A 286422-nucleotide genomic window follows, 5' to 3' on the forward strand; every position below is an offset into this window, starting at 1 on the left:
TGCCATGTTGTGCTGGTGTGATAGTCCCAAGTGGCTCCTGCAATCTGCCATCCAGAAGTGGGGCAGCTGATTTTTGTTTGCCAGAGAAAAGGTCCGTGGTTTGTTTTTGGGGGCATATGGCTGAGAGTGGCCGGCTGGCCCCTGAAAATCCACGATACACAGGATGGTTCCCAGATCCAAGGTGGCACCTGTGCCAAGTCGGGCTGATTTGATAGTACTAAGTAGCTCCTGCAATCTGCCATCCAGAAGCGGGGCAGCTTACTTTTGTTTGCCAGGGAAACGGGCCGAGGTTTGTGTTTGGGGGCCTAAGGCTGAGAGTGACCGGCTGGCTCCTGAAAATCCATGATACGCAGCATGGTTCCCAGACCCAAGGTGGCACCAGTGCCAAGTGGGGCTGGTTTCACAGTGTCAAGTGCCTCCTGCAATCTCCCATCCAGAAGCGGGGCAGCTGAGTTTTGTTTGCCTGTGAAACGGGCCGTTGTTTTTAATTGGGGTCTGTGGCCGAGAGTGTTCGGCTGGCTCCTGACAACCCACAATACGCAGGATGGTTCCCAGACCCAAGGTGGCACCAGTGCCAAGTCGGGCTGTTTTTATAGTACCAAGTGCGTCCTGCAATTTGCCATCCAGAAGAGGGGCAGTTGAGTTTTGTTTGCCAGAGAATAGCGCCGTTGTTTGTGTTTGGGGGCTTGTGGCTGGGAGTGGCCGACTGGCTCCTTAGAATCTGTGTTACGCAGCATGGTTCCCAGACCCAAGGTGGCACCAGTGCCAAGTTGGGCTGGTTTGATAGTACCAAGTGGCTCCTGCAATCTGCCATCCAGAAGCGGGGCAGCTTACTTTTGTTTGCCAGGGAAACGGGCCGAGGTTTGTGACTGGGGACCTATGGCTGGGAGTGACCGGCTGGCTCCTGAAAAGCTACAATAGGCAGGATGGTTACCAGACCCATGGTGGCAGCAGTGCCAAGTTGGGCTGATTTGATAGTACCAAGTGGCTCCTGCAATCTGCCATCAAAAAGTTGGCAGGCGAGTTTTGTTTTCCAGGGAAAAGCGCCATTGTTTGTATTTGGGGGCCTGTGGCTGGGAGTGGCCGGCTGGCTCCTAAGAATCCACGATACGCAGGATGTTTCCCAGACCCAAGGTGGCACCAGTGCCAAGTCGGGCTGGTTTGATAGTACCAAGTGGCTCCTGCAAACTCCATCAAAAAGTTGGCAGGCGTGTTTTGTTTTCCAGGGAACAGCGCCGTTGATTTTGTTTGGAGGCCTGTGGCTGGGAGTGGCCGGCTGGCTCCTTAGAATCCACGATACGCAGGATGGTTCCCAGACCCAAGGTGGCACCAGTGCCAAGTCGGGCTGGTTTGATTACACCAAGTGGCTCCTGCAATCTGCCATCCAGAAGTGAGGCAGCTAAGTTTTGTTTGCGAGAAAAAAGGGCCGTGGTTTTTGTTGGGGGCCTGTGGCTGGGAGTAGCCGGCTGGCTCCTTACAATCCACGATAGGCAGGATGGTTCCCAGACCCAAGGTGGCACCAGTGCCAAGTCGGGCTGGTTTGATAGTACCAAGTGGCTCCTGCAATCTGCCATCCAGAAGCGGGGCAGCTGAGTTTTGTTTGCCAGAGGAAAAGGCTGTGGTTTGTGTTTGGGGGCCTGTGGCTGGCAGTGGCCGGCTGGCTCCTGAAAATCCACGATACGCAGCATGGTTCCCAGACCCAAGGTGGCACCAGTGCCAAGTGGGGCTCGTTTGACAGTGTCAAGTGCCTCCTGCAATCTCCCATCCAGAAGCGGGGCAGCTGAGTTTTTTTTGCCAGGGAAACGGACCTTTGTTTTTGATTGGGCTCTGTGGCCGAGAGTGGTCGGCTGTCTCCGGACAATCCACAATACGCAGGATGGTTCCCAGACCCAAGGTGGCACCAGTGCCAAGTCGGGCTGGTTTGATAGTACCAAGTGTCTCCTGCAATCTGCCATCCAGAAGCGGGGCAGCTGAGTTTTGTTTACCAGAGAAAAGGGCCGTGGGTTGTGTTTGGGGGCATATGGCTGGGAGTGGCCACCTGGCTCCTTAAAATGCACGATACGCCGCATGGTAACCAGACGCAAGGTGGCACCAGTGCCAAGTCAGGCTGTTTTTGTAGTACCCAGTGGCTCCTGCAATTTGCCATCCAGAAGCGGGGCAGTTGAATTTTGTTTGCTAGAGAAAAGGGCTGTGGTTTGTGTTTGGGGGCCTATGGCTGAGAGTGGCCGGCTGGCCCCTGAAAATCAACGATAGGCAGGATGGTTCCCAGATCCAAGGTGGCACCAGTGCCAAGTAAGGCTGGTTGTATGGTTCAAAGTGACTCCTGCAATCTGCCATCCAGAAGCGGGACAGCTGAGTTTTTTTTGCCAGAGAAAATGTCCATGGTCTCTTTTTGGGGCATACGGCTGGGAATTGCCGGCTGGCTCCTTAAAATGCTCGATACGCAGGATGGTTCCCAGAGCCAAGGTGGCACCACTGCCAAGTCGGGCTCTTTTTGTAGTACCAAGTGCGTCCTGCAATTTGCCATCCAGAAGAGGGGCAGTTGAGTTTTGTTTGCCAGAGGAAAGGGCCGAGGTTTGTGTTTGGGGGCATATGGCTGGGAATGACCGGCTGGCCCCTGAAAATCCACGATAGGAAGGATGGTTCCCAGATCCAAGGTGGTACCATTACCAAGTCGGGCTGGTTTGATAGTCCCAAGTGGCTCCTGCAAACTGCCATCCAGAAGCGGGGCAGCTGAGTTTTGTTTGCCAGGGAAATGGGCCGTTGTTTGTGTTTGGGGGCCTGTGGCTGGGAGTGTTCGGCTGGTTCCTGAATATGTACGATACGCAGGATTGTTCCCAGATCCAAGGTGGCAGCAGTGCCATGTTGTGCTGGTGTGATAGTCCCAAGTGGCTCCTGCAATCTGCCATCCAGAAGTGGGGCAGCTGATTTTTGTTTGCCAGAGAAAAGGTCCGTGGTTTGTTTTTGGGGGCATATGGCTGAGAGTGGCCGGCTGGCCCCTGAAAATCCACGATACACAGGATGGTTCCCAGATCCAAGGTGGCACCTGTGCCAAGTCGGGCTGATTTGATAGTACTAAGTAGCTCCTGCAATCTGCCATGCAGAAGCGGGGCAGCTTACTTTTGTTTGCCAGGGAAACGGGCCGAGGTTTGTGTTTGGGGGCCTATGGCTGAGAGTGACCGGCTGGCTCCTGAAAAGCTACAATAGGCAGGATGGTGACCAGACCCATGGTGGCACCAGTGCCAAGTTCGGCTGGTTTGATAGTACCAAGTGGTTCCTGCAATCTGCCATCCAGAAGCAGGGCAGCTGAGTTTTGTTTGCCAGAGAAAAGGGCCTTGGTTTGTGTTTGGGGGCATATGGCTGGGTGTGGCCAGCTGGCTCCTTAAAATGCACGATATGCAACATGGCTCCCAGACCCAAGGTGGCACCAGTGCCAAGTTGGGCTGGTTTGATAGTACCAAGTGGCTCCTGCAATCTTCCATGATCACGTGGAGAAATACTTTCTGGTTTCAGCCTCATGCTCTTTCTTCTCTCCCTCAACTTCTCTATCACCTCTCATCTGGTTCACATGCGCTGTCTTCAAGGTCCACAGGCTACTTTTCACAGAATCTTCTGGCCTGATGAAGTAAGAATGATGAATAGAACAGAGCTGGGATCTATTTTCCAGTTTGGATAAAATGCATTCTGCACACAAATCCAAGGAGAACGGGCTGCCCCGATGCCCAGAAAATCTTTCACTCCTGCTAGTGTTCTACGTCAACCGCAACTTAGTCTGAAAGAAAAGCTTTTTCTCTGAGAGCATCTGAGAGGTTTGCATGAAGCACTGATATCTGACATATGCAATTTTGAATAGGAGAGGAAAAAGAAAATGGCAAGGAGTTTTTAATTTTAGTGGTTTCAATTTTAATTTCCGTGCACTTTTTCAAAACTTGTCAGCTCAAATGCCCATCAACATCTTTTAGTCATCTGTAAGTCAGTATTCATATAAAATGTGCTTCAAATCCAAAGAATTTCAAATTTGCACTCCAAGCTTCTATGCCTAGATTTATGATTTCCTACACATATTAGATGAAAGGAAGGCCTTTTTTACTGTGGGAGTGCTGGAACACTGGAACAGGTTGCCCAGAGAAGTTGTGGGTGTCCCATCCCTGAAAGTATTCAAGGTCACCTTGGACGGGGCTTGGAGCAGCAACAAAGGAGAAGCTTGATGGTAGAGAAACAAAGTTGGACTATAGAAGAAACTCGGATTGAAGTATAGGATCAAGTTTTCTCTCAGCTCTTGGGGTAAATTCAAAGTTGTACAAAATGACATTTATCTGTGCTATTCACTACTGTAACAGAAAGTTTCATGAAAACTGTACAGAAGATAGTAAATTTTAAAAGAGATAAGAATTACAGCATAAAATCCATGGGATAGGTTACAACATGAGACACTCTCTAAGAGAAAATCTCTGTGTTTCAGCACTTCATCAGGGTAAGATTTCATGAAGTGCCAAAGAAGGCGGCAAAATATCATTCGGGACATTATTTACTGGAATTCAGCCTGGCCATTAGTAGGAACTGCCTTTGAACATATCATGTAGATATACCACACACGCTTTCCCTTCACTGAAAAATTACTGTTTACAACAAATAAGCAATTGACGATCAAAATTGATTGAAAGCATCTTAAACATGTCAAGTATTTCATTGTAGATGATCTGTGATCCAAATGCTTCTTCCACCTTCGAGTGGGACAGAAGAATTCTTCCATATCATGATGGTTTAAAATTGTATCAACCAATGTTTTCTGCTGAAAAGATATCATCTATTTTTTTCTATTTTTGGAAGAAAATATTCCTAGACATACAACAGGTGAGAACTAAGTAATTTTAAAGAAACAAATGAAATGAAAATATTCTGTAAATAGAATGAAATGAAAAGCTGTGTTTTAAATAGGAGCTAAATATTAAACAGAATTTTTGTACCAGGCATTTGAATTACTGCACCAGCTCTTTTGCCCATCAAGAGAGGCATTTAGCATTTCAGTCTTTTCCAAGGTGTTCATGATCTGCTATGCTGATCTCTGTGTGTGCCTAGGTGTGTGTGGAGGGGGGGGCATATGAAGGGGAGTGTGTATGTTTGCTTTACAATTGTTGTGGCAGATTCATGCCTCAGCTCCACATTTTGTTTTAAAAAGGTCACACCGAGTGGATATGAAGTTTACTATCAACAAGAGATCGATTCCCAAATCATCCATTTGACTCTCCCTTATAAATCATGTGCTTTGTTGCATATTTTATCAAATATACTTTCAAGCCAGATGGAGGAAGGAGGATGTGGGAATCCCTCCACCATCTTGCAACTTTTATGTAAGTAGGTTTTCAAGAAAATCATCATTTCTCTTTTAAATATGTCTGGAACAGGCATGATGGTAGTGTCAACCTGTTGGAGTTTTTGTTGCTGGAAGAAGTTGTACAAAAGGATTGGTTTTTACATTGACCAGTTACTGAATCAAGCGCAGGAATACATTGGAAATTTAGCTGGGGGTTCCTTTTCCCAGCAGACTACTTCTAGAACGAGCTTGTACACTGAAGCTGACTCTTTTGCTCTCTTTTTGTTTCTTTCCTATTTTCTTGGCTTCTTTGCCACTATCTAGACAATTTTGGAACTTTGTTCCCAACTAAAATGGTTTCAATAGTCTGATTGTGATCATACATTTTTACAAGGAATTTTTAAAATCTTTCCTCGAGTCCAGAAAGTCAAGGACTTAGATCTTTTTCTTCCCTTATCAATATTGCCATGAAATTGATAAATAAAGACCAACTCTTTATTTTTGTTTTTAACCCACGTAGATAATTCCCATCCATTAATCCATTTTGTGGACCAATAGCTGCCATTCTGATGGAAGCTGTCACTTCTTAACAATAGGCATTCTGTGACTATGTTGACAGCACTTTGGGTGAAGATCCTAACTGGTCTTAGATATACATAGGGAGAAATTTGCTCAGCCAGTGTCAGTCTTAAGCATGCGTATCAGAAGATCTTTCTAGAGCTGGGAATTTTCCCATGAAAGGGATTCAGTTAGGGAAGAGACACTTGTGCCAGAGTTTTACATTCTTCTTGAACACTGCTTAAGGAACTTAGATGCCATGTCCATTTGGATCTCTGTCTGCACAGAACTTTGTCATGCCAGTGCTTTGAAATGCATCTTGAAGAGAATTCACTAGCACAGAATGAAAGAGAGTGGAAGGGGTTGGTGGGGCTAACCAGGCCCAACCCCCCTGCCTAAACCAGGATACCTAGAGCCTCTTGCCCAGGATTCTATCTGGGTGTACTTTTAATGTCTTCAAAGATCCAGGCTCCACAATCTTTCTGGGCAGTCTGTGCCGTGGTTCAGTCACCCTGACAGTAAAGAAACATTTACTGATGTTCAAAGGCAATCTCCTGTATTTCAGTGTGTGCCCACTGCCTCTTGTCTTTACCCTCAGCATCACTGAAAAGACACTGATTCCCTCCCCTTTGCACTATTGCTTCCATATGTATGTGTGATGCCATGTAGAGGTATGTCAAAAACCTCCCTGAAGCCCAGGCAGATAATATTCCCTTCATCTACCAGTCAAGTTGATTCATCAGAGGAGTTTAAAGTGATGTTCAGCATGAAATTCCCCTGAAAAATCATGCTAACTACATTATTTGGTCATCTGTCATGTGCCTGGCAAGGATTTCCAGGAAGAGCTGCTTCATCAACTTCCTGGGGATAAAAAAGAGGCTGGCTGGTTTGTACTATGGCGAGTCCTCTTAATTGCCTTTTTTGAAGATGGGTGTCATATGCTAACATCCACTCTTTAGCCTCTCTTGTCGTCTACATCTTAGCAAAACGCTTTTCCACTATGTCTGGCTAGGAAAAACTGTGCCAGCACAGAAAACATCTCCCATCGTGTTCTAGAAGTTGCACGGATGTCTGCCAAGTGTTTGGCAGGAAGAAAAGAAAAGTTGTCCAAAACAGCTTCCAATCGAATGTTCCTGTGATTGGAAAAGTCAGGAGAGTGCAAAGGTACTGTTTTCTATCAGTTGGCAAGGTGCGCACACAATCCCAGTGTTGTACAGCTTGCTTCTTCACCTTCCCGAAGCTGCCGCTCTCGCCGGCTGCCGGAGCCCAAGAAGCGGCTTCTTCGCGCAAAGACGATTGTGCCGCTCACAGTGCTCTCCTTAGCGCGGCTTCTGCCGAAAGACGCCCGGCAGCGGCTCTTACCTCCGGAGAGCACCCTACCTTCGTCTTTAGCTCCTCTTCTCATCTACACCTCGGCAAAAAGCTTCTCCACTATGTCTGGCTAGGAAAAACTGTGCCAGCACAGAAAACATCTCCCATCGTGTTCTAGAAGTTGCACGGATGTCTGCCAAGTGTTTGGCAGGAAGAAAAGAAAAGTTGTCCAAAACAGCTTCCAATCGAATGTTCCTATGATTGGAAAAGTCAGGAGAGTGCAAAGGTACTGTTTTCTATCAGTTGGCAAGGTGCGCACACAATCCCAGTGTTGTACAGCTTGCTTCTTCACCTTCCCGAAGCTGCCGCTCTCGCCGGCTGCCGGAGCCCAAGAAGCGGCTTCTTCGCGCAAAGACGATTGTGCCGCTCACAGTGCTCTCCTTAGCGCGGCTTCTGCCGAAAGACGCCCGGCAGCGGCTCTTACCTCCGGAGAGCATCCTACCTTCGTCTTTCGCGTCTTTTGTAGTCTACATCTTAGCAAAACGCTTTTCCACTATGTCTGGCTAGGGAAGGTGAAGAAGCAAGCTGTACAACACTGGGATTGTGTGCGCACCTTGCCAACTGATAGAAAACAGTACCTTTGCACTCTCCTGACTTTTCCAATCACAGGAACATTCGATTGGAAGCTGTTTTGGACAACTTTTCTTTTCTTCCTGCCAAACACTTGGCAGACATCCGTGCAACTTCTAGAACACGATGGGAGATGTTTTCTGTGCTGGCACAGTTTTTCCTAGCCAGACATAGTGGAAAAGCGTTTTGCTAAGATGTAGACTACAAAAGACGCGAAAGACGAAGGTAGGATGCTCTCCGGAGGTAAGAGCCGCTGCCGGGCGTCTTTCGGCAGAAGCCGCGCTAAGGAGAGCACTGTGAGCGGCACAATCGTCTTTGCGCGAAGAAGCCGCTTCTTGGGCTCCGGCAGCCGGCGAGAGCGGCAGCTTCGGGAAGGTGAAGAAGCAAGCTGTACAACACTGGGATTGTGTGCGCACCTTGCCAACTGATAGAAAACAGTACCTTTGCACTCTCCTGACTTTTCCAATCACAGGAACATTCGATTGGAAGCTGTTTTGGACAACTTTTCTTTTCTTCCTGCCAAACACTTGGCAGACATCCGTGCAACTTCTAGAACACGATGGGAGATGTTTTCTGTGCTGGCACAGTTTTTCCTAGCCAGACATAGTGGAAAAGCGTTTTGCTAAGATGTAGACTACAAAAGACGCGAAAGACGAAGGTAGGATGCTCTCCGGAGGTAAGAGCCGCTGCCGGGCGTCTTTCGGCAGAAGCCGCGCTAAGGAGAGCCCTGTGAGCGGCACAATCATCTTTGCGCGAAGAAGCCGCTTCTTGGGCTCCGGCAGCCGGCGAGAGCGGCAGCTTCGGGAAGGTGAAGAAGCAAGCTGTACAACACTGGGATTGTGTGCGCACCTTGCCAACTGATAGAAAACAGTACCTTTGCACTCTCCTGACTTTTCCAATCACAGGAACATTCGATTGGAAGCTGTTTTGGACAACTTTTCTTTTCTTCCTGCCAAACACTTGGCAGACATCCGTGCAACTTCTAGAACACGATGGGAGATGTTTTCTGTGCTGGCACAGTTTTTCCTAGCCAGACATAGTGGAGAAGCTTTTTGCCGAGGTGTAGATGAGAAGAGGAGCTAAAGACGAAGGTAGGATGCTCTCCGGAGGTAAGAGCCGCTGCCGGGCGTCTTTCGGCAGAAGCCGCGCTAAGGAGAGCCCTGTGAGCGGCACAATCGTCTTTGCGCGAAGAAGCCGCTTCTTGGGCTCCGGCAGCCGGCGAGAGCGGCAGCTTCGGGAAGGTGAAGAAGCAAGCTGTACAACACTGGGATTGTGTGCGCACCTTGCCAACTGATAGAAAACAGTACCTTTGCACTCTCCTGACTTTTCCAATCACAGGAACATTCGATTGGAAGCTGTTTTGGACAACTTTTCTTTTCTTCCTGCCAAACACTTGGCAGACATCCGTGCAACTTCTAGAACACGATGGGAGATGTTTTCTGTGCTGGCACAGTTTTTCCTAGCCAGACATAGTGGAAAAGCGTTTTGCTAAGATGTAGACGACAAGAGAGGCTAAAGAGTGGATGTTAGCAAATGACACCCATCTTCAAAAAAGGCAATTAAGAGGACTCGCCATAGTACAAACCAGCCAGCCTCTTTTTTATCCCCAGGAAGTTGATGAAGCAGCTCTTCCTGGAAATCCTTGCCAGGCACATGACAGATGACCAAATAATGTAGTTAGCATGATTTTTCAGGGGAATTTCATGCTGAACATCACTTTAAACTCCTCTGATGAATCAACTTGACTGGTAGATGAAGGGAATATTATCTGCCTGGGCTTCAGGGAGGTTTTTGACATACCTCTACATGGCATCACACATACATATGGAAGCAATAGTGCAAAGGGGAGGGAATCAGTGTCTTTTCAGTGATGCTGAGGGAAAAGACAAGAGGCAGTGGGCACACACTGAAATACAGGAGATTGCCTTTGAACATCAGTAAATGTTTCTTTACTGTCAGGGTGACTGAACCACGGCACAGACTGCCCAGAAAGATTGTGGAGCCTGGATCTTTGAAGACATTAAAAGTACACCCAGATAGAATCCTGGGCAAGAGGCTCTAGGTATCCTGGTTTAGGCAGGGGGGTTGGGCCTGGTTAGCCCCACCAACCCCTTCCACTCTCTTTCATTCTGTGCTAGTGAATTCTCTTCAAGATGCATTTCAAAGCACTGGCATGACAAAGTTCTGTGCAGACAGAGATCCAAATGGACATGGCATCTAAGTTCCTTAAGCAGTGTTCAAGAAGAATGTAAAACTCTGGCACAAGTGTCTCTTCCCTAACTGAATCCCTTTCATGGGAAAATTCCCGGCTCTAGAAAGATCTTCTGATACGCATGCTTAAGACTGACACTGGCTGAGCAAATTTCTCCCTATGTATATCTAAGACCAGTTAGGATCTTCACCCAAAGTGCTGTCAACATAGTCACAGAATGCCTATTGTTAAGAAGTGACAGCTTCCATCAGAATGGCAGCTATTGGTCCACAAAATGGATTAATGGATGGGAATTATCTACGTGGGTTAAAAACAAAAATAAAGAGTTGGTCTTTATTTATCAATTTCATGGCAATATTGATAAGGGAAGAAAAATATCTAAGTCCTTGACTTTCTGGACTCGAGGAAAGATTTTAAAAATTCCTTGTAAAAATGTATGATCACAATCAGACTATTGAAACCATTTTAGTTGGGAACAAAGTTCCAAAATTGTCTAGATAGTGGCAAAGAAGCCAAGAAAATAGGAAAGAAACAAAAAGAGAGCAAAAGAGTCAGCTTCAGTGTACAAGCTCGTTCTAGAAGTAGTCTGCTGGGAAAAGGAACCCCCAGCTAAATTTCCAATGTATTCCTGCGCTTGATTCAGTAACTGGTCAATGTAAAAACCAATCCTTTTGTACAACTTCTTCCAGCAACAAAAACTCCAACAGGTTGACACTACCATCATGCCTGTTCCAGACATATTTAAAAGAGAAATGATGATTTTCTTGAAAACCTACTTACATAAAAGTTGCAAGATGGTGGAGGGATTCCCACATCCTCCTTCCTCCATCTGGCTTGAAAGTATATTTGATAAAATATGCAACAAAGCACATGATTTATAAGGGAGAGTCAAATGGATGATTTGGGAATCGATCTCTTGTTGATAGTAAACTTCATATCCACTCGGTGTGACCTTTTTAAAACAAAATGTGGAGCTGAGGCATGAATCTGCCACAACAATTGTAAAGCAAACATACACACTCCCCTTCATATGCCCCCCCCTCCACACACACCTAGGCACACACAGAGATCAGCATAGCAGATCATGAACACCTTGGAAAAGACTGAAATGCTAAATGCCTCTCTTGATGGGCAAAAGAGCTGGTGCAGTAATTCAAATGCCTGGTACAAAAATTCTGTTTAATATTTAGCTCCTATTTAAAACACAGCTTTTCATTTCATTCTATTTACAGAATATTTTCATTTCATTTGTTTCTTTAAAATTACTTAGTTCTCACCTGTTGTATGTCTAGGAATATTTTCTTCCAAAAATAGAAAAAAATAGATGATATCTTTTCAGCAGAAAACATTGGTTGATACAATTTTAAACCATCATGATATGGAAGAATTCTTCTGTCCCTCTCGAAGGTGGAAGAAGCATTTGGATCACAGATCATCTACAATGAAATACTTGACATGTTTAAGATGCTTTCAATCAATTTTGATCGTCAATTGCTTATTTGTTGTAAACAGTAATTTTTCAGTGAAGGGAAAGTGTGTGTGGTATATCTACATGATATGTTCAAAGGCAGTTCCTACTAATGGCCAGGCTGAATTCCAGTAAATAATGTCCCGAATGATATTTTGCCGCCTTCTTTGGCACTTCATGAAATCTTACCCCGATGAAGTGCTGAAACACAGAGATTTTCTCTTAGAGAGTGTCTCATGTTGTAACCTATCCCATGGATTTTATGCTGTAATTCTTATCTCTTTTAAAATTTACTATCTTCTGTACAGTTTTCATGAAACTTTCTGTTACAGTAGTGAATAGCACAGATAAATGTCATTTTGTACAACTTTGAATTTACCCCAAGAGCTGAGAGAAAACTTGATCCTATACTTCAATCCGAGTTTCTTCTATAGTCCAACTTTGTTTCTCTACCATCAAGCTTCTCCTTTGTTGCTGCTCCAAGCCCCGTCCAAGGTGACCTTGAATACTTTCAGGGATGGGACACCCACAACTTCTCTGGGCAACCTGTTCCAGTGTTCCAGCACTCCCACAGTAAAAAAGGCCTTCCTTTCATCTAATATGTGTAGGAAATCATAAATCTAGGCATAGAAGCTTGGAGTGCAAATTTGAAATTCTTTGGATTTGAAGCACATTTTATATGAATACTGACTTACAGATGACTAAAAGATGTTGATGGGCATTTGAGCTGACAAGTTTTGAAAAAGTGCACGGAAATTAAAATTGAAACCACTAAAATTAAAAACTCCTTGCCATTTTCTTTTTCCTCTCCTATTCAAAATTGCATATGTCAGATATCAGTGCTTCATGCAAACCTCTCAGATGCTCTCAGAGAAAAAGCTTTTCTTTCAGACTAAGTTGCGGTTGACGTAGAACACTAGCAGGAGTGAAAGATTTTCTGGGCATCGGGGCAGCCCGTTCTCCTTGGATTTGTGTGCAGAATGCATTTTATCCAAACTGGAAAATAGATCCCAGCTCTGTTCTATTCATCATCCTTACTTCATCAGGCCAGAAGATTCTGTGAAAAGTAGCCTGTGGACCTTGAAGACAGCGCATGTGAACCAGATGAGAGGTGATAGAGAAGTTGAGGGAGAGAAGAAAGAGCATGAGGCTGAAACCAGAAAGTATTTCTCCACGTGATCATGGAAGATTGCAGGAGCCACTTGGTACTATCAAACCAGCCCAACTTGGCACTTGTGCCACCTTGGGTCTGGGAGCCATGTTGCATATCGTGCATTTTAAGGAGCCAGCTGGCCACACCCAGCCATATGCCCCCAAACACAAACCAAGGCCCTTTTCTCTGGCAAACAAAACTCAGCTGCCCTGCTTCTGGATGGCAGATTGCAGGAACCACTTGGTACTATCAAACCAGCCCAACTTGGCACTGGTGCCACCATGGGTCTGGTCACCATCCTGCCTATTGTAGCTTTTCAGGAGCCAGCCGGTCACTCTCAGCCATAGGCCCCCAAACACAAACCTCGGCCCGTTTCCCTGGCAAACAAAAGTAAGCTGCCCCGCTTCTGCATGGCAGATTGCAGGAGCTACTTAGTACTATCAAATCAGCCCGACTTGGCACAGGTGCCACCTTGGATCTGGGAACCATCCTGTGTATCGTGGATTTTCAGGGGCCAGCCGGCCACTCTCAGCCACATGCCCCCAAAAACAAACCACGGACCTTTTCTCTGGCAAACAAAAATCAGCTGCCCCACTTCTGGATGGCAGATTGCAGGAGCCACTTGGGACTATCACACCAGCACAACATGGCACTGCTGCCACCTTGGATCTGGGAACAATCCTGCGTATTGTACATATTCAGGAACCAGCCGAACACTCCCAGCCACAGGCCCCCAAACACAAACAACGGCCCTTTTCTCTGGCAAACAAAACTCAACTGCCCCTCTTCTGGATGGCAAATTGCAGGACGCACTTGGTACTACAAAAAGAGCCCGACTTGGCAGTGGTGCCACCTTGGCTCTGGGAACCATCCTGCGTATCGAGCATTTTAAGGAGCCAGCCGGCAATTCCCAGCCGTATGCCCCAAAAAGAAACCATGGACCTTTTCTCTGGCAAAAAAAACTCAGCTGTCCCGCTTCTGGATGGCAGATTGCAGGAGTTACTTTGAACCATACAACCAGCCTTACTTGGCACTGGTGCCACCTTGGATCTGGGAACCATCCTGCCTATCGTTGATTTTCAGGGGCCAGCCGGCCACTCTCAGCCATAGGCCCCCAAACCAAAACCTAGGCCTATTTCTCTGGCAAACAAAAGTAAGCTGCCCTGCTTCTGGATGGCAGATTGCAGGAGACACTTGGTACTATCAAACCAGCCCGACTTGGCACTGGTGCGACCTTGGATCTGGGAACCATGCTCTGTATCGTGGATATTCAGGGGCCAGCCGGCCACTCTCAGCCATATGTCCCCAAACAGAAACCTCGGCCCGTTTCTCTGGCAAACAAAACTCAACTGCCCCTCTTCTGGATGGCAAATTGCAGGATGAACTTGATACTAAAACCGCAGGCCGACTTGGTAGTGGTGACACCTTGGGCCTGGGAACCATCATGCGTATCGAGCATTTTAAGGAGCCAGCCGGCCACTCCCAGCAATATGCCCCCAAAAACAATCCACGGAATTTTCCTCTGGCAAACAAAAATCAGCTGCCTCGCTTCTGGATGGCAGATTGCAGGAGCCACTTTGCACCATCAAACCAGCCCGACTTGGCACTGGTGCCACATTGCATCTGGGAACCATGCTGCCTAGCGTGGATTTTCAGGAGCCAGCCGGCCACTCTCAGCTATATACCCCCAAACAAAACCCACGGCCCGTTTCCCTGGCAAACAAAATTAAGCTGCCCCGCTTCTGGATGGCAGATTGCAGGACGCACTTGGTAGTATCAAACCAGCAAAACTTGGCACTGGTGCCACCTTGGGTCTGGGAACCATCCTGCGTATCGTGGGTTCAAAGGAGCCAGCCGGTCACTCCCAGCCACAGGCCCCCAAATACAAACAATGTCGCTTTTCCCTGGAAAACAAAACTCGCCTGCCAACTTTTTGATGGCAGATTGCAGGAGCCACTTGGTACTATCAAACCAGCCCAACTTGGCACTGGTGCCACCATGGGTCTGGTAACCATCCTGCCTATTGTAGCTTTCCAGGAGCCAGCCGGTCACTCCCAGCCATAGGTCCCCAGTCACAAACCTCGGCCCGTTTCCCTGGCAAACAAAAGTAAGCTACCCCGCTTCTGGATGGCAGATTGCAGGAGCCACTTGGTACTATCAAACCAGCCCAACTTGGCACTGGTGCCACCTTGGGTCTGGGAACCATGCTGCGTAACACAGATTCTAAGGCGCCAGTCGGCCACTACGAGCCACAAGCCCCCAAACACAAACAACGGCGCTATTCTCTGGCAAACAAAACTCAACTGCCCCTCTTCTGGATGGCAAATTGCAGGACGCACTTGGTACTATAAAAACAGCCCGACTTGGCACTGGTGCCCCCTTGGGTCTGGGAACCATCCTGCGTATCGATCTTTTTAATGAGACAGCCGGCCACTCCCAGCCATATGCCCCCAAACACAACCCCCGGCCCTTTTCTCTGGCAAACAAAACTCAACTGCACCGCTTCTGGATGGCAGATTGCAGGAGCCACTTGGTACTATCAAACCAGCCCGACTTGGCACTGGTGCCACCTTGGGTCTGGGAACCATCCTGCGTATTGTGGGTTGTCAGGAGCCAGCCGAACACTCTCGGCCACAGACCCCAATTAAAAACAACGGCCCGTTTCACAGGCAAACAAAACTCAGCTGCCCCGCTTCTGGATGGGAGATTGCAGGAGGCACTTGGTGTAATCAAACCAGCCCGACTTGGCACTGGTGCCACCTTGGGTCTGGGAACCATCCTGCGTATCGTGGATTCTAAGGAGCCAGCCGGCCACTCCTAGCCACAGGCCCCCAAACAAAAACCTAGGCCTATTTCTCTGGCAAACAAAAGTAAGCTGCCCTGCTTCTGGATGGCAGATTGCAGGAGACACTTGGTACTATCAAACCAGCCCGACTTGGCACTGGTGCCACCTTGGATCTGGGAACCATGCTCTGTATCGTGGATATTCAGGGGCCAGCCGGCCACTCTCAGCCATATGTCCCCAAACAGAAACCTCGGCCCGTTTCTCTGGCAAACAAAACTCAACTGCCCCTCTTCTGGATGGCAAATTGCAGGATGAACTTGATACTAAAACCGCAGGCCGACTTGGTAGTGGTGACACCTTGGGCCTGGGAACCATCATGCGTATCGAGCATTTTAAGGAGCCAGCCGGCCACTCCCAGCAATATGCCCCCAAAAACAATCCACGGAATTTTCCTCTGGCAAACAAAAATCAGCTGCCTCGCTTCTGGATGGCAGATTGCAGGAGCCACTTTGCACCATCAAACCAGCCCGACTTGGCACTGGTGCCACATTGCATCTGGGAACCATGCTGCCTAGCGTGGATTTTCAGGAGCCAGCCGGCCACTCTCAGCTATATGCCCCCAAACAAAACCCACGGCCCGTTTCCCTGGCAAACAAAATTAAGCTGCCCCGCTTCTGGATGGCAGATTGCAGGACGCACTTGGTAGTATCAAACCAGCAAAACTTGGCACTGGTGCCACCTTGGGTCTGGGAACCATCCTGCGTATCGTGGGTTCAAAGGAGCCAGCCGGTCACTCCCAGCCACAGGCCCCCAAATACAAACAATGTCGCTTTTCCCTGGAAAACAAATCTCGCCTGCCAACTTTTTGATGGCAGATTGCAGGAGCCACTTGGTACTATCAAACCAGCCCAACTTGGCACTGGTGCCACCATGGGTCTGGTCACCATCCTGCCTATTGTAGCTTTCCAGGAGCCAGCCGGTCACTCCCAGCCATAGGTCCCCAGTCACAAACCTCGGCCCGTTTCCCTGGCAAACAAAAGTAAGCTACCCCGCTTCTGGATGGCAGATTGCAGGAGCCACTTGGTACTATCAAACCAGCCCAACTTGGCACTGGTGCCACCTTGGGTCTGGGAACCATGCTGCGTAACACAGATTCTAAGGCGCCAGTCGGCCACTACGAGCCACAAGCCCCCAAACACAAACAACGGCGCTATTCTCTGGCAAACAAAACTCAACTGCCCCTCTTCTGGATGGCAAATTGCAGGACGCACTTGGTACTATAAAAACAGCCCGACTTGGCACTGGTGCCCCCTTGGGTCTGGGAACCATCCTGCGTATCGATCTTTTTAATGAGACAGCCGGCCACTCCCAGCCATATGCCCCCAAACACAACCCACGGCCCTTTTCTCTGGCAAACAAAACTCAACTGCACCGCTTCTGGATGGCAGATTGCAGGAGCCACTTGGTACTATCAAACCAGCCCGACTTGGCACTGGTGCCACCTTGGGTCTGGGAACCATCCTGCGTATTGTGGGTTGTCAGGAGCCAGCCGAACACTCTCGGCCACAGACCCCAATTAAAAACAACGGCCCGTTTCACAGGCAAACAAAACTCAGCTGCCCCGCTTCTGGATGGGAGATTGCAGGAGGCACTTGGTGTAATCAAACCAGCCCGACTTGGCACTGGTGCCACCTTGGGTCTGGGAACCATCCTGCGTATCGTGGATTCTAAGGAGCCAGCCGGCCACTCCTAGCCACAGGCCCCCAAACAAAAACCTAGGCCTATTTCTCTGGCAAACAAAAGTAAGCTGCCCTGCTTCTGGATGGCAGATTGCAGGAGACACTTGGTACTATCAAACCAGCCCGACTTGGCACTGGTGCCACCTTGGATCTGGGAACCATGCTCTGTATCGTGGATATTCAGGGGCCAGCCGGCCACTCTCAGCCATATGTCCCCAAACAGAAACCTCGGCCCGTTTCTCTGGCAAACAAAACTCAACTGCCCCTCTTCTGGATGGCAAATTGCAGGATGAACTTGATACTAAAACCGCAGGCCGACTTGGTAGTGGTGACACCTTGGGCCTGGGAACCATCATGCGTATCGAGCATTTTAAGGAGCCAGCCGGCCACTCCCAGCAATATGCCCCCAAAAACAATCCACGGAATTTTCCTCTGGCAAACAAAAATCAGCTGCCTCGCTTCTGGATGGCAGATTGCAGGAGCCACTTTGCACCATCAAACCAGCCCGACTTGGCACTGGTGCCACATTGCATCTGGGAACCATGCTGCCTAGCGTGGATTTTCAGGAGCCAGCCGGCCACTCTCAGCTATATGCCCCCAAACAAAACCCACGGCCCGTTTCCCTGGCAAACAAAATTAAGCTGCCCCGCTTCTGGATGGCAGATTGCAGGACGCACTTGGTAGTATCAAACCAGCAAAACTTGGCACTGGTGCCACCTTGGGTCTGGGAACCATCCTGCGTATCGTGGGTTCAAAGGAGCCAGCCGGTCACTCCCAGCCACAGGCCCCCAAATACAAACAATGTCGCTTTTCCCTGGAAAACAAATCTCGCCTGCCAACTTTTTGATGGCAGATTGCAGGAGCCACTTGGTACTATCAAACCAGCCCAACTTGGCACTGGTGCCACCATGGGTCTGGTCACCATCCTGCCTATTGTAGCTTTCCAGGAGCCAGCCGGTCACTCCCAGCCATAGGTCCCCAGTCACAAACCTCGGCCCGTTTCCCTGGCAAACAAAAGTAAGCTACCCCGCTTCTGGATGGCAGATTGCAGGAGCCACTTGGTACTATCAAACCAGCCCAACTTGGCACTGGTGCCACCTTGGGTCTGGGAACCATGCTGCGTAACACAGATTCTAAGGCGCCAGTCGGCCACTACGAGCCACAAGCCCCCAAACACAAACAACGGCGCTATTCTCTGGCAAACAAAACTCAACTGCCCCTCTTCTGGATGGCAAATTGCAGGACGCACTTGGTACTATAAAAACAGCCCGACTTGGCACTGGTGCCCCCTTGGGTCTGGGAACCATCCTGCGTATCGATCTTTTTAATGAGACAGCCGGCCACTCCCAGCCATATGCCCCCAAACACAACCCACGGCCCTTTTCTCTGGCAAACAAAACTCAACTGCACCGCTTCTGGATGGCAGATTGCAGGAGCCACTTGGTACTATCAAACCAGCCCGACTTGGCACTGGTGCCACCTTGGGTCTGGGAACCATCCTGCGTATTGTGGGTTGTCAGGAGCCAGCCGAACACTCTCGGCCACAGACCCCAATTAAAAACAACGGCCCGTTTCACAGGCAAACAAAACTCAGCTGCCCCGCTTCTGGATGGGAGATTGCAGGAGGCACTTGGTGTAATCAAACCAGCCCGACTTGGCACTGGTGCCACCTTGGGTCTGGGAACCATCCTGCGTATCGTGGATTCTAAGGAGCCAGCCGGCCACTCCTAGCCACAGGCCCCCAAACAAAAACCTAGGCCTATTTCTCTGGCAAACAAAAGTAAGCTGCCCTGCTTCTGGATGGCAGATTGCAGGAGACACTTGGTACTATCAAACCAGCCCGACTTGGCACTGGTGCCACCTTGGATCTGGGAACCATGCTCTGTATCGTGGATATTCAGGGGCCAGCCGGCCACTCTCAGCCATATGTCCCCAAACAGAAACCTCGGCCCGTTTCTCTGGCAAACAAAACTCAACTGCCCCTCTTCTGGATGGCAAATTGCAGGATGAACTTGATACTAAAACCGCAGGCCGACTTGGTAGTGGTGACACCTTGGGCCTGGGAACCATCATGCGTATCGAGCATTTTAAGGAGCCAGCCGGCCACTCCCAGCAATATGCCCCCAAAAACAATCCACGGAATTTTCCTCTGGCAAACAAAAATCAGCTGCCTCGCTTCTGGATGGCAGATTGCAGGAGCCACTTTGCACCATCAAACCAGCCCGACTTGGCACTGGTGCCACATTGCATCTGGGAACCATGCTGCCTAGCGTGGATTTTCAGGAGCCAGCCGGCCACTCTCAGCTATATACCCCCAAACAAAACCCACGGCCCGTTTCCCTGGCAAACAAAACTAAGCTGCCCCGCTTCTGGATGGCAGATTGCAGGACGCACTTGGTAGTATCAAACCAGCAAAACTTGGCACTGGTGCCACCTTGGGTCTGGGAACCATCCTGCGTATCGTGGGTTCAAAGGAGCCAGCCGGTCACTCCCAGCCACAGGCCCCCAAATACAAACAATGTCGCTTTTCCCTGGAAAACAAAACTCGCCTGCCAACTTTTTGATGGCAGATTGCAGGAGCCACTTGGTACTATCAAACCAGCCCAACTTGGCACTGGTGCCACCATGGGTCTGGTAACCATCCTGCCTATTGTAGCTTTCCAGGAGCCAGCCGGTCACTCCCAGCCATAGGTCCCCAGTCACAAACCTCGGCCCGTTTCCCTGGCAAACAAAAGTAAGCTACCCCGCTTCTGGATGGCAGATTGCAGGAGCCACTTGGTACTATCAAACCAGCCCAACTTGGCACTGGTGCCACCTTGGGTCTGGGAACCATGCTGCGTAACACAGATTCTAAGGCGCCAGTCGGCCACTACGAGCCACAAGCCCCCAAACACAAACAACGGCGCTATTCTCTGGCAAACAAAACTCAACTGCCCCTCTTCTGGATGGCAAATTGCAGGACGCACTTGGTACTATAAAAACAGCCCGACTTGGCACTGGTGCCCCCTTGGGTCTGGGAACCATCCTGCGTATCGATCTTTTTAATGAGACAGCCGGCCACTCCCAGCCATATGCCCCCAAACACAACCCACGGCCCTTTTCTCTGGCAAACAAAACTCAACTGCACCGCTTCTGGATGGCAGATTGCAGGAGCCACTTGGTACTATCAAACCAGCCCGACTTGGCACTGGTGCCACCTTGGGTCTGGGAACCATCCTGCGTATTGTGGGTTGTCAGGAGCCAGCCGAACACTCTCGGCCACAGACCCCAATTAAAAACAACGGCCCGTTTCACAGGCAAACAAAACTCAGCTGCCCCGCTTCTGGATGGGAGATTGCAGGAGGCACTTGGTGTAATCAAACCAGCCCGACTTGGCACTGGTGCCACCTTGGGTCTGGGAACCATCCTGCGTATCGTGGATTCTAAGGAGCCAGCCGGCCACTCCTAGCCACAGGCCCCCAAACAAAAACCTAGGCCTATTTCTCTGGCAAACAAAAGTAAGCTGCCCTGCTTCTGGATGGCAGATTGCAGGAGACACTTGGTACTATCAAACCAGCCCGACTTGGCACTGGTGCCACCTTGGATCTGGGAACCATGCTCTGTATCGTGGATATTCAGGGGCCAGCCGGCCACTCTCAGCCATATGTCCCCAAACAGAAACCTCGGCCCGTTTCTCTGGCAAACAAAACTCAACTGCCCCTCTTCTGGATGGCAAATTGCAGGATGAACTTGATACTAAAACCGCAGGCCGACTTGGTAGTGGTGACACCTTGGGCCTGGGAACCATCATGCGTATCGAGCATTTTAAGGAGCCAGCCGGCCACTCCCAGCAATATGCCCCCAAAAACAATCCACGGAATTTTCCTCTGGCAAACAAAAATCAGCTGCCTCGCTTCTGGATGGCAGATTGCAGGAGCCACTTTGCACCATCAAACCAGCCCGACTTGGCACTGGTGCCACATTGCATCTGGGAACCATGCTGCCTAGCGTGGATTTTCAGGAGCCAGCCGGCCACTCTCAGCTATATGCCCCCAAACAAAACCCACGGCCCGTTTCCCTGGCAAACAAAATTAAGCTGCCCCGCTTCTGGATGGCAGATTGCAGGACGCACTTGGTAGTATCAAACCAGCAAAACTTGGCACTGGTGCCACCTTGGGTCTGGGAACCATCCTGCGTATCGTGGGTTCAAAGGAGCCAGCCGGTCACTCCCAGCCACAGGCCCCCAAATACAAACAATGTCGCTTTTCCCTGGAAAACAAATCTCGCCTGCCAACTTTTTGATGGCAGATTGCAGGAGCCACTTGGTACTATCAAACCAGCCCAACTTGGCACTGGTGCCACCATGGGTCTGGTCACCATCCTGCCTATTGTAGCTTTCCAGGAGCCAGCCGGTCACTCCCAGCCATAGGTCCCCAGTCACAAACCTCGGCCCGTTTCCCTGGCAAACAAAAGTAAGCTACCCCGCTTCTGGATGGCAGATTGCAGGAGCCACTTGGTACTATCAAACCAGCCCAACTTGGCACTGGTGCCACCTTGGGTCTGGGAACCATGCTGCGTAACACAGATTCTAAGGCGCCAGTCGGCCACTACGAGCCACAAGCCCCCAAACACAAACAACGGCGCTATTCTCTGGCAAACAAAACTCAACTGCCCCTCTTCTGGATGGCAAATTGCAGGACGCACTTGGTACTATAAAAACAGCCCGACTTGGCACTGGTGCCCCCTTGGGTCTGGGAACCATCCTGCGTATCGATCTTTTTAATGAGACAGCCGGCCACTCCCAGCCATATGCCCCCAAACACAACCCACGGCCCTTTTCTCTGGCAAACAAAACTCAACTGCACCGCTTCTGGATGGCAGATTGCAGGAGCCACTTGGTACTATCAAACCAGCCCGACTTGGCACTGGTGCCACCTTGGGTCTGGGAACCATCCTGCGTATTGTGGGTTGTCAGGAGCCAGCCGAACACTCTCGGCCACAGACCCCAATTAAAAACAACGGCCCGTTTCACAGGCAAACAAAACTCAGCTGCCCCGCTTCTGGATGGGAGATTGCAGGAGGCACTTGGTGTAATCAAACCAGCCCGACTTGGCACTGGTGCCACCTTGGGTCTGGGAACCATCCTGCGTATCGTGGATTCTAAGGAGCCAGCCGGCCACTCCTAGCCACAGGCCCCCAAACAAAAACCTAGGCCTATTTCTCTGGCAAACAAAAGTAAGCTGCCCTGCTTCTGGATGGCAGATTGCAGGAGACACTTGGTACTATCAAACCAGCCCGACTTGGCACTGGTGCCACCTTGGATCTGGGAACCATGCTCTGTATCGTGGATATTCAGGGGCCAGCCGGCCACTCTCAGCCATATGTCCCCAAACAGAAACCTCGGCCCGTTTCTCTGGCAAACAAAACTCAACTGCCCCTCTTCTGGATGGCAAATTGCAGGATGAACTTGATACTAAAACCGCAGGCCGACTTGGTAGTGGTGACACCTTGGGCCTGGGAACCATCATGCGTATCGAGCATTTTAAGGAGCCAGCCGGCCACTCCCAGCAATATGCCCCCAAAAACAATCCACGGAATTTTCCTCTGGCAAACAAAAATCAGCTGCCTCGCTTCTGGATGGCAGATTGCAGGAGCCACTTTGCACCATCAAACCAGCCCGACTTGGCACTGGTGCCACATTGCATCTGGGAACCATGCTGCCTAGCGTGGATTTTCAGGAGCCAGCCGGCCACTCTCAGCTATATACCCCCAAACAAAACCCACGGCCCGTTTCCCTGGCAAACAAAACTAAGCTGCCCCGCTTCTGGATGGCAGATTGCAGGACGCACTTGGTAGTATCAAACCAGCAAAACTTGGCACTGGTGCCACCTTGGGTCTGGGAACCATCCTGCGTATCGTGGGTTCAAAGGAGCCAGCCGGTCACTCCCAGCCACAGGCCCCCAAATACAAACAATGTCGCTTTTCCCTGGAAAACAAAACTCGCCTGCCAACTTTTTGATGGCAGATTGCAGGAGCCACTTGGTACTATCAAACCAGCCCAACTTGGCACTGGTGCCACCATGGGTCTGGTAACCATCCTGCCTATTGTAGCTTTCCAGGAGCCAGCCGGTCACTCCCAGCCATAGGTCCCCAGTCACAAACCTCGGCCCGTTTCCCTGGCAAACAAAAGTAAGCTACCCCGCTTCTGGATGGCAGATTGCAGGAGCCACTTGGTACTATCAAACCAGCCCAACTTGGCACTGGTGCCACCTTGGGTCTGGGAACCATGCTGCGTAACACAGATTCTAAGGCGCCAGTCGGCCACTACGAGCCACAAGCCCCCAAACACAAACAACGGCGCTATTCTCTGGAAAACAAAACTCAACTGCCCCTCTTCTGGATGGCAAACTGCAGGACGCACTTGGTACTATAAAAACAGCCCGACTTGGCACTGGTGCCCCCTTGGGTCTGGGAACCATCCTGCGTATCGATCTTTTTACTGAGACAGCCGGCCACTCCCAGCCATATGCCCCCAAACACAACCCACGGCCCTTTTCTCTGGCAAACAAAACTCAACTGCACCGCTTCTGGATGGCAGATTGCAGGAGCCACTTGGTACTATCAAACCAGCCCGACTTGGCACTGGTGCCACCTTGGGTCTGGGAACCATCCTGCGTATTGTGGGTTGTCAGGAGCCAGCCGAACACTCTCGGCCACAGACCCCAATTAAAAACAACGGCCCGTTTCACAGGCAAACAAAACTCAGCTGCCCCGCTTCTGGATGGGAGATTGCAGGAGGCACTTGGTGTAATCAAACCAGCCCGACTTGGCACTGGTGCCACCTTGGGTCTGGGAACCATCCTGCGTATCGTGGATTCTAAGGAGCCAGCCGGCCACTCCTAGCCACAGGCCCCCAAACAAAAACCTAGGCCTATTTCTCTGGCAAACAAAAGTAAGCTGCCCTGCTTCTGGATGGCAGATTGCAGGAGACACTTGGTACTATCAAACCAGCCCGACTTGGCACTGGTGCCACCTTGGATCTGGGAACCATGCTCTGTATCGTGGATATTCAGGGGCCAGCCAGCCACTCTCAGCCATATGTCCCCAAACAGAAACCTCGGCCCGTTTCTCTGGCAAACAAAACTCAACTGCCCCTCTTCTGGATGGCAAATTGCAGGATGAACTTGATACTAAAACCGCAGGCCGACTTGGTAGTGGTGACACCTTGGGCCTGGGAACCATCATGCGTATCGAGCATTTTAAGGAGCCAGCCGGCCACTCCCAGCAATATGCCCCCAAAAACAATCCACGGAATTTTCCTCTGGCAAACAAAAATCAGCTGCCTCGCTTCTGGATGGCAGATTGCAGGAGCCACTTTGCACCATCAAACCAGCCCGACTTGGCACTGGTGCCACATTGCATCTGGGAACCATGCTGCCTAGCGTGGATTTTCAGGAGCCAGCCGGCCACTCTCAGCTATATGCCCCCAAACAAAACCCACGGCCCGTTTCCCTGGCAAACAAAATTAAGCTGCCCCGCTTCTGGATGGCAGATTGCAGGACGCACTTGGTAGTATCAAACCAGCAAAACTTGGCACTGGTGCCACCTTGGATCTGGGAACCATCCTTCCTATCGTGGATTTTCAGGGGCCAGCCGGTCACTCTCAGCCATAGGCCCCAAACACAAACCACGGCCCTTTTCTCTGGAAAACAAAACTCAACTGCCCCTCTTCTGGATGGCAGATTGCAGGAGCCACTGGGTACTATGAAACCAGCCCTACTTGGCACTGATGCCACCTTGGGTCTGGGAACCATGCTGCGTATCATGGATTTTCAGGAGCCAGCCGGCCACTGCCAGCCACAGGCCCCGAAACACAAACAACAGCCTTTTTCTCTGGCAAACAAAATTCAGCTGCCCCGCTTCTGGATGGCAGATTGCAGGAACCACTTGGTACTAACAAACCAGCCCGACTTGGCACTGATGCCACCTTGGGTCTGGGAACCATCCTGCGTATCGTGGATTCAAAGGAGCCAGCTGGCCACTCCCAGCCACAGGCCCCAAAACACACACAACGGTGCTTTTCCCTGGAAAACAAAACTCGCCTGCCAAACTTTTGATGGCAGATTGCAGGAGCCACTTGGTATTATCAAACCAGCCCAACTTGGCACTGGTGCCACCATGGGTCTGGTCACCATCCTGCCTATCGTAGCTTTTCAGGAGCCAGCCAGCCACCCCCAGCCAGAGGCCCCCAGACAAATATTTCGGCCCGTTTCCCTGGCAAACAAAAGTAAGCTGCCCCGCTTCTGGATGGCAGATTGCAGGAGCCACTTGGTACTATCAAACCAGCCCAACTTGGCACTGGTGCCAACTCAGGTCTGGGAACCATCCTGCGTATCGTGGGTTCTAAGGAGCCAGCTGGCCACTCCCAGCCACAGGCCCCCAAACACAAACAACGGCGCTTTTCCCTGGAAAACAAAACTCGCCTGCCAACTTTTTGATGGCAGATTGCAGGAGCCACTTGGTACTATCAAACCAGCCCAACTTGGCACTGGTGCCACCATGGGTCTGGTCACCATCCTGCCTATTGTAGCTTTCCAGGAGCCAGCCGGTCACTCCCAGCCATAGGTCCCCAGTCACAAACCTCGGCCCGTTTCCCTGGCAAACAAAAGTAAGCTACCCCGCTTCTGGATGGCAGATTGCAGGAGCCACTTGGTACTATCAAACCAGCCCAACTTGGCACTGGTGCCACCTTGGGTCTGGGAACCATGCTGCGTAACACAGATTCTAAGGCGCCAGTCGGCCACTACGAGCCACAAGCCCCCAAACACAAACAACGGCGCTATTCTCTGGCAAACAAAACTCAACTGCCCCTCTTCTGGATGGCAAATTGCAGGACGCACTTGGTACTATAAAAACAGCCCGACTTGGCACTGGTGCCCCCTTGGGTCTGGGAACCATCCTGCGTATCGATCTTTTTAATGAGCCAGCCGGCCACTCCCAGCCACAGGCCCCCAAACACAAACCACAGACTTTTTGTCTGGCAAACAAAATTCAGCTGCCCCGCTTCTGGATGGCAGATTGCAGGAGCCACTTGGGACTATCACACCAGCACAACATGGCACTGCTGCCACCTTGGATCTGGGAACCATCCTTCCTATCGTGGATTTTCAGGGGCCAGCCGGTCACTCTCAGCCATAGGCCCCAAACACAAACCACGGCCCTTTTCTCTGGAAAACAAAACTCAACTGCCCCTCTTCTGGATGGCAGATTGCAGGAGCCACTGGGTACTATGAAACCAGCCCTACTTGGCACTGATGCCACCTTGGGTCTGGGAACCATGCTGCGTATCATGGATTTTCAGGAGCCAGCCGGCCACTGCCAGCCACAGGCCCCGAAACACAAACAACAGCCTTTTTCTCTGGCAAACAAAATTCAGCTGCCCCGCTTCTGGATGGCAGATTGCAGGAACCACTTGGTACTAACAAAACAGCCCGACTTGGCACTGATGCCACCTTGGGTCTGGGAACCATCCTGCGTATCGTGGATTCAAAGGAGCCAGCTGGCCACTCCCAGCCACAGGCCCCAAAACACACACAACGGTGCTTTTCCCTGGAAAACAAAACTCGCCTGCCAAACATTTGATGGCAGATTGCAGGAGCCACTTGGTATTATCAAACCAGCCCAACTTGGCACTGGTGCCACCATGGGTCTGGTCACCATCCTGCCTATCGTAGCTTTTCAGGAGCCAGCCAGCCACCCCCAGCCAGAGGCCCCCAGACAAATATTTCGGCCCGTTTCCCTGGCAAACAAAAGTAAGCTACCCCGCTTCTGGATGGCAGATTGCAGGAGCCACTTGGTACTATCAAACCAGCCCAACTTGGCACTGGTGCCAACTCAGGTCTGGGAACCATCCTGCGTATCGTGGGTTCTAAGGAGCCAGCTGGCCACTCCCAGCCACAGGCCCCCAAACACAAACAACGGCGCTTTTCCCTGGAAAACAAAACTCGCCTGCCAACTTTTTGATGGCAGATTGCAGGAGCCACTTGGTACTATCAAACCAGCCCAACTTGGCACTGCTGCCACCATGGGTCTGGTCACCATCCTGCCTATCGTAGCTTTTCAGGAGCCAGCCGGTCACTCCCAGCCATAGGCCCCCAGACACAAACCTCGGCCCGTTTCCCTGGCAAACAAAAGTAAGCTGCCCCGCTTCTGCATGGCAGATTGCAGGAGCTACTTAGTACTATCAAACCAGCCCGACTTGGCACTGGTGACACCTCTGGTCTGGGAACCATCCTGCCTATCGTGGATTTTCAGGGGCCAGCCGGCCACTCTCAGCCATATGCCCCAAAAACAAACCACGGCCCTTTTCTCTGGCAAACAAAACTCAACTGCCCCTCTTCTGGATGGCAAATTTTAGGACGCACTTTGTACTACGAAAACCGCCCGACGTGGCACTGGTGCCACCTTGTGTCAGGGAACCATCCTGCATATCGAGCTTTTTAAGGAGCCAGCCGGCCACGCCCAGCCATATACCCCCAAAAACAAACCACGGACCATTTCTCTTGGAAACAAAAATCCGCTGCCCCGCGTCTGTATGGCAGATTGCAGGAGCCACTTTGCACCATCAAACCAGCCCGACTTGGCACTGGTGCCACCTTGGGTCTGGGAACAATCCTGCATATCGTGGATTCTAAGGAGCCAGCCGGCCACTCCCTGCCACAGGCCCCCAAACACAAACAACGGCGCTTTTCCCTGGAAAACAAAATTCGCCTGCCAGCTTTTTGATGGCAGATTGCAGGAGCCACTTGGTACTATCAAATCATCCCAACTTGGCACTGGTGCCACTATGGGTCTGGGAACCATCCTGCCTATTGTAGCATTTCAGGAGCCAGCCGGTCACTCCCAGCCATAGGCCCCCAGACACAAACCTCGGACCGTTTCCCTGGCAAACAAAATTAAGCTGCCCCGATTCTGGATGGCAGATTGCAGGAGCCACTTGGTTGTGTCAAACCAGCCCGACTTGGCACTGGTGCCACCTTGGGTCTGGGAACCATCCTGCGTAACGTGGATTCTAAGCAGCCACCCGGCCACTCTGAGCCACAGGCCCCCAAACACAAACAACGGCGCTTTTCCCTGGAAAACAAAACTCGCCTGCCAATTTTTTGATGGCAGATTGCAGGAGCCACTTGGTACTATCAAACCAGCCCAACTTGGCACTGGTGCCACCTCTGGTCTGGGAACCATCCTGCCTATTGTAGCTTTTCAGGAGCCAGCCGGTCACTCCCAGCCATAGACCCCCAGACACAAACCTCGGCCCGTTTCCCTGGAAAACAAAAGTAAGTTACCCCGATTCTGGATGGCAGATTGCAGGAGCCACTTGGTACTATCAAATCAGCCCGACTTGGCACTGGTGCCACCATGGGTCTGGTAAACATCCTGCCTATCGTAGCTTTTCAGGAGCCAGCCGGTCACTCCCTGCCATAGGCCCCCGGACACAAACCTCGGCCCGTTTCCCTGGAAAACAAAAGTAAGCTGCCCCGCTTTTGGATGGCAGATTGCAGGATGCACTTGGTACTTACAAACCAGCCCGACTTGGCCCTGGTGCCACCTTGGCTCTGGGAACCATGCTGCGTAACGTAGATTCTACGAGGACAGGCGGCCACTCCCAGCCACAGGCCTCTAAACAAAAACAACGGCGCTTTTCCCTGGAAAACAAAACTCGCCTGCCAACTTCTTGATGGCAGATTGCAGGAGCCACTTGGTACTATCAAACCAGCCCAACTTGGCACTGGTGCCACCATGGGTCTGGTCACCATCCTGCCTATCGTAGCTTTTCAGGAGCCAGCCGCTCACTCCCAGCCATAGGCCCCCAGACAAATACCTCGGCACGTTTCCCTGGCAAACAAAAGTAGGCTGCCCCGCTTCTGGATGGCAAATTGCAGGACGCACTTGGTACTACGAAAACAGCCCGACTTGGCACTGATGCCACCTTGGGTCAGGGAACAATCCTGCGTATAGAGCTTTTTAAGGAGCCAGCCGGCCACGTCCAGTCATATACCCCCAAAAAAAAAACCACGGAACTTTTCTCCAGCAAACAAAAATCCGCTGCCCCGCGTCTGGATGGCAGATTGCAGGAGCTATTTAGTATTATCAAAGCAGCCCGACTTGGCACTGGTGGCACCATGAGTCTGGTAACCATCCTGCCTATCGTAGCTTTTCAGTAGTCAGCCGGTCACTCCCAGCCATAGGCCCCCAGACAAATACCTCGGCCCGTTTCCCTGGGAAACAAAAGTAAGCTGTCCCGCTTCTGGATGGCAGATTGCAGGAGCCACTTGGTACTATCAAACCAGCCCAACTTGTTCCCAGACCCAAGGTGGCACCAGTGCCAAGTGGGGCTGGTTTGATGGTGCAACGTGGCTCCTGCAATCTGCCATCCAAAAGCGGGGCAGCTTACTTTTGTTTGCCAGGGAAACGGGCCGAGGTTTGTGTATGGGGGTCTATGGCTGGGAGTGACCGGCTGGCTCCTGAAAAGCTACGATAGGCAGGATGGTTCCCAGACCAGACGTGGCACCAGTGCCAAGTTGGGCTGGTTTGATAGTACCAAGTGGCTCCTGCAATCTGCCATCAAAAAGTTGGCAGGCGAGTTTTGTTTTCCAGGGAAAAGCACCGTAGTTTTTGTTTGGGGGCCTGTGGCTCAGAGTGGCCGGGTGGCTGCTTAGAATCCACGATACGCAGGATGGTTCCCAGACCCAAGGTGGCACCAGTGCCAAGTCGGGCTGGTTTGACACAACCAAGTGGCTCCTGCAATCTGCCATCCAGAATCGGGGCAGCTTAATTTTGTTTGCCAGGGAAACGGTCCGAGGTTTGTGTCTGGGGGCCTATGGCTGGGAGTGACCGGCTGGCTCCTGAAATGCTACAATAGGCAGGATGGTTCCCAGACCCATAGTGGCACCAGTGCCAAGTTGGGATGATTTGATAGTACCAAGTGGCTCCTGCAATCTGCCATCAAAAAGCTGGCAGGCGAATTTTGTTTTCCAGGGAAAAGCGCCGTTGTTTGTGTTTGGGGGCCTGTGGCAGGGAGTGGCCGGCTGGCTCCTTAGAATCCACGATATGCAGGATTGTTCCCAGACCCAAGGTGGCACCAGTGCCAAGTCGGGCTGGTTTGATGGTGCAAAGTGGCTCCTGCAATCTGCCATACAGACGCGGGGCAGCGGATTTTTGTTTCCAAGAGAAATGGTCCGTGGTTTGTTTTTGGGGGTTTATGGCTGGGCGTGGCCGGCTGGCTCCTTAAAAAGCTCGATATGCAGGATGGTTCCCTGACACAAGGTGGCACCAGTGCCACGTCGGGCGGTTTTCGTAGTACAAAGTGCGTCCTAAAATTTGCCATCCAGAAGAGGGGCAGTTGAGTTTTGTTTGCCAGAGAAAAGGGCCGTGGTTTGTTTTTGGGGGCATATGGCTGAGAGTGGCCGGCTGGCTCCTGAAAAGCTACGATAGGCAGGATGTTTACCAGACCCATGGTGGCACCAGTGCCAAGTTGGGCTGATTTGATAGTACCAAGTGGCTCCTGCAATCTGCCATCCAGAATCGGGGTAGCTTACTTTTGTTTTCCAGGGAAACGGGCCGAGGTTTGTTTCTGGGGGTCTATGGTTGGGAGTGGCCGGCTGGCTCCTTAGAAACCACGATACGCAGCATGGTTCCCAGACCAGAGGTGGCACCAGTGCCAAGTTGGGCTGGTTTGATACTACCAAGTGGTTCCTGCAATCTGCCATCCAGAAGCGGGGCAGCTTACTTTTGTTTGCCAGGGAAACGGATCGTTGTTTGTGTTTGGGGGCCTATGGCTGGGACTGACCGGCTGGCTCCATAAAATCCACGATACGCAGGATGGTTCCCAGACCAGAGGTGGCACCAGTGCCAAGTCGGGCTGGTTTGATAGTACCAAGTGGCTCCTGCAATCTGCCATCCAGAAGCGGGGCAGCTTACTTTTGTTTGCCAGGGAAACGGGCCGAGGTTTGTGTCTCGGGGCCTATGGCAGGCAGTGACCGGCTGGCTCCTGAAAGCTACGATAGGCAGGATGGTGACAAGACCCATGGTGGCACCAGTGCCAAGTTGGGCTGGTTTGATAGTACCAAGTGGCTCCTGCAATCTGCCATCAAAACGTTGGCAGGCGAGTTTTGTTTTCCAGGGAAAAGCGCCGTTGTTTGTGTTTGGGGGCCTGTGGTTGGGAGTGGCCGGCTGGCTCCTTAGAAACCACAATACGCAGGATGGTTCCCAGACCAGAGGTGGCACCAGTGCCAAGTCAGGCTGGTTTGATAGTACCAAGTGGCTCCTGCAATCTGCCATCCAGAAGCGGGGCAGCTTACTTTTGTTTGCCACGGAAACGGGCCGTTGTTTGTGTTTGGGGGCCTGTGGCTGGGAGTGGCCGACTGGCTCCTTAGAATCCACGATACGCAGGATGGTTCCCAGACCAGAGGTGGCACCAGTGCCAAGTCGGGCTGGTTTGATAGTACCAAGTGGCTCCTGCAATCTCTCATCCAGAAACGGGGCAGCTTAATTTCCTTTGCCAGGGAAACGGGCCGAGCTTTGTGTCTGGGGGCCTATGGCTGGGAGTGACCGGCTGGCTCCTGAAAAGTTACGATAGGCAGGATGGTGACCAGACCCATGGTGGCACCAGTGCCAAGTTGGGCTGGTTTGATAGTACCAAGTGGCTCCTGCAATCTGCCATCAAAACGTTGGTAGGCGAGTTTTGTTTTCCAGGGAAAAGCGCCGTTGTTTTTGTTTGGGGGCCTGTGGCTGGGAGTGGCCGGCTGGCTCCTTAGAATCCACGATACGCACCATGGTATCCAGACCCAAGGTGGCACCAGTGCCAAGTTTTGCTGGTTTGATAGTACCAAGTGGTTCCTGCAATCTGCCATCCAGAAGCAGGGCAGCTTACTTTTGTTTGCCAGGGAAACGGGCCGAGGTTTGTGTCTGGGGGCCTATGGCTGCGAGTGACCGGCTGGCTCCTGAAAAGCTACGATAGCCAGGATGGTGACCAGACCCATGGTGGCACCAGTCCCAAGTTGGGCTGGTTTGATAGTACCAAGTGGCTCCTGCAATCTGCCATCAAAAGTTTGGCAGGCGAGTTTTGTTTTCCAGGGAAAAGCGCCGTTGATGTGTTTAGGGGCCTATGGCTGGGAGTGGCCGGCTGGCTCCTTAGAATCCACCATACGCAGGATGGTTCCCAGACCCAAGGTGGCACCAGTGCCTAGTCGGGATAGTTTGATGGTGCAAAGTGGCTCCTGCAATCTGCCATCCAGAAGCGGGGCAGCTTACTTTTGTTTGCCAGGGAAACGGGCCGAGGTTTGTGTCTCGGGGCCTATGGCAGGCAGTGACCGGCTGGCTCCTGAAAAGCTACGATAGGCAGGATGGTGACCAGACCCAAGGTGGCACCAGTGCCAAGTTGGGCTGGTTTGATGGTACCAAGTGGCTCCTGCAATCTGCCATCAAAAAGTTGGCAGGCGAGTTTTGTTTTCCAGGGAAAAGCGCCGTTGTTTTTGTTTGGGGGCCTGTGGCTGGGAGTGGCCGGCTGGTTCATTAGAATCCACGATACGCAGGATGGTTCCCAGACTTGTCGTGGCACCAGTGCCAAGTCGGGCTGGTTTGATAGTACCAAGTGGTTCCTGCAATCTGCCATCCAGAATCGGGGCAGCTTACTTTTGTTTGCCAGGGAAACGGGCCGAGGTTTTTGTCTGGGGGCCTATGGCTGGGAGTGACCGGCTGGCTCCTGAAAAGCTACGATAGGCAGGATGGTGACCAGACCCATGGTGGCAGCAGTGCCAAGTTGGGCTGGTTTGATAGTACCAAGTGGCTCCTGCAATCTGCCATCAAAAAGTTGGCAGGCGAGTTTTGTTTTCCAGGGAAAAGTGCCGTTGTTTGTGTATGGGTGCCTGTGGCTGGGAGTGGCCGGCTGGCTCTTTAGAATCCACGATACGCAGGATGGTTCCCAGACCAGTGGTGGCACCAGTGCCAAGTCGGGCTGGTTTGATAGTAACAAATGCGTCCTACAATCTGCCATCCAGAAGCGGGGCAGCTTACTTTTGTTTTCCAGGGAAACGGGCCGAGGTTTTTGTCTGGGGTCCTATGGCTGGGAGTGACCGGCTGGCTCGTGAAAAGCTACGATAGGCAGGATGGTGACAAGACCCATGGCGGCACCAGTGCCAAGTTGGGCTGGTTTGATAGTACCAAGTGGCTCCTGCAATCTGCCATCAAAAAATTGGCAGGCGAGTTTTGTTTTCCAGGGAAAAGCGCCGTTGTTTGTGTTTGGGGGCCTGTGGCTGGGAGTGGCCAGCTGGCTCCTTAGAATCCACGATACGCAGGATGGTTCCCAGACCAGAGGTGGCACCAGTGCCAAGTTGGGCTGGTTTGATAGTACCAAGTGGTTCCTGCAATCTGCCATCCAGAAGCGGGGCAGCTTACTTTTGTTTGCCAGGGAAACGGGCCGAGCTTTGTGTCTGGGGGCCTATGGCTGGGAGTGACCGGCTGGCTCCTGAAAAGCTACGATAGGCAGGATGGTGACCAGACCCATGGTGGCACCAGTGCCAAGTTGGGCTGGTTTGATAGTACCAAGTGGCTCCTGCAATCTGCCATCAAAAAGTTGGCAGGCAAGTTTTCTTTACCAGGGAAAAGCGCCGTTGTTTTTGTTTAGAGGCCTATGGCTGGGAGTGGCAGGCTGGCTCCTTAGAATCCACGATACGCAGGATGGTTCCTAGACTTGACGTGGCACCAGTGCCAAGTTGGGCTGGTTTGATAGTACCAAGTGGCTCCTGCAATCTGCCATCCAGAAGTGGGGTAGATTACTCTTGTTTGCCAGGGAAACGGGCCGAGGTTTGTGTCCGGGGGCCTATGGCAGGGAGTGACCGGCTGGCTCCTGAAAAGCTACAATAGGCAGGATGTTTACCAGACCCATGGTGGCACCAGTGCCAAGTTGGGCTGATTTGATAGTACCAAGTGGCTCCTGCAATCTGCCATCCAGAATCGGGGTAACTTACTTTTGTTTTCCAGGGAAACGGGCCGAGGTTTGTGTCTGGGGGTCTATGGCTGGGAGTGACCGGCTGGCTCCTGAAAAGCTACGATAGGCAGGATGGTTCCCAGACCAGACGTGGCACCAGTGCCAAGTTGGGCTGGTTTGATAGTACCAAGTGGCTCCTGCAATCTGCCATCAAATTTGGCAGGCCAGTTTTGTTTTCCAGGGAAAAGCGCCGTTGTTTGTGTTTGGGGGCCTGTGGCTCAGAGTGGCCGGGTGGCTGCTTAGAATCCACGTTACGCAGGATGGTTCCCAGACCCAAGGTGGCACCAGTGCCAAGTCGGGCTGGTTTGACACAACCAAGTGGCTCCTGCAATCTGCCATCCAGAATCGGGGCAGCTTAATTTTGTTTGCCAGGGAAACGGTCCGAGGTTTGTGTCTGGGGGCCTATGGCTGGGAGTGACCGGCTGGCTCCTGAAATGCTACAATAGGCAGGATGGTTCCCAGACCCATAGTGGCACCAGTGCCAAGTTGGGATGATTTGATAGTACCAAGTGGCTCCTGCAATCTGCCATCAAAAAGCTGGCAGGCGAATTTTGTTTTCCAGGGAAAAGCGCCGTTGTTTGTGTTTGGGGGCCTGTGGCAGGGAGTGGCCGGCTGGCTCCTTAGAATCCACGATATGCAGGATTGTTCCCAGACCCAAGGTGGCACCAGTGCCAAGTCGGGCTGGTTTGATGGTGCAAAGTGGCTCCTGCAATCTGCCATACAGACGCGGGGCAGCGGATTTTTGTTTCCAAGAGAAATGGTCCGTGGTTTGTTTTTGGGGGTATATGGCTGGGCGTGGCCGGCTGGCTCCTTAAAAAGCTCGATATGCAGGATGGTTCCCTGACACAAGGTGGCACCAGTGCCACGTCGGGCGGTTTTCGTAGTACAAAGTGCGTCCTAAAATTTGCCATCCAGAAGAGGGGCAGTTGAGTTTTGTTTGCCAGAGAAAAGGGCCGTGGTTTGTTTTTGGGGCATATGGCTGAGAGTGGCCGGCTCGCCCCTGAAAATCCACGATAGGCAGGATGGTTCCCAGACCAGAGGTGTCACCAGTGCCAAGTCGGGCTGGTTTGATAGTACTAAGTAGCTCCTGCAATCTGCCATGCAGAAGCGGGGCAGCTTACTTTTGTTTGCCAGGGAAACGGGCCGAGGTTTGTGTCTGGGGGCCTATGGCTGGGAGTGACCGGCTGGCTCCTGAAAAGCTACGATAGGCAGGATGGTGACCAGACCCATGGTGGCACCAGTGCCAAGTTGGGCTGGTTTGATAGTACAAAGTGGCTCCTGCAATCTGCCATCAAAAAGTTGGCAGGCGAGTTTTGTTTTCCAGGGAAAAGCGCCGTTGTTTGTGTTTGGGGGCCTGTGGTTGGGAGTGGCCAGCTGGCTCCTTAGAACCCACGATACGCAGGATGGTTCCCAGACCTGAGTTGGCACCAGTGCCAAGTTGGGCTGGTTTGATGGTGCAAAGTGGCTCCTGCAATCTGCCATCCAGAAGCGGGGCAGCTTACTTTTGTTTGCCAGGGAAACGGGCCGAAATATTTGTCTGGGGGCCTCTGGCTGGGGGTGGCTGGCTGGCTCCTGAAAAGCTACGATAGGCAGGATGGTGACCAGACCCATGGTGGCACCAGTGCCAAGTTGGGCTGGTTTGATAATACCAAGTGGCTCCTGCAATCTGCCATCAAAAGTTTGGCAGGCGAGTTTTGTTTTCCAGGGAAAAGCACCGTTGTGTGTGTTTTGGGGCCTGTGGCTGGGAGTGGCCAGCTGGCTCCTTTGAATCCACGATACGCAGGATGGTTCCCAGACCCAAGGTGGCATCAGTGCCAAGTCGGGCTGGTTTGTTAGTACCAAGTGGTTCCTGCAATCTGCCATCCAGAAGCGGGGCAGCTGAATTTTGTTTGCCAGAGAAAAAGGCTGTTGTTTGTGTTTCGGGGCCTGTGGCTGGCAGTGGCCGGCTGGCTCCTGAAAATCCATGATACGCCGCATGGTTCCCAGACCCAAGGTGGCATCAGTGCCAAGTAGGGCTGGTTTCATAGTACCCAGTGGCTCCTGCAATCTGCCATCCAGAAGAGGGGCAGTTGAGTTTTGTTTTCCAGAGAAAAGGGCCGTGGTTTGTGTTTGGGGCCTATGGCTGAGAGTGACCGGCTGGCCCCTGAAAATCCACGATAGGAAGGATGGTTCCCAGATCCAAGGTGGCAGCAGTGCCATGTTGTGCTGGTGTGATAGTCCCAAGTGGCTCCTGCAATCTGCCATCCAGAAGCGGGGCAGCTGAATTTTGTTTGCCAGACAAAAAGTCTGTGGTTTGTGTTTGGGGGCCTGTGGCTGGGAGTGGCCGGCTGGCTCCTGAAAATCCATGATACGCAGCATGGTTCCCAGACCCAAGGTGGCACCAGTGCCAAGTGGGGCTGGTTTCACAGTGTCAAGTGCCTCCTGCAATCTCCCATCCAGAAGCGGGGCAGCTGAGTTTTGTTTGCCTGTGAAACGGGCCGTTGTTTTTAATTGGGGTCTGTGGCCGAGAGTGTTCGGCTGGCTCCTGACAACCCACAATACGCAGGATGGTTCCCAGACCCAAGGTGGCACCAGTGCCAAGTCGGGCTGGTTTGATAGTACCAAGTGGCTCCTGCAATCTGCCATCCAGAAGCGGTGCAGTTGAGTTTTGTTTGCCAGAGAAAAGGGCCGTGGGTTGTGTTTGGGGGCATATGGCTGGGAGTGGCCGGCTGTCTCATTAAAAAGATCGATACGCAGGATGGTTCCCAGACCCAAGGGGGCACCAGTGCCAAGTCGGGCTGTTTTTATAGTACCAAGTGCGTCCTGCAATTTGCCATCCAGAAGAGGGGCAGTTGAGTTTTGTTTGCCAGAGAATAGCGCCGTTGTTTGTGTTTGGGGGCTTGTGGCTCGTAGTGGCCGACTGGCGCCTTAGAATCTGTGTTACGCAGCATGGTTCCCAGACCCAAGGTGGCACCAGTGCCAAGTTGGGCTGGTTTGATAGTACCAAGTGGCTCCTGCAATCTGCCATCCAGAAGCGGGGTAGCTTACTTTTGTTTGCCAGGGAAACGGGCCGAGGTTTGTGACTGGGGACCTATGGCTGGGAGTGACCGGCTGGCTCCTGGAAAGCTACAATAGGCAGGATGGTTACCAGACCCATGGTGGCACCAGTGCCAAGTTGGGCTGGTTTGATAGTACCAAGTGGCTCCTGCAATCTGCCATCAAAAAGTTGGCAGGCGAGTTTTGTTTTCCAGGGAAAAGCGACATTGTTTGTATTTGGGGGCCTGTGGCTGGGAGTGACCGGCTGGCTCCTTTGAACCCACGATACGCAGGATGGTTCCCAGACCCAAGGTGGCACCAGTGCCAAGTTTTGCTGGTTTGATACTACCAAGTGCGTCCTGCAATCTGCCATCCAGAAGCGGGGCAGCTTAATTTTGTTTGCCAGGGAAACGGGCCGTGGGTTTTGTTTGGGGGCCTATGGCTGAGAGTGGCCGGCTGGCTCCTGAAAATCCACGCTAGGCAGCATGGTTCCCAGATGCAAGGTGGCACCAGTGCCAAGTCGGGCTGGTTTGATGGTGCAAAGTGGCTCCTGCAATCTGCCATCCAGAAGCGAGGCAGCTGATTTTTGTTTGCCAGAGGAAAATTCTGTGGATTGTTTTTGGGGGCATATTGCTGGGAGTGGCCGGCTGGCTCCTTAAAATGCTCGATACGCATGATGGTTCCCAGGCCCAAGGTGTCACCACTACCAAGTCGGCCTGCGGTTTTAGTATCAAGTTCATCCTGCAATTTGCCATCCAGAAGAGGGGCAGTTGAGTTTTGTTTGCCAGAGAAACGGGCCGAGGTTTCTGTTTGGGGACATATGGCTGAGAGTGGCCGGCTGGCCCCTGAATATCCACGATACAGAGCATGGTTCCCAGATCCAAGGTGGCACCAGTGCCAAGTCGGGCTGGTTTGATAGTACCAAGTGTCTCCTGCAATCTGCCATCCAGAAGCAGGGCAGCTTACTTTTGTTTGCCAGAGAAATAGGCCTAGGTTTTTGTTTGGGGGCCTGTGGCTAGGAGTGGCCGGCTGGCTCCTTAGAATCCACGATACGCAGGATGGTTCCCAGACCCAAGGTGGCACCAGTGCCAAGTCGGGCTGGTTTGATTACACCAAGTGCCTCCTGCAATCTCCCATCCAGAAGCGGGGCAGCTGAGTTTTGTTTGCCTGTGAAACGGGCCGTTGTTTTTAATTGGGGTCTGTGGCCGAGAGTGTTCGGCTGGCTCCTGACAACCCACAATACGCAGGATGGTTCCCAGACCCAAGGTGGCACCAGTGCCAAGTCGGGCTGGTTTGATAGTACCAAGTGGCTCCTGCAATCTGCCATCCAGAAGCGGTGCAGTTGAGTTTTGTTTGCCAGAGAAAAGGGCCGTGGGTTGTGTTTGGGGGCATATGGCTGGGAGTGGCCGGCTGTCTCATTAAAAAGATCGATACGCAGGATGGTTCCCAGACCCAAGGGGGCACCAGTGCCAAGTCGGGCTGTTTTTATAGTACCAAGTGCGTCCTGCAATTTGCCATCCAGAAGAGGGGCAGTTGAGTTTTGTTTGCCAGAGAATAGCGCCGTTGTTTGTGTTTGGGGGCTTGTGGCTCGTAGTGGCCGACTGGCGCCTTAGAATCTGTGTTACGCAGCATGGTTCCCAGACCCAAGGTGGCACCAGTGCCAAGTTGGGCTGGTTTGATAGTACCAAGTGGCTCCTGCAATCTGCCATCCAGTAGCGGGGCAGCTGAATTTTGTTTGCCAGAGAAAAAGGCTGTTGTTTGTGTTTCGGGGCCTGTGGCTGGCAGTGGCCGGCTGGCTCCTGAAAATCCATGATACGCAGCATGGTTCCCAGACCCAAGGTGGCATCAGTGCCAAGTAGGGCTGGTTTCATAGTACCCAGTGGCTCCTGCAATCTGCCATCCAGAAGAGGGGCAGTTGAGTTTTGTTTTCCAGAGAAAAGGGCCGTGGTTTGTGTTTGGGGCCTATGGCTGAGAGTGACCGGCTGGCCCCTGAAAATCCACGATAGGAAGGATGGTTCCCAGATCCAAGGTGGCAGCAGTGCCATGTTGTGCTGGTGTGATAGTCCCAAGTGGCTCCTGCAATCTGCCATCCAGAAGCGGGGCAGCTGAATTTTGTTTGCCAGACAAAAAGGCTGTGGTTTGTGTTTGGGGGCCTGTGGCTGGCAGTGGCCGGCTGGCTCCTGAAAATCCATGATACGCAGCATGGTTCCCAGACCCAAGGTGGCACCAGTGCCAAGTGGGGCTGGTTTCACAGTGTCAAGTGCCTCCTGCAATCTCCCATCCAGAAGCGGGGCAGCTGAGTTTTGTTTGCCTGTGAAACGGGCCGTTGTTTTTAATTGGGGTCTGTGGCCGAGAGTGTTCGGCTGGCTCCTGACAACCCACAATACGCAGGATGGTTCCCAGACCCAAGGTGGCACCAGTGCCAAGTCGGGCTGGTTTGATAGTACCAAGTGGCTCCTGCAATCTGCCATCCAGAAGCGGTGCAGTTGAGTTTTGTTTGCCAGAGAAAAGGGCCGTGGGTTGTGTTTGGGGGCATATGGCTGGGAGCGGCCGGCTGTCTCATTAAAAAGATCGATACGCAGGATGGTTCCCAGACCCAAGGGGGCACCAGTGCCAAGTCGGGCTGTTTTTATAGTACCAAGTGCGTCCTGCAATTTGCCATCCAGAAGAGGGGCAGTTGAGTTTTGTTTGCCAGAGAATAGCGCCGTTGTTTGTGTTTGGGGGCTTGTGGCTCGTAGTGGCCGACTGGCGCCTTAGAATCTGTGTTACGCAGCATGGTTCCCAGACCCAAGGTGGCACCAGTGCCAAGTTGGGCTGGTTTGATAGTACCAAGTGGCTCCTGCAATCTGCCATCCAGAAGCGGGGTAGCTTACTTTTGTTTGCCAGGGAAACGGGCCGAGGTTTGTGACTGGGGACCTATGGCTGGGAGTGACCGGCTGGCTCCTGGAAAGCTACAATAGGCAGGATGGTTACCAGACCCATGGTGGCACCAGTGCCAAGTTGGGCTGGTTTGATAGTACCAAGTGGCTCCTGCAATCTGCCATCAAAAAGTTGGCAGGCGAGTTTTGTTTTCCAGGGAAAAGCGACATTGTTTGTATTTGGGGGCCTGTGGCTGGGAGTGACCGGCTGGCTCCTTTGAACCCACGATACGCAGGATGGTTCCCAGACCCAAGGTGGCACCAGTGCCAAGTTTTGCTGGTTTGATACTACCAAGTGCGTCCTGCAATCTGCCATCCAGAAGCGGGGCAGCTTAATTTTGTTTGCCAGGGAAACGGGCCGTGGGTTTTGTTTGGGGGCATATAGCTGAGAGTGGCCGGCTGGCTCCTGAAAATCCACGCTAGGCAGCATGGTTCCCAGATGCAATGTGGCACCAGTGCCAAGTCGGGCTGGTTTGATGGTGCAAAGTGGCTCCTGCAATCTGCCATCCAGAAGCGAGGCAGCTGATTTTTGTTTGCCAGAGGAAAATTCCGTGGATTGTTTTTGGGGGCATATTGCTGGGAGTGGCCGGCTGGCTCCTTAAAATGCTCGATACGCATGATGGTTCCCAGGCCCAAGGTGTCACCACTACCAAGTCGGCCTGCGGTTTTAGTATCAAGTTCATCCTGCAATTTGCCATCCACAAGAGGGGCAGTTGAGTTTTGTTTGCCAGAGAAACGGGCCGAGGTTTCTGTTTGGGGACATATGGCTGAGAGTGGCCGGCTGGCCCCTGAATATCCACGATACAGAGCATGGTTCCCAGATCCAAGGTGGCACCAGTGCCAAGTCGGGCTGGTTTGATAGTACCAAGTGTCTCCTGCAATCTGCCATCCAGAAGCAGGGCGGCTTACTTTTGTTTGCCAGAGAAATAGGCCTAGGTTTTTGTTTGGGGGCCTGTGGCTAGGAGTGGCCGGCTGGCTCCTAAGAATCCACGATACGCAGGATGTTTCCCAGACCCAAGGTGGCACCAGTGCCAAGTCGGGCTGGTTTGATAGTACCAAGTGGCTCCTGCAAACTCCATCAAAAAGTTGGCAGGCGTGTTTTGTTTTCCAGGGAACAGCGCCGTTGATTTTGTTTGGGGGCCTGTGGCTGGCAGTGGCCGGCTGGCTCCTTAGAATCCACGATACGCAGGATGGTTCCCAGACCCAAGGTGGCACCAGTGCCAAGTCGGGCTGGTTTGATAGTACCAAGTGGCTCCTGCAATCTGCCATCCAGAAGTGAGGCAGCTAAGTTTTGTTTGCGAGAAAAAAGGGCCGTGGTTTTTGTTGGGGGCCTGTGGCTGGGAGTAGCCGGCTGGCTCCTTAAAATCCACGATAGGCAGGATGGTTCCCAGACCCAAGGTGGCACCAGTGCCAAGTCGGGCTGGTTTGATAGTACCAAGTGGCTCCTGCAATCTGCCATCCAGAAGCGGGGCAGCTGAGTTTTGTTTGCCAGAGAAAAAGGCTGTGGTTTGTGTTTGGGGGCCTGTGGCTGGCAGTGGCCGGCTGGCTCCTGAAAATCCACGATACGCAGCATGGTTCCCAGACCCAAGGTGGCACCAGTGCCAAGTGGGGCTCGTTTGACAGTGTCAAGTGCCTCCTGCAATCTCCCATCCAGAAGCGGGGCAGCTGAGTTTTTTTTGCCAGGGAAACGGACCTTTGTTTTTGATTGGGCTCTGTGGCCGAGAGTGGTCGGCTGTCTCCTGACAATCTACAATACGCAGGATGGTTCCCAGACCCAAGGTGGCACCAGTGCCAAGTCGGGCTGGTTTGATAGTACCAAGTGTCTCCTGCAATCTGCCATCCAGAAGCGGGGCAGCTGAGTTTTGTTTGCCAGAGAAAAGGGCCGTGGGTTGTGTTTGGGGGCATATGGCTGGGAGTGGCCACCTGGCTCCTTAAAGTGCACGATACGCCGCATGGTAACCAGACGCAAGGTGGCACCACTACCAAGTCAGGCTGTTTTTGTAGTACCCAGTGGCTCCTGCAATTTGCCATCCAGAAGCGGGGCAGTTGAATTTTGTTTGCTAGAGAAAAGGGCTGTGGTTTTTGTTTGGGGGCCTATGGCTGAGAGTGGCCGGCTGGCCCCTGAAAATCAACGATAGGCAGGATGGTTCCCAGATCCAAGGTGGCACCAGTGCCAAGTAAGGCTGGTTGTATGGTTCAAAGTAACTCCTGCAATCTGCCATCCAGAAGCGGGACAGCTGAGTTTTTTTTGCCAGAGAAAAGGTCCATGGTTTCTTTTTGGGGCATACGGCTGGGAATTGCCGGCTGGCTCCTTAAAATGCTCGATACGCAGGATGGTTCCCAGAGCCAAGGTGGCACCACTGCCAAGTCGGGCTCTTTTTGTAGTACCAAGTGCGTCCTGCAATTTGCCATCCAGAAGAGGGGCAGTTGAGTTTTGTTTTCCAGAGAAAAGGGCCGTTGTTTGTGTTTGGGGGCCTGTGGCTGGGAGTGTTCGGCTGGTTCCTGAATATGTACGATACGCAGGATTGTTCCCAGATCCAAGGTGGCAGCAGTGCCATGTTGTGCTGGTGTGATAGTCCCAAGTGGCTCCTGCAATCTGCCATCCAGAAGTGGGGCAGCTGATTTTTGTTTGCCAGAGAAAAGGTCCGTGGTTTGTTTTTGGGGGCATATGGCTGAGAGTGGCCGGCTGGCCCCTGAAAATCCACGATACACAGGATGGTTCCCAGATCCAAGGTGGCACCTGTGCCAAGTCGGGCTGATTTGATAGTACTAAGTAGCTCCTGCAATCTGCCATGCAGAAGCGGGGCAGCTTACTTTTGTTTGCCAGGGAAACGGGCCGAGGTTTGTGTTGGGGGCCTATGGCTGAGAGTGACCGGCTGGCTCCTGAAAAGCTACAATAGGCAGGATGGTGACCAGACCCATGGTGGCACCAGTGCCAAGTTGGGCTGGTTTGATAGTACCAAGTGGCTCCTGCAATCTGCCATCCAGAAGCAGGGCAGCTGAGTTTTGTTTGCCAGAGAAAAGGGCCTTGGTTTGTGTTTGGGGGCATATGGCTGGGTGTGGCCAGCTGGCTCCTTAAAATGCACGATATGCAACATGGCTCCCAGACCCAAGGTGGCACAAGTGCCAAGTTGGGCTGGTTTGATAGTACCAAGTGGCTCCTGCAATCTTCCATGATCACGTGGAGAAATACTTTCTGGTTTCAGCCTCATGCTCTTTCTTCTCTCCCTCAACTTCTCTATCACCTCTCATCTGGTTCACATGCGCTGTCTTCAAGGTCCACAGGCTACTTTTCACAGAATCTTCTGGCCTGATGAAGTAAGGATGATGAATAGAACAGAGCTGGGATCTATTTTCCAGTTTGGATAAAATGCATTCTGCACACAAATCCAAGGAGAACGGGCTGCCCCGATGCCCAGAAAATCTTTCACTCCTGCTAGTGTTCTACGTCAACCGCAACTTAGTCTGAAAGAAAAGCTTTTTCTCTGAGAGCATCTGAGAGGTTTGCATGAAGCACTGATATCTGACATATGCAATTTTGAATAGGAGAGGAAAAAGAAAATGGCAAGGAGTTTTTAATTTTAGTGGTTTCAATTTTAATTTCCGTGCACTTTTTCAAAACTTGTCAGCTCAAATGCCCATCAACATCTTTTAGTCATCTGTAAGTCAGTATTCATATAAAATGTGCTTCAAATCCAAAGAATTTCAAATTTGCACTCCAAGCTTCTATGCCTAGATTTATGATTTCCTACACATATTAGATGAAAGGAAGGCCTTTTTTACTGTGGGAGTGCTGGAACACTGGAACAGGTTGCCCAGAGAAGTTGTGGGTGTCCCATCCCTGAAAGTATTCAAGGTCACCTTGGACGGGGCTTGGAGCAGCAACAAAGGAGAAGCTTGATGGTAGAGAAACAAAGTTGGACTATAGAAGAAACTCGGATTGAAGTATAGGATCAAGTTTTCTCTCAGCTCTTGGGGTAAATTCAAAGTTGTACAAAATGACATTTATCTGTGCTATTCACTACTGTAACAGAAAGTTTCATGAAAACTGTACAGAAGATAGTAAATTTTAAAAGAGATAAGAATTACAGCATAAAATCCATGGGATAGGTTACAACATGAGACACTCTCTAAGAGAAAATCTCTGTGTTTCAGCACTTCATCGGGGTAAGATTTCATGAAGTGCCAAAGAAGGCGGCAAAATATCATTCGGGACATTATTTACTGGAATTCAGCCTGGCCATTAGTAGGAACTGCCTTTGAACATATCATGTAGATATACCACACACGCTTTCCCTTCACTGAAAAATTACTGTTTACAACAAATAAGCAATTGACGATCAAAATTGATTGAAAGCATCTTAAACATGTCAAGTATTTCATTGTAGATGATCTGTGATCCAAATGCTTCTTCCACCTTCGAGAGGGACAGAAGAATTCTTCCATATCATGATGGTTTAAAATTGTATCAACCAATGTTTTCTGCTGAAAAGATATCATCTATTTTTTTCTATTTTTGGAAGAAAATATTCCTAGACATACAACAGGTGAGAACTAAGTAATTTTAAAGAAACAAATGAAATGAAAATATTCTGTAAATAGAATGAAATGAAAAGCTGTGTTTTAAATAGGAGCTAAATATTAAACAGAATTTTTGTACCAGGCATTTGAATTACTGCACCAGCTCTTTTGCCCATCAAGAGAGGCATTTAGCATTTCAGTCTTTTCCAAGGTGTTCATGATCTGCTATGCTGATCTCTGTGTGTGCCTAGGTGTGTGTGGAGGGGGGGGCATATGAAGGGGAGTGTGTATGTTTGCTTTACAATTGTTGTGGCAGATTCATGCCTCAGCTCCACATTTTGTTTTAAAAAGGTCACACCGAGTGGATATGAAGTTTACTATCAACAAGAGATCGATTCCCAAATCATCCATTTGACTCTCCCTTATAAATCATGTGCTTTGTTGCATATTTTATCAAATATACTTTCAAGCCAGATGGAGGAAGGAGGATGTGGGAATCCCTCCACCATCTTGCAACTTTTATGTAAGTAGGTTTTCAAGAAAATCATCATTTCTCTTTTAAATATGTCTGGAACAGGCATGATGGTAGTGTCAACCTGTTGGAGTTTTTGTTGCTGGAAGAAGTTGTACAAAAGGATTGGTTTTTACATTGACCAGTTACTGAATCAAGCGCAGGAATACATTGGAAATTTAGCTGGGGGTTCCTTTTCCCAGCAGACTACTTCTAGAACGAGCTTGTACACTGAAGCTGACTCTTTTGCTCTCTTTTTGTTTCTTTCCTATTTTCTTGGCTTCTTTGCCACTATCTAGACAATTTTGGAACTTTGTTCCCAACTAAAATGGTTTCAATAGTCTGATTGTGATCATACATTTTTACAAGGAATTTTTAAAATCTTTCCTCGAGTCCAGAAAGTCAAGGACTTAGATCTTTTTCTTCCCTTATCAATATTGCCATGAAATTGATAAATAAAGACCAACTCTTTATTTTTGTTTTTAACCCACGTAGATAATTCCCATCCATTAATCCATTTTGTGGACCAATAGCTGCCATTCTGATGGAAGCTGTCACTTCTTAACAATAGGCATTCTGTGACTATGTTGACAGCACTTTGGGTGAAGATCCTAACTGGTCTTAGATATACATAGGGAGAAATTTGCTCAGCCAGTGTCAGTCTTAAGCATGCGTATCAGAAGATCTTTCTAGAGCTGGGAATTTTCCCATGAAAGGGATTCAGTTAGGGAAGAGACACTTGTGCCAGAGTTTTACATTCTTCTTGAACACTGCTTAAGGAACTTAGATGCCATGTCCATTTGGATCTCTGTCTGCACAGAACTTTGTCATGCCAGTGCTTTGAAATGCATCTTGAAGAGAATTCACTAGCACAGAATGAAAGAGAGTGGAAGGGGTTGGTGGGGCTAACCAGGCCCAACCCCCCTGCCTAAACCAGGATACCTAGAGCCTCTTGCCCAGGATTCTATCTGGGTGTACTTTTAATGTCTTCAAAGATCCAGGCTCCACAATCTTTCTGGGCAGTCTGTGCCGTGGTTCAGTCACCCTGACAGTAAAGAAACATTTACTGATGTTCAAAGGCAATCTCCTGTATTTCAGTGTGTGCCCACTGCCTCTTGTCTTTTCCCTCAGCATCACTGAAAAGACACTGATTCCCTCCCCTTTGCACTATTGCTTCCATATGTATGTGTGATGCCATGTAGAGGTACGTCAAAAACCTCCCTGAAGCCCAGGCAGATAATATTCCCTTCATCTACCAGTCAAGTTGATTCATCAGAGGAGTTTAAAGTGATGTTCAGCATGAAATTCCCCTGAAAAATCATGCTAACTACATTATTTGGTCATCTGTCATGTGCCTGGCAAGGATTTCCAGGAAGAGCTGCTTCATCAACTTCCTGGGGATAAAAAAGAGGCTGGCTGGTTTGTACTATGGCGAGTCCTCTTAATTGCCTTTTTTGAAGATGGGTGTCATTTGCTAACATCCACTCTTTAGCCTCTCTTGTCGTCTACATCTTAGCAAAACGCTTTTCCACTATGTCTGGCTAGGAAAAACTGTGCCAGCACAGAAAACATCTCCCATCGTGTTCTAGAAGTTGCACGGATGTCTGCCAAGTGTTTGGCAGGAAGAAAAGAAAAGTTGTCCAAAACAGCTTCCAATCGAATGTTCCTGTGATTGGAAAAGTCAGGAGAGTGCAAAGGTACTGTTTTCTATCAGTTGGCAAGGTGCGCACACAATCCCAGTGTTGTACAGCTTGCTTCTTCACCTTCCCGAAGCTGCCGCTCTCGCCGGCTGCCGGAGCCCAAGAAGCGGCTTCTTCGCGCAAAGACGATTGTGCCGCTCACAGTGCTCTCCTTAGCGCGGCTTCTGCCGAAAGACGCCCGGCAGCGGCTCTTACCTCCGGAGAGCGCCCTACCTTCGTCTTTAGCTCCTCTTCTCATCTACACCTCGGCAAAAAGCTTCTCCACTATGTCTGGCTAGGAAAAACTGTGCCAGCACAGAAAACATCTCCCATCGTGTTCTAGAAGTTGCACGGATGTCTGCCAAGTGTTTGGCAGGAAGAAAAGAAAAGTTGTCCAAAACAGCTTCCAATCGAATGTTCCTGTGATTGGAAAAGTCAGGAGAGTGCAAAGGTACTGTTTTCTATCAGTTGGCAAGGTGCGCACACAATCCCAGTGTTGTACAGCTTGCTTCTTCACCTTCCCGAAGCTGCCGCTCTCGCCGGCTGCCGGAGCCCAAGAAGCGGCTTCTTCGCGCAAAGACGATTGTGCCGCTCACAGTGCTCTCCTTAGCGCGGCTTCTGCCGAAAGACGCCCGGCAGCGGCTCTTACCTCCGGAGAGCATCCTACCTTCGTCTTTCGCGTCTTTTGTAGTCTACATCTTAGCAAAACGCTTTTCCACTATGTCTGGCTAGGAAAAACTGTGCCAGCACAGAAAACATCTCCCATCGTGTTCTAGAAGTTGCACGGATGTCTGCCAAGTGTTTGGCAGGAAGAAAAGAAAAGTTGTCCAAAACAGCTTCCAATCGAATGTTCCTGTGATTGGAAAAGTCAGGAGAGTGCAAAGGTACTGTTTTCTATCAGTTGGCAAGGTGCGCACACAATCCCAGTGTTGTACAGCTTGCTTCTTCACCTTCCCGAAGCTGCCGCTCTCGCCGGCTGCCGGAGCCCAAGAAGCGGCTTCTTCGCGCAAAGACGATTGTGCCGCTCACAGTGCTCTCCTTAGCGCGGCTTCTGCCGAAAGACGCCCGGCAGCGGCTCTTACCTCCGGAGAGCATCCTACCTTCGTCTTTCGCGTCTTTTGTAGTCTACATCTTAGCAAAACGCTTTTCCACTATGTCTGGCTAGGAAAAACTGTGCCAGCACAGAAAACATCTCCCATCGTGTTCTAGAAGTTGCACGGATGTCTGCCAAGTGTTTGGCAGGAAGAAAAGAAAAGTTGTCCAAAACAGCTTCCAATCGAATGTTCCTGTGATTGGAAAAGTCAGGAGAGTGCAAAGGTACTGTTTTCTATCAGTTGGCAAGGTGCGCACACAATCCCAGTGTTGTACAGCTTGCTTCTTCACCTTCCCGAAGCTGCCGCTCTCGCCGGCTGCCGGAGCCCAAGAAGCGGCTTCTTCGCGCAAAGACGATTGTGCCGCTCACAGTGCTCTCCTTAGCGCGGCTTCTGCCGAAAGACGCCCGGCAGCGGCTCTTACCTCCGGAGAGCATCCTACCTTCGTCTTTCGCGTCTTTTGTAGTCTACATCTTAGCAAAACGCTTTTCCACTATGTCTGGCTAGGAAAAACTGTGCCAGCACAGAAAACATCTCCCATCGTGTTCTAGAAGTTGCACGGATGTCTGCCAAGTGTTTGGCAGGAAGAAAAGAAAAGTTGTCCAAAACAGCTTCCAATCGAATGTTCCTGTGATTGGAAAAGTCAGGAGAGTGCAAAGGTACTGTTTTCTATCAGTTGGCAAGGTGCGCACACAATCCCAGTGTTGTACAGCTTGCTTCTTCACCTTCCCGAAGCTGCCGCTCTCGCCGGCTGCCGGAGCCCAAGAAGCGGCTTCTTCGCGCAAAGACGATTGTGCCGCTCACAGGGCTCTCCTTAGCGCGGCTTCTGCCGAAAGACGCCCGGCAGCGGCTCTTACCTCCGGAGAGCATCCTACCTTCGTCTTTCGCGTCTTTTGTAGTCTACATCTTAGCAAAACGCTTTTCCACTATGTCTGGCTAGGAAAAACTGTGCCAGCACAGAAAACATCTCCCATCGTGTTCTAGAAGTTGCACGGATGTCTGCCAAGTGTTTGGCAGGAAGAAAAGTTGTCCAAAACAGCTTCCAATCGAATGTTCATGTGATTGGAAAAGTCAGGAGAGTGCAAAGGTACTGTTTTCTATCAGTTGGCAAGGTGCGCACACAATCCCAGTGTTGTACAGCTTGCTTCTTCACCTTCCCGAAGCTGCCGCTCTCGCCGGCTGCCGGAGCCCAAGAAGCGGCTTCTTCGCGCAAAGACGATTGTGCCGCTCACAGTGCTCTCCTTAGCGCGGCTTCTGCCGAAAGACGCCCGGCAGCGGCTCTTACCTCCGGAGAGCATCCTACCTTCGTCTTTCGCGTCTTTTGTAGTCTACATCTTAGCAAAACGCTTTTCCACTATGTCTGGCTAGGAAAAACTGTGCCAGCACAGAAAACATCTCCCATCGTGTTCTAGAAGTTGCACGGATGTCTGCCAAGTGTTTGGCAGGAAGAAAAGAAAAGTTGTCCAAAACAGCTTCCAATCGAATGTTCCTGTGATTGGAAAAGTCAGGAGAGTGCAAAGGTACTGTTTTCTATCAGTTGGCAAGGTGCGCACACAATCCCAGTGTTGTACAGCTTGCTTCTTCACCTTCCCGAAGCTGCCGCTTTCGCCGGCTGCCGGAGCCCAAGAAGCGGCTTCTTCGCGCAAAGACGATTGTGCCGCTCACAGTGCTCTCCTTAGCGCAGCTTCTGCCGAAAGACGCCCGGCAGCGGCTCTTACCTCCTGAGAGTGGCAGCTTCGGGAAGGTGAAGAAGCAAGCTGTACAACACTGGGATTGTGTGCGCACCTTGCCAACTGATAGAAAACAGTACCTTTGCACTCTCCTGACTTTTCCAATCACATGAACATTCGATTGGAAGCTGTTTTGGACAACTTTTCTTTTCTTCCTCCCAAACACTTGGCAGACATCCGTGCAACTTCTAGAACACGATGGGAGATGTTTTCTGTGCTGGCACGGGTTTTCCTAGCCAGACATAGTGGAAAAGCGTTTTGCTAAGATGTAGACTACAAACGACGCGAAAGACGAAGGTAGGATGCTCTCCGGAGGTAAGAGCCGCTGCCGGGCGTCTTTCGGCAGAAGCCGCGCTAAGGAGAGCCCTGTGAGCGGCACAATCGTCTTTGCGCGAAGAAGCCGCTTCTTGGGCTCCGGCAGCCGGCGAGAGCGGCAGCTTCGGGAAGGTGAAGAAGCAAGCTGTACAACACTGGGATTGTGTGCGCACCTTGCCAACTGATAGAAAACAGTACCTTTGCACTCTCCTGACTTTTCCAATCACAGGAACATTCGATTGGAAGCTGTTTTGGACAACTTTTCTTTTCTTCCTGCCAAACACTTGGCAGACATCCGTGCAACTTCTAGAACACGATGGGAGATGTTTTCTGTGCTGGCACAGTTTTTCCTAGCCAGACATAGTGGAAAAGCGTTTTGCTAAGATGTAGACTACAAAAGACGAGAAAGACGAAGGTAGGATGCTCTCCGGAGGTAAGAGCCGCTGCCGGGCGTCTTTCGGCAGAAGCCGCGCTAAGGAGAGCCCTGTGAGCGGCACAATCGTCTTTGCGCGAAGAAGCCGCTTCTTGGGCTCCGGCAGCCGGCGAGAGCGGCAGCTTCGGGAAGGTGAAGAAGCAAGCTGTACAACACTGGGATTGTGTGCGCACCTTGCCAACTGATAGAAAACAGTACCTTTGCACTCTCCTGACTTTTCCAATCACAGGAACATTCGATTGGAAGCTGTTTTGGACAACTTTTCTTTTCTTCCTGCCAAACACTTGGCAGACATCCGTGCAACTTCTAGAACACGATGGGAGATGTTTTCTGTGCTGGCACAGTTTTTCCTAGCCAGACATAGTGGAAAAGCGTTTTGCTAAGATGTAGACTACAAAAGACGCGAAAGACGAAGGTAGGATGCTCTCCGGAGGTAAGAGCCGCTGCCGGGCGTCTTTCGGCAGAAGCCGCGCTAAGGAGAGCACTGTGAGCGGCACAATCGTCTTTGCGCGAAGAAGCCGCTTCTTGGGCTCCGGCAGCCGGCGAGAGCGGCAGCTTCGGGAAGGTGAAGAAGCAAGCTGTACAACACTGGGATTGTGTGCGCACCTTGCCAACTGATAGAAAACAGTACCTTTGCACTCTCCTGACTTTTCCAATCACATGAACATTCGATTGGAAGCTGTTTTGGACAACTTTTCTTTTCTTCCTGCCAAACACTTGGCAGACATCCGTGCAACTTCTAGAACACGATGGGAGATGTTTTCTGTGCTGGCACAGTTTTTCCTAGCCAGACATAGTGGAGAAGCTTTTTGCCGAGGTGTAGATGAGAAGATGAGCTAAAGACGAAGGTAGGATGCTCTCCGGAGGTAAGAGCCGCTGCCGGGCGTCTTTCGGCAGAAGCCGCGCTAAGGAGAGCCCTGTGAGCGGCACAATCGTCTTTGCGCGAAGAAGCCGCTTCTTGGGCTCCGGCAGCCGGCGAGAGCGGCAGCTTCGGGAAGGTGAAGAAGCAAGCTGTACAACACTGGGATTGTGTGCGCACCTTGCCAACTGATAGAAAACAGTACCTTTGCACTCTCCTGACTTTTCCAATCACAGGAACATTCGATTGGAAGCTGTTTTGGACAACTTTTCTTCCTGCCAAACACTTGGCAGACATCCGTGCAACTTCTAGAACACGATGGGAGATGTTTTCTGTGCTGGCACAGTTTTTCCTAGCCAGACATAGTGGAAAAGCGTTTTGCTAAGATGTAGACTACAAAAGACGCGAAAGACGAAGGTAGGATGCTCTCCGGAGGTAAGAGCCGCTGCCGGGCGTCTTTCGGCAGAAGCCGCGCTAAGGAGAGCACTGTGAGCGGCACAATCGTCTTTGCGCGAAGAAGCCGCTTCTTGGGCTCCGGCAGCCGGCGAGAGCGGCAGCTTCGGGAAGGTGAAGAAGCAAGCTGTACAACACTGGGATTGTGTGCGCACCTTGCCAACTGATAGAAAACAGTACCTTTGCACTCTCCTGACTTTTCCAATCACAGGAACATTCGATTGGAAGCTGTTTTGGACAACTTTTCTTTTCTTCCTGCCAAACACTTGGCAGACATCCGTGCAACTTCTAGAACACGATGGGAGATGTTTTCTGTGCTGGCACAGTTTTTCCTAGCCAGACATAGTGGAAAAGCTTGTTGCCGAGGTGTAGATGAGAAGAGGAGCTAAAGAGGAAGGTAGGATGCTCTCCGGAGGTAAGAGCCGCTGCCGGGCGTCTTTCGGCAGAAGCCGCGCTAAGGAGAGCCCTGTGAGCGGCACAATCGTCTTTGCGCGAAGAAGCCGCTTCTTGGGCTCCGGCAGCCGGCGAGAGCGGCAGCTTCGGGAAGGTGAAGAAGCAAGCTGTACAACACTGGGATTGTGTGCGCACCTTGCCAACTGATAGAAAACAGTACCTTTGCACTCTCCTGACTTTTCCAATCACAGGAACATTCGATTGGAAGCTGTTTTGGACAACTTTTCTTTTCTTCCTGCCAAACACTTGGCAGACATCCGTGCAACTTCTAGAACACGATGGGAGATGTTTTCTGTGCTGGCACAGTTTTTCCTAGCCAGACATAGTGGAAAAGCGTTTTGCTAAGATGTAGACTACAAAAGACGAGAAAGACGAAGGTAGGATGCTCTCCGGAGGTAAGAGCCGCTGCCGGGCGTCTTTCGGCAGAAGCCGCGCTAAGGAGAGCCCTGTGAGCGGCACAATCGTCTTTGCGCGAAGAAGCCGCTTCTTGGGCTCCGGCAGCCGGCGAGAGCGGCAGCTTCGGGAAGGTGAAGAAGCAAGCTGTACAACACTGGGATTGTGTGCGCACCTTGCCAACTGATAGAAAACAGTACCTTTGCACTCTCCTGACTTTTCCAATCACAGGAACATTCGATTGGAAGCTGTTTTGGACAACTTTTCTTTTCTTCCTGCCAAACACTTGGCAGACATCCGTGCAACTTCTAGAACACGATGGGAGATGTTTTCTGTGCTGGCACAGTTTTTCCTAGCCAGACATAGTGGAAAAGCGTTTTGCTAAGATGTAGACTACAAAAGACGCGAAAGACGAAGGTAGGATGCTCTCCGGAGGTAAGAGCCGCTGCCGGGCGTCTTTCGGCAGAAGCCGCGCTAAGGAGAGCACTGTGAGCGGCACAATCGTCTTTGCGCGAAGAAGCCGCTTCTTGGGCTCCGGCAGCCGGCGAGAGCGGCAGCTTCGGGAAGGTGAAGAAGCAAGCTGTACAACACTGGGATTGTGTGCGCACCTTGCCAACTGATAGAAAACAGTACCTTTGCACTCTCCTGACTTTTCCAATCACAGGAACATTCGATTGGAAGCTGTTTTGGACAACTTTTCTTTTCTTCCTGCCAAACACTTGGCAGACATCCGTGCAACTTCTAGAACACGATGGGAGATGTTTTCTGTGCTGGCACAGTTTTTCCTAGCCAGACATAGTGGAAAAGCGTTTTGCTAAGATGTAGACTACAAAAGACGCGAAAGACGAAGGTAGGATGCTCTCCGGAGGTAAGAGCCGCTGCCGGGCGTCTTTCGGCAGAAGCCGCGCTAAGGAGAGCACTGTGAGCGGCACAATCGTCTTTGCGCGAAGAAGCCGCTTCTTGGGCTCCGGCAGCCGGCGAGAGCGGCAGCTTCGGGAAGGTGAAGAAGCAAGCTGTACAACACTGGGATTGTGTGCGCACCTTGCCAACTGATAGAAAACAGTATCTTTGCACTCTCCTGACTTTTCCAATCACAGGAACATTCGATTGGAAGCTGTTTTGGACAACTTTTCTTTTCTTCCTGCCAAACACTTGGCAGACATCCGTGCAACTTCTAGAACACGATGGGAGATGTTTTCTGTGCTGGCACAGTTTTTCCTAGCCAGACATAGTGGAAAAGCTTTTTGCCGAGGTGTAGATGAGAAGAGGAGCTAAAGACGAAGGTAGGATGCTCTCCGGAGGTAAGAGCCGCTGCCGGGCGTCTTTCGGCAGAAGCCGCGCTAAGGAGAGCCCTGTGAGCGGCACAATCGTCTTTGCGCGAAGAAGCCGCTTCTTGGGCTCCGGCAGCCGGCGAGAGCGGCAGCTTCGGGAAGGTGAAGAAGCAAGCTGTACAACACTGGGATTGTGTGCGCACCTTGCCAACTGATAGAAAACAGTACCTTTGCACTCTCCTGACTTTTCCAATCACAGGAACATTCGATTGGAAGCTGTTTTGGACAACTTTTCTTTTCTTCCTGCCAAACACTTGGCAGACATCCGTGCAACTTCTAGAACACGATGGGAGATGTTTTCTGTGCTGGCACAGTTTTTCCTAGCCAGACATAGTGGAAAAGCGTTTTGCTAAGATGTAGACTACAAAAGACGCGAAAGACGAAGGTAGGATGCTCTCCGGAGGTAAGAGCCGCTGCCGGGCGTCTTTCGGCAGAAGCCGCGCTAAGGAGAGCACTGTGAGCGGCACAATCGTCTTTGCGCGAAGAAGCCGCTTCTTGGGCTCCGGCAGCCGGCGAGAGCGGCAGCTTCGGGAAGGTGAAGAAGCAAGCTGTACAACACTGGGATTGTGTGCGCACCTTGCCAACTGATAGAAAACAGTACCTTTGCACTCTCCTGACTTTTCCAATCACAGGAACATTCGATTGGAAGCTGTTTTGGACAACTTTTCTTTTCTTCCTGCCAAACACTTGGCAGACATCCGTGCAACTTCTAGAACACGATGGGAGATGTTTTCTGTGCTGGCACAGTTTTTCCTAGCCAGACATAGTGGAGAAGCTTTTTGCCGAGGTGTAGATGAGAAGAGGAGCTAAAGACGAAGGTAGGGTGCTCTCCGGAGGTAAGAGCCGCTGCCGGGCGTCTTTCGGCAGAAGCCGCGCTAAGGAGAGCACTGTGAGCGGCACAATCGTCTTTGCGCGAAGAAGCCGCTTCTTGGGCTCCGGCAGCCGGCGAGAGCGGCAGCTTCGGGAAGGTGAAGAAGCAAGCTGTACAACACTGGGATTGTGTGCGCACCTTGCCAACTGATAGAAAACAGTACCTTTGCACTCTCCTGACTTTTCCAATCACAGGAACATTCGATTGGAAGCTGTTTTGGACAACTTTTCTTTTCTTCCTGCCAAACACTTGGCAGACATCCGTGCAACTTCTAGAACACGATGGGAGATGTTTTCTGTGCTGGCACAGTTTTTCCTAGCCAGACATAGTGGAAAAGCGTTTTGCTAAGATGTAGACGACAAGAGAGGCTAAAGAGTGGATGTTAGCAAATGACACCCATCTTCAAAAAAGGCAATTAAGAGGACTCGCCATAGTACAAACCAGCCAGCCTCTTTTTTATCCCCAGGAAGTTGATGAAGCAGCTCTTCCTGGAAATCCTTGCCAGGCACATGACAGATGACCAAATAATGTAGTTAGCATGATTTTTCAGGGGAATTTCATGCTGAACATCACTTTAAACTCCTCTGATGAATCAACTTGACTGGTAGATGAAGGGAATATTATCTGCCTGGGCTTCAGGGAGGTTTTTGACGTACCTCTACATGGCATCACACATACATATGGAAGCAATAGTGCAAAGGGGAGGGAATCAGTGTCTTTTCAGTGATGCTGAGGGAAAAGACAAGAGGCAGTGGGCACACACTGAAATACAGGAGATTGCCTTTGAACATCAGTAAATGTTTCTTTACTGTCAGGGTGACTGAACCACGGCACAGACTGCCCAGAAAGATTGTGGAGCCTGGATCTTTGAAGACATTAAAAGTACACCCAGATAGAATCCTGGGCAAGAGGCTCTAGGTATCCTGGTTTAGGCAGGGGGGTTGGGCCTGGTTAGCCCCACCAACCCCTTCCACTCTCTTTCATTCTGTGCTAGTGAATTCTCTTCAAGATGCATTTCAAAGCACTGGCATGACAAAGTTCTGTGCAGACAGAGATCCAAATGGACATGGCATCTAAGTTCCTTAAGCAGTGTTCAAGAAGAATGTAAAACTCTGGCACAAGTGTCTCTTCCCTAACTGAATCCCTTTCATGGGAAAATTCCCAGCTCTAGAAAGATCTTCTGATACGCATGCTTAAGACTGACACTGGCTGAGCAAATTTCTCCCTATGTATATCTAAGACCAGTTAGGATCTTCACCCAAAGTGCTGTCAACATAGTCACAGAATGCCTATTGTTAAGAAGTGACAGCTTCCATCAGAATGGCAGCTATTGGTCCACAAAATGGATTAATGGATGGGAATTATCTACGTGGGTTAAAAACAAAAATAAAGAGTTGGTCTTTATTTATCAATTTCATGGCAATATTGATAAGGGAAGAAAAAGATCTAAGTCCTTGACTTTCTGGACTCGAGGAAAGATTTTAAAAATTCCTTGTAAAAATGTATGATCACAATCAGACTATTGAAACCATTTTAGTTGGGAACAAAGTTCCAAAATTGTCTAGATAGTGGCAAAGAAGCCAAGAAAATAGGAAAGAAACAAAAAGAGAGCAAAAGAGTCAGCTTCAGTGTACAAGCTCGTTCTAGAAGTAGTCTGCTGGGAAAAGGAACCCCCAGCTAAATTTCCAATGTATTCCTGCGCTTGATTCAGTAACTGGTCAATGTAAAAACCAATCCTTTTGTACAACTTCTTCCAGCAACAAAAACTCCAACAGGTTGACACTACCATCATGCCTGTTCCAGACATATTTAAAAGAGAAATGATGATTTTCTTGAAAACCTACTTACATAAAAGTTGCAAGATGGTGGAGGGATTCCCACATCCTCCTTCCTCCATCTGGCTTGAAAGTATATTTGATAAAATATGCAACAAAGCACATGATTTATAAGGGAGAGTCAAATGGATGATTTGGGAATCGATCTCTTGTTGATAGTAAACTTCATATCCACTCGGTGTGACCTTTTTAAAACAAAATGTGGAGCTGAGGCATGAATCTGCCACAACAATTGTAAAGCAAACATACACACTCCCCTTCATATGCCCCCCCCTCCACACACACCTAGGCACACACAGAGATCAGCATAGCAGATCATGAACACCTTGGAAAAGACTGAAATGCTAAATGCCTCTCTTGATGGGCAAAAGAGCTGGTGCAGTAATTCAAATGCCTGGTACAAAAATTCTGTTTAATATTTAGCTCCTATTTAAAACACAGCTTTTCATTTCATTCTATTTACAGAATATTTTCATTTCATTTGTTTCTTTAAAATTACTTAGTTCTCACCTGTTGTATGTCTAGGAATATTTTCTTCCAAAAATAGAAAAAAATAGATGATATCTTTTCAGCAGAAAACATTGGTTGATACAATTTTAAACCATCATGATATGGAAGAATTCTTCTGTCCCTCTCGAAGGTGGAAGAAGCATTTGGATCACAGATCATCTACAATGAAATACTTGACATGTTTAAGATGCTTTCAATCAATTTTGATCGTCAATTGCTTATTTGTTGTAAACAGTAATTTTTCAGTGAAGGGAAAGTGTGTGTGGTATATCTACATGATATGTTCAAAGGCAGTTCCTACTAATGGCCAGGCTGAATTCCAGTAAATAATGTCCCGAATGATATTTTGCCGCCTTCTTTGGCACTTCATGAAATCTTACCCCGATGAAGTGCTGAAACACAGAGATTTTCTCTTAGAGAGTGTCTCATGTTGTAACCTATCCCATGGATTTTATGCTGTAATTCTTATCTCTTTTAAAATTTACTATCTTCTGTACAGTTTTCATGAAACTTTCTGTTACAGTAGTGAATAGCACAGATAAATGTCATTTTGTACAACTTTGAATTTACCCCAAGAGCTGAGAGAAAACTTGATCCTATACTTCAATCCGAGTTTCTTCTATAGTCCAACTTTGTTTCTCTACCATCAAGCTTCTCCTTTGTTGCTGCTCCAAGCCCCGTCCAAGGTGACCTTGAATACTTTCAGGGATGGGACACCCACAACTTCTCTGGGCAACCTGTTCCAGTGTTCCAGCACTCCCACAGTAAAAAAGGCCTTCCTTTCATCTAATATGTGTAGGAAATCATAAATCTAGGCATAGAAGCTTGGAGTGCAAATTTGAAATTCTTTGGATTTGAAGCACATTTTATATGAATACTGACTTACAGATGACTAAAAGATGTTGATGGGCATTTGAGCTGACAAGTTTTGAAAAAGTGCACGGAAATTAAAATTGAAACCACTAAAATTAAAAACTCCTTGCCATTTTCTTTTTCCTCTCCTATTCAAAATTGCATATGTCAGATATCAGTGCTTCATGCAAACCTCTCAGATGCTCTCAGAGAAAAAGCTTTTCTTTCAGACTAAGTTGCGGTTGACGTAGAACACTAGCAGGAGTGAAAGATTTTCTGGGCATCGGGGCAGCCCGTTCTCCTTGGATTTGTGTGCAGAATGCATTTTATCCAAACTGGAAAATAGATCCCAGCTCTGTTCTATTCATCATTCTTACTTCATCAGGCCAGAAGATTCTGTGAAAAGTAGCCTGTGGACCTTGAAGACAGCGCATGTGAACCAGATGAGAGGTGATAGAGAAGTTGAGGGAGAGAAGAAAGAGCATGAGGCTGAAACCAGAAAGTATTTCTCCACGTGATCATGGAAGATTGCAGGAGCCACTTGGTACTATCAAACCAGCCCAACTTGGCACTGGTGCCACCTTGGGTCTGGGAGCCATGTTGCATATCGTGCATTTTAAGGAGCCAGCTGGCCACACCCAGCCATATGCCCCCAAACACAAACCAAGGCCCTTTTCTCTGGCAAACAAAACTCAGCTGCCCTGCTTCTGGATGGCAGATTGCAGGAACCACTTGGTACTATCAAACCAGCCCAACTTGGCACTGGTGCCACCATGGGTCTGGTCACCATCCTGCCTATTGTAGCTTTTCAGGAGCCAGCCGGTCACTCTCAGCCATAGGCCCCCAAACACAAACCTCGGCCCGTTTCCCTGGCAAACAAAAGTAAGCTGCCCCGCTTCTGCATGGCAGATTGCAGGAGCTACTTAGTACTATCAAATCAGCCCGACTTGGCACAGGTGCCACCTTGGATCTGGGAACCATCCTGTGTATCGTGGATTTTCAGGGGCCAGCCGGCCACTCTCAGCCATATGCCCCCAAAAACAAACCACGGACCTTTTCTCTGGCAAACAAAAATCAACTGCCCCACTTCTGGATGGCAGATTGCAGGAGCCACTTGGGACTATCACACCAGCACAACATGGCACTGCTGCCAACTTGGATCTCGGAACAATCCTACGTATCGTACATATTCAGGAACCAGCCGAACACTCCCAGCCACAGGCCCCCAAACACAAACAAAGGCCCATTTCCCTGGAAAACAAAACTCAGCTGCCCCGCTTCTGGATGGCAGTTTGCAGGAGCCACTTGGTACTATCAAACCAGCCCAACTTGGCACTGGTGCCACCTTGGGTCTGGGAACCATCCTGCGTATCGTGGATTTTAAGGAGCCAGCCGGCTACTCCCAGCCACAGGCCCCCAACAAAAACCACGGCCCTTTTTTCTGGCAAACAAAACTTAGCTGCCTCACTTCTGGATGGCAGATTGCAGGAGCCACTTGGTGTAATCAAACCAGCCCGACTTGGCACTGGTGCCACCTTGGGTCTGGGAACCATCCTGCGTATCGTGGATTCTAAGGAGCCAGCCGGCCACTGCCAGCCACAGGCCCCCAAACAAAATCAACGGCGCTGTTCCCTGGAAAACAAAACACGCCTGCCAACTTTTTGATGGAGTTTGCAGGAGCCACTTGGTACTATCAAACCAGCCCGACTTGGCACTGGTGCCACCATGGGTCTGGGAAACATCCTGCGTATCGTGGATTCTTAGGAGCCAGCCGGCCACTCCTAGCCACAGGCCCCCAAACAAAAACCTAGGCCTATTTCTCTGGCAAACAAAAGTAAGCTGCCCCGCTTCTGGATGGCAGATTGCAGGAGACACTTGGTACTATCAAACCAGCCCAACTTGGCACTGGTGCCACCTTGGATCTGGGAACCATGCTGTGTATCGTGGATATTCAGGGGCCAGCCGGCCACTCTCAGCCATATGTCCCCAAACAGAAACCTCGGCCCGTTTCTCTGGCAAACAAAACTCAACTGCCCCTCTTCTGGATGGCAAATTGCAGGATGAACTTGATACTAAAACCGCAGGCCGACTTGGTAGTGGTGACACCTTGGGCCTGGGAACCATCATGCGTATCGAGCATTTTAAGGAGCCAGCCGGCCACTCCCAGCAATATGCCCCCAAAAACAATCCACGGAATTTTTCTCTGGCAAACAAAATCAGCTGCCCCGCTTCTGGATGGCAGATTGCAGGAGCCACTTTGCACCATCAAACCAGCCCGACTTGGCACTGGTGCCACCTTGCATCTGGGAACCATGCTGCCTAGCGTGGATTTTCAGGAGCCAGCCGGCCACTCTCAGCCATAGGCCCCCAAACAAAACCCACGGCCCGTTTCCCTGGCAAACAAAATTAAGCTGCCCCGCTTCTGGATGGCAGATTGCAGGACGCACTTGGTAGTATCAAACCAGCCCGACTTGGCACTGGTGCCACCTTGGGTCTGGGAACCATCATGCGTATCGTGGGTTCAAAGGAGCCAGCCGGCCACTCCCAGCCACAGGCCCCCAAATACAAACAACGGCGCTTTTCCCTGGAAAACAAATCTCGCCTGCCAACTTTTTCATGGCAGATTGCAGGAGCCACTTGGTACTATCAAACCAGCCCAACTTGGCACTGGTGCCACCATGGGTCTGGTCACCATCCTGCCTATTGTAGCTTTCCAGGAGCCAGCCGGTCACTCCCAGCCATAGGTCCCCAGTCACAAACCTCGGCCCGTTTCCCTGGCAAACAAAAGTAAGCTGCCCCGCTTCTGGATGGCAGATTGCAGGAGCCCCTTGGTACTATCAAACCAGCCAAACTTGGCACTGGTGCCACCTCTGGTCTGGGAACCATGCTGCGTAACGCAGATTCTAAGGCGCCAGTCGGCCACTCCCAGCCACAAGCCCCCAAACACAAACAACGGCGCTATTCTCTGGCAAACAAAACTCCACTGCCCCTCTTCTGGATGGCAAATTGCAGGACGCACTTGGTACTATAAAAACAGCCCGACTTGGCACTGGTGCCACCTTGGGTCTGGGAACCATCCTGCGTACCGATCTTTTTAATGAGACAGCCGGTCACTCCCAGCCATATGCCCCCAAACACAACCCACGGCCCTTTTCTCTGGCAAACAAAACTCAACTGCACCGCTTCTGGATGGCAGATTGCAGGAGCCACTTGGTACTATCAAACCAGCCCGACTTGGCACTGGTGCCACCTTGGGTCTGGGAACCATCCTGCGTATTGTGGGTTGTCAGGAGCCAGCCGAACACTCTCGGCCACAGACCCCAATCAAAAACAACGGCCCGTTTCACAGGCAAACAAAACTCAGCTGCCCCGCTTCTGGATGGGAGATTGCAGGAGGCACTTGACACTGTGAAACCAGCCCCACTTGGCACTGGTGCCACCTTGGGTCTGGGAACCATGCTGCGTATCATGGATTTTCAGGAGCCAGCCGGCCACTCCCAGCCACAGGCCCCCAAACACAAACCACAGCCTTTTTCTCTGGCAAACAAAATTCAGCTGCCCCGCTTCTGGATGGCAGATTGCAGGAGCCACTTGGGACTATCACACCAGCACAACATGGCACTGCTGCCACCTTGGATCTGGGAACCATCCGTCCTATCGTGGATTTTCAGGGGCCAGCCGGTCACTCTCAGCCATAGGCCCCAAACACAAACCACGGCCCTTTTCTCTGGAAAACAAAACTCAACTGCCCCTCTTCTGGATGGCAGATTGCAGGAGCCACTGGGTACTATGAAACCAGCCCTACTTGGCACTGGTGCCACCTTGGGTCTGGGAACCATGCTGCGTATCATGGATTTTCAGGAGCCAGCCGGCCACTGCCAGCCACAGGCCCCGAAACACAAACAACAGCCTTTTTCTCTGGCAAACAAAATTCAGCTGCCCCGCTTCTGGATGGCAGATTGCAGGAACCACTTGGTACTAACAAACCAGCCCGACTTGGCACTGGTGCCACCTTGGGTCTGGGAACCATCCTGCGTATCGTGGATTCTAAGGAGCCAGCTGGCCAGTCCCAGCCACAGGCCCCAAAACACACACAACGGTGCTTTTCCCTGGAAAACAAAACTCGCCTGCCAAACATTTGATGGCAGATTGCAGGAGCCACTTGGTACTATCAAACCAGCCCAACTTGGCACTGGTGCCACCATGGGTCTGGTCACCATCCTGCCTATCGTAGCTTTTCAGGAGCCAGCCGGTCACTCCCAGCCATAGGCCCTGAGACACAAACCTCGGCCCGTTTCCCTGGCAAACAAAAGTAAGCTGCCCCGCTTCTGGATGGCAGATTGCAGGAACCACTTGGTAGTATCAAACCAGCCCGACTTTGCACTGTTGCCACCTTGGGTCTGGGAACCATCCGGCGTATCGTGTGTTGAAAGGAGCCAGCCGGCCACTCCCAGCCACAGGCCTCCAATCAAAAACAACGGCGCTTTTCCCTGGAAAACAAAACTCAACTGCCCTTCTTCTGGATGGAAAATTGCAGGACGCACTTGGTACTACAAAAACAGCCGAACTAGGCAATGGTGCCACCATGGATCTGGGAACCATCCTGCGTATCGAGCTTCTTAAGGAGCCAGCCGGCCACTCCCAGCCATATGCCCCCAAAAACAAACCACGGAACTTTACTCTGGCAAACAAAGATCCGCTGCCCCCCGTCAGGATGGCAGATTGCAGGAGCCACTTGGTACTATCAAACGAGCCCGACTTGGCCCTGGTGCCACCTTGAGTCTGGGAACCATCCTGCGTATTGTGGATTGTCAGTAGCCAGTCGACCATTCTCGGCCACAGACCCCAATCAAAAACAACGACCGGTTCACAGGCAAAAGAACTCAGCTGCCCCGTTTCTGGATGGGAGACTGCATGAGGCACTTGACACTGTCAAACCAGCCCCACTTGGCACTGGTGCCATCTTGGGTCTGGGAACCATGCTGCGTATCATGGATTTTCAGGAGCCAACTGGCCACTGCCAGCCACAGGCCCCCAAACACAAACCTCGGCCCGTTTCCCTGGAAAACAAAAGTAAGCTACCCCGCTTCTGGATGGCAGATTGCAGGAACCACTTGGTACTATCAAACCAGCCCGACTTGGCACTGGTGCCATCTTGGGTCTGGGAACCATCCTGCGTATCGTGGATTCTAAGGAGCCAGCCGGCCACTCCCAGCCACAGGCCCGCAAACACAAACAACGGCGCTTTTCCCTGGAAAACAAAACTCGCCTGACAACGTTTTGATGGCAGATTGCAGGAGCCACTTGGTACTATCAAATCAGCCCAACTTGGCACTGGTGCCACCATGGGTCTGGTCACCATCCTGCCTATCGTAGCTTTTCACGAGCCAGCCGGTCACTCCCAGCCATAGGCCTCTAGACAAAAACCTCGGCCCGTTTCCCTGGCAAAAAAAAGTAAGCTACCCCGCTACTGGATGGCAGATTGCAGGAGCCACTTTGCACCATCAAACTAGCCCGACTTGGCACTGGTGCCACCTCTGGTCTGGGAACAATGCTGCGTATCGTGGATTCTAAGGAGCCAGCCGGCCACTCCCAGCCACAGGCCCCCAAACACAAACAACGGCGCTTTTTCCTGGAAAACAAAACTCGCCTGCCAACTTTTTGATGGCAGATTGCAGGAGCCACTTGGTACTATCAAACCAGCCCAACTTGGCACTGGTGCCACCATGGGTCTGGTCACCATCCTGCCTATCGTAGCTTTTCAGGACCTAGCAGGTCACTCCCAGCCATAGGCCCCCAGACAAAAAGCTCGGCCCATTTCCCTGGCAAACAAAAGTAAGCTGCCCCGCTCCTGGATGGCAGATTGCAGGATCCACTTGTTATAATCAAACCAGCCCAACTTGGCACTGGTGCCACCTTGGGTCTGGGAACCATCCTGCGTATCGTGGATTCTAAGGAGCCAGCTGGCCACTCCCAGCCACAGGCCCCCAAACACAAACAACGGCGCTTTTCCCTGGAAAACAAAACTCGCCTGCCAACTTTTTGATGGCAGATTGCAGGAGCTACTTGGTACTATCAAACCAGCCCAACTTGGCACTGGTGCCACCTCTGGTCGGGTCACCATCCTGCCTATCGTAGCTTTTCAGGAGCCAGCCGGTCACTCCCAGCCATAGGCCCCCAGACAAAAACCTCGGCCCGTTTCCCTGGCAAACAAAAGTAAGCTGCCCCGCTTCTGGATGGCAGATTGCAGGACGCAATTGGTACTATCAAACCAGCCCAACTTGGAAATGGTGCCACCTTGGGTCTGGGAACCATCCTGCGTATCGTGGATTCTAAGGAGCCAGCCGGTCACTCCCAGCCACAGGCCCCCAAATACAAACCACAGCGCTTTTCCCTGGAAAACAAAACTCGCCTGCCAACTTTTTGATGACAGATTGCAGGAGCCACTTGGTACTATCAAATCAGCCCAACTTGGCACTGGTGCCACCATGGGTCTGGTCACCATCCTGCCTATCGTAGCTTTTCAGGAGCCAGCCGGTCACTCCCAGCCATAGGCCCCCAGACACAAACCTCGGCCCGTTTCCCTGGCAAACAAAAGTAAGCTGCCCCGCTTCTGGATGGCAGATTGCAGGAGCCACTTTGCACCATCAAACTGGCCCGACTTGTCACTGGTGCCACCTCAGGTCTGGGAACCATCCTGAGTATCGTGGATTCCAATTAGCAAGACGACCACTCCCAGCCACAGGCCCCCAAACACAAAGAACGGCGCTTTTCCCTGGAAAACAAAACTCGCCTGCCAACTTTTTGATGGCAGATTGCAGGAGCCACTTGGTACTATCAAACCAGCCCAACTTGGCACTGGTGCCACCATGGGTCTGGTCACCATCCTGCCTATCGTAGCTTTTCAGGAGCCAGCCGGTCACTCCCAGCCATAGGCCCCCAGACACAAACCTCGGCCCGTTTCCCTGGCAAACAAAAGTAAGCTGCCCCGCTTCTGGATGGCAGATTGCAGGATCCACTTGTTATTATCAAACCAGCCCGACTTGGTACTGGTGCCACCTCTGGTCTGGGAACCATCCTGCGTATCGTGGATTCTAAGGAGCCAGCCGGCCACTCCCAGCCACAGGCCCCCAAAAAAAAACAACGGCGCTTTTCCCTGGAAAACAAAACTCGCCTGCCAACATTTTGATGGCAGATTGCAGGAACCACTTGGTACTATCAAACCAGCCCAACTTGGCACTGGTGCCACCTTGGGTCTGGGAACCATCCGGCGTATCGTGTGTTGAAAGGAGCAAGCCGGCCACTCCAGCCACAGGCCCGCAGACAAAAACAACGGCGCTTTTCCCTGGAAAACAAAACTCGCCTGCTGACTTTTTGATGGAAGATTGCAGGAGCCACTTTGTACTTTGAAATCAGCCGAACATGGCTCTGGTGCCACCATGGGTCTGGTCACCATCCTGCCTATCGTAGCTTTTCACGAGCCAGCCGGTCGCTCCCAGCCATAGGCCCCCAGACACAAAGCTCGGCCCGTTTCCCTGGCAAACAAAAGTAAGCTGCCCCGCTTCTGGATGGCAGATTGCAGGACGCACTTGGTACTATCAAACCAGCCCAACTTGGCACTGGTGCCACCTCAGGTCTGGGAACCATCCTGCGTATTGTGGATTCTAAGGAGCCAGCCGGCCACTCCCAGCCACAGGCCCCCAAACACAAACAACGGCGCTTTTCCCTAGAAAACAAAACTCGCCTGCCAAATTTTGATGGCAGATTACAGGAGCCACTTGGTACTATCAAACCAGCCCAACTTGGCACTGGTGCCACCATGGGTCTGGTCACCATCCTGCCTATCGTAGCTTTTCAGGAGCCAGCCGGTCACTCCCAGCCATAGACCCCAGACACAAAGCTCGGCCCGTTTCCCTGGCAAACAAAAGTAAGCTGCCCCGCTTCTGGATGCAGATTGCAGGAGCCACTTTGCACCATCAAACTAGCCGGACTTGGCACTGGTGCCACCTCAGGTCTGGGAACCATCCTGCGTATCGTGGATTCTAAGGAGCCAGCCGGCCACTCCCAGCCACAGGCCCTCAAACACAAACAACGGCGCTTTTCCCTGGAAAACAAAACTCGCCTGACAACTTTTTGATGGCAGATTGCAGGAGCCACTTGGTACTATCAAACCAGCCCAACTTGGCACTGGTGCCACCATGGGTCTGGTCACCATCCTGCCTATCGTAGCTTTTCAGGAGCCAGCCGGTCACTCCCAGCCATAGGCCCCCAGACAAATACCTCGGCCCGTTTCCCTGGAAAACAAAAGTAAGCTGCCCCACTTCTGGATGGCAGATTGCAGGACGCACTTGGTACTATCAAACCAGCCCGACTTGGCACTGGTGCCACGTCAAGTCTGGGAACCATCCTGCGTATCGTGGATTCTAAGGAGCCAGCCGGCCACTCCCAGCCACAGGCCCCCAAACACAAACAACGACGCTTTTCCCTGGAAAAGAAAACTCGCCTGCCAACTTTTTGATGGCAGATTGCAGGAGCCACTTGGTACTATCAAACCAGCCCAACTTGGCACTGGTGCCACCATGGGTCTGGTCACCATCCTGCCTATCGTAGCTTTTCAGGAGCCAGCCGGTCACTCCCAGCCATAGGCCCCAAGACACAAAGCTCGGCCCGTTTCCCTGGCAAAAAAAAGAAAGCTGCCCCGCTTCTGGATGGCAGATTGCCGGACGCACTTGGTACTATCAAACCAGCCCAATGTGGCACTGGTGCCACCTCAGGTCTGGGAACCATCCTGCGTATCGTGGATTCTAATTAGCCATCCGGCCACTCCCAGCCACAGGCCCCCAAACACAAACAACGACGCTTTTCCCTGGAAAACAAAACTCGCCTGCCAAATTTTGATGACAGATTGCAGGAGCCACTTGGTGCTATCAAACCAGCCCAACTTGGCACTGGTGCCACCATGGGTCTGGTCACCATCCTGCACATCGTAGCTCTTCAGGAACCAGCCGGTCATTCCCAGCCATAGGCCCCCAGACACAAAGCTCGACCCGTTTCCGTGGCAAACAAAAGTAAGCTGCCCCGCTTCTGGATGGCAGATTGCAGGAGCCACTTGGTATAATCAAACCAGCCCGACTTGGCACTGGTGCCACCTCTGGTCTGGGAACCATCCTGCGTATCGTGGATTCTAAGGAGCCAGCCGGCCACTCCCAGCCGCAGGCCCTCAAACCCAAAACACGGCGCTTTTCCCTGGAAAACAAAACTCGCCTGCCAAATTTTGATGGCAGATTGCAGGAGCCACTTGGTATTATCAAACCAGCCCAACTTGGCACTGGTGCCACCATGGGTCTGGTCACCATCCTGCCTATGGTAGCTTTTCAGGAGCCATCCGGTCACTCCCAGCCATAGGCCCCCAGACACAAACCTCGGCCCGTTTCCCTGGCAAACAAAAGTAAGCTGCCCCGCTTCTGGATGGCAGATTGCAGGAACCATTTGGTATTATCAAACCAGCCCAACTTGGCACTGGTGCCACCTTGGGTCTGGATACCATGCTGCGTATCGTGGATTCTAAGGAGCCAGCCGGCCACTCCCAGCCACAGGCCCCCAAACACAAACAACGGCGCTTTTCCCTGGAAAATAAAACTCGCCTGCCAACTTTTTGATGGCAGATTGCAGGAGCAACTTGCTACTATCAAATCAGCCCAACTTGGCACTGGTGACACCATGGGTCTGGTCACCATCCTGCCTATCGTAGCTTTTCAGGAGCCAGCCGGTCACTCCCAGCCATAGGCCCCCAGACAAAAACCTCGGCCATTTTCCCTGGCAAACAAAAGTAAGCTACCCCGCTTCTGCTTGGCAGATTGCAGGAGCCACTTTGCAGCATCAAACTAGCCCGACTTGGCACTGGTGCCACGTCAGGTCTGGGAACCATCATGCGTATCGTGGATTCCAATTAGCAAGCCGGCCACTCTCAGCCACAGGCCCCCAAACACAAACAACGGCGCTTTTCCCTGGAAATCAAAACTCGCCTGCCAAATTTTTGATGGCAGATTGCAGGAGCCACTTGGTAATATCAAATCAGCCCAACTTGGCACTGGTGCCACCATGGGTCTGGTCACCATCCTGCCTATCGTAGCTTTTCAGGAGCCAGCCGGTCACTCCCAGCCATAGGCCCCCAGACACAAACCTCGGCCCGTTTCCCTGGAAAACAAAAGTAAGCTGCCCCGCTTCTGGATGGCAGATTGCAGGAGCCACTTTGCACCATCAAACTGGCCCGACTTGTCACTGGTGCCACCTCAGGTCTGGGAACCATCCTGCGTATCGTGGATTCCAAATAGCAAGACGGCCACTCCCAGCCACAGGCCCCCAAACACAAAGAACGGCGCTTTTCCCTGGAAAACAAAACTCGCCTGCCAAAATTTTGATGGCAGATTGCAGGAAGCACTTGGTACTATCAAACCAGCCCAACCTGGCACTGGTGCCACCTTGGGTCTGGGAACCATCCGGCGTATCGTGTGTTGAAAGGAGCCAGCCGGCCACTCCAGCCACAGGCCCGCAGACACAAACAACGGCGCTTTTCCCTGGAAAACAAAACTCAGCTGCCCTGCTTCTGGATGGCAGATTGCAGGAACCACTTGGTACTATCAAACCAGCCCAACTTGGCACTGGTGCCACCATGGGTCTGGTCACCATCCTGCCTATTGTAGCTTTTCATGAGCCAGCCGGTCACTCTCAGCCATAGGCCCCGAGACACAAAACTCGGCCCGTTTCCCTGGCAAACAAAAGTAAGCTGCCCCGCTTCTGGATGGCAGATTGCAGGAGCTACTTAGTACTATCAAATCAGCCCGACTTGGCACAGGTGCCACCTTGGATCTGGGAACCATCCTGTGTATCGTGGATTTTCAGGGGCCAGCCAGCCACTCTCAGCCATATGCCCCCAAAAACAAACCACGGACCTTTTCTCTGGCAAACAAAAATCAACTGCCCCACTTCTGGATGGCAGATTGCAGGAGCCACTTGGGACTATCACACCAGCACAACATGGCACTGCTGCCAACTTGGATCTCGGAACAATCCTACGTATCGTACATATTCAGGAACCAGCCGAACACTCCCAGCCACAGGCCCCCAAACACAAACAAAGGCCCATTTCCCTGGAAAACAAAACTCAGCTGCCCCGCTTCTGGATGGCTGTTTGCAGGAGCCACTTGGGACTATCAAACCAGCCCGACTTGGTAATGGTACCCCCTTGGATCTGGGAACCATCCGGCGTATCGTGGATTTTCAGGGGCCAGCCGGTCATTCCCAGCCATATGCCCCCAAACACAAACCTCGGCCCTTTTCTCTGGCAAACAAAACTCAACTGCCCCTCTTCTGGATGGCAAATTGCAGGACGCACTTGGTACTACAAAAAGAGCCCGACTTGGCAGTGGTGCCACCTTGGCTCTGGGAACCATCCTGCGTATCGAGCATTTTAAGGAGCCAGCCGGCAATTCCCAGCCGTATGCCCCAAAAAGAAACCATGGACATTTTCTCTGGCAAAAAAAACTCAGCTGTCCCGCTTCTGGATGGCAGATTGCAGGAGTCACTTTGAACCCTACAACCAGCCTTACTTGGCACTGGTGCCACCTTGGATCTGGGAACCATCCTGCCTATCGTTGATTTTCAGGGGCCAGCCGGCCACTCTCAGCCATAGGCCCCCAAACACAAACCACAGCCCTTTTCTCTAGCAAACAAAATTCAACTGCCCCGCTTCTGGATGGCAAATTGCAGGAGCCACTGGGTACTACAAAAACAGCCTGACTTGGCACTGGTGCCACCTTGCGTCTGGTTACCATGCGGCGTATCGTGCATTTTAAGGAGCCAGGTGGCCACTCCCAGCCATATGCCCCCAAACACAACCCACGGGCCTTTTCTCTGGCAAACAAAACTCAGCTGCCCCGCTTCTGGATGGCAGATTGCAGGAGCCACTTGGTACTATCAAACCAGCCCAATTTGGCACTGGTGCCACCATGGGTCTGGTCACCATCCTGCCTCTCGTAGCTTTTCAGGAGCCAGCCGGTCACTCCCAGCCGTAGGCCCACAGACACAAAACTCGGCCCGTTTCCCTGACAAACAAAAGTAAGCTGTCCCGCTTCTGGATGGCAGATTGCAGGAGCCACTTGCTACTATCAAACCACCCGACTTGGCACTGGTGCCACCTCTGGTCTGGGAACCATCCTGCGTATCGTAGATTCTAATTAGCCATCCGTCCACTCCCAGGCACAGGCCCCCAAACACAAACAACGGCGCTTTTCCCTGGAAAACAAAACTCGTCTGCCATCTTTTTGATGGCAGATTGCCGGAGCCACTTGGTACTATCAAACCAGCCCAACTTGGCACTGGTGCCACCATGGGTCTGGTCACCATCCTGCCTATCGTAGCTTTTCAGGAGCCAGCCGGCCACTCCCTGCCACAGGCCCCCAAACACAAACAACGGCGCTTTTCCCTGGAAAACAAAATTCGCCTGCCAACGTTTTGATGGCAGATTGCAGGAGCCACTTGGTACTATCAAATCAGCCCAACTTGGCACTGGTGCCACCATGGGTCTGGTCAACATCCTGCCTATCGTAGCTTTTCAGGAGCCAGCCGGTCACTCCCAGACATAGGCCCTCAGACCCAAACCTCGGCCCGTTTCCCTGGCAAACAAAAGTAAGCTGCCCCGCTTCTGGATGGCAGATTGCAGGAGCCACTTGGTAGTATCAAACCAGCCCTACTTGGTACTGGTGCCAACTTGGGTCTGGGAAACATCCTGCGTATCGTGGATTCTAAGGAGCCAGCCGGCCACTCCCAGCCACAGGCCCCCAAACACAAACAACGGCGCTTTTCCCTGGAAAACAAAACTCGCCTACCAACATTTTGATGGCAGATTGCAGGAGCCACTTGGTACTATCAAATCAGCCGAACTTGGCACTGGTGCCACCATGGGTCTGGTCACCATCCTGCCTATCGTACCTTTTCAGGAGCCAGCTGGTCACTCCCAGCCATAGGCCCCCAGACAAAACCTCGGCTCCTTTCCCTGGCAAACAAAAGTAAGCAGCCCTGCTTCTGGATGGCAGATTGCAGGAGCCACTTTGCACCATCCAACTGGCCCGACTTGTCACTGTTGCCACCTCTGGTCTGGGAACCATCCTGCGTATCGTGGATTCTAATTAGCCAGCCGGCCACTCCCAGCCACAGGCCCCCAAACACAAACAACGGCAGTTTTCCCTGGAAAACAAAACTCGCCTGACAACTTTTTGATGGCAGATTGCAGGAGCCACTTGGTACTATCAAACCAGCCCAACTTGGCACTGGTGCCACCATGGGTCTGGTCACCATCCTGCCTATCGTAGCTTTTCAGGAGCCAGCCGGTCACTCCCAGCCATAGGCCCCCAGACACAAAGCTCGGCCCGTTTCCCTGGCAAACAAAAGTAAGCTGCCCCGCTTCTGGATGGCAGATAGTAGGACGCACTTGTTACTATCAAACCAGCCCGACTTGGCACTGGTGCCACCACTGGTCTGGGAACCATCCTGCGTATCGTGGATTCTAAGGAGCCAGCCGGCCAATCCCAGCCACAGGCACCCAAACACAAACAACGGCGCTTTTCCCTGGAAAACAAAACTCGCCTGACAACTTTTTGATGGCAGATTGCAGGAGCCACTTGGTACTATCAAACCAGCCCAACTTGGCACTGGTGCCACCATGGGTCTGGTCACCATCCTGCCTATCGTAGCTTTTCAGGAGCCAGCCGGTCACTCCCAGCCATAGGCCCCCAGACAAATACCTCGGCCCGTTTCCCTGGAAAACAAAAGTAAGCTGCCCCGCTTCTGGATGGCAGATTCCAGGACGCACTTGGTAGTATCAAACCAGCCCAACTTGGCACTGGTGCCACCTTGGGTCTGGGAACCATCCTGCGTATCGTGGATTCTAAGGAGCCAGCCGGCCACTCCCTGCCACAGGCCCCCAAACACAAACAACGGCGCTTTTCCCTGGAAAACAAACTCGCCTGCCAACTTTTTGATGGCAGATTGCAGGAGCCACTTGGTACTATCAAACCAGCCCAACTTGGCACTGCTGCCACCATGGGTCTGGTCACCATCCTGCCTATCGTAACTTTTCAGGAGCCAGCCGGTCACTCCCAGCCATAGGCCCCCAGACAAAAACCTCGGCCCGTTTCCCTGGCAAACAAAAGTAAGCTGCCCCGCTTCTGGATGGCAGATTCCCGGACGCACTTGGTACTATCAAACCAGCCCAACTTGGCACTGGTGCCACCTCTGATCTGGGAACCATGCTGAGTATCGTGGATTCTAAGGAGCCAGCCGGCCACTCCCAGCCACAGGCCCCCAAACACAAACAACGGCGCTTTTCCCTGGAAAACAAAACTCGCCTGCCAAGTTTTTGATGGCAGATTGCAGGAGCCACTTGGTACTATCAAACCAGCCCAACTTGGCACTGGTGCCACCATGGGTCTGGTCACCATCCTGCCTATCGTAGCTTTTCACGAGCCAGCCGGTCACTCCCAGCCATAGGCCCCCAGACAAAAACCTCGGCCCGTTTCCCTGGAAAACAAAAGTAAGCTGCCCCGCTTCTGGATGGCAGATGGCAGGAACCACTTGGTACTATCAAACCAGCCCAACTTGGCACTGGTGCCACCTTGGGTCTGGGAACCATCCTGCGTATCGTGGATTCTAAGGAGCCAGCCGGTCGCTCCCAGCCACAGGTCCCCAAACAAAACCACAGGGCTATTTCCTGGAAAACAAAACTCGCCTGCCAAGTTTTTGATGGTAGATTGCAGGAGCCACTTGGTACTATCAAACCAGCCCAACTTGGCACTGGTGCCACCATGGGTCTGGTCACCATCCTGCCTATCGTAGCTTTTCAGGAGCCAGCCGGTCACTCCCAGCCATAGGCCCCGAGACACAAACCTCGGCCCGTTTCCCTGGCAAACAAAAGTAAGCTACCCCGCTTCTGGATGGCAGATTGCAGGAGCCACTTGGTACTATCAAACCAGCCCGACTTGGCACTGGTGCCACCTCAGGTCTGGGAACCATCCTGCGTATCGTGGATTCTAAGGAGCCAGCCGGCCACTCCCAGCCATAGGCCCCCAAACAAAAACAACGGCGCTTTTCCCTGGAAAACAAAACTTGCCTGCTAACTTTTTGATGGCAGATTGCAGGAGCCACTTGGTACTATCAAACCAGCCCAACTTGGCACTGGTGCCACCATGGGTCTGGTCACCATCCTGCCTATCGTAGCTTTTCAGGAGCCAGCCGGTCACTCCCAGCCATAGGCCCCCAGACACAAAGCTCGACCCGTTTCCCTGGCAAACAAAAGCAAGCTGCCCCGCTTCTGGATGGCAGATTGCAGGAGCCACTTGGTACTATCAAACCAGCCCATCTTGGCATTGGTGCCACCTCTAGTCTGGGAACCATCCTGCGTATCGTGGATTCTAAGGAGCCAGCCGGTCACTCCCAGCCACAGGCCCCCAAACACAAACCACAGCGCTTTTCCCTGGAAAACAAAACTCGCCTGCCAACTTTTTGATGGCAGATTGCAGGAGCCACTTGCTACTATCAAATCAGCCCAACTTGGCACTGGTGCCACCATGGGTCTGGTCACCATCCTGCCTATCGTAGCTTTTCAGGAGACAGCCGGTCCCTCCCTGCCATAGGCCCCCAGAGAAAAACCTCGGCCCATTTCCCTGGCAAACAAAAGTAAGCTGCCCCGCTTCTGGATGGCAGATTCCAGGACGCACTTGGTAGTATCAAACCAGCCCAACTTGGCACTGGTGCCACCTTGGGTCTGGGAACCATCCTGCGTATCGTGGATTCTAAAGAGCCAGCCGGTCACTCCCAGCCACAGGCCCCCAGACACAAACAACGGCGCTTTTCCCTGGACAACAAAACTCGCCTGCCAAATTTTGATGGCAGATTCCCGGAGCCACTTGGTACTATCAAACCAGCCCAACTTGACACTGGTGCCGTCATGGGTCTGGTCACCATCCTGCCTATCGTAGCTTTTCAGGAGCCAGCCGGTCACTCCCAGCCATAGGCCCCCAGACACAAAGCTCGGCCCGTTTCCCTGGCAAACAAAAGTAAGTTATCCCGCTTCTGGATGGCAGATTGCAGGAGCCACTTTTCACCATCAAACCAGCCCGACTTGGCATTGCTGCCACCTCTGGTCTGGGAACCATCCTGCGTATCGTGGATTCTAAGGAGCCAGCCGGCCACTCCCAGCCACAGGCACCCAAACACAAACAACGGCGCTTTTCCCTGGAAAACAAAACTCGCCTGACAACTTTTTGATGGCAGATTGCAGGAGCCACTTGGTACTATCAAACCAGCCCAACTTGGCACTGGTGCCACCATGGGTCTGGGAACCATCCTGCCTATCGTAGCTTTTCAGGAGCCAGCCGGTCACTCCCAGCCATAGGCCCCCAGACACAAACCTCGGCCCGTTTCCCTGGCAAACAAAAGTAAGCTACCCCGCTTCTGGATGGCAGATTGCAGGACGCACTTGGTACTATCAAACCAGCCCAACTTGGCACTGGTGCCACCTCAGGTCTGGGAACCATCCTGCGTATCGTGGATTCTAAGGAGCCAGCCGGTCACTCCCAGCCACAGGCCCCCAAACACAAACCACAGCGCTTTTCCCTGGAAAACAAAACTCGCCTGCCAACTTTTTGATGGCAGATTGCAGGAGCCACTTGCTACTATCAAATCAGCCCAACTTGGCACTGGTGCCACCATGGGTCTGGTCACCATCCTGCCTATCGTAGCTTTTCAGGAGCCAGCCGGTCACTCCCAGCCGTAGGCCCACAGACACAAAACTCGGCCGGTTTCCCTGACAAACAAAAGTAAGCTGTCCCGCTTCTGGATGGCAGATTGCAGGAGCCACTTGCTACTATCAAACCACCCGACTTGGCACTGGTGCCACCTCTGGTCTGGGAACCATCCTGCGTATCGTAGATTCTAATTAGCCATCCGTCCACTCCCAGGCACAGGCCCCCAAACACAAACAACGGCGCTTTTCCCTGGAAAACAAAACTCGTCTGCCATCTTTTTGATGGCAGATTGCCGGAGCCACTTGGTACTATCAAACCAGCCCAACTTGGCACTGGTGCCACCATGGGTCTGGTCACCATCCTGCCTATCGTAGCTTTTCAGGAGCCAGCCGGCCACTCCCTGCCACAGGCCCCCAAACACAAACAACGGCGCTTTTCCCTGGAAAAGAAAATTCGCCTGCCAACTTTTTGATGGCAGATTGCAGGAGCCACTTGGTACTATCAAATCAGCCCAACTTGGCACTGGTGCCACCATGGGTCTGGTCAACATCCTGCCTATCGTAGCTTTTCAGGAGCCAGCCGGTCACTCCCAGCCATAGGCCCCCAGACCCAAACCTCGGCCCGTTTCCCTGGCAAACAAAAGTAAGCTGCCCCGCTTCTGGATAGCAGATTGCAGGAGCCACTTGGTAGTATCAAACCAGCCCTACTTGGTACTGGTGCCAACTTGGGTCTGGGAAACATCCTGCGTATCGTGGATTCTAAGGAGCCAGCCGGCCACTCCCAGCCACAGGCCCCCAAACACAAACAAGGGCGCTTTTCCCTGGAAAACAAAACTCGCCTGCCAACTTTTTGATGGCAGATTGCAGGAGCCACTTGGTACTATCAAACCAGCCCAACTTGGCACTGGTGCCACCATGGGTCTGGTCACCATCCTGCCTATCGTAGCTTTTCAGGAGCCAGCCGGCCACTCCCAGCCATAGGCCCCCAGACACAAACCTCGGCCCGTTTCCCTGGCAAACAAAAGTAAGCTGCCCCGCTTCTGGATGGCAGATTCCCGGACGCACTTGTTACAATCAAACCAGCCCAACTTGGCACTGGTGCCACCTCTGGTCTGGGAACCATGCTGCGTATCGTGGATTCTAAGGAGCCAGCTGGCCACTCCCAGCCACAGGCCCCCAAACACAAACAACGACGCTTTTCCCTGGAAATCAACACTCGCTTGCCGACTTTTTGATGGCAGATTGCAGGAGCCACTTGGTACTATCAAACCAGCCCAACTTGGCACTGGTGCCACCATGGGTCTGGTCACCATCCTGCCTATCGTAGCTTTTCAGGAGCCAGCCGGCCACTCCCAGCCATAGGCCCCCAGACACAAACCTCGGCCCGTTTCCCTGGCAAACAAAAGTAAGCTGCCCCGCTTCTGGATGGCAGATTGCAGGACGCACTTGTTACAATCAAACCAGCCCAACTTGGCACTGGTGCTACCTCTGGTCTGGGAACCATGCTGAGTATCGTGGATTCTAAGGAGCCAGCTGGCCACTCCAAGCCACAGGCCCCCAAACACAAACAACGGCGCTTTTCCCTGGAAAACAAAACTCGCCTGCCAACTTTTTGATGGCAGATTGCAGGAGCCACTTGGTACTATCAAACCAGCCCAACTTGGCACTGGTGCCACCATGGGTCTGGTCACCATCCTGCCTATCGTAGCTTTTCAGGAGCCAGCCAGCCACCCCCAGCCAGAGGCCCCCAGACAAATATTTCGGCCCGTTTCCCTGGCAAACAAAAGTAAGCTGCCCCGCTTCTGCATGGCACATTGCAGGAGCCACTTTGCACCGTCAAACCAGCCCAACTTGGCACTGGTGCCACCTCAGGTCTGGGAACCATCCTGCGTATCGTGGGTTCTAATTAGCCATCCGTCCACTCCAGGCCATAGGGCCCCAGGCACAAAAAACGGCGCTTTTCCCTGGAAAACAAAACTCGCCTGCCAACTTTTTGATGGCCGATTGCAGGAACCACTTGGTATTATCAAGCCAGCCCAACTTGGCACTGGTGCCACCATGGGTCTGGTCACCATCCTGCCTATCGTAGCTTTTCAGGAGCCAGCCGGTCACTCCCAGCCATAGGCCCCCAGACACAAACCTCGGACCGTTTCCCTGGCAAACAAAAGTAAGCTGCCCCGCTTCTGGATGGCAGATTGCAGGAACCACTTGGTACTATCAAACCAGCCCAACTTGGCACTGGTGCCACCATGGGTCTGGGAACCATCCTGTGTATCGTGGATTCTAATTAGCCATCCGTCCACTCCAGGCCATAGGGCCCCAGGCACAAACAACGGCGCTTTTCCCTGGAAAACAAAACTCGCCTGCCAACTTTTTGATGGCCGATTGCAGGAACCACTTGGTATTATCAAGCCAGCCCGACTTGGCACTGGTGCCACCTTGGGTCTGGGAACCATGCTGCGTATCGTGGATTCTAAGGAGCCAGCCGGCCACTCCCAGCCACAGGCCCCCAAACACAAACAACGACGCTTTTCCCTGGAAATCAACACTCGCTTGCCGACTTTTTGATGGCAGATTGCAGGAGCCACTTGGTACTATCAAACCAGCCCAACTTGGCACTGGTGCCACCATGGGTCTGGTCACCATCCTGCCTATCGTAGCTTTTCAGGAGCCAGCCGGCCACTCCCAGCCATAGGCCCCCAGACACAAACCTCGGCCCGTTTCCCTGGCAAACAAAAGTAAGCTGCCCCGCTTCTGGATGGCAGATTCCCGGACGCACTTGTTACAATCAAACCAGCCCAACTTGGCACTGGTGCCACCTCTGGTCTGGGAACCATGCTTAGTATCGTGGATTCTAAGGAGCCAGCCGGCCACTCCCAGCCACAGGCCCCCAAACACAAACAACGGCGCTTTTCCCTGGAAAACAAAACTCGCCTGCCAAGTTTTTGATGGCAGATTGCAGGAGCCACTTGGTACTATCAAACCAGCCCAACTTGGCACTGGTGCCGTCATGGGTCTGGTCCACATCCTGCCTATCGTAGCTTTTCACGAGCCAGCCGGTCACTTCCAGGCTTAGGCCCCCAGACACAATCCTCGGACCGTTTCCCTGGCAAACAAAAGTAAGCTGCCCCGCTTCTGGATGGCAGATTGCAGGAACCACTTGGTACTATCAAACCAGCCCAAGTTGGCACTGGTGCCACCATGGGTCTGGGAACCATCCTGTGTATCGTGGATTCTAATTAGCCATCCGTCCACTCCAGGCCATAGGGCCCCAGGCGCAAACAACGGCGCTTTTCCCTGGATAACAAACTCGCCTGCCAAATTTTTGATGGCAGATTGCAGGAGCCACTTGGTACTATCAAACCAGCCCAACTTGGCACTGGTGCCACCATGGGTCTGGTCACCATCCTGCCTATCGTAGCTTTTCAGGAGCCAGCCGGTCACTCCCAGCCATAGGCCCCGAGACACAAACCTCGGCCCGTTTCCCTGGCAAACAAAAGTAAGCTACCCCGCTTCTGGAAGGCAGATTGCAGGACGCACTTGGTACTATCAAACCAGCCCAACTTGGCACTGGTGCCACCTCAGGTCTGGGAACCATCCTGCGTCTCGTGGATTCTAAGGAGCCAGCCGGCCACTCCCACCCATAGGCCCCCAAACAAAAACAACGGCGCTTTTCCCTGGAAAACAAAACTCGCCTGCCAACTTTTTGATGGCCGATTGCAGGAAACACTTGGTATTATCAAGCCAGCCCGACTTGGCACTGGTGCCACCTTGGGTCTGGGAACCATGCTGCGTATCGTGGATTCTAAGGAGCCAGCCGGCCACTCCCTGCCACAGGCCCCCAAACACAAACAACGGCGCTTTTCCCTGGAAATCAACACTCGCTTGCCGACTTTTTGATGGCAGATTGCAGGAGCCACTTGGTACTATCAAACCAGCCCAACTTGGCACTGGTGCCACCATGGGTCTGGTCACCATCATGCCTCTCGTAGCTTTTCAGGACCTAGCCGGTCACTCACAGCCATAGGCCCCCAGACACAAACCTTGGCCCGTTTCCCTGGCAAACAAAAGTAAGCTGCCCCGTTTCTGGATGGCAGATTTCAGTAGCAACTTTGCACCATCAAACTGGCCCGACTTGTCACTGGTGCCACTTTAGGTCTGGGAACCATCCTGCGTATCGTGGATTCTAATTAGCCATCCGGCCACTCCCACCCACAGGCCCCCAAACACAAACAACGGCGCTTTTCCCTGGAAAACAAAACTCGCCTACCAACATTTTGATGGCAGATTGCAGGAGCCACTTGGTACTATCAAATCAGCCGAACTTGGCACTGGTGCCACCATGGGTCTGGTAACCATCCTGCCTATCGTACCTTTTCAGGAGCCAGCTGGTCACTCCCAGCCATAGGCCCCCAGACAAAAACCTCGGCTCCTTTCCCTGGCAAAGAAAAGTAAGCAGCCCTGCTTCTGGATGGCAGATTGCAGGAGCCACTTTGCACCATCAAACTGGCCCGACTTGTCACTGTTGCCACCTCTGGTCTGGGAACCATCCTGCGTATCGTGGATTCTAATTAGCCAGCCGGCCACTCCCAGCCACAGGCCCCCAAACACAAACAACGGCGCTTTTCCCTGGAAAACAAAACTCGCCTGACAACTTTTTGATGGCAGATTGCAGGAGCCACTTGGTACTATCAAACCAGCCCAACTTGGCACTGGTGCCACCATGGGTCTGGTCACCATCCTGCCTATCGTAGCTTTTCAGGAGCCAGCCGGTCACTCCCTGCCACAGGCCCCCAGACACAAAGCTCGGCCCGTTTCCCTGGCAAACAAAAGTAAGCTGCCCCGCTTCTGGATGGCAGATAGTAGGACGCACTTGTTACTATCAAACCAGCCCGACTTGGCACTGGTGCCACCACTGGTCTGGGAACCATCCTGCGTATCGTGGATTCTAAGGAGCCAGCCGGCCACTCCCAGCCTCAGGCACCCAAACACAAACAACGGCGCTTTTCCCTGGAAAACAAAACTCGCCTGACAACTTTTTGATGGCAGATTGCAGGAGCCACTTGGTACTATCAAACCAGCCCAACTAGGCACTGGTGCCACCATGGGTCTGGTCACCATCCTGCCTATCGTAGCTTTTCAGGAGCCAGCCGGCCACTCTCAGCCATATGCCCCCAAAAACAAACCACGGACCTTTTCTCTGGCAAACAAAAATCAGCTGCCCCACTTCTGGATGGCAGATTGCAGGAACCACTTGGGACTATCACACCAGCACAACATGGCACTGCTGCCACCTTGGATCTGGGAACAATCCTGCGTATCGTACATATTCAGGAACCAGCCGAACACTCCCAGCCACAGGCCCCCAAACACAAACAACGGCCCTTTTCTCTGGCAAACAAAACTCAACTGCCCCTCTTCTGGATGGCAAATTGCAGGACGCACTTGGTACTACAAAAAGAGCCCGACTTGGCAGTGGTGCCACCTTGGCTCTGGGAACCATCCTGCATATCGAGCATTTTAAGGAGCCAGCCGGCAATTCCCAGCCGTATGCCCCAAAAAGAAACCATGGACCTTTTCTCTGGCAAAAAAAACTCAGCTGTCCCGCTTCTGGATGGCAGATTGCAGGAGTTACTTTGAACCATACAACCAGCCTTACTTGGCACTGGTGCCACCTTGGATCTGGGAACCATCCTGCCTATCGTTGATTTTCAGGGGCCAGCCGGCCACTCTCAGCCATAGGCCCCCAAACACAAACCACAGCCCTTTTCTCTAGCAAACAAAATTCAACTGCCCCGCTTCTGGATGGCAAATTGCAGGAGCCACTGGGTACTACAAAAACAGCCTGACTTGGCACTGGTGCCACCTTGCGTCTGGTTACCATGCGGCGTATCGTGCATTTTAAGGAGCCAGGTGGCCACTCCCAGCCATATGCCCCCAAACACAACCCACGGCCCTTTTCTCTGGCAAACAAAACTCAGCTGCCCCGCTTCTGGATGGCAGATTGCAGGAGACACTTGGTACTATCAAACCAGCCCGACTTGGCACTGGTGCCACCTTGGGTCTGGGAACCATCCTGCGTATTGTGGATTGTCAGGAGACAGCCGACCACTCTCGGCCACAGAGCCCAATCAAAAACAAAGGTCCGTTTCCCTGGCAAAAAAAACTCAGCTGCCCCGCTTCTGGATGGGAGATTGCAGGAGGCACTTGACACTGTCAAACGAGCCCCACTTGGCACTGGTGCCACCTTGGGTCTGGGAACCATGCTGCGTATCGTGGATTTTCAGGAGCCAGCCGGCCACTCCCAGCCACAGGCCCCCAAACACAAACCACAGCCTTTTTCTCTGGCAAACAAAACTCAGCTGCCCCGCTTCTGGATGGCAGATTGCAGGAGCCACTTGGTACTATCAAACCAGCCCGACTTGGCACTGGTGCCACCTTGGGTCTGGGAACCATCCTGCCTATCGTGGATTTTAAGGAGCCAGCCGGCTACTCCCAGCCACAGGCCCCCAACAAAAACCACGGCCCTTTTTTCTCGCAAACAAAACTTAGCTGCCTCACTTCTGGATGGCAGATTGCAGGAGCCACTTGGTGTAATCAAACCAGCCCGACTTGGCACTGGTGCCACCTTGGGTCTGGGAACCATCCTGCGTATCGTGGATTCTAAGGAGCCAGCCGGCCACTCCCAGCCACAGGCCCCGAAACAAAATCAACGGCGCTGTTCCCTGGAAAACAAAACACGCCTGCCAACTTTTTGATGGAGTTTGCAGGAGCCACTTGGTACTATCAAACCAGCCCGACTTGGCACTGGTGCCACCTTGGGTCTGGGAAACATCCTGCGTATCGTGGATTCTTAGGAGCCAGCCGGCCACTCCTAGCCACAGGCCCCCAAACAAAAACCTAGGCCTATTTCTCTGGCAAACAAAAGTAAGCTGCCCTGCTTCTGGATGGCAGATTGCAGGAGACACTTGGTACTATCAAACCAGCCCGACTTGGCACTGGTGCCACCTTGGATCTGGGAACCATGCTCTGTATCGTGGATATTCAGGGGCCAGCCGGCCACTCTCAGCCATATGTCCCCAAACAGAAACCTCAGCCCGTTTCTCTGGCAAACAAAACTCAACTGCCCCTCTTCTGGATGGCAAATTGCAGGATGAACTTGATACTAAAACCGCAGGCCGACTTGGTAGTGGTGACACCTTGGGCCTGGGAACCATCATGCGTATCGAGCATTTTAAGGAGCCAGCCGGCCACTCCCAGCAATATGCCCCCAAAAACAATCCACGGAATTTTCCTCTGGCAAACAAAAATCAGCTGCCCCGCTTCTGGATGGCAGATTGCAGGAGCCACTTTGCACCATCAAACCAGCCCGACTTGGCACTGGTGCCACATTGCATCTGGGAACCATGCTGCCTAGCGTGGATTTTCAGGAGCCAGCCGGCCACTCTCAGATATATGCCCCCAAACAAAACCCACGGCCCGTTTCCCTGGCAAACAAAATTAAGCTGCCCCGCTTCTGGATGGCAGATTGCAGGACGCACTTGGTAGTATCAAACCAGCAAAACTTGGCACTGGTGCCACCTTGGGTCTGGGAACCATCCTGCATATCGTGGGTTCAAAGGAGCCAGCCGGCCACTCCCTGCCACAGGCCCCCAGACACAAACAACGGCGCTTTTCCCTGGAAAACAAAACTCGCCTGCCAACTTTTTGATGGCAGATTGCCGGAGCCACTTGGTACTATCAAACCAGCCCAACTTGGCACTGGTGCCACCATGGGTCTGGTAACCATCCTGCCTATTGTAGCTTTCCAGGAGCCAGCCGGTCTCTCCCAGCCATAGGTCCCCAGTCACAAACCTCGGCCCGTTTCCCTGGCAAACAAAAGTAAGCTACCCCGCTTCTGGATGGCAGATTGCAGGAGCCACTTGGTACTATCAAACCAGCAAAACTTGGCACTGGTGCCACCTTGGGTCTGGGAACCATGCTGCGTAACACAGATTCTAAGGCGCCAGTCGGCCACTACGAGCCACAAGCCCCCAAACACAAACAACGGCGCTATTCTCTGGCAAACAAAACTCAACTGCCCCTCTTCTGGATGGCAAATTGCAGGACGCACTTGGTACTAAAAAAACAGCCCGACTTGGCACTGGTGCCCCCTTGGGTCTGGGAACCATCCTGCGTATCGATCTTTTTAATGAGACAGCCGGCCACTCCCAGCCATATGCCCCCAAACACAACCCACGGCCCTTTTCTCTGGCAAACAAAACTCAACTGCCCCGCTTCTGGATGGCAGATTGCAGGAGACACTTGGTACTATCAAACCAGCCCGACTTGGCACTGGTGCCACCTTGGGTCTGGGAACCATCCTGCGTATTGTGGGTTGTCAGGAGCCAGCCGAACACTCTCGGCCACAGACCCCAATTAAAAACAACGGCCCGTTTCACAGGCAAACAAAACTCAGCTGCCCCGCTTCTGGATGGGAGATTGCAGGAGGCACTTGACACTGTGAAACCAGCCCCACTTGGCACTGGTGCCACCTTGGGTCTGGGAACCATACTGCGTATCATGGATTTTCAGGAGCCACCCGGCCACTCCCAGCCACAGGCCCCCAAACACAAACCACAGCCTTTTTGTCTGGCAAACAAAATTCAGCTGCCCCGCTTCTGGATGGCAGATTGCAGGAGCCACTTGGGACTATCACACCAGCACAACATGGCACTGCTGCCACCTTGGATCTGGGAACCATCCTTCCTATCGTGGATTTTCAGGGGCCAGCCGGTCACTCTCAGCCATAGGCCCCAAACACAAACCACGGCCCTTTTCTCTGGAAAACAAAACTCAACTGCCCCTCTTCTGGATGGCAGATTGCAGGAGCCACTGGGTACTATGAAACCAGCCCTACTTGGCACTGATGCCACCTTGGGTCTGGGAAACATGCTGCGTATCATGGATTTTCAGGAGCCAGCCGGCCACTGCCAGCCACAGGCACCGAAACACAAACAACAGCCTTTTTCTCTGGCAAACAAAATTCAGCTGCCCCGCTTCTGGATGGCAGATTGCAGGAACCACTTGGTACTAACAAACCAGCCCGACTTGGCACTGATGCCACCTTGGGTCTGGGAACCATCCTGCGTATCGTGGATTCTAAGGAGCCAGCTGGCCACTCCCAGCCACAGGCCCCAAAACACACACAACGGTGCTTTTCCCTGGAAAACAAAACTCGCCTGCCAAACATTTGATGGCAGATTGCAGGAGCCACTTGGTATTATCAAACCAGCCCAACTTGGCACTGGTGCCACCATGGGTCTGGTCACCATCCTGCCTATCGTAGCTTTTCAGGAGCCAGCCAGCCACCCCCAGCCAGAGGCCCCCAGACAAATATTTCGGCCCGTTTCCCTGGCAAACAAAAGTAAGCTGCCCCGCTTCTGGATGGCAGATTGCAGGAACCACTTTGCACCATCAAACCAGCCCAACTTGGCACTGGTGCCAACTCAGGTCTGGGAACCATCCTGCGTATCGTGGGTTCTAAGGAGCCAGCTGGCCACTCCCAGCCACAGGCCCCCAAACACAAACAACGGCGCTTTTCCCTGGAAAACAAAACTCGCCTGCCAACTTTTTGATGGCAGATTGCAGGAGCCACTTGGTACTATCAAACCAGCCCAACTTGGCACTGGTGCCACCATGGGTCTGGTCACCATCCTGCCTATCGTAGCTTTTCAGGAGCCAGCCGGTCACTCCCAGCCATAGGCCCCCAGACACAAACCTCGGCCCGTTTCCCTGGCAAACAAAAGTAAGCTGCCCCGCTTCTGCATGGCAGATTGCAGGAGCTACTTAGTACTATCAAACCAGCCCGACTTGGCACTGGTGACACCTCTGGTCTGGGAACCATCCTGCCTATCGTGGATTTTCAGGGGCCAGCCGGCCACTCTCAGCCATATGCCCCAAAAACAAACCACGGCCCTTTTCTCTGGCAAACAAAACTCAACTGCCCCTCTTCTGGATGGCAAATTTTAGGACGCACTTTGTACTACGAAAACCGCCCGACGTGGCACTGGTGCCACCTTGTGTCAGGGAACCATCCTGCATATCGAGCTTTTTAAGGAGCCAGCCGGCCACGCCCAGCCATATACCCCCAAAAACAAACCACGGACCATTTCTCTTGGAAACAAAAATCCGCTGCCCCGCGTCTGGATGGCAGATTGCAGGAGCCACTTTGCACCATCAAACCAGCCCGACTTGGCACTGGTGCCACCTTGGGTCTGGGAACAATCCTGCATATCGTGGATTCTAAGGAGCCAGCCGGCCACTCCCTGCCACAGGCCCCCAAACACAAACAACGGCGCTTTTCCCTGGAAAATAAAATTCGCCTGCCAGCTTTTTGATGGCAGATTGCAGGAGCCACTTGGTACTATCAAATCAGCCCAACTTGGCACTGGTGCCACTATGGGTCTGGGAACCATCCTGCCTATTGTAGCATTTCAGGAGCCAGCCGGTCACTCCCAGCCATAGGCCCCCAGACACAAACCTCGGACCGTTTCCCTGGCAAACAAAATTAAGCTGCCCCGATTCTGGAAGGCAGATTGCAGGAGCCACTTGGTTGTGTCAAACCAGCCCGACTTGGCACTGGTGCCACCTTGGGTCTGGGAACCATCCTGCGTAACGTGGATTCTAAGCAGCCACCCGGCCACTCTGAGCCACAGGCCCCCAAACACAAACAACGGCGCTTTTCCCTGGAAAACAAAACTCGCCTGCCAACTTTTTGATGGTAGATTGCAGGAGCCACTTGGTACTATCAAACCAGCCCAACTTGGCACTGGTGCCACCTCTGGTCTGGGAACCATCCTGCCTATCGTAGCTTTTCAGGAGCCAGCCGGTCACTCCCAGCCATAGACCCCCAGACACAAACCTCGGCCCGTTTCCCTGGAAAACAAAAGTAAGTTACCCCGATTCTGGATGGCAGATTGCAGGAGCCACTTGGTACTATCAAATCAGCCCAACTTGGCACTGGTGCCACCATGGGTCTGGTAAACATCCTGCCTATCGTAGCTTTTCAGGAGCCAGCCGGTCACTCCCTGCCATAGGCCCCCGGACAAAAACCTCGGCCCGTTTCCCTGGCAAACAAAAGTAAGCTGCCCCGCTTTTGGTGGCAGATTGCAGGATGCACTTGGTACTTACAAACCAGCCCGACTTGGCCCTGGTGCCACCTTGGCTCTGGGAACCATGCTGCGTAACGTAGATTCTACGAGGACAGGCGGCCACTCCCAGCCACAGGCCTCTAAACAAAAACAACGGCGCTTTTCCCTGGAAAACAAAACTCGCCTGCCAACTTCTTGATGGCAGATTGCAGGAGCCACTTGGTACTATCAAACCAGCCCAACTTGGCACTGGTGCCACCATGGGTCTGGTCACCATCCTGCCTATCGTAGCTTTTCAGGAGCCAGCCGCTCACTCCCAGCCATAGGCCCCCAGACAAATACCTCGGCACGTTTCCCTGGCAAACAAAAGTAGGCTGCCCCGCTTCTGGATGGCAAATTGCAGGACGCACTTGGTACTACGAAAACAGCCCGACTTTGCACTGATGCCACCTTGGGTCAGGGAACAATCCTGCGTATAGAGCTTTTTAAGGAGCCAGCCGGCCACGTCCTGTCATATACCCCCAAAAAAAAAACCACGGAACTTTTCTCCAGCAAACAAAAATCCGCTGCCCCGCGTCTGGATGGCAGATTGCAGGAGCTATTTAGTATTATCAAACCAGCCCGACTTGGCACTGGTGGCACCATGAGTCTGGTAACCATCCTGCCTATCGTAGCTTTTCAGTAGTCAGCCGGTCACTCCCAGCCATAGGCCCCCAGAAAAATACCTCGGCCCGTTTCCCTGGGAAACAAAAGTAAGCTGTCCCGCTTCTGGATGGCAGATTGCAGGAGGCACTTGGTACTATCAAACCAGCCCAACTTGTTCCCAGACCCAAGGTGGCACCAGTGCCAAGTGGGGCTGGTTTGATGGTGCAACGTGGCTCCTGCAATCTGCCATCCAAAAGCGGGGCAGCTTACTTTTGTTTGCCAGGGAAACGGGCCGAGGTTTGTGTCTGGGGGTCTATGGCTGGGAGTGACCGGCTGGCTCCTGAAAAGCTACGATAGGCAGGATGGTTCCCAGACCAGAGGTGGCACCAGTGCCAAGTTGGGCTGGTTTGATAGTACCAAGTGGCTCCTGCAATCTGCCATCAAAAGTTGGCAGGCGAGTTTTGTTTTCCAGGGAAAAGCGCCGTAGATTTTGTTTGGGGGCCTGTGGCTCAGAGTGGCCGGGTGGCTGCTTAGAATCCACGATACGCAGGATGGTTCCCAGACCCAAGGTGGCACCAGTGCCAAGTCGGGCTGGTTTGACACAACCAAGTGGCTCCTGCAATCTGCCATCCAGAATCGGGGCAGCTTAATTTTGTTTGCCAGGGAAACGGTCCGAGGTTTGTGTCTGGGGGCCTATGGCTGGGAGTGACCGGCTGGCTCCTGAAAAGCTACGATAGGCAGGATGGTTCCCAGACCCATAGTGGCACCAGTGCCAAGTTGGGATGATTTGATAGTACCAAGTGGCTCCTGCAATCTGCCATCAAAAAGTTGGCAGGCGAGTTTTGTTTTCCAGGGAAAAGCGCTGTTGTTTGTGTTTGGGGGCCTGTGGCTGGGAGTGGCCGGCTGGCTGCTTAGAATCCACGATACGCAGGATGGTTCCCAGACGTGAGGTGGCGCCAGTGCCAAGTCGGGCTGGTTTGATAGTACCAAGTGCGTCCTGCAATCTGCCATCCAGAAGCGGGGCAGCTTACTTTTGTTTGCCAGGGAAACGGGCCGAGGTTTGTGTCTCGGGGCCTATGGCAGGGAGTGACCGGCGGGCTCCTGAAAGCTACGATAGGCAGGATGGTGACCAGACCCATGGTGGCACCAGTGCCAAGTTGGGCTGGTTTGATAGTACCAAGTGGCTCCTGCAATCTGACATCAAAAAGTTGGCAGGCGAGTTTTGTTTTCCAGGGAAAAGCGCCGTTGTTTGTGTTTGGGGGCCTGTGGTTGGGAGTGGCCGGCTGGCTCCTTAGACACCACGATACGCAGGATGGTTCCCAGACCAGAGGTGGCACCAGTGCCAAGTCGGGCTGGTTTGATAGTACCAAGTGGCTCCTGCAATCTGCCATCCAGAAGCGGGGCAGCTTACTTTTGTTTGCCACGGAAACGGGCCGTTGTTTGTGTTTGGGGGCCTGTGGCTGGGAGTGGCCGACTGGCTCCTTAGAATCCACGATACGCAGGATGGTTCCCAGACCAGAGGTGGCACCAGTGCCAAGTCGGGCTGGTTTGATAGTACCAAGTGGTTCCTGCAATCTGCCATCCAGAAGCAGGGCAGCTTACTTTTGTTTGCCAGGGAAACGGGCCGAGGTTTTTGTCTGGGGGCCTATGGCTGCGAGTGACCGGCTGGCTCCTGAAAAGCTACGATAGGCAGGATGGTGACCAGACCCATGGTGGCACCAGTCCCAAGTTGGGCTGGTTTGATAGTACCAAGTGGCTCCTGCAATCTGCCATCAAAATTTGGCAGGCGAGTTTTTTTTTCCAGGGAAAAGCGCCGTTGTTGTGTTTAGGGGCCTGTGGCTGGGAGTGGCCGGCTGGCTCCTTAGAATCCACCATACGCAGGATGGTTCCCAGACCCAAGGTGGCACCAGTGCCTAGTCGGGATAGTTTGATGGTGCAAAGTGGCTCCTGCAATCTGCCATCCAGAAGCGGGGCAGCTTACTTTTGTTTGCCAGGGAAAAGGGCCGAGCTTTGTGTCTCGGGGCCTATGGCTGGGAGTGACCGGCTGGCTCCTGAAAAGCTACGATAGGCAGGATGGTGACCAGACCCAAGGTGGCACCAGTGCCAAGTTGGGCTGGTTTGATAGTACCAAGTGGCTCCTGCAATCTGCCATCAAAAAGTTGGCAGGCGAGTTTTGTTTTCCAGGGAAAAGCGCCGTTGTTTGTGTTTGGGGGCCTGTGGCTGGGAGTGGCCGGCTGGCTCATTAGAATCCACGATACGCAGGATGGTTCCCAGACTTGTCGTGGCACCAGTGCCAAGTCGGGCTGGTTTGATAGTACCAAGTGGATCCTGCAATCTGCCATCCAGAAGCGGGGCAGCTTACTTTTGTTTGCCAGGGAAACGGGCCGAGGATTTGTCTGGGGGCCTATGGCTGGGAGTGACCGGCAGGCTCGTGAAAACCTACGATAGGCAGGATGGTGACCAGACCCATGGTGGCAGCAGTGCCAAGTTGGGCTGGTTTGATAGTACCAAGTGGCTCCTGCAATCTGCCATCAAAAAGTTGGCAGGCGAGTTTTGTTTTCCAGGGAAAAGCGCCGTTGATTGTGTTTGGGAGCCTGTGGCTGGGAGTGGCCGGCTGGCTCTTTAGAATCCACGATACGCAGGATGGTTCCCAGACCAGTGGTGGCACCAGTGCCAAGTCGGGCTGGTTTGATAGTAACAAGTGCGTCCTCCAATCTGCCATCCAGAAGCGGGGCAGCTTACTTTTGTTTTCCAGGGAAACGGGCCGAGGTTTTTGTCTGGGGGCCTATGGCTGGGAGTGACCGGCTGGCTCGTGAAAAGCTACGATAGGCAGGATGGTGACCAGACCCATGGCGGCACCAGTGCCAAGTTGGGCTGGTTTGATAGTACCAAGTGGCTCCTGCAATCTGCCATCAAAAAGTTGGCAGGCGAGTTTTGTTTTCCAGGGAAAAGCGCCGTTGTTTGTGTTTGGGGGCCTGTGGCTGGGAGTGGCCGGCTGGCTCCTTAGAATCCACGATACGCAGGATAGTTCCCAGACCAGAGGTGGCACCAGTGCCAAGTCGGGCTGGTTTGATAGTACCAAGTGGCTCCTGCAATCTGCCATCCAGAAGCGGGGCAGCTTACTTTTGTTTGCCAGGGAAACGGGCCGATCTTTGTGTCTGGGGGCCTATGGCTGGGAGTGACCGGCTGGCTCCTGAAAAGCTACGATAGGCAGGATGGTGACCAGACCCATGGTGGCACCAGTGCCAAGTTGGGCTGTTTTGATAGTACCAAGTGGCTCCTGCAATCTGCCATCAAAAAGTTGGCAGGCAAGTTTTCTTTACCAGGGAAAAGCGCCGTTGTTTTTGTTTGGGGGCCTATGGCTGGGAGTGGCCGGCTGGCTCCTTAGAATCCACGATACGCAGGATGGTTCCTAGACTTGACGTGGCACCAGTGCCAAGTTGGGCTGGTTTGATAGTACCAAGTGCGTCCTGCAATCTGCCATCCAGAAGTGGGGTAGCTTACTTTTGTTTGCCAGGGAAACGGGCCGAGGTTTGTGTCTCGGGGCATATGGCTGGGAGTGACCGGCTGGCTCCTGAAAAGCTACGATAGGCAGGATGGTGACCAGACCCATGGTGGCAGCAGTGCCAAGTTGGGCTGGTTTGATAGTACCAAGTGGCTCCTGCAATCTGCCATCAAAAAGTTGGCAGGCGAGTTTGTTATCCAGGGAAAAGCGCCGTTGTTTGTGCCTGGGGCCCTATGGCCTGGAGTGGACGGATGGCTAATTAGAACCCACGATACGCAGGATGGTTCCCAGACCCATGGTGACACCAGTGCCAAGTTGGGCTGGTTTGATAGTACCAAGTGGATCCTGCAATCTGCCATCCAGAAGCGGGGCAGCTTACTTTTGTTTGCCAGGGAAACGGTCCGAGGATTGTGTCTGGGGGCCTAAGCCTGGAAGTGACCGGCTGGCTCGTGAAAAGCTACGATAGGCAGGATGGTGACCAGACCCATGACGGCACCAGTGCCAAGTTGGGCTGGTTTGATAGTACCAAGTGGCTCCTGCAATCTGCCATCAAAAACTTGGCAGGCGAGTTTTGTTTTCCAGGGAAAAGCGCCGTTGTTTGTGTTTGGGGGCCTGTGGCTGGGAGTGGCCGGCTGGCTCCTTAGAATCCATGATACTCAGCATGGTTCCCAGACCAGAGGTGGCACCAGTGCCAAGTTGGGCTGGTTTGATAGTACCAAGTGGTTGCTGCAATCTGCCATCCAGAAGCGGGGCTGCTTACTTTTGTTTGCCAGGGAAACGGGCCGAGGTTTGTGTCTGGGGGCCTATGGCTGGGAGTGACCGGCTGGCTCCTGAAAAGCTACGATAGGCAGGATGGTGACCAGACCCATGGTGGCACCAGTGCCAAGTTGGGCTGATTTGATAGTACCAAGTGGCTCCTGCAATCTGCCATCAAAAAGTTGGCAGGCGAATTTTGTTTTCCAGGGAAAAGCGCCGTTGTTTGTGTTTGGGGGCCTGTGGCAGGGAGTGGCCGGCTGGCTCCTGAAAAGCTACGATAGGCAGGATGGTGACCAGACCCATGGTGGCACCAGTGCCAAGTTGGGCTGGTTTGATAGTAGCAAGTGGCTCCGGCAATCTGCCATCAAAAACTTGGCAGGCGAGTTTGTTATCCAGGGAAAAGCGCCGTTGTTTGTGTTTGGGGGCCTGTGGCTGGGAGTGGCCGGCTGGCTCCTTAGAATCCATGATACGCAGGATGGTTCCCAGACCAGAGGTGGCACCAGTGCCAAGTCGGGCTGGTTTGATGGTGAAAAGTGGCTCCTGCAATCTGCCATCCAGAAGCGGGATAACTTACTTTTGTTTGCCAGGGAAACGGGCCGAGCTTTGTGTCTGGGGGCCTATGGCTGGGAGTGACCGGCTGGCTCCTGAAAAGCTACGATAGGCAGGATGGTGACCAGACCCATGGTGGCACCAGTGTCAAGGTGGGCTGGTTTGATAGTACCAAGTGGCTCCGGCAATCTGCCATCAAAATTTGGCAGGCGAGTTTTGTTTTGCAGGGAAAAGCGCCGTTGTTTGTGTTTGGGGGCCTGTGGGTGGGAGTGGCCGGCTGGCTGCTTAGAATCCACGATACGCAGGATGGTTCCCAGACGTGAGGTGGCGCCAGTGCCAAGTCGGGCTGGTTTGATACTACCAAGTGCGTCCTGCAATCTGCCATCCAGAAGCGGGACAGCTTACTTTTGCTTGCCAGGGAAACGGGCCGAGCTTTGTGTCTGGGGGCCTATGGCTGGGAGTGACCGGCTGGCTCCTGAAAAGCTACGATAGGCAGGATGGTGACCAGACCCATGGTGGCACCAGTGCCAAGTTGGGCTGGTTTGATAGTACCAAGTGGCTCCTGCAATCTGCCATCAAAAATTGGCAGGCGAGTTTTGTTTTCCAGGGAAAAGCGCCGTTGTTGTGTTTAGGGGCCTGTGGCTGGGAGTGGCCGGCTGGCTCCTTAGAATCCACCATACGCAGGATGGTTCCCAGACCCAAGGTGGCACCAGTGCCTAGTCGGGATAGTTTGATGGTGCAAAGTGGCTCCTGCAATCTGCCATCCAGAAGCGGGGCAGCTTACTTTTGTTTGCCAGGGAAAAGGGCCGAGCTTTGTGTCTCGGGGCCTATGGCTGGGAGTGACCGGCTGGCTCCTGAAAAGCTACGATAGGCAGGATGGTGACCAGACCCAAGGTGGCACCAGTGCCAAGTTGGGCTGGTTTGATAGTACCAAGTGGCTCCTGCAATCTGCCATCAAAAAGTTGGCAAGCGAGTTTTGTTTTCCAGGGAAAAGCTCCGTTGATTGTGTTTGGGGGCCTGTGGCTGGGAGTGGCCGGCTGGCTCATTAGAATCCACGATACGCAGGATGGTTCCCAGACTTGTCGTGGCACCAGTGCCAAGTCGGGCTGGTTTGATAGTACCAAGTGGATCCTGCAATCTGCCATCCAGAAGCGGGGCAGCTTACTTTTGTTTGCCAGGGAAACGGGCCGAGCATTTGTCTGGGGGCCTATGGCTGGGAGTGACCGGCTGGCTCCTGAAAAGCTATGATAGGCAGGATGGTGACCAGACCCATGGTGGCAGCAGTGCCAAGTTGGGCTGGTTTGATAGTACCAAGTGGCTCCTGCAATCTGCCATCAAAAAGTCGGCAGGCGAGTTTTTTTTTCCAGGGAAAAGCGCCGTTGTTTGTGTTTGGGAGCCTGTGGCTGGGAGTGGCCGGCTGGCTCTTTAGAATCCACGATACGCAGGATGGTTCCCAGACCCAAGGTGGCACCAGTGCCAAGTCGGGCTGGTTTGATAGTAACAAGTGCGTCCTGCAATCTGCCATCCAGAAGCGGGGCAGCTTACTTTTGTTTTCCAGGGAAACGGGCCGAGGTTTTTGTCTGGGGGCCTATGGCTGGGAGTGACCGGCTGGCTCGTGAAAAGCTACGATAGGCAGGATGGTGACCAGACCCATGGCGGCACCAGTGCCAAGTTGGGCTGGTTTGATAGTACCAAGGGGCTCCTGCAATCTGCCATCAAAAAGTTGGCAGGCGAGTTTTGTTTTCCAGGGAAAAGCGCCGTTGTTTGTGTTTGGGGGCCTGTGGCTGGGAGTGGCCGGCTGGCTCCTTAGAATCCACGATACGCAGGATGGTTCCCAGACCAGAGGTGGCACCAGTGCCAAGTCGGGCTGGTTTGATAGTACCAAGTGGCTCCTGCAATCTGCCATCCAGAAGCGGGGCAGCTTACTTTTGTTTGCCAGGGAAACGGGCCGAGCTTTGTGTCTGGGGGCCTATGGCTGGGAGTGACCGGCTGGCTCCTGAAAAGCTACGATAGGCAGGATGGTGACCAGACCCATGGTGGCACCAGTGCCAAGTTGGGCTGGTTTGATAGTACCAAGTGGCTCCTGCAATCTGCCATCAAAAAGTTGGCAGGCAAGTTTTCTTTACCAGGGAAAAGCGCCGTTGTTTTTGTTTGGGGGCCTATGGCTGGGAGTGGCCGGCTGGCTCCTTAGAATCCACGATACGCAGGATGGTTCCTAGACTTGACGTGGCACCAGTGCCAAGTTGGGCTGGTTTGATAGTACCAAGTGCGTCCTGCAATCTGCCATCCAGAAGTGGGGTAGCTTACTTTTGTTTGCCAGGGAAACGGGCCGAGGTTTGTGTCTCGGGGCATATGGCTGGGAGTGACCGGCTGGCTCCTGAAAAGCTACGATAGGCAGGATGGTGACCAGACCCATGGTGGCAGCAGTGCCAAGTTGGGCTGGTTTGATAGTACCAAGTGGCTCCTGCAATCTGCCATCAAAAAGTTGGCAGGCGAGTTTGTTATCCAGGGAAAAGCGCCGTTGTTTGTGCCTGGGGCCCTATGGCCTGGAGTGGACGGATGGCTAATTAGAATCCACGATACACAGGATGGTTCCCAGACCCATGGTGACACCAGTGCCAAGTTGGGCTGGTTTGATAGTACCAAGTGGTTCCTGCAATCTGCCATCCAGAAGCGGGGCAGCTTACTTTTGTTTGCCAGGGAAACGGTCCGAGGATTGTGTCTGGGGGCCTAAGCCTGGAAGTGACCGGCTGGCTCGTGAAAAGCTACGATAGGCAGGATGGTGACCAGACCCATGACGGCACCAGTGCCAAGTTGGGCTGGTTTGATAGTACCAAGTGGCTCCTGCAATCTGCCATCAAAACTTGGCAGGCGAGTTTTGTTTTCCAGGGAAAAGCGCCGTTGTTTGTGTTTGGGGGCCTGTGGCTGGGAGTGGCCGGCTGGCTCCTTAGAATCCACGATACTCAGCATGGTTCCCAGACCAGAGGTGGCACCAGTGCCAAGTTGGGCTGGTTTGATAGTACCAAGTGGTTGCTGCAATCTGCCATCCAGAAGCGGGGCAGCTTACTTTTGTTTGCCAGGGAAACGGGCCGAGGTTTATGTCTGGGGGCCTATGGCTGGGAGTGACCGGCTGGCTCCTGAAAAGCTACGATAGGCAGGATGGTGACCAGACCCATGGTGGCACCAGTGCCAAGTTGGGCTGATTTGATAGTACCAAGTGGCTCCTGCAATCTGCCATCAAAAAGTTGGCAGGCGAATTTTTTTTTCCAGGGAAAAGCGCCGTTGTTTGTGTTTGGGGGCCTGTGGCAGGGAGTGGCCGGCTGGCTCCTGAAAAGCTACGATAGGCAGGATGGTGACCAGACCCATGGTGGCACCAGTGCCAAGTTGGGCTGGTTTGATAGTACCAAGTGGCTCCGGCAATCTGCCATCAAAAAGTTGGCAGACGAGTTTTGTTTTCCAGGGAAAAGCGCCGTTGTTTGTGTTTAGGGGCCTGTGGCTGGGAGTGGCCGGCTGGCTGCTTAGAATCTACCATACGCAGGATGGTTCCCAGACCAGAGGTGGCACCAGTGCCAAGTCGGGCTAGTTTGATGGTGCAAAGTGGCTCCTGCAATCTGCCATCCAGAAGCGGGGCAGCTTGCTTTTGTTTGCCAGGGAAACGGGCCGAGGTTTGTGTCTGGGGGCCTATGGCTGGGAGTGACCGGCTGGCTCCTGAAAAGCTACGATAGGCAGGATGGTGACCAGACCCATGACGGCACCAGTGCCAAGTTGGGCTGGTTTGATAGTACCAAGTGGCTCCTGCAATCTGCCATCAAAAACTTGGCAGGCGAGTTTTGTTTTCCAGGGAAAAGCGCCGTTGTTTATGTTTGGGGGCCTGTGGCTGGGAGTGGCCGGCTGGCTGCTTAGAATCCACGATATGCAGGATGGTTCCCAGACGTGAGGTGGCGCCAGTGCCAAGTCGCCTGGTTTGATACTACCAAGTGCGTCCTGCACTCTGCCATCCAGAAGCGGGACAGCTTACTTTTGCTTGCCAGGGAAACGGGCCGAGCTTTGTGTCTGGGGGCCTATGGCTGGGAGTGACCGGCTGGCTCCTGAAAAGCTACGATAGGCAGGATGGTGACCAGACCCATGGTGGCACCAGTGCCAAGTTGGGCTGGTTTGATAGTACCAAGTGGCTCCTGCAATCTGCCATCAAAAATTGGCAGGCGAGTTTTGTTTTCCAGGGAAAAGCGCCGTTGTTTGTGTTTGGGGGCCTGTGGCTGGGAGTGGCCGGATGGCTAATTAGAATCCACGATACGCAGGATGGTTCCCAGACCTGAGGTGGCACCAGTGCCAAGTCGGGCTAGTTGGATGGTGCAAAGTGGCTCCTGCAATCTGCCATCCAGAAGCGGGGCAGCTTACTTTTGTTTTCCAGGGAAACGGGCCGAGGTTTGTGTCTGGGGGCCTATGGCTGGGAGTGACCGGCTGGCTCCTGAAAAGCTACGATAGGCAGGATGGTGACCAGACCCATGGTGGCACCAGTGCCAAGTTGGGCTGATTTGATAGTAGCAAGTGGCTCCTGCAATCTGCCATCAAAAAGTCGGCAGGCGAGTTTTGTTTTCCAGGGAAAAGCGCCGTTGTTTGTGTCTGGGGGCCTGTGGCAGGGAGTGACCGGCTGGCTCCTTAGAATCCACGATACGCAGGATGGTTCCCAGACCCAAGGTGGCACCAGTGCCAAGTTGGGCTGGTTTGATAGTACCAAGTGCGTCCTGCAATCTGCCATCCAGAAGCGGGGCAGCTTACTTTTGTTTGCCAGGGAAACGGGTCGAGCTTTGTGTCTGGGGGCCTATGGCTGGGAGTGACCGGCTGGCTCCTGAAAAGCTACGATAGGCAGGATGGTGACCAGACCCATGGTGGCACCAGTGCCAAGTAGGGCTGGTTTGATAGTACAAAGTGGCTCCGGCAATCTGCCATCAAAAAGTTGGCAGGAAAGTTTTGTTTTCCAGGGAAAAGCGCGGTTGTTTTTTTTGGGGGGCCAATGGCTGGGAGTGGCCGGCTGGCTCCTTAGAATCTACGATACGCAGGATGGTTCCCAGACCAGAGGTGGCACCAGTGCCAAGTCGGGCTGGTTTGATAGTACCAAGTGCGTCCTGCAATCTGCCATCCAGAAGCGGGGTAGCTTACTTTTGTTTGCCCGGGAAACGGGCCGAGGTTTTTGTCTCGGGGCCTATGGCTGGGAGTGACCGGCTGGCTCCTGAAAAGCTACGATAGGCAGGATGTTGACCAGACCCATGGTGGCACAAGTGCCAAGTTCGGCTTGTTTGATAGTACCAAGTGGCTCCTGCAATCTGCCATCAAAATGTTGGCAGGCGAATTTTGCTTTCCAGGGAAAAGCGCCGTTGTTTGTGTTTGGGGGCCTGTGGCAGGGAGTGGCCGGCTGGCTCCTGAAAAGCTACGATAGGCAGGATGGTGACCAGATCCAAGGTGGCACCTGTGCCAAGTCGGGCTGATTTGATAGTACTAAGTAGCTCCTGCAATCTGCCATGCAGAAGCGGGGCAGCTTACTTTTGTTTGCCAGGGAAACGGGACGAGGTTTGTGTTTGGGGGCCTATGGCTGAGAGTGACCGGCTGGCTCCTGAAAATCCATGATACGCAGCATGGTTCCCAGACCCAAGGTGGCACCAGTGCCAAGTGGGGCTGGTTTCACAGTGTCAAGTGCCTCCTGCAATCTCCCATCCAGAAGCGGGGCAGCTGAGTTTTGTTTGCCTGTGAAACGGGCCGTTGTTTTTAATTGGGGTCTGTGGCCGAGAGTGTTCGGCTGGCTCCTGACAACCCACAATACGCAGGATGGTTCCCAGACCCAAGGTGGCACCAGTGCCAAGTCGGGCTGTTTTTATAGTACCAAGTGCGTCCTGCAATTTGCCATCCAGAAGAGGGGCAGTTGAGTTTTGTTTGCCAGAGAATAGCGCCGTTGTTTGTGTTTGGGGGCTTGTGGCTGGGAGTGGCCGACTGCCTCCTTAGAATCTGTGTTACGCAGCATGGTTCCCAGACCCAAGGTGGCACCAGTGCCAAGTTGGGCTGGTTTGATACTACCAAGTGGCTCCTGCAATCTGCCATCCAGAAGTGGGGCAGCTTACTTTAGTTTGCCAGGGAAACGGGCCGAGGTTTGTGACTGGGGACCTATGGCTGGGAGTGACCGGCTGGCTCCTGAAAAGCTACAATAGGCAGGATGGTTACCAGACCCATGGTGGCACCAGTGCCAAGTTGGGCTGGTTTGATAGTACCAAGTGGCTCCTGTAATCTGCCATCAAAAAGTTGGCAGGCGAGTTTTGTTTTCCAGGGAAAAGCGCCATTGTTTTTATTTGGGGGCCTGTGGCTGGGAGTGGCCGGCTGGCTCCTTTGAACCCACGATACGCAGGATGGTTCCCAGACCCAAGGTGGCACCAGTGCCAAGTCGGGCTGGTTTGATACTACCAAGTGCGTCCTGCAATCTGCCATCCAGAAGCGGGGCAGCTTAATTTTGTTTGCCAGGGAAACGGGCCGTGGGTTTTGTTTGGGGGCATATAGCTGAGAGTGGCCGGCTGGCTCCTGAAAATCCACGCTAGGCAGCATGGTTCCCAGATGCAAGGTGGCACCAGTGCCAAGTCGGGCTGGTTTGATGGTGCAAAGTGGCTCCTGCAATCTGCCATCCAGAAGCGGGGCAGCTGATTTTTGTTTGCCAGAGAAAAATTCCGTGGATTGTTTTTGGGGGCATATTGCTGGGAGTGGCCGGCTGGCTCCTTAAAATGCTCGATACGCATGATGGTTCCCAGGCCCAAGGTGTCACCACTACCAAGTCGGCCTGCGGTTTTAGTATCAAGTTCATCCTGCAATTTGCCATCCAGAAGAGGGGCAGTTGAGTTTTGTTTGCCAGAGAAACGGGCCGAGGTTTCTGTTTGGGGACATATGGCTGAGAGTGGCCAGCTGGCCCCTGAATATCCACGATACACAGCATGGTTCCCAGATCCAAGGTGGCACCAGTGCCAAGTTGGGCTGGTTTGATAGTACCAAGTGGCTCCTGCAATCTGCCATCAAAAATTGGCAGGCGAGTTTTGTTTTCCAGGGAAAAGCGCCGTTGTTTGTGTTTGGGGGCCTGTGGGTGGGAGTGGCCGGAAGGCTAATTAGAATCCACGATACGCAGGATGGTTCCCAGACCTGAGGTGGCACCAGTGCCAAGTCGGGCTAGTTGGATTGTGCAAAGTGGCTCCTGCAATCTGCCATCCAGAAGCGGGGCAGCTTACTTTTGTTTTCCAGGGAAACGGGCCGAGGTTTGTGTCTGGGGGCCTATGGCTGGGAGTGACCGGCTGGCTCCTGAAAAGCTACGATAGGCAGGATGGTGACCAGACCCATGGTGGCACCAGTGCCAAGTTGGGCTGATTTGATAGTAGCAAGTGGCTCCTGCAATCTGCCATCAAAAAGTCGGCAGGCGAGTTTTGTTTTCCAGGGAAAAGCGCCGTTGTTTGTGTCTGGGGGCCTGTGGCAGGGAGTGACCGGCTGGCTCCTTAGAATCCACGATACGCAGGATGGTTCCCAGACCCAAGGTGGCACCAGTGCCAAGTTGGGCTGGTTTGATAGTACCAAGTGCGTCCTGCAATCTGCCATCCAGAAGCGGGGCAGCTTACTTTTGTTTGCCAGGGAAACGGGTCGAGCTTTGTGTCTGGGGGCCTATGGCTGGGAGTGACCGGCTGGCTCCTGAAAAGCTACGATAGGCAGGATGGTTACCAGACCCATGGTGGCACCAGTGCCAAGTAGGGCTGGTTTGATAGTACCAAGTGGCTCCGGCAATCTGCCATCAAAAAGTTGGCAGGCAAGTTTTGTTTTCCAGGGAAAAGCGCCGTTGTTTTTTTTGGGGGGCCAATGGCTGGGAGTGGCCGGCTGGCTCCTTAGAATCTACGATACGCAGGATGGTTCCCAGACCAGAGGTGGCACCAGTGCCAAGTCGGGCTGGTTTGATAGTACCAAGTGCGTCCTGCAATCTGCCATCCAGAAGCGGGGTAGCTTACTTTTGTTTGCCCGGGAAACGGGCCGAGGTTTTTGTCTCGGGGCCTATGGCTGGGAGTGACCGGCTGGCTCCTGAAAAGCTACGATAGGCAGGATGTTGACCAGACCCATGGTGGCACAAGTGCCAAGTTCGGCTTGTTTGATAGTACCAAGTGGCTCCTGCAATCTGCCATCAAAATGTTGGCAGGCGAATTTTGCTTTCCAGGGAAAAGCGCCGTTGTTTGTGTTTGGGGGCCTGTGGCAGGGAGTGGCCGGCTGGCTCCTGAAAAGCTACGATAGGCAGGATGGTGACCAGATCCAAGGTGGCACCTGTGCCAAGTCGGGCTGATTTGATAGTACTAAGTAGCTCCTGCAATCTGCCATGCAGAAGCGGGGCAGCTTACTTTTGTTTGCCAGGGAAACGGGACGAGGTTTGTGTTTGGGGGCCTATGGCTGTGAGTGACCGGCTGGCTCCTGAAAATCCATGATACGCAGCATGGTTCCCAGACCCAAGGTGGCACCAGTGCCAAGTGGGGCTGGTTTCACAGTGTCAAGTGCCTCCTGCAATCTCCCATCCAGAAGCGGGGCAGCTGAGTTTTGTTTGCCTGTGAAACGGGCCGTTGTTTTTAATTGGGGTCTGTGGCCGAGAGTGTTCGGCTGGCTCCTGACAACCCACAATACGCAGGATGGTTCCCAGACCCAAGGTGGCACCAGTGCCAAGTCGGGCTGGTTTTATAGTACCAAGTGCGTCCTGCAATTTGCCATCCAGAAGAGGGGCAGTTGAGTTTTGTTTGCCAGAGAAAAGGGCCGTTGTTTGTGTTTGGGGGCTTGTGGCTGGGAGTGGCCGACTGCCTCCTTAGAATCTGTGTTACGCAGCATGGTTCCCAGACCCAAGGTGGCACCAGTGCCAAGTTGGGCTGGTTTGATAGTACCAAGTGCGTCCTGCAATCTGCCATCCAGAAGCGGGGCAGCTTACTTTAGTTTGCCAGGGAAACGGGCCGAGGTTTGTGACTGGGGACCTATGGCTGGGAGTGACCGGCTGGCTCCTGAAAAGCTACAATAGGCAGGATGGTTACCAGACCCATGGTGGCACCAGTGCCAAGTTGGGCTGGTTTGATAGTACCAAGTGGCTCCTGTAATCTGCCATCAAAAAGTTGGCAGGCGAGTTTTGTTTTCCAGGGAAAAGCGCCATTGTTTGTATTTGGGGGCCTGTGGCTGGGAGTGGCCGGCTGGCTCCTTTGAACCCACGATACGCAGGATGGTTCCCAGACCCAAGGTGGCACCAGTGCCAAGTCGGGCTGGTTTGATACTACCAAGTGCGTCCTGCAATCTGCCATCCAGAAGCGGGGCAGCTTAATTTTGTTTGCCAGGGAAACGGGCCGTGGGTTTTGTTTGGGGGCATATAGCTGAGAGTGGCCGGCTGGCTCCTGAAAATCCACGCTAGGCAGCATGGTTCCCAGATGCAAGGTGGCACCAGTGCCAAGTCGGGCTGGTTTGATGGTGCAAAGTGGCTCCTGCAATCTGCCATCCAGAAGCGGGGCAGCTGATTTTTGTTTGCCAGAGAAAAATTCCGTGGATTGTTTTTGGGGGCATATTGCTGGGAGTGGCCGGCTGGCTCCTTAAAATGCTCGATACGCATGATGGTTCCCAGGCCCAAGGTGTCACCACTACCAAGTCGGCCTGCGGTTTTAGTATCAAGTTCATCCTGCAATTTGCCATCCAGAAGAGGGGCAGTTGAGTTTTGTTTGCCAGAGAAACGGGCCGAGGTTTCTGTTTGGGGACATATGGCTGAGAGTGGCCAGCTGGCCCCTGAATATCCACGATACACAGCATGGTTCCCAGATCCAAGGTGGCACCAGTGCCAAGTCGGGCTGGTTTGATAGTACCAAGTGTCTCCTGCAATCTGCCATCCAGAAGCAGGGCAGCTTACTTTTGTTTGCCAGAGAAATAGGCCTAGGTTTTTGTTTGGGGGCCTGTGGCTAGGAGTGGCCGGCAGGCTCCTAAGAATCCACGATACGCAGGATGTTTCCCAGACCCAAGGTGGCACCAGTGCCAAGTCGGGCTAGTTTGATAGTACCAAGTGGCTCCTGCAAACTCCATCAAAAAGTTGGCAGGCGTGTTTTGTTTTCCAGGGAACAGCGCCGTTGATTTTGTTTGGGGGCCTGTGGCTGGCAGTGGCCGGCTGGCTCCTTAGAATCCACGATACGCAGGATGGTTCCCAGACCCAAGGTGGCACCAGTGCCAAGTCGGGCTGGTTTGATTACACCAAGTGACTCCTGCAATCTGCCATCCAGAAGTGAGGCAGCTAAGTTTTGTTTGCGAGAAAAAAGGGCCGTGGTTTTTGTTGGGGGCCTGTGGCTGGGAGTAGCCGGCTGGCTCCTTAAAATCCACGATAGGCAGGATGGTTCCCAGACCAGAGGTGGCACCAGTGCCAAGTCGGGCTGGTTTGATAGTACCAAGTGGCTCCTGCAATCTGCCATCCAGAAGCGGGGCAGCTGAGTTTTGTTTGCCAGAGGAAAAGGCTGTGGTTTGTGTTTGGGGGCCTGTGGCTGGCAGTGGCCGGCTGGCTCCTGAAAATCCACGATACGCAGCATGGTTCCCAGACCCAAGGTGGCACCAGTGCCAAGTGGGGCTCGTTTGACAGTGTCAAGTGCGTCCTGCAATCTCCCATCCAGAAGCGGGGCAGCTGAGTTATTTTGCCAGGGAAACGGACCTTTGTTTTTGATTGGGCTCTGTGGCCGAGAGTGGTCGGCTGTCTCCGGACAATCCACAATACGCAGGATGGTTCCCAGACCCAAGGTGGCACCAGTGCCAAGTCGGGCTGGTTTGATAGTACCAAGTGTCTCCTGCAATCTGCCATCCAGAAGCGGGGCAGCTGAGTTTTGTTTGCCAGAGAAAAGGGCCGTGGGTTGTGTTTGGGGGCATATGGCTGGGAGTGGCCACCTGGCTCCTTAAAATGCACGATACGCCGCATGGTAACCAGACGCAAGGTGGCACCAGTGCCAAGTCAGGCTGTTTTTGTAGTACCAAGTGGCTCCTGCAATTTGCCATCCAGAAGCGGGGCAGTTGAATTTTGTTTGCTAGAGAAAAGGGCTGTGGTTTGTGTTTGGGGGCCTATGGCTGAGAGTGGCCGGCTGGCCCCTGAAAATCAACGATAGGCAGGATGGTTCCCAGATCCAAGGTGGCACCAGTGCCAAGTAAGGCTGGTTGTATGGTTCAAAGTGACTCCTGCAATCTGCCATCCAGAAGCGGGACAGCTGAGTTTTTTTTGCCAGAGAAAATGTCCATGGTTTCTTTTTGGGGCATACGGCTGGGAATTGCCGGCTGGCTCCTTAAAATGCTCGATACGCAGGATGGTTCCCAGAGCCAAGGTGGCACCACTGCCAAGTCGGGCTCTTTTTGTAGTACCAAGTGCGTCCTGCAATTTGCCATCCAGAAGAGGGGCAGTTGAGTTTTGTTTGCCAGAGAAAAGGGCCGAGGTTTGTGTTTGGGGGCATATGGCTGGGAATGACCGGCTGGCCCCTGAAAATCCACGATACGCCGGATGGTTCCCAGATCCAAGGTGGTACCATTACCAAGTCGGGCTGGTTTGATAGTCCCAAGTGGCTCCTGCAAACTGCCATCCAGAAGCGGGGCAGCTTACTTTTGTTTGCCAGGGAAACGGGCCGTTGTTTGTGTTTGGGGGCCTGTGGCTGGGAGTGTTCGGCTGGTTCCTGAATATGTACGATACGCAGGATTGTTCCCAGATCCAAGGTGGCAGCAGTGCCATGTTGTGCTGGTGTGATAGTCCCAAGTGGCTCCTGCAATCTGCCATCCAGAAGTGGGGCAGCTGATTTTTGTTTGCCAGAGAAAAGGTCCGTGGTTTGTTTTTGGGGGCATATGGCTGAGAGTGGCCGGCTGGCCCCTGAAAATCCACGATACACAGGATGGTTCCCAGATCCAAGGTGGCACCTGTGCCAAGTCAGGCTGATTTGATAGTACTAAGTAGCTCCTGCAATCTGCCATGCAGAAGCGGGGCAGCTTACTTTTGTTTGCCAGGGAAACGGGCCGAGGTTTGTGTTTGGGGGCCTATGGCTGAGAGTGACCGGCTGGCTCCTGAAAAGCTACAATAGGCAGGATGGTGACCAGACCCATGGTGGCACCAGTGCCAAGTTGGGCTGGTTTGATAGTACCAAGTGGTTCCTGCAATCTGCCATCCAGAAGCAGGGCAGCTGAGTTTTGTTTGCCAGAGAAAAGGGCCTTGGTTTGTGTTTGGGGGCATATGGCTGGGTGTGGCCAGCTGGCTCCTTAAAATGCACGATATGCAACATGGCTCCCAGACCCAAGGTGGCACCAGTGCCAAGTTGGGCTGGTTTGATAGTACCAAGTGGCTCCTGCAATCTTCCATGATCACGTGGAGAAATACTTTCTGGTTTCAGCCTCATGCTCTTTCTTCTCTCCCTCAACTTCTCTATCACCTCTCATCTGGTTCACATGCGCTGTCTTCAAGGTCCACAGGCTACTTTTCACAGAATCTTCTGGCCTGATGAAGTAAGAATGATGAATAGAACAGAGCTGGGATCTATTTTCCAGTTTGGATAAAATGCATTCTGCACACAAATCCAAGGAGAACGGGCTGCCCCGATGCCCAGAAAATCTTTCACTCCTGCTAGTGTTCTACGTCAACCGCAACTTAGTCTGAAAGAAAAGCTTTTTCTCTGAGAGCATCTGAGAGGTTTGCATGAAGCACTGATATCTGACATATGCAATTTTGAATAGGAGAGGAAAAAGAAAATGGCAAGGAGTTTTTAATTTTAGTGGTTTCAATTTTAATTTCCGTGCACTTTTTCAAAACTTGTCAGCTCAAATGCCCATCAACATCTTTTAGTCATCTGTAAGTCAGTATTCATATAAAATGTGCTTCAAATCCAAAGAATTTCAAATTTGCACTCCAAGCTTCTATGCCTAGATTTATGATTTCCTACACATATTAGATGAAAGGAAGGCCTTTTTTACTGTGGGAGTGCTGGAACACTGGAACAGGTTGCCCAGAGAAGTTGTGGGTGTCCCATCCCTGAAAGTATTCAAGGTCACCTTGGACAGGGCTTGGAGCAGCAACAAAGGAGAAGCTTGATGGTAGAGAAACAAAGTTGGACTATAGAAGAAACTCGGATTGAAGTATAGGATCAAGTTTTCTCTCAGCTCTTGGGGTAAATTCAAAGTTGTACAAAATGACATTTATCTGTGCTATTCACTACTGTAACAGAAAGTTTCATGAAAACTGTACAGAAGATAGTAAATTTTAAAAGAGATAAGAATTACAGCATAAAATCCATGGGATAGGTTACAACATGAGACACTCTCTAAGAGAAAATCTCTGTGTTTCAGCACTTCATCGGGGTAAGATTTCATGAAGTGCCAAAGAAGGCGGCAAAATATCATTCGGGACATTATTTACTGGAATTCAGCCTGGCCATTAGTAGGAACTGCCTTTGAACATATCATGTAGATATACCACACACACTTTCCCTTCACTGAAAAATTACTGTTTACAACAAATAAGCAATTGACGATCAAAATTGATTGAAAGCATCTTAAACATGTCAAGTATTTCATTGTAGATGATCTGTGATCCAAATGCTTCTTCCACCTTCGAGAGGGACAGAAGAATTCTTCCATATCATGATGGTTTAAAATTGTATCAACCAATGTTTTCTGCTGAAAAGATATCATCTATTTTTTTCTATTTTTGGAAGAAAATATTCCTAGACATACAACAGGTGAGAACTAAGTAATTTTAAAGAAACAAATGAAATGAAAATATTCTGTAAATAGAATGAAATGAAAAGCTGTGTTTTAAATAGGAGCTAAATATTAAACAGAATTTTTGTACCAGGCATTTGAATTACTGCACCAGCTCTTTTGCCCATCAAGAGAGGCATTTAGCATTTCAGTCTTTTCCAAGGTGTTCATGATCTGCTATGCTGATCTCTGTGTGTGCCTAGGTGTGTGTGGAGGGGGGGGCATATGAAGGGGAGTGTGTATGTTTGCTTTACAATTGTTGTGGCAGATTCATGCCTCAGCTCCACATTTTGTTTTAAAAAGGTCACACCGAGTGGATATGAAGTTTACTATCAACAAGAGATCGATTCCCAAATCATCCATTTGACTCTCCCTTATAAATCATGTGCTTTGTTGCATATTTTATCAAATATACTTTCAAGCCAGATGGAGGAAGGAGGATGTGGGAATCCCTCCACCATCTTGCAACTTTTATGTAAGTAGGTTTTCAAGAAAATCATCATTTCTCTTTTAAATATGTCTGGAACAGGCATGATGGTAGTGTCAACCTGTTGGAGTTTTTGTTGCTGGAAGAAGTTGTACAAAAGGATTGGTTTTTACATTGACCAGTTACTGAATCAAGCGCAGGAATACATTGGAAATTTAGCTGGGGGTTCCTTTTCCCAGCAGACTACTTCTAGAACGAGCTTGTACACTGAAGCTGACTCTTTTGCTCTCTTTTTGTTTCTTTCCTATTTTCTTGGCTTCTTTGCCACTATCTAGACAATTTTGGAACTTTGTTCCCAACTAAAATGGTTTCAATAGTCTGATTGTGATCATACATTTTTACAAGGAATTTTTAAAATCTTTCCTCGAGTCCAGAAAGTCAAGGACTTAGATCTTTTTCTTCCCTTATCAATATTGCCATGAAATTGATAAATAAAGACCAACTCTTTATTTTTGTTTTTAACCCACGTAGATAATTCCCATCCATTAATCCATTTTGTGGACCAATAGCTGCCATTCTGATGGAAGCTGTCACTTCTTAACAATAGGCATTCTGTGACTATGTTGACAGCACTTTGGGTGAAGATCCTAACTGGTCTTAGATATACATAGGGAGAAATTTGCTCAGCCAGTGTCAGTCTTAAGCATGCGTATCAGAAGATCTTTCTAGAGCTGGGAATTTTCCCATGAAAGGGATTCAGTTAGGGAAGAGACACTTGTGCCAGAGTTTTACATTCTTCTTGAACACTGCTTAAGGAACTTAGATGCCATGTCCATTTGGATCTCTGTCTGCACAGAACTTTGTCATGCCAGTGCTTTGAAATGCATCTTGAAGAGAATTCACTAGCACAGAATGAAAGAGAGTGGAAGGGGTTGGTGGGGCTAACCAGGCCCAACCCCCCTGCCTAAACCAGGATACCTAGAGCCTCTTGCCCAGGATTCTATCTGGGTGTACTTTTAATGTCTTCAAAGATCCAGGCTCCACAATCTTTCTGGGCAGTCTGTGCCGTGGTTCAGTCACCCTGACAGTAAAGAAACATTTACTGATGTTCAAAGGCAATCTCCTGTATTTCAGTGTGTGCCCACTGCCTCTTGTCTTTTCCCTCAGCATCACTGAAAAGACACTGATTCCCTCCCCTTTGCACTATTGCTTCCATATGTATGTGTGATGCCATGTAGAGGTACGTCAAAAACCTCCCTGAAGCCCAGGCAGATAATATTCCCTTCATCTACCAGTCAAGTTGATTCATCAGAGGAGTTTAAAGTGATGTTCAGCATGAAATTCCCCTGAAAAATCATGCTAACTACATTATTTGGTCATCTGTCATGTGCCTGGCAAGGATTTCCAGGAAGAGCTGCTTCATCAACTTCCTGGGGATAAAAAAGAGGCTGGCTGGTTTGTACTATGGCGAGTCCTCTTAATTGCCTTTTTTGAAGATGGGTGTCATTTGCTAACATCCACTCTTTAGCCTCTCTTGTCGTCTACATCTTAGCAAAACGCTTTTCCACTATGTCTGGCTAGGAAAAACTGTGCCAGCACAGAAAACATCTCCCATCGTGTTCTAGAAGTTGCACGGATGTCTGCCAAGTGTTTGGCAGGAAGAAAAGAAAAGTTGTCCAAAACAGCTTCCAATCGAATGTTCCTGTGATTGGAAAAGTCAGGAGAGTGCAAAGGTACTGTTTTCTATCAGTTGGCAAGGTGCGCACACAATCCCAGTGTTGTACAGCTTGCTTCTTCACCTTCCCGAAGCTGCCGCTCTCGCCGGCTGCCGGAGCCCAAGAAGCGGCTTCTTCGCGCAAAGACGATTGTGCCGCTCACAGTGCTCTCCTTAGCGCGGCTTCTGCCGAAAGACGCCCGGCAGCGGCTCTTACCTCCGGAGAGCATCCTACCTTCGTCTTTAGCTCCTCTTCTCATCTACACCTCGGCAAAAAGCTTCTCCACTATGTCTGGCTAGGAAAAACTGTGCCAGCACAGAAAACATCTCCCATCGTGTTCTAGAAGTTGCACGGATGTCTGCCAAGTGTTTGGCAGGAAGAAAAGAAAAGTTGTCCAAAACAGCTTCCAATCGAATGTTCCTGTGATTGGAAAAGTCAGGAGAGTGCAAAGGTACTGTTTTCTATCAGTTGGCAAGGTGCGCACACAATCCCAGTGTTGTACAGCTTGCTTCTTCACCTTCCCGAAGCTGCCGCTCTCGCCGGCTGCCGGAGCCCAAGAAGCGGCTTCTTCGCGCAAAGACGATTGTGCCGCTCACAGTGCTCTCCTTAGCGCGGCTTCTGCCGAAAGACGCCCGGCAGCGGCTCTTACCTCCGGAGAGCATCCTACCTTCGTCTTTCGCGTCTTTTGTAGTCTACATCTTAGCAAAACGCTTTTCCACTATGTCTGGCTAGGAAAAACTGTGCCAGCACAGAAAACATCTCCCATCGTGTTCTAGAAGTTGCACGGATGTCTGCCAAGTGTTTGGCAGGAAGAAAAGAAAAGTTGTCCAAAACAGCTTCCAATCGAATGTTCCTGTGATTGGAAAAGTCAGGAGAGTGCAAAGGTACTGTTTTCTATCAGTTGGCAAGGTGCGCACACAATCCCAGTGTTGTACAGCTTGCTTCTTCACCTTCCCGAAGCTGCCGCTCTCGCCGGCTGCCGGAGCCCAAGAAGCGGCTTCTTCGCGCAAAGACGATTGTGCCGCTCACAGTGCTCTCCTTAGCGCAGCTTCTGCCGAAAGACGCCCGGCAGCGGCTCTTACCTCCTGAAAGTGGCAGCTTCGGGAAGGTGAAGAAGCAAGCTGTACAACACTGGGATTGTGTGCGCACCTTGCCAACTGATAGAAAACCGTACCTTTGCACTCTCCTGACTTTTCCAATCACAGGAACATTCGATTGGAAGCTGTTTTGGACAACTTTTCTTTTCTTCCTGCCAAACACTTGGCAGACATCCGTGCAACTTCTAGAACACGATGGGAGATGTTTTCTGTGCTGGCACAGTTTTTCCTAGCCAGACATAGTGGAGAAGCTTTTTGCCGAGGTGTAGATGAGAAGAGGAGCTAAAGACGAAGGTAGGATGCTCTCCGGAGGTAAGAGCCGCTGCCGGGCGTCTTTCGGCAGAAGCCGCGCTAAGGAGAGCCCTGTGAGCGGCACAATCGTCTTTGCGCGAAGAAGCCGCTTCTTGGGCTCCGGCAGCCGGCGAGAGCGGCAGCTTCGGGAAGGTGAAGAAGCAAGCTGTACAACACTGGGATTGTGTGCGCACCTTGCCAACTGATAGAAAACAGTACCTTTGCACTCTCCTGACTTTTCCAATCACAGGAACATTCGATTGGAAGCTGTTTTGGACAACTTTTCTTTTCTTCCTGCCAAACACTTGGCAGACATCCGTGCAACTTCTAGAACACGATGGGAGATGTTTTCTGTGCTGGCACAGTTTTTCCTAGCCAGACATAGTGGAGAAGCTTTTTGCCGAGGTGTAGATGAGAAGAGGAGCTAAAGACGAAGGTAGGATGCTCTCCGGAGGTAAGAGCCGCTGCCGGGCGTCTTTCGGCAGAAGCCGCGCTAAGGAGAGCCCTGTGAGCGGCACAATCGTCTTTGCGCGAAGAAGCCGCTTCTTGGGCTCCGGCAGCCGGCGAGAGCGGCAGCTTCGGGAAGGTGAAGAAGCAAGCTGTACAACACTGGGATTGTGTGCGCACCTTGCCAACTGATAGAAAACAGTACCTTTGCACTCTCCTGACTTTTCCAATCACAGGAACATTCGATTGGAAGCTGTTTTGGACAACTTTTCTTTTCTTCCTGCCAAACACTTGGCAGACATCCGTGCAACTTCTAGAACACGATGGGAGATGTTTTCTGTGCTGGCACAGTTTTTCCTAGCCAGACATAGTGGAAAAGCGTTTTGCTAAGATGTAGACGACAAGAGAGGCTAAAGAGTGGATGTTAGCAAATGACACCCATCTTCAAAAAAGGCAATTAAGAGGACTCGCCATAGTACAAACCAGCCAGCCTCTTTTTTATCCCCAGGAAGTTGATGAAGCAGCTCTTCCTGGAAATCCTTGCCAGGCACATGACAGATGACCAAATAATGTAGTTAGCATGATTTTTCAGGGGAATTTCATGCTGAACATCACTTTAAACTCCTCTGATGAATCAACTTGACTGGTAGATGAAGGGAATATTATCTGCCTGGGCTTCAGGGAGGTTTTTGACATACCTCTACATGGCATCACACATACATATGGAAGCAATAGTGCAAAGGGGAGGGAATCAGTGTCTTTTCAGTGATGCTGAGGGAAAAGACAAGAGGCAGTGGGCACACACTGAAATACAGGAGATTGCCTTTGAATATCAGTAAATGTTTCTTTACTGTCAGGGTGACTGAACCACGGCACAGACTGCCCAGAAAGATTGTGGAGCCTGGATCTTTGAAGACATTAAAAGTACACCCAGATAGAATCCTGGGCAAGAGGCTCTAGGTATCCTGGTTTAGGCAGGGGGGTTGGGCCTGGTTAGCCCCACCAACCCCTTCCACTCTCTTTCATTCTGTGCTAGTGAATTCTCTTCAAGATGCATTTCAAAGCACTGGCATGACAAAGTTCTGTGCAGACAGAGATCCAAATGGACATGGCATCTAAGTTCCTTAAGCAGTGTTCAAGAAGAATGTAAAACTCTGGCACAAGTGTCTCTTCCCTAACTGAATCCCTTTCATGGGAAAATTCCCAGCTCTAGAAAGATCTTCTGATACGCATGCTTAAGACTGACACTGGCTGAGCAAATTTCTCCCTATGTATATCTAAGACCAGTTAGGATCTTCACCCAAAGTGCTGTCAACATAGTCACAGAATGCCTATTGTTAAGAAGTGACAGCTTCCATCAGAATGGCAGCTATTGGTCCACAAAATGGATTAATGGATGGGAATTATCTACGTGGGTTAAAAACAAAAATAAAGAGTTGGTCTTTATTTATCAATTTCATGGCAATATTGATAAGGGAAGAAAAAGATCTAAGTCCTTGACTTTCTGGACTCGAGGAAAGATTTTAAAAATTCCTTGTAAAAATGTATGATCACAATCAGACTATTGAAACCATTTTAGTTGGGAACAAAGTTCCAAAATTGTCTAGATAGTGGCAAAGAAGCCAAGAAAATAGGAAAGAAACAAAAAGAGAGCAAAAGAGTCAGCTTCAGTGTACAAGCTCGTTCTAGAAGTAGTCTGCTGGGAAAAGGAACCCCCAGCTAAATTTCCAATGTATTCCTGCGCTTGATTCAGTAACTGGTCAATGTAAAAACCAATCCTTTTGTACAACTTCTTCCAGCAACAAAAACTCCAACAGGTTGACACTACCATCATGCCTGTTCCAGACATATTTAAAAGAGAAATGATGATTTTCTTGAAAACCTACTTACATAAAAGTTGCAAGATGGTGGAGGGATTCCCACATCCTCCTTCCTCCATCTGGCTTGAAAGTATATTTGATAAAATATGCAACAAAGCACATGATTTATAAGGGAGAGTCAAATGGATGATTTGGGAATCGATCTCTTGTTGATAGTAAACTTCATATCCACTCGGTGTGACCTTTTTAAAACAAAATGTGGAGCTGAGGCATGAATCTGCCACAACAATTGTAAAGCAAACATACACACTCCCCTTCATATGCCCCCCCCTCCACACACACCTAGGCACACACAGAGATCAGCATAGCAGATCATGAACACCTTGGAAAAGACTGAAATGCTAAATGCCTCTCTTGATGGGCAAAAGAGCTGGTGCAGTAATTCAAATGCCTGGTACAAAAATTCTGTTTAATATTTAGCTCCTATTTAAAACACAGCTTTTCATTTCATTCTATTTACAGAATATTTTCATTTCATTTGTTTCTTTAAAATTACTTAGTTCTCACCTGTTGTATGTCTAGGAATATTTTCTTCCAAAAATAGAAAAAAATAGATGATATCTTTTCAGCAGAAAACATTGGTTGATACAATTTTAAACCATCATGATATGGAAGAATTCTTCTGTCCCTCTCGAAGGTGGAAGAAGCATTTGGATCACAGATCATCTACAATGAAATACTTGACATGTTTAAGATGCTTTCAATCAATTTTGATCGTCAATTGCTTATTTGTTGTAAACAGTAATTTTTCAGTGAAGGGAAAGTGTGTGTGGTATATCTACATGATATGTTCAAAGGCAGTTCCTACTAATGGCCAGGCTGAATTCCAGTAAATAATGTCCCGAATGATATTTTGCCGCCTTCTTTGGCACTTCATGAAATCTTACCCTGATGAAGTGCTGAAACACAGAGATTTTCTCTTAGAGAGTGTCTCATGTTGTAACCTATCCCATGGATTTTATGCTGTAATTCTTATCTCTTTTAAAATTTACTATCTTCTGTACAGTTTTCATGAAACTTTCTGTTACAGTAGTGAATAGCACAGATAAATGTCATTTTGTACAACTTTGAATTTACCCCAAGAGCTGAGAGAAAACTTGATCCTATACTTCAATCCGAGTTTCTTCTATAGTCCAACTTTGTTTCTCTACCATCAAGCTTCTCCTTTGTTGCTGCTCCAAGCCCTGTCCAAGGTGACCTTGAATACTTTCAGGGATGGGACACCCACAACTTCTCTGGGCAACCTGTTCCAGTGTTCCAGCACTCTCACAGTAAAAAAGGCCTTCCTTTCATCTAATATGTGTAGGAAATCATAAATCTAGGCATAGAAGCTTGGAGTGCAAATTTGAAATTCTTTGGATTTGAAGCACATTTTATATGAATACTGACTTACAGATGACTAAAAGATGTTGATGGGCATTTGAGCTGACAAGTTTTGAAAAAGTGCACGGAAATTAAAATTGAAACCACTAAAATTAAAAACTCCTTGCCATTTTCTTTTTCCTCTCCTATTCAAAATTGCATATGTCAGATATCAGTGCTTCATGCAAACCTCTCAGATGCTCTCAGAGAAAAAGCTTTTCTTTCAGACTAAGTTGCGGTTGACGTAGAACACTAGCAGGAGTGAAAGATTTTCTGGGCATCGGGGCAGCCCGTTCTCCTTGGATTTGTGTGCAGAATGCATTTTATCCAAACTGGAAAATAGATCCCAGCTCTGTTCTATTCATCATTCTTACTTCATCAGGCCAGAAGATTCTGTGAAAAGTAGCCTGTGGACCTTGAAGACAGCGCATGTGAACCAGATGAGAGGTGATAGAGAAGTTGAGGGAGAGAAGAAAGAGCATGAGGCTGAAACCAGAAAGTATTTCTCCACGTGATCATGGAAGATTGCAGGAGCCACTTGGTACTATCAAACCAGCCCAACTTGGCACTGGTGCCACCTTGGGTCTGGGAGCCATGTTGCATATCGTGCATTTTAAGGAGCCAGCTGGCCACACCCAGCCATATGCCCCCAAACACAAACCAAGGCCCTTTTCTCTGGCAAACAAAACTCAGCTGCCCTGCTTCTGGATGGCAGATTGCAGGAACCACTTGGTACTATCAAACCAGCCCAACTTGGCACTGGTGCCACCATGGGTCTGGTCACCATCCTGCCTATTGTAGCTTTTCAGGAGCCAGCCGGTCACTCTCAGCCATAGGCCCCCAAACACAAACCTCGGCCCGTTTCCCTGGCAAACAAAAGTAAGCTGCCCCGCTTCTGCATGGCAGATTGCAGGAGCTACTTAGTACTATCAAATCAGCCCGACTTGGCACAGGTGCCACCTTGGATCTGGGAACCATCCTGTGTATCGTGGATTTTCAGGGGCCAGCCGGCCACTCTCAGCCATATGCCCCCAAAAACAAACCACGGACCTTTTCTCTGGCAAACAAAAATCAGCTGCCCCACTTCTGGATGGCAGATTGCAGGAGCCACTTGGGACTATCACACCAGCACAACATGGCACTGCTGCCACCTTGGATCTGGGAACAATCCTGCGTATCGTACATATTCAGGAACCAGCCGAACACTCCCAGCCACAGGCCCCCAAACACAAACAACGGCCCATTTCCCTGGCAAACAAAAGTAAGCTGCCCCGCTTCTGGATGGCAGTTTGCAGGAGCCACTTGGGACTATCAAACCAGCCCGACTTGGTAATGGTACCACCTTGGATCTGGGAACCATCCGGCGTATCGTGGATTTTCAGGGGCCAGCCGGTCATTCCCAGCCATATGCCCCCAAACACAAACCTCGGCCCTTTTCTCTGGCAAACAAAACTCAACTGCCCCTCTTCTGGATGGCAAATTGCAGGACGCACTTGGTACTACAAAAAGAGCCCGACTTGGCAGTGGTGCCACCTTGGCTCTGGGAACCATCCTGCGTATCGAGCATTTTAAGGAGCCAGCCGGCAATTCCCAGCCGTATGCCCCAAAAAGAAACCATGGACATTTTCTCTGGCAAAAAAAACTCAGCTGTCCCGCTTCTGGATGGCAGATTGCAGGAGTCACTTTGAACCATACAACCAGCCTTACTTGGCACTGGTGCCACCTTGGATCTGGGAACCATCCTGCCTATCGTTGATTTTCAGGGGCCAGCCGGCCACTCTCAGCCATAGGCCCCCAAACAGAAACCACAGCCCTTTTCTCTAGCAAACAAAATTCAACTGCCCCGCTTCTGGATGGCAAATTGCAGGAGCCACTGGGTACTACAAAAACAGCCTGACTTGGCACTGGTGCCACCTTGCGTCTGGTTACCATGCGGCGTATCGTGCATTTTAAGGAGCCAGGTGGCCACTCCCAGCCATATGCCCCCAAACACAACCCACGGCCCTTTTCTCTGGCAAACAAAACTCAGCTGCCCCGCTTCTGGATGGCAGATTGCAGGAGACACTTGGTACTATCAAACCAGCCCGACTTGGCACTGGTGCCACCTTGGGTCTGGGAACCATCCTGCGTATTGTGGATTGTCCGGAGACAGCCGACCACTCTCGGCCACAGAGCCCAATCAAAAACAAAGGTCCGTTTCCCTGGCAAAAAAAACTCAGCTGCCCCGCTTCTGGATGGGAGATTGCAGGACGCACTTGACACTGTCAAACGAGCCCCACTTGGCACTGGTGCCACCTTGGGTCTGGGAACCATGCTGCGTATCGTGGATTTTCAGGAGCCAGCCGGCCACTGCCAGCCACAGGCCCCCAAACAGAAACCACAGCCTTTTCCTCTGGCAAACAAAACTCAGCTGCCCCGCTTCTGGATGGCAGATTGCAGGAGCCACTTGGTACTATCAAACCAGCCCGACTTGGCACTGGTGCCACCTCTGGTCTGGGAACCATCCTGCCTATCGTGGATTTTAAGGAGCCAGCCGGCTACTCCCAGCCACAGGCCCCCAACAAAAACCACGGCCCTTTTTTCTCGCAAACAAAACTTAGCTGCCTCACTTCTGGATGGCAGATTGCAGGAGCCACTTGGTGTAATCAAACCAGCCCGACTTGGCACTGGTGCCACCTTGGGTCTGGGAACCATCCTGCGTATCGTGGATTCTAAGGAGCCAGCCGGCCACTCCCAGCCACAGGCCCCCAAACAAAATCAACGGCGCTGTTCCCTGGAAAACAAAACACGCCTGCCAACTTTTTGATGGAGTTTGCAGGAGCCACTTGGTAGTATCAAACCAGCCCGACTTGGCACTGGTGCCACCTTGGGTCTGGGAAACATCCTGCGTATCGTGGATTCTTAGGAGCCTGCCGGCCACTCCTAGCCATAGGCCCCCAAACAAAAACCTAGGCCTATTTCTCTGGCAAACAAAAGTAAGCTGCCCTGCTTCTGGATGGCAGATTGCAGGAGCCACTTGGTACTATCAAACCAGCCCAACTTGGCACTGGTGCCACCTTGGATCTGGGAACCATGCTGTGTATCGTGGATATTCAGGGGCCAGCTGGCCACTCTCAGCCATATGTCCCCAAACAGAAACCTCGGCCCGTTTCTCTGGCAAACAAAACTCAACTGCCCCTCTTCTGGATGGCAAATTGCAGGATGAACTTGATACTAAAACCGCAGGCCGACTTGGTAGTGGTGACACCTTGGGCCTGGGAACCATCATGCGTATCGAGCATTTTAAGGAGCCAGCCGGCCACTCCCAGCAATATGCCCCCAAAAACAATCCACGGAATTTTTCTCTGGCAAACAAAAATCAGCTGCCCCGCTTCTGGATGGCAGATTGCAGGAGCCACTTTGCACCATCAAACCAGCCCGACTTGGCACTGGTGCCACCTTGCATCTGGGAACCATGCTGCCTAGCGTGGATTTTCAGGAGCCAGCCGGCCACTCTCAGCTATATGCCCCCAAACAAAACCCACGGCCCGTTTCCCTGGCAAACAAAATTAAGCTGCCCCGCTTCTGGATGGCAGATTGCAGGACGCACTTGGTAGTATCAAACCAGCCCGACTTGGCACTGGTGCCACCTTGGGTCTGGGAACCATCCTGCGTATCGTGGGTTCAAAGGAGCCAGCCGGCCACTCCCAGCCACAGGCCCCCAAATACAAACAATGGCGCTTTTCCCTGGAAAACAAAACTCGCCTGCCAACTTTTTGATGGCAGATTACAGGAGCCACTTGGTACTATCAAACCAGCCCAACTTGGCACTGGTGCCACCATGGGTCTGGTAACCATCCTGCCTATTGTAGCTTTTCAGGAGCCAGCCGGTCACTCCCAGCCATAGGTCCCCAGTCACAAACCTCGGCCCGTTTCCCTGGCAAACTAAAGTAAGCTGCCCCGCTTCTGGATGGCAGATTGCAGGAGCCACTTGGTACTATCAAACCAGCCCAACTTGGCACTGGTGCCACCTTGGGTCTGGGAACCATGCTGCGTAACACAGATTCTAAGGAGGCAGTCGGCCACTCCCAGCCACAAGCCCCCAAACACAAACAACGGCGCTATTCTCTGGCAAACAAAACTCAACTGCCCCTCTTCTGGATGGCAAATTGCAGGACGCACTTGGTACTCTAAAAACAGCCCGACTTGGCACTGGTGCCACCTTGGGTCTGGGAACCATCCTGCGTATTGTGGGTTGTCAGGAGCCAGCCGAACACTCTCGGCCACAGACCCCAATTAAAAACAACGGCCCGTTTCACAGGCAAACAAAACTCAGCTGCCCCGCTTCTGGATGGGAGATTGCAGGAGGCACTTGACACTGTGAAACCAGCCCCACTTGGCACTGGTGCCACCTTGGGTCTGGGAACCATGCTGCGTATCATGGATTTTCAGGAGCCAGCCGGTCACTCACAGCCATAGGCCCCCAAACACAAACCTCGTCCCGTTTCCCTGGCAAACAAAAGTAAGCTGCCCCGCTTCTGCATGGCAGATTGCAGGAGCTACTTAGTACTATCAAATCAGCCCGACTTGGCACAGGTGCCACCTTGGATCTGGTCACCATCCTGCCTATCGTAGCTTTTCAGGAGCCAGCCGGCCACTCCCTGCCACAGGCCCCCAAACACAAACAACGGCGCTTTTCCCTGGAAAGCAAAATTCGCCTGCCAACATTTTGATGGCAGATTGCAGGAGCCACTTGGTACTATCAAACAAGCCGAACTTGGCACTTGTGCCACCATGGGTCTGGTCAACATCCTGCCTATCGTAGCTTTTCAGGAGCCAGCCGGTCACTCCCAGCCATAGGCCCCGAGACAAAAACCTCGGCCCGTTTCCCGGGCAAACAAAAGTAAGCTACCCCGCTTCTGGATGGCAGATTGCAGGACGCACTTGGTACTATCAAACCAGCCCGACTTGGCACTGGTGCCACCTCTGGTCTGGGAACCATCCTGCGTATCGTAGATTCTAAGGAGCCAGCCGGCCACTCCCAGCCATTGGCCCCCCAAAAAAAACAACGGCGCTTTTCCCTGGAAAACAAAACTTGCCTGCCAACTTTTTGATGGCAGATTGCCGGAGCCACTTGGTACTATCAAACCAGCCCTACTTGGCACTGGTGCCACCATGGGTCTGGTCACCATCCTGCCTATCGTAGCTTTTCAGGAGCCAGCCGGTCACTCCCAGCCATAGGCCCCCAGACACAAAGCTCGACCCGTTTCCCTGGCAAACAAAAGTAAGCTGCCCCGCTTCTGGATGGCAGATTGCAGGACGCACTTGGTACTATCAAACCAGCCCTACTTGGCACTGGTGCCACCATGGGTCTGGTCACCATCCTGCGTATCGTGGATTCTAAGGAGCCAGCCGGTCACTCCCTGCCATAGGCCCCCAAACAAAAACCTAGGCCTATTTCTCTGGCAAACAAAAGTAAGCTGCCCTGCTTCTGGATGGCAGATTGCAGGAGCCACTTGGTACTATCAAACCAGCCCAACTTGGCACTGGTGCCACCTTGGATCTGGGAACCATGCTGTGTATCGTGGATATTCAGGGGCCAGCTGGCCACTCTCAGCCATATGTCCCCAAACAGAAACCTCGGCCCGTTTCTCTGGCAAACAAAACTCAACTGCCCCTCTTCTGGATGGCAAATTGCAGGATGAACTTGATACTAAAACCGCAGGCCGACTTGGTAGTGGTGACACCTTGGGCCTGGGAACCATCATGCGTATCGAGCATTTTAAGGAGCCAGCCGGCCACTCCCAGCAATATGCCCCCAAAAACAATCCACGGAATTTTTCTCTGGCAAACAAAAATCAGCTGCCCCGCTTCTGGATGGCAGATTGCAGGAGCCACTTTGCACCATCAAACCAGCCCGACTTGGCACTGGTGCCACCTTGCATCTGGGAACCATGCTGCCTAGCGTGGATTTTCAGGAGCCAGCCGGCCACTCTCAGCTATATGCCCCCAAACAAAACCCACGGCCCGTTTCCCTGGCAAACAAAATTAAGCTGCCCCGCTTCTGGATGGCAGATTGCAGGACGCACTTGGTAGTATCAAACCAGCCCGACTTGGCTCTGGTGCCACCTTGGGTCTGGGAACCATCCTGCGTATCGTGGGTTCAAAGGAGCCAGCCGGCCACTCCCAGCCACAGGCCCCCAAATACAAACAATGGCGCTTTTCCCTGGAAAACAAAACTCGCCTGCCAACTTTTTGATGGCAGATTACAGGAGCCACTTGGTACTATCAAACCAGCCCAACTTGGCACTGGTGCCACCATGGGTCTGGTAACCATCCTGCCTATTGTAGCTTTTCAGGAGCCAGCCGGTCACTCCCAGCCATAGGCCCCCAGTCACAAACCTCGGCCCGTTTCCCTGGCAAACTAAAGTAAGCTGCCCCGCTTCTGGATGGCAGATTGCAGGAGCCACTTGGTACTATCAAACCAGCCCAACTTGGCACTGGTGCCACCTTGGGTCTGGGAACCATGCTGCGTAACACAGATTCTAAGGAGGCAGTCGGCCACTCCCAGCCACAAGCCCCCAAACACAAACAACGGCGCTATTCTCTGGCAAACAAAACTCAACTGCCCCTCTTCTGGATGGCAAATTGCAGGACGCACTTGGTACTATAAAAACAGCCCGACTTGGCACTGGTGCCACCTTGGGTCTGGGAACCATCCTGCGTATTGTGGGTTGTCAGGAGCCAGCCGAACACTCTCGGCCACAGACCCCAATTAAAAACAACGGCCCGTTTCACAGGCAAACAAAACTCAGCTGCCCCGCTTCTGGATGGGAGATTGCAGGAGGCACTTGACACTGTGAAACCAGCCCCACTTGGCACTGGTGCCACCTTGGGTCTGGGAACCATGCTGCGTATCATGGATTTTCAGGAGCCAGCCGGTCACTCACAGCCATAGGCCCCCAAACACAAACCTCGTCCCGTTTCCCTGGAAAACAAAAGTAAGCTGCCCCGCTTCTGCATGGCAGATTGCAGGAGCTACTTAGTACTATCAAATCAGCCCGACTTGGCACAGCTGCCACCTTGGATCTGGTCACCATCCTGCCTATCGTAGCTTTTCAGGAGCCAGCCGGCCACTCCCTGCCACAGGCCCCCAAACACAAACAACGGCGCTTTTCCCTGGAAAGCAAAATTCGCCTGCCAACATTTTGATGGCAGATTGCAGGAGCCACTTGGTACTATCAAACAAGCCGAACTTGGCACTTGTGCCACCATGGGTCTGGTCAACATCCTGCCTATCGTAGCTTTTCAGGAGCCAGCCGGTCACTCCCAGCCATAGGCCCCGAGACAAAAACCTCGGCCCGTTTCCCGGGCAAACAAAAGTAAGCTACCCCGCTTCTGGATGGCAGATTGCAGGACGCACTTGGTACTATCAAACCAGCCCGACTTGGCACTGGTGCCACCTCTGGTCTGGGAACCATCCTGCGTATCGTAGATTCTAAGGAGCCAGCCGGCCACTCCCAGCCATTGGCCCCCCAAAAAAAACAACGGCGCTTTTCCCTGGAAAACAAAACTTGCCTGCCAACTTTTTGATGGCAGATTGCCGGAGCCACTTGGTACTATCAAACCAGCCCTACTTGGCACTGGTGCCACCATGGGTCTGGTCACCATCCTGCCTATCGTAGCTTTTCAGGAGCCAGCCGGTCACTCCCAGCCATAGGCCCCCAGACACAAACCTCGACCCGTTTCCCTGGCAAACAAAAGTAAGCTGCCCCGCTTCTGGATGGCAGATTGCAGGACGCACTTGGTACTATCAAACCAGCCCAACTTGGCACTGGTGCCACCTTGGGTCTGGGAACCATCCTGCGTATCGTGGATTCTAAGGAGCCAGCCGGTCACTCCCTGCCACAGGCCCCCAGACACAAACAACGGCGCTTTTCCCTGGAAAACAAAACTCGCCTGCCGACTTTTTGATGGCAGATTGCAGGAGCCACTTGCTACTATCAAATCAGCCCAACTTGGCACTGGTGCCACCATGGGTCTGGTCACCATCCTGCCTATCGTAGCTTTTCAGGAGCCAGCCGGCCACTCCCTGCCACAGGCCCCCAAACACAAACAACGGCGCTTTTCCCTGGAAAGCAAAATTCGCCTGCCAACATTTTGATGGCAGATTGCAGGAGCCACTTGGTACTATCAAACAAGCCGAACTTGGCACTTGTGCCACCATGGGTCTGGTCAACATCCTGCCTATCGTAGCTTTTCAGGAGCCAGCCGGTCACTCCCAGCCATAGGCCCCGAGACAAAAACCTCGGCCCGTTTCCCGGGCAAACAAAAGTAAGCTACCCCGCTTCTGGATGGCAGATTGCAGGACGCACTTGGTACTATCAAACCAGCCCGACTTGGCACTGGTGCCACCTCTGGTCTGGGAACCATCCTGCGTATCGTAGATTCTAAGGAGCCAGCCGGCCACTCCCAGCCATTGGCCCCCCAAAAAAAACAACGGCGCTTTTCCCTGGAAAACAAAACTTGCCTGCCAACTTTTTGATGGCAGATTGCCGGAGCCACTTGGTACTATCAAACCAGCCCTACTTGGCACTGGTGCCACCATGGGTCTGGTCACCATCCTGCCTATCGTAGCTTTTCAGGAGCCAGCCGGTCACTCCCAGCCATAGGCCCCCAGACACAAACCTCGACCCGTTTCCCTGGCAAACAAAAGTAAGCTGCCCCGCTTCTGGATGGCAGATTGCAGGACGCACTTGGTACTATCAAACCAGCCCAACTTGGCACTGGTGCCACCTTGGGTCTGGGAACCATCCTGCGTATCGTGGATTCTAAGGAGCCAGCCGGTCACTCCCTGCCACAGGCCCCCAGACACAAACAACGGCGCTTTTCCCTGGAAAACAAAACTCGCCTGCCGACTTTTTGATGGCAGATTGCAGGAGCCACTTGCTACTATCAAATCAGCCCAACTTGGCACTGGTGCCACCATGGGTCTGGTCACCATCCTGCCTATCGTAGCTTTTCAGGAGCCAGCCGGTCACTCCCAGCCATAGGCCCCCAGACACAAACCTCGGCCCGTTTCCCTGGAAAACAAAAGTAAGCTGCCCCGCTTCTGGATGGCAGATTGCAGGAGCCACTTTGCACCATCCAACTAGCCCGACTTGGCACTGGTGCCACCTCAGGTCTGGGAACCATCCTGCGTATCGTGGATTCTAATTAGCCATCCGGCCACTCCCACCCACAGGCCCCCAAACACAAACAACGGCGCTTTTCCCTGGAAAACAAAACTCGCCTGCCAATTTTTGATGGCAGATTGCAGGAGCCACTTGGTACTATCAAACCAGCCCAACTTGGCACTGGTGCCACCTTGGATCTGGGAACCATGCTGTGTATCGTGGATATTCAGGGGCCAGCTGGCCACTCTCAGCCATATGTCCCCAAACAGAAACCTCGGCCGGTTTCTCTGGCAAACAAAACTCAACTGCCCCTCTTCTGGATGGCAAATTGCAGGATGAACTTGATACTAAAACCGCAGGCCGACTTGGTAGTGGTGACACCTTGGGCCTGGGAACCATCATGCGTATCGAGCATTTTAAGGAGCCAGCCGGCCACTCCCAGCAATATGCCCCCAAAAACAATCCACGGAATTTTTCTCTGGCAAACAAAAATCAGCTGCCCCGCTTCTGGATGGCAGATTGCAGGAGCCACTTTGCACCATCAAACCAGCCCGACTTGGCACTGGTGCCACCTTGCATCTGGGAACCATGCTGCCTAGCGTGGATTTTCAGGAGCCAGCCGGCCACTCTCAGCTATATGCCCCCAAACAAAACCCACGGCCCGTTTCCCTGGCAAACAAAATTAAGCTGCCCCGCTTCTGGATGGCAGATTGCAGGACGCACTTGGTAGTATCAAACCAGCCCGACTTGGCACTGGTGCCACCTTGGGTCTGGGAACCATCCTGCGTATCGTGGGTTCAAAGGAGCCAGCCGGCCACTCCCAGCCACAGGCCCCCAAATACAAACAATGGCGCTTTTCCCTGGAAAACAAAACTCGCCTGCCAACTTTTTGATGGCAGATTACAGGAGCCACTTGGTACTATCAAACCAGCCCAACTTGGCACTGGTGCCACCATGGGTCTGGTAACCATCCTGCCTATTGTAGCTTTCCAGGAGCCAGCCGGTCACTCCCAGCCATAGGTCCCCAGTCACAAACCTCGGCCCGTTTCCCTGGCAAACTAAAGTAAGCTGCCCCGCTTCTGGATGGCAGATTGCAGGAGCCACTTGGTACTATCAAACCAGCCCAACTTGGCACTGGTGCCACCTTGGGTCTGGGAACCATGCTGCGTAACACAGATTCTAAGGAGGCAGTCGGCCACTCCCAGCCACAAGCCCCCAAACACAAACAACGGCGCTATTCTCTGGCAAACAAAACTCAACTGCCCCTCTTCTGGATGGCAAATTGCAGGACGCACTTGGTACTATAAAAACAGCCCGACTTGGCACTGGTGCCACCTTGGGTCTGGGAACCATCCTGCGTATTGTGGGTTGTCAGGAGCCAGCCGAACACTCTCGGCCACAGACCCCAATTAAAAACAACGGCCCGTTTCACAGGCAAACAAAACTCAGCTGCCCCGCTTCTGGATGGGAGATTGCAGGAGGCACTTGACACTGTGAAACCAGCCCCACTTGGCACTGGTGCCACCTTGGGTCTGGGAACCATGCTGCGTATCATGGATTTTCAGGAGCCAGCCGGTCACTCTCAGCCATAGGCCCCCAAACACAAACCTCGTCCCGTTTCCCTGGCAAACAAAAGTAAGCTGCCCCGCTTCTGCATGGCAGATTGCAGGAGCTACTTAGTACTATCAAATCAGCCCGACTTGGCACAGGTGCCACCTTGGATCTGGTCACCATCCTGCCTATCGTAGCTTTTCAGGAGCCAGCCGGCCACTCCCTGCCACAGGCCCCCAAACACAAACAACGGCGCTTTTCCCTGGAAAGCAAAATTCGCCTGCCAACATTTTGATGGCAGATTGCAGGAGCCACTTGGTACTATCAAACAAGCCGAACTTGGCACTTGTGCCACCATGGGTCTGGTCAACATCCTGCCTATCGTAGCTTTTCAGGAGCCAGCCGGTCACTCCCAGCCATAGGCCCCGAGACAAAAACCTCGGCCCGTTTCCCGGGCAAACAAAAGTAAGCTACCCCGCTTCTGGATGGCAGATAGCAGGACGCACTTGGTACTATCAAACCAGCCCGACTTGGCACTGGTGCCACCTCTGGTCTGGGAACCATCCTGCGTATCGTAGATTCTAAGGAGCCAGCCGGCCACTCCCAGCCATTGGCCCCCCAAAAAAAACAACGGCGCTTTTCCCTGGAAAACAAAACTTGCCTGCCAACTTTTTGATGGCAGATTGCCGGAGCCACTTGGTACTATCAAACCAGCCCTACTTGGCACTGGTGCCACCATGGGTCCGGTCACCATCCTGCCTATCGTAGCTTTTCAGGAGCCAGCCGGTCACTCCCAGCCATAGGCCCCCAGACACAAAGCTCGACCCGTTTCCCTGGCAAACAAAAGTAAGCTGCCCCGCTTCTGCATGGCAGATTGCAGGACGCACTTGGTACTATCAAACCAGCCCAACTTGGCACTGGTGCCACCTTGGGTCTGGGAACCATCCTGCGTATCGTGGATTCTAAGGAGCCAGCCGGTCACTCCCTGCCACAGGCCCCCAGACACAAACAACGGCGCTTTTCCCTGGAAAACAAAACTCGCCTGCCAACTTTTTGATGGCAGATTGCAGGAGCCACTTGCTACTATCAAATCAGCCCAACTTGGCACTGGTGCCACCATGGGTCTGGTCACCATCCTGCCTATCGTAGCTTTTCAGGAGCCAGCCGGTCACTCCCAGCCATAGGCCCCCAGACACAAACCTCGGCCCGTTTCCCTGGAAAACAAAAGTAAGCTGCCCCGCTTCTGGATGGCAGATTGCAGGAGCCACTTTGCACCATCCAACTAGCCCGACTTGGCACTGGTGCCACCTCAGGTCTGGGAACCATCCTGCGTATCGTGGATTCTAATTAGCCATCCGGCCACTCCCACCCACAGGCCCCCAAACACAAACAACGGCGCTTTTCCCTGGAAAGCAAAACTCGCCTGCCAATTTTTGATGGCAGATTGCAGGAGCCACTTGGTACTATCAAACCAGCCCAACTTGGCACTGGTGCCACCATGGGTCTGGTCACCATCCTGCCTATCGTAGCTTTTCAGGAGCCAGCCGGTCACTCCCAGCCAGAGGCCCCCAGACAAATATTTCGGCCCGTTTCCCTGGCAAGCAAAAGTAAGCTGTCCCGCTTCTGGATGGCAGATTGCAGGACGCACTTGGTAGTATCAAACCAGGCGACTTGGCACTGGCGCCACCTCACGTCTGGGAACCATCCTGCATATCGTGGATTCTAAGCAGCCAGCCGGCCACTCCCAGCCACAGGCCCCCAAACACAAACAACGGCGCTTTTCCCTGGAAAACAAAACTCGCCTGCCAAGTTTTTGATGGCAGATTGCAGGAGCCACTTGGTACTATCAAACCAGCCCAACTTGGCACTGGTGCCACCATGGGTCTGGTCACCATCCTGCCTATCGTAGCTTTTCAGGAGCCAGCCGGTCACTCCCAGCCATAGGCCCCCAGACACAAACCTCGGCCCGTTTCCCTGGCAAACAAAAGCAAGCTGCCCCGCTTCTGGATGGCAGATTGCAGGAGCCACTTTGCACCATCAAACTAGCCCGACTTGGCACTGGTGCCACCTCTGGTCTGGGAACCATCCTGCGTATGGTAGATTCTAAGCAGCCAGCCGGCCACTCCCAGCCACAGGCCCCCAAACACAAACAACGGCGCTTTTCCCTGGAAAACAAAACTCGTCTGCCAACTTTTTGATGGCAGATTGCCGGAGCCACTTGGTACTATCAAACCAGCCCAACTTGGCACTGGTGCCACCATGGGTCTGGTCACCATCCTGCCTATCGTAGCTTTTCAGGAGCCAGCCGGCCACTCCCTGCCACAGGCCCCCAAACACAAACAACGGCGCTTTTCCCTGGAAAAAAAAATTCGCCTGCCAACTTTTTGATGGCAGATTGCAGGAGCCACTTGGTACTATCAAATCAGCCCAACTTGGCACTGGTGCCACCTTGGGTCTGGTCACCATCCTGCCTATCGTAGCTTTTCAGGAGCCAGCCGGTCACTCCCAGCCATAGGCCCCCAGACATAAACCTCGGCCCGTTTCCCTGGCAAACAAAAGTAAGCTGCCCCGCTTCTGGATGGCAGATTGCAGCAACCACTTGGTACTATCAAACCAGCCCAACTTGGCACTGGTGCCACCTCTGGTCTGGGAACCATGCTGAGTATCGTGGATTCTAAGGAGCCAGCCGGCCACTCCCAGCCACAGGCCCCCAAACACAAACAACGGCGCTTTTCCCTGGAAAACAAAACTCGCCTGCCAAGTTTTGATGGCAGATTGCAGGAGCCACTTGGTACTATCAAACCAGCCCAACTTGGCACTGGTGCCGTCATGGGTCTGGTCACCATCCTGCCTATCGTAGCTTTTCACGAGCCAGCCGGTCACTTCCAGGCTTAGGCCCCCAGACACAATCCTCGGACCGTTTCCCTGGCAAACAAAAGTAAGCTGCCCCGCTTCTGGATGGCAGATTGCAGGAACCACTTGGTACTATCAAACCAGCCCAACTTGGCACTGGTGTCACCATGGGTCTGGGAACCATCCTGTGTATCGTGGATTCTAATTAGCCATCCGTCCACTCCAGGCCATAGGGCCCCAGGCACAAACAACGGCGCTTTTCCCTGGATAACAAACTCGCCTGCCAACATTTTGATGGCAGATTGCAGGAGCCACTTGGTACTATCAAACCAGCCCAACTTGGCACTGCTGCCACCATGGGTCTGGTCACCATCCTGCCTATCGTAGCTTTTCAGGAGCCAGCCGGTCACTCCCAGCCATATGCCCCGAGACACAAACCTCGGCCCGTTTCCCTGGCAAACAAAAGTAAGCTACCCCACTTCTGGATGGCAGATTGCAGGACGCACTTGGTACTATCAAACCAGCCCAACTTGGCACTGGTGCCACGTCAAGTCTAGGAACCATCCTGCGTATCGTGGATTCTAAGGAGCCAGCCGGCCACTCCCAGCCATAGGCCCCCAAACAAAAACAACGGCGCTTTTCCCTGGTAAAGAAAACTTGCCTGCCAACTTTTTGATGGCAGATTGCAGGAGCCACTTGGTACTATCAAACCAGCCCAACTTGGCACTGGTGCCACCATGGGTCTGGTCACCATCCTGCCTATCGTAGCTTTTCAGGAGCCAGCCGGTCACTCCCAGCCATAGGCCCCCAGACACAAAGCTCGGCCCGTTTCCCTGGCAAACAAAAGTAAGCTGCCCCGCTTCTGGATGGCAGATTGCAGGAGCCACTTGGTACTATCAAACCAGCCCGACTTGGCACTGGTGCCACCTCTGGTCTGGGAACCATCCTGCGTATCGTGGATTCTAAGGAGCCAGCCGGCCACTCCCAGCCACAGGCCCCCAAACACAAACAACGGCGCTTTTCCCTGGAAAACAAAACTCGCCTGCCAACTTTTTGATGGCAGATTGCAGGAGCCCCATGGTACTATCAAACCAGCCCAACTTGGCACTGGTGCCGCCATGGGTCTGGTCACCATCCTGCCTATCGTAGCTTTTCACGAGCCAGCCGGTCACTCCCAGCCATAGGCCCCCAGACAAAAACCTCGGCCCGTTTCCCTGGAAAACAAAAGTAAGCTGCCCCGCTTCTGGATGGCAGATTGCAGGATCCACTTGTTACTATCAAACCAGCCCGACTTGGCACTGGTGCCACCACTGGTCTGGGAACCATCCTGCGTATCGTGGATTCTAAAGAGCCAGCCGGCGACTCCCAGCCACAGGCTCCCAAACACAAACAACGGCGCTTTTCCCTGGAAAACAAAACTCGCCTGCCGACTTTTTGATGGCAGATTGCAGGAGCCACTTGGTACTATCAAACCAGCCCAACTTGGCACTGCTGCCACCATGGGTCTGGTCACCATCCTGCCTATCGTAGCTTTTCAGGAGCCAGCCGGTCACTCCCAGCCATAGGCCCCCAGACAAATCCTCGGCCCGTTTCCCTGGCAAACAAAAGTAAGCTGCCCCGCTTCTGGATGGCAGATTGCAGGATCCACTTGGTACTATCAAACCAGCCCGACTTGGCACTGGTGCCACGACAAGTCTGGGAACCATCCTGCGTATCGTGGATTCTAATGAGCCAGCCGGCCACTCCCAGCCACAGGCCCCCAAACACAAACAACGGAGCTTTTCCCTGGAAAACAAAACTCGCCTGCCAACTTTTTGATGGCAGATTGCAGGAGCCACTTGGTACTATCAAACCAGCCCAACTTGGCACTGGTGCCACCTTGGGTCTGGTCACCATCCTGCCTATCGTAGCTTTTCAGGAGCCAGCCGGTCACTCCCAGCCATAGGCCCCGAGACACAAACCTCGGCCCTTTTCCCTGGCAAACAAAAGTAAGCTGCCCCGCTTCTGGATGGCAGATTGCAGGAGCCACTTTGCACCATCAAACTATCCCGACTAGGCACTGGTGCCACCTCACGTCTGGGAACCATCCTGCGTATCGTGGATTCTAAGCAGCCAGCCGGCCACTCCCAGCCACAGGCCCCTAAACACAACAACGGCGCTTTTCCCTGGAAAACAAAACTCGCCTGCCAATTTTTGATGGCAGATTGCAGGAGCCACTTGGTACTATCAAACCAGCCCAACTTGGCACTGGTGCCACCATGGGTCTGGTCACCATCCTGCCTATCGTAGCTTTTCAGGAGCCAGCCGGTCACTCCCAGCCATAGGCCCCCAGACACAAAGCTCGGCCCGTTTCCCTGGCAAGCAAAAGTAAGCTGTCCCGCTTCTGGATGGCAGATTGCAGGACGCACTTGGTAGTATCAAACCAGCCTGACTTGGCACTGGCGCCACCTCACGTCTGGGAACCATCCTGCGTATCGTGGATTCTAAGCAGCCAGCCGGCCACTCCCAGCCACAGGCCCCCAAACACAAACAACGGTGCTTTTCCCTGGAAAACAAAACTCGCCTGCCAACTTTTTGATGGCAGATTGCAGGAGCCACTTGGTACTATCAAACCAGCCCAACTTGGCACTGGTGCCACCATGGGTCTGGTCACCATCCTGCCTATCGTAGCTTTTCAGGAGCCAGCCGGTCACTCCCAGCCATAGGCCCCCAGACACAAACCTCGGCCCGTTTCCCTGGCAAACAAAAGCAAGCTGCCCCGCTACTGGATGGCAGATTGCAGGAGCCACTTTGCACCATCAAACTAGCCCGACTTGGCACTGGTGCCACCTCAGGTCTGGGAACCATGCTGCGTATCGTGGATTCTAATTAGCCATCCGGCCACTCCCACCCACAGGCCCCCAAACACAAACAACGGCGCTTTTCCCTGGAAAACAAAACTCGCCTGCCAAATTTTGATGGCAGATTGCCGGAGCCACTTGGTACTATCAAACCAGCCCACCTTGACACTGGTGCCACCATGGGTCTGGTCACCATCCTGCCTATCGTAGCTTTTCAGGAGCCAGCCGGTCACTCCCAGCCATAGGCCCCCAGACACAAAGCTCGGCCCGTTTCCCTGGCAAACAAAAGTAAGTTATCCCGCTTCTGGATGGCAGATTGCAGGAGCCACTTTTCACCATCAAACCAGCCCGACTTGGCACTGGTGCCACCTCTGGTCTGGGAACCATCCTGCGTATCATGGATTCTAAGGAGCCAGCCGGCCACTCCCAGCCACAGGCCCCCAAACACAAACAACGGCGCTTTTCCCTGGAAAACAAACTCGCCTGCCAAGTTTTTGATGGCAGATTGCAGGAGCCACTTGGTACTATCAAACCAGCCCAACTTGGCACTGGTGCCACCATGGGTCTGGTCAACATCCTGCCTATCGTAGCTTTTCAGGAGCCAGCCGGTCACTCCCAGCCATAGGCCCCGAGACAAAAACCTCGGCCCGTTTCCCGGGCAAACAAAAGTAAGCTACCCCGCTTCTGGATGGCAGATTGCAGGACGCACTTGGTACTATCAAACCAGCCCGACTTGGCACTGGTGCCACCTCTGGTCTGGGAACCATCCTGCGTATCGTAGATTCTAAGGAGCCAGCCGGCCACTCCCAGCCATTGGCCCCCCAAAAAAAACAACGGCGCTTTTCCCTGGAAAACAAAACTTGCCTGCCAACTTTTTGATGGCAGATTGCCGGAGCCACTTGGTACTATCAAACCAGCCCTACTTGGCACTGGTGCCACCATGGGTCTGGTCACCATCCTGCCTATCGTAGCTTTTCAGGAGCCAGCCGGTCACTCCCAGCCATAGGCCCCCAGACACAAAGCTCGACCCGTTTCCCTGGCAAACAAAAGTAAGCTGCCCCGCTTCTGGATGGCAGATTGCAGGACGCACTTGGTACTATCAAACCAGCCCAACTTGGCACTGGTGCCACCTTGGGTCTGGGAACCATCCTGCGTATCGTGGATTCTAAGGAGCCAGCCGGTCACTCCCTGCCACAGGCCCCCAGACACAAACAACGGCGCTTTTCCCTGGAAAACAAAACTCGCCTGCCGACTTTTTGATGGCAGATTGCAGGAGCCACTTGCTACTATCAAATCAGCCCAACTTGGCACTGGTGCCACCATGGGTCTGGTCACCATCCTGCCTATCGTAGCTTTTCAGGAGCCAGCCGGTCACTCCCAGCCATAGGCCCCCAGACACAAACCTCGGCCCGTTTCCCTGGAAAACAAAAGTAAGCTGCCCCGCTTCTGGATGGCAGATTGCAGGAGCCACTTTGCACCATCCAACTAGCCCGACTTGGCACTGGTGCCACCTCAGGTCTGGGAACCATCCTGCGTATCGTGGATTCTAATTAGCCATCCGGCCACTCCCACCCACAGGCCCCCAAACACAAACAACGGCGCTTTTCCCTGGAAAACAAAACTCGCCTGCCAATTTTTGATGGCAGATTGCAGGAGCCACTTGGTACTATCAAACCAGCCCAACTTGGCACTGGTGCCACCTTGGATCTGGGAACCATGCTGTGTATCGTGGATATTCAGGGGCCAGCTGGCCACTCTCAGCCATATGTCCCCAAACAGAAACCTCGGCCCGTTTCTCTGGCAAACAAAACTCAACTGCCCCTCTTCTGGATGGCAAATTGCAGGATGAACTTGATACTAAAACCGCAGGCCGACTTGGTAGTGGTGACACCTTGGGCCTGGGAACCATCATGCGTATCGAGCATTTTAAGGAGCCAGCCGGCCACTCCCAGCAATATGCCCCCAAAAACAATCCACGGAATTTTTCTCTGGCAAACAAAAATCAGCTGCCCCGCTTCTGGATGGCAGATTGCAGGAGCCACTTTGCACCATCAAACCAGCCCGACTTGGCACTGGTGCCACCTTGCATCTGGGAACCATGCTGCCTAGCGTGGATTTTCAGGAGCCAGCCGGCCACTCTCAGCTATATGCCCCCAAACAAAACCCACGGCCCGTTTCCCTGGCAAACAAAATTAAGCTGCCCCGCTTCTGGATGGCAGATTGCAGGACGCACTTGGTAGTATCAAACCAGCCCGACTTGGCACTGGTGCCACCTTGGGTCTGGGAACCATCCTGCGTATCGTGGGTTCAAAGGAGCCAGCCGGCCACTCCCAGCCACAGGCCCCCAAATACAAACAATGGCGCTTTTCCCTGGAAAACAAAACTCGCCTGCCAACTTTTTGATGGCAGATTACAGGAGCCACTTGGTACTATCAAACCAGCCCAACTTGGCACTGGTGCCACCATGGGTCTGGTAACCATCCTGCCTATTGTAGCTTTCCAGGAGCCAGCCGGTCACTCCCAGCCATAGGTCCCCAGTCACAAACCTCGGCCCGTTTCCCTGGCAAACTAAAGTAAGCTGCCCCGCTTCTGGATGGCAGATTGCAGGAGCCACTTGGTACTATCAAACCAGCCCAACTTGGCACTGGTGCCACCTTGGGTCTGGGAACCATGCTGCGTAACACAGATTCTAAGGAGGCAGTCGGCCACTCCCAGCCACAAGCCCCCAAACACAAACAACGGCGCTATTCTCTGGCAAACAAAACTCAACTGCCCCTCTTCTGGATGGCAAATTGCAGGACGCACTTGGTACTATAAAAACAGCCCGACTTGGCACTGGTGCCACCTTGGGTCTGGGAACCATCCTGCGTATTGTGGGTTGTCAGGAGCCAGCCGAACACTCTCGGCCACAGACCCCAATTAAAAACAACGGCCCGTTTCACAGGCAAACAAAACTCAGCTGCCCCGCTTCTGGATGGGAGATTGCAGGAGGCACTTGACACTGTGAAACCAGCCCCACTTGGCACTGGTGCCACCTTGGGTCTGGGAACCATGCTGCGTATCATGGATTTTCAGGAGCCAGCCGGTCACTCTCAGCCATAGGCCCCCAAACACAAACCTCGTCCCGTTTCCCTGGCAAACAAAAGTAAGCTGCCCCGCTTCTGCATGGCAGATTGCAGGAGCTACTTAGTACTATCAAATCAGCCCGACTTGGCACAGGTGCCACCTTGGATCTGGTCACCATCCTGCCTATCGTAGCTTTTCAGGAGCCAGCCGGCCACTCCCTGCCACAGGCCCCCAAACACAAACAACGGCGCTTTTCCCTGGAAAGCAAAATTCGCCTGCCAACATTTTGATGGCAGATTGCAGGAGCCACTTGGTACTATCAAACAAGCCGAACTTGGCACTTGTGCCACCATGGGTCTGGTCAACATCCTGCCTATCGTAGCTTTTCAGGAGCCAGCCGGTCACTCCCAGCCATAGGCCCCGAGACAAAAACCTCGGCCCGTTTCCCGGGCAAACAAAAGTAAGCTACCCCGCTTCTGGATGGCAGATAGCAGGACGCACTTGGTACTATCAAACCAGCCCGACTTGGCACTGGTGCCACCTCTGGTCTGGGAACCATCCTGCGTATCGTAGATTCTAAGGAGCCAGCCGGCCACTCCCAGCCATTGGCCCCCCAAAAAAAACAACGGCGCTTTTCCCTGGAAAACAAAACTTGCCTGCCAACTTTTTGATGGCAGATTGCCGGAGCCACTTGGTACTATCAAACCAGCCCTACTTGGCACTGGTGCCACCATGGGTCCGGTCACCATCCTGCCTATCGTAGCTTTTCAGGAGCCAGCCGGTCACTCCCAGCCATAGGCCCCCAGACACAAAGCTCGACCCGTTTCCCTGGCAAACAAAAGTAAGCTGCCCCGCTTCTGCATGGCAGATTGCAGGACGCACTTGGTACTATCAAACCAGCCCAACTTGGCACTGGTGCCACCTTGGGTCTGGGAACCATCCTGCGTATCGTGGATTCTAAGGAGCCAGCCGGTCACTCCCTGCCACAGGCCCCCAGACACAAACAACGGCGCTTTTCCCTGGAAAACAAAACTCGCCTGCCGACTTTTTGATGGCAGATTGCAGGAGCCACTTGCTACTATCAAATCAGCCCAACTTGGCACTGGTGCCACCATGGGTCTGGTCACCATCCTGCCTATCGTAGCTTTTCAGGAGCCAGCCGGTCACTCCCAGCCATAGGCCCCCAGACACAAACCTCGGCCCGTTTCCCTGGAAAACAAAAGTAAGCTGCCCCGCTTCTGGATGGCAGATTGCAGGAGCCACTTTGCACCATCCAACTAGCCCGACTTGGCACTGGTGCCACCTCAGGTCTGGGAACCATCCTGCGTATCGTGGATTCTAATTAGCCATCCGGCCACTCCCACCCACAGGCCCCCAAACACAAACAACGGCGCTTTTCCCTGGAAAGCAAAACTCGCCTGCCAATTTTTGATGGCAGATTGCAGGAGCCACTTGGTACTATCAAACCAGCCCAACTTGGCACTGGTGCCACCATGGGTCTGGTCACCATCCTGCCTATCGTAGCTTTTCAGGAGCCAGCCGGTCACTCCCAGCCATAGGCCCCCAGACACAAAGCTCGGCCCGTTTCCCTGGCAAGCAAAAGTAAGCTGTCCCGCTTCTGGATGGCAGATTGCAGGACGCACTTGGTAGTATCAAACCAGGCGACTTGGCACTGGCGCCACCTCACGTCTGGGAACCATCCTGCATATCGTGGATTCTAAGCAGCCAGCCGGCCACTCCCAGCCACAGGCCCCCAAACACAAACAACGGCGCTTTTCCCTGGAAAACAAAACTCGCCTGCCAAGTTTTTGATGGCAGATTGCAGGAGCCACTTGGTACTATCAAACCAGCCCAACTTGGCACTGGTGCCACCATGGGTCTGGTCACCATCCTGCCTATCGTAGCTTTTCAGGAGCCAGCCGGTCACTCCCAGCCATAGGCCCCCAGACACAAACCTCGGCCCGTTTCCCTGGCAAACAAAAGCAAGCTGTCCCGCTTCTGGATGGCAGATTGCAGGAGCCACTTTGCACCATCAAACTAGCCCGACTTGGCACTGGTGCCACCTCTGGTCTGGGAACCATCCTGCGTATGGTAGATTCTAAGCAGCCAGCCGGCCACTCCCAGCCACAGGCCCCCAAACACAAACAACGGCGCTTTTCCCTGGAAAACAAAACTCGTCTGCCAACTTTTTGATGGCAGATTGCCGGAGCCACTTGGTACTATCAAACCAGCCCAACTTGGCACTGGTGCCACCATGGGTCTGGTCACCATCCTGCCTATCGTAGCTTTTCAGGAGCCAGCCGGCCACTCCCTGCCACAGGCCCCCAAACACAAACAACGGCGCTTTTCCCTGGAAAAAAAAATTCGCCTGCCAACTTTTTGATGGCAGATTGCAGGAGCCACTTGGTACTATCAAATCAGCCCAACTTGGCACTGGTGCCACCTTGGGTCTGGTCACCATCCTGCCTATCGTAGCTTTTCAGGAGCCAGCCGGTCACTCCCAGCCATAGGCCCCCAGACATAAACCTCGGCCCGTTTCCCTGGCAAACAAAAGTAAGCTGCCCCGCTTCTGGATGGCAGATTGCAGCAATCACTTGGTACTATCAAACCAGCCCAACTTGGCACTGGTGCCACCTCTGGTCTGGGAACCATGCTGAGTATCGTGGATTCTAAGGAGCCAGCCGGCCACTCCCAGCCACAGGCCCCCAAACACAAACAACGGCGCTTTTCCCTGGAAAACAAAACTCGCCTGCCAAGTTTTGATGGCAGATTGCAGGAGCCACTTGGTACTATCAAACCAGCCCAACTTGGCACTGGTGCCGTCATGGGTCTGGTCACCATCCAGCCTATCGTAGCTTTTCACGAGCCAGCCGGTCACTTCCAGGCTTAGGCCCCCAGACACAATCCTCGGACCGTTTCCCTGGCAAACAAAAGTAAGCTGCCCCGCTTCTGGATGGCAGATTGCAGGAACCACTTGGTACTATCAAACCAGCCCAACTTGGCACTGGTGTCACCATGGGTCTGGGAACCATCCTGTGTATCGTGGATTCTAATTAGCCATCCGTCCACTCCAGGCCATAGGGCCCCAGGCACAAACAACGGCGCTTTTCCCTGGATAACAAACTCGCCTGCCAACATTTTGATGGCAGATTGCAGGAGCCACTTGGTACTATCAAACCAGCCCAACTTGGCACTGCTGCCACCATGGGTCTGGTCACCATCCTGCCTATCGTAGCTTTTCAGGAGCCAGCCGGTCACTCCCAGCCATATGCCCCGAGACACAAACCTCGGCCCGTTTCCCTGGCAAACAAAAGTAAGCTACCCCACTTCTGGATGGCAGATTGCAGGACGCACTTGGTACTATCAAACCAGCCCAACTTGGCACTGGTGCCACGTCAAGTCTAGGAACCATCCTGCGTATCGTGGATTCTAAGGAGCCAGCCGGCCACTCCCAGCCATAGGCCCCCAAACAAAAACAACGGCGCTTTTCCCTGGTAAAGAAAACTTGCCTGCCAACTTTTTGATGGCAGATTGCAGGAGCCACTTGGTACTATCAAACCAGCCCAACTTGGCACTGGTGCCACCATGGGTCTGGTCACCATCCTGCCTATCGTAGCTTTTCAGGAGCCAGCCGGTCACTCCCAGCCATAGGCCCCCAGACACAAAGCTCAGCCCGTTTCCCTGGCAAACAAAAGTAAGCTGCCCCGCTTCTGGATGGCAGATTGCAGGAGCCACTTGGTACTATCAAACCAGCCCGACTTGGCACTGGTGCCACCTCTGGTCTGGGAACCATCCTGCGTATCATGGATTCTAAGGAGCCAGCCGGCCACTCCCAGCCACAGGCCCCCAAACACAAACAACGGCGCTTTTCCCTGGAAAACAAAACTCGCCTGCCAACTTTTTGATGGCAGATTGCAGGAGCCCCATGGTACTATCAAACCAGCCCAACTTGGCACTGGTGCCGCCATGGGTCTGGTCACCATCCTGCCTATCGTAGCTTTTCACGAGCCAGCCGGTCACTCCCAGCCATAGGCCCCCAGACAAAAACCTCGGCCCGTTTCCCTGGCAAACAAAAGTAAGCTGCCCCGCTTCTGGATGGCAGATTGCAGGATCCACTTGTTACTATCAAACCAGCCCGACTTGGCACTGGTGCCACCACTGGTCTGGGAACCATCCTGCGTATCGTGGATTCTAAAGAGCCAGCCGGCCACTCCCAGCCACAGGCCCCCAAACACAAACAACGGCGCTTTTCCCTGGAAAACAAAACTCGCCTGCCGACTTTTTGATGGCAGATTGCAGGAGCCACTTGGTACTATCAAACCAGCCCAACTTGGCACTGCTGCCACCATGGGTCTGGTCACCATCCTGCCTATCGTAGCTTTTCAGGAGCCAGCCGGTCACTCCCAGCCATAGGCCCCCAGACAAATCCTCGGCCCGTTTCCCTGGCAAACAAAAGTAAGCTGCCCCGCTTCTGGATGGCAGATTGCAGGATCCACTTGGTACTATCAAACCAGCCCGACTTGGCACTGGTGCCACGACAAGTCTGGGAACCATCCTGCGTATCGTGAATTCTAATGAGCCAGCCGGCCACTCCCAGCCACAGGCCCCCAAACACAAACAACGGAGCTTTTCCCTGGAAAACAAAACTCGCCTGCCAACTTTTTGATGGCAGATTGCAGGAGCCACTTGGTACTATCAAACCAGCCCAACTTGGCACTGGTGCCACCTTGGGTCTGGTCACCATCCTGCCTATCGTAGCTTTTCAGGAGCCAGCCGGTCACTCCCAGCCATAGGCCCCGAGACACAAAGCTCGGCCCTTTTCCCTGGCAAACAAAAGTAAGCTGCCCCGCTTCTGGATGGCAGATTGCAGGAGCCACTTTGCACCATCAAACTATCCCGACTAGGCACTGGTGCCACCTTGGGTCTGGGAACCATCCTGCGTATGGTGGATTCTAAGGAGCCAGCCGGCCACTCCCAGCCACAGGCCCCTAAACACAACAACGGCGCTTTTCCCTGGAAAACAAAACTCGCCTGACAACTTTTTGATGGCAGATTGCAGGAGCCACTTGGTACTATCAAACCAGCCCAACTTGGCACTGGTGCCACCATGGGTCTGGTCACCATCCTGCCTATCGTAGCTTTTCAGGAGCCAGCCGGTCACTCCCAGCCATAGGCCCCCAGACACAAAGCTCGGCCCGTTTCCCTGGCAAGCAAAAGTAAGCTGTCCCGCTTCTGGATGGCAGATTGCAGGACGCACTTGGTAGTATCAAACCAGCCTGACTTGGCACTGGCGCCACCTCACGTCTGGGAACCATCCTGCGTATCGTGGATTCTAAGCAGCCAGCCGGCCACTCCCAGCCACAGGCCCCCAAACACAAACAACGGTGCTTTTCCCTGGAAAACAAAACTCGCCTGCCAACTTTTTGATGGCAGATTGCAGGAGCCACTTGGTACTATCAAACCAGCCCAACTTGGCACTGGTGCCACCATGGGTCTGGTCACCATCCTGCCTATCGTAGCTTTTCAGGAGCCAGCCGGTCACTCCCAGCCATAGGCCCCCAGACACAAACCTCGGCCCGTTTCCCTGGCAAACAAAAGCAAGCTGCCCCGCTACTGGATGGTAGATTGCAGGAGCCACTTTGCACCATCAAACTAGCCCGACTTGGCACTGGTGCCACCTCAGGTCTGGGAACCATGCTGCGTATCGTGGATTCTAATTAGCCATCCGGCCACTCCCACCCACAGGCCCCCAAACACAAACAACGGCGCTTTTCCCTGGAAAACAAAACTCGCCTGCCAAATTTTGATGGCAGATTGCCGGAGCCACTTGGTACTATCAAACCAGCCCACCTTGACACTGGTGCCACCATGGGTCTGGTCACCATCCTGCCTATCGTAGCTTTTCAGGAGCCAGCCGGTCACTCCCAGCCATAGGCCCCCAGACACAAAGCTCGGCCCGTTTCCCTGGCAAACAAAAGTAAGTTATCCCGCTTCTGGATGGCAGATTGCAGGAGCCACTTTTCACCATCAAACCAGCCCGACTTGGCACTGGTGCCACCTCTGGTCTGGGAACCATCCTGCGTATCATGGATTCTAAGGAGCCAGCCGGCCACTCCCAGCCACAGGCCCCCAAACACAAACAACGGCGCTTTTCCCTGGATAACAAACTCGCCTGCCAAGTTTTTGATGGCAGATTGCAGGAGCCACTTGGTACTATCAAACCAGCCCAACTTGGCACTGGTGCCACCATGGGTCTGGTAACCATCCTGCCTATTGTAGCTTTTCAGGAGCCAGCCGGTCACTCCCAGCCATAGGTCCCCAGTCACAAACCTCGGCCCGTTTCCCTGGCAAACTAAAGTAAGCTGCCCCGCTTCTGGATGGCAGATTGCAGGAGCCACTTGGTACTATCAAACCAGCCCAACTTGGCACTGGTGCCACCTTGGGTCTGGGAACCATGCTGCGTAACACAGATTCTAAGGAGGCAGTCGGCCACTCCCAGCCACAAGCCCCCAAACACAAACAACGGCGCTATTCTCTGGCAAACAAAACTCAACTGCCCCTCTTCTGGATGGCAAATTGCAGGACGCACATGGTACTATAAAAACAGCCCGACTTGGCACTGGTGCCACCTTGGGTCTGGGAACCATCCTGCGTATTGTGGGTTGTCAGGAGCCAGCCGAACACTCTCGGCCACAGACCCCAATTAAAAACAACGGCCCGTTTCACAGGCAAACAAAACTCAGCTGCCCCGCTTCTGGATGGGAGATTGCAGGAGGCACTTGACACTGTGAAACCAGCCCCACTTGGCACTGGTGCCACCTTGGGTCTGGGAACCATGCTGCGTATCATGGATTTTCAGGAGCCAGCCGGTCACTCTCAGCCATAGGCCCCCAAACACAAACCTCGTCCCGTTTCCCTGGCAAACAAAAGTAAGCTGCCCCGCTTCTGCATGGCAGATTGCAGGAGCTACTTAGTACTATCAAATCAGCCCGACTTGGCACAGGTGCCACCTTGGATCTGGTCACCATCCTGCCTATCGTAGCTTTTCAGGAGCCAGCCGGCCACTCCCTGCCACAGGCCCCCAAACACAAACAACGGCGCTTTTCCCTGGAAAGCAAAATTCGCCTGCCAACATTTTGATGGCAGATTGCAGGAGCCACTTGGTACTATCAAACAAGCCGAACTTGGCACTTGTGCCACCATGGGTCTGGTCAACATCCTGCCTATCGTAGCTTTTCAGGAGCCAGCCGGTCACTCCCAGCCATAGGCCCCGAGACAAAAACCTCGGCCCGTTTCCCGGGCAAACAAAAGTAAGCTACCCCGCTTCTGGATGGCAGATTGCAGGACGCACTTGGTACTATCAAACCAGCCCGACTTGGCACTGGTGCCACCTCTGGTCTGGGAACCATCCTGCGTATCGTAGATTCTAAGGAGCCAGCCGGCCACTCCCAGCCATTGGCCCCCCAAAAAAAACAACGGCGCTTTTCCCTGGAAAACAAAACTTGCCTGCCAACTTTTTGATGGCAGATTGCCGGAGCCACTTGGTACTATCAAACCAGCCCTACTTGGCACTGGTGCCACCATGGGTCCGGTCACCATCCTGCCTATCGTAGCTTTTCAGGAGCCAGCCGGTCACTCCCAGCCATAGGCCCCCAGACACAAAGCTCGACCCGTTTCCCTGGCAAACAAAAGTAAGCTGCCCCGCTTCTGGATGGCAGATTGCAGGACGCACTTGGTACTATCAAACCAGCCCAACTTGGCACTGGTGCCACCTTGGGTCTGGGAACCATCCTGCGTATCGTGGATTCTAAGGAGCCAGCCGGTCACTCCCTGCCACAGGCCCCCAGACACAAACAACGGCGCTTTTCCCTGGAAAACAAAACTCGCCTGCCGACTTTTTGATGGCAGATTGCAGGAGCCACTTGCTACTATCAAATCAGCCCAACTTGGCACTGGTGCCACCATGGGTCTGGTCACCATCCTGCCTATCGTAGCTTTTCAGGAGCCAGCCGGTCACTCCCAGCCATAGGCCCCCAGACACAAACCTCGGCCCGTTTCCCTGGAAAACAAAAGTAAGCTGCCCCGCTTCTGGATGGCAGATTGCAGGAGCCACTTTGCACCATCCAACTAGCCCGACTTGGCACTGGTGCCACCTCAGGTCTGGGAACCATCCTGCGTATCGTGGATTCTAATTAGCCATCCGGCCACTCCCACCCACAGGCCCCCAAACACAAACAACGGCGCTTTTCCCTGGAAAGCAAAACTCGCCTGCCAATTTTTGATGGCAGATTGCAGGAGCCACTTGGTACTATCAAACCAGCCCAACTTGGCACTGGTGCCACCATGGGTCTGGTCACCATCCTGCCTATCGTAGCTTTTCAGGAGCCAGCCGGTCACTCCCAGCCATAGGCCCCCAGACACAAAGCTCGGCCCGTTTCCCTGGCAAGCAAAAGTAAGCTGTCCCGCTTCTGGATGGCAGATTGCAGGACGCACTTGGTACTATCAAACCAGGCGACTTGGCACTGGCGCCACCTCACGTCTGGGAACCATCCTGCATATCGTGGATTCTAAGCAGCCAGCCGGCCACTCCCAGCCACAGGCCCCCAAACACAAACAACGGCGCTTGTCCCTGGAAAACAAAACTCGCCTGCCAAGTTTTTGATGGCAGATTGCAGGAGCCACTTGGTACTATCAAACCAGCCCAACTTGGCACTGGTGCCACCATGGGTCTGGTCACCATCCTGCCTATCGTAGCTTTTCAGGAGCCAGCCGGTCACTCCCAGCCATAGGCCCCCAGACACAAACCTCGGCCCGTTTCCCTGGCAAACAAAAGCAAGCTGCCCCGCTTCTGGATGGCAGATTGCAGGAGCCACTTTGCACCATCAAACTAGCCCGACTTGGCACTGGTGCCACCTCTGGTCTGGGAACCATCCTGCGTATGGTAGATTCTAAGCAGCCAGCCGGCCACTCCCAGCCACAGGCCCCCAAACACAAACAACGGCGCTTTTCCCTGGAAAACAAAACTCGTCTGCCAACTTTTTGATGGCAGATTGCCGGAGCCACTTGGTACTATCAAACCAGCCCAACTTGGCACTGGTGCCACCATGGGTCTGGTCACCATCCTGCCTATCGTAGCTTTTCAGGAGCCAGCCGGCCACTCCCTGCCACAGGCCCCCAAACACAAACAACGGCGCTTTTCCCTGGAAAAAAAAATTCGCCTGCCAAATTTTTGATGGCAGATTGCAGGAGCCACTTGGTACTATCAAATCAGCCCAACTTGGCACTGGTGCCACCATGGGTCTGGTCACCATCCTGCCTATCGTAGCTTTTCAGGAGCCAGCCGGTCACTCCCAGCCATAGGCCCCCAGACATAAACCTCGGCCCGTTTCCCTGGCAAACAAAAGTAAGCTGCCCCGCTTCTGGATGGCAGATTGCAGCAACCACTTGGTACTATCAAACCAGCCCAACTTGGCACTGGTGCCACCTCTGGTCTGGGAACCATGCTGAGTATCGTGGATTCTAAGGAGCCAGCCGGCCACTCCCAGCCACAGGCCCCCAAACACAAACAACGGCGCTTTTCCCTGGAAAACAAAACTCGCCTGCCAAGTTTTGATGGCAGATTGCAGGAGCCACTTGGTACTATCAAACCAGCCCAACTTGGCACTGGTGCCGTCATGGGTCTGGTCACCATCCTGCCTATCGTAGCTTTTCACGAGCCAGCCGGTCACTTCCAGGCTTAGGCCCCCAGACACAATCCTCGGACCGTTTCCCTGGCAAACAAAAGTAAGCTGCCCCGCTTCTGGATGGCAGATTGCAGGAACCACTTGGTACTATCAAACCAGCCCAACTTGGCACTGGTGTCACCATGGGTCTGGGAACCATCCTGTGTATCGTGGATTCTAATTAGCCATCCGTCCACTCCAGGCCATAGGGCCCCAGGCACAAACAACGGCGCTTTTCCCTGGATAACAAACTCGCCTGCCAACTTTTTGATGGCAGATTGCAGGAGCCACTTGGTACTATCAAACCAGCCCAACTTGGCACTGCTGCCACCATGGGTCTGGTCACCATCCTGCCTATCGTAGCTTTTCAGGAGCCAGCCGGTCACTCCCAGCCATATGCCCCGAGACACAAACCTCGGCCCGTTTCCCTGGCAAACAAAAGTAAGCTACCCCACTTCTGGATGGCAGATTGCAGGACGCACTTGGTACTATCAAACCAGCCCAACTTGGCACTGGTGCCACGTCAAGTCTAGGAACCATCCTGCGTATCGTGGATTCTAAGGAGCCAGCCGGCCACTCCCAGCCATAGGCCCCCAAACAAAAACAACGGCGCTTTTCCCTGGTAAAGAAAACTTGCCTGCCAACTTTTTGATGGCAGATTGCAGGAGCCACTTGGTACTATCAAACCAGCCCAACTTGGCACTGGTGCCACCATGGGTCTGGTCACCATCCTGCCTATCGTAGCTTTTCAGGAGCCAGCCGGTCACTCCCAGCCATAGGCCCCCAGACACAAAGCTCGGCCCGTTTCCCTGGCAAACAAAAGTAAGCTGCCCCGCTTCTGGATGGCAGATTGCAGGAGCCACTTGGTACTATCAAACCAGCCCGACTTGGCACTGGTGCCACCTCTGGTCTGGGAACCATCCTGCGTATCGTGGATTCTAAGGAGCCAGCCGGCCACTCCCAGCCACAGGCCCCCAAACACAAACAACGGCGCTTTTCCCTGGAAAACAAAACTCGCCTGCCAACTTTTTGATGGCAGATTGCAGGAGCCCCTTGGTACTATCAAACCAGCCCAACTTGGCACTGGTGCCGCCATGGGTCTGGTCACCATCCTGCCTATCGTAGCTTTTCACGAGCCAGCCGGTCACTCCCAGCCATAGGCCCCCAGACAAAAACCTCGGCCCGTTTCCCTGGAAAACAAAAGTAAGCTGCCCCGCTTCTGGATGGCAGATTGCAGGATCCACTTGTTACTATCAAACCAGCCCGACTTGGCACTGGTGCCACAACTGGTCTGGGAACCATCCTGCGTATCGTGGATTCTAAAGAGCCAGCCGGCCACTCCCAGCCACAGGCTCCCAAACACAAACAACGGCGCTTTTCCCTGGAAAACAAAACTCGCCTGCCGACTTTTTGATGGCAGATTGCAGGAGCCACTTGGTACTATCAAACCAGCCCAACTTGGCACTGCTGCCACCATGGGTCTGGTCACCATCCTGCCTATCGTAGCTTTTCAGGAGCCAGCCGGTCACTCCCAGCCATAGGCCCCCAGACAAATCCTCGGCCCGTTTCCCTGGCAAACAAAAGTAAGCTGCCCCGCTTCTGGATGGCAGATTGCAGGATCCACTTGGTACTATCAAACCAGCCCGACTTGGCACTGGTGCCACGACAAGTCTGGGAACCATCCTGCGTATCGTGGATTCTAATGAGCCAGCTGGCCACTCCCAGCCACAGGCCCCCAAACACAAACAACGGAGCTTTTCCCTGGAAAACAAAACTCGCCTGCCAACTTTTTGATGGCAGATTGCAGGAGCCACTTGGTACTATCAAACCAGCCCAACTTGGCACTGGTGCCACCTTGGGTCTGGTCACCATCCTGCCTATCGTAGCTTTTCAGGAGCCAGCCGGTCACTCCCAGCCATAGGCCCCGAGACACAAAGCTCGGCCCTTTTCCCTGGCAAACAAAAGTAAGCTGCCCCGCTTCTGGATGGCAGATTGCAGGAGCCACTTTGCACCATCAAACTATCCCGACTAGGCACTGGTGCCACCTTGGGTCTGGGAACCATCCTGCGTATGGTGGATTCTAAGGAGCCAGCCGGCCACTCCCAGCCACAGGCCCCTAAACACAACAACGGCGCTTTTCCCTGGAAAACAAAACTCGCCTGCCAATTTTTGATGGCAGATTGCAGGAGCCACTTGGTACTATCAAACCAGCCCAACTTGGCACTGGTGCCACCATGGGTCTGGTCACCATCCTGCCTATCGTAGCTTTTCAGGAGCCAGCCGGTCACTCCCAGCCATAGGCCCCCAGACACAAAGCTCGGCCCGTTTCCCTGGCAAGCAAAAGTAAGCTGTCCCGCTTCTGGATGGCAGATTGCAGGACGCACTTGGTAGTATCAAACCAGCCCGACTTGGCACTGGCGCCACCTCACGTCTGGGAACCATCCTGCGTATCGTGGATTCTAAGCAGCCAGCCGGCCACTCCCAGCCACAGGCCCCCAAACACAAACAACGGTGCTTTTCCCTGGAAAACAAAACTCGCCTGCCAACTTTTTGATGGCAGATTGCAGGAGCCACTTGGTACTATCAAACCAGCCCAACTTGGCACTGGTGCCACCATGGGTCTGGTCACCATCCTGCCTATCGTAGCTTTTCAGGAGCCAGCCGGTCACTCCCAGCCATAGGCCCCCAGACACAAACCTCGGCCCGTTTCCCTGGCAAACAAAAGCAAGCTGCCCCGCTACTGGATGGCAGATTGCAGGAGCCATTTGCACCATCAAACTAGCCCGACTTGGCACTGGTGCCACCTCAGGTCTGGGAACCATGCTGCGTATCGTGGATTCTAATTAGCCATCCGGCCACTCCCACCCACAGGCCCCCAAACACAAACAACGGCGCTTTTCCCTGGAAAACAAAACTCGCCTGCCAAATTTTGATGGCAGATTGCCGGAGCCACTTGGTACTATCAAACCAGCCCACCTTGACACTGGTGCCACCATGGGTCTGGTCACCATCCTGCCTATCGTAGCTTTTCAGGAGCCAGCCGGTCACTCCCAGCCATAGGCCCCCAGACACAAAGCTCGGCCCGTTTCCCTGGCAAACAAAAGTAAGTTATCCCGCTTCTGGATGGCAGATTGCAGGAGCCACTTTTCACCATCAAACCAGCCCGACTTGGCACTGGTGCCACCTCTGGTCTGGGAACCATCCTGCGTATCATGGATTCTAAGGAGCCAGCCGGCCACTCCCAGCCACAGGCCCCCAAACACAAACAACGGCGCTTTTCCCTGGATAACAAACTCGCCTGCCAAGTTTTTGATGGCAGATTGCAGGAGCCACTTGGTACTATCAAACCAGCCCAACTTGGCACTGGTGCCACCATGTGTCTGGTCACCATCCTGCCTATCGTAGCTTTTCAGGAGCCAGCCGGTCACTCCCAGCCATAGGCCCCGAGACACAAACCTCGGCCCGTTTCCCTGGCAAACAAAAGTAAGCTACCCCGCTTCTGGATGGCAGATTGCAGGATGCACTTGGTACTATCAAACCAGCCCAACTTGGCACTGGTGCCACCTCAGGTCTGGGAACCATCCTGCGTATCGTGGATTCTAAGGAGCCAGCCGGCCACTCCCAGCCATAGGCCCCCAAACAAAAACAACGGCGCTTTTCCCTGGAAAACAAAACGTGCCTGCCAAATTTTTGATGGCAGATTGCAGGAGCCACTTGGTACTATCAAACCAGCCCAACTTGGCACTGGTGCCACCATGGGTCTGGTCACCATCCTGCCTATCGTAGCTTTTCAGGAGCCAGCCAGTCACTCCCAGCCGTAGGCCCAGAGACACAAAGCTCGGCCCGTTTCCCTGACAAACAAAAGTAAGCTGTCCCGCTTCTGGATGGCAGATTGCAGGACGCACTTGGTACTATCAAACCAGCCCGACTTGGCACTGGTGCCACCTCTGGTCTGGGAACTATCCTGCGTATGGTAGATTCTAAGCAGCCAGCCGGCCACTCTCACCCACAGGCCCCCAAACACAAACAACGGCGCTTTTCCCTGGAAAACAAAACTCGTCTGCCAACTTTTTGATGGCAGATTGCCGGAGCCACTTGCTACTATCAAACCAGCCCAACTTGGCACTGGTGCCACCATGGGTCTGGTCACCATCCTGCCTATCGTAGCTTTTCAGGAGCCAGCCGGCCACTCCCTGCCACAGGCCCCCAAACACAAACAACGGCGCTTTTCCCTGGAAAACAAAATTCGCCTGCCAACATTTTGATGGCAGATTGCAGGAGCCACTTGGTACTATCAAATCAGCCCAACTTGGCACTGGTGCCACCATGGGTCTGGTCACCATCCTGCCTATCGTAGCTTTTCAGGAGCCAGCCGGTCACTCCCAGCCATAGGCCCCCAGACACAAACCTCGGCCCGTTTCCCTGGCAAACAAAAGTAAGCAGCCCCGCTTCTGGATGGCAGATTGCAGCAACCACTTGGTACTATCAAACCAGCCCAACTTGGCACTGGTGCCACCTCTGGTCTGGGAACCATGCTGAGTATCATGGATTCTAAGGAGCCAGCCGGCCACTCCCAGCCACAGGCCCCCAAACACAAACAACGGCGCTTTTCCCTGGAAAACAAAACTCGCCTGCCAAGTTTTTGATGGCAGATTGCAGGAGCCACTTGGTACTATCAAACCAGCCCAACTTGGCACTGGTGCCGTCATGGGTCTGGTCACCATCCTGCCTATCGTAGCTTTTCACGAGCCAGCCGGTCACTTCCAGGCTTAGGCCCCCAGACACAATCCTCGGACCGTTTCCCTGGCAAACAAAAGTAAGCTGCCCCGCTTCTGGATGGCAGATTGCAGGATCCACTTGGTACTATCAAACCAGCCCAACTTGGCACTGGTGTCACCATGGGTCTGGGAACCATCCTGTGTATCGTGGGTTCTAATTAGCCATCCCTCCACTCCAGGCCATAGGGCCCCAGGCACAAACAACGGCGCTTTTCCCTGGATAACAAACTCGCCTGCCAACTTTTTGATGGCAGATTGCAGGAGCCACTTGGTACTATCAAACCAGCCCAACTTGGCACTGCTGCCACCATGGGTCTGGTCACCATCCTGCCTATCGTAGCTTTTCAGGAGCCAGCCGGTCACTCCCAGCCATATGCCCCGAGACACAAACCTCGGCCCGTTTCCCTGGCAAACAAAAGTAAGCTACCCCACTTCTGGATGGCAGATTGCAGGACGCACTTGGTACTATCAAACCAGCCCAACTTGGCACTGGTGCCACGTCAAGTCTAGGAACCATCCTGCGTATCGTGGATTCTAAGGAGCCAGCCGGCCACTCCCAGCCACAGGCCCCCAAACACAAACAACGGCGCTTTTCCCTGGAAAACAAAACTCGCCTGCCAACTTTTTGATGGCAGATTGCAGGAGCCACTTGGTACTATCAAATCATCCCAACTTGGCACTGGTGCCACTATGGGTCTGGGAACCATCCTGCCTATCGTAGCTTTTCAGGAGCCAGCCGGTCACTCCCAGCCATAGGCCCCCAGACACAAACCTCGGACCGTTTCCCTGGCAAACAAAATTAAGCTGCCCCGATTCTGGATGGCAGAATGCAGGAGCCACTTGGTTGTGTCAAACCAGCCCGACTTGGCACTGGTGCCACCTTGGGTCTGGGAACCATCCTGCGTATCGTGGATTCTAAGCAGCCACCCGGCCACTCTGAGCCACAGGCCCCCAAACAAAATCTACGGCGCTTTTCCCTGGAAAACAAAACTCGCCTGCCAACTTTTTGATGGCAGATTGCAGGAGCCACTTGGTACTATCAAACCAGCCCAACTTGGCACTGGTGCCACCTCTGGTCTGGGAACCATCCTGCCTATCGTAGCTTTTCAGGAGCCAGCCGGTCACTCCCAGCCATAGACCCCCAGACACAAACCTCGGCCCGTTTCCCTGGCAAACAAAAGTAAGCTGCCCCGCTTCTGGATGGCAGATTGCAGGAGCCACGTTGCACCATCAAACCAGCCCCACTTGGCACTGGTGCCACCTTGGGTCTGGGAACAAGTTGGGCTGGTTTGATAGTACCAAGTGCCTCCTGCAATCTGCCATCCAGAAGCGGGACAGCTTACTTTTGTTTCCCAGGGAAACGGGCCGAGGTATTTGTCTGGGGGCCTATGGCTGGGAGTGACCGGCTGACTACTGAAAAGCTACGATAGGCAGGATGGTTACCAGACTCATGGTGCCACCAGTGCCAAGTCGGGCTGGTTTGATAATACTAAATAGCTCCTGCAATCTGCCATCCAGACGCGGGGCAGCGGATTTTTGTTTGCTGGAGAAAAGTTCCGTGGTTTTTTTTTTGGGGGTATATGACTGGTCGTGGCCGGCTGGCTCCTTAAAAAGCTCTATACGCAGGATTGTTCCCTGACCCAAGGTGGCATCAGTGCCAAGTCGGGCTGTTTTCGTAGTACCAAGTGCGTCCTGCAATTTGCCATCCAGAAGCGGGGCAGCCTACTTTTGTTTGCCAGGGAAACGTGCCGAGGTATTTGTCTGGGGGCCTATGGCTGGGAGTGAGCGGCTGGCTCCTGAAAAGCTACGATAGGCAGGATGGTGACCAGACCCATGGTGGCACCAGTGCCAAGTTGGGCTGGTTTGATAGTACCAAGTGGCTCCTGCAATCTGCCATCAAGAAGTTGGCAGGCGAGTTTTGTTTTCCAGGGAAAAGCGCCGTTGTTTTTGTTTAGAGGCCTGTGGCTGGGAGTGGCCGCCTGTCCTCGTAGAATCTACGTTACGCAGCATGGTTCCCAGACCCAAGGTGGCACCAGGGCCAAGTCGGGCTGGTTTGTAAGTACCAAGTGCATCCTGCAATCTGCCACCAAAAGCGGGGCAGCTTACTTTTGTTTGCCAGGGAAACGGGCCGAGGTTTGTGTCCGGGGGCCTATGGCAGGGAGTGACCGGCTGGCTCCTGAAAAGCTACGATAGGCAGGATGTTTACCAGACCCATGGTGGCACCAGTGCCAAGTTGGGCTGATTTGATAGTACCAAGTGGCTCCTGCAATCTGCCATCCAGAATCGGGGTAACTTACTTTTGTTTTCCAGGGAAACGGGCCGAGGTTTGTGTCTGGGGGTCTATGGCTGGGAGTGACCGGCTGGCTCCTGAAAAGCTACGATAGGCAGGATGGTTCCCAGACCAGAGGTGGCACCAGTGCCAAGTTGGGCTGGTTTGATAGTACCAAGTGGCTCCTGCAATCTACCATCAAAAAGTTGGCAGGCGAGTTTTGTTTTCCAGGGAAAAGCGCCGTTGTTTGTGTTTGGGGGCCTGTGGCTCAGAGTGGCCGGGTGGCTGCTTAGAATCCACGTTACGCAGGATGGTTCCCAGACCCAAGGTGGCACCAGTGCCAAGTCGGGCTGGTTTGACACAACCAAGTGGCTCCTGCAATCTGCCATCCAGAATCGGGGCAGCTTAATTTTGTTTGCCAGGGAAACGGTCCGAGGTTTGTGTCTGGGGGCCTATGGCTGGGAGTGACCGGCTGGCTCCTGAAATGCTACAATAGGCAGGATGGTTCCCAGACCCATAGTGGCACCAGTGCAAAGTTGGGATGATTTGATAGTACCAAGTGGCTCCTGCAATCTGCCATCAAAAAGCTGGCAGGCGAATTTTATTTTCCAGGGAAAAGCGCCGTTGTTTGTGTTTGGGGGCCTGTGGCAGGGAGTGGCCGGCTGGCTCCTTAGAATCCACGATATGCAGGATTGTTCCCAGACCCAAGGTGGCACCAGTGCCAAGTCGGGCTGGTTTGATGGTGCAAAGTGGCTCCTGCAATCTGCCATCCAGACGCGGGGCAGCGGATTTTTGTTTCCAAGAGAAATGGTCCGTGGTTTGTTTTTGGGGGTATATGGCTGGGCGTGGCCGGCTGGCTCCTTAAAAAGCTCGATATGCAGGATGGTTCCCTGACACAAGGTGGCACCAGTGCCACGTCGGGCGGTTTTCGTAGTACAAAGTGCGTCCTAAAATTTGCCATCCAGAAGAGGGGCAGTTGAGTTTTGTTTGCCAGAGAAAAGGGCCGTGGTTTGTTTTTGGGGCATATGGCTGAGAGTGGCCGGCTGGCCCCTGAAAATCCACGATAGGCAGGATGGTTCCCAGACCAGAGGTGTCACCAGTGCCAAGTCGGGCTGGTTTGATAGTACTAAGTAGCTCCTGCAATCTGCCATGCAGAAGCGGGGCAGCTTACTTTTGTTTGCCAGGGAAACGGGCCGAGGTTTGTGTCTGGGGGCCTATGGCTGGGAGTGACCGGCTGGCTCCTGAAAAGCTACGATAGGCAGGATGGTGACCAGACCCATGGTGGCACCAGTGCCAAGTTGGGCTGGTTTGATAGTACCAAGTGGCTCCTGCAATCTGCCATCAAAAAGTTGGCAGGCGAGTTTTGTTTTCCAGGGAAAAGCGCCGTTGTTTGTGTTTGGGGGCCTGTGGCTGGGAGTGGCCAGCTGGCTCCTTAGAACCCACGATACGCAGGATGGTTCCCAGACCTGAGTTGGCACCAGTGCCAAGTTGGGCTGGTTTGATGGTGCAAAGTGGCTCCTGCAATCTGCCATCCAGAAGCGGGGCAGCTTACTTTTGTTTGCCAGGGAAACGGGCCGAAATATTTGTCTGGGGGCCTCTGGCTGGGGGTGGCTGGCTGGCTCCTGAAAAGCTACGATAGGCAGGATGGTGACCAGACCCATGGTGGCACCAGTGCCAAGTTGGGCTGGTTTGATAATACCAAGTGGCTCCTGCAATCTGCCATCAAATGTTTGGCAGGCGAGTTTTGTTTTCCAGGGAAAAGCACCCTTGTGTGTGTTTTGGGGCCTGTGGCTGGGAGTGGCCAGCTGGCTCCTTAGAATCCACGATACGCAGGATGGTTCCCAGACCCAAGGTGGCATCAGTGCCAAGTCGGGCTGGTTTGTTAGTACCAAGTGGTTCCTGCAATCTGCCATCCAGAAGCGGGGCAGCTGAATTTTGTTTGCCAGAGAAAAAGGCTGTTGTTTGTGTTTCGGGGCCTGTGGCTGGCAGTGGCCGGCTGGCTCCTGAAAATCCATGATACGCAGCATGGTTCCCAGACCCAAGGTGGCATCAGTGCCAAGTAGGGCTGGTTTCATAGTACCCAGTGGCTCCTGCAATCTGCCATCCAGAAGAGGGGCAGTTGAGTTTTGTTTTCCAGAGAAAAGGGCCGTGGTTTGTGTTTGGGGCCTATGGCTGAGAGTGACCGGCTGGCCCCTGAAAATCCACGATAGGAAGGATGGTTCCCAGATCCAAGGTGGCAGCAGTGCCATGTTGTGCTGGTGTGATAGTCCCAAGTGGCTCCTGCAATCTGCCATCCAGAGGCGGGGCAGCTGAATTTTGTTTGCCAGACAAAAAGGCTGTGGTTTGTGTTTGGGGGCCTGTGGCTGGGAGTGGCCGGGTGGCTCCTGAAAATCCATGATACGCAGTATGGTTCCCAGACCCAAGGTGGCACCAGTGCCAAGTGGGGCTGGTTTCACAGTGTCAAGTGCCTCCTGCAATCTCCCATCCAGAAGCGGGGCAGCTGAGTTTTGTTTGCCTGTGAAACGGGCCGTTGTTTTTAATTGGGGTCTGTGGCCGAGAGTGTTCGGCTGGCTCCTGACAACCCACAATACGCAGGATGGTTCCCAGACCCAAGGTGGCACCAGTGCCAAGTCGGGCTGGTTTGATAGTACCAAGTGGCTCCTGCAATCTGCCATCCAGAAGCGGTGCAGTTGAGTTTTGTTTGCCAGAGAAAAGGGCCGTGGGTTGTGTTTGGGGGCATATGGCTGGGAGTGGCCGGCTGTCTCATTAAAAAGATCGATACGCAGGATGGTTCCCAGACCCAAGGGGGCACCAGTGCCAAGTCGGGCTGTTTTTATAGTACCAAGTGCGTCCTGCAATTTGCCATCCAGAAGAGGGGCAGTTGAGTTTTGTTTGCCAGAGAATAGCGCCGTTGTTTGTGTTTGGGGGCTTGTGGCTCGTAGTGGCCGACTGGCGCCTTAGAATCTGTGTTACGCAGCATGGTTCCCAGACCCAAGGTGGCACCAGTGCCAAGTTTTGCTGGTTTGATAGTACCAAGTGGCTCCTGCAATCTGCCATCCAGAAGCGGGGTAGCTTACTTTTGTTTGCCAGGGAAACGGGCCGAGGTTTGTGACTGGGGACCTATGGCTGGGAGAGACCGGCTGGCTCCTGGAAAGCTACAATAGGCAGGATGGTTACCAGACCCATGGTGGCACCAGTGCCAAGTTGGGCTGGTTTGATAGTACCAAGTGGCTCCGGCAATCTGCCATCAAAAAGTTGGCAGGCGAGTTTTGTTTTCCAGGGAAAAGCGACATTGTTTGTATTTGGGGGCCTGTGGCTGGGAGTGGCCGGCTGGCTCCTTTGAACCCACGATATGCAGGATGGTTCCCAGACCCAAGGTGGCACCAGTGCCAAGTTTTGCTGGTTTGATACTACCAAGTGCGTCCTGCAATCTGCCATCCAGAAGCGGGGCAGCTTAATTTTGTTTGCCAGGGAAACGGGCCGTGGGTTTTGTTTGGGGGCATATATCTGAGAGTGGCCGGCTGGCTCCTGAAAATCCACGCTAGGCAGCATGGTTCCCAGATGCAATGTGGCACCAGTGCCAAGTCGGGCTGGTTTGATGGTGCAAAGTGGCTCCTGCAATCTGCCATCCAGAAGCGGGGCAGCTGATTTTTGTTTGCCAGAGGAAAATTCCGTGGATTGTTTTTGGGGGCATATTGCTGGGAGTGGCCGGCTGGCTCCTTAAAATGCTCGATACGCATGATGGTTCCCAGGCCCAAGGTGTCACCACTACCAAGTCGGCCTGCGGTTTTAGTATCAAGTTCATCCTGCAATTTGCCATCCAGAAGAGGGGCAGTTGAGTTTTGTTTGCCAGAGAAACGGGCTGAGGTTTCTGTTTGGGGACATATGGCTGAGAGTGGCCGGCTGGCCCCTGAATATCCACGATACAGAGCATGGTTCCCAGATCCAAGGTGGCACCAGTGCCAAGTCGGGCTGGTTTGATAGTACCAAGTGTCTCCTGCAATCTGCCATCCAGAAGCAGGGCAGCTTACTTTTGTTTGCCAGAGAAATAGGCCTAGGTTTTTGTTTGGGGGCCTGTGGCTAGGAGTGGCCGGCTGGCTCCTAAGAATCCACGATACGCAGGATGTTTCCCAGACCCAAGGTGGCACCAGTGCCAAGTCGGGCTGGTTTGATAGTACCAAGTGGCTCCTGCAAACTCCATCAAAAAGTTGGCAGGCGTGTTTTGTTTTCCAGGGAACAGCGCCGTTGATTTTGTTTGGGGGCCTGTGGCTGGGAGTGGCCGGCTGGCTCCTTAGAATCCACGATACGCAGGATGGTTCCCAGACCCAAGGTGGCACCAGTGCCAAGTCGGGCTGGTTTGATTACACCAAGTGGCTCCTGCAATCTGCCATCCAGAAGTGAGGCAGCTAAGTTTTGTTTGCGAGAAAAAAGGGCCGTGGTTTTTGTTGGGGGCCTGTGGCTGGGAGTAGCCGGCTGGCTCCTTAAAATCCACGATAGGCAGGATGTTTCCCAGACCCAAGGTGGCACCAGTGCCAAGTCGGGCTGGTTTGATAGTACCAAGTGGCTCCTGCAATTTGCCATCCAGAAGCGGGGCAGTTGAATTTTGTTTGCTAGAGAAAAGGGCTGTGGTTTGTGTTTGGGGGCCTATGGCTGAGAGTGGCCGGCTGGCCCCTGAAAATCAACGATAGGCAGGATGGTTCCCAGATCCAAGGTGGCACCAGTGCCAAGTAAGGCTGGTTGTATGGTTCAAAGTAACTCCTGCAATCTGCCATCCAGAAGCGGGACAGCTGAGATTTTTTTGCCAGAGAAAAGGTCCATGGTTTCTTTTTAGGGCATACGGCTGGGAATTGCCGGCTGGCTCCTTAAAATGCTCGATATGCAGGATGGTTCCCAGAGCCAAGGTGGCACCACTGCCAAGTCGGGCTCTTTTTGTAGTACCAAGTGCGTCCTGCAATTTGCCATCCAGAAGAGGGGCAGTTGAGTTTTGTTTGCCAGAGAAAAGGGCCGTTGTTTGTGTTTGGGGGCCTGTGGCTGGGAGTGTTCGGCTGGTTCCTGAATATGTACGATACGCAGGATTGTTCCCAGATCCAAGGTGGCAGCAGTGCCATGTTGTGCTGGTGTGATAGTCCCAAGTGGCTCCTGCAATCTGCCATCCAGAAGTGGGGCAGCTGATTTTTGTTTGCCAGAGAAAAGGTCCGTGGTTTGTTTTTGGGGGCATATGGCTGAGAGTGGCCGGCTGGCTCCTGAAAAGCTACGATAGGCAGGATGGTGACCAGACCCATGGTGGCACCAGTGCCAAGTTGGGCTGGTTTGATAGTACCAAGTGGCTCCTGCAATCTGCCATCAAAATTTGTCAGGCGAGTTTTGTTTTCCAGGGAAAAGCGCCGTTGTTTGTGTTTGGGTGCCTGAGGCTGGGAGTGGCCGGCTGGCTCCTTAGAATCCACGATACGCAGGATGGTTCCCAGACCAGTGGTGGCACCAGTGCCAAGTCGGGCTGGTTTGATAGTAACAAGTGCGTCCTACTATCTGCCATCCAGAAGCGGGGCAGCTTACTTTTGTTTGCCAGGGAAACGGGCCGAGCTTTGTGTCTGGGGGCCTGTGGCAGGGAGTGACCGGCTGGCTCCTGAAAAGCTACGATAGGCAGGATGGTGACCAGACCCATGGTGGCACCAGTGCCAAGTTGGGCTGGTTTGATAGTACCAAGTGGCTCCTGCAATCTGCCATCAAAAAGTTGTCAGGCGAGTTTTGTTTTCCAGGGAAAAGCGCCGTTGTTTGTGTTTGGGGGCCTGTGGCTGGGAGTGGCCGGCTGGCTAATTAGAATCCACGATACGCAGGATGGTTCCCAGACCAGAGGTGGCAACAGTGACAAGTCGGGCCAGTTTGATGGTGCAAAGTTGCTACTGAAATCTGCCATCCAGAAACGGGGCAGCTTACTTTTGTTTGCCAGGGAAACGGGCCAAGGTTTGTGTCTGGGGGCCTATGGCTGTGAGTGACCGGCTAGGTCCTGAAAAGCTACGAGAGGCATGATGGTGACCAGACCCATGGTGGCACCAGTGCCAAGTTGGGCTGGTTTGATAGTACCAAGTGGCTCCTGCAATCTGCCATCAAAAAGTCGGCAAGCGAGTGTTGATTTCCAGGGAAAAGCGCCGTTGTTTCTGTTTGGGGGCCTGTGGCAGGGAGTGGCCGGCTGGCTCCTTAGAATCCACGATACGCAGCATGATTCCCAGACCCAAGGTGGCACCAGTGCCAAGTCGGGCTGGCTTGATAATACCAAGTGGTTCCTGCAATCGGCCATCAAAAAGTTGGCAGGCGAGTTTTGTTTTCCAGGGAAAAGCGCCGTTGTTTTTGTTTGGGGGCCTATGGGTGGGAGTGGCCGGCTGGCTCCTTAGAATCCACGAGACGCAGGATGGTTCCCAGACCCAAGGTGGCACCAGTGCCAAGTTGGGCTGGTTTGATAGTACCAAGTGCGTCCTGCAATCTGCCATCCAGAAGTGGGGTAGCTTACTTTTGTTTGCCAGGGAAACGGGCCGAGGTTTGTGTCTCGGGGCCTATGGCTGGGAGTGACCGGCTGGCTCCTGAAAAGCTACGATAGGCAGGATGGTGACCAGACCCATGGTGGCACCAGTGCCAAGTTGGGCTGGTTTGATAGTACCAAGTGGCTCCTGAAATCTGCCATCAAAAATTTGGCAGGCGAGTTTGTTATCCAGGGAAAAGCGCCGTTGTTTGCGCCTGGGGCCCTATGGCCTGGAGTGGACGGATGGCTAATTAGAATCCACGATACACAGGATGGTTCCCAGACCCATGGTGGCACCAGTGCCAACTTGGGCTGGTTTGATAGTACCAAGTGGTTCCTGCAATCTGCCATCCAGAAGCGGGGCAGCTTACTTTTGTTTTCCAGGGAAACGGGCCGAGGTTTTTGTCTGGGGGCCTATGGCTGGGAGTGACCGGCTGGCTCCTGAAAAGCTACGATAGGCAGGATGGTGACCAGACCCATGACGGCACCAGTGCCAAGTTGGGCTGGTTTGATAGTACCAAGTGGCTCCTGCAATCTGCCATCAAAAACTTGGCAGGCGAGTTTTGTTTTCCAGGGAAAAGCGCCGTTGTTTGTGTTTGGGGGCCTGTGGCTGGGAGTGGCCGGCTGCCTCCTTAGAATCCACGATACTCAGCATGGTTCCCAGATCAGAGGTGGCACCAGTGCCAAGTTGGGCTGGTTTGATAGTACCAAGTGCGTCCGGGAATCTGCCATCCAGAAGCGGGGCAGCTTACTTTTGTTTGCCAGGGAAACGGGCCGAGGTTTTTGTCTGGGGGCCTATGGCTGGGAGTGACTGGCTGGCTCCTGAAAAGTTACGATAGGCAGGATGGTTCCCAGACCCATGGTGGCACCAGTGCCAAGTTGGGCTGGTTTGATAGTACCAAGTGGCTCCTGCAATCTGCCATCAAAAAGTTGGCAGGCGAGTTTTGTTTTCCAGGGAAAAGCGCCGTTGTTTGTGTTTGGGGAACTGTGGCAGGGAGTGGCCGGCTGGCTCCTTAGAATCCACGATACGCAGGATGGTTCCCAGACTTGACGTGGCACCAGTGCCAAGTCGGGCTGGTTTGATAGTACCAAGTGCGTCCTGCAATCTGCCATCCAGAAGCGGGGCAGCTTACTTTTGTTTTCCAGGGAAACGGGCCGAGGTATTTGTCTGGGGGCCTATGGCTGGGAGTGACCGGCTGGCTCCTGAAAAGCTACGATAGGCAGGATGGTGACCAGACCCATGGTGGCACCAGTGCCAAGTTGGGCTGGTTTGATAGTACCAAGTGGCTCCTGCAATCTGCCATCAAAAAGTTGTCAGGCGAGTTTTGTTTTCCAGGGAAAAGCGCCGTTGTTTGTGTTTGGGTGCCTGTGGCTGGGAGTGGCCGGCTGGCTCCTTAGAATCCACGATACGCAGGATGGTTCCCAGACCAGTGGTGGCACCAGTGCCAAGTCGGGCTGGTTTGATATTAACAAGTGCGTCCTACTATCTGCCATCCAGAAGCGGGGCATCTTACTTTTGTTTGCCAGGGAAACGGGCCGAGATTTGTGTCTGGGGGCCTATGGCTGGGAGTGACCGGCTGGCTCCTGAAAAGCTACGATAGGCAGGATGGTGACCAGACCCATGGTGGCACCAGTGCCAAGTTGGGCTGGTTTGATAGTACCAAGTGGCTCCTGCAATCTGCCATCAAAAAGTTGTCAGGCGAGTTTTGTTTTCCAGGGAAAAGCGCCGTTGTTTGTGTTTGGGTGCCTGTGGCTGGGAGTGGCCGGCTGGCTCCTTAGAATCCACGATACGCAGGATGGTTCCCAGACCAGTGGTGGCACCAGTGCCGAGTCGGGCTGGTTTGATATTAACAAGTGCGTCCTACTATCTGCCATCCAGAAGCGGGGCAGCTTACTTTTGTTTGCCAGCTAAACGGGCCGAGCTTTGTGTCTGGGGGCCTATGGCTGGGAGTGACCGGCTGGCTCCTGAAAAGCTACGATAGGCAGGATGGTGACCAGACCCATGGTGGCACCAGTGCCAAGTTGGGCTGGTTTGATAGTACCAAGTGGCTCCTGCAATCTGCCATCAAAAAGTTGTCAGGCGAGTTTTGTTTTCCAGGGAAAAGCGCCGTTGTTTGTGTTTGGGGGCCTGTGGCTGGGAGTGGCCGGCTGGCTAATTAGAATCCACGATACGCAGGATGGTTCCCAGACCAGAGGTGGCAACAATGACAAGTCGGGCCAGTTTGATGGTGCAAAGTGGCTCCTGCAATCTGCCATCCAGAAGCAGGGCTGCTTACTTTTGTTTGCCAGGGAAAGGAGCCGAGGTTTTTGTCTGGGGGCCTATGGCTGGGAGTGACCAGCTGGCTCCTGAAAAGGTACGATAGGCAGGATGGTTACCAGACCCATGGTGGCACCAGTGCCAAGTTCGGCTGATTTGATAGTACCAAGTGGCTCCTGCAATCTGCCATCAAAATGTTGGTAGGCGAGTTTTGTTTTCCAGGGAAAAGCGCCGTTGTTTGTGTTTGGGGGCCTGTGGGTGGGAGTGGCCGGATGGCTAATTAGAATCCACGATACGCAGGATGGTTCCCAGACCAGAGGTGGCAACAGTGACAAGTCGGGCCAGTTTGATGGTGCAAAGTTGCTACTGAAATCTGCCATCCAGAAACGGGGCAGCTTACTTTTGTTTGCCAGGGAAACGGGCCAAGGTTTGTGTCTGGGGGCCTATGGCTGTGAGTGACCGGCTAGGTCCTGAAAAGCTACGAGAGGCATGATGGTGACCAGACCCATGGTGGCACCAGTGCCAAGTTGGGCTGGTTTGATAGTACCAAGTGGCTCCTGCAATCTGCCATCAAAAAGTCGGCAAGCGAGTGTTGATTTCCAGGGAAAAGCGCCGTTGTTTGTGTTTGGGGGCCTGTGGCAGGGAGTGGCCGGCTGGCTCCTTAGAATCCACGATACGCAGCATGGTTCCCAGACCCAAGGTAGCACCAGTGCCAAGTCGGGCTGGCTTGATAATACCAAGTGGTTCCTGCAATCGGCCATCAAAAAGTTGGCAGGCGAGTTTTGTTTTCCAGGGAAAAGCGCCGTTGTTTTTGTTTGGGGGCCTATGGGTGGGAGTGGCCGGCTGGCTCCTTAGAATCCACGAGACGCAGGATGGTTCCCAGACCTGAGGTGGCACCAGTGCCAAGTTGGGCTGGTTTGATAGTACCAAGTGCGTCCTGCAATCTGCCATCCAGAAGCGGGGTAGCTTACTTTTGTTTGCCAGGGAAACGGGCCGAGGTTTGTGTCTCGGGGCCTATGGCTGGGAGTGACCGGCTGGCTCCTGAAAAGCTACGATAGGCAGGATGGTGACCAGACCCATGGTGGCACCAGTGCCAAGTTGGGCTGGTTTGATAGTACCAAGTGGCTCCTGCAATCTGCCATCAAAAAGTTGGCAGGCGAGTTTTGTTTTCCAGGGAAAAGCGCCGTTGTTTGTGTTTGGGGGCCTGTGGCTGGGAGTGGCCAGCTGGCTCCTTAGAACCCACGATACGCAGGATGGTTCCCAGACCTGAGTTGGCACCAGTGCCAAGTTGGGCTGGTTTGATGGTGCAAAGTGGCTCCTGCAATCTGCCATCCAGAAGCGGGGCAGCTTACTTTTGTTTGCCAGGGAAACGGGCCGAAATATTTGTCTGGGGGCCTCTGGCTGGGGGTGGCTGGCTGGCTCCTGAAAAGCTACGATAGGCAGGATGGTGACCAGACCCATGGTGGCACCAGTGCCAAGTTGGGCTGGTTTGATAGTACCAAGTGGCTCCTGCAATCTGCCATCAAATGTTTGGCAGGCGAGTTTTGTTTTCCAGGGAAAAGCACCCTTGTGTGTGTTTTGGGGCCTGTGGCTGGGAGTGGCCAGCTGGCTCCTTAGAATCCACGATACGCAGGATGGTTCCCAGACCCAAGGTGGCATCAGTGCCAAGTCGGGCTGGTTTGTTAGTACCAAGTGGTTCCTGCAATCTGCCATCCAGAAGCGGGGCAGCTGAATTTTGTTTGCCAGAGAAAAAGGCTGTTGTTTGTGTTTCGGTGCCTGTGGCTGGCAGTGGCCGGCTGGCTCCTGAAAATCCATGATACGCAGCATGGTTCCCAGACCCAAGGTGGCATCAGTGCCAAGTAGGGCTGGTTTCATAGTACCCAGTGGCTCCTGCAATCTGCCATCCAGAAGAGGGGCAGTTGAGTTTTGTTTTCCAGAGAAAAGGGCCGTGGTTTGTGTTTGGGGCCTATGGCTGAGAGTGACCGGCTGGCCCCTGAAAATCCACGATAGGAAGGATGGTTCCCAGATCCAAGGTGGCAGCAGTGCCATGTTGTGCTGGTGTGATAGTCCCAAGTGGCTCCTGCAATCTGCCATCCAGAAGCGGGGCAGCTGAATTTTGTTTGCCAGACAAAAAGGCTGTGGTTTGTGTTTGGGGGCCTGTGGCTGGGAGTGGCCGGGTGGCTCCTGAAAATCCATGATACGCAGTATGGTTCCCAGACCCAAGGTGGCACCAGTGCCAAGTGGGGCTGGTTTCACAGTGTCAAGTGCCTCCTGCAATCTCCCATCCAGAAGCGGGGCAGCTGAGTTTTGTTTGCCTGTGAAACGGGCCGTTGTTTTTAATTGGGGTCTGTGGCCGAGAGTGTTCGGCTGGCTCCTGACAACCCACAATACGCAGGATGGTTCCCAGACCCAAGGTGGCACCAGTGCCAAGTCGGGCTGGTTTGATAGTACCAAGTGGCTCCTGCAATCTGCCATCCAGAAGCGGTGCAGTTGAGTTTTGTTTGCCAGAGAAAAGGGCCGTGGGTTGTGTTTGGGGGCATATGGCTGGGAGTGGCCGGCTGTCTCATTAAAAAGATCGATACGCAGGATGGTTCCCAGACCCAAGGGGGCACCAGTGCCAAGTCGGGCTGTTTTTATAGTACCAAGTGCGTCCTGCAATTTGCCATCCAGAAGAGGGGCAGTTGAGTTTTGTTTGCCAGAGAAGAGCGCCGTTGTTTGTGTTTGGGGGCTTGTGGCTCGTAGTGGCCGACTGGCGCCTTAGAATCTGTGTTACGCAGCATGGTTCCCAGACCCAAGGTGGCACCAGTGCCAAGTTTTGCTGGTTTGATAGTACCAAGTTGCTCCTGCAATCTGCCATCCAGAAGCGGGGTAGCTTACTTTTGTTTGCCAGGGAAACGGGCCGAGGTTTGTGACTGGGGACCTATGGCTGGGAGAGACCGGCTGGCTCCTGGAAAGCTACAATAGGCAGGATGGTTACCAGACCCATGGTGGCACCAGTGCCAAGTTGGGCTGGTTTGATAGTACCAAGTGGCTCCGGCAATCTGCCATCAAAAAGTTGGCAGGCGAGTTTTGTTTTCCAGGGAAAAGCGACATTGTTTGTATTTGGGGGCCTGTGGCTGGGAGTGGCCGGCTGGCTCCTTTGAACCCACGATATGCAGGATGGTTCCCAGACCCAAGGTGGCACCAGTGCCAAGTTTTGCTGGTTTGATACTACCAAGTGCGTCCTGCAATCTGCCATCCAGAAGCGGGGCAGCTTAATTTTGTTTGCCAGGGAAACGGGCCGTGGGTTTTGTTTGGGGGCATATATCTGAGAGTGGCCGGCTGGCTCCTGAAAATCCACGCTAGGCAGCATGGTTCCCAGATGCAATGTGGCACCAGTGCCAAGTCGGGCTGGTTTGATGGTGCAAAGTGGCTCCTGCAATCTGCCATCCAGAAGCGGGGCAGCTGATTTTTGTTTGCCAGAGGAAAATTCCGTGGATTGTTTTTGGGGGCATATTGCTGGGAGTGGCCGGCTGGCTCCTTAAAATGCTCGATACGCATGATGGTTCCCAGGCCCAAGGTGTCACCACTACCAAGTCGGCCTGCGGTTTTAGTATCAAGTTCATCCTGCAATTTGCCATCCAGAAGAGGGGCAGTTGAGTTTTGTTTGCCAGAGAAACGGGCTGAGGTTTCTGTTTGGGGACATATGGCTGAGAGTGGCCGGCTGGCCCCTGAATATCCACGATACAGAGCATGGTTCCCAGATCCAAGGTGGCACCAGTGCCAAGTCGGGCTGGTTTGATAGTACCAAGTGTCTCCTGCAATCTGCCATCCAGAAGCAGGGCAGCTTACTTTTGTTTGCCAGAGAAATAGGCCTAGGTTTTTGTTTGGGGGCCTGTGGCTAGGAGTGGCCGGCTGGCTCCTAAGAATCCACGATACGCAGGATGTTTCCCAGACCCAAGGTGGCACCAGTGCCAAGTCGGGCTGGTTTGATAGTACCAAGTGGCTCCTGCAAACTCCATCAAAAAGTTGGCAGGCGTGTTTTGTTTTCCAGGGAACAGCGCCGTTGATTTTGTTTGGGGGCCTGTGGCTGGGAGTGGCCGGCTGGCTCCTTAGAATCCACGATACGCAGGATGGTTCCCAGACCCAAGGTGGCACCAGTGCCAAGTCGGGCTGGTTTGATTACACCAAGTGGCTCCTGCAATCTGCCATCCAGAAGTGAGGCAGCTAAGTTTTGTTTGCGAGAAAAAAGGGCCGTGGTTTTTGTTGGGGGCCTGTGGCTGGGAGTAGCCGGCTGGCTCCTTAAAATCCACGATAGGCAGGATGGTTCCCAGACCCAAGGTGGCACCAGTGCCAAGTCGGGCTGGTTTGATAGTACCAAGTGGCTCCTGCAATTTGCCATCCAGAAGCGGGGCAGTTGAATTTTGTTTGCTAGAGAAAAGGGCTGTGGTTTGTGTTTGGGGGCCTATGGCTGAGAGTGGCCGGCTGGCCCCTGAAAATCAACGATAGGCAGGATGGTTCCCAGATCCAAGGTGGCACCAGTGCCAAGTAAGGCTGGTTGTATGGTTCAAAGTAACTCCTGCAATCTGCCATCCAGAAGCGGGACAGCTGAGATTTTTTTGCCAGAGAAAAGGTCCATGGTTTCTTTTTGGGGCATACGGCTGGGAATTGCCGGCTGGCTCCTTAAAATGCTCGATATGCAGGATGGTTCCCAGAGCCAAGGTGGCACCACTGCCAAGTCGGGCTCTTTTTGTAGTACCAAGTGCGTCCTGCAATTTGCCATCCAGAAGAGGGGCAGTTGAGTTTTGTTTGCCAGAGAAAAGGGCCGTTGTTTGTGTTTGGGGGCCTGTGGCTGGGAGTGTTCGGCTGGTTCCTGAATATGTACGATACGCAGGATTGTTCCCAGATCCAAGGTGGCAGCAGTGCCATGTTGTGCTGGTGTGATAGTCCCAAGTGGCTCCTGCAATCTGCCATCCAGAAGTGGGGCAGCTGATTTTTGTTTGCCAGAGAAAAGGTCCGTGGTTTGTTTTTGGGGGCATATGGCTGAGAGTGGCCGGCTGGCTCCTGAAAAGCTACGATAGGCAGGATGGTGACCAGACCCATGGTGGCACCAGTGCCAAGTTGGGCTGGTTTGATAGTACCAAGTGGCTCCTGCAATCTGCCATCAAAATTTGTCAGGCGAGTTTTGTTTTCCAGGGAAAAGCGCCGTTGTTTGTGTTTGGGTGCCTGAGGCTGGGAGTGGCCGGCTGGCTCCTTAGAATCCACGATACGCAGGATGGTTCCCAGACCAGTGGTGGCACCAGTGCCAAGTCGGGCTGGTTTGATAGTAACAAGTGCGTCCTACTATCTGCCATCCAGAAGCGGGGCAGCTTACTTTTGTTTGCCAGGGAAACGGGCCGAGCTTTGTGTCTGGGGGCCTGTGGCAGGGAGTGACCGGCTGGCTCCTGAAAAGCTACGATAGGCAGGATGGTGACCAGACCCATGGTGGCACCAGTGCCAAGTTGGGCTGGTTTGATAGTACCAAGTGGCTCCTGCAATCTGCCATCAAAAAGTTGTCAGGCGAGTTTTGTTTTCCAGGGAAAAGCGCCGTTGTTTGTGTTTGGGGGCCTGTGGCTGGGAGTGGCCGGCTGGCTAATTAGAATCCACGATACGCAGGATGGTTCCCAGACCAGAGGTGGCAACAGTGACAAGTCGGGCCAGTTTGATGGTGCAAAGTTGCTACTGAAATCTGCCATCCAGAAACGGGGCAGCTTACTTTTGTTTGCCAGGGAAACGGGCCAAGGTTTGTGTCTGGGGGCCTATGGCTGTGAGTGACCGGCTAGGTCCTGAAAAGCTACGAGAGGCATGATGGTGACCAGACCCATGGTGGCACCAGTGCCAAGTTGGGCTGGTTTGATAGTACCAAGTGGCTCCTGCAATCTGCCATCAAAAAGTCGGCAAGCGAGTGTTGATTTCCAGGGAAAAGCGCCGTTGTTTCTGTTTGGGGGCCTGTGGCAGGGAGTGGCCGGCTGGCTCCTTAGAATCCACGATACGCAGCATGATTCCCAGACCCAAGGTGGCACCAGTGCCAAGTCGGGCTGGCTTGATAATACCAAGTGGTTCCTGCAATCGGCCATCAAAAAGTTGGCAGGCGAGTTTTGTTTTCCAGGGAAAAGCGCCGTTGTTTTTGTTTGGGGGCCTATGGGTGGGAGTGGCCGGCTGGCTCCTTAGAATCCACGAGACGCAGGATGGTTCCCAGACCTGAGGTGGCACCAGTGCCAAGTTGGGCTGGTTTGATAGTACCAAGTGCGTCCTGCAATCTGCCATCCAGAAGTGGGGTAGCTTACTTTTGTTTGCCAGGGAAACGGGCCGAGGTTTGTGTCTCGGGGCCTATGGCTGGGAGTGACCGGCTGGCTCCTGAAAAGCTACGATAGGCAGGATGGTGACCAGACCCATGGTGGCACCAGTGCCAAGTTGGGCTGGTTTGATAGTACCAAGTGGCTCCTGAAATCTGCCATCAAAAATTTGGCAGGCGAGTTTGTTATCCAGGGAAAAGCGCCGTTGTTTGCGCCTGGGGCCCTATGGCCTGGAGTGGACGGATGGCTAATTAGAATCCACGATACACAGGATGGTTCCCAGACCCATGGTGGCACCAGTGCTAACTTGGGCTGGTTTGATAGTACCAAGTGGTTCCTGCAATCTGCCATCCAGAAGCGGGGCAGCTTACTTTTGTTTTCCAGGGAAACGGGCCGAGGTTTTTGTCTGGGGGCCTATGGCTGGGAGTGACCGGCTGGCTCCTGAAAAGCTACGATAGGCAGGATGGTGACCAGACCCATGACGGCACCAGTGCCAAGTTGGGCTGGTTTGATAGTACCAAGTGGCTCCTGCAATCTGCCATCAAAAACTTGGCAGGCGAGTTTTGTTTTCCAGGGAAAAGCGCCGTTGTTTGTGTTTGGGGGCCTGTGGCTGGGAGTGGCCGGCTGCCTCCTTAGAATCCACGATACTCAGCATGGTTCCCAGATCAGAGGTGGCACCAGTGCCAAGTTGGGCTGGTTTGATAGTACCAAGTGCGTCCGGGAATCTGCCATCCAGAAGCGGGGCAGCTTACTTTTGTTTGCCAGGGAAACGGGCCGAGGTTTTTGTCTGGGGGCCTATGGCTGGGAGTGACTGGCTGGCTCCTGAAAAGTTACGATAGGCAGGATGGTTCCCAGACCCATGGTGGCACCAGTGCCAAGTTGGGCTGGTTTGATAGTACCAAGTGGCTCCTGCAATCTGCCATCAAAAAGTTGGCAGGCGAGTTTTGTTTTCCAGGGAAAAGCGCCGTTGTTTGTGTTTGGGGAACTGTGGCAGGGAGTGGCCGGCTGGCTCCTTAGAATCCACGATACGCAGGATGGTTCCCAGACTTGACGTGGCACCAGTGCCAAGTCGGGCTGGTTTGATAGTACCAAGTGCGTCCTGCAATCTGCCATCCAGAAGCGGGGCAGCTTACTTTTGTTTTCCAGGGAAACGGGCCGAGGTATTTGTCTGGGGGCCTATGGCTGGGAGTGACCGGCTGGCTCCTGAAAAGCTACGATAGGCAGGATGGTGACCAGACCCATGGTGGCACCAGTGCCAAGTTGGGCTGGTTTGATAGTACCAAGTGGCTCCTGCAATCTGCCATCAAAAAGTTGTCAGGCGAGTTTTGTTTTCCAGGGAAAAGCGCCGTTGTTTGTGTTTGGGTGCCTGTGGCTGGGAGTGGCCGGCTGGCTCCTTAGAATCCACGATACGCAGGATGGTTCCCAGACCAGTGGTGGCACCAGTGCCAAGTCGGGCTGGTTTGATATTAACAAGTGCGTCCTACTATCTGCCATCCAGAAGCGGGGCATCTTACTTTTGTTTGCCAGGGAAACGGGCCGAGCTTTGTGTCTGGGGGCCTATGGCTGGGAGTGACCGGCTGGCTCCTGAAAAGCTACGATAGGCAGGATGGTGACCAGACCCATGGTGGCACCAGTGCCAAGTTGGGCTGGTTTGATAGTACCAAGTGGCTCCTGCAATCTGCCATCAAAAAGTTGTCAGGCGAGTTTTGTTTTCCAGGGAAAAGCGCCGTTGTTTGTGTTTGGGTGCCTGTGGCTGGGAGTGGCCGGCTGGCTCCTTAGAATCCACGATACGCAGGATGGTTCCCAGACCAGTGGTGGCACCAGTGCCGAGTCGGGCTGGTTTGATATTAACAAGTGCGTCCTACTATCTGCCATCCAGAAGCGGGGCAGCTTACTTTTGTTTGCCAGCTAAACGGGCCGAGCTTTGTGTCTGGGGGCCTATGGCTGGGAGTGACCGGCTGGCTCCTGAAAAGCTACGATAGGCAGGATGGTGACCAGACCCATGGTGGCACCAGTGCCAAGTTGGGCTGGTTTGATAGTACCAAGTGGCTCCTGCAATCTGCCATCAAAAAGTTGTCAGGCGAGTTTTGTTTTCCAGGGAAAAGCGCCGTTGTTTGTGTTTGGGGGCCTGTGGCTGGGAGTGGCCGGCTGGCTAATTAGAATCCACGATACGCAGGATGGTTCCCAGACCAGAGGTGGCAACAATGACAAGTCGGGCCAGTTTGATGGTGCAAAGTGGCTCCTGCAATCTGCCATCCAGAAGCAGGGCTGCTTACTTTTGTTTGCCAGGGAAAGGAGCCGAGGTTTTTGTCTGGGGGCCTATGGCTGGGAGTGACCAGCTGGCTCCTGAAAAGGTACGATAGGCAGGATGGTTACCAGACCCATGGTGGCACCAGTGCCACGTTCGGCTGATTTGATAGTACCAAGTGGCTCCTGCAATCTGCCATCAAAATGTTGGTAGGCGAGTTTTGTTTTCCAGGGAAAAGCGCCGTTGTTTGTGTTTGGGGGCCTGTGGCAGGGAGTGGCCGGCTGGCTCCTTAGAATCCACGATACGCAGGATGGTTCCCAGACCTGAGTTGGCACCAGTGCCAAGTTGGGCTGGTTTGATGGTGCAAAGTGGCTCCTGCAATCTGCCATCCAGAAGCGGGGCAGCTTACTTTTGTTTGCCAGGGAAACGGGCCGAGGTTTTTGTCTGGGGGCCTATGGCTGGGAGTGACCGGCTGGCTCCTGAAAAGTTACGATAGGCAGGATGGTGACCAGACCCATGGTGGCACCAGTGCCAAGTTCGGCTGGTTTGATAGTACCAAGTGGCTCCTGCAATCTGCCATCAAAAACTTGGCAGGCGAGTTTTGTTTTCCAGGGAAAAGCGCCGTTCTTTTTGTTTGGGGGCCTGTGGCAGGGAGTGGCCGGATGGCTCCTTAGAATCCACGATACGCAGGATGGTTCCCAGACCAGTGGTGGCACCAGTGCCAAGTCGGGCTGGTTTGATAGTACCAAGTGCGTCCTGCAATCTGCCATCCAGAAGCGGGGCAGCTTACTTTTGTTTGCCAGGGAAACGGGCCGAGGTATTTGTCTGGGGGCCTATGGCTGGGAGTGACCGGCTGGCTCCTGAAAAGCTACGATAGTCAGGATGGTGACCAGACCCATGGTGGCACCAGTGCCAAGTTGGGCTGGTTTGATAGTACCAAGTGGCTCCTGCAATCTGCCATCAAAAAGTTGGCAGGCGAGTTTTGTTTTCCAGGGAAAAGCGCCGTTGTTTGTGTTTGGGGGCCTGTGGGTGGGAGTGGCCGGCTGGCTCCTTAGAATCCACGATACGCAGGATGGTTCCCAGACCAGTGGTGGCACCAGTGCCAAGTCGGGCTGGTTTGATAGTAACAAGTGCGTCCTACTATCTGCCATCCAGAAGCGGGGCAGCTTACTTTTGTTTGCCAGGGAAACGGGCCGAGCTTTGTGTCTGGGGGCCTATGGCTGGGAGTGACCGGCTGGCTCCTGAAAAGCTACGATAGGCAGGATGGTGACCAGACCCATGGTGGCACCAGTGCCAAGTTGGGCTGGTTTGATAGTACCAAGTGGCTCCTGCAATCTGCCATCAAAAAGTTGTCAGGCGAGTTTTGTTTTCCAGGGAAAAGCGCCGTTGTTTGTGTTTGGGGGCCTGTGGCTGGGAGTGGCCGGCTGGCTAATTAGAATCCACGATACGCAGGATGGTTCCCAGACCAGAGGTGGCAACAGTGACAAGTCGGGCCAGTTTGATGGTGCAAAGTGGCTCCTGCAATCTGCCATCCAGAAGCAGGGCTTCTTACTTTTGTTTGCCAGGGAAAGGAGCCGAGGTTTTTGTCTGGGGGCCTATGGCTGGGAGTGACCAGCTGGCTCCTGAAAAGGTACGATAGGCAGGATGGTTACCAGACCCATGGTGGCACCAGTGCCAAGTTCGGCTGATTTGATAGTACCAAGTGGCTCCTGCAATCTGCCATCAAAAAGTTGGCAGGCGAGTTTTGTTTTCCAGGGAAAAGCGCCGTTGTTTGTGTTTGGGGGCCTGTGGGTGGGAGTGGCCGGATGGCTAATTAGAATCCACGATACGCAGGATGTTTCCCAGACCTAAAGTGGCACCAGTGACAAGTCGGGCCAGTTTGATGGTGCAAAGTTGCTACTGAAATCTGCCATCCAGAAACGGGGCAGCTTACTTTTGTTTGCCAGGGAAACGGGCCAAGGTTTGTGTCTGGGGGCCTATGGCTGTGAGTGACCGGCTAGGTCCTGAAAAGCTACGAGAGGCATGATGGTGACCAGACCCATGGTGGCACCAGTGCCAAGTTGGGCTGGTTTGATAGTACCAAGTGGCTCCTGCAATCTGCCATCAAAAAGTCGGCAAGCGAGTGTTGATTTCCAGGGAAAAGCGCCGTTGTTTGTGTTTGGGGGCCTGTGGCAGGGAGTGGCCGGCTGGCTCCTTAGAATCCACGATACGCAGCATGGTTCCCAGACCCAAGGTGGCACCAGTGCCAAGTCGGGCTGGCTTGATAATACCAAGTGGTTCCTGCAATCTGCCATCAAAAAGTTGGCAGGCGAGTTTTGTTTTCCAGGGAAAAGCGCCGTTGTTTTGTTTGGGGGCCTATGGGTGGGAGTGGCCGGCTGGCTCCTTAGAATCCACGAGACGCAGGATGGTTCACAGACCTGAGGTGGCACCAGTGCCAAGTTGGGCTGGTTTGATAGTACCAAGTGCGTCCTGCAATCTGCCATCCAGAAGCGGGGTAGCTTACTTTTGTTTGCCAGGGAAACGGGCCGAGGTTTGTGTCTGGGGGCCTATGGCGGGGAGTGACCGGCTGGCTCCTGAAAAGCTACGATAGGCAGGATGGTGACCAGACCCATGGTGGCACCAGTGCCAAGTTGGGCGGGTTTGATAGTACCAAGTGGCTCCTGCAATCTGCCATCAAAAACTTGGCAGGCGAGTTTTGTTTTCCAGGGAAAAGCGCCGTTGTTTGTGTTTGGGGGCCTGTGGCTGGGAGTGGCCGGCTGGCTCCTTAGAATCCACGATACTCAGCATGGTTCCCAGACCAGAGGTGGCACCAGTGCCAAGTTGGGCTGGTTTGATTGTAACAAGTGCGTCCGGGAATCTGCCATCCAGAAGCGGGGCAGCTTACTTTTGTTTGCCAGGGAAACGGGCCGAGGTTTGTGTCTGGGGGCCTATGGCTGGGAGTGGCCGGCTGGCTCCTGAAAAGCTACGATAGGCAGGATGGTGACCAGACCCATGGTGACACCAGTGCCAAGTTGGGCTGGTTTGATAGTACCAAGTGGCTCCTGCAATCTGCCATCAAAAAGTTGTCAGGAGAGTTTTGTTTTCCAGGGAAAAGCGCCGTTGTTTGTGTTTGGGGGCCTGTGGCAGGGAGTGGCCGGCTGGCTCCTTAGAATCCACGATACGCAGGATGTTTCCCAGACCCAAGTTGGCACCAGTACCAAGTAGGGCTGGTTTGATACTACCAAGTGGCTCCTGCAATCTGCCATCCAGAAGCGGGGCAGCTTACTTTTGTTTGCCAGGGAAACGGGCCGAGGTTTGGGTCTGGGGGCCTATGGCTGGGAGTGACCGGCTGGCTCCTGAAAAGCTACGATAGGCAGGATGTTGACCAGACCCATGGTGGCACCAGTGACAAGTTGGGCTGATTTGATAGTACCAAGTGGCTCCTGCAATCTGCCATCAAAAAGTTGGCAGGCGAATTTTGTTTTCCAGGGAAAAGCGCCGTTGTTTGTGTTTGGGAGCCTGTGGCAGGGAGTGGCCGGCTGGCTCCTGAAAAGCTACGATACCCAGGATGGTTCCCAGACCAGAGGTGGCACCAGTGCCAAGTCGGGTGGTTTGATAGTAGCAAGTGGCTCCTGCAATCTGCCATCCAGAAGCGGGACAGCTTACTTTTGTTTGTCAGGGAAACCGGCCGAGTTTTGTGTCTGTGGGCCTACGGCTGGGAGTGACCGGGTGGCTCCTGAAAAGCTACAATAGGCAGGATGGTGACCAGACCCATGGTGGCACCAGTGCCAAGTTGGGCTGGTTTGATAGTACCAAGTGGCTCCTGCAATCTGCCATCAAAAAGTTGGCAGGCAAGTTTTGTTTTCCAGGGAAAAGCGCCGTTGTTTTTGTTTGGGGGCCTATGGCTGGGAGTGGCCGGCTGGCTCCTTAGAATCCACGATACGCACGATGGTTCCCAGACCTGAGGTGGCACCAGTGCCAAGTTGGGCTGGTTTGATAGTACCAAGTGCGTCCTGCAATCTGCCATCCAGAAGCGGGGTAGCTTACTTTTGTTTGCCAGGGAAACGGGCCGAGGTTTGTGTCTGGGGGCCTATGGCTGGGAGTGACCGGCTGGCTCCTGAAAAGCTACGATAGGCAGGATGGTGACCAGACCCATGGTGGCACCAGTGCCAAGTTGGGCTGGTTTGATAGTACCAAGTGGCTCCTGCAATCTGCCATCAAAAAGTTGTCAGGCGAGTTTTGTTTTCCAGGGAAAAGCGCCGTTGTTTTTGCTTGGGTGCCTGTGGCTGGGAGTGGCCGGCTGGCTCCTTAGAATCCACGATACGCAGGATGGTTCCCAGACCAGAGGTGGCAGCAATGCCAAGTCGGGCTGGTTTGATGGTGAAAAGTGGCTCCTGCAATCTGCCATCCAGAAGCGGTATAACTTACTTTTGTTTGCCAGGGAAACGGGCCGAGGTTTGTGTCTGGGGGCCTATGGCTGGGAGTGACCGGCTGGCTCCTGAAAAGCTACGATAGGCAGGATGGTGACCAGACCCATGACGGCACCAGTGTCAAGTTGGGCTGGTTTGATAGTACCAAGTGGCTCCGGGAATCTGCCATCACAATCTGGCAGGCGAGTTTTGTTGTCCAGGGAAAAGCGCCGTTGTTTGTGTCTGGGGGCCTGTGGCTGGGAGTGACCGGCTGGCTCTTTAGAATCCACGATACGCAGGATGGTTCCCAGACCCAAGGTGGCACCAGTGCCAAGTTGGGCTGGTTTGATACTACCAAGTGCGTCCTGGAATCTGCCATCCAGAAGCGGGGCAGCTTACTTTTGTTTGCCAGGGAAATGGGCCGAGGTTTTTCTCTGGGGGCCTATGGCAGGGAGGGACCGGCTGTCTCCTGAAAAGCTACGATAGGCAGGATGGTGACCAGACCCATGGTGGCACCAGTGCCAAGTTGGGCTGATTTGATAGTAGCAAGTGGCTCCTGCAATCTGCCATCAAAAAGTTGGCAGGCGAGTTTTGTTTTCCAGGGAAAAGCGCTGTGGTTTGTGTTTGGGGGCCTGTGGCTGGGAGTGACCGGCTGGCTCCTTAGAATCCACGATACGCAGGATGGTTCCCAGACTAGAGGTGGCACCAATGCCAAGATGGGCTGGTTTGATAGTACCAAGTGGCTCCTGCAATCTGCCATCCAGAAGCGGGGCAGCTTGCTTTTGTTTGCCAGGGAAACGGGTCGAGCTTTGTGTCTGGGGGCCTATGGCTGGGAGTGACCGGCTGGCTCCTGAAAAGCTACGATAGGCAGGATGGTGACCAGACCCATGGTGGCACCAGTGCCAAGTTGGGCTGGTTTGATAGTACCAAGTGGCTCCTGCAATCTGCCATCAAAAAGTTAGCAGGCAAGTTTTGTTTTCCAGGGAAAAGCGCCGTTGTTTTTGTTTGGGGGCCTATGGCTGGGAGTGGCCGGCTGGCTCCTTAGAATCCACGATACGCAGGATGGTTCCCAGACCTGAGGTGGCACCAGTGCCAAGTCGGGCTGGTTTGATAGTACCAAGTGGCTCCTGCAATCTGCCATCCAGAAGCGGGGTAGCTTACTTTTGTTTGCCAGGGAAACGGGCCGAGGTTTGTGTCTGGGGGCCTATGGCTGGGAGTGACCGGCTGGCTCCTGAAAAGCTACGATAGGCAGGATGGTGACCAGACCCATGGTGGCACCAGTGCCAAGTTGGGCTGGTTTGATAGTACCAAGTGGCTCCTGCAATCTACCATCAAAAACTTGGCAGGCGAGTTTTGTTTTCCAGGAAATAGCCCTGTGGTTTTGTTTGGGGGCCTGTGGCTGGGAGCGACCGGCTGGCTCCTTAGAATCCACGATACGCAGGATGGTTCCCAGACCCAAGGTGGCACCAGTGCCAAGTTGGGCTGGTTTGATAGTACCAAGTGGTTCCTGCCATCTGCCATCCAGAAGCGGGGCAGCTTACTTTTGTTTTCCAGGGAAACGGGCCGAGGTTTTTGTCTGGGGGCCTATGGCTGGGAGTGACCGGCTGGCTCGTGAAAAGCTACGATAGGCAGGATGGTGACCAGACCCATGACGGCACCAGTGCCAAGTTGGGCTGGTTTGATAGTACCAAGTGGCTCCTGCAATCTGCCATCAAAAACTTGGCAGGCGAGTTTTGTTTTCCAGGGAAAAGCGCCGTTGTTTGTGTTTGGGGGCCTGTGGCTGGGAGTGGCCGGCTGGCTCCTTAGAATCCACGATACTCAGCATGGTTCCCAGATCAGAGGTGGCACCAGTGCCAAGTTGGGCTGGTTTGATAGTACCAAGTGCGTCCTACTATCTGCCATCCAGAAGCGGGGCAGCTTACTTTTGTTTGCCAGGGAAACGGGCCGAGGTTTTTGTCTGGGGGCCTATGGCTGGGAGTGACCGGCTGGCTCCTGAAAAGTTACGATAGGCAGGATGGTGACCAGACCCATGGTGGCACCAGTGCCAAGTTGGGCTGGTTTGATAGTACCAAGTGGCTCCTGCAATCTGCCATCAAAAAGTTGGCAGGCGAGTTTGTTTTCCAGGGAAAAGCGCCGTTGTTTGTGTTTGGGGGCCTGTGGCAGGGAGTGGCCGGCTGGCTCCTTAGAATCCACGATACGCAGGATGGTTCCCAGACCCAAGGTGGCACCAGTGCCAAGTTGGGCTGGTTTGATAGTACCAAGTGCGTCCTGGAATCTGCCATCCAGAAGCGGGGCAGCTTACTTTTGTTTTCCAGGGAAACGGGCCGAGGTATTTGTCTGGGGGTTTATGGCTGGGAGTGACCGGCTGGCTCCTGAAAAGCTACGATAGGCAGGATGGTGACCAGACCCATGGTGGCACCAGTGCCAAGTTGGGCTGGTTTGATAGTACCAAGTGGCTCCTGCAATCTGCCATCAAAAAGTTGTCAGGCGAGTTTTGTTTTCCAGGGAAAAGCGCCGTTGTTTGTGTTTGGGTGCCTGTGGCTGGGATTGGCCGGCTGGCTAATTAGAATCCACGATACGCAGGATGGTTCCCAGACCAGTGGTGGCACCAGTGCCAAGTCGGGCTGGTTTGATAGTAACAAGTGCGTCCTACTATCTGCCATCCAGAAGCGGGGCAGCTTACTTTTGTTTGCCAGGGAAACGGGCCGAGCTTTGTGTCTGGGGGCCTATGGCTGGGAGTGACCGGCTGGCTCCTGAAAAGCTACGATAGGCAGGATGGTGACCAGACCCATGGTGGCACCAGTGCCAAGTTGGGCTGGTTTGATAGTACCAAGTGGCTCCTGCAATCTGCCATCAAAAAGTTGTCAGGCGAGTTTTGTTTTCCAGGGAAAAGCGCCGTTGTTTGTGTTTGGGGGCCTGTGGCTGGGAGTGGCCGGCTGGCTAATTAGAATCCACGATACGCAGGATGGTTCCCAGACCAGAGGTGGCAACAGTGACAAGTCGGGCCAGTTGGATGGTGCAAAGTGGCTCCTGCAATCTGCCATCCAGAAGCAGGGCTGCTTACTTTTGTTTGCCAGGGAAAGGAGCCGAGGTTTTTGTCTGGGGGCCTATGGCTGGGAGTGACCAGCTGGCTCCTGAAAAGGTACGATAGGCAGGATGGTTACCAGACCCATGGTGGCACCAGTGCCAAGTTCGGCTGATTTGATAGTACCAAGTGGCTCCTGCAATCTGCCATCAAAATGTTGGTAGGCGAGTTTTGTTTTCCAGGGAAAAGCGCCGTTGTTTGTGTTTGGGGGCCTGTGGCTGGGAGTGGCCGGCTGGCTCCTTAGAATCCACGATACGCAGGATGTTTCCCAGACCCAAGTTGGCACCAGTACCAAGTAGGGCTGGTTTGATACTACCAAGTGGCTCCTGCAATCTGCCATCCAGAAGCGGGGCAGCTTACTTTTGTTTGCCAGGGAAACGGGCCGAGGTTTGTGTCTGGGTGCCTATGGCTGGGAGTGACCGGCTGGCTCCTGAAAAGCTACGATAGGAAGGATGTTGACCAGACCCATGGTGGCACCAGTGCCAAGTTGGGCTGATTTGATAGTACCAAGTGGCTCCTGCAATCTGCCATCAAAAAGTTGGCAGGCGAATTTTGTTTTCCAGGGAAAAGCGCCGTTGTTTGTGTTTGGGGGCCTGTGGCAGGGAGTGGCCGGCTGGCTCCTGAAAAGCTACGATAGGCAGGATGGTGACCAGACCCATGGTGGCACCAGTGCCAAGTTGGGCTGGTTTGATAGTACCAAGTGGCTCCGGCAATCTGCCATCAAAAAGATGGCAGACGAGTTTTGTTTTCCAGGGAAAAGCGCCGTTGTTTGTGTTTGGGGGCCTGTGCCTGGGAGTGGACGGATGGCTAATTAGAATCTACGATACGCAGGATGGTTCCCAGACCAGAGGTGGCACCAGTGCCAAGTCGGGTGGTTTGATAGTAGCAAGTGGCTCCTGCAATCTGCCATCCAGAAGCGGGACAGCTTACTTTTGTTTGTCAGGGAAACGGGCCGAGTTTTGTGTCTGTGGGCCTATGGCTGGGAGTGACCGGCTGGCTCCTGAAAAGCTACAATAGGCAGGATGGTTACCAGACCCATGGTGGCACCAGGGCCAAATTGGGCTGGTTTGATAGTACCAAGTGGCTCCTGCAATCTGCCATCCAGAAGCGGGACAGCTGAGTTTTTTTTGCCAGAGAAAATGTCCATGGTTTCTTTTTGGGGCATACGGCTGGGAATTGCCGGCTGGCTCCTTAAAATGCTCGATACGCAGGATGGTTCCCAGAGCCAAGGTGGCACCACTGCCAAGTCGGGCTCTTTTTGTAGTACCAAGTGCGTCCTGCAATTTGCCATCCAGAAGAGGGGCAGTTGAGTTTTGTTTGCCAGAGAAAAGGGCCGAGGTTTGTGTTTGGGGGCATATGGCTGGGAATGACCGGCTGGCCCCTGAAAATCCACGATACGCCGGATGGTTCCCAGATCCAAGGTGGTACCATTACCAAGTCGGGCTGGTTTGATAGTCCCAAGTGGCTCCTGCAAACTGCCATCCAGAAGCGGGGCAGCTTACTTTTGTTTGCCAGGGTAATGGGCCTTTGTTTGTGTTTGGGGGCCTGTGGCTGGGAGTGTTCGGCTGGTTCCTGAATATGTACGATACGTAGGATTGTTCCGAGATCCAAGTTGGCAGCAGTGCCATGTTGTGCTGGTGTGATAGTCCCAAGTGGCTCCTGCAATCTGCCATCCAGAAGTGGGGCAGTTGATTTTTGTTTGCCAGAGAAAAGGTCCTTGGTTTGTTTTTGGGGGCATATGGCTGAGAGTGGCTGGCTGGCCCCTGAAAATCCACGAGACGCAGGATGGTTCCCAGACCTGAGGTGGCACCAGTGACAAGTCGGGCCAGTTTGATGGTGCAAAGTGGCTCCTGCAATCTGCCATCCAGAAGCGGGGCAGCTTACTTTTGTTTTCCAGGGAAACGGGCCGAGGTTTGTGTCTGGGGGCCTATGGCTGGGAGTGACCGGCTGGCTCCTGAAAAGCTACGATAGGCAGGATGGTGACCAGACCCATGGTGGCACCAGTGCCAAGTTGGGCTGATTTGATATTACCAAGTGGCTCCTGCAATCTGCCATCAAAAATTTGGCAGGCGAGTTTTGATTTCCAGGGAAAAGCGCCGTTGTTTGTGTTTGGGGGCCTGTGGCTGAGAGTGGCCGGCTTGCTAATTGGAATCCACGATACGCAGGATGGTTCCCAGACCTGACGTGGCACCAGTGCCAAGTCGGGCTAGTTTGATGCTGCAAAGTGGCTCCTGCAATCTGCCAAGCAGAAGCGGGGTAGCTTACTTTTGTTTGCCAGGGAAAATGGCCGAGGTTTTTGTCTGGGGGCCTATGGCTGGGAGTGACCGGCTGGCTCCTGAAAAGCTACGATAGGCAGGATGGTGACCAGACCCATGGTGGCACCAGTGCCAAGTTGGGCTGATTTGATAGTAGCAAGTTGCTCCTGCAATCTGCCATCAAAAAGTTGGCAGGCGAGTTTTATTTTCCAGGGAAAAGCGCCGTTGTTTGTGTTTGGGGGCCTGTGGCTGGGAGTGGCCGGCTGGCTCCTTAGAATCCACGATACGCAGCATGGTATCCAGACCCAAGGTGGCACCAGTGCCAAGTCGGGCTGGTTTGATTATACCAAGTGGCTCCTGCAATCTGCCATCCAGAAGCGGGGCAGCTTACTTTTGTTTGCCACGGAAACGGGTCGAGCTTTGTGTCTGGGGGCCTATGGCTGGGAATGACCGGCTGGTTCCTGAAGAGCTACGATGTGCAGGATGGTGACCAGACCCATGGTGGCACCAGTGCCAAGTTAGGCTGGTTTGATAGCACCAAGTGGCTCCTGCAATCTGTCATCAAAATTTGGCAGGCGAGTTTTGTTTTCCAGGGAAAAGCGTCGTTGTTTGTGTTTGGGGGCCTGTGGCTGGGAGTGGCCGGATGGCTAATTAGAATCCACGATACGCAGGATGGTTCCCAGACCAGAGGTGGCACCAGTGCCACATTGGGCTGGTTAGATAGTACCAAGTGCGTCCGGCAATCTGCCATCCAGAAGCGGGGCAGCTTTCTTTTTTTTGCCAGGGAAACGGGCCGAGCTTTGTGTCTTGGGGCCTATGGCTGGGAGTGACCGGCTGGCTCCTGAAAAGCTACGATAGGCAGGATGGTGACCAGACCCATGGTGGCACCAGTGCCAAGTTGGGCTGGTTTGATAGTACCAAGTGGCTCCTGCAATCTGCCATCAAAAAGTTGGCAGGCGAGTTTTCTTTTCCAGGGAAAAGCGTCGTTGTTTGTGTTTGAGGGCCTGTGGCTGGGAGTGGCCGGCTGGCTCCTTAGAATCCACGATACGCAGGATGGTTCCCAGACTTGACGTGGCACCAGTGCCAAGTCGGGCTGGTTTGATAGTACCAAGTGCGTCCTGCAATCTGCCATCCAGAAGTGGGGCAGCTTACTTTTGTTTTCCAGGGAAACGGGCCGAGGTATTTGTCTGGGGGCCTATGGCTGGGAGTGACCGGCTGGCTCCTGAAAAGCTACGATAGGCAGGATGGTGACCAGACCCATGGTGGCACCAGTGCCAAGTTGGGCTGGTTTGATAGTACCAAGTGGCTCCTGCAATCTGCCATCAAAAAGTTGTCAGGCGAGTTTTGTTTTCCAGGGAAAAGCGCCGTTGTTTGTGTTTGAGGGCCTGTGGCTGGGAGTGGCCGGCTGGCTCCTTAGAATCCACGATACGCAGGATGGTTCCCAGACCTGAGGTGGCACCAGTGCCAAGTCCGGCTAGTTTGATGGTGCAAAGTGGCTCCTGCAATCTGCCATCCAGAAGCGGGGCAGCTTACTTTTGTTTGCCAGGGAAACGGGCCGAGCTTTGTGTCTGGGGTCTATGGCTGGGAGTGACCGGCTGGCTCCTGAAAAGCTACGATAGGCAGGATGGTGACCAGACCCATGGTGGCACCAGTGCCAAGTTGGGCTGGTTTGATAGTACCACGTGGCTCCTGTAATCTGCCATCAAAATTTGGCAGGCGAGTTTTGTTTTCTAGGGAAAAGCGCCGTTGTTTGTGTTTGGGGGCCTGTGGCTGGGAGTGGCCGGCTGGCTCCTTAGAATCCACAATACGCAGGATGGTTCCCAGACCTGAGGTGGCACCAGTGCCAAGTTGGGCTGGTTTGATAGTACCAAGTGCGTCCTGCAATCTGCCATCCAGAAGCGGGGCAGCTTACTTTTGTTTGCCAGGGAAACGGGCCGAGGTTTGTGTCTGGGGGCCTATGGCTGGGAGTGACCGGCTGGCTCGTGAAAAGCTACGATAGGCAGGATGGTGACCAGACCCATGGTGGCACCAGAGCCATGTTCGGCTGATTTCAAAGTACAAAGTGGCTCCTGCAATCTTCCATCAAAAAGTCAGCAGGCGAGTTTTGTTTTCCAGGGAAAAGCGCCGTTGTTTTTGTCTGCGGGCCTGTGGCTGAAGTGGCCGGCTGGCTCCTTTCAACACACGATACGCCGGATGGTTCCCAGACCCAAGGTGGCACCAGTGCCAAGTTGGGCTGGTTTGATAGTACCAAGTGGTTCCTGCAATCTGCCATCAAAATGTTGGCAGGCGAGTTTTGTTTTCCAGGGAAAAGCGCCGTTGTTTTTTTTTGGGGGCCTGTGGCTGGGAGTGGCCGGCTGGCTCCTTAGAATCCACGATACGCAGGATGGTTCCCAGACCAGAGGTGGCACCAGTACCAAGTCGGGCTGGTTTGATAATAACAAGTGGATCCTGCAATCTGCCATCCAGAAGCGGGGCAGCTTACTTTTGTTTGCCAGGGAAACGGGCCGAGCTTTGTGTCTGGGGGCCTATGGCTGGGAGTGACCGGCTGGCTCCTGAAAAGCTACGATAGGCAGGATGGTGACCAGACCCATGGTGGCACCAGTGCCAAGTTGGGCTGGTTTGATAGTACCAAGTGGCTCCTGCAATCTGCCATCAAAATGTTGGCAGGCGAGTTTTGTTTTCCAGGGAAAAGCGCCGTTCTTTGTGTTTGGGGGCCTGTGGCTGGGAGTGGTCGTCTTGCTAATTGGAATCCACGATACTCAGGATGGTTCCCAGACCTGAGGTGGCACCAGTGACAAGTCGGGCCAGTTTGATGGTGCAAAGTGGCTCCTGCAATCTGCCATCCAGAAGCGGGGCAGCTTACTTTTGTTTGCCAGGGAAACGGGCCGAGGTTTGTGTCTGGGGGCCTATGGCTGGGAGTGACCGGCTGGCTCCTGAAAAGCTACGATAGGCAGGATGGTGACCAGACCCATGGTGGCACCAGTGCCAAGTTGGGCTGATTTGATAGTACCAAGTGGCTCCTGCAATCTGTCATCAAAAAGTTGGCAGGCGAGTTTTGTTTTCCAGGGAAAAGCGCTGTGGTTTGTATTTGGGGGCCTGTGGCTGGGAGTGACCGGCTGGCTCCTTAGAATCCACGATACGCAGGATGGTTCCCAGACCCAAGGTGGCACCATTTCCAAGTTGGGCTGGTTTGATAGTACCAATTGCGTCCTGCAATCTGCCATCCAGAAGCGGGGCAGCTTACTTTTGTTTGCCAGGGAAACGGGCCGAGGTTTTTGTCTGGGGGCCTATGGCTGGGAGTGACCGGCTGGCTCCTGAAAAGCTACGATAGGCAGGATGGTGACCCGACCAGAGGTGGCACCAGTGCCAAGTTGGGCTGGTTTGATAGTACCAAGTAGCTCCTGCAATCTGCCATCAAAAAGTTGGCAGGCGAGTTTTGTTTTCCAGGGAAAAGCGCCGTTGTTTGTGTTTGGGGGCCTGTGGCTGGGAGTGGCCAGCTGGCTCCTTAGAATCCACGATACGCAGGATGGTTCCCAGACCCAAGGTGGCACCAGTGCCAAGTTGGGCTGGTTTGATTATAACAAGTGGATCCTGCAATCTGCCATCCAGAAGCGGGGCAGCTTACTTTTGTTTGCCAGGGAAATGGGCCGAGCTTTTTGTCTGGGGGCCTATGGCTGGGAGTGACCTGCTAGGTCCTGAAAAGCTACGATAGGCAGGATGGTGACCAGACCCATGGTGGCACCAGTGCCAAGTTGGGCTGGTTTGATAGTACCAAGTGGCTCCTGCAATCTGCCATCAAAAAGTTGGCAGGCGAGTTTTGTTTTCCAGGAAAAAGCGCCGTTGTTTGTGTTTGGGGGCCTGTGGCTGGGAGTGGCCGGCTGGCTCCTTAGAATCCACGATACGCAGCATTGTTCCCAGACCAGAGGTGGCACCAGTGCCAAGTCGGGCTAGTTTGATGGTGCAAAGTGGCTCCTGCAATCTGCCATCCAGTAGCGGGGTAGCTTACTTTTTTTTGCCAGGGAAACGGGCCGAGGTTTTTGTCTAGAGGCCTATGGCTGGGAGTGACCGGCTGGCTCGTGAAAAGCTACGATAGGCAGGATGGTGACCAGACCCATGGTGGCACCAGTGCCAAGTTGGGCTGATTTGATAGTACCAAGTGGCTCCTGCAATCTACCATCAAAACGTTGGCAGGCGAGTTTTGTTTTCCAGGGAAAAGCGCCGTTGTTTGTGTTTGCGGGCCTGTGGCTGGGAGTGGCCGGCTGGCTCCTTAGAATCCACGATACGCAGGATGGTTCCCAGACCCAAGATGGCACCAGTGCCAAGTCGGGCTGGTTTGATAGTACCAAGTGGTTCCTGCAATCTGCCATCCAGAAGCGGGGTAGCTTACTTTTGTTTTCCAGGGAAACGGGCCGAGGTTTGTGTTTGGGGGCCTGTGGCTGGCAGTGGCCAGTTGGCTCCTGAAAATCCATGATACGCAGCATGGTTCCCAGACCCAAGATGGCACCAGTGCCAAGTGGGGCTGGTTTGACAGTGTCAAGTGCCTCATGCAGTCTCCCATCCAGAAACGGGGCAGCTGAGTTCTTTTGCCTGTGAACCGGCCGTTGTTTTTGATTGGGGTCTGTGGCCGAGAATGGTCGACTGGCTACTGACAATCCACAATACGCAGGATGGTTCCCAGACTCAAGGTGGCACCAGGGCCAAGTCGGGCTCGTTTGATAGTACCAAGTGGCTCCTGCAATCTGCCATCCTGACGGGGGGCAGCGGATCTTTGTTTGCCAGAGTAAAGTTCCGTGGTTTGTTTTTGGGGGCATATGGCTGGGAGTGGCCGGCTGGCTCCTTAAGAAGCTCGATACGCAGGATGGTTCCCAGATCCATGGTGGCACCATTGCCTAGTTTGGCTGTTTTTGTAGTACCAAGTGCGTCCTGCAATTTTCCATCCAGAAGAAGGGCAGTTGAGTTTTGTTTTCCAGGGAAAAGCGCCGTTGTTTTTGATTGGAGGCCTGTGGCTGGGAGTGGCCGGCTGGCTCCTTTCAACACACGATACGCCGGATGTTTCCCAGACCCAAGGTGGCAACAGTGCAAAGTCGGGCTGGTTTGATACTACCAAGTGGTTCCTGCAATCTGCCATCCAGAAGCGGGGCAGCTTACTTTTGTTTGCCAGGGAAACGGGCCGAGGTTTGTGTCTCAGGGCCTATGGCTGGGAGTGACCGGCTGGCTCCTGAAAAGCTACGATAGGCAGGATGGTGACCAGACCCATGGTGGCACCAGTGCCAAGTTGGGCTGGTTTGATAGTACCAAGTGGCTCCTGCAATCTGCCATCAAATGTTTGGCAGGCGAGTTTTGTTTTCCAGGGAAAAGCACCGTTGTGTGTGTTTTGGGGCCTGTGGCTGGGACTGGCCAGCTGGCTCCTTAGAATCCACGATACGCAGGATGGTTCCCAGACCCAAGGTGGCACCAGTGCCAAGTCGGGCTGGTTTGTTAGTACCAAGTGGTTCCTGCAATCTGCCATCCAGAAGCGGGGCAGCTGAATTTTGTTTGCCAGAGAAAAAGGCTGTTGTTTGTGTTTCGGGGCCTGTGGCTGGCAGTGGCCGACTGGCTCCTGAAAATCCATGATACGCAGCATGGTTCCCAGACCCAAGGTGGCACCAGTGCCAAGTAGGGCTGGTTTCATAGTACCCAGTGGCTCCTGCAATCTGCCATCCAGAAGAGGGGCAGTTGACTTTTGTTTTCCAGAGAAAAGGGCCGTGGTTTGTGTTTGGGGCCTATGGCTGAGAGTGACCGGCTGGCCCCTGAAAATCCACGATAGGACGGATGGTTCCCAGATCCAAGGTGGCAGCAGTGCCATGTTGTGCTGGTGTGATAGTCCCAAGTGGCTCCTGCAATCTGCCATCCTGAAGCGGGGCAGCTGAATTTTGTTTGCCAGAGAAAAAGGCTGTGGTTTGTGTTTGGGGGCCTGTGGCTGGGAGTGGCCGGCTGGCTCCTGAAAATCCATGATACGCAGCATGGTTCCCAGACCCAAGGTGGCACCAGTGCCAAGTGGGGCTGGTTTCACAGTGTCAAGTGCCTCCTGCAATCTCCCATCCAGAAGCGGGGCAGCTGAGTTTTGTTTGCCTGTGAAACGGGCCGTTGTTTTTGATTGGGGTCTGTGGCCGAGAGTGTTCGGCTGGCTCCTGACAACCCACAATACGCAGGATGGTTCCCAGACCCAAGGTGGCACCAGTGCCAAGTCGGGCTGGTTTGTTAGTACCAAGTGGTTCCTGCAATCTGCCATCCAGAAGCGGGGCAGCTGAATTTTGTTTGCCAGAGAAAAAGGCTGTTGTTTGTGTTTCGGGGCCTGTGGCTGGCAGTGGCCGGCTGGCTCCTGAAAATCCATGATACGCAGCATGGTTCCCAGACCCAAGGTGGCACCAGTGCCAAGTAGGGCTGGTTTCATAGTACCCAGTGGCTCCTGCAATCTGCCATCCAGAAGAGGGGCAGTTGACTTTTGTTTTCCAGAGAAAAGGGCCGTGGTTTGTGTTTGGGGCCTATGGCTGAGAGTGACCGGCTGGCCCCTGAAAATCCACGATAGGACGGATGGTTCCCAGATCCAAGGTGGCAGCAGTGCCATGTTGTGCTGGTGTGATAGTCCCAAGTGGCTCCTGCAATCTGCCATCCAGAAGCGGGGCAGCTGAATTTTGTTTGCCAGAGAAAAAGGCTGTGGTTTGTGTTTGGGGGCCTGTGGCTGGGAGTGGCCGGCTGGCTCCTGAAAATCCATGATACGCAGCATGGTTCCCAGACCCAAGGTGGCACCAGTGCCAAGTGGGGCTGGTTTCACAGTGTCAAGTGCCTCCTGCAATCTCCCATCCAGAAGCGGGGCAGCTGAGTTTTGTTTGCCTGTGAAACGGGCCGTTGTTTTTGATTGGGGTCTGTGGCCGAGAGTGTTCGGCTGGCTCCTGACAACCCACAATACGCAGGATGGTTCCCAGACCCAAGGTGGCACCAGTGCCAAGTCGGGCTGGTTTGATAGTACCAAGTGGCTCCTGCAATCTGCCATCCAGAAGCGGTGCAGTTGAGTTTTGTTTGCCAGAGAAAAGGGCCGTGGGTTGTGTTTGGGGGCATATGGCTGGGAGTGACCGGCTGTCTCATTAAAAAGATCGGTACGCAGGATGGTTCCCAGACCCAAGGTGGCACCAGTGCCAAGTCGGGCTGTTTTTATAGTACCAAGTGCGTCCTGCAATTTGCCATCCAGAAGAGGGGCCGTGGAGTTTTGTTTGCCAGAGAATAGCGCCGTTGTTTGTGTTTGGGGGCTTGTGGCTGGGAGTGGCCGACTGGCGCCTTAGAATCTGCGTTACGCAGCATGGTTCCCAGACCAGAGGTGGCACCAGTGCCAAGTTTGGCTGGTTTGATAGTACCAAGGGGCTCCTGCAATCTGCCATCCAGAAGCGGGGCAGCTTACTTTTGTTTGCCAGGGAAACGGGCCGAGGTTTGTGACTGGGGACCTATGGCTGGGAGTGACCGGCTGGCTCCTGGAAAGCTACAATAGGCAGGATGGTGACCAGACCCATGGTGGCACCAGTGCCAAGTTGGGCTGGTTTGATAGTACCAAGTGGCTCCTGCAATCTGCCATGAAAAAGTTGGCAGGCGAGATTTGTTTTCCAGGGAAAAGCGCCGTTGTTTGTATTTGGGGGCCTGTGGCTGGGAGTGGCCGGCTGGCTCCTTTGAACCCACGATACGCATGATGGTTCCCAGACCCAAGGTGGCACCAGTGCCAAGTCGGGCTGGTTTGATACTACCAAGTGCGTCCTGCAATCTGCCATCCAGAAGCGGGGCAGCTTAATTTTGTTTGCCAGGGAAACGGGCCGTGGGTTTTGTTTGTGGGCCTATGGCTGAGAGTGGCCGGCTGGCTCCTGAAAATCCACGCTAGGCAGCATGGTTCCCAGATGCAAGGTGGCACCAGTGCCAAGTCGGGCTGGTTTGATGGTGCAAAGTGGCTCCTGCAATCTGCCATCCAGAAGCGGGGCAGCTGATTTTGTTTGCCAGAGAAAAATTCCGTGGATTGTTTTTGGGGGCATATTGCTGGGAGTGGCCGGCTGGCTCCTTAAAATGCTCGATACGCATGATGGTTCCCAGGCCCAAGGTGTCACCACTACCAAGTCGGCCTGCGGTTTTAGTATCAAGTTCATCCTGCAATTTGCCATCCAGAAGAGGGGCAGTTGAGTTTTGTTTGCCAGAGAAACGGGCCGAGGTTTCTGTTTGGGGACATATGGCTGAGAGTGGCCGGCTGGCCCCTGAATATCCACGATACACAGCATGGTTCCCAGATCCAAGGTGGCACCAGTGCCAAGTTGGGCTGGTTTGATAGTACCAAGTGTCTCCTGCAATCTGCCATCCAGAAGCGGGGCAGCTTACTTTTGTTTGCCAGAGAAATAGGCCTAGGTTTTTGTTTGGGGGCCTGTGGCTAGGAGTGGCCGGCTGGCTCCTAAGAATCCACGATACGCAGGATGTTTCCCAGACCCAAGGTGGCACCAGTGCCAAGTCGGGCTGGTTTGATAGTACCAAGTGGCTCCTGCAAACTCCATCAAAAAGTTGGCAGGCGTGTTTTGTTTTCCAGGGAACAGCGCCGTTGATTTTGTTTGGGGGCCTGTGGCTGGCAGTGGCCGGCTGGCTCCTTAGAATCCACGATACGCAGGATGGTTCCCAGACCCAAGGTGGCACCAGTGCCAAGTCGGGCTGGTTTGATTACACCAAGTGGCTCCTGCAATCTGCCATCCAGAAGTGAGGCAGCTAAGTTTTGTTTGCCAGAAAAAAGGGCCGTGGTTTTTGTTGGGGGCCTGTGGCTGGGAGTAGCCGGCTGGCTCCTTAAAATCCACGATACGCAGGATGGTTCCCAGACCCAAGGTGGCACCAGTGCCAAGTTGGGCTGGTTTGATAGTACCAAGTGGCTCCTGCAAACTGCCATCCAGAAGCGGGGCAGCTGAGTTTTGTTTTCCAGGGAAATGGGCCTTTGTTTGTTTTTGGGGGCCTGTGGCTGGGAGTGTTCGGCTGGTTCCTGAATATGTACGATACGTAGGATTGTTCCGAGATCCAAGTTGGCAGCAGTGCCATGTTGTGCTGGTGTGATAGTCCCAAGTGGCTCCTGCAATCTGCCATCCAGAAGTGGGGCAGTTGATTTTTGTTTGCCAGAGAAAAGGTCCGTGGTTTGTTTTTGGGGGCATATGGCTGAGAGTGGCTGGCTGGCCCCTGAAAATCCACGATACACAGGATGGTTCCCAGATCCAAGGTGGCACCTGTGCCAAGTCGGGCTGATTTGATAGTACTAAGTAGCTCCTGCAATCTGCCATCCAGAAGCGGGGCAGCTTACTTTTGTTTGCCAGGGAAACGGGCCGAGTTTTGTGTCTCGGGGCCTATGGCTGAGAGTGACCGGCTGGCTCCTGAAAAGCTACAATAGGCAGGATGGTGACCAGACCCATGGTGGCACCAGTGCCAAGTTGGGCTGGTTTGATAGTACCAAGTGGTTCCTGCAATCTGCCATCCAGAAGCAGGGCAGCTGAGTTTTGTTTGCCAGAGAAAAGGGCCTTGGTTTGTGTTTGGGGGCATATGGCTGGGTGTGGCCAGCTGGCTCCTTAAAATGCACGATATGCAACATGGCTCCCAGACCCAAGGTGGCACCAGTGCCAAGTTGGGCTGGTTTGATAGTACCAAGTGGCTCCTGCAATCTTCCATGATCACGTGGAGAAATACTTTCTGGTTTCAGCCTCATGCTCTTTCTTCTCTCCCTCAACTTCTCTATCACCTCTCATCTGGTTCACATGCGCTGTCTTCAAGGTCCACAGGCTACTTTTCACAGAATCTTCTGGCCTGATGAAGTAAGAATGATGAATAGAACAGAGCTGGGATCTATTTTCCAGTTTGGATAAAATGCATTCTGCACACAAATCCAAGGAGAACGGGCTGCCCCGATGCCCAGAAAATCTTTCACTCCTGCTAGTGTTCTACGTCAACCGCAACTTAGTCTGAAAGAAAAGCTTTTTCTCTGAGAGCATCTGAGAGGTTTGCATGAAGCACTGATATCTGACATATGCAATTTTGAATAGGAGAGGAAAAAGAAAATGGCAAGGAGTTTTTAATTTTAGTGGTTTCAATTTTAATTTCCGTGCACTTTTTCAAAACTTGTCAGCTCAAATGCCCATCAACATCTTTTAGTCATCTGTAAGTCAGTATTCATATAAAATGTGCTTCAAATCCAAAGAATTTCAAATTTGCACTCCAAGCTTCTATGCCTAGATTTATGATTTCCTACACATATTAGATGAAAGGAAGGCCTTTTTTACTGTGGGAGTGCTGGAACACTGGAACAGGTTGCCCAGAGAAGTTGTGGGTGTCCCATCCCTGAAAGTATTCAAGGTCACCTTGGACGGGGCTTGGAGCAGCAACAAAGGAGAAGCTTGATGGTAGAGAAACAAAGTTGGACTATAGAAGAAACTCGGATTGAAGTATAGGATCAAGTTTTCTCTCAGCTCTTGGGGTAAATTCAAAGTTGTACAAAATGACATTTATCTGTGCTATTCACTACTGTAACAGAAAGTTTCATGAAAACTGTACAGAAGATAGTAAATTTTAAAAGAGATAAGAATTACAGCATAAAATCCATGGGATAGGTTACAACATGAGACACTCTCTAAGAGAAAATCTCTGTGTTTCAGCACTTCATCGGGGTAAGATTTCATGAAGTGCCAAAGAAGGCGGCAAAATATCATTCGGGACATTATTTACTGGAATTCAGCCTGGCCATTAGTAGGAACTGCCTTTGAACATATCATGTAGATATACCACACACACTTTCCCTTCACTGAAAAATTACTGTTTACAACAAATAAGCAATTGACGATCAAAATTGATTGAAAGCATCTTAAACATGTCAAGTATTTCATTGTAGATGATCTGTGATCCAAATGCTTCTTCCACCTTCGAGAGGGACAGAAGAATTCTTCCATATCATGATGGTTTAAAATTGTATCAACCAATGTTTTCTGCTGAAAAGATATCATCTATTTTTTTCTATTTTTGGAAGAAAATACTCCTAGACATACAACAGGTGAGAACTAAGTAATTTTAAAGAAACAAATGAAATGAAAATATTCTGTAAATAGAATGAAATGAAAAGCTGTGTTTTAAATAGGAGCTAAATATTAAACAGAATTTTTGTACCAGGCATTTGAATTACTGCACCAGCTCTTTTGCCCATCAAGAGAGGCATTTAGCATTTCAGTCTTTTCCAAGGTGTTCATGATCTGCTATGCTGATCTCTGTGTGTGCCTAGGTGTGTGTGGAGGGGGGGGCATATGAAGGGGAGTGTGTATGTTTGCTTTACAATTGTTGTGGCAGATTCATGCCTCAGCTCCACATTTTGTTTTAAAAAGGTCACACCGAGTGGATATGAAGTTTACTATCAACAAGAGATCGATTCCCAAATCATCCATTTGACTCTCCCTTATAAATCATGTGCTTTGTTGCATATTTTATCAAATATACTTTCAAGCCAGATGGAGGAAGGAGGATGTGGGAATCCCTCCACCATCTTGCAACTTTTATGTAAGTAGGTTTTCAAGAAAATCATCATTTCTCTTTTAAATATGTCTGGAACAGGCATGATGGTAGTGTCAACCTGTTGGAGTTTTTGTTGCTGGAAGAAGTTGTACAAAAGGATTGGTTTTTACATTGACCAGTTACTGAATCAAGCGCAGGAATACATTGGAAATTTAGCTGGGGGTTCCTTTTCCCAGCAGACTACTTCTAGAACGAGCTTGTACACTGAAGCTGACTCTTTTGCTCTCTTTTTGTTTCTTTCCTATTTTCTTGGCTTCTTTGCCACTATCTAGACAATTTTGGAACTTTGTTCCCAACTAAAATGGTTTCAATAGTCTGATTGTGATCATACATTTTTACAAGGAATTTTTAAAATCTTTCCTCGAGTCCAGAAAGTCAAGGACTTAGATCTTTTTCTTCCCTTATCAATATTGCCATGAAATTGATAAATAAAGACCAACTCTTTATTTTTGTTTTTAACCCACGTAGATAATTCCCATCCATTAATCCATTTTGTGGACCAATAGCTGCCATTCTGATGGAAGCTGTCACTTCTTAACAATAGGCATTCTGTGACTATGTTGACAGCACTTTGGGTGAAGATCCTAACTGGTCTTAGATATACATAGGGAGAAATTTGCTCAGCCAGTGTCAGTCTTAAGCATGCGTATCAGAAGATCTTTCTAGAGCTGGGAATTTTCCCATGAAAGGGATTCAGTTAGGGAAGAGACACTTGTGCCAGAGTTTTACATTCTTCTTGAACACTGCTTAAGGAACTTAGATGCCATGTCCATTTGGATCTCTGTCTGCACAGAACTTTGTCATGCCAGTGCTTTGAAATGCATCTTGAAGAGAATTCACTAGCACAGAATGAAAGAGAGTGGAAGGGGTTGGTGGGGCTAACCAGGCCCAACCCCCCTGCCTAAACCAGGATACCTAGAGCCTCTTGCCCAGGATTCTATCTGGGTGTACTTTTAATGTCTTCAAAGATCCAGGCTCCACAATCTTTCTGGGCAGTCTGTGCCGTGGTTCAGTCACCCTGACAGTAAAGAAACATTTACTGATGTTCAAAGGCAATCTCCTGTATTTCAGTGTGTGCCCACTGCCTCTTGTCTTTTCCCTCAGCATCACTGAAAAGACACTGATTCCCTCCCCTTTGCACTATTGCTTCCATATGTATGTGTGATGCCATGTAGAGGTACGTCAAAAACCTCCCTGAAGCCCAGGCAGATAATATTCCCTTCATCTACCAGTCAAGTTGATTCATCAGAGGAGTTTAAAGTGATGTTCAGCATGAAATTCCCCTGAAAAATCATGCTAACTACATTATTTGGTCATCTGTCATGTGCCTGGCAAGGATTTCCAGGAAGAGCTGCTTCATCAACTTCCTGGGGATAAAAAAGAGGCTGGCTGGTTTGTACTATGGCGAGTCCTCTTAATTGCCTTTTTTGAAGATGGGTGTCATTTGCTAACATCCACTCTTTAGCCTCTCTTGTCGTCTACATCTTAGCAAAACGCTTTTCCACTATGTCTGGCTAGGAAAAACTGTGCCAGCACAGAAAACATCTCCCATCGTGTTCTAGAAGTTGCACGGATGTCTGCCAAGTGTTTGGCAGGAAGAAAAGAAAAGTTGTCCAAAACAGCTTCCAATCGAATGTTCCTGTGATTGGAAAAGTCAGGAGAGTGCAAAGGTACTGTTTTCTATCAGTTGGCAAGGTGCGCACACAATCCCAGTGTTGTACAGCTTGCTTCTTCACCTTCCCGAAGCTGCCGCTCTCGCCGGCTGCCGGAGCCCAAGAAGCGGCTTCTTCGCGCAAAGACGATTGTGCCGCTCACAGTGCTCTCCTTAGCGCGGCTTCTGCCGAAAGACGCCCGGCAGCGGCTCTTACCTCCGGAGAGCACCCTACCTTCGTCTTTAGCTCCTCTTCTCATCTACACCTCGGCAAAAAGCTTCTCCACTATGTCTGGCTAGGAAAAACTGTGCCAGCACAGAAAACATCTCCCATCGTGTTCTAGAAGTTGCACGGATGTCTGCCAAGTGTTTGGCAGGAAGAAAAGAAAAGTTGTCCAAAACAGCTTCCAATCGAATGTTCCTGTGATTGGAAAAGTCAGGAGAGTGCAAAGATAATGTTTTCTATCAGTTGGCAAGGTGCGCACACAATCCCAGTGTTGTACAGCTTGCTTCTTCACCTTCCCGAAGCTGCCGCTCTCGCCGGCTGCCGGAGCCCAAGAAGCGGCTTCTTCGCGCAAAGACGATTGTGCCGCTCACAGGGCTCTCCTTAGCGCGGCTTCTGCCGAAAGACGCCCGGCAGCGGCTCTTACCTCCGGAGAGCATCCTACCTTCGTCTTTAGCTCCTCTTCTCATCTACACCTCGGCAAAAAGCTTTTCCACTATGTCTGGCTAGGAAAAACTGTGCCAGCACAGAAAACATCTCCCATCGTGTTCTAGAAGTTGCACGGATGTCTGCCAAGTGTTTGGCAGGAAGAAAAGAAAAGTTGTCCAAAACAGCTTCCAATCGAATGTTCCTGTGATTGGAAAAGTCAGGAGAGTGCAAAGATAATGTTTTCTATCAGTTGGCAAGGTGCGCACACAATCCCAGTGTTGTACAGCTTGCTTCTTCACCTTCCCGAAGCTGCCGCTCTCGCCGGCTGCCGGAGCCCAAGAAGCGGCTTCTTCGCGCAAAGACGATTGTGCCGCTCACAGTGCTCTCCTTAGCGCGGCTTCTGCCGAAAGACGCCCGGCAGCGGCTCTTACCTCCGGAGAGCATCCTACCTTCGTCTTTCGCGTCTTTTGTAGTCTACATCTTAGCAAAACGCTTTTCCACTATGTCTGGCTAGGAAAAACTGTGCCAGCACAGAAAACATCTCCCATCGTGTTCTAGAAGTTGCACGGATGTCTGCCAAGTGTTTGGCAGGAAGAAAAGAAAAGTTGTCCAAAACAGCTTCCAATCGAATGTTCCTGTGATTGGAAAAGTCAGGAGAGTGCAAAGGTACTGTTTTCTATCAGTTGGCAAGGTGCGCACACAATCCCAGTGTTGTACAGCTTGCTTCTTCACCTTCCCGAAGCTGCCGCTCTCGCCGGCTGCCGGAGCCCAAGAAGCGGCTTCTTCGCGCAAAGACGATTGTGCCGCTCACAGGGCTCTCCTTAGCGCGGCTTCTGCCGAAAGACGCCCGGCAGCGGCTCTTACCTCCGGAGAGCATCCTACCTTCGTCTTTCTCGTCTTTTGTAGTCTACATCTTAGCAAAACGCTTTTCCACTATGTCTGGCTAGGAAAAACTGTGCCAGCACAGAAAACATCTCCCATCGTGTTCTAGAAGTTGCACGGATGTCTGCCAAGTGTTTGGCAGGAAGAAAAGAAAAGTTGTCCAAAACAGCTTCCAATCGAATGTTCCTGTGATTGGAAAAGTCAGGAGAGTGCAAAGGTACGGTTTTCTATCAGTTGGCAAGGTGCGCACACAATCCCAGTGTTGTACAGCTTGCTTCTTCACCTTCCCGAAGCTGCCACTCTCAGGAGGTAAGAGCCGCTGCCGGGCGTCTTTCGGCAGAAGCTGCGCTAAGGAGAGCACTGTGAGCGGCACAATCGTCTTTGCGCGAAGAAACCGCTTCTTGGGCTCCGGCAGCCGGCGAAAGCGGCAGCTTCGGGAAGGTGAAGAAGCAAGCTGTACAACACTGGGATTGTGTGCGCACCTTGCCAACTGATAGAAAACAGTACCTTTGCACTCTCCTGACTTTTCCAATCACAGGAACATTCGATTGGAAGCTGTTTTGGACAACTTTTCTTTTCTTCCTGCCAAACACTTGGCAGACATCCGTGCAACTTCTAGAACACGATGGGAGATGTTTTCTGTGCTGGCACAGTTTTTCCTAGCCAGACATAGTGGAAAAGCGTTTTGCTAAGATGTAGACTACAAAAGACGCGAAAGACGAAGGTAGGATGCTCTCCGGAGGTAAGAGCCGCTGCCGGGCGTCTTTCGGCAGAAGCCGCGCTAAGGAGAGCCCTGTGAGCGGCACAATCGTCTTTGCGCGAAGAAGCCGCTTCTTGGGCTCCGGCAGCCGGCGAGAGCGGCAGCTTCGGGAAGGTGAAGAAGCAAGCTGTACAACACTGGGATTGTGTGCGCACCTTGCCAACTGATAGAAAACAGTACCTTTGCACTCTCCTGACTTTTCCAATCACATGAACATTCGATTGGAAGCTGTTTTGGACAACTTTTCTTTTCTTCCTCCCAAACACTTGGCAGACATCCGTGCAACTTCTAGAACACGATGGGAGATGTTTTCTGTGCTGGCACGGGTTTTCCTAGCCAGACATAGTGGAAAAGCGTTTTGCTAAGATGTAGACTACAAAAGACGCGAAAGACGAAGGTAGGATGCTCTCCGGAGGTAAGAGCCGCTGCCGGGCGTCTTTCGGCAGAAGCCGCGCTAAGGAGAGCCCTGTGAGCGGCACAATCGTCTTTGCGCGAAGAAGCCGCTTCTTGGGCTCCGGCAGCCGGCGAGAGCGGCAGCTTCGGGAAGGTGAAGAAGCAAGCTGTACAACACTGGGATTGTGTGCGCACCTTGCCAACTGATAGAAAACAGTACCTTTGCACTCTCCTGACTTTTCCAATCACAGGAACATTCGATTGGAAGCTGTTTTGGACAACTTTTCTTTTCTTCCTGCCAAACACTTGGCAGACATCCGTGCAACTTCTAGAACACGATGGGAGATGTTTTCTGTGCTGGCACAGTTTTTCCTAGCCAGACATAGTGGAAAAGCGTTTTGCTAAGATGTAGACTACAAAAGACGAGAAAGACGAAGGTAGGATGCTCTCCGGAGGTAAGAGCCGCTGCCGGGCGTCTTTCGGCAGAAGCCGCGCTAAGGAGAGCACTGTGAGCGGCACAATCGTCTTTGCGCGAAGAAGCCGCTTCTTGGGCTCCGGCAGCCGGCGAGAGCGGCAGCTTCGGGAAGGTGAAGAAGCAAGCTGTACAACACTGGGATTGTGTGCGCACCTTGCCAACTGATAGAAAACAGTACCTTTGCACTCTCCTGACTTTTCCAATCACAGGAACATTCGATTGGAAGCTGTTTTGGACAACTTTTCTTTTCTTCCTGCCAAACACTTGGCAGACATCCGTGCAACTTCTAGAACACGATGGGAGATGTTTTCTGTGCTGGCACAGTTTTTCCTAGCCAGACATAGTGGAAAAGCGTTTTGCTAAGATGTAGACTACAAAAGACGCGAAAGACGAAGGTAGGATGCTCTCCGGAGGTAAGAGCCGCTGCCGGGCGTCTTTCGGCAGAAGCCGCGCTAAGGAGAGCCCTGTGAGCGGCACAATCGTCTTTGCGCGAAGAAGCCGCTTCTTGGGCTCCGGCAGCCGGCGAGAGCGGCAGCTTCGGGAAGGTGAAGAAGCAAGCTGTACAACACTGGGATTGTGTGCGCACCTTGCCAACTGATAGAAAACAGTATCTTTGCACTCTCCTGACTTTTCCAATCACAGGAACATTCGATTGGAAGCTGTTTTGGACAACTTTTCTTTTCTTCCTGCCAAACACTTGGCAGACATCCGTGCAACTTCTAGAACACGATGGGAGATGTTTTCTGTGCTGGCACAGTTTTTCCTAGCCAGACATAGTGGAAAAGCGTTTTGCTAAGATGTAGACTACAAAAGACGCGAAAGACGAAGGTAGGATGCTCTCCGGAGGTAAGAGCCGCTGCCGGGCGTCTTTCGGCAGAAGCCGCGCTAAGGAGAGCACTGTGAGCGGCACAATCGTCTTTGCGCGAAGAAGCCGCTTCTTGGGCTCCGGCAGCCGGCGAGAGCGGCAGCTTCGGGAAGGTGAAGAAGCAAGCTGTACAACACTGGGATTGTGTGCGCACCTTGCCAACTGATAGAAAACATTATCTTTGCACTCTCCTGACTTTTCCAATCACAGGAACATTCGATTGGAAGCTGTTTTGGACAACTTTTCTTTTCTTCCTGCCAAACACTTGGCAGACATCCGTGCAACTTCTAGAACACGATGGGAGATGTTTTCTGTGCTGGCACAGTTTTTCCTAGCCAGACATAGTGGAAAAGCGTTTTGCTAAGATGTAGACTACAAAAGACGCGAAAGACGAAGGTAGGATGCTCTCCGGAGGTAAGAGCCGCTGCCGGGCGTCTTTCGGCAGAAGCCGCGCTAAGGAGAGCCCTGTGAGCGGCACAATCGTCTTTGCGCGAAGAAGCCGCTTCTTGGGCTCCGGCAGCCGGCGAGAGCGGCAGCTTCGGGAAGGTGAAGAAGCAAGCTGTACAACACTGGGATTGTGTGCGCACCTTGCCAACTGATAGAAAACAGTACCTTTGCACTCTCCTGACTTTTCCAATCACAGGAACATTCGATTGGAAGCTGTTTTGGACAACTTTTCTTTTCTTCCTGCCAAACACTTGGCAGACATCCGTGCAACTTCTAGAACACGATGGGAGATGTTTTCTGTGCTGGCACAGTTTTTCCTAGCCAGACATAGTGGAAAAGCGTTTTGCTAAGATGTAGACTACAAAAGACGCGAAAGACGAAGGTAGGATGCTCTCCGGAGGTAAGAGCCGCTGCCGGGCGTCTTTCGGCAGAAGCCGCGCTAAGGAGAGCACTGTGAGCGGCACAATCGTCTTTGCGCGAAGAAGCCGCTTCTTGGGCTCCGGCAGCCGGCGAGAGCGGCAGCTTCGGGAAGGTGAAGAAGCAAGCTGTACAACACTGGGATTGTGTGCGCACCTTGCCAACTGATAGAAAACATTATCTTTGCACTCTCCTGACTTTTCCAATCACAGGAACATTCGATTGGAAGCTGTTTTGGACAACTTTTCTTTTCTTCCTGCCAAACACTTGGCAGACATCCGTGCAACTTCTAGAACACGATGGGAGATGTTTTCTGTGCTGGCACAGTTTTTCCTAGCCAGACATAGTGGAAAAGCTTTTTGCCGAGGTGTAGATGAGAAGAGGAGCTAAAGACGAAGGTAGGATGCTCTCCGGAGGTAAGAGCCGCTGCCGGGCGTCTTTCGGCAGAAGCCGCGCTAAGGAGAGCCCTGTGAGCGGCACAATCGTCTTTGCGCGAAGAAGCCGCTTCTTGGGCTCCGGCAGCCGGCGAGAGCGGCAGCTTCGGGAAGGTGAAGAAGCAAGCTGTACAACACTGGGATTGTGTGCGCACCTTGCCAACTGATAGAAAACAGTACCTTTGCACTCTCCTGACTTTTCCAATCACAGGAACATTCGATTGGAAGCTGTTTTGGACAACTTTTCTTTTCTTCCTGCCAAACACTTGGCAGACATCCGTGCAACTTCTAGAACACGATGGGAGATGTTTTCTGTGCTGGCACAGTTTTTCCTAGCCAGACATAGTGGAAAAGCGTTTTGCTAAGATGTAGACTACAAAAGACGCGAAAGACGAAGGTAGGATGCTCTCCGGAGGTAAGAGCCGCTGCCGGGCGTCTTTCGGCAGAAGCCGCGCTAAGGAGAGCACTGTGAGCGGCACAATCGTCTTTGCGCGAAGAAGCCGCTTCTTGGGCTCCGGCAGCCGGCGAGAGCGGCAGCTTCGGGAAGGTGAAGAAGCAAGCTGTACAACACTGGGATTGTGTGCGCACCTTGCCAACTGATAGAAAACAGTATCTTTGCACTCTCCTGACTTTTCCAATCACAGGAACATTCGATTGGAAGCTGTTTTGGACAACTTTTCTTTTCTTCCTGCCAAACACTTGGCAGACATCCGTGCAACTTCTAGAACACGATGGGAGATGTTTTCTGTGCTGGCACAGTTTTTCCTAGCCAGACATAGTGGAGAAGCTTTTTGCCGAGGTGTAGATGAGAAGAGGAGCTAAAGACGAAGGTAGGGTGCTCTCCGGAGGTAAGAGCCGCTGCCGGGCGTCTTTCGGCAGAAGCCGCGCTAAGGAGAGCACTGTGAGCGGCACAATCGTCTTTGCGCGAAGAAGCCGCTTCTTGGGCTCCGGCAGCCGGCGAGAGCGGCAGCTTCGGGAAGGTGAAGAAGCAAGCTGTACAACACTGGGATTGTGTGCGCACCTTGCCAACTGATAGAAAACAGTACCTTTGCACTCTCCTGACTTTTCCAATCACAGGAACATTCGATTGGAAGCTGTTTTGGACAACTTTTCTTTTCTTCCTGCCAAACACTTGGCAGACATCCGTGCAACTTCTAGAACACGATGGGAGATGTTTTCTGTGCTGGCACAGTTTTTCCTAGCCAGACATAGTGGAAAAGCGTTTTGCTAAGATGTAGACGACAAGAGAGGCTAAAGAGTGGATGTTAGCAAATGACACCCATCTTCAAAAAAGGCAATTAAGAGGACTCGCCATAGTACAAACCAGCCAGCCTCTTTTTTATCCCCAGGAAGTTGATGAAGCAGCTCTTCCTGGAAATCCTTGCCAGGCACATGACAGATGACCAAATAATGTAGTTAGCATGATTTTTCAGGGGAATTTCATGCTGAACATCACTTTAAACTCCTCTGATGAATCAACTTGACTGGTAGATGAAGGGAATATTATCTGCCTGGGCTTCAGGGAGGTTTTTGACGTACCTCTACATGGCATCACACATACATATGGAAGCAATAGTGCAAAGGGGAGGGAATCAGTGTCTTTTCAGTGATGCTGAGGGAAAAGACAAGAGGCAGTGGGCACACACTGAAATACAGGAGATTGCCTTTGAACATCAGTAAATGTTTCTTTACTGTCAGGGTGACTGAACCACGGCACAGACTGCCCAGAAAGATTGTGGAGCCTGGATCTTTGAAGACATTAAAAGTACACCCAGATAGAATCCTGGGCAAGAGGCTCTAGGTATCCTGGTTTAGGCAGGGGGGTTGGGCCTGGTTAGCCCCACCAACCCCTTCCACTCTCTTTCATTCTGTGCTAGTGAATTCTCTTCAAGATGCATTTCAAAGCACTGGCATGACAAAGTTCTGTGCAGACAGAGATCCAAATGGACATGGCATCTAAGTTCCTTAAGCAGTGTTCAAGAAGAATGTAAAACTCTGGCACAAGTGTCTCTTCCCTAACTGAATCCCTTTCATGGGAAAATTCCCAGCTCTAGAAAGATCTTCTGATACGCATGCTTAAGACTGACACTGGCTGAGCAAATTTCTCCCTATGTATATCTAAGACCAGTTAGGATCTTCACCCAAAGTGCTGTCAACATAGTCACAGAATGCCTATTGTTAAGAAGTGACAGCTTCCATCAGAATGGCAGCTATTGGTCCACAAAATGGATTAATGGATGGGAATTATCTACGTGGGTTAAAAACAAAAATAAAGAGTTGGTCTTTATTTATCAATTTCATGGCAATATTGATAAGGGAAGAAAAAGATCTAAGTCCTTGACTTTCTGGACTCGAGGAAAGATTTTAAAAATTCCTTGTAAAAATGTATGATCACAATCAGACTATTGAAACCATTTTAGTTGGGAACAAAGTTCCAAAATTGTCTAGATAGTGGCAAAGAAGCCAAGAAAATAGGAAAGAAACAAAAAGAGAGCAAAAGAGTCAGCTTCAGTGTACAAGCTCGTTCTAGAAGTAGTCTGCTGGGAAAAGGAACCCCCAGCTAAATTTCCAATGTATTCCTGCGCTTGATTCAGTAACTGGTCAATGTAAAAACCAATCCTTTTGTACAACTTCTTCCAGCAACAAAAACTCCAACAGGTTGACACTACCATCATGCCTGTTCCAGACATATTTAAAAGAGAAATGATGATTTTCTTGAAAACCTACTTACATAAAAGTTGCAAGATGGTGGAGGGATTCCCACATCCTCCTTCCTCCATCTGGCTTGAAAGTATATTTGATAAAATATGCAACAAAGCACATGATTTATAAGGGAGAGTCAAATGGATGATTTGGGAATCGATCTCTTGTTGATAGTAAACTTCATATCCACTCGGTGTGACCTTTTTAAAACAAAATGTGGAGCTGAGGCATGAATCTGCCACAACAATTGTAAAGCAAACATACACACTCCCCTTCATATGCCCCCCCCTCCACACACACCTAGGCACACACAGAGATCAGCATAGCAGATCATGAACACCTTGGAAAAGACTGAAATGCTAAATGCCTCTCTTGATGGGCAAAAGAGCTGGTGCAGTAATTCAAATGCCTGGTACAAAAATTCTGTTTAATATTTAGCTCCTATTTAAAACACAGCTTTTCATTTCATTCTATTTACAGAATATTTTCATTTCATTTGTTTCTTTAAAATTACTTAGTTCTCACCTGTTGTATGTCTAGGAATATTTTCTTCCAAAAATAGAAAAAAATAGATGATATCTTTTCAGCAGAAAACATTGGTTGATACAATTTTAAACCATCATGATATGGAAGAATTCTTCTGTCCCTCTCGAAGGTGGAAGAAGCATTTGGATCACAGATCATCTACAATGAAATACTTGACATGTTTAAGATGCTTTCAATCAATTTTGATCGTCAATTGCTTATTTGTTGTAAACAGTAATTTTTCAGTGAAGGGAAAGTGTGTGTGGTATATCTACATGATATGTTCAAAGGCAGTTCCTACTAATGGCCAGGCTGAATTCCAGTAAATAATGTCCCGAATGATATTTTGCCGCCTTCTTTGGCACTTCATGAAATCTTACCCCGATGAAGTGCTGAAACACAGAGATTTTCTCTTAGAGAGTGTCTCATGTTGTAACCTATCCCATGGATTTTATGCTGTAATTCTTATCTCTTTTAAAATTTACTATCTTCTGTACAGTTTTCATGAAACTTTCTGTTACAGTAGTGAATAGCACAGATAAATGTCATTTTGTACAACTTTGAATTTACCCCAAGAGCTGAGAGAAAACTTGATCCTATACTTCAATCCGAGTTTCTTCTATAGTCCAACTTTGTTTCTCTACCATCAAGCTTCTCCTTTGTTGCTGCTCCAAGCCCCGTCCAAGGTGACCTTGAATACTTTCAGGGATGGGACACCCACAACTTCTCTGGGCAACCTGTTCCAGTGTTCCAGCACTCCCACAGTAAAAAAGGCCTTCCTTTCATCTAATATGTGTAGGAAATCATAAATCTAGGCATAGAAGCTTGGAGTGCAAATTTGAAATTCTTTGGATTTGAAGCACATTTTATATGAATACTGACTTACAGATGACTAAAAGATGTTGATGGGCATTTGAGCTGACAAGTTTTGAAAAAGTGCACGGAAATTAAAATTGAAACCACTAAAATTAAAAACTCCTTGCCATTTTCTTTTTCCTCTCCTATTCAAAATTGCATATGTCAGATATCAGTGCTTCATGCAAACCTCTCAGATGCTCTCAGAGAAAAAGCTTTTCTTTCAGACTAAGTTGCGGTTGACGTAGAACACTAGCAGGAGTGAAAGATTTTCTGGGCATCGGGGCAGCCCGTTCTCCTTGGATTTGTGTGCAGAATGCATTTTATCCAAACTGGAAAATAGATCCCAGCTCTGTTCTATTCATCATCCTTACTTCATCAGGCCAGAAGATTCTGTGAAAAGTAGCCTGTGGACCTTGAAGACAGCGCATGTGAACCAGATGAGAGGTGATAGAGAAGTTGAGGGAGAGAAGAAAGAGCATGAGGCTGAAACCAGAAAGTATTTCTCCACGTGATCATGGAAGATTGCAGGAGCCACTTGGTACTATCAAACCAGCCCAACTTGGCACTTGTGCCACCTTGGGTCTGGGAGCCATGTTGCATATCGTGCATTTTAAGGAGCCAGCTGGCCACACCCAGCCATATGCCCCCAAACACAAACCAAGGCCCTTTTCTCTGGCAAACAAAACTCAGCTGCCCTGCTTCTGGATGGCAGATTGCAGGAACCACTTGGTACTATCAAACCAGCCCAACTTGGCACTGGTGCCACCATGGGTCTGGTCACCATCCTGCCTATTGTAGCTTTTCAGGAGCCAGCCGGTCACTCTCAGCCATAGGCCCCCAACACAAACCTCGGCCCGTTTCCCTGGCAAACAAAAGTAAGCTGCCCCGCTTCTGCATGGCAGATTGCAGGAGCTACTTAGTACTATCAAATCAGCCCGACTTGGCACAGGTGCCACCTTGGATCTGGGAACCATCCTGTGTATCGTGGATTTTCAGGGGCCAGCCGGCCACTCTCAGCCATATGCCCCAAAAACAAACCACGGACCTTTTCTCTGGCAAACAAAAATCAGCTGCCCCACTTCTGGATGGCAGATTGCAGGAGCCACTTGGGACTATCACACCAGCACAACATGGCACTGCTGCCACCTTGGATCTGGGAACAATCCTGCGTATCGTACATATTCAGGAACCAGCCGAACACTCCCAGCCACAGGCCCCCAAACACAAACAACGGCCCTTTTCTCTGGCAAACAAAACTCAACTGCCCCTCTTCTGGATGGCAAATTGCAGGACGCACTTGGTACTACAAAAAGAGCCCGACTTGGCAGTGGTGCCACCTTGGCTCTGGGAACCATCCTGCGTATCGAGCATTTTAAGGAGCCAGCCGGCAATTCCCAGCCGTATGCCCCAAAAAGAAACCATGGACCTTTTCTCTGGCAAAAAAAACTCAGCTGTCCCGCTTCTGGATGGCAGATTGCAGGAGTCACTTTGAACCATACAACCAGCCTTACTTGGCACTGGTGCCACCTTGGGTCTGGGAACCATCCTGCCTATCGTTGATTTTCAGGGGCCAGCCGGCCACTCTCAGCCATAGGCCCCCAAACACAAACCACAGCCCTTTTCTCTAGCAAACAAAATTCAACTGCCCCGCTTCTGGATGGCAAATTGCAGGAGCCACTGGGTACTACAAAAACAGCCTGACTTGGCACTGGTGCCACCTTGCGTCTGGTTACCATGCGGCGTATCGTGCATTTTAAGGAGCCAGGTGGCCACTCCCAGCCATATGCCCCCAAACACAACCCACGGCCCTTTTCTCTGGCAAACAAAACTCAGCTGCCCCGCTTCTGGATGGCAGATTGCAGGAGACACTTGGTACTATCAAACCAGCCCGACTTGGCACTGGTGCCACCTTGGGTCTGGGAACCATCCTGCGTATTGTGGATTGTCAGGAGACAGCCGACCACTCTCGGCCACAGAGCCCAATCAAAAACAAAGGTCCGTTTCCCTGGCAAAAAAAACTCAGCTGCCCCGCTTCTGGATGGGAGATTGCAGGAGGCACTTGACACTGTCAAACGAGCCCCACTTGGCACTGGTGCCACCTTGGGTCTGGGAACCATGCTGCGTATCGTGGATTTTCAGGAGCCAGCCGGCCACTGCCAGCCACAGGCCCCCAAACACAAACCACAGCCTTTTTCTCTGGCAAACAAAACTCAGCTGCCCCGCTTCTGGATGGCAGATTGCAGGAGCCACTTGGTACTATCAAACCAGCCCAACTTGGCACTGGTGCCACCTTGGGTCTGGGAACCATCCTGCCTATCGTGGATTTTAAGGAGCCAGCCGGCTACTCCCAGCCACAGGCCCCCAACAAAAACCACGGCCCTTTTTTCTCGCAAACAAAACTTAGCTGCCTCACTTCTGGATGGCAGATTGCAGGAGCCACTTGGTACTATCAAACCAGCCCGACTTGGCACTGGTGCCACCTTGGGTCTGGGAACCATCCTGCGTATCGTGGATTCTAAGGAGCCAGCCGGCCACTGCCAGCCACAGGCCCCCAAACAAAATCAACGGCGCTGTTCCCTGGAAAACAAAACACGCCTGCCAACTTTTTGATGGAGTTTGCAGGAGCCACTTGGTACTATCAAACCAGCCCGACTTGGCACTGGTGCCACCTTGGGTCTGGGAAACATCCTGCGTGTCGTGGATTCTTAGGAGCCAGCCGGCCACTCCTAGCCACAGGCCCCCAAACAAAAACCTAGGCCTATTTCTCTGGCAAACAAAAGTAAGCTGCCCTGCTTCTGGATGGCAGATTGCAGGAGACACTTGGTACTATCAAACCAGCCCGACTTGGCACTGGTGCCACCTTGGATCTGGGAACCATGCTCTGTATCGTGGATATTCAGGGGCCAGCCGGCCACTCTCAGCCATATGTCCCCAAACAGAAACCTCGGCCCATTTCTCTGGCAAACAAAACTCAACTGCCCCTCTTCTGGATGGCAAATTGCAGGATGAACTTGATACTAAAACCGCAGGCCGACTTGGTAGTGGTGACACCTTGGGCCTGGGAACCATCATGCGTATCGAGCATTTTAAGGAGCCAGCCGGCCACTCCCAGCAATATGCCCCCAAAAACAATCCACGGAATTTTCCTCTGGCAAACAAAAATCAGCTGCCTCGCTTCTGGATGGCAGATTGCAGGAGCCACTTTGCACCATCAAACCAGCCCGACTTGGCACTGGTGCCACATTGCATCTGGGAACCATGCTGCCTAGCGTGGATTTTCAGGAGCCAGCCGGCCACTCTCAGCTATATGCCCCCAAACAAAACCCACGGCCCGTTTCCCTGGCAAACAAAAGTAAGCTGCCCCGCTTCTGGATGGCAGATTGCAGGACGCACTTGGTAGTATCAAACCAGCAAAACTTGGCACTGGTGCCACCTTGGGTCTGGGAACCATCCTGCGTATCGTGGGTTCAAAGGAGCCAGCCGGTCACTCCCAGCCACAGGCCCCCAAATACAAACAATGTCGCTTTTCCCTGGAAAACAAAACTCGCCTGCCAACTTTTTGATGGCAGATTGCAGGAGCCACTTGGTACTATCAAACCAGCCCAACTTGGCACTGGTGCCACCATGGGTCTGGTAACCATCCTGCCTATTGTAGCTTTCCAGGAGCCAGCCGGTCACTCCCAGCCATAGGTCCCCAGTCACAAACCTCGGCCCGTTTCCCTGGCAAACAAAAGTAAGCTACCCCGCTTCTGGATGGCAGATTGCAGGAGCCACTTGGTACTATCAAACCAGCCCAACTTGGCACTGGTGCCACCTTGGGTCTGGGAACCATGCTGCGTAACACAGATTCTAAGGCGCCAGTCGGCCACTACGAGCCACAAGCCCCCAAACACAAACAACGGCGCTATTCTCTGGCAAACAAAACTCAACTGCCCCTCTTCTGGATGGCAAATTGCAGGACGCACTTGGTACTATAAAAACAGCCCGACTTGGCACTGGTGCCCCCTTGGGTCTGGGAACCATCCTGCGTATCGATCTTTTTAATGAGACAGCCGGCCGCTCCCAGCCATATGCCCCCAAACACAACCCACGGCCCTTTTCTCTGGCAAACAAAACTCAACTGCACCGCTTCTGGATGGCAGATTGCAGGAGCCACTTGGTACTATCAAACCAGCCCGACTTGGCACTGGTGCCACCTTGGGTCTGGGAACCATCCTGCGTATTGTGGGTTGTCAGGAGCCAGCCGAACACTCTCGGCCACAGACCCCAATTAAAAACAACGGCCCGTTTCACAGGCAAACAAAACTCAGCTGCCCCGCTTCTGGATGGGAGATTGCAGGAGGCACTTGACACTGTGAAACCAGCTCCACTTGGCACTGGTGCCACCTTGGGTCTGGGAACCATGCTGCGTATCATGGATTTTCAGGAGCCAGCCGGCCACTGCCAGCCACAGGCCCCCAAACACAAACCACAGACTTTTTGTCTGGCAAAAAAAATTCAGCTGCCCCGCTTCTGGATGGCAGATTGCAGGAGCCACTTGGGACTATCACACCAGCACAACATGGCACTGCTGCCACCTTGGATCTGGGAACCATCCTTCCTATCGTGGATTTTCAGGGGCCAGCCGGTCACTCTCAGCCATAGGCCCCAAACACAAACCACGGCCCTTTTCTCTGGAAAACAAAACTCAACTGCCCCTCTTCTGGATGGCAGATTGCAGGAGCCACTGGGTACTATGAAACCAGCCCTACTTGGCACTGATGCCACCTTGGGTCTGGGAACCATGCTGCGTATCATGGATTTTCAGGAGCCAGCCGGCCACTGCCAGCCACAGGCCCCGAAACACAAACAACAGCCTTTTTCTCTGGCAAACAAAATTCAGCTGCCCCGCTACTGGATGGCAGATTGCAGGAGCCACTTGGTACTATCAAACCAGCCCAACTTGGCACTGGTGCCACCTTGGGTCTGGGAACCATGCTGCGTAACACAGATTCTAAGGCGCCAGTCGGCCACTACGAGCCACAAGCCCCCAAACACAAACAACGGCGCTATTCTCTGGCAAACAAAACTCAACTGCCCCTCTTCTGGATGGCAAATTGCAGGACGCACTTGGTACTATAAAAACAGCCCGACTTGGCACTGGTGCCCCCTTGGGTCTGGGAACCATCCTGCGTATCGATCTTTTTAATGAGACAGCCGGCCACTCCCAGCCATATGCCCCCAAACACAACCCACGGCCCTTTTCTCTGGCAAACAAAACTCAACTGCACCGCTTCTGGATGGCAGATTGCAGGAGCCACTTGGTACTATCAAACCAGCCCGACTTGGCACTGGTGCCACCTTGGGTCTGGGAACCATCCTGCGTATTGTGGGTTGTCAGGAGCCAGCCGAACACTCTCGGCCACAGACCCCAATTAAAAACAACGGCCCGTTTCACAGGCAAACAAAACTCAGCTGCCCCGCTTCTGGATGGGAGATTGCAGGAGGCACTTGACACTGTGAAACCAGCCCCACTTGGCACTGGTGCCACCTTGGGTCTGGGAACCATGCTGCGTATCATGGATTTTCAGGAGCCAGCCGGCCACTCCCAGCCACAGGCCCCCAAACACAAACCACAGACTTTTTGTCTGGCAAACAAAATTCAGCTGCCCCGCTTCTGGATGGCAGATTGCAGGAGCCACTTGGGACTATCACACCAGCACAACATGGCACTGCTGCCACCTTGGATCTGGGAACCATCCTTCCTATCGTGGATTTTCAGGGGCCAGCCGGTCACTCTCAGCCATAGGCCCCAAACACAAACCACGGCCCTTTTCTCTGGAAAACAAAACTCAACTGCCCCTCTTCTGGATGGCAGATTGCAGGAGCCACTGGGTACTATGAAACCAGCCCTACTTGGCACTGATGCCACCTTGGGTCTGGGAACCATGCGGCGTATCATGGATTTTCAGGAGCCAGCCGGCCACTGCCAGCCACAGGCCCCGAAACACAAACAACAGCCTTTTTCTCTGGCAAACAAAATTCAGCTGCCCCGCTTCTGGATGGCAGATTGCAGGAACCACTTGGTACTAACAAACCAGCCCGACTTGGCACTGATGCCACCTTGGCTCTGGGAACCATCCTGCGTATCGTGGATTCAAAGGAGCCAGCCGGCCACTCCCAGCCACAGGCCCCAAAACACGCACAACGGTGCTTTTCCCTGGAAAACAAAACTCGCCTCCCAAACTTTTGATGGCAGATTGCAGGAGCCACTTGGTATTATCAAACCAGCCCAACTTGGCACTGGTGCCACCATGGGTCTGGTCACCATCCTGCCTATCGTAGCTTTTCAGGAGCCAGCCAGCCACCCCCAGCCAGAGGCCCCCAGACAAATATTTCGGCCCGTTTCCCTGGCAAACAAAAGTAAGCTGCCCCGCTTCTGGATGGCAGATTGCAGGAGCCACTTTGCACCATCAAACCAGCCCAACTTGGCACTGGTGCCAACTCAGGTCTGGGAACCATCCTGCGTATCGTGGGTTCTAAGGAGCCAGCTGGCCACTCCCAACCACAGGCCCCCAAACACAAACAACGGCGCTTTTCCCTGGAAAACAAAACTCGCCTGCCAACTTTTTGATGGCAGATTGCAGGAGCCACTTGGTACTATCAAACCAGCCCAACTTGGCACTGGTGCCACCATGGGTCTGGTCACCATCCTGCCTATCGTAGCTTTTCAGGAGCCAGCCGGTCACTCCCAGCCATAGGCCCCCAGACACAAACCTCGGCCCGTTTCCCTGGCAAACAAAAGTAAGCTGCCCCGCTTCTGCATGGCAGATTGCAGGAGCTACTTAGTACTATCAAACCAGCCCGACTTGGCACTGGTGACACCTCTGGTCTGGGAACCATCCTGCCTATCGTGGATTTTCAGGGGCCAGCCGGCCACTCTCAGCCATATGCCCCAAAAACAAACCACGGCCCTTTTCTCTGGCAAACAAAACTCAACTGCCCCTCTTCTGGATGGCAAATTTTAGGACGCACTTTGTACTACGAAAACCGCCCGACGTGGCACTGGTGCCACCTTGTGTCAGGGAACCATCCTGCATATCGAGCTTTTTAAGGAGCCAGCCGGCCACGCCCAGCCATATACCCCCAAAAACAAACCACGGACCATTTCTCTTGGAAACAAAAATCCGCTGCCCCGCGTCTGTATGGCAGATTGCAGGAGCCACTTTGCACCATCAAACCAGCCCGACTTGGCACTGGTGCCACCTTGGGTCTGGGAACAATCCTGCATATCGTGGATTCTAAGGAGCCAGCCGGCCACTCCCTGCCACAGGCCCCCAAACACAAACAACGGCGCTTTTCCCTGGAAAACAAAATTCGCCTGCCAGCTTTTTGATGGCAGATTGCAGGAGCCACTTGGTACTATCAAATCATCCCAACTTGGCACTGGTGCCACTATGGGTCTGGGAACCATCCTGCCTATTGTAGCATTTCAGGAGCCAGCCGGTCACTCCCAGCCATAGGCCCCCAGACACAAACCTCGGACCGTTTCCCTGGCAAACAAAATTAAGCTGCCCCGATTCTGGATGGCAGATTGCAGGAGCCACTTGGTTGTGTCAAACCAGCCCGACTTGGCACTGGTGCCACCTTGGGTCTGGGAACCATCCTGCGTAACGTGGATTCTAAGCAGCCACCCGGCCACTCTGAGCCACAGGCCCCCAAACACAAACAACGGCGCTTTTCCCTGGAAAACAAAACTCGCCTTCCAAATTTGATGGCAGATTGCAGGAGCCACTTGGTACTATCAAACCAGCCCAACTTGGCACTGGTGCCACGTCTGGTCTGGGAACCATCCTGCCTATCGTAGCTTTTCAGGAGCCAGCCGGTCACTCCCAGCCATAGACCCCCAGACACAAACCTCGGCCCGTTTCCCTGGAAAACAAAAGTAAGTTACCCCGATTCTGGATGGCAGATTGCAGGAGCCACTTGGTACTATCAAATCAGCCCAACTTGGCACTGGTGCCACCATGGGTCTGGTAAACATCCTGCCTATCGTAGCTTTTCAGGAGCCAGCCGGTCACTCCCTGCCATAGGCCCCCGGACACAAACCTCGGCCCGTTTCCCTGGCAAACAAAAGTAATCTACCCCACTTCTGGATGGCAGATTGCAGGACGCACTTGGTACTATCAAACCAGCCCAACTTGGCACTGGTGCCACGTCAAGTCTAGGAACCATCCTGCGTATCGTGGATTCTAAGGAGCCAGCCTGCCACTCCCAGCCATAGGCCTCTAAACAAAAACAACGGCGCTTTTCCCTGGTAAAGAAAACTTGCCTGCCAACTTTTTGATGGCAGATTGCAGGAGCCACTTGGTACTATCAAACCAGCCCGACTTGGCACTGGTGCCACCTCTGGTCTGGGAACCATCCTGCGTATCGTGGATTCTAAGGAGCCAGCTGGCCACTCCCAGCCACAGGCCCCCAAACACAAACAACGGCGCTTTTCCCTGGAAAACAAAACTCGCCTGCCAATTTTTTGATGGCAGATTGCAGGAGCCACTTGGTACTATCAAACCAGCCCAACTTGGCACTGGTGCCGCCATGGGTCTTGTCACCATCCTGCCTATCGTAGCTTTTCACGAGCCAGCCGGTCACTCCCAGCCATAGGCCCCCAGACAAAAACCTCGGCCCGTTTCCCTGGAAAACAAAAGTAAGCTGCCCCGCTTCTGGATGGCAGATTGTAGGACGCATTTGTTACTATCAAACCCGCCCGACTTGGCACTGGTGCCACCACTGGTCTGGGAACCATCCTGCGTATCGTGGATTCTAAAGAGCCAGCCGGCCACTCCCAGCCACAGGCACCCATACACAAACAACGGCACTTTTCCCTGGAAAACAAAACTCGCCTGCCAACTTTTTGATGGCAGATTGCAGGAGCCACTTGGTACTATCAAACCAGCCCAACTTGGCACTGCTGCCACCATGGGTCTGGTCACCATCATGCCTATCGTAGCTTTTCAGGAGCCAGCCGGTCACTCCCAGCCATAGGCCCCCAGACAAAAACCTCGGCCCGTTTCCCTGGCAAACAAAAGTAAGCTGCCCCGCTTCTGGATGGCAGATTGCAGGATCCACTTGGTACTATCAAACCAGCCCGACTTGGCACTGGTGCCACGACAAGTCTGGGAACCATCCTGCGTATCGTGGATTCTAATGAGCCAGCCGGCCACTCCCAGCCACAGGCCCCCAAACAAAAACAACGGCGCTTTTCCCTGGAAAACAAAACTCGCCTGCCAACTTTTTGATGGCAGATTGCAGGAGCCACTTGGTACCATCAAACCAGCCCAACTTGGCACTGGTGCCACCTTGGGTCTGGTCACCATCCTGCCTATCGTAGCTTTTCAGGAGCCAGCCGGTCACTCCCAGCCATAGGCCCCCAGACACAAACCTCGGCCCGTTTCCCTGGCAAACAAAAGTAAGCTGCCCCGCTTCTGGATGGCAGATTGCAGGAGCCACTTTGCACCATCAAACTATCCCGACTAGGCACTGGTGCCACCTTGGGTCTGGGAACCATCCTGCGTATGGTGGATTCTAAGGAGCCAGCCGGCCACTCCCAGCCACAGGCCCCTAAACACATCAACGGCGCTTTTCCCTGGAAAACAAAACTCGCCTGCCAACTTTTTGATGGCAGATTGCAGGAGCCACTTGGTACTATCAAACCAGCCCAACTTGGGACTGGTGCCACCATGGGTCTGGTCACCATCCTGGCTATCGTAGCTTTTCAGGAGCCAGCCGGTCACTCGCAGCCATAGGCCCCCAGACACAAACCTCGGCCCGTTTCCCTGGCAAACAAAAGTAAGCTGCCCTGCTTCTGGATGGCAGATTGCAGGAACCACTTGGTACTATCAAACCAGCAAAACTTGGCACTGGTGCCACCTTGGGTCTGGATACCATGGTGCGTATCGTGGATTCTAAGGAGCCAGCCGGCCACTCCCAGCCACAGGCCCCCAAACAAAAACAACGGCGCTTTTCCCTGGAAAACAAAACTCGCCTACCAACGTTTTGATGGCAGATTGCAGGAGCCACTTGGTACTATCAAACCAGCCCAACTTGGCACTGGTGCCACCATGGGTCTGGTCACCATCCTGCCTATCGTAACTTTTCAGGAGCCAGCCGGTCACTCCCAGCCATAGGCCCCCAGACACAAAGCTCGGCCCGTTTCCCTGGCAAAGGAAATTAAGCTGCCCCGCTTCTGGATGGCAGATTGCAGGAGCCACTTGGTACTATCAAACCAGCCCGACTTGGCACTGGTGCCACCTCTGGTCTTGGAACCATCCTGCGTATCGTGGATTCTAAGGAGCCAGTCGGCCACTCCCAGCCACAGGCCCCCAAACACAAACAACGGCCCGTTTCCGTGGCAAACAAATTAAGCTGCCCCGCTTCTGGATGGCAGATTGCAGGAGCCACTTGGTACTATCAAACCAGCCCGACTTGGCACTGGTGCCACCTCTGGTCTGGGAACCATCCTGCGTATTGTGGTTTCTAAGGAGCCAGCCGGCCACTCCCAACCACAGGCCCCCAAACACAAACAACGGCGCTTTTCCCTGGAAAACAAAACTCGCCTGCCAACGTTTTGATGGCAGATTGCAGGAGCCACTTGGTACTATCAAACCAGCCCAACTTGGCACTGGTGCCACCATGGGTCTTGTCACCATCCTGCCTATGGTAGCTTTCAGGAGCCAGCCGGTCACTGCCTTCCATAGGCCCCGAGACACAAACCTCGGCCCGTTTCCCTGGCAAACAAAAGTAAGCTGCCCCGCTTCTGGATGGCAGATTGCAGGAGCCACTTGGTACTATCAAACCAGCCCGACTTGGCACTGGTGCCACTTCTGGTCTGGGAACCATCCTGCGTATCGTGGATTTTATGGAGCCAGCCGGTCAGTCCCAGCCATAGGCCCCCAAACACAAACAACGATCCGTTTCCCTGGCAAACAAAAGTAAGCTGCCCCGCTTCTGGATGGCAGATTGCAGGAACCACTTGGTAGTATCAAACCAGCCCAACTTGGCACTGGTGCCACCTCTGGTCTGGGAACCATGCTGCGTATCGTGGTTTCTAAGGAGCCAGCCGGCCACTCCCAACCATAGACCCCCAGACACAAACCTCGGCCCGTTTCCCTGGAAAACAAAAGTAAGCTACCCCGATTCTGGATGGCAGATTGCAGGAGCCACTTGGTACTATCAAATCAGCCCAACTTGGCACTGGTGCCACCATGGGTCTGGTAAACATCCTGCCTATCGTAGCTTTTCAGGAGCCAGCCGGCCACTCTCAGCCATATGCCCCCAAAAACAAACCACGGCCCTTTTCTCTGGCAAACAAAACTCAACTGCCCCTCTTCTGGATGGCAAATTTTAGGACGCACTTTGTACTACGAAAACCGCCCGACGTGGCACTGGTGCCACCTTGTGTCAGGGAACCATCCTGCATATCGAGCTTTTTAAGGAGCCAGCCGGCCACGCCCAGCCATAAACCCCCAAAAACAAACCACGGACCATTTCTCTTGGAAAAAAAAATCCGCTGCCCCGCGTCTGTATGGCAGATTGCAGGAGCCACTTTGCACCATCAAACCAGCCCGACTTGGCACTGGTGCCACCTTGGGTCTGGGAACAATCCTGCATATCGTGGATTCTAAGGAGCCAGCCGGCCACTCCCAGCCACAGGCCCCCAAACACAAACAACGGCGCTTTTCCCTGGAAAACAAAATTCGCCTGCCAACTTTTTGATGGCAGATTGCAGGAGCCACTTGGTACTATCAAATCATCCCAACTTGGCACTGGTGCCACTATGGGTCTGGGAACCATCCTGCCTATTGTAGCATTTCAGGAGCCAGCCGGTCACTCCCAGCCATAGGCCCCCAGACACAAACCTCGGACCGTTTCCCTGGCAAACAAAATTAAGCTGCCCCGATTCTGGATGGCAGATTGCAGGAGCCACTTGGTTGTGTCAAACCAGCCCGACTTGGCACTGGTGCCACCTTGGGTCTGGGAACCATCCTGCCTATCGTGGATTTTAAGGAGCCAGCCGGCTACTCCCAGCCACAGGCCCCCAACAAAAACCACGGCCCTTTTTTCTCGCAAACAAAACTTAGCTGCCTCACTTCTGGATGGCAGATTGCAGGAGCCACTTGGTACTATCAAACCAGCCCGACTTGGCACTGGTGCCACCTTGGGTCTGGGAACCATCCTGCGTATCTTGGATTCTAAGGAGCCAGCCGGCCACTGCCAGCCACAGGCCCCCAAACAAAATCAACGGCGCTGTTCCCTGGAAAACAAAACACGCCTGCCAACTTTTTGATGGAGTTTGCAGGAGCCACTTGGTACTATCAAACCAGCCCGACTTGGCACTGGTGCCACCTTGGGTCTGGGAAACATCCTGCGTATCGTGGATTCTTAGGAGCCAGCCGGCCACTCCTAGCCACAGGCCCCCAAACAAAAACCTAGGCCTATTTCTCTGGCAAACAAAAGTAAGCTGCCCTGCTTCTGGATGGCAGATTGCAGGAGACACTTGGTACTATCAAACCAGCCCGACTTGGCACTGGTGCCACCTTGGATCTGGGAACCATGCTCTGTATCGTGGATATTCAGGGGCCAGCCGGCCACTCTCAGCCATATGTCCCCAAACAGAAACCTCGGCCCGTTTCTCTGGCAAACAAAACTCAACTGCCCCTCTTCTGGATGGCAAATTGCAGGATGAACTTGATACTAAAACCGCAGGCCGACTTGGTAGTGGTGACACCTTGGGCCTGGGAACCATCATGCGTATCGAGCATTTTAAGGAGCCAGCCGGCCACTCCCAGCAATATGCCCCCAAAAACAATCCACGGAATTTTCCTCTGGCAAACAAAAATCAGCTGCCTCGCTTCTGGATGGCAGATTGCAGGAGCCACTTTGCACCATCAAACCAGCCCGACTTGGCACTGGTGCCACATTGCATCTGGGAACCATGCTGCCTAGCGTGGATTTTCAGGAGCCAGCCGGCCACTCTCAGCTATATGCCCCCAAACAAAACCCACGGCCCGTTTCCCTGGCAAACAAAAGTAAGCTGCCCCGCTTCTGGATGGCAGATTGCAGGACGCACTTGGTAGTATCAAACCAGCAAAACTTGGCACTGGTGCCACCTTGGGTCTGGGAACCATCCTGCGTATCGTGGGTTCAAAGGAGCCAGCCGGTCACTCCCAGCCACAGGCCCCCAAATACAAACAATGTCGCTTTTCCCTGGAAAACAAAACTCGCCTGCCAACTTTTTGATGGCAGATTGCAGGAGCCACTTGGTACTATCAAACCAGCCCAACTTGGCACTGGTGCCACCATGGGTCTGGTAACCATCCTGCCTATTGTAGCTTTCCAGGAGCCAGCCGGTCACTCCCAGCCATAGGTCCCCAGTCACAAACCTCGGCCCGTTTCCCTGGCAAACAAAAGTAAGCTACCCCGCTTCTGGATGGCAGATTGCAGGAGCCACTTGGTACTATCAAACCAGCCCAACTTGGCACTGGTGCCACCTTGGGTCTGGGAACCATGCTGCGTAACACAGATTCTAAGGCGCCAGTCGGCCACTACGAGCCACAAGCCCCCAAACACAAACAACGGCGCTATTCTCTGGCAAACAAAACTCAACTGCCCCTCTTCTGGATGGCAAATTGCAGGACGCACTTGGTACTATAAAAACAGCCCGACTTGGCACTGGTGCCCCCTTGGGTCTGGGAACCATCCTGCGTATCGATCTTTTTAATGAGACAGCCGGCCGCTCCCAGCCATATGCCCCCAAACACAACCCACGGCCCTTTTCTCTGGCAAACAAAACTCAACTGCACCGCTTCTGGATGGCAGATTGCAGGAGCCACTTGGTACTATCAAACCAGCCCGACTTGGCACTGGTGCCACCTTGGGTCTGGGAACCATCCTGCGTATTGTGGGTTGTCAGGAGCCAGCCGAACACTCTCGGCCACAGACCCCAATTAAAAACAACGGCCCGTTTCACAGGCAAACAAAACTCAGCTGCCCCGCTTCTGGATGGGAGATTGCAGGAGGCACTTGACACTGTGAAACCAGCTCCACTTGGCACTGGTGCCACCTTGGGTCTGGGAACCATGCTGCGTATCATGGATTTTCAGGAGCCAGCCGGCCACTGCCAGCCACAGGCCCCCAAACACAAACCACAGACTTTTTGTCTGGCAAACAAAATTCAGCTGCCCCGCTTCTGGATGGCAGATTGCAGGAGCCACTTGGGACTATCACACCAGCACAACATGGCACTGCTGCCACCTTGGATCTGGGAACCATCCTTCCTATCGTGGATTTTCAGGGGCCAGCCGGTCACTCTCAGCCATAGGCCCCAAACACAAACCACGGCCCTTTTCTCTGGAAAACAAAACTCAACTGCCCCTCTTCTGGATGGCAGATTGCAGGAGCCACTGGGTACTATGAAACCAGCCCTACTTGGCACTGATGCCACCTTGGGTCTGGGAACCATGCTGCGTATCATGGATTTTCAGGAGCCAGCCGGCCACTGCCAGCCACAGGCCCCGAAACACAAACAACAGCCTTTTTCTCTGGCAAACAAAATTCAGCTGCCCCGCTACTGGATGGCAGATTGCAGGAGCCACTTGGTACTATCAAACCAGCCCAACTTGGCACTGGTGCCACCTTGGGTCTGGGAACCATGCTGCGTAACACAGATTCTAAGGCGCCAGTCGGCCACTACGAGCCACAAGCCCCCAAACACAAACAACGGCGCTATTCTCTGGCAAACAAAACTCAACTGCCCCTCTTCTGGATGGCAAATTGCAGGACGCACTTGGTACTATAAAAACAGCCCGACTTGGCACTGGTGCCCCCTTGGGTCTGGGAACCATCCTGCGTATCGATCTTTTTAATGAGACAGCCGGCCACTCCCAGCCATATGCCCCCAAACACAACCCACGGCCCTTTTCTCTGGCAAACAAAACTCAACTGCACCGCTTCTGGATGGCAGATTGCAGGAGCCACTTGGTACTATCAAACCAGCCCGACTTGGCACTGGTGCCACCTTGGGTCTGGGAACCATCCTGCGTATTGTGGGTTGTCAGGAGCCAGCCGAACACTCTCGGCCACAGACCCCAATTAAAAACAACGGCCCGTTTCACAGGCAAACAAAACTCAGCTGCCCCGCTTCTGGATGGGAGATTGCAGGAGGCACTTGACACTGTGAAACCAGCCCCACTTGGCACTGGTGCCACCTTGGGTCTGGGAACCATGCTGCGTATCATGGATTTTCAGGAGCCAGCCGGCCACTGCCAGCCACAGGCCCCCAAACACAAACCACAGACTTTTTGTCTGGCAAACAAAATTCAGCTGCCCCGCTTCTGGATGGCAGATTGCAGGAGCCACTTGGGACTATCACACCAGCACAACATGGCACTGCTGCCACCTTGGATCTGGGAACCATCCTTCCTATCGTGGATTTTCAGGGGCCAGCCGGTCACTCTCAGCCATAGGCCCCAAACACAAACCACGGCCCTTTTCTCTGGAAAACAAAACTCAACTGCCCCTCTTCTGGATGGCAGATTGCAGGAGCCACTGGGTACTATGAAACCAGCCCTACTTGGCACTGATGCCACCTTGGGTCTGGGAACCATGCGGCGTATCATGGATTTTCAGGAGCCAGCCGGCCACTGCCAGCCACAGGCCCCGAAACACAAACAACAGCCTTTTTCTCTGGCAAACAAAATTCAGCTGCCCCGCTTCTGGATGGCAGATTGCAGGAACCACTTGGTACTAACAAACCAGCCCGACTTGGCACTGATGCCACCTTGGCTCTGGGAACCATCCTGCGTATCGTGGATTCAAAGGAGCCAGCCGGCCACTCCCAGCCACAGGCCCCAAAACACACACAACGGTGCTTTTCCCTGGAAAACAAAACTCGCCTGCCAAACTTTTGATGGCAGATTGCAGGAGCCACTTGGTATTATCAAACCAGCCCAACTTGGCACTGGTGCCACCATGGGTCTGGTCACCATCCTGCCTATCGTAGCTTTTCAGGAGCCAGCCAGCCACCCCCAGCCAGAGGCCCCCAGACAAATATTTCGGCCCGTTTCCCTGGCAAACAAAAGTAAGCTGCCCCGCTTCTGGATGGCAGATTGCAGGAGCCACTTTGCACCATCAAACCAGCCCAACTTGGCACTGGTGCCAACTCAGGTCTGGGAACCATCCTGCGTATCGTGGGTTCTAAGGAGCCAGCTGGCCACTCCCAACCACAGGCCCCCAAACACAAACAACGGCGCTTTTCCCTGGAAAACAAAACTCGCCTGCCAACTTTTTGATGGCAGATTGCAGGAGCCACTTGGTACTATCAAACCAGCCCAACTTGGCACTGGTGCCACCATGGGTCTGGTCACCATCCTGCCTATCGTAGCTTTTCAGGAGCCAGCCGGTCACTCCCAGCCATAGGCCCCCAGACACAAACCTCGGCCCGTTTCCCTGGCAAACAAAAGTAAGCTGCCCCGCTTCTGCATGGCAGATTGCAGGAGCTACTTAGTACTATCAAACCAGCCCGACTTGGCACTGGTGACACCTCTGGTCTGGGAACCATCCTGCCTATCGTGGATTTTCAGGGGCCAGCTGGCCACTCTCAGCCATATGCGCCAAAAACAAACCACGGCCCTTTTCTCTGGCAAACAAAACTCAACTGCCCCTCTTCTGGATGGCAAATTTTAGGACGCACTTTGTACTACGAAAACCGCCCGACGTGGCACTGGTGCCACCATGTGTCAGGGAACCATCCTGCATATCGAGCTTTTTAAGGAGCCAGCCGGCCACGCCCAGCCATATACCCCCAAAAACAAACCACGGACCATTTCTCTTGGAAACAAAAATCCGCTGCCCCGCGTCTGTATGGCAGATTGCAGGAGCCACTTTGCACCATCAAACCAGCCCGACTTGGCACTGGTGCCACCTTGGGTCTGGGAACAATCCTGCATATCGTGGATTCTAAGGAGCCAGCCGGCCACTCCCTGCCACAGGCCCCCAAACACAAACAACGGCGCTTTTCCCTGGAAAACAAAATTCGCCTGCCAGCTTTTTGATGGCAGATTGCAGGAGCCACTTGGTACTATCAAATCATCCCAACTTGGCACTGGTGCCACTATGGGTCTGGGAACCATCCTGCCTATTGTAGCATTTCAGGAGCCAGCCGGTCACTCCCAGCCATAGGCCCCCAGACACAAACCTCGGACCGTTTCCCTGGCAAACAAAATTAAGCTGCCCCGATTCTGGATGGCAGATTGCAGGAGCCACTTGGTTGTGTCAAACCAGCCCGACTTGGCACTGGTGCCACCTTGGGTCTGGGAACCATCCTGCGTAACGTGGATTCTAAGCAGCCACCCGGCCACTCTGAGCCACAGGCCCCCAAACACAAACAACGGCGCTTTTCCCTGGAAAACAAAACTCGCCTGCCAAATTTGATGGCAGATTGCAGGAGCCACTTGGTACTATCAAACCAGCCCAACTTGGCACTGGTGCCACGTCTGGTCTGGGAACCATCCTGCCTATCGTAGCTTTTCAGGAGCCAGCCGGTCACTCCCAGCCATAGACCCCCAGACACAAACCTCGGCCCGTTTCCCTGGAAAACAAAAGTAAGTTACCCCGATTCTGGATGGCAGATTGCAGGAGCCACTTGGTACTATCAAATCAGCCCAACTTGGCACTGGTGCCACCACTGGTCTGGGAACCATCCTGCGTATCGTGGATTCTAAAGAGCCAGCCGGCCACTCCCAGCCACAGGCACCCATACACAAACAACGGCACTTTTCCCTGGAAAACAAAACTCGCCTGCCAACTTTTTGATGGCAGATTGCAGGAGCCACTTGGTACTATCAAACCAGCCCAACTTGGCACTGCTGCCACCATGGGTCTGGTCACCATCCTGCCTATCGTAGCTTTTCAGGAGCCAGCCGGTCACTCCCAGCCATAGGCCCCCAGACAAAAACCTCGGCCCGTTTCCCTGGCAAACAAAAGTAAGCTGCCCCGCTTCTGGATGGCAGATTGCAGGATCCACTTGGTACTATCAAACCAGCCCGACTTGGCACTGGTGCCACGACAAGTCTGGGAACCATCCTGCGTATCGTGGATTCTAATGAGCCAGCCGGCCACTCCCAGCCACAGGCCCCCAAACAAAAACAACGGCGCTTTTCCCTGGAAAACAAAACTCGCCTGCCAACTTTTTGATGGCAGATTGCAGGAGCCACTTGGTACCATCAAACCAGCCCAACTTGGCACTGGTGCCACCTTGGGTCTGGTCACCATCCTGCCTATCGTAGCTTTTCAGGAGCCAGCCGGTCACTCCCAGCCATAGGCCCCCAGACACAAACCTCGGCCCGTTTCCCTGGCAAACAAAAGTAAGCTGCCCCGCTTCTGGATGGCAGATTGCAGGAGCCACTTTGCACCATCAAACTATCCCGACTAGGCACTGGTGCCACCTTGGGTCTGGGAACCATCCTGCGTATGGTGGATTCTAAGGAGCCAGCCGGCCACTCCCAGCCACAGGCCCCTAAACACATCAACGGCGCTTTTCCCTGGAAAACAAAACTCGCCTGCCAACTTTTTGATGGCAGATTGCAGGAGCCACTTGGTACTATCAAACCAGCCCAACTTGGGACTGGTGCCACCATGGGTCTGGTCACCATCCTGGCTATCGTAGCTTTTCAGGAGCCAGCCGGTCACTCGCAGCCATAGGCCCCCAGACACAAACCTCGGCCCGTTTCCCTGGCAAACAAAAGTAAGCTGCCCTGCTTCTGGATGGCAGATTGCAGGAACCACTTGGTACTATCAAACCAGCAAAACTTGGCACTGGTGCCACCTTGGGTCTGGATACCATGGTGCGTATCGTGGATTCTAAGGAGCCAGCCGGCCACTCCCAGCCACAGGCCCCCAAACAAAAACAACGGCGCTTTTCCCTGGAAAACAAAACTCGCCTACCAACGTTTTGATGGCAGATTGCAGGAGCCACTTGGTACTATCAAACCAGCCCAACTTGGCACTGGTGCCACCATGGGTCTGGTCACCATCCTGCCTATCGTAACTTTTCAGGAGCCAGCCGGTCACTCCCAGCCATAGGCCCCCAGACACAAAGCTCGGCCCGTTTCCCTGGCAAAGGAAATTAAGCTGCCCCGCTTCTGGATGGCAGATTGCAGGAGCCACTTGGTACTATCAAACCAGCCCGACTTGGCACTGGTGCCACCTCTGGTCTTGGAACCATCCTGCGTATCGTGGATTCTAAGGAGCCAGTCGGCCACTCCCAGCCACAGGCCCCCAAACACACACAACGGCCCGTTTCCGTGGCAAACAAATTAAGCTGCCCCGCTTCTGGATGGCAGATTGCAGGAGCCACTTGGTACTATCAAACCAGCCCGACTTGGCACTGGTGCCACTTCTGGTCTGGGAACCATCCTGCGTATCGTGGATTTTATGGAGCCAGCCGGTCAGTCCCAGCCATAGGCCCCCAAACACAAACAACGATCCGTTTCCCTGGCAAACAAAAGTAAGCTGCCCCGCTTCTGGATGGCAGATTGCAGGAACCACTTGGTAGTATCAAACCAGCCCAACTTGGCACTGGTGCCACCTCTGGTCTGGGAACCATGCTGCGTATCGTGGTTTCTAAGGAGCCAGCCGGCCACTCCCAACCATAGACCCCCAGACACAAACCTCGGCCCGTTTCCCTGGAAAACAAAAGTAAGCTACCCCGATTCTGGATGGCAGATTGCAGGAGCCACTTGGTACTATCAAATCAGCCCAACTTGGCACTGGTGCCACCATGGGTCTGGTAAACATCCTGCCTATCGTAGCTTTTCAGGAGCCAGCCGGCCACTCTCAGCCATATGCCCCAAAAACAAACCACGGCCCTTTTCTCTGGCAAACAAAACTCAACTGCCCCTCTTCTGGATGGCAAATTTTAGGACGCACTTTGTACTACGAAAACCGCCCGACGTGGCACTGGTGCCACCTTGTGTCAGGGAACCATCCTGCATATCGAGCTTTTTAAGGAGCCAGCCGGCCACGCCCAGCCATAAACCCCCAAAAACAAACCACGGACCATTTCTCTTGGAAAAAAAAATCCGCTGCCCCGCGTCTGTATGGCAGATTGCAGGAGCCACTTTGCACCATCAAACCAGCCCGACTTGGCACTGGTGCCACCTTGGGTCTGGGAACAATCCTGCATATCGTGGATTCTAAGGAGCCAGCCGGCCACTCCCAGCCACAGGCCCCCAAACACAAACAACGGCGCTTTTCCCTGGAAAACAAAATTCGCCTGCCAACTTTTTGATGGCAGATTGCAGGAGCCACTTGGTACTATCAAATCATCCCAACTTGGCACTGGTGCCACTATGGGTCTGGGAACCATCCTGCCTATTGTAGCATTTCAGGAGCCAGCCGGTCACTCCCAGCCATAGGCCCCCAGACACAAACCTCGGACCGTTTCCCTGGCAAACAAAATTAAGCTGCCCCGATTCTGGATGGCAGATTGCAGGAGCCACTTGGTTGTGTCAAACCAGCCCGACTTGGCACTGGTGCCACCTTGGGTCTGGGAACCATCCTGCGTATCGTGGATTCTAAGCAGCCACCCGGCCACTCTGAGCCACAGGCCCCCAAACAAAAACTACGGCGCTTTTCCCTGGAAAACAAAACTCGCCTGCCAACTTTTTGATGGCAGATTGCAGGAGCCACTTGGTACTATCAAACCAGCCCAACTTGGCACTGGTGCCACGTCTGGTCTGGGAACCATCCTGCCTATCGTAGCTTTTCAGGAGCCAGCCGGTCACTCCCAGCCATAGACCCCCAGACACAAACCTCGGCCCATTTCCCTGGCAAACAAAAGTAAGCTTCCCCGCTTTTGGATGGCAGATTGCAGGAGCCACGTTGCACCATCAAACCAGCCCCACGTGGCACTGGTGCCACCTTGGGTCTGGGAACAAGTTGGGCTGGTTTGATAGTACCAAGTGGCTCCTGCAATCTGCCATCCAGAAGCGGGACAGCTTACTTTTTTTTCCCAGGGAAACGGGCCGAGGTATTTGTCTGGGGGCCTATGGCTGGGAGTGACCGGCTGACTACTGAAAAGCTACGATAGGCAGGATGGTTACCAGACTCATGGTGCCACCAGTGCCAAGTGGGGCTGCTTTGATAATACTAAATAGCTCCTGCAATCTGCCATCCAGACGCGGGGCAGCGGATTTTTGTTTGCTGGAGAAAAGTTCCGTGGTTTTTTTTTTGGGGGTATATGACTGGACGTGGCCGGCTGGCTCCTTAAAAAGCTCTATACGCAGGATTGTTCCCTGACCCAAGGTGGCATCAGTGCCAAGTCGGGCTGTTTTCGTAGTACCAAGTGCGTCCTGCAATTTGCCATCCAGAAGCGGGGCAGCCTACTTTTGTTTGCCAGGGAAACGTGCCGAGGTATTTGTCTGGGGGCCTATGGGTGGGAGTGAGCGGCTGGCTCCTGAAAAGCTACGATAGGCAGGATGGTGACCAGACCCATGGTGGCACCAGTGCCAAGTTGGGCTGGTTTGATAGTACCAAGTGGCTCCTGCAATCTGCCATCAAGAAGTTGGCAGGCGAGTTTTGTTTTCCAGGGAAAAGCGCCGTTGTTTTTGTTTAGAGGCCTGTGGCTGGGAGTGGCCGCCTGTCCTCGTAGAATCTACGTTACGCAGCATGGTTCCCAGAGCCAAGGTGGCACCAGGGCCAAGTCGGGCTGGTTTGTAAGTACCAAGTGCATCCTGCAATCTGCCATCCAAAAGCGGGGCAGCTTACTTTTGTTTGCCAGGGAAACGGGCCGAGGTTTGTGTCCGGGGGCCTATGGCAGGGAGTGACCGGCTGGCTCCTGAAAAGCTACGATAGGCAGGATGTTTACCAGACCCATGGTGGCACCAGTGCCAAGTTGGGCTGATTTGATAGTACCAAGTGGCTCCTGCAATCTGCCATCCAGAATCGGGGTAACTTACTTTTGTTTTCCAGGGGAACGGGCCGAGGTTTGTGTCTGGGGGTCTATGGCTGGGAGTGACCGGCTGGCTCCTGAAAAGCTACAATAGGCAGGATGGTTCCCAGACCAGAGGTGGCACCAGTGCCAAGTTGGGCTGGTTTGATAGTACCAAGTGGCTCCTGCAATCTGCCATCAAAAAGTTGGCAGGCGAGTTTTGTTTTCCAGGGAAAAGCGCCGTTGTTTGTGTTTGGGGGCCTGTGGCTCAGAGTGGCCGGGTGGCTGCTTAGAATCCACGTTACGCAGGATGGTTCCCAGACCCAAGGTGGCACCAGTGCCAAGTCGGGCTGGTTTGACACAACCAAGTGGCTCCTGCAATCTGCCATCCAGAATCGGGGCAGCTTAATTTTGTTTGCCAGGGAAACGGTCCGAGGTTTGTGTCTGGGGGCCTATGGCTGGGAGTGACCGGCTGGCTCCTGAAATGCTACAATAGGCAGGATGGTTCCCAGACCCATAGTGGCACCAGTGCCAAGTTGGGATGATTTGATAGTACCAAGTGGCTCCTGCAATCTGCCATCAAAAACCTGGCAGGCGAATTTTGTTTTCCAGGGAAAAGCGCCGTTGTTTGTGTTTGGGGGCCTGTGGCAGGGAGTGGCCGGCTGGCTCCTTAGAATCCACGATATGCAGGATTGTTCCCAGACCCAAGGTGGCACCAGTGCCAAGTCGGGCTGGTTTGATGGTGCAAAGTGGCTCCTGCAATCTGCCATACAGACGCGGGGCAGCGGATTTTTGTTTCCAAGAGAAATGGTCCGTGGTTTGTTTTTGGGGGTATATGGCTGGGCGTGGCCGGCTGGCTCCTTAAAAAGCTCGATATGCAGGAGGGTTCCCTGACACAAGGTGGCACCAGTGCCACGTCGGGCGGTTTTCGTAGTACAAAGTGCGTCCTAAAATTTGCCATCCAGAAGAGGGGCAGTTGAGTTTTGTTTGCCAGAGAAAAGGGCCGTGGTTTGTTTTTGGGGCATATGGCTGAGAGTGGCCGGCTGGCCCCTGAAAATCCACGATAGGCAGGATGGTTCCCAGACCAGAGGTGTCACCAGTGCCAAGTCGGGCTGGTTTGATAGTACTAAGTAGCTCCTGCAATCTGCCATGCAGAAGCGGGGCAGCTTACTTTTGTTTTCCAGGGAAACGGGCCGAGGTTTGTGTCTGGGGGCCTATGGCTGGGAGTGACCGGCTGGCTCCTGAAAAGCTACGATAGGCAGGATGGTGACCAGACCCATGGTGGCACCAGTGCCAAGTTGGGCTGGTTTGATAGTACCAAGTGGCTCCTGCAATCTGCCATCAAAAAGTTGGCAGGCGAGTTTTGTTTTCCAGGGAAAAGCGCCGTTGTTTGTGTTTGGGGGCCTGTGGCTGGGAGTGGCCAGCTGGCTCCTTAGAACCCACGATACGCAGGATGGTTCCCAGACCTGAGTTGGCACCAGTGCCAAGTTGGGCTGGTTTGATAGTACCAAGTGGCTCCTGCAATCTGCCATCCAGAAGCGGGGCAGCTTACTTTTGTTTGCCAGGGAAACGGGCCGAAATATTTGTCTGGGGGCCTCTGGCTGGGGGTGGCTGGCTGGCTCCTGAAAAGCTACGATAGGCAGGATGGTGACCAGACCCATGGTGGCACCAGTGCCAAGTTGGGCTGGTTTGATAATACCAAGTGGCTCCTGCAATCTGCCATCAAATGTTTGGCAGGCGAGTTTTGTTTTCCAGGGAAAAGCACCGTTGTGTGTGTTTTGGGGCCTGTGGCTGGGAGTGGCCAGCTGGCTCCTTTGAATCCACGATACGCAGGATGGTTCCCAGACCCAAGGTGGCATCAGTGCCAAGTCGGGCTGTTTTGTTAGTACCAAGTGGTTCCTGCAATCTGCCATCCAGAAGCGGGGCAGCTGAATTTTGTTTGCCAGAGAAAAAGGCTGTTGTTTGTGTTTCGGGGCCTGTGGCTGGCAGTGGCCGGCTGGCTCCTGAAAATCCATGATACGCAGCATGGTTCCCAGACCCAAGGTGGCATCAGTGCCAAGTAGGGCTGGTTTCATAGTACCCAGTGGCTCCTGCAATCTGCCATCCAGAAGAGGGGCAGTTGAGTTTTGTTTTCCAGAGAAAAGGGCCGTGGTTTGTGTTTGGGGCCTATGGCTGAGAGTGACCGGCTGGCCCCTGAAAATCCACGATAGGAAGGATGGTTCCCAGATCCAAGGTGGCAGCAGTGCCATGTTGTGCTGGTGTGATAGTCCCAAGTGGCTCCTGCAATCTGCCATCCAGAAGCGGGGCAGCTGAATTTTGTTTGCCAGACAAAAAGTCTGTGGTTTGTGTTTGGGGGCCTGTGGCTGGGAGTGGCCGGCTGGCTCCTGAAAATCCATGATACGCAGGATGGTTCCCAGACCCAAGGTGGCACCAGTGCCAAGTCGGGCTGGTTTGATAGTACCAAGTGGCTCCTGCAATCTGCCATCCAGAAGCGGTGCAGTTGAGTTTTGTTTGCCAGAGAAAAGGGCCGTGGGTTGTGTTTGGGGGCATATGGCTGGGAGCGGCCGGCTGTCTCATTAAAAAGATCGATACGCAGGATGGTTCCCAGACCCAAGGGGGCACCAGTGCCAAGTCGGGCTGTTTTTATAGTACCAAGTGCGTCCTGCAATTTGCCATCCAGAAGAGGGGCAGTTGAGTTTTGTTTGCCAGAGAATAGCGCCGTTGTTTGTGTTTGGGGGCTTGTGGCTCGTAGTGGCCGACTGGCGCCTTAGAATCTGTGTTACGCAGCATGGTTCCCAGACCCAAGGTGGCACCAGTGCCAAGTTGGGCTGGTTTGATAGTACCAAGTGGCTCCTGCAATCTGCCATCCAGAAGCGGGGTAGCTTACTTTTGTTTGCCAGGGAAACGGGCCGAGGTTTGTGACTGGGGACCTATGGCTGGGAGTGACCGGCTGGCTCCTGGAAAGCTACAATAGGCAGGATGGTTACCAGACCCATGGTGGCAGCAGTGCCAAGTTGGGCTGGTTTGATAGTACCAAGTGGCTCCTGCAATCTGCCATCAAAAAGTTGGCAGGCGAGTTTTGTTTTCCAGGGAAAAGCGCCGTTGTTTGTGTTTGGGGGCCTGTGGCTGGGAGTGGCCAGCTGGCTCCTTAGAACCCACGATACGCAGGATGGTTCCCAGACCTGAGTTGGCACCAGTGCCAAGTTGGGCTGGTTTGATAGTACCAAGTGGCTCCTGCAATCTGCCATCCAGAAGCGGGGCAGCTTACTTTTGTTTGCCAGGGAAACGGGCCGAAATATTTGTCTGGGGGCCTCTGGCTGGGGGTGGCTGGCTGGCTCCTGAAAAGCTACGATAGGCAGGATGGTGACCAGACCCATGGTGGCACCAGTGCCAAGTTGGGCTGGTTTGATAATAACAAGTGGCTCCTGCAATCTGCCATCAAAAGTTTGGCAGGCGAGTTTTGTTTTCCAGGGAAAAGCACCGTTGTGTGTGTTTCGGGGCCTGTGGCTGGCAGTGGCCGGCTGGCTCCTGAAAATCCATGATACGCAGCATGGTTCCCAGACCCAAGGTGGCATCAGTGCCAAGTAGGGCTGGTTTCATAGTACCCAGTGGCTCCTGCAATCTGCCATCCAGAAGAGGGGCAGTTGAGTTTTGTTTTCCAGAGAAAAGGGCCGTGGTTTGTGTTTGGGGCCTATGGCTGAGAGTGACCGGCTGGCCCCTGAAAATCCACGATAGGAAGGATGGTTCCCAGATCCAAGGTGGCACCAGTGCCAAGTTTTGCTGGTTTGATACTACCAAGTGCGTCCTGCAATCTGCCATCCAGAAGCGGGGCAGCTTAATTTTGTTTGCCAGGGAAACGGGCCGTGGGTTTTGTTTGGGGGCATATAGCTGAGAGTGGCCGGCTGGCTCCTGAAAATCCACGCTAGGCAGCATGGTTCCCAGATGCAATGTGGCACCAGTGCCAAGTCGGGCTGGTTTGATGGTGCAAAGTGGCTCCTGCAATCTGCCATCCAGAAGCGAGGCAGCTGATTTTTGTTTGCCAGAGGAAAATTCCGTGGATTGTTTTTGGGGGCATATTGCTGGGAGTGGCCGGCTGGCTCCTTAAAATGCTCGATACGCATGATGGTTCCCAGGCCCAAGGTGTCACCACTACCAAGTCGGCCTGCGGTTTTAGTATCAAGTTCATCCTGCAATTTGCCATCCAGAAGAGGGGCAGTTGAGTTTTGTTTGCCAGAGAAACGGGCCGAGGTTTCTGTTTGGGGACATATGGCTGAGAGTGGCCGGCTGGCCCCTGAATATCCACGATACAGAGCATGGTTCCCAGATCCAAGGTGGCACCAGTGCCAAGTCGGGCTGGTGTGATAGTACCAAGTGTCTCCTGCAATCTGCCATCCAGAAGCAGGGCAGCTTACTTTTGTTTGCCAGAGAAATAGGCCTAGGTTTTTGTTTGGGGGCCTGTGGCTAGGAGTGGCCGGCTGGCTCCTTAGAATCCACGATACGCAGGATGGTTCCCAGACCCAAGGTGGCACCAGTGCCAAGTCGGGCTGGTTTGATTACACCAAGTGCCTCCTGCAATCTCCCATCCAGAAGCGGGGCAGCTGAGTTTTGTTTGCCTGTGAAACGGGCCGTTGTTTTTAATTGGGGTCTGTGGCCGAGAGTGTTCGGCTGGCTCCTGACAACCCACAATACGCAGGATGGTTCCCAGACCCAAGGTGGCACCAGTGCCAAGTCGGGCTGGTTTGATAGTACCAAGTGGCTCCTGCAATCTGCCATCCAGAAGCGGTGCAGTTGAGTTTTGTTTGCCAGAGAAAAGGGCCGTGGGTTGTGTTTGGGGGCATATGGCTGGGAGTGGCCGGCTGTCTCAGTAAAAAGATCGATACGCAGGATGGTTCCCAGACCCAAGGGGGCACCAGTGCCAAGTCGGGCTGTTTTTATAGTACCAAGTGCGTCCTGCAATTTGCCATCCAGAAGAGGGGCAGTTGAGTTTTGTTTGCAAGAGAATAGCGCCGTTGTTTGTGTTTGGGGGCTTGTGGCTCGTAGTGGCCGACTGGCGCCTTAGAATCTGTGTTACGCAGCATGGTTCCCAGACCCAAGGTGGCACCAGTGCCAAGTTGGGCTGGTTTGATAGTACCAAGTGGCTCCTGCAATCTGCCATCCAGAAGCGGGGTAGCTTACTTTTGTTTGCCAGGGAAACGGGCCGAGGTTTGTGACTGGGGACCTATGGCTGGGAGTGACCGGCTGGCTCCTGGAAAGCTACAATAGGCAGGATGGTTACCAGACCCATGGTGGCACCAGTGCCAAGTTGGGCTGGTTTGATAGTACCAAGTGGCTCCTGCAATCTGCCATCAAAAAGTTGGCAGGCGAGTTTTGTTTTCCAGGGAAAAGCGACATTGTTTGTATTTGGGGGCCTGTGGCTGGGAGTGACCGGCTGGCTCCTTTGAACCCACGATACGCAGGATGGTTCCCAGACCCAAGGTGGCACCAGTGCCAAGTTTTGCTGGTTTGATACTACCAAGTGCGTCCTGCAATCTGCCATCCAGAAGCGGGGCAGCTTAGTTTTGTTTGCCAGGGAAACGGGCCGTGGGTTTTGTTTGGGGGTATATAGCTGAGAGTGGCCGGCTGGCTCCTGAAAATCCACGCTAGGCAGCATGGTTCCCAGATGCAATGTGGCACCAGTGCCAAGTCGGGCTGGTTTGATGGTGCAAAGTGGCTCCTGCAATCTGCCATCCAGAAGCGAGGCAGCTGATTTTTTTTGCCAGAGGAAAATTCCGTGGATTGTTTTTGGGGGCATATTGCTGGGAGTGGCCGGCTGGCTCCTTAAAATGCTCGATACGCATGATGGTTCCCAGGCCCAAGGTGTCACCACTACCAAGTCGGCCTGCGGTTTTAGTATCAAGTTCATCCTGCAATTTGCCATCCAGAAGAGGGGCAGTTGAGTTTTGTTTGCCAGAGAAACGGGCCGAGGTTTCTGTTTGGGGACATATGGCTGAGAGTGGCCGGCTGGCCCCTGAATATCCACGATACAGAGCATGGTTCCCAGATCCAAGGTGGCACCAGTGCCAAGTCGGGCTGGTTTGATAGTACCAAGTGTCTCCTGCAATCTGCCATCCAGAAGCAGGGCAGCTTACTTTTGTTTGCCAGAGAAATAGGCCTAGGTTTTTGTTTGGGGGCCTGTGGCTAGGAGTGGCCGGCTGGCTCCTTAGAATCCACGATACGCAGGATGGTTCCCAGACCCAAGGTGGCACCAGTGCCAAGTCGGGCTGGTTTGATTACACCAAGTGGCTCCTGCAATCTGCCATCCAGAAGCGGGGCAGCTGAGTTTTGTTTGCCTGTGAAACGGGCCGTTGTTTTTAATTGGGGTCTGTGGCCGAGAGTGTTCGGCTGGCTCCTGACAACCCACAATACGCAGGATGGTTCCCAGACCCAAGGTGGCACCAGTGCCAAGTCGGGCTGGTTTGATAGTACCAAGTGGCTCCTGCAATCTGCCATCCAGAAGCGGTGCAGTTGAGTTTTGTTTGCCAGAGAAAAGGGCCGTGGGTTGTGTTTGGGGGCATATGGCTGGGAGTGGCCGGCTGTCTCATTAAAAAGATCGATACGCAGGATGGTTCCCAGACCCAAGGGGGCACCAGTGCCAAGTCGGGCTGTTTTTATAGTACCAAGTGCGTCCTGCAATTTGCCATCCAGAAGAGGGGCAGTTGAGTTTTGTTTGCCAGAGAATAGCGCCGTTGTTTGTGTTTGGGGGCTTGTGGCTCGTAGTGGCCGACTGGCGCCTTAGAATCTGTGTTACGCAGCATGGTTCCCAGACCCAAGGTGGCACCAGTGCCAAGTTGGGCTGGTTTGATAGTACCAAGTGGCTCCTGCAATCTGCCATCCAGAAGCGGGGTAGCTTACTTTTGTTTGCCAGGGAAACGGGCCGAGGTTTGTGACTGGGGACCTATGGCTGGGAGTGACCGGCTGGCTCCTGGAAAGCTACAATAGGCAGGATGGTGACCAGACCCATGGTGGCACCAGTGCCAAGTTGGGCTGGTTTGATAGTACCAAGTGGCTCCTGCAATCTGCCATCAAAAAGTTGGCAGGCGAGATTTGTTTTCCAGGGAAAAGCGACATTGTTTGTATTTGGGGGCCTGTGGCTGGGAGTGACCGGCTGGCTCCTTTGAACCCACGATACGCAGGATGGTTCCCAGACCCAAGGTGGCACCAGTGCCAAGTTTTGCTGGTTTGATACTACCAAGTGCGTCCTGCAATCTGCCATCCAGAAGCGGGGCAGCTTAATTTTGTTTGCCAGGGAAACGGGCCGTGGGTTTTGTTTGGGGGCATATAGCTGAGAGTGGCCGGCTGGCTCCTGAAAATCCACGCTAGGCAGCATGGTTCCCAGATGCAATGTGGCACCAGTGCCAAGTCGGGCTGGTTTGATGGTGCAAAGTGGCTCCTGCAATCTGCCATCCAGAAGCGAGGCAGCTGATTTTTGTTTGCCAGAGGAAAATTCCGTGGATTGTTTTTGGGGGCATATTGCTGGGAGTGGCCGGCTGGCTCCTTAAAATGCTCGATACGCATGATGGTTCCCAGGCCCAAGGTGTCACCACTACCAAGTCGGCCTGCGGTTTTAGTATCAAGTTCATCCTGCAATTTGCCATCCAGAAGAGGGGCAGTTGAGTTTTGTTTGCCAGAGAAACGGGCCGAGGTTTCTGTTTGGGGACATATGGCTGAGAGTGGCCGGCTGGCCCCTGAATATCCACGATACAGAGCATGGTTCCCAGATCCAAGGTGGCACCAGTGCCAAGTCGGGCTGGTTTGATAGTACCAAGTGTCTCCTGCAATCTGCCATCCAGAAGCAGGGCAGCTTCCTTTTGTTTGCCAGAGAAATAGGCCTAGGTTTTTGTTTGGGGGCCTGTGGCTAGGAGTGGCCGGCTGGCTCCTTAGAATCCACGATACGCAGGATGGTTCCCAGACCCAAGGTGGCACCAGTGCCAAGTCGGGCTGGTTTGATTACACCAAGTGCCTCCTGCAATCTCCCATCCAGAAGCGGGGCAGCTGAGTTTTGTTTGCCTGTGAAACGGGCCGTTGTTTTTAATTGGGGTCTGTGGCCGAGAGTGTTCGGCTGGCTCCTGACAACCCACAATACGCAGGATGGTTCCCAGACCCAAGGTGGCACCAGTGCCAAGTCGGGCTGGTTTGATAGTACCAAGTGGCTCCTGCAATCTGCCATCCAGAAGCGGTGCAGTTGAGTTTTGTTTGCCAGAGAAAAGGGCCGTGGGTTGTGTTTGGGGGCATATGGCTGGGAGTGGCCGGCTGTCTCATTAAAAAGATCGATACGCAGGATGGTTCCCAGACCCAAGGGGGCACCAGTGCCAAGTCGGGCTGTTTTTATAGTACCAAGTGCGTCCTGCAATTTGCCATCCAGAAGAGGGGCAGTTGAGTTTTGTTTGCCAGAGAATAGCGCCGTTGTTTGTGTTTGGGGGCTTGTGGCTCGTAGTGGCCGACTGGCGCCTTAGAATCTGTGTTACGCAGCATGGTTCCCAGACCCAAGGTGGCACCAGTGCCAAGTTGGGCTGGTTTGATAGTACCAAGTGGCTCCTGCAATCTGCCATCCAGAAGCGGGGTAGCTTACTTTTGTTTGCCAGGGAAACGGGCCGAGGTTTGTGACTGGGGACCTATGGCTGGGAGTGACCGGCTGGCTCCTGGAAAGCTACAATAGGCAGGATGGTGACCAGACCCATGGTGGCACCAGTGCCAAGTTGGGCTGGTTTGATAGTACCAAGTGGCTCCTGCAATCTGCCATCAAAAAGTTGGCAGGCGAGATTTGTTTTCCAGGGAAAAGCGACATTGTTTGTATTTGGGGGCCTGTGGCTGGGAGTGACCGGCTGGCTCCTTTGAACCCACGATACGCAGGATGGTTCCCAGACCCAAGGTGGCACCAGTGCCAAGTTTTGCTGGTTTGATACTACCAAGTGCGTCCTGCAATCTGCCATCCAGAAGCGGGGCAGCTTAATTTTGTTTGCCAGGGAAACGGGCCGTGGGTTTTGTTTGGGGGCATATAGCTGAGAGTGGCCGGCTGGCTCCTGAAAATCCACGCTAGGCAGCATGGTTCCCAGATGCAATGTGGCACCAGTGCCAAGTCGGGCTGGTTTGATGGTGCAAAGTGGCTCCTGCAATCTGCCATCCAGAAGCGAGGCAGCTGATTTTTGTTTGCCAGAGGAAAATTCCGTGGATTGTTTTTGGGGGCATATTGCTGGGAGTGGCCGGCTGGCTCCTTAAAATGCTCGATACGCATGATGGTTCCCAGGCCCAAGGTGTCACCACTACCAAGTCGGCCTGCGGTTTTAGTATCAAGTTCATCCTGCAATTTGCCATCCAGAAGAGGGGCAGTTGAGTTTTGTTTGCCAGAGAAACGGGCCGAGGTTTCTGTTTGGGGACATATGGCTGAGAGTGGCCGGCTGGCCCCTGAATATCCACGATACAGAGCATGGTTCCCAGATCCAAGGTGGCACCAGTGCCAAGTCGGGCTGGTTTGATAGTACCAAGTGTCTCCTGCAATCTGCCATCCAGAAGCAGGGCAGCTTACTTTTGTTTGCCAGAGAAATAGGCCTAGGTTTTTGTTTGGGGGCCTGTGGCTAGGAGTGGCCGGCTGGCTCCTTAGAATCCACGATACGCAGGATGGTTCCCAGACCCAAGGTGGCACCAGTGCCAAGTCGGGCTGGTTTGATTACACCAAGTGCCTCCTGCAATCTCCCATCCAGAAGCGGGGCAGCTGAGTTTTGTTTGCCTGTGAAACGGGCCGTTGTTTTTAATTGGGGTCTGTGGCCGAGAGTGTTCGGCTGGCTCCTGACAACCCACAATACGCAGGATGGTTCCCAGACCCAAGGTGGCACCAGTGCCAAGTCGGGCTGGTTTGATAGTACCAAGTGGCTCCTGCAATCTGCCATCCAGAAGCGGTGCAGTTGAGTTTTGTTTGCCAGAGAAAAGGGCCGTGGGTTGTGTTTGGGGGCATATGGCTGGGAGTGGCCGGCTGTCTCATTAAAAAGATCGATACGCAGGATGGTTCCCAGACCCAAGGGGGCACCAGTGCCAAGTCGGGCTGTTTTTATAGTACCAAGTGCGTCCTGCAATTTGCCATCCAGAAGAGGGGCAGTTGAGTTTTGTTTGCAAGAGAATAGCGCCGTTGTTTGTGTTTGGGGGCTTGTGGCTCGTAGTGGCCGACTGGCGCCTTAGAATCTGTGTTACGCAGCATGGTTCCCAGACCCAAGGTGGCACCAGTGCCAAGTTGGGCTGGTTTGATAGTACCAAGTGGCTCCTGCAATCTGCCATCCAGAAGCGGGGTAGCTTACTTTTGTTTGCCAGGGAAACGGGCCGAGGTTTGTGACTGGGGACCTATGGCTGGGAGTGACCGGCTGGCTCCTGGAAAGCTACAATAGGCAGGATGGTTACCAGACCCATGGTGGCACCAGTGCCAAGTTGGGCTGGTTTGATAGTACCAAGTGGCTCCTGCAATCTGCCATCAAAAAGTTGGCAGGCGAGTTTTGTTTTCCAGGGAAAAGCGACATTGTTTGTATTTGGGGGCCTGTGGCTGGGAGTGACCGGCTGGCTCCTTTGAACCCACGATACGCAGGATGGTTCCCAGACCCAAGGTGGCACCAGTGCCAAGTTTTGCTGGTTTGATACTACCAAGTGCGTCCTGCAATCTGCCATCCAGAAGCGGGGCAGCTTAATTTTGTTTGCCAGGGAAACGGGCCGTGGGTTTTGTTTGGGGGTATATAGCTGAGAGTGGCCGGCTGGCTCCTGAAAATCCACGCTAGGCAGCATGGTTCCCAGATGCAATGTGGCACCAGTGCCAAGTCGGGCTGGTTTGATGGTGCAAAGTGGCTCCTGCAATCTGCCATCCAGAAGCGAGGCAGCTGATTTTTGTTTGCCAGAGGAAAATTTCGTGGATTGTTTTTGGGGGCATATTGCTGGGAGTGGCCGGCTGGCTCCTTAAAATGCTCGATACGCATGATGGTTCCCAGGCCCAAGGTGTCACCACTACCAAGTCGGCCTGCGGTTTTAGTATCAAGTTCATCCTGCAATTTGCCATCCAGAAGAGGGGCAGTTGAGTTTTGTTTGCCAGAGAAACGGGCCGAGGTTTCTGTTTGGGGACATATGGCTGAGAGTGGCCGGCTGGCCCCTGAATATCCACGATACAGAGCATGGTTCCCAGATCCAAGGTGGCACCAGTGCCAAGTCGGGCTGGTTTGATAGTACCAAGTGTCTCCTGCAATCTGCCATCCAGAAGCAGGGCAGCTTACTTTTGTTTGCCAGAGAAATAGGCCTAGGTTTTGGTTTGGGGGCCTATGGCTGAGAGTGGCCGGCTGGCCCCTGAAAATCAACGATAGGCAGGATGGTTCCCAGATCCAAGGTGGCACCAGTGCCAAGTAAGGCTGGTTGTATGGTTCAAAGTAACTCCTGCAATCTGCCATCCAGAAGCGGGACAGCTGAGTTTTTTTTGCCAGAGAAAAGGTCCATGGTTTCTTTTTGGGGCATACGGCTGGGAATTGCCGGTTGGCTCCTTAAAATGCTCGATACGCAGGATGGTTCCCAGAGCCAAGGTGGCACCACTGCCAAGTCGGGCTCTTTTTGTAGTACCAAGTGCGTCCTGCAATTTGCCATCCAGAAGAGGGGCAGTTGAGTTTTGTTTGCCAGAGAAAAGGGCCGTTGTTTGTGTTTGGGGGCCTGTGGCTGGGAGTGTTCGGCTGGTTCCTGAATATGTACAATACGCAGGATTGTTCCCAGATCCAAGGTGGCAGCAGTGCCATGTTGTGCTGGTGTGATAGTCCCAAGTGGCTCCTGCAATCTGCCATCCAGAAGTGGGGCAGCTGATTTTTGTTCGCCAGAGAAAAGGTCCGTGGTTTGTTTTTGGGGGCATGTGGCTGAGAGTGGCCGGCTGGCCCCTGAAAATCCACGATACACAGGATGGTTCCCAGATCCAAGGTGGCACCTGTGCCAAGTCGGGCTGATTTGATAGTACTAAGTAGCTCCTGCAATCTGCCATGCAGAAGCGGGGCAGCTTACTTTTGTTTGCCAGGGAAACGGGCCGAGGTTTGTGTTTGGGGGCCTATGGCTGAGAGTGACCGGCTGGCTCCTGAAAAGCTACAATAGGCAGGATGGTGACCAGACCCATGGTGGCACCAGTGCCAAGTTGGGCTGGTTTGATAGTACCAAGTGGTTCCTGCAATCTGCCATCCAGAAGCAGGGCAGCTGAGTTTTGTTTGCCAGAGAAAAGGGCCTTGGTTTGTGTTTGGGGGCATATGGCTGGGTGTGGCCAGCTGGCTCCTTAAAATGCACGATATGCAACATGGCTCCCAGACCCAAGGTGGCACAAGTGCCAAGTTGGGCTGGTTTGATAGTACCAAGTGGCTCCTGCAATCTTCCATGATCACGTGGAGAAATACTTTCTGGTTTCAGCCTCATGCTCTTTCTTCTCTCCCTCAACTTCTCTATCACCTCTCATCTGGTTCACATGCGCTGTCTTCAAGGTCCACAGGCTACTTTTCACAGAATCTTCTGGCCTGATGAAGTAAGGATGATGAATAGAACAGAGCTGGGATCTATTTTCCAGTTTGGATAAAATGCATTCTGCACACAAATCCAAGGAGAACGGGCTGCCCCGATGCCCAGAAAATCTTTCACTCCTGCTAGTGTTCTACGTCAACCGCAACTTAGTCTGAAAGAAAAGCTTTTTCTCTGAGAGCATCTGAGAGGTTTGCATGAAGCACTGATATCTGACATATGCAATTTTGAATAGGAGAGGAAAAAGAAAATGGCAAGGAGTTTTTAATTTTAGTGGTTTCAATTTTAATTTCCGTGCACTTTTTCAAAACTTGTCAGCTCAAATGCCCATCAACATCTTTTAGTCATCTGTAAGTCAGTATTCATATAAAATGTGCTTCAAATCCAAAGAATTTCAAATTTGCACTCCAAGCTTCTATGCCTAGATTTATGATTTCCTACACATATTAGATGAAAGGAAGGCCTTTTTTACTGTGGGAGTGCTGGAACACTGGAACAGGTTGCCCAGAGAAGTTGTGGGTGTCCCATCCCTGAAAGTATTCAAGGTCACCTTGGACGGGGCTTGGAGCAGCAACAAAGGAGAAGCTTGATGGTAGAGAAACAAAGTTGGACTATAGAAGAAACTCGGATTGAAGTATAGGATCAAGTTTTCTCTCAGCTCTTGGGGTAAATTCAAAGTTGTACAAAATGACATTTATCTGTGCTATTCACTACTGTAACAGAAAGTTTCATGAAAACTGTACAGAAGATAGTAAATTTTAAAAGAGATAAGAATTACAGCATAAAATCCATGGGATAGGTTACAACATGAGACACTCTCTAAGAGAAAATCTCTGTGTTTCAGCACTTCATCGGGGTAAGATTTCATGAAGTGCCAAAGAAGGCGGCAAAATATCATTCGGGACATTATTTACTGGAATTCAGCCTGGCCATTAGTAGGAACTGCCTTTGAACATATCATGTAGATATACCACACACACTTTCCCTTCACTGAAAAATTACTGTTTACAACAAATAAGCAATTGACGATCAAAATTGATTGAAAGCATCTTAAACATGTCAAGTATTTCATTGTAGATGATCTGTGATCCAAATGCTTCTTCCACCTTCGAGAGGGACAGAAGAATTCTTCCATATCATGATGGTTTAAAATTGTATCAACCAATGTTTTCTGCTGAAAAGATATCATCTATTTTTTTCTATTTTTGGAAGAAAATATTCCTAGACATACAACAGGTGAGAACTAAGTAATTTTAAAGAAACAAATGAAATGAAAATATTCTGTAAATAGAATGAAATGAAAAGCTGTGTTTTAAATAGGAGCTAAATATTAAACAGAATTTTTGTACCAGGCATTTGAATTACTGCACCAGCTCTTTTGCCCATCAAGAGAGGCATTTAGCATTTCAGTCTTTTCCAAGGTGTTCATGATCTGCTATGCTGATCTCTGTGTGTGCCTAGGTGTGTGTGGAGGGGGGGGCATATGAAGGGGAGTGTGTATGTTTGCTTTACAATTGTTGTGGCAGATTCATGCCTCAGCTCCACATTTTGTTTTAAAAAGGTCACACCGAGTGGATATGAAGTTTACTATCAACAAGAGATCGATTCCCAAATCATCCATTTGACTCTCCCTTATAAATCATGTGCTTTGTTGCATATTTTATCAAATATACTTTCAAGCCAGATGGAGGAAGGAGGATGTGGGAATCCCTCCACCATCTTGCAACTTTTATGTAAGTAGGTTTTCAAGAAAATCATCATTTCTCTTTTAAATATGTCTGGAACAGGCATGATGGTAGTGTCAACCTGTTGGAGTTTTTGTTGCTGGAAGAAGTTGTACAAAAGGATTGGTTTTTACATTGACCAGTTACTGAATCAAGCGCAGGAATACATTGGAAATTTAGCTGGGGGTTCCTTTTCCCAGCAGACTACTTCTAGAACGAGCTTGTACACTGAAGCTGACTCTTTTGCTCTCTTTTTGTTTCTTTCCTATTTTCTTGGCTTCTTTGCCACTATCTAGACAATTTTGGAACTTTGTTCCCAACTAAAATGGTTTCAATAGTCTGATTGTGATCATACATTTTTACAAGGAATTTTTAAAATCTTTCCTCGAGTCCAGAAAGTCAAGGACTTAGATCTTTTTCTTCCCTTATCAATATTGCCATGAAATTGATAAATAAAGACCAACTCTTTATTTTTGTTTTTAACCCACGTAGATAATTCCCATCCATTAATCCATTTTGTGGACCAATAGCTGCCATTCTGATGGAAGCTGTCACTTCTTAACAATAGGCATTCTGTGACTATGTTGACAGCACTTTGGGTGAAGATCCTAACTGGTCTTAGATATACATAGGGAGAAATTTGCTCAGCCAGTGTCAGTCTTAAGCATGCGTATCAGAAGATCTTTCTAGAGCTGGGAATTTTCCCATGAAAGGGATTCAGTTAGGGAAGAGACACTTGTGCCAGAGTTTTACATTCTTCTTGAACACTGCTTAAGGAACTTAGATGCCATGTCCATTTGGATCTCTGTCTGCACAGAACTTTGTCATGCCAGTGCTTTGAAATGCATCTTGAAGAGAATTCACTAGCACAGAATGAAAGAGAGTGGAAGGGGTTGGTGGGGCTAACCAGGCCCAACCCCCCTGCCTAAACCAGGATACCTAGAGCCTCTTGCCCAGGATTCTATCTGGGTGTACTTTTAATGTCTTCAAAGATCCAGGCTCCACAATCTTTCTGGGCAGTCTGTGCCGTGGTTCAGTCACCCTGACAGTAAAGAAACATTTACTGATGTTCAAAGGCAATCTCCTGTATTTCAGTGTGTGCCCACTGCCTCTTGTCTTTTCCCTCAGCATCACTGAAAAGACACTGATTCCCTCCCCTTTGCACTATTGCTTCCATATATATGTGTGATGCCATGTAGAGGTATGTCAAAAACCTCCCTGAAGCCCAGGCAGATAATATTCCCTTCATCTACCAGTCAAGTTGATTCATCAGAGGAGTTTAAAGTGATGTTCAGCATGAAATTCCCCTGAAAAATCATGCTAACTACATTATTTGGTCATCTGTCATGTGCCTGGCAAGGATTTCCAGGAAGAGCTGCTTCATCAACTTCCTGGGGATAAAAAAGAGGCTGGCTGGTTTGTACTATGGCGAGTCCTCTTAATTGCCTTTTTTGAAGATGGGTGTCATTTGCTAACATCCACTCTTTAGCCTCTCTTGTCGTCTACATCTTAGCAAAACGCTTTTCCACTATGTCTGGCTAGGAAAAACTGTGCCAGCACAGAAAACATCTCCCATCGTGTTCTAGAAGTTGCACGGATGTCTGCCAAGTGTTTGGCAGGAAGAAAAGAAAAGTTGTCCAAAACAGCTTCCAATCGAATGTTCCTGTGATTGGAAAAGTCAGGAGAGTGCAAAGGTACTGTTTTCTATCAGTTGGCAAGGTGCGCACACAATCCCAGTGTTGTACAGCTTGCTTCTTCACCTTCCCGAAGCTGCCGCTCTCGCCGGCTGCCGGAGCCCAAGAAGCGGCTTCTTCGCGCAAAGACGATTGTGCCGCTCACAGGGCTCTCCTTAGCGCGGCTTCTGCCGAAAGACGCCCGGCAGCGGCTCTTACCTCCGGAGAGCATCCTACCTTCGTCTTTCGCGTCTTTTGTAGTCTACATCTTAGCAAAACGCTTTTCCACTATGTCTGGCTAGGAAAAACTGTGCCAGCACAGAAAACATCTCCCATCGTGTTCTAGAAGTTGCACGGATGTCTGCCAAGTGTTTGGCAGGAAGAAAAGAAAAGTTGTCCAAAACAGCTTCCAATCGAATGTTCCTGTGATTGGAAAAGTCAGGAGAGTGCAAAGGTACTGTTTTCTATCAGTTGGCAAGGTGCGCACACAATCCCAGTGTTGTACAGCTTGCTTCTTCACCTTCCCGAAGCTGCCGCTCTCGCCGACTGCCGGAGCCGATGAATCGGCTTCTTCGCGCAAAGACGATTGTGCCGCTCACAGTGCTCTCCTTAGCGCGGCTTCTGCCGAAAGACGCCCGGCAGCGGCTCTTACCTCCGGAGAGCATCCTACCTTCGTCTTTAGCTCCTCTTCTCATCTACACCTCGGCAAAAAGCTTCTCCACTATGTCTGGCTAGGAAAAACTGTGCCAGCACAGAAAACATCTCCCATCGTGTTCTAGAAGTTGCACGGATGTCTGCCAAGTGTTTGGCAGGAAGAAAAGAAAAGTTGTCCAAAACAGCTTCCAATCGAATGTTCCTGTGATTGGAAAAGTCAGGAGAGTGCAAAGGTACTGTTTTCTATCAGTTGGCAAGGTGCGCACACAATCCCAGTGTTGTACAGCTTGCTTCTTCACCTTCCCGAAGCTGCCGCTCTCGCCGGCTGCCGGAGCCCAAGAAGCGGCTTCTTCGCGCAAAGACGATTGTGCCGCTCACAGGGCTCTCCTTAGCGCGGCTTCTGCCGAAAGACGCCCGGCAGCGGCTCTTACCTCCGGAGAGCATCCTACCTTCGTCTTTCGCGTCTTTTGTAGTCTACATCTTAGCAAAACGCTTTTCCACTATGTCTGGCTAGGAAAAACTGTGCCAGCACAGAAAACATCTCCCATCGTGTTCTAGAAGTTGCACGGATGTCTGCCAAGTGTTTGGCAGGAAGAAAAGAAAAGTTGTCCAAAACAGCTTCCAATCGAATGTTCCTGTGATTGGAAAAGTCAGGAGAGTGCAAAGGTACTGTTTTCTATCAGTTGGCAAGGTGCGCACACAATCCCAGTGTTGTACAGCTTGCTTCTTCACCTTCCCGAAGCTGCCGCTCTCGCCGACTGCCGGAGCCGATGAATCGGCTTCTTCGCGCAAAGACGATTGTGCCGCTCACAGTGCTCTCCTTAGCGCGGCTTCTGCCGAAAGACGCCCGGCAGCGGCTCTTACCTCCGGAGAGCATCCTACCTTCGTCTTTAGCTCCTCTTCTCATCTACACCTCGGCAAAAAGCTTCTCCACTATGTCTGGCTAGGAAAAACTGTGCCAGCACAGAAAACATCTCCCATCGTGTTCTAGAAGTTGCACGGATGTCTGCCAAGTGTTTGGCAGGAAGAAAAGAAAAGTTGTCCAAAACAGCTTCCAATCGAATGTTCCTGTGATTGGAAAAGTCAGGAGAGTGCAAAGGTACTGTTTTCTATCAGTTGGCAAGGTGCGCACACAATCCCAGTGTTGTACAGCTTGCTTCTTCACCTTCCCGAAGCTGCCGCTCTCGCCGGCTGCCGGAGCCCAAGAAGCGGCTTCTTCGCGCAAAGACGATTGTGCCGCTCACAGGGCTCTCCTTAGCGCGGCTTCTGCCGAAAGACGCCCGGCAGCGGCTCTTACCTCCGGAGAGCATCCTACCTTCGTCTTTCGCGTCTTTTGTAGTCTACATCTTAGCAAAACGCTTTTCCACTATGTCTGGCTAGGAAAAACTGTGCCAGCACAGAAAACATCTCCCATCGTGTTCTAGAAGTTGCACGGATGTCTGCCAAGTGTTTGGCAGGAAGAAAAGAAAAGTTGTCCAAAACAGCTTCCAATCGAATGTTCCTGTGATTGGAAAAGTCAGGAGAGTGCAAAGGTACTGTTTTCTATCAGTTGGCAAGGTGCGCACACAATCCCAGTGTTGTACAGCTTGCTTCTTCACCTTCCCGAAGCTGCCGCTCTCGCCGACTGCCGGAGCCGATGAATCGGCTTCTTCGCGCAAAGACGATTGTGCCGCTCACAGTGCTCTCCTTAGCGCGGCTTCTGCCGAAAGACGCCCGGCAGCGGCTCTTACCTCCGGAGAGCATCCTACCTTCGTCTTTAGCTCCTCTTCTCATCTACACCTCGGCAAAAAGCTTCTCCACTATGTCTGGCTAGGAAAAACTGTGCCAGCACAGAAAACATCTCCCATCGTGTTCTAGAAGTTGCACGGATGTCTGCCAAGTGTTTGGCAGGAAGAAAAGAAAAGTTGTCCAAAACAGCTTCCAATCGAATGTTCCTGTGATTGGAAAAGTCAGGAGAGTGCAAAGGTACTGTTTTCTATCAGTTGGCAAGGTGCGCACACAATCCCAGTGTTGTACAGCTTGCTTCTTCACCTTCCCGAAGCTGCCGCTCTCGCCGGCTGCCGGAGCCCAAGAAGCGGCTTCTTCGCGCAAAGACGATTGTGCCGCTCACAGGGCTCTCCTTAGCGCGGCTTCTGCCGAAAGACGCCCGGCAGCGGCTCTTACCTCCGGAGAGCATCCTACCTTCGTCTTTCGCGTCTTTTGTAGTCTACATCTTAGCAAAACGCTTTTCCACTATGTCTGGCTAGGAAAAACTGTGCCAGCACAGAAAACATCTCCCATCGTGTTCTAGAAGTTGCACGGATGTCTGCCAAGTGTTTGGCAGGAAGAAAAGAAAAGTTGTCCAAAACAGCTTCCAATCGAATGTTCCTGTGATTGGAAAAGTCAGGAGAGTGCAAAGGTACTGTTTTCTATCAGTTGGCAAGGTGCGCACACAATCCCAGTGTTGTACAGCTTGCTTCTTCACCTTCCCGAAGCTGCCGCTCTCGCCGGCTGCCGGAGCCAAAGAAGCGGCTTCTTCGCGCAAAGACGATTGTGCCGCTCACAGTGCTCTCCTTAGCGCGGCTTCTGCCGAAAGACGCCCGGCAGCGGCTCTTACCTCCGGAGAGCATCCTACCTTCGTCTTTCGCGTCTTTTGTAGTCTACATCTTAGCAAAACGCTTTTCCACTATGTCTGGCTAGGAAAAACTGTGCCAGCACAGAAAACATCTCCCATCGTGTTCTAGAAGTTGCACGGATGTCTGCCAAGTGTTTGGCAGGAAGAAAAGAAAAGTTGTCCAAAACAGCTTCCAATCGAATGTTCCTGTGATTGGAAAAGTCAGGAGAGTGCAAAGATACTGTTTTCTATCAGTTGGCAAGGTGCGCACACAATCCCAGTGTTGTACAGCTTGCTTCTTCACCTTCCCGAAGCTGCCGCTCTCGCCGGCTGCCGGAGCCCAAGAAGCGGCTTCTTCGCGCAAAGACGATTGTGCCGCTCACAGTGCTCTCCTTAGCGCGGCTTCTGCCGAAAGACGCCCGGCAGCGGCTCTAACCTCCGAAGAGCATCCTACCTTCGTCTTTCGCGTCTTTTGTAGTCTACATCTTAGCAAAACGCTTTTCCACTATGTCTGGCTAGGAAAAACTGTGCCAGCACAGAAAACATCTCCCATCGTGTTCTAGAAGTTGCACGGATGTCTGCCAAGTGTTTGGCAGGAAGAAAAGAAAAGTTGTCCAAAACAGCTTCCAATCGAATGTTCCTGTGATTGGAAAAGTCAGGAGAGTGCAAAGGTACTGTTTTCTATCAGTTGGCAAGGTGCGCACACAATCCCAGTGTTGTACAGCTTGCTTCTTCACCTTCCCGAAGCTGCCGCTCTCGCCGACTGCCGGAGCCGATGAATCGGCTTCTTCGCGCAAAGACGATTGTGCCGCTCACAGTGCTCTCCTTAGCGCGGCTTCTGCCGAAAGACGCCCGGCAGCGGCTCTTACCTCCGGAGAGCATCCTACCTTCGTCTTTCGCGTCTTTTGTAGTCTACATCTTAGCAAAACGCTTTTCCACTATGTCTGGCTAGGAAAAACTGTGCCAGCACAGAAAACATCTCCCATCGTGTTCTAGAAGTTGCACGGATGTCTGCCAAGTGTTTGGCAGGAAGAAAAGAAAAGTTGTCCAAAACAGCTTCCAATCGAATGTTCCTGTGATTGGAAAAGTCAGGAGAGTGCAAAGGTACTGTTTTCTATCAGTTGGCAAGGTGCGCACACAATCCCAGTGTTGTACAGCTTGCTTCTTCACCTTCCCGAAGCTGCCGCTCTCGCCGGCTGCCGGAGCCCAAGAAGCGGCTTCTTCGCGCAAAGACGATTGTGCCGCTCACAGTGCTCTCCTTAGCGCGGCTTCTGCCGAAAGACGCCCGGCAGCGGCTCTTACCTCCGGAGAGCATCCTACCTTCGTCTTTCGCGTCTTTTGTAGTCTACATCTTAGCAAAACGCTTTTCCACTATGTCTGGCTAGGAAAAACTGTGCCAGCACAGAAAACATCTCCCATCGTGTTCTAGAAGTTGCACGGATGTCTGCCAAGTGTTTGGCAGGAAGAAAAGAAAAGTTGTCCAAAACAGCTTCCAATCGAATGTTCCTGTGATTGGAAAAGTCAGGAGAGTGCAAAGGTACTGTTTTCTATCAGTTGGCAAGGTGCGCACACAATCCCAGTGTTGTACAGCTTGCTTCTTCACCTTCCCGAAGCTGCCGCTCTCGCCGGCTGCCGGAGCCCAAGAAGCGGCTTCTTCGCGCAAAGACGATTGTGCCGCTCACAGGGCTCTCCTTAGCGCGGCTTCTGCCGAAAGACGCCCGGCAGCGGCTCTTACCTCCGGAGAGCATCCTACCTTCGTCTTTCGCGTCTTTTGTAGTCTACATCTTAGCAAAACGCTTTTCCACTATGTCTGGCTAGGAAAAACTGTGCCAGCACAGAAAACATCTCCCATCGTGTTCTAGAAGTTGCACGGATGTCTGCCAAGTGTTTGGCAGGAAGAAAAGAAAAGTTGTCCAAAACAGCTTCCAATCGAATGTTCCTGTGATTGGAAAAGTCAGGAGAGTGCAAAGGTACTGTTTTCTATCAGTTGGCAAGGTGCGCACACAATCCCAGTGTTGTACAGCTTGCTTCTTCACCTTCCCGAAGCTGCCGCTCTCGCCGACTGCCGGAGCCGATGAATCGGCTTCTTCGCGCAAAGACGATTGTGCCGCTCACAGTGCTCTCCTTAGCGCGGCTTCTGCCGAAAGACGCCCGGCAGCGGCTCTTACCTCCGGAGAGCATCCTACCTTCGTCTTTAGCTCCTCTTCTCATCTACACCTCGGCAAAAAGCTTCTCCACTATGTCTGGCTAGGAAAAACTGTGCCAGCACAGAAAACATCTCCCATCGTGTTCTAGAAGTTGCACGGATGTCTGCCAAGTGTTTGGCAGGAAGAAAAGAAAAGTTGTCCAAAACAGCTTCCAATCGAATGTTCCTGTGATTGGAAAAGTCAGGAGAGTGCAAAGGTACTGTTTTCTATCAGTTGGCAAGGTGCGCACACAATCCCAGTGTTGTACAGCTTGCTTCTTCACCTTCCCGAAGCTGCCGCTCTCGCCGGCTGCCGGAGCCCAAGAAGCGGCTTCTTCGCGCAAAGACGATTGTGCCGCTCACAGGGCTCTCCTTAGCGCGGCTTCTGCCGAAAGACGCCCGGCAGCGGCTCTTACCTCCGGAGAGCATCCTACCTTCGTCTTTCGCGTCTTTTGTAGTCTACATCTTAGCAAAACGCTTTTCCACTATGTCTGGCTAGGAAAAACTGTGCCAGCACAGAAAACATCTCCCATCGTGTTCTAGAAGTTGCACGGATGTCTGCCAAGTGTTTGGCAGGAAGAAAAGAAAAGTTGTCCAAAACAGCTTCCAATCGAATGTTCCTGTGATTGGAAAAGTCAGGAGAGTGCAAAGGTACTGTTTTCTATCAGTTGGCAAGGTGCGCACACAATCCCAGTGTTGTACAGCTTGCTTCTTCACCTTCCCGAAGCTGCCGCTCTCGCCGACTGCCGGAGCCGATGAATCGGCTTCTTCGCGCAAAGACGATTGTGCCGCTCACAGTGCTCTCCTTAGCGCGGCTTCTGCCGAAAGACGCCCGGCAGCGGCTCTTACCTCCGGAGAGCATCCTACCTTCGTCTTTAGCTCCTCTTCTCATCTACACCTCGGCAAAAAGCTTCTCCACTATGTCTGGCTAGGAAAAACTGTGCCAGCACAGAAAACATCTCCCATCGTGTTCTAGAAGTTGCACGGATGTCTGCCAAGTGTTTGGCAGGAAGAAAAGAAAAGTTGTCCAAAACAGCTTCCAATCGAATGTTCCTGTGATTGGAAAAGTCAGGAGAGTGCAAAGGTACTGTTTTCTATCAGTTGGCAAGGTGCGCACACAATCCCAGTGTTGTACAGCTTGCTTCTTCACCTTCCCGAAGCTGCCGCTCTCGCCGGCTGCCGGAGCCCAAGAAGCGGCTTCTTCGCGCAAAGACGATTGTGCCGCTCACAGGGCTCTCCTTAGCGCGGCTTCTGCCGAAAGACGCCCGGCAGCGGCTCTTACCTCCGGAGAGCATCCTACCTTCGTCTTTCGCGTCTTTTGTAGTCTACATCTTAGCAAAACGCTTTTCCACTATGTCTGGCTAGGAAAAACTGTGCCAGCACAGAAAACATCTCCCATCGTGTTCTAGAAGTTGCACGGATGTCTGCCAAGTGTTTGGCAGGAAGAAAAGAAAAGTTGTCCAAAACAGCTTCCAATCGAATGTTCCTGTGATTGGAAAAGTCAGGAGAGTGCAAAGGTACTGTTTTCTATCAGTTGGCAAGGTGCGCACACAATCCCAGTGTTGTACAGCTTGCTTCTTCACCTTCCCGAAGCTGCCGCTCTCGCCGACTGCCGGAGCCGATGAATCGGCTTCTTCGCGCAAAGACGATTGTGCCGCTCACAGTGCTCTCCTTAGCGCGGCTTCTGCCGAAAGACGCCCGGCAGCGGCTCTTACCTCCGGAGAGCATCCTACCTTCGTCTTTAGCTCCTCTTCTCATCTACACCTCGGCAAAAAGCTTCTCCACTATGTCTGGCTAGGAAAAACTGTGCCAGCACAGAAAACATCTCCCATCGTGTTCTAGAAGTTGCACGGATGTCTGCCAAGTGTTTGGCAGGAAGAAAAGAAAAGTTGTCCAAAACAGCTTCCAATCGAATGTTCCTGTGATTGGAAAAGTCAGGAGAGTGCAAAGGTACTGTTTTCTATCAGTTGGCAAGGTGCGCACACAATCCCAGTGTTGTACAGCTTGCTTCTTCACCTTCCCGAAGCTGCCGCTCTCGCCGGCTGCCGGAGCCCAAGAAGCGGCTTCTTCGCGCAAAGACGATTGTGCCGCTCACAGGGCTCTCCTTAGCGCGGCTTCTGCCGAAAGACGCCCGGCAGCGGCTCTTACCTCCGGAGAGCATCCTACCTTCGTCTTTCGCGTCTTTTGTAGTCTACATCTTAGCAAAACGCTTTTCCACTATGTCTGGCTAGGAAAAACTGTGCCAGCACAGAAAACATCTCCCATCGTGTTCTAGAAGTTGCACGGATGTCTGCCAAGTGTTTGGCAGGAAGAAAAGAAAAGTTGTCCAAAACAGCTTCCAATCGAATGTTCCTGTGATTGGAAAAGTCAGGAGAGTGCAAAGGTACTGTTTTCTATCAGTTGGCAAGGTGCGCACACAATCCCAGTGTTGTACAGCTTGCTTCTTCACCTTCCCGAAGCTGCCGCTCTCGCCGACTGCCGGAGCCGATGAATCGGCTTCTTCGCGCAAAGACGATTGTGCCGCTCACAGTGCTCTCCTTAGCGCGGCTTCTGCCGAAAGACGCCCGGCAGCGGCTCTTACCTCCGGAGAGCATCCTACCTTCGTCTTTAGCTCCTCTTCTCATCTACACCTCGGCAAAAAGCTTCTCCACTATGTCTGGCTAGGAAAAACTGTGCCAGCACAGAAAACATCTCCCATCGTGTTCTAAAAGTTGCACGGATGTCTGCCAAGTGTTTGGCAGGAAGAAAAGAAAAGTTGTCCAAAACAGCTTCCAATCGAATGTTCCTGTGATTGGAAAAGTCAGGAGAGTGCAAAGGTACTGTTTTCTATCAGTTGGCAAGGTGCGCACACAATCCCAGTGTTGTACAGCTTGCTTCTTCACCTTCCCGAAGCTGCCGCTCTCGCCGGCTGCCGGAGCCCAAGAAGCGGCTTCTTCGCGCAAAGACGATTGTGCCGCTCACAGGGCTCTCCTTAGCGCGGCTTCTGCCGAAAGACGCCCGGCAGCGGCTCTTACCTCCGGAGAGCATCCTACCTTCGTCTTTCGCGTCTTTTGTAGTCTACATCTTAGCAAAACGCTTTTCCACTATGTCTGGCTAGGAAAAACTGTGCCAGCACAGAAAACATCTCCCATCGTGTTCTAGAAGTTGCACGGATGTCTGCCAAGTGTTTGGCAGGAAGAAAAGAAAAGTTGTCCAAAACAGCTTCCAATCGAATGTTCCTGTGATTGGAAAAGTCAGGAGAGTGCAAAGGTACTGTTTTCTATCAGTTGGCAAGGTGCGCACACAATCCCAGTGTTGTACAGCTTGCTTCTTCACCTTCCCGAAGCTGCCGCTCTCGCCGACTGCCGGAGCCGATGAATCGGCTTCTTCGCGCAAAGACGATTGTGCCGCTCACAGTGCTCTCCTTAGCGCGGCTTCTGCCGAAAGACGCCCGGCAGCGGCTCTTACCTCCGGAGAGCATCCTACCTTCGTCTTTAGCTCCTCTTCTCATCTACACCTCGGCAAAAAGCTTCTCCACTATGTCTGGCTAGGAAAAACTGTGCCAGCACAGAAAACATCTCCCATCGTGTTCTAGAAGTTGCACGGATGTCTGCCAAGTGTTTGGCAGGAAGAAAAGAAAAGTTGTCCAAAACAGCTTCCAATCGAATGTTCCTGTGATTGGAAAAGTCAGGAGAGTGCAAAGGTACTGTTTTCTATCAGTTGGCAAGGTGCGCACACAATCCCAGTGTTGTACAGCTTGCTTCTTCACCTTCCCGAAGCTGCCGCTCTCGCCGGCTGCCGGAGCCCAAGAAGCGGCTTCTTCGCGCAAAGACGATTGTGCCGCTCACAGGGCTCTCCTTAGCGCGGCTTCTGCCGAAAGACGCCCGGCAGCGGCTCTTACCTCCGGAGAGCATCCTACCTTCGTCTTTCGCGTCTTTTGTAGTCTACATCTTAGCAAAACGCTTTTCCACTATGTCTGGCTAGGAAAAACTGTGCCAGCACAGAAAACATCTCCCATCGTGTTCTAGAAGTTGCACGGATGTCTGCCAAGTGTTTGGCAGGAAGAAAAGAAAAGTTGTCCAAAACAGCTTCCAATCGAATGTTCCTGTGATTGGAAAAGTCAGGAGAGTGCAAAGGTACTGTTTTCTATCAGTTGGCAAGGTGCGCACACAATCCCAGTGTTGTACAGCTTGCTTCTTCACCTTCCCGAAGCTGCCGCTCTCGCCGGCTGCCGGAGCCCAAGAAGCGGCTTCTTCGCGCAAAGACGATTGTGCCGCTCACAGGGCTCTCCTTAGCGCGGCTTCTGCCGAAAGACGCCCGGCAGCGGCTCTTACCTCCGGAGAGCATCCTACCTTCGTCTTTCGCGTCTTTTGTAGTCTACATCTTAGCAAAACGCTTTTCCACTATGTCTGGCTAGGAAAAACTGTGCCAGCACAGAAAACATCTCCCATCGTGTTCTAGAAGTTGCACGGATGTCTGCCAAGTGTTTGGCAGGAAGAAAAGAAAAGTTGTCCAAAACAGCTTCCAATCGAATGTTCCTGTGATTGGAAAAGTCAGGAGAGTGCAAAGGTACTGTTTTCTATCAGTTGGCAAGGTGCGCACACAATCCCAGTGTTGTACAGCTTGCTTCTTCACCTTCCCGAAGCTGCCGCTCTCGCCGGCTGCCGGAGCCCAAGAAGCGGCTTCTTCGCGCAAAGACGATTGTGCCGCTCACAGGGCTCTCCTTAGCGCGGCTTCTGCCGAAAGACGCCCGGCAGCGGCTCTTACCTCCGGAGAGCATCCTACCTTCGTCTTTCGCGTCTTTTGTAGTCTACATCTTAGCAAAACGCTTTTCCACTATGTCTGGCTAGGAAAAACTGTGCCAGCACAGAAAACATCTCCCATCGTGTTCTAGAAGTTGCACGGATGTCTGCCAAGTGTTTGGCAGGAAGAAAAGAAAAGTTGTCCAAAACAGCTTCCAATCGAATGTTCCTGTGATTGGAAAAGTCAGGAGAGTGCAAAGGTACTGTTTTCTATCAGTTGGCAAGGTGCGCACACAATCCCAGTGTTGTACAGCTTGCTTCTTCACCTTCCCGAAGCTGCCGCTCTCGCCGACTGCCGGAGCCGATGAATCGGCTTCTTCGCGCAAAGACGATTGTGCCGCTCACAGTGCTCTCCTTAGCGCGGCTTCTGCCGAAAGACGCCCGGCAGCGGCTCTTACCTCCGGAGAGCATCCTACCTTCGTCTTTAGCTCCTCTTCTCATCTACACCTCGGCAAAAAGCTTCTCCACTATGTCTGGCTAGGAAAAACTGTGCCAGCACAGAAAACATCTCCCATCGTGTTCTAGAAGTTGCACGGATGTCTGCCAAGTGTTTGGCAGGAAGAAAAGAAAAGTTGTCCAAAACAGCTTCCAATCGAATGTTCCTGTGATTGGAAAAGTCAGGAGAGTGCAAAGGTACTGTTTTCTATCAGTTGGCAAGGTGCGCACACAATCCCAGTGTTGTACAGCTTGCTTCTTCACCTTCCCGAAGCTGCCGCTCTCGCCGGCTGCCGGAGCCCAAGAAGCGGCTTCTTCGCGCAAAGACGATTGTGCCGCTCACAGGGCTCTCCTTAGCGCGGCTTCTGCCGAAAGACGCCCGGCAGCGGCTCTTACCTCCGGAGAGCATCCTACCTTCGTCTTTCGCGTCTTTTGTAGTCTACATCTTAGCAAAACGCTTTTCCACTATGTCTGGCTAGGAAAAACTGTGCCAGCACAGAAAACATCTCCCATCGTGTTCTAGAAGTTGCACGGATGTCTGCCAAGTGTTTGGCAGGAAGAAAAGAAAAGTTGTCCAAAACAGCTTCCAATCGAATGTTCCTGTGATTGGAAAAGTCAGGAGAGTGCAAAGGTACTGTTTTCTATCAGTTGGCAAGGTGCGCACACAATCCCAGTGTTGTACAGCTTGCTTCTTCACCTTCCCGAAGCTGCCGCTCTCGCCGGCTGCCGGAGCCCAAGAAGCGGCTTCTTCGCGCAAAGACGATTGTGCCGCTCACAGTGCTCTCCTTAGCGCGGCTTCTGCCGAAAGACGCCCGGCAGCGGCTCTTACCTCCGGAGAGCATCCTACCTTCGTCTTTCGCGTCTTTTGTAGTCTACATCTTAGCAAAACGCTTTTCCACTATGTCTGGCTAGGAAAAACTGTGCCAGCACAGAAAACATCTCCCATCGTGTTCTAGAAGTTGCACGGATGTCTGCCAAGTGTTTGGCAGGAAGAAAAGAAAAGTTGTCCAAAACAGCTTCCAATCGAATGTTCCTGTGATTGGAAAAGTCAGGAGAGTGCAAAGGTACTGTTTTCTATCAGTTGGCAAGGTGCGCACACAATCCCAGTGTTGTACAGCTTGCTTCTTCACCTTCCCGAAGCAGCCGCTTTCGCCGGCTGCCGGAGCCCAAGAAGCGGCTTCTTCGCGCAAAGACGATTGTGCCGCTCACAGTGCTCTCCTTAGCGCAGCTTCTGCCGAAAGACGCCCGGCAGCGGCTCTTACCTCCTGAGAGTGGCAGCTTCGGGAAGATGAAGAAGCAAGCTGTACAACACTGGGATTGTGTGCGCACCTTGCCAACTGATAGAAAACAGTACCTTTGCACTCTCCTGACTTTTCCAATCACATGAACATTCGATTGGAAGCTGTTTTGGACAACTTTTCTTTTCTTCCTCCCAAACACTTGGCAGACATCCGTGCAACTTCTAGAACACGATGGGAGATGTTTTCTGTGCTGGCACGGGTTTTCCTAGCCAGACATAGTGGAAAAGCGTTTTGCTAAGATGTAGACTACAAAAGACGCGAAAGACGAAGGTAGGATGCTCTCCGGAGGTAAGAGCCGCTGCCGGGCGTCTTTCGGCAGAAGCCGCGCTAAGGAGAGCACTGTGAACGGCACAATCGTCTTTGCGCGAAGAAGCCGCTTCTTGGGCTCCGGCAGCCGGCGAGAGCGGCAGCTTCGGGAAGGTGAAGAAGCAAGCTGTACAACACTGGGATTGTGTGCGCACCTTGCCAACTGATAGAAAACAGTACCTTTGCACTCTCCTGACTTTTCCAATCACAGGAACATTCGATTGGAAGCTGTTTTGGACAACTTTTCTTTTCTTCCTGCCAAACACTTGGCAGACATCCGTGCAACTTCTAGAACACGATGGGAGATGTTTTCTGTGCTGGCACAGTTTTTCCTAGCCAGACATAGTGGAAAAGCGTTTTGCTAAGATGTAGACTACAAAAGACGCGAAAGACGAAGGTAGGATGCTCTCCGGAGGTAAGAGCCGCTGCCGGGCGTCTTTCGGCAGAAGCCGCGCTAAGGAGAGCACTGTGAGCGGCACAATCGTCTTTGCGCGAAGAAGCCGCTTCTTGGGCTCCGGCAGCCGGCGAGAGCGGCAGCTTCGGGAAGGTGAAGAAGCAAGCTGTACAACACTGGGATTGTGTGCGCACCTTGCCAACTGATAGAAAACAGTATCTTTGCACTCTCCTGACTTTTCCAATCACAGGAACATTCGATTGGAAGCTGTTTTGGACAACTTTTCTTTTCTTCCTGCCAAACACTTGGCAGACATCCGTGCAACTTCTAGAACACGATGGGAGATGTTTTCTGTGCTGGCACAGTTTTTCCTAGCCAGACATAGTGGAAAAGCTTTTTGCCGAGGTGTAGATGAGAAGAGGAGCTAAAGACGAAGGTAGGATGCTCTCCGGAGGTAAGAGCCGCTGCCGGGCGTCTTTCGGCAGAAGCCGCGCTAAGGAGAGCACTGTGAGCGGCACAATCGTCTTTGCGCGAAGAAGCCGCTTCTTGGGCTCCGGCAGCCGGCGAGAGCGGCAGCTTCGGGAAGGTGAAGAAGCAAGCTGTACAACACTGGGATTGTGTGCGCACCTTGCCAACTGATAGAAAACAGTACCTTTGCACTCTGCTGACTTTTCCAATCACAGGAACATTCGATTGGAAGCTGTTTTGGACAACTTTTCTTTTCTTCCTGCCAAACACTTGGCAGACATCCGTGCAACTTCTAGAACACGATGGGAGATGTTTTCTGTGCTGGCACAGTTTTTCCTAGCCAGACATAGTGGAAAAGCGTTTTGCTAAGATGTAGACGACAAGAGAGGCTAAAGAGTGGATGTTAGCATATGACACCCATCTTCAAAAAAGGCAATTAAGAGGACTCGCCATAGTACAAACCAGCCAGCCTCTTTTTTATCCCCAGGAAGTTGATGAAGCAGCTCTTCCTGGAAATCCTTGCCAGGCACATGACAGATGACCAAATAATGTAGTTAGCATGATTTTTCAGGGGAATTTCATGCTGAACATCACTTTAAACTCCTCTGATGAATCAACTTGACTGGTAGATGAAGGGAATATTATCTGCCTGGGCTTCAGGGAGGTTTTTGACATACCTCTACATGGCATCACACATACATATGGAAGCAATAGTGCAAAGGGGAGGGAATCAGTGTCTTTTCAGTGATGCTGAGGGTAAAGACAAGAGGCAGTGGGCACACACTGAAATACAGGAGATTGCCTTTGAACATCAGTAAATGTTTCTTTACTGTCAGGGTGACTGAACCACGGCACAGACTGCCCAGAAAGATTGTGGAGCCTGGATCTTTGAAGACATTAAAAGTACACCCAGATAGAATCCTGGGCAAGAGGCTCTAGGTATCCTGGTTTAGGCAGGGGGGTTGGGCCTGGTTAGCCCCACCAACCCCTTCCACTCTCTTTCATTCTGTGCTAGTGAATTCTCTTCAAGATGCATTTCAAAGCACTGGCATGACAAAGTTCTGTGCAGACAGAGATCCAAATGGACATGGCATCTAAGTTCCTTAAGCAGTGTTCAAGAAGAATGTAAAACTCTGGCACAAGTGTCTCTTCCCTAACTGAATCCCTTTCATGGGAAAATTCCCAGCTCTAGAAAGATCTTCTGATACGCATGCTTAAGACTGACACTGGCTGAGCAAATTTCTCCCTATGTATATCTAAGACCAGTTAGGATCTTCACCCAAAGTGCTGTCAACATAGTCACAGAATGCCTATTGTTAAGAAGTGACAGCTTCCATCAGAATGGCAGCTATTGGTCCACAAAATGGATTAATGGATGGGAATTATCTACGTGGGTTAAAAACAAAAATAAAGAGTTGGTCTTTATTTATCAATTTCATGGCAATATTGATAAGGGAAGAAAAAGATCTAAGTCCTTGACTTTCTGGACTCGAGGAAAGATTTTAAAAATTCCTTGTAAAAATGTATGATCACAATCAGACTATTGAAACCATTTTAGTTGGGAACAAAGTTCCAAAATTGTCTAGATAGTGGCAAAGAAGCCAAGAAAATAGGAAAGAAACAAAAAGAGAGCAAAAGAGTCAGCTTCAGTGTACAAGCTCGTTCTAGAAGTAGTCTGCTGGGAAAAGGAACCCCCAGCTAAATTTCCAATGTATTCCTGCGCTTGATTCAGTAACTGGTCAATGTAAAAACCAATCCTTTTGTACAACTTCTTCCAGCAACAAAAACTCCAACAGGTTGACACTACCATCATGCCTGTTCCAGACATATTTAAAAGAGAAATGATGATTTTCTTGAAAACCTACTTACATAAAAGTTGCAAGATGGTGGAGGGATTCCCACATCCTCCTTCCTCCATCTGGCTTGAAAGTATATTTGATAAAATATGCAACAAAGCACATGATTTATAAGGGAGAGTCAAATGGATGATTTGGGAATCGATCTCTTGTTGATAGTAAACTTCATATCCACTCGGTGTGACCTTTTTAAAACAAAATGTGGAGCTGAGGCATGAATCTGCCACAACAATTGTAAAGCAAACATACACACTCCCCTTCATATGCCCCCCCCTCCACACACACCTAGGCACACACAGAGATCAGCATAGCAGATCATGAACACCTTGGAAAAGACTGAAATGCTAAATGCCTCTCTTGATGGGCAAAAGAGCTGGTGCAGTAATTCAAATGCCTGGTACAAAAATTCTGTTTAATATTTAGCTCCTATTTAAAACACAGCTTTTCATTTCATTCTATTTACAGAATATTTTCATTTCATTTGTTTCTTTAAAATTACTTAGTTCTCACCTGTTGTATGTCTAGGAATATTTTCTTCCAAAAATAGAAAAAAATAGATGATATCTTTTCAGCAGAAAACATTGGTTGATACAATTTTAAACCATCATGATATGGAAGAATTCTTCTGTCCCACTCGAAGGTGGAAGAAGCATTTGGATCACAGATCATCTACAATGAAATACTTGACATGTTTAAGATGCTTTCAATCAATTTTGATCGTCAATTGCTTATTTGTTGTAAACAGTAATTTTTCAGTGAAGGGAAAGTGTGTGTGGTATATCTACATGATATGTTCAAAGGCAGTTCCTACTAATGGCCAGGCTGAATTCCAGTAAATAATGTCCCGAATGATATTTTGCCGCCTTCTTTGGCACTTCATGAAATCTTACCCCGATGAAGTGCTGAAACACAGAGATTTTCTCTTAGAGAGTGTCTCATGTTGTAACCTATCCCATGGATTTTATGCTGTAATTCTTATCTCTTTTAAAATTTACTATCTTCTGTACAGTTTTCATGAAACTTTCTGTTACAGTAGTGAATAGCACAGATAAATGTCATTTTGTACAACTTTGAATTTACCCCAAGAGCTGAGAGAAAACTTGATCCTATACTTCAATCCGAGTTTCTTCTATAGTCCAACTTTGTTTCTCTACCATCAAGCTTCTCCTTTGTTGCTGCTCCAAGCCCCGTCCAAGGTGACCTTGAATACTTTCAGGGATGGGACACCCACAACTTCTCTGGGCAACCTGTTCCAGTGTTCCAGCACTCCCACAGTAAAAAAGGCCTTCCTTTCATCTAATATGTGTAGGAAATCATAAATCTAGGCATAGAAGCTTGGAGTGCAAATTTGAAATTCTTTGGATTTGAAGCACATTTTATATGAATACTGACTTACAGATGACTAAAAGATGTTGATGGGCATTTGAGCTGACAAGTTTTGAAAAAGTGCACGGAAATTAAAATTGAAACCACTAAAATTAAAAACTCCTTGCCATTTTCTTTTTCCTCTCCTATTCAAAATTGCATATGTCAGATATCAGTGCTTCATGCAAACCTCTCAGATGCTCTCAGAGAAAAAGCTTTTCTTTCAGACTAAGTTGCGGTTGACGTAGAACACTAGCAGGAGTGAAAGATTTTCTGGGCATCGGGGCAGCCCGTTCTCCTTGGATTTGTGTGCAGAATGCATTTTATCCAAACTGGAAAATAGATCCCAGCTCTGTTCTATTCATCATTCTTACTTCATCAGGCCAGAAGATTCTGTGAAAAGTAGCCTGTGGACCTTGAAGACAGCGCATGTGAACCAGATGAGAGGTGATAGAGAAGTTGAGGGAGAGAAGAAAGAGCATGAGGCTGAAACCAGAAAGTATTTCTCCACGTGATCATGGAAGATTGCAGGAGCCACTTGGTACTATCAAACCAGCCCAACTTGGCACTGGTGCCACCTTGGGTCTGGGAGCCATGTTGCATATCGTGCATTTTAAGGAGCCAGCTGGCCACACCCAGCCATATGCCCCCAAACACAAACCAAGGCCCTTTTCTCTGGCAAACAAAACTCAGCTGCCCTGCTTCTGGATGGCAGATTGCAGGAACCACTTGGTACTATCAAACCAGCCGAACTTGGCACTGGTGCCACCATGGGTCTGGTCACCATCCTGCCTATTGTAGCTTTTCAGGAGCCAGCCGGTCACTCTCAGCCATAGGCCCCCAAACACAAACCTCGGCCCGTTTCCCTGGCAAACAAAAGTAAGCTGCCCCGCTTCTGCATGGCAGATTGCAGGAGCTACTTAGTACTATCAAATCAGCCCGACTTGGCACAGGTGCCACCTTGGATCTGGGAACCATCCTGTGTATCGTGGATTTTCAGGGGCCAGCCGGCCACTCTCAGCCATATGCCCCCAAAAACAAACCACGGACCTTTTCTCTGGCAAACAAAAATCAGCTGCCCCACTTCTGGATGGCAGATTGCAGGAGCCACTTGGGACTCTCACACCAGCACAACATGGCACTGCTGCCACCTTGGATCTGGGAACAATCCTGCGTATCGTACATATTCAGGAACCAGCCGAACACTCCCAGCCACAGGCCCCCAAACACAAACAACGGCCCATTTCCCTGGCAAACAAAACTCAGCTGCCCCGCTTCTGGATGGCAGTTTGCAGGAGCCACTTGGGACTATCAAACCAGCCCGACTTGGTAATGGTACCACCTTGGATCTGGGAACCATCCTTCCTATCGTGGATTTTCAGGGGCCAGCCGGTCATTCCCAGCCATATGCCCCCAAACACAAACCTCGGCCCTTTCCTCTGGCAAACAAAACTCAACTGCCCCTCTTCTGGATGGCAAATTGCAGGACGCACTTGGTACTACAAAAAGAGCCCGACTTGGCAGTGGTGCCACCTTGGCTCTGGGAACCATCCTGCGTATCGAGCATTTTAAGGAGCCAGCCGGCAATTCCCAGCCGTATGCCCCAAAAAGAGACCATGGACATTTTCTCTGGCAAAAAAAACTCAGCTGTCCCGCTTCTGGATGGCAGATTGCAGGAGTCACTTTGAACCATACAACCAGCCTTACTTGGCACTGGTGCCACCTTGGATCTGGGAACCATCCTGCCTATCGTTGATTTTCAGGGGCCAGCCGGCCACTCTCAGCCATAGGCCCCCAAACACAAACCACAGCCCTTTTCTCTAGCAAACAAAATTCAACTGCCCCGCTTCTGGATGGCAAATTGCAGGAGCCACTGGGTACTACAAAAACAGCCTGACTTGGCACTGGTGCCACCTTGCGTCTGGTTACCATGCGGCGTATCGTGCATTTTAAGGAGCCAGGTGGCCACTCCCAGCCATATGCCCCCAAACACAACCCACGGCCCTTTTCTCTGGCAAACAAAACTCAGCTGCCCCGCTTCTGGATGGCAGATTGCAGGAGACACTTGGTACTATCAAACCAGCCCGACTTGGCACTGGTGCCACCTTGGGTCTGGGAACCATCCTGCGTATTGTGGATTGTCCGGAGACAGCCGACCACTCTCGGCCACAGAGCCCAATCAAAAACAAAGGTCCGTTTCCCTGGCAAAAAAAACTCAGCTGCCCCGCTTCTGGATGGGAGATTGCAGGAGGCACTTGACACTGTCAAACGAGCACCACTTGGCACTGGTGCCACCTTGGGTCTGGGAACCATGCTGCGTATCGTGGATTTTCAGGAGCCAGCCGGCCACTGCCAGCCACAGGCCCCCAAACACAAACCACAGCCTTTTCCTCTGGCAAACAAAACTCAGCTGCCCCGCTTCTGGATGGCAGATTGCAGGAGCCACTTGGTACTATCAAACCAGCCCGACTTGGCACTGGTGCCACCTTGGGTCTGGGAACCATCCTGCCTATCGTGGATTTTAAGGAGCCAGCCGGCTACTCCCAGCCACAGGCCCCCAACAAAAACCACGGCCCTTTTTTCTCGCAAACAAAACTTAGCTGCCTCACTTCTGGATGGCAGATTGCAGGAGCCACTTGGTGTAATCAAACCAGCCCGACTTGGCACTGGTGCCACCTTGGGTCTGGGAACCATCCTGCGTATCGTGGATTCTAAGGAGCCAGCCGGCCACTCCCAGCCACAGGCCCCCAAACAAAATCAACGGCGCTGTTCCCTGGAAAACAAAACACGCCTGCCAACTTTTTGATGGAGTTTGCAGGAGCCACTTGGTACTATCAAACCAGCCCGACTTGGCACTGGTGCCACCTTGGGTCTGGGAAACATCCTGCGTATCGTGGATTCTTAGGAGCCAGCCGGCCACTCCTAGCCACAGACCCCCAAACAAAAACCTAGGCCTATTTCTCTGGCAAACAAAAGTAAGCTGCCCTGCTTCTGGATGGCAGATTGCAGGAGCCACTTGGTGTAATCAAACCAGCCCGACTTGGCACTGGTGCCACCTTGGATCTGGGAACCATGCTGTGTATCGTGGATATTCAGGGGCCAGCTGGCCACTCTCAGCCATATGTCCCCAAACAGAAACCTCGGCCCGTTTCTCTGGCAAACAAAACTCAACTGCCCCTCTTCTGGATGGCAAATTGCAGGATGAACTTGATACTAAAACCGCAGGCCGACTTGGTAGTGGTGACACCTTGGGCCTGGGAACCATCATGCGTATCGAGCATTTTAAGGAGCCAGCCGGCCACTCCCAGCAATATGCCCCCAAAAACAATCCACGGAATTTTTCTCTGGCAAACAAAAATCAGCTGCCCCGCTTCTGGATGGCAGATTGCAGGAGCCACTTTGCACCATCAAACCAGCCCGACTTGGCACTGGTGCCACCTTGCATCTGGGAACCATGCTGCCTAGCGTGGATTTTCAGGAGCCAGCCGGCCACTCTCAGCTATATGCCCCCAAACAAAACCCACGGCCCGTTTCCCTGGCAAACAAAATTAAGCTGCCCCGCTTCTGGATGGCAGATTGCAGGACGCACTTGGTAGTATCAAACCAGCCCGACTTGGCACTGGTGCCACCTTGGGTCTGGGAACCATCCTGCGTATCGTGGGTTCAAAGGAGCCAGCCGGCCACTCCCAGCCACAGGCCCCCAAATACAAACAATGGCGCTTTTCCCTGGAAAACAAAACTCGCCTGCCAACTTTTTGATGGCAGATTGCAGGAGCCACTTGGTACTATCAAATCAGCCCAACTTGGCACTGCTGCCACCATGGGTCTGGTAACCATCCTGCCTATTGTAGCTTTTCAGGAGCCAGCCGGTCACTCCCAGCCATAGGTCCCCAGTCACAAACCTCGGCCCGTTTCCCTGGCAAACAAAAGTAAGCTGCCCCGCTTCTGGATGGCAGATTGCAGGAGCCACTTGGTACTATCAAACCAGCCCAACTTGGCACTGGTGCCACCTTGGGTCTGGGAACCATGCTGCGTAACACAGATTCTAAGGAGCCAGTCGGCCACTCCCAGCCACAAGCCCCCAAACACAAACAACGGCGCTATTCTCTGGCAAACAAAACTCAACTGCCCCTCTTCTGGATGGCAAATTGCAGGACGCACTTGGTACTATAAAAACAGCCCGACTTGGCACTGGTGCCACCTTGGGTCTGGGAACCATCCTGCGTATTGTGGGTTGTCAGGAGCCAGCCGAACACTCTCGGCCACAGACCCCAATTAAAAACAACGGCCCGTTTCACAGGCAAACAAAACTCAGCTGCCCCGCTTCTGGATGGGAGATTGCAGGAGGCACTTGACACTGTGAAACCAGCCCCACTTGGCACTGGTGCCACCTTGGGTCTGGGAACCATGCTGCGTATCATGGATTTTCAGGAGCCAGCCGGTCACTCTCAGCCATAGGCCCCCAAACACAAACCTCGGCCCGTTTCCCTGGCAAACAAAAGTAAGCTGCCCCGCTTCTGCATGGCAGATTGCAGGAGCTACTTAGTACTATCAAATCAGCCCGACTTGGCACAGGTGCCACCTTGGATCTGGGAACCATCCTGTGTATCGTGGATTTTCAGGGGCCAGCCGGCCACTCTCAGCCATATGCCCCCAAAAACAAACCACGGACCTTTTCTCTGGCAAACAAAAATCAGCTGCCCCACTTCTGGATGGCAGATTGCAGGAGCCACTTGGGACTATCACACCAGCACAACATGGCACTGCTGCCACCTTGGATCTGGGAACAATCCTGCGTATCGTACATATTCAGGAACCAGCCGAACACTCCCAGCCACAGGCCCCCAAACACAAACAACGGCCCATTTCCCTGGCAAACAAAAGTAAGCTGCCCCGCTTCTGGATGGCAGTTTGCAGGAGCCACTTGGGACTATCAAACCAGCCCGACTTGGTAATGGTACCACCTTGGATCTGGGAACCATCCGGCGTATCGTGGATTTTCAGGCGCCAGCCGGTCATTCCCAGCCATATGCCCCCAAACACAAACCTCGGCCCTTTTCTCTGGCAAACAAAACTCAACTGCCCCTCTTCTGGATGGCAAATTGCAGGACGCACTTGGTACTACAAAAAGAGCCCGACTTGGCAGTGGTGCCACCTTGGCTCTGGGAACCATCCTGCGTATCGAGCATTTTAAGGAGCCAGCCGGCAATTCCATGCCGTATGCCCCAAAAAGAAACCATGGACCTTTTCTCTGGCAAAAAAAACTCAGCTGTCCCGCTTCTGGATGGCAGATTGCAGGAGTCACTTTGAACCATACAACCAGCCTTACTTGGCACTGGTGCCACCTTGGATCTGGGAACCATCCTGCCTATCGTTGATTTTCAGGGGCCAGCCGGCCACTCTCAGCCATAGGCCCCCAAACACAAACCACAGCCCTTTTCTCTAGCAAACAAAATTCAACTGCCCCGCTTGTGGATGGCAAATTGCAGGAGCCACTGGGTACTACAAAAACAGCCTGACTTGGCACTGGTGCCACCTTGCGTCTGGTTACCATGCGGCGTATCGTGCATTTTAAGGAGCCAGGTGGCCACTCCCAGCCGTATGCCCCCAAACACAACCCACGGCCCTTTTCTCTGGCAAACAAAACTCAGCTGCCCCGCTTCTGGATGGCAGATTGCAGGAGACACTTGGTACTATCAAACCAGCCCGACTTGGCACTGGTGCCACCTTGGGTCTGGGAACCATCCTGCGTATTGTGGATTGTCAGGAGACAGCCGACCACTCTCGGCCACAGAGCCCAATCAAAAACAAAGGTCCGTTTCCCTGGCAAAAAAAACTCAGCCGCCCCGCTTCTGGATGGGAGATTGCAGGAGGCACTTGACACTGTCAAACGAGCCCCACTTGGCACTGGTGCCACCTTGGGTCTGGGAACCATGCTGCGTATCGTGGATTTTCAGGAGCCAGCCGGCCACTGCCAGCCACAGGCCCCCAAACACAAACCACAGCCTTTTTCTCTGGCAAACAAAACTCAGCTGCCCCGCTTCTGGATGGCACATTGCAGGAGCCACTTGGTACTATCAAACCAGCCCGACTTGGCACTGGTGCCACCTTGGGTCTGGGAACCATCCTGCCTATCGTGGATTTTAAGGAGCCAGCCGGCTACTCCCAGCCACAGGCCCCCAACAAAAACCACGGCCCTTTTTTCTCGCAAACAAAACTTAGCTGCCTCACTTCTGGATGGCAGATTGCAGGAGCCACTTGGTGTAATCAAACCAGCCCGACTTGGCACTGGTGCCACCTTGGGTCTGGGAACCATCCTGCGTATCGTGGATTCTAAGGAGCCAGCCGGCCACTCCCAGCCACAGGCCCCCAAACAAAATCAACGGCGCTGTTCCCTGGAAAACAAAACACGCCTGCCAACTTTTTGATGGAGTTTGCAGGAGCCACTTGGTACTATCAAACCAGCCCGACTTGGCACTGGTGCCACCTTGGGTCTGGGAAACATCCTGCGTATCGTGGATTCTTAGGAGCCAGCCGGCCACTCCTAGCCACAGGCCCCCAAACAAAAACCTAGGCCTATTTCTCTGGCAAACAAAAGTAAGCTGCCCTGCTTCTGGATGGCAGATTGCAGGAGACACTTGGTACTATCAAACCAGCCCAACTTGGCACTGGTGCCACCTTGGATCTGGGAACCATGCTGTGTATCGTGGATATTCAGGGGCCAGCCGGCCACTCTCAGCCATATGTCCCCAAACAGAAACCTCGGCCCGTTTCTCTGGCAAACAAAACTCAACTGCCCCTCTTCTGGATGGCAAATTGCAGGATGAACTTGATACTAAAACCGCAGGCCGACTTGGTAGTGGTGACACCTTGGGCCTGGGAACCATCATGCGTATCGAGCATTTTAAGGAGCCAGCCGGCCACTCCCAGCAATATGCCCCCAAAAACAATCCACGGAATTTTTCTCTGGCAAACAAAAATCAGCTGCCCCGCTTCTGGATGGCAGATTGCAGGAGACACTTTGCACCATCAAACCAGCCCGACTTGGCACTGGTGCCACCTTGCATCTGGGAACCATGCTGCCTAGCGTGGATTTTCAGGAGCCAGCCGGCCACTCTCAGCTATATGCCCCCAATCAAAACCCACGGCCCGTTTCCCTGGCAAACAAAAGTAAGCTGCCCCGCTTCTGGATGGCAGATTGCAGGACGCACTTGGTAGTATCAAACCAGCCCGACTTGGCACTGGTGCCACCTTGGGTCTGGGAACCATCCTGCGTATCGTGGGTTCAAAGGAGCCAGCCGGCCACTCCCAGCCACAGGCCCCCAAATACAAACAATGGCGCTTTTCCCTGGAAAACAAAACTCGCCTGCCAACTTTTTGATGGCAGATTGCCGGAGCCACTTGTTACTATCAAACCAGCCCAACTTGGCACTGGTGCCACCATGGGTCTGGTAACCATCCTGCCTATTGTAGATTTTCAGGAGCCAGCCGGTCACTCCCAGCCATAGGTCCCCAGTCACAAACCTCGGCCCGTTTCCCTGGCAAACAAAAGTAAGCTGCCCCGCTTCTGGATGGCAGATTGCAGGAGCCACTTGGTACTATCAAACCAGCCCAACTTGGCACTGGTGCCACCTTGGGTCTGGGAACCATGCTGCGTAACACAGATTCTAAGGAGCCAGTCGGCCACTACCAGCCACAAGCCCCCAAACACAAACAACGGCGCTATTCTCTGGCAAACAAAACTCAACTGCCCCTCTTCTGGATGGCAAATTGCAGGACGCACTTGGTACTATAAAAACAGCCCGACTTGGCACTGGTGCCACCTTGGGTCTGGGAACCATCCTGCGTATTGTGGGTTGTCAGGAGCCAGCCGAACACTCCCAGCCACAGGCCCCCAAATACAAACCAAAGCCTTTTTCTCTGGCAAACAAAACTCAGCTGCCCCGCTTCTGGATGGCAGATTGCAGGAGCCACTTGGGACTATCACACCAGAACAACATGGCACTGCTGCCACCTTGGATCTGGGAACCATCCTTCCTATCGTGGATTTTCAGGGGCCAGCCGGTCACTCTCAGCCATAGGCCCCAAACACAAACCACGGCCCTTTTCTCTGGAAAACAAAACTCAACTGCCCCTCTTCTGGATGGCAGATTGCAGGAGCCACTGGGTACTATGAAACCAGCCCTACTTGGCACTGATGCCACCTTGGGTCTGGGAACCATCCTGCGTATCATGGATTTTCAGGAGCCAGCCGGCCACTGCCAGCCACAGGCCCCGAAACACAAACAACAGCCTTTTTCTCTGGCAAACAAAATTCAGCTGCCCCGCTTCTGGATGGCAGATTGCAGGAACCACTTGGTACTAACAAACCAGCCCGACTTGGCACTGGTGCCACCTTGGGTCTGGGAACCATCCTGCGTATCGTGGATTCTAAGGAGCCAGCTGGCCACTCCCAGCCACAGGCCCCAAAACACGCACAACGGTGCTTTTCCCTGGAAAACAAAACTCGCCTGCCAAACTTTTGATGGCAGATTGCAGGAGCCACTTGGTACTATCAAACCAGCCCAACTTGGCACTGGTGCCACCATGGGTCTGGTCACCATCCTGCCTATCGTAGCTTTTCAGGAGCCAGCCAGCCACCCCAATCCAGAGGCCCCCAGACAAATATTTCGGCCCGTTTCCCTGGCAAACAAAAGTAAGCTGCCCCGCTTCTGCATGGCAGATTGCAGGAGCCACTTTGCACCATCAAACCAGCCCAACTTGGCACTGGTGCCACCTCAGGTCTGGGAACCATCCTGCGTATCGTGGGTTCTAAGGAGCCAGCCGGCCACTCCCAGCCACAGGCCCCCAAACACAAACAACGGCGCTTTTCCCTGGAAAACAAAACTCGCCTGCCAACTTTTTGATGGCAGATTGCAGGAGCCACTTGGTACTATCAAACCAGCCCAACTTGGCACTGGTGCCACCATGGGTCTGGTCACCATCCTGCCTATCGTAGCTTTTCAGGAGCCAGCCAGCCACCCCCAGCCAGAGGCCCCTAGACACAAACCTCGGCCCGTTTCCCTGGCAAACAAAAGTAAGCTGCCCCGCTTCTGCATGGCAGATTGCAGGAGCTGCTTAGTACTATCAAACCAGCCCGACTTGGCACTGGTGCCACCTCAGGTCTGGGAACCATCCTGCCTATCGTGGATTTTCAGGGGCCAGCCGGCCACTCTCAGCCATATGCCCCCAAAAACAAACCACGGCCCTTTTCTCTGGCAAACAAAACTCAACTGCCCCTCTTCTGGATGGCAAATTTTAGGACGCCCTTAGTACTACGAACACCGCCCGACGTGGCCCTGGTGCCACCTTGTGTCAGGGAACCATCCTGCATATCGAGCTTTTTAAGGAGCCAGACGGCCACGCCCAGCCATAAACCCCCAAAAACAAACCACGGACTATTTCTCTTGGAAACAAAAATCCGCTGCCCCGCGTCTGGATGGCAGATTGCAGGAGCCACTTTGCACCATCAAACCAGCCCGACTTGGCACTGGTGCCACCTTGGGTCTGGGAACAATCCTGCATATCGTGGATTCTAAGGAGCCAGCCGGCCACTCCCAGCCACAGGCCCCCAAACACAAACAACGGCGCTTTTCCCTGGAAAACAAAATTCGCCTGCCAACTTTTTGATGGCAGATTGCAGGAGCCACTTGGTACTATCAAACCAGCCCAACTTGGCACTGGTGCCACCTCTGGTCTGGGAACCATCCTGCCTATCGTAGCTTTTCAGGAGCCAGCCGGTCACTCCCAGCCATAGACCCCCAGACACAAACCTCGGCCCGTTTCCCTGGAAAACAAAAGTAAGCTACCCCAATTCTGGATGGCAGATTGCAGGAGCCACTTGGTACTATCAAATCAGCCCAACTTGGCACTGGTGCCACCATGGGTCTGGTAAACATCCTGCCTATCGTAGCTTTTCAGGAGCCAGCCGGTCACTCCCTGCCATAGGCCCCTGGACACAAACCTCGGCCCGTTTCCCTGGCAAACAAAAGTAAGCTGCCCCGCTTTTGGATGGCAGATTGCAGGATGCACTTGGTACTTACAAACCAGCCCGACTTGGCCCTGGTGCCACCTTGGCTCTGGGAACCATGCTGCGTAACGTAGATTCTACGAGGACAGGCGGCCACTCCCAGCCACAGGCCTCTAAACAAAAACAACGGCGCTTTTCCCTGGAAAACAAAACTCGCCTGCCAACTTCTTGATGGCAGATTGCAGGAGCCACTTGGTACTATCAAACCAGCCCAACTTGGCACTGGTGCCACCATGGGTCTGGTCACCATCCTGCCTATCGTAGCTTTTTAGGAGCCAGCAGCTCACTCCCAGCCATAGGCCTCCAGACAAATACCTCGGCACGTTTCCCTGGCAAACAAAAGTAGGCTGCCCCGCTTCTGGATGGCAAATTGCAGGACGCACTTGGTACTACGAAAACAGCCCGACTTGGCACTGATGCCACCTTGGGTCAGGGAACAATCCTGCGTATAGAGTTTTTAAGGAGCCAGCCGGCCACGTCCAGTCATATACCCCCAAAAAAAACCACGGAACATTTCTCCAGCAAACAAAAATCCGCTGCCCCGCGTCTGGATGGCAGATTGCAGGAGCTATTTAGTATTATCAAACCAGCCCGACTTGGCACTGGTGGCACCATGAGTCTGGTAACCATCCTGCCTATCGTAGCTTTTCAGTAGCCAGCCGGTCACTCCCAGCCATAGGCCCCCAGACAAATACCTCGGCCCATTTCCCTGGGAAACAAAAGTAAGCTGTCCCGCTTCTGGATGGAAGATTGCAGGAGCCACTTGGTACTCTCAAACCAGCCCAACTTGTTCCCAGACCCAAGGTGGCACCAGTGCCAAGTCGGGCTGGTTTGATGGTGCAACGTGGCTCCTGCAATCTGCCATCCAAAAGCGGGGCAGCTTACTTTTGTTTGCCAGGAAAACGGGCCGAGGTTTGTGTCTGGGGGCCTATGGCAGGGAGTGACCGGCTGGCTCCTCAAAAGCAACGATAGGCAGGATGTTTACCAGACCCATGGTGGCACCAGTGCCAAGTTGGGCTGATTTGATAGTACCAAGTGGCTCCTGCAATCTGCGATCCAGAATCGGGGTAGCTTACTTTTGTTTTCCAGGGAAACGGGCCGAGGTTTGTGTCTGGGGGTCTATGGCTGGGAGTGACCGGCTGGCTCCCGAAAAGCTACGATAGGCAGGATGGTTCCCAGACCAGAGGTGGCACCAGTGCCAAGTTGGGCTGGTTTGATAGTACCAAGTGGCTCCTGCAATCTGCCATCAAAAAGTTGGCAGGCGAATTTTGTTTTCCAGGGAAAAGCGCCGTTGTTTTTGTTTGGGGGCCTGTGGCTGGGAGTGGCCGGCTGGCTCCTTAGAATCCACGATATGCAGGATTGTTCCCAGACCCAAGGTGGCACCAGTGCCAAGTCGGGCTGGTTTGATGGTGCAAAGTGGCTCCTGCAATCTGCCATCCAGACGCGGGGCAGCGGATTTTTGTTTCCAAGAGAAATGGTCCGTGGTTTGTTTTTGGGGGTTTATGGCTGGGCGTGGCCGGCTGGCTCCTTAAAAAGCTCGATATGCAGGATGGTTCCCTGACACAAGGTGGCACCAGTGCCACGTCGGGCGGTTTTCGTAGTACAAAGTGCGTCCTAAAATTTGCCATCCAGAAGAGGGGCAGTTGAGTTTTGTTTGCCAGAGAAAAGGGCCGTGGTTTGTTTTTGGGGGCATATGGCTGAGAGTGGCCGGCTGGCTCCTGAAAAGCTACGATAGGCAGGATGTTTACCAGACCCATGGTGGCACCAGTGCCAAGTTGGGCTGATTTGATAGTACCAAGTGGCTCCTGCAATCTGCCATCCAGAATCGGGGTAGCTTACTTTTGTTTTCCAGGGAAACGGGCCGAGCTTTGTGTCTGGGGGTCTATGGTTGGGAGTGGCCGGCTGGCTCCTTAGAAACCACGATACGCAGCATGGTTCCCAGACAAGAGGTGCCACCAGTGCCAAGTTGGGCTGGTTTGATACTACCAAGTGGTTCCTGCAATCTGCCATCCAGAAGCGGGGCAGCTTACTTTTGTTTGCCAGGGAAACGGACCGTTGTTTGTGTTTGGGGGCCTATGGCTGGGACAACCGGCTGGCTCCTTAAAATCTACGATACGCAGGATGGTTCCCAGACCAGAGGTGGCACCAGTGCCAAGTTGGGCTGGTTTGATAGTACCAAGTGGCTTCTGCAATCTGCCATCCAGAAGCGGGGCAGCTTACTTTTGTTTGCCAGGGAAACGGGCCGAGCTTTGTGTCTCGGGGCCTATGGCTGTGAGTGACCGGCTGGCTCCTGAAAAGCTTCGATAGGCAGGATGGTGACCAGACCCATGGTGGCACCAGTGCCAAGTTGGGCTGTTTTGATAGTACCAAGTGGCTCCTGCAATCTGCCATCAAAATGTTGTCAGGCGAGTTTTGTTTTCCAGGGAAAAGCGTCGTTGTTTGTGTTTGGGGGCCTGTGGCTGGGAGTGGCCGGCTGGCTCCTTAGAAACCACGATACGCAGCATGGTTCCCAGACAAGAGGTGCCACCAGTGCCAAGTTGGGCTGGTTTGATAGTACCAAGTGGTTCCTGCAATCTGCCATCCAGAAGCGGGGCAGCTTACTTTTGTTTGCCACGGAAACGGGCCGTTGTTTGTGTTTGGGGGCCTGTGGCTGGGAGTGGCCGACAGGCTCCTTAGAAGCCACGATACGCAGGATGGTTCCCAGACCAGAGGTGGCACCAGTGCCAAGTTGGGCTGGTTTGATAATACCAAGTGGCTCCTGCAATCTGCCATCCAGAAGCGGGGCAGTTTAATTTTGTTTGCCAGGGAAACGGGCCAAGGTTTGTGTCTGGGGGCCTATGGCTGTGAGTGACCGGCTAGGTCCTGAAAAGCTACGAGAGGCATGATGGTGACCAGACCCATGGTGGCACCAGTGCCAAGTTGGGCTGGTTTGATAGTACCAAGTGGCTCCTGCAATCTGCCATCAAAAATCGGCAAGCGAGTGTTGATTTCCAGGGAAAAGCGTCGTTGTTTGTGTATGGGGGCCTGTGGCTGGGAGTGGCCGGCTGGCTCCTTAGAATCCACGATACGCAGCATGGTTCCCAGACCCAAGGTGGCACCAGTGCCAAGTCGGGCTGGCTTGATAATACCAAGTGGTTCCTGCAATCGGCCATCAAAATGTTCGCAGGCGAGTTTTGTTTTCCAGGGAAAAGCGCCTTTGTTTGTGCCTGGGGCCCTATGGCCTGGAGTGGACGGATGGCTAATTAGAATCCACGATACACAGGATGGTTCCCAGACCCATGGTGGCACCAGTGCCAAGTTGGGCTGGTTTGATAGTACCAAGTGGTTCCTGCAATCTGCCATCCAGAAGCGGGGCAGCTTACTTTTGTTTGCCAGGGAAACGGTCCGAGGTTTGTGTCTGGGGGCCTATGGCTGGGAGTGACCGGCTGGCTCCTGAAAAGCTACGATAGGCAGGATGGTGACCAGACCCATGGTGGCACCAGTGCCAAGTTGGGCTGGCTTGATAATACCAAGTGGTTCCTGCAATCGGCCATCAAAAAGTTGGCAGGCGAGTTTTGTTTTCCAGGGAAAAGCGCCGTTGTTTGTGCCTGGGGCCCTATGGCCTGGAGTGGACGGATGCCTAATTAGAACCCACGATACGCAGGATGGTTCCCAGACCTGAGGTGGCACCAGTGCCAAGTTGGGCTGGTTTGACGGTGCAAAGTGGCTCCTGTAATCTGCCATGCAGAAGCGGGGCAGCTTACTTTTGTTTGCCAGGGAAACGGGCCGAAATATTTGTCTGGGGGCCTCTGGCTGGGGGTGGCTGGCTGGCTCCTGAAAAGCTACGATAGGCAGGATGGTGACCAGACCCATGGTGGCACCAGTGCCAAGTTGGGCTGGTTTGATAGTACCAAGTGGCTCCTGCAATCTGCCATCAAAAACTTGGCAGGCGAGTTTTGTTTTCCAGGGAAAAGCGCCGTTGTTTGTGTTTGGGGGCCTGTGGCTGGGAGTGGCCGGCTGGCTCCTTAGAATCCACGATACGCAGCATGGTTCCCAGACCCAAGGTGGCACCAGTGCCAAGTCGGGCTGGCTTGATAATACCAAGTGGTTCCTGCAATCGGCCATCAAAATGTTCGCAGGCGAGTTTTGTTTTCCAGGGAAAAGCGCCTTTGTTTGTGCCTGGGGCCCTATGGCCTGGAGTGGACGGATGGCTAATTAGAATCCACGATACACAGGATGGTTCCCAGACCCATGGTGGCACCAGTGCCAAGTTGGGCTGGTTTGATAGTAACAAGTGGTTCCTGCAATCTGCCATCCAGAAGCGGGGCAGCTTACTTTTGTTTGCCAGGGAAACGGTCCGAGGTTTGTGTCTGGGGGCCTATGGCTGGGAGTGACCGGCTGGCTCCTGAAAAGCTACGATAGGCAGGATGGTGACCAGACCCATGGTGGCACCAGTGCCAAGTTGGGCTGGCTAGATAATACCAAGTGGTTCCTGCAATCGGCCATCAAAAAGTTGGCAGGCGAGTTTTGTTTTCCAGGGAAAAGCGCCGTTGTTTGTGCCTGGGGCCCTAAGGCCTGGAGTGGACGGATGGCTAATTAGAATCCACGATACACAGGATGGTTCCCAGACCCATGGTGGCACCAGTGCCAAGTTGGGCTGGTTTGATAGTACCAAGTGGTTCCTGCAATCTGCCATCCAGAAGCGGGGCAGCTTACTTTTGTTTTCCAGGGAAACGGGCCGAGGTTTTTGTCTGGGGGCCTATGGCTGGGAGTGACCGGCTGGCTCCTGAAAAGCTACGATAGGCAGGATGGTGACCAGACCCATGACGGCACCAGTGCCAAGTTGGGCTGGTTTGATAGTACCAAGTGGCTCCTGCAATCTGCCATCAAAAAGTTGGCAGGCGAGTTTTGTTTTCCAGGGAAAAGCGCCGTTGTTTGTGTTTGGGGGCCTGTGGCTGGGAGTGGCCGGCTGGCTCCTTAGAATCCACGATACTCAGCATGGTTCCCAGATCAGAGGTGGCACCAGTGCCAAGTTGGGCTGGTTTGATAGTACCAAGTGCGTCCGGGAATCTGCCATCCAGAAGAGGGGCAGCTTACTTTTGTTTGCCAGGGAAACGGGCCGAGGTATTTGTCTGGGGGCCTATGGCTGGGAGTGACCCGCTGGCTCCTGAAAAGTTACGATAGGCAGGATGGTGACCAGACCCATGGTGGCACCAGTGCCAAGTTGGGCTGGTTTGATAGTACCAAGTGGCTCCTGCAATCTGCCATCAAAAAGTTGGCAGGCGAGTTTTGTTTTCCAGGGAAAAGCGCCGTTGTTTGTGTTTGGGGGCCTGTGGCTGGGAGTGGCCGGCTGGCTCCTTAGAATCCACGATACGCAGGATGGTTCCCAGACCAGAGGTGGCACCAGTGCCAAGTCGGGCTGGTTTGATAGTACCAAGTGCGTCCTGCAATCTGCCATCCAGAAGCGGGGCAGCTTACTTTTGTTTTCCAGGGAAACGGGCCGAGGTATTTGTCTGGGGGCCTATGGCTGGGAGTGACCGGCTGGCTCCTGAAAAGCTACGATAGGCAGGATGGTGACCAGACCCATGGTGGCACCAGTGCCAAGTTGGGCTGGTTTGATAGTACCAAGTGGCTCCTGCAATCTGCCATCAAAAAGTTGTCAGGCGAGTTTTGTTTTCCAGGGAAAAGCGCCGTTGTTTGTGTTTGGGTGCCTGTGGCTGGGAGTGGCCGGCTGGCTCCTTAGAATCCACGATACGCAGGATGGTTCCCAGACCAGTGGTGGCACCAGTGCCAAGTCGGGCTGGTTTGATAGTAACAAGTGCGTCCTACTATCTGCCATCCAGAAGCGGGGCAGCTTACTTTTGTTTGCCAGGGAAACGGGCCGAGCTTTGTGTCTGGGGGCCTATGGCTGGGAGTGACCGGCTGGCTCCTGAAAAGCTACGATAGGCAGGATGGTGACCAGACCCATGGTGGCACCAGTGCCAAGTTGGCCTGGTTTGATAGTACCAAGTGGTTCCTGCAATCTGCCATCAAAAAGTTGTCAGGCGAGTTTTGTTTTCCAGGGAAAAGCGCCGTTGTTTGTGTTTGGGGGCCTGTGGCTGGGAGTGGCCGGCTGGCTCCTTAGAATCCACGATACGCAGGATGGTTCCCAGACCAGAGGTGGCAACAGTGACAAGTCGGGCCAGTTTGATGGTGCAAAGTGGCTCCTGCAATCTGCCATCCAGAAGCAGGGCTGCTTACTTTTGTTTGCCAGGGAAAGGAGCCGAGGTTTGTGTCTGGGGGCCTATGGCTGGGAGTGACCAGCTGGCTCCTGAAAAGGTACGATAGGCAGGATGGTTACCAGACCCATGGTGGCACCAGTGCCAAGTTGGGCTGATTTGATAGTACCAAGTGGCTCCTGCAATCTGCCATCAAAATGTTGGTAGGCGAGTTTTGTTTTCCAGAGAAAAGCGCCGTTGTTTGTGTTTGGGGGCCTGTGGGTGGGAGTGGCCGGATGGCTAATTAGAATCCACGATACGCAGGATGGTTCCCAGACCTAAAGTGGCACCAGTGACAAGTCGGGCCAGTTTGATGGTGCAAAGTTGCTACTGAAATCTGCCATCCAGAAACGGGGCAGCTTACTTTTGTTTGCCAGGGAAACGGGCCAAGGTTTGTGTCTGGGGGCCTATGGCTGTGCGTGACCGGCTAGGTCCTGAAAAGCTACGAGAGGCATGATGGTGACCAGACCCATGGTGGCACCAGTGCCAAGTTGGGCTGGTTTGATAGTACCAAGTGGCTCCTGCAATCTGCCATCAAAAAGTCGGGAAGCGACTGTTGATTTCCAGGGAAAAGCGCCGTTGTTTTTGTTTGGGGGCCTATGGGTGGGAGTGGCCGGCTGGCTCCTTAGAATCCACGAGACGCAGGATGGTTCCCAGACCAGTGGTGGCACCAGTGCCAAGTCGGGCTGGTTTGATAGTACCAAGTGGCTCCTGCAATCTGCCATCCAGAAGCGGGGCAGCTTACTTTTGTTTGCCAGGGAAACGGGCCGAGGTTTGTGTCTGGGGGCCTATGGCTGGGAGTGACCGGCTGGCTCGTGAAAAGCTACGATAGGCAGGATGGTGACCAGACCCATGGTGGCACCAGTGCCAAGTTGGGCTGGTTTGATAGTACCAAGTGGCTCCTGCAATCTGCCATCAAAAATTTGGCAGGCGAGTTTGTTATCCAGGGAAAAGCGCCGTTGTTTGTGCCTGGGGCCCTATGGCCTGGAGTGGACGGATGGCTAATTAGAATCCACGATACACAGGATGGTTCCCAGACCCATGGTGGCACCAGTGCCAACTTGGGCTGGTTTGATAGTACCAAGTGGTTCCTGCAATCTGCCATCCAGAAGCGGGGCAGCTTACTTTTGTTTGCCAGGGAAACGGTCCGAGGATTGTGTCTGGGGGCCTAAGCCTGGAAGTGACCGGCTGGCTCGTGAAAAGCTACGATAGGCAGGATGGTGACCAGACCCATGACGGCACCAGTGCCAAGTTGGGCTGGTTTGATAGTACCAAGTGGCTCCTGCAACCTGCCATCAAAAACTTGGCAGGCGAGTTTTGTTTTCCAGGGAAAAGCGCCGTTGTTTGTGTTTGGGGGCCTGTGGCTGGGAGTGGCCGGCTGGCTCCTTAGAATCCACGATACTCAGCATGGTTCCCAGACCAGAGGTGGCACCAGTGCCAAGTTGGGCTGGTTTGATTGTAACAAGTGCGTCCGGGAATCTGCCATCCAGAAGCGGGGCAGCTTACTTTTGTTTGCCAGGGAAACGGGCCGAGGTTTGTGTCTGGGGGCCTATGGCTGGGAGTGGCCGGCTGGCTCATGAAAAGCTACGATAGGCAGGATGGTGACCAGACCCATGGTGGCACCAGTGCCAAGTTGGGCTGGTTTGATAGTACCAAGTGGCTCCTGCAATCTGCCATCAAAAAGTCGGCAAGCGAGTGTTGATTTCCAGGGAAAAGCGTCGTTGTTTGTGTTTGGGGGCCTGTGGCTGGGAGTGGCCGGCTGGCTCCTTAGAATCCACGATACGCAGCATGGTTCCCAGACCCAAGGTGGCACCAGTGCCAAGTCGGGCTGGCTTGATAATACCAAGTGGTTCCTGCAATCGGCCATCAAAATGTTCGCAGGCGAGTTTTGTTTTCCAGGGAAAAGCGCCGTTGTTTGTGCCTGGGGCCCTATGGCCTGGAGTGGACGGATGGCTAATTAGAATCCACGATACACAGGATGGTTCCCAGACCCATGGTGGCACCAGTGCCAAGTTGGGCTGGTTTGATAGTACCAAGTGGTTCCTGCAATCTGCCATCCAGAAGCGGGGCAGCTTACTTTTGTTTGCCAGGGAAACGGTCCGAGGTTTGTGTCTGGGGGCCTATGGCTGGGAGTGACCGGCTGGCTCCTGAAAAGCTACGATAGGCAGGATGGTGACCAGACCCATGGTGGCACCAGTGCCAAGTTGGGCTGGCTTGATAATACCAAGTGGTTCCTGCAATCGGCCATCAAAATGTTGGCAGGCGAGTTTTGTTTTCCAGGGAAAAGCGCCGTTGTTTGTGCCTGGGGCCCTATGGCCTGGAGTGGACGGATGGCTAATTAGAACCCACGAGACGCAGGATGGTTCCCAGACCTGAGGTGGCACCAGTGCCAAGTTGGGCTGGTTTGACGGTGCAAAGTGGCTCCTGCAATCTGCCATGCAGAAGCGGGGCAGCTTACTTTTGTTTGCCAGGGAAACGGGCCGAAATATTTGTCTGGGGGCCTCTGGCTGGGGGTGGCTGGCTGGCTCCTGAAAAGCTACGATAGGCAGGATGGTGACCAGACCCATGGTGGCACCAGTGCCAAGTTGGGCTGGTTTGATAGTACCAAGTGGCTCCTGCAATCTGCCATCAAAAACTTGGCAGGCGAGTTTTGTTTTCCAGGGAAAAGCGCCGTTGTTTGTGTTTGGGGGCCTGTGGCAGGGAGTGGCCGGCTGGCTCCTTAGAATCCACGATACGCAGCATGGTTCCCAGACCCAAGGTGGCACCAGTGCCAAGTCGGGCTGGCTTGATAATACCAAGTGGTTCCTGCAATCGGCCATCAAAAAGTTGGCAGGCGAGTTTTGTTTTCCAGGGAAAAGCGCCGTTGTTTGTGCCTGGGGCCCTATGGCCTGGAGTGGACGGATGGCTAATTAGAATCCACGATACACAGGATGGTTCCCAGACCCATGGTGGCACCAGTGCCAAGTTGGGCTGGTTTGATAGTAACAAGTGGTTCCTGCAATCTGCCATCCAGAAGCGGGGCAGCTTACTTTTGTTTGCCAGGGAAACGGTCCGAGGTTTGTGTCTGGGGGCCTATGGCTGGGAGTGACCGGCTGGCTCCTGAAAAGCTACGATAGGCAGGATGGTGACCAGACCCATGGTGGCACCAGTGCCAAGTTGGGCTGGCTAGATAATACCAAGTGGTTCCTGCAATCGGCCATCAAAAAGTTGGCAGGCGAGTTTTGTTTTCCAGGGAAAAGCGCTGTTGTTTGTGCCTGGGGCCCTATGGCCTGGAGTGGACGGATGGCTAATTAGAATCCACGATACAAAGGATGGTTCCCAGACCCATGGCGGCACCAGTGCCAAGTTGGGCTGGTTTGATAGTACCAAGTGGTTCCTGCAATATGCCATCCAGAAGCGGGGCAGCTTACTTTTGTTTTCCAGGGAAACAGGCCGAGGTTTTTGTCTGGGGGCCTATGGCTGGGAGTGACCGGCTGGCTCGTGAAAAGCTACGATAGGCAGGATGGTGACCAGACCCATGGTGGCACCAGTGCCAAATTGGGCTGGTTTGATAGTACTAAGTGGCTCCTGCAATCTGCCATCACAAACTTGGCGGGCGAGTTTTGTTTTCCAGGGAAAAGCGCCGTTGTTTGTGTTTGGGGGCCTGTGGCTGGGAGTGGCCGGCTGGCTCCTTAGAATCCACGATACTCAGCATGGTTCCCAGATCAGAGGTGGCACCAGTGCCAAGTTGGGCTGGTTTGATAGTACCAAGTGCGTCCGGGAATCTGCCATCCAGAAGCGGGGCAGCTTACTTTTGTTTGCCAGGGAAACGGGCCGTGGGTTTTGTTTGGGGGCCTATGGCTGAGAGTGACCGGCTGGCTCCTGAAAAGTTACGATAGGCAGGATGGTGACCAGACCCATGGTGGCACCAGTGCCAAGTTGGGCTGGCTAGATAATACCAAGTGGTTCCTGCAATCGGCCATCAAAAAGTTGGCAGGCGAGTTTTGTTTTCCAGGGAAAAGCGCCGTTGTTTGTGCCTGGGGCCCTAAGGCCTGGAGTGGACGGATGGCTAATTAGAATCCACGATACACAGGATGGTTCCCAGACCCATGGTGGCACCAGTGCCAAGTTGGGCTGGTTTGATAGTACCAAGTGGTTCCTGCAATCAGCCATCCAGAAGCGGGGCAGCTTACTTTTGTTTGCCAGGGAAACGGGCCGAGCTTTGTGTCTGGGGGCCTATGGCTGGGAGTGACCGGCTGGCTCCTGAAAAGCTACGATAGGCAGGATGGTGACCAGACCCATGGTGGCACCAGTGCCAAGTTGGGCTGGTTTGATAGTACCAAGTGGCTCCTGCAATCTGCCATCAAAAAGTTGTCAGGCGAGTTTTGTTTTCCAGGGAAAAGCGCCTTTGTTTGTGTTTGGGGGCCTGTGGCTGGGAGTGGCCGGCTGGCTAATTAGAACCCACGATACGCAGGATGGTTCCCAGACCAGAGGTGGCAACAGTGACAAGTCGGGCCAGTTTGATGGTGCAAAGTGGCTCCTGCAATCTGCCATCCAGAAGCAGGGCTGCTTACTTTTGTTTGCCAGGGAAAGGAGCCGAGGTTTTTGTCTGGGGGCCTATGGCTGGTAGTGACCAGCTGGCTCCTGAAAAGGTACGATAGGCAGGATGGTTACCAGACCCATGGTGGCACCAGTGCCAAGTTGGGCTGATTTGATAGTACCAAGTGGCTCCTGCAATCTGCCATCAAAATGTTGGTAGGCGAGTTTTGTTTTCCAGGGAAAAGCGCGGTTGTTTGTGTTTGGGGGCCTGTGGGTGGGAGTGGCCGGATGGCTAATTAGAATCCACGATACGCAGGATGGTTCCCAGACCTAAAGTGGCACCAGTGACAAGTCGGGCCAGTTTGATGGTGCAAAGTTGCTACTGAAATCTGCCATCCAGAAACGGGGCAGCTTACTTTTGTTTGCCAGGGAAACGGGCCAAGGTTTGTGTCTGGGGGCCTATGGCTGTGAGTGACCCGCTAGGTCCTTAAAAGCTACGAGAGGCATGATGGTGACCAGACCCATGGTGGCACCAGTGCCAAGTTGGGCTGGTTTGATAGTACCAAGTGGCTCCTGCAATCTGCCATCAAAAAGTCGGCAAGCGAGTGTTGATTTCCAGGGAAAAGCGCCGTTGTTTGTGTTTGGGGGCCTGTGGCAGGGAGTGGCCGGCTGGCTCCTTAGAATCCACGATACGCAGCATGGTTCCCAGACCCAAGGTGGCACCAGTGCCAAGTCGGGCTGGCTTGATAATACCAAGTGGTTCCTGCAATCGGCCATCAAAAAGTTGGCAGGCGAGTTTTGTTTTCCAGGGAAAAGCGCCGTTGTTTTTGTTTGGGGGCCTATGGGTGGGAGTGGCCGGCTGGCTCCTTAGAATCCACGAGACGCAGGATGGTTCCCAGACCTGAGGTGGCACCAGTGCCAAGTTGGGCTGGTTTGATAGTACCAAGTGCGTCCTGCAATCTGCCATCCAGAAGCGGGGTAGCTTACTTTTGTTTGCCAGGGAAACGGGCCGAGGTTTGTGACTGGGGGCCTATGGCTGGGAGTGACCGGCTGGCGCCTGAAAAGCTACGATAGGCAGGATGGTGACCAGACCCATGGTGGCACCAGTGCCAAGTTGGGCTGGTTTGATAGTACCAAGTGGCTCCTGCAATCTGCCATCAAAAACTTGGCAGGCCAGTTTTGTTTTCCAGGGAAAAGCGCCGTTGTTTCTGTTTGGGGGCCTGTGGCTGGGAGTGGCCGGCTGCCTCCTTTGAACCCAGGATACGCAGGATGGTTCCCAGAGCCAAGGTTACGCCAGTGCCAAGTTCGGCTGGTTTGATAGTACCAAGTGGATCCTGCAAACTGCCATCCAGAAGCGGGACAGCTTAATTTTGTTTCCCAGGGAAACGGGCCGAGGTATTTGTCTGGGGGCCTATGGCTGGGCGTGACTGGCTGGCTACTGAAAAGCTACGATAGGCAGGATGGTTACCAGGCTCATGGTGGCCCCACTGCCAAGTCGGGCTGGTTTGATAATACTAAATAACTCCTGAAATCTGCCATCCAGACGCGGGGCAGCGGATTTCTGTTTCCTGGAGAAAAGTTCCGTGGTTTTTTTTTGGGGGTATATGGCTGGACGTGGCCGGCTGGCTCCTTAAAAATCTCGATACGCAGGATTGTTCCCTGACCCAAGGTGGCATGAGGGCCAAGTCGGGCTGTTTTCGTAGTACCAAGTGCGTCCTGCAATTTGCCATCCAGAAGAGGGGCAGTTGAGTTTTGTTTGCCAGAGAAAAGGACCGTGGTATATGTTTGGGGGCATATGGCTGAGAGTGGCCGGCTGGCCCCTGAAAATCCACGATAGGCAGGATGGTTCCCAGAACCAAGGTGGCACCAGTGCCATGTTGGCCTGGTTTGATAGTACCATGTGGCTCCTGCAATCTGCCATCCAGAAGCGGGGCAGCTTACTTTTGCTTGCCAGGGAAACGGGCCGAGATATTTGTCTGGGGGCCTATGGCTGGGAGTGACCGGCTGGCTCCTGAAAAGCTACGATAGGCAGGATGGTGACCAGACCCATGGTGGCACCAGTGCCAAGTTGGGCTGGTTTGATAGTACCAAGTGGCTCCTGCAATCTGCCATCCAAAAGTTGTCAGGCGAGTTTTGTTTTCCAGGGAAAAGCGCCGTTGTTCTTGTTTAGAGGCCTGTGGCTGGGAGTGGCCGGCTGCCTCCTTTGAACCCAGGATACGCAGGATGGTTCCCAGAGCCAAGGTGGCACCAGTGCCAAGTTGGGCTGGTTTGATAGTACCAAGTGGCTCCTGCAATCTGCCATCCAGAAGCGGGACAGCTTACTTTTGTTTCCCAGGGAAACGGGCCGAGGTATTTGTCTGGGGGCCTATGGCTGGGAGTGACCGGCTGGCTACTGAAAAGCTACGATAGGCAGGATGGTTACCAGACTCATGGTGGCACCAGTGCCAAGTCGGGCTGGTTTGATAATACTAAATAGCTCCTGAAATCTGCCATTCAGACGCGGGGCAGCGGATTTTTGTTTGCTGGAGAAAAGTTCCGTGGTTTTTTTTTGGGGGTATATATCTGGACGTGGCCGGCTGGCTCCATAAAAAGATCGATACGCAGGATTGTTCCCTGACCCAAGGTAGCATCAGTGCCAAGTCGGGCTGTTTTCGTAGTACCAAGTGCGTCCTGCAATTTGCCATCCAGAAGAGGGGCAGTTGAGTTTTGTTTGTCAGAGAAAAGGGCCGTGGTATGTGTTTGGATCCATATGGCTGAGATTGGCCGGCTGGCCCCTGAAAATCCACGATAGGCAGGATGGTTCCCAGACCCAAGGTGGCACCAGTGCCATGTTTGCCTGGTCTGATAGTACCATGTGCCTCCTGCAATCTGCCATCAAAATGTTGGCAGGCGAGTTTTGTTTTCCAGGGAAAAGCGCCGTATTTTGTGTTTGGGCGCCTGTGGCTCAGAGTGGCCGGGTGGCTGCTTAGAATCCACGATACGCAGGATGGTTCCCAGACCCAAGGTGGCACCAGTGCCAAGTCGGGCTGGTTTGACACTACCAAGTGGCTCCTGCAATCTGCCATCCAGAATCGGGGCAGCTTAATTTTGTTTGCCAGGGAAACGGTCCGAGGTTTGTGTCTGGGGGCCTATGGCTGGGAGTGACCGGCTGGCTCCTGAAATGCTACAATAGGCAGGATGGTTCCCAGACCCATAGTGGCACCAGTACCAAGTTGGGATGATTTGATAGTACCAAGTGGCTCCTGCAATCTGCCATCAAAAAGCTGGCAGGCGAGTTTTGTTTTCCAGGGAAAAGCGCCGTTGTTTGTGTTTGGGGGCCTGTGGCTGGGAGTGGCCGGCTGGCTCCTTAGAATCCACGATATGCAGGATTGTTCCCAGACCCAAGGTGGCACCAGTGCCAAGTCGGGCTGGTTTGATGGTGCAAAGTGGCTCCTGCAATCTGCCATCCAGACGCGGGGCAGCGGATTTTTGTTTCCATGAGAAATGGTCCGTGGTTTGTTTTTGGGGGTATATGGCTCGGCGTGGCCGGCTGGCTCCTTAAAAAGCTCGATATGCAGGATGGTTCCCTGACACAAGGTGGCACCAGTGCCACGTCGGGCGGTTTTCGTAGTACAAAGTGCGTCCTAAAATTTGCCATCCAGAAGAGGGGCAGTTGAGTTTTGTTTGCCTGTGAAACGGGCCGTTGTTTTTGATTGGGGTCTGTGGCCGAGAGTGTTCGGCTGGCTCCTGACAACCCACAATACGCAGGATGGTTCCCAGACCCAAGGTGGCACCAGTGCCAAGTCGGGCTGGTTTGATAGTACCAAGTGGCTCCTGCAATCTGCCATCCAGAAGCGGTGCAGTTGAGTTTTGTTTGCCAGAGAAAAGGGCCGTGGGTTGTGTTTGGGGGCATATGGCTGGGAGTGGCCGGCTGTCTCATTAAAAAGATCGATACGCAGGATGGTTCCGAGACCCAAGGTGGCACCAGTGCCAAGTCGGGCTGTTTTTATAGTACCAAGTGCGTCCTGCAATTTGCCATCCAGAAGAGGGGCAGTGGAGTTTTGTTTGCCAGAGAATAGCGCCGTTGTTTGTGTTTGGGGGCTTGTGGCTGGGAGTGGCCGACTGGCGCCTTAGAATCTGTGTTACGCAGCATGGTTCCCAGACCAGAGGTGGCACCAGTTCCAAGTCGGGCTGGTTTGATAGTACCAAGGGGCTCCTGCAATCTGCCATCCAGAAGCGGGGCAGCTTACTTTTGTTTGCCAGGGAAACGGGCCGAGGTTTGTGACTGGGGACCTATGGCTGGGAGTGACCGGCTGGCTCCTGAAAAGCTACGATAGGCAGGATGGTGACCAGACCCATGGTGGCACCAGTGCCAAGTTGGGCTGGTTTGATAGTACCAAGTGGCTCCTGCAATCTGCCATCAAAATGTTGGCAGGCGAGTTTTGTTTTCCAGGGAAAAGCGCCGTTGTTTGTGTTTGAGGGCCTGTGGCTGGGAGTGGCCGGCTGGCTCCTTAGAATCCACGATACGCAGGATGGTTCCCAGACCAGAGGTGGCACCTTTGCCAAGTTGGGCTGGTTTGATAGTACCAAGTGCGTCCTGCAATCTGCCATCCAGAAGCGGGGCAGCTTACTTTTGTTTGCCAGGGAAACGGGCCGAGGTTTGTGTCTGGGGGCCTATGGCTGGGAGTGACCTGCTAGGTCCTGAAAAGCTGCGATAGGCAGGATGGTGACCAGACCCATGGTGGCACCAGTGCCAAGTTGGGCTGGTTTGATAGTACCAAGTGGCCCCTGCAATCTGCCATCCAGAAGCGGGGTAGCTTACTTTTGTTTGCCAGGGAAACGGGCAGAGCTTTGTGTCTGGGGGCATATGGCTGAGAGTGGCCGTCTGGCCCCTGAAAATCCACGATAGGCAGGATGGTTCCCAGACCAGAGGTGGCACCAGTGCCAAGTCGGGCTGGTTTGATAGTACTAAATAGCACCTGCAATCTGCCATCAAAAAGTTGGCAGGCCAGTTTTGTTTTCCAAGGAAAAGCACCGTTGTTTGTGTTTGGGGGACTGTGGCTGGGAGTGGCCGGCTGGCTCCTTAGAACACACGATACGCAGGATGGTTCCCAGACCCAAGGTGGCACCAGTGCCACGTCGGGCTGGTTTGATGGTGAAAAGTGGCTCCTGCAATCTGCCATCCTGAAGCGGGGTAGCTTACTTTTGTGTGCCAGGGAAACGGGCCGAGGTTTATGACTGGGGGCCTAGGGCTATGAGTGACAGGCTGGCTCCTGAAAAGCTACAATAGGCAGGATGGTTCCCAGACCCAAGGTGGCACCAGTGCCAAGTTGGGCTGGTTTGATGGTACCAAGTGGCTCCTGCAATCTGCCATCAAAAAGTTGGCAGGCCAGTTTTGTTTTCCAGGGAAAAGCGCCGTTGTTTGTGTTTGGGGGACTGTGGCTGGGAGTGGCCAGGTGGCTCCTTAGAACACAAGATACGCAGGATGGTTCCCAGACCAGAGGTGGCACCAGTGCCAAGTTGGGCTGGTTTGATAGTCCCAAGTGTCTCCTGCAATCTGCCATCCAGAAGCGGGGCAGCTTACTTTTGTTTGCCAGAGAAATAGGCCTAGGTTTTTGTTTGGGGGCCTGTGGCTAGGAGTGGCCGGCTGGCTCCTAAGAATCCACGATACGCAGGATGTTTACCAGACCCATGGTGGCACCAGTGCCAAGTTGGGCTGGTTTGATAGTACCATTGGCTCCTGCAAACTCCATCAAAAAGTTGGCAGGCGTGTTTTGTTTTCCAGGGAACAGCGCCGTTGATTTTGTTTGGGGGCCTGTGGCTGGGAGTGGCCGGCTGGCTCCTTAGAGACCACGATACGCAGGATGGTTCCCAGACCCAAGGTGGCACCAGTGCCAAGTCGGGCTGGTTTGATAGTACCAAGTGGCTCCTGCAATCTGCCATCCAGAAGTGAGGAAGCTAAGTTTTGTTTGCCAGAATAAAGGGCCGTGGTTTTTATTGGGGGCCTGTGGCTGGGAGAAGCCGGCTGGCTCCTTAGAATCCACGATACGCAGGATGGTTCCCAGACCCAAGGTGGCACCAGTGCCAAGTTGGGCTGGTTTGATAGTACCAAGTGCGTCCTGCAATCTGCCATCCACAAGCGGCGCCGCTTAGTTTTGTTTGCCACGGAAACGGGCCGAGGTTTGTGTCTGGGGGCCTGTGGCTGGGAGTGACCGGCTAGGTCCTGAAAATCTACGATAGGCAGGATGGTGACCAGACCCATGGTGGCACCAGTGCCAAGTTGGGCTGGTTTGATAGTACCAAGTGGCTCCGGCAATCTGCCATCAAAATTTGGCAGGCGAGTTTTGTTTTCCAGGGAAAAGCGCCGTTGTTTGTGTTTGAGGGCCTGTGGCTGGGAGTGGCCGGCTGGCTCCTTAGAATCCACGATACGCAGGATGGTTCCCAGACCTGAGGTGGCACCAGTGCCAAGTCGGGCTAGTTTGATGGTGCAAAGTGGCTCCTGCAATCTGCCATCCAGAAGCGGGGCAGCTTACTTTTGTTTTCCAGGGAAACGGGCCGAGCTTTTTGTCTGGGGTCTATGGCTGGGAGTGACCGGCTGGCTCCTGAAAAGCTACGATAGGCAGGATGGTGACCAGACCCATGGTGGCACCAGAGCCATGTTCGGCTGATTTCAAAGTACAAAGTTGCTCCTGCAATCTTCCATCAAAAAGTCAGCAGGCGAGTTTTGTTTTCCAGGGAAAAGCGCCGTTGTTTGTGTCTGCGGGCCTGTGGCTGGAGTGGCCGGCTGGCTCCTTTCAACACACGATACGCCGGATGGTTCCCAGACCTGAGGTGGCACCAGTGCCAAGTTGGACTGGTTTGATAGTACCAAGTGGTTCCTGCAATCTGCCATCAAAATGTTGGCAGGCGAGTTTTGTTTTCCAGGGAAAAGCGCCGTTGTTTTTTTTTGGGGGCCTGTGGCTGGGAGTGGCCGGCTGGCTCCTTAGAATCCACGATACGCAGGATGGTTCCCAGACCAGAGGTGGCACCAGTACCAAGTCGGGCTGGTTTGATAATAACAAGTGGCTCCTGCAATCTGCCATCCAGAAGCGGGGCAGCTTACTTTTGTTTGCCAGGGAAACGGGCCGAGCTTTGTGTCTGGGGGCCTATGGCTGGGAGTGACCGGCTGGCTCCTGAAAAGCTACGATAGGCAGGATGGTGACCAGACCCATGGTGGCACCAGTGCCAAGTTGGGCTGGTTTGATAGTACCAAGTGGCTCCTGCAATCTGCCATCAAAAAGTTGGCAGGCGAGTTTTGTTTTCCAGGGAAAAGCGTCGTTGTTTGTGTTTGGGGGCCTGTGGCTGGGAGTGGCCGTCTTGCTAATTGGAATCCACGATACACATGATGGTTCCCAGACCTGAGGTGGCACCAGTGACAAGTCGGGCCAGTTTGATGGTGCAAAGTGGCTCCTGCAATCTGCCATCCAGAAGCGGGGCAGCTTACTTTTGTTTGCCAGGGAAACGGGCCGAGGTTTGTGTCTGGGGGCCTATGGCTGGGAGTGACCGGCTGGCTCCTGAAAAGCTACGATAATCAGGATGGTGACCAGACCCATGGTGGCACCAGTGCCAAGTTGGGCTGATTTGATAGTACCAAGTGGCTCCTGCGATCTGCCATCAAAAAGTTGGCAGGCGAGTTTTGTTTTCCAGGGAAAAGCGCTGTTGTTTGTATTTGGGGGCCTGTGGCTGGGAGTGACCGGCTGGCTCCTTAGAATCCACGATACGCAGGATGGTTCCCAGACCCAAGGTGGCACCAGTGCCAAGTTGGGCTGGTTTGATTATACCAAGTGGTTCCTGCAATCTGCCATCCAGAAGCGGGGCAGCTTACTTTTGTTTGCCAGGGAAACGGGCCGAGCTTTGTGTCTGGGGGCCTATGGCTGGGAGTGACCTGCTAGGTCCTGAAAAGCTACGATAGGCAGGATGGTGACCAGACCCATGGTGGCACCAGTGCCAAGTTGGGCTGGTTTGATAGTACCAAGTGGCTCCTGCAATCTGCCATCAAAAAGTTGGCAGGCGAGTTTTGTTTTCCAGGAAAAAGCGCCGTTGTTTGTGTTTGGGGGCCTGTGGCTGGGAGTGGCCGGCTGGCTCCTTAGAATCCACGATACGCAGCATTGTTCCCAGACCAGAGGTGGCACCAGTGCCAAGTCGGGCTAGTTTGATGGTGCAAAGTGGCTCCTGCAATCTGCCATCCAGTAGCGGGGTAGCTTACTTTTTTTTGCCAGGGAAACGGGCCGAGGTTTTTGTCTGGAGGCCTATGGCTGGGAGTGACCGGCTAGGTCCTGAAAAGCTACGATAGGCAGGATGGTGACCAGACCCATGGTGGCACCAGTGCCAAGTTGGGCTGGTTTGATAGTACCAAGTGGCTCCTGCAATCTGCCATCAAAACGTTGTCAGGCGAGTTTTGTTTTCCAGGGAAAAGCGCCGTTGTTTGTGTTTGCGGGCCTGTGGCTGGGAGTGGCCGGCTGACTCCTTAGAATCCACGATACGCAGGATGGTTCCCAGACCCAAGATGGCACCAGTGCCAAGTCGGGCTGGTTTGATAGTACCAAGTGGTTCCTGCAATCTGCCATCCAGAAGCGGGGTAGCTTACTTTTGTTTGCCAGGGAAACGGGCCGAGCTTTGTTTTTGGGGGCCTGTGGCTGGCAGTGGCCAGCTGGCTCCTGAAAATCCATGATACGCAGCATGGTTCCCAGACCCAAGATGGCACCAGTGCCAAGTGGGGCTGGTTTGACAGTGTCAAGTGCCTCATGCAATCTCCCATCCAGAAACGGGGCAGCTGAGTTCTTTTGCCTGTGAACCGGCCGTTGTTTTTGATTGGGGTCTGTGGCCGAGAATGGTCGACTGGCTACTGACAATCCACAATACGCAGGATGGTTCCCAGACTCAAGGTGGCACCAGGGCCAAGTCGGGCTCGTTTGATAGTACCAAGTGGCTCCTGCAATCTGCCATCCTGACGCGGGGCAGCGGATCTTTGTTTGCCAGAGTAAAGTTCCGTGGTTTGTTTTTGGGGGCATATGGCTGGGAGTGGCCGGCTGGCTCCTTAAGAAGCTCGATACGCAGGATGGTTCCCAGATCCATGGTGGCACCATTGCCTAATTTGGCTGTTTTTGTAGTACCAAGTGCGTCCTGCAATTTTCCATCCAGAAGAAGGGCAGTTGAGTTTTGTTTTCCAGGGAAAAGCGCCGTTGTTTTTGTTTGGAGGCCTGTGGCTGGGAGTGGCCGGCTGGCTCCTTTCAACACACGATACGCCGGATGGTTCCCAACCCAAGGTGGCACCAGTGCCAAGTTGGGCTGGTTTGATAGTACCAAGTGGCTCCTGCAATCTGCCATCCAGAAGCGGGGCAGCTTACTTTTGTTTGCCAGGGAAACGGGCCGAGGTTTGTGACTGGGGGCCTATGGCTGGGAGTGACCGGCTGGCTCCTGAAAAGCTACGATAATCAGGATGGTGACCAGACCCATGGTGGCACCAGTGCCAAGTTGGGCTGATTTGATAGTACCAAGTGGCTCCTGCGATCTGCCATCAAAAAGTTGGCAGGCGAGTTTTGTTTTCCAGGGAAAAGCGCTGTTGTTTGTATTTGGGGGCCTGTGGCTGGGAGTGACCGGCTGGCTCCTTAGAATCCACGATACGCAGGATGGTTCCCAGACCCAAGGTGGCACCAGTGCCAAGTTGGGCTGGTTTGATTATACCAAGTGGTTCCTGCAATCTGCCATCCAGAAGCGGGGCAGCTTACTTTTGTTTGCCAGGGAAACGGGCCGAGCTTTGTGTCTGGGGGCCTATGGCTGGGAGTGACCTGCTAGGTCCTGAAAAGCTACGATAGGCAGGATGGTGACCAGACCCATGGTGGCACCAGTGCCAAGTTGGGCTGGTTTGATAGTACCAAGTGGCTCCTGCAATCTGCCATCAAAAAGTTGGCAGGCGAGTTTTGTTTTCCAGGAAAAAGCGCCGTTGTTTGTGTTTGGGGGCCTGTGGCTGGGAGTGGCCGGCTGGCTCCTTAGAATCCACGATACGCAGCATTGTTCCCAGACCAGAGGTGGCACCAGTGCCAAGTCGGGCTAGTTTGATGGTGCAAAGTGGCTCCTACAATCTGCCATCCAGTAGCGGGGTAGCTTACTTTTTTTTGCCAGGGAAACGGGCCGAGGTTTTTGTCTGGAGGCCTATGGCTGGGAGTGACCGGCTAGGTCCTGAAAAGCTACGATAGGCAGGATGGTGACCAGACCCATGGTGGCACCAGTGCCAAGTTGGGCTGGTTTGATAGTACCAAGTGGCTCCTGCAATCTGCCATCAAAACGTTGTCAGGCGAGTTTTGTTTTCCAGGGAAAAGCGCCGTTGTTTGTGTTTGCGGGCCTGTGGCTGGGAGTGGCCGGCTGACTCCTTAGAATCCACGATACGCAGGATGGTTCCCAGACCCAAGATGGCACCAGTGCCAAGTCGGGCTGGTTTGATAGTACCAAGTGGTTCCTGCAATCTGCCATCCAGAAGCGGGGTAGCTTACTTTTGTTTGCCAGGGAAACGGGCCGAGCTTTGTTTTTGGGGGCCTGTGGCTGGCAGTGGCCAGCTGGCTCCTGAAAATCCATGATACGCAGCATGGTTCCCAGACCCAAGATGGCACCAGTGCCAAGTGGGGCTGGTTTGACAGTGTCAAGTGCCTCATGCAATCTCCCATCCAGAAACGGGGCAGCTGAGTTCTTTTGCCTGTGAACCGGCCGTTGTTTTTGATTGGGGTCTGTGGCCGAGAATGGTCGACTGGCTACTGACAATCCACAATACGCAGGATGGTTCCCAGACTCAAGGTGGCACCAGGGCCAAGTCGGGCTCGTTTGATAGTACCAAGTGGCTCCTGCAATCTGCCATCCTGACGCGGGGCAGCGGATCTTTGTTTGCCAGAGTAAAGTTCCGTGGTTTGTTTTTGGGGGCATATGGCTGGGAGTGGCCGGCTGGCTCCTTAAGAAGCTCGATACGCAGGATGGTTCCCAGATCCATGGTGGCACCATTGCCTAATTTGGCTGTTTTTGTAGTACCAAGTGCGTCCTGCAATTTTCCATCCAGAAGAAGGGCAGTTGAGTTTTGTTTTCCAGGGAAAAGCGCCGTTGTTTTTGTTTGGAGGCCTGTGGCTGGGAGTGGCCGGCTGGCTCCTTTCAACACACGATACGCCGGATGGTTCCCAACCCAAGGTGGCACCAGTGCCAAGTTGGGCTGGTTTGATAGTACCAAGTGGCTCCTGCAATCTGCCATCCAGAAGCGGGGCAGCTTACTTTTGTTTGCCAGGGAAACGGGCCGAGGTTTGTGACTGGGGGCCTATGGCTGGGAGTGACCGGCTGGCTCCTGAAAAGCTACGATAATCAGGATGGTGACCAGACCCATGGTGGCACCAGTGCCAAGTTGGGCTGATTTGATAGTACCAAGTGGCTCCTGCGATCTGCCATCAAAAAGTTGGCAGGCGAGTTTTGTTTTCCAGGGAAAAGCGCTGTTGTTTGTATTTGGGGGCCTGTGGCTGGGAGTGACCGGCTGGCTCCTTAGAATCCACGATACGCAGGATGGTTCCCAGACCCAAGGTGGCACCAGTGCCAAGTTGGGCTGGTTTGATTATACCAAGTGGTTCCTGCAATCTGCCATCCAGAAGCGGGGCAGCTTACTTTTGTTTGCCAGGGAAACGGGCCGAGCTTTGTGTCTGGGGGCCTATGGCTGGGAGTGACCTGCTAGGTCCTGAAAAGCTACGATAGGCAGGATGGTGACCAGACCCATGGTGGCACCAGTGCCAAGTTGGGCTGGTTTGATAGTACCAAGTGGCTCCTGCAATCTGCCATCAAAAAGTTGGCAGGCCAGTTTTGTTTTCCAGGAAAAAGCGCCGTTGTTTGTGTTTGGGGGCCTGTGGCTGGGAGTGGCCGGCTGGCTCCTTAGAATCCACGATACGCAGCATTGTTCCCAGACCAGAGGTGGCACCAGTGCCAAGTCGGGCTAGTTTGATGGTGCAAAGTGGCTCCTGCAATCTGCCATCCAGTAGCGGGGTAGCTTACTTTTTTTTGCCAGGGAAACGGGCCGAGGTTTTTGTCTGGAGGCCTATGGCTGGGAGTGACCGGCTAGGTCCTGAAAAGCTACGATAGGCAGGATGGTGACCAGACCCATGGTGGCACCAGTGCCAAGTTGGGCTGGTTTGATAGTACCAAGTGGCTCCTGCAATCTGCCATCAAAACGTTGTCAGGCGAGTTTTGTTTTCCAGGGAAAAGCGCCGTTGTTTGTGTTTGCGGGCCTGTGGCTGGGAGTGGCCGGCTGGCTCCTTAGAATCCACGATACGCAGGATGGTTCCCAGACCCAAGATGGCACCAGTGCCAAGTCGGGCTGGTTTGATAGTACCAAGTGGTTCCTGCAATCTGCCATCCAGAAGCGGGGTAGCTTACTTTTGTTTGCCAGGGAAACGGGCCGAGCTTTGTTTTTGGGGGCCTGTGGCTGGCAGTGGCCAGCTGGCTCCTGAAAATCCATGATACGCAGCATGGTTCCCAGACCCAAGATGGCACCAGTGCCAAGTGGGGCTGGTTTGACAGTGTCAAGTGCCTCATGCAATCTCCCATCCAGAAACGGGGCAGCTGAGTTCTTTTGCCTGTGAACCGGCCGTTGTTTTTGATTGGGGTCTGTGGCCGAGAATGGTCGACTGGCTACTGACAATCCACAATACGCAGGATGGTTCCCAGACTCAAGGTGGCACCAGGGCCAAGTCGGGCTCGTTTGATAGTACCAAGTGGCTCCTGCAATCTGCCATCCTGACGCGGGGCAGCGGATCTTTGTTTGCCAGAGTAAAGTTCCGTGGTTTGTTTTTGGGGGCATATGGCTGGGAGTGGCCGGCTGGCTCCTTAAGAAGCTCGATACGCAGGATGGTTCCCAGATCCATGGTGGCACCATTGCCTAATTTGGCTGTTTTTGTAGTACCAAGTGCGTCCTGCAATTTTCCATCCAGAAGAAGGGCAGTTGAGTTTTGTTTTCCAGGGAAAAGCGCCGTTGTTTTTGTTTGGAGGCCTGTGGCTGGGAGTGGCCGGCTGGCTCCTTTCAACACACGA

The sequence above is a fragment of the Melospiza melodia genome, chromosome 3 (genome assembly GCF_035770615.1).
Source record: "Melospiza melodia melodia isolate bMelMel2 chromosome 3, bMelMel2.pri, whole genome shotgun sequence".
NCBI lineage: Eukaryota > Metazoa > Chordata > Aves > Passeriformes > Passerellidae > Melospiza > Melospiza melodia.